The following is a 248,855-nucleotide window of genomic DNA, read 5'->3' as shown; positions in this document are numbered from 1 at the left end:
AAGTTATGCTAACAGGCTCTATGGAGAAAGCTGATAGTGGCGAAAAAATATAAATATAGCGGCGAGACAGCTGCTGCCGACAGGCTGGTCTTGTGTTTGGCTGCTGCGGCTGCTGGCCGCCGGGGCCATCACAAAACAAGACCGGCCTGTCGGCAGCAACCATCTCGCGGCTATATTGCTATATTGCTGGCCGCTGCCAGCTCAGCAGCCGAGACATAAGGCCTGCCTGTCGGCGGCGGTAAGGACGAGGAGCTGGGGCGGACTGGTAGTGTCGGTGCTCTCACTGTTTGCCTATGGACACAGACAGAGTCTGTTTTCTGCCAGGAATTTCCAAGATCAATTCTGGAAGAAATCTCTGAATCAGTTGAGGAAATGGCCTTATGTGTTGAAGTAAATATGTCTGTAAATGTTTTTATTACTATATTTCTACTGCTATTGTATATTTTGGAGAAACTGTAACGATCGAATTTCCCATGGGATTAATAAAGTATTTCTGATTCTGATTCTGATTCTGAAATAGAGGACCTTTGTGGGAGTGGGAGTAGGAAAATAATTAACGGGATACAAACGTATGACTTCTATGGCCACGGCTTCAGCTTTAGTACACACGGGGCCAGATTTCAGCAAAAACAACTGTTTTACGGCAGCTACAGCAACTCTCTAGGAACATATTATTATTACACCGAAAGCAAAAGCACAACAAAAACAGAACCGTCTGCTACACCTGCTACATGTCAATCAAGAAAAGTGAGGTCTGGAAGTACTTGTGCATGAAGTTAATGTGCAGTGCAAGATATGTGGCGTTAAACTTGCATACCATAGGAATACTAGTTTGATGCTTAACCACATGCGCTTAAAGCATAAGGAGAAAACAGCGGAGACAGAAAACAGGCAGTCTCACATCACGTAATTTGCTAGCCCTGTTAGCACACGTCGTTGTTAGCGACGTCATTGAAATTAAAATCGAAATCGCTTTCTGTTGTTGGTTATTTATTTATATTTATGTTTAAATATTGGATGTTTATGTCATTTTACAGGCATAACGTCTACAATTCCGGTCCGGGAGGTCCGTGTCCGACAGACCCTTTTTTTGTTTACGGTTAAAAAAAAATAATAATATTCTGCGGATACTTGAGTACTCGTTCATTAGGTAATTCGAGTAATCGAGTACAGGGATTACTGTAAATTCCCATCCCTATATAGTGCATAAAAGCAATACATATCTGAACTACATCCCCTGGAGACTGTGTCTATCCTTCTAATAAATTAAAGTGTGCAGACTGGCAACCATACGATCTAAAAGACAGCCAAGGTCTGGCCTGTATTGTAAAGCATGTTTTGAGTCCATTAATCCACCTCATTCCCTTTTCACAACTGTCTTTTCTTCTATGAATACACAAGATTCAAATGTGCGACAGTGTGTCCTTCATGACACTCAAAGCCAGGTGCATCCCCATCAATATCAGCAAAAAGAGGAAAAGAATTAAACCTTCTCAAACATACACTGTGTTGTGCATTGATTTAATATACTGCCATAAGCCTTGCTCCTGCACTCGACATGCAATTTGGAAATAAATTGACTGATTTAGATAGAGGCACGAGGAGGAGTGGGGAAAAAAACCCTGATGTAAACTGGCCCGCTACTATTGAGTAAGGTGACATTGCGCAACAAATCACTTGCATGAATAGAGAAAGAAAACGATTTCTATTTCTAAAAAGTAATTTTGTTTGGGAAAGGTGCGTTGATTGCCATGTATGTGAATCTATTCCTCACTCGACTCGAGGAGCATGAACATTTTATAAAAGTCAATGTTATATTTTGCTGTTAGCATAATAATCAGAGAGGCCAGACTTTCATCCAAAGAATAACAGAATCTCATTTATTCCAAGTACATAATAGAAGGCCAACTGCAACAGCCTAACTCTCCTGTGCTTTGTGTAATTCTGTTCAGGAGCAGAAATAGTTGACTTTCGCAGCAGCAGAGTCCATTGTGTTTTAATTGAGCCCAATGAAGAATAATTAAGTAATTAAAGGCTTGATAAGAGAGGCACAGTAAATAGATAAAAGACAAGCGCTGGCATTAACAATATGAGACAATGTGAAGTGAATAAGACATACCTCCAGTAAGGCATCAATAAGAGAGAGACAAAGCATCAAAGGCAACTCCCCAAATGGGCTAACAGCCTCTGTGCCATTTCTTAAAAGAGCTTTTGCCTGAATATACATGTGGTCAGATTCAAAATGTAATACTTCCCAGCTGGATTTTAGGAATGGGAGTGCACTGTGATATTTTCACCACTCTGACATTAGCAGGTTTTATTTTATTTTTTTGGAGTAATTGCACAGCTTGATGTGTACTCAGGGGTTTCCATGAGAACGATGAAAGTCTTATTTCAACAATGCTGCAATTATGGGGAAATATGGGAATACATTTTGAGCCAGTTCACAGCTGAGTTGTCTGGAATAATAGGAATAGAAAACAGAAACAGAGAGCAAGGATGGAAATGGCAATTCAACAAAGTCAACTGTCTTTAAAATACTAGCCTGTAATGAAAATGATCCATACAAGTAAATTCTCTAACTCCTTCTTTGTGCCAAATGCTGCAGAACTACCACATTACTTTAAAGTATAGTTCATGGTGCCAAAATGTTAACAACAGTGGTATCTGCTTCATTCAACATACAGCAGCCATAATCTCTTTTGGCATCATATGCTGGTTGGCAGTGATAATCTATAATCCATTCATCCAGAGAGGGTACACAAATGCATATTTGTTTCCTAGGATTAAAAGCTTATAGATTGTGTATGGCATGGCCAATATTGTTCACCCATGCCAGCTATGGCAGAATTTACAGCTATATAGTGGATACAAGGTTTGTTTTTAAGTCACAAGGCAGAATATTTTAACACAAAGTACAAACACACATGTTTAGAGGAGTGTTAAAAGGATGGGGAAATCAAAAGTACGAGTTTTCTGCCATGACTTTATCTATTTTAATGATACCTCAATTACTCAGCAGGATTACAGAAGTGTGAAGAGTTTAAAGAGTGTGTTCCAGATTGTCTTTAGGTCAGCGAATGAAGCGGCTTTGTGAAGCTACATCTTTTGTAGCAGAAGACAGAAAAGGTCCAAAACTATTGTTTGACTGGAAAGAAACCATAAGAGTCAGAAAACTGAGAAAAAAAACTTCTTAATACAAAACATCAAACATATTGTAAGAAAAGAAGAATGCTTCACTGCCCTACAATACAGCAATTGTACTTGTTGTTTTAACTTTTATCTAAGACATCATTGACACCTCACAGTTGTGTATCTTCACAAACCAGTCAAGTTTGTGATAACCACTGCCGCTCTTCCTCTATCTCTCTCTTTCTGGGGGAAGAGAAGTCCTGATGAAAATTTCTGATTACAGGGGATATACACACACATAAAACAATGTATTCAACATGACTTTGTTAAACTTTTGGTCTTATTCTCCAGTATGCCTTCAGTATGTCTATTAGTATATGAGTTAATTGAGAGAAACAAAAACAGAGGCACATTCCTTATCTATGTTCACATTGTTGACCAAAAAGCTGATTTGGATTTAACACAAAGCTATAGTCATGAAAGCAGTAATGCTTCAAATGTGGATGTTGCTTCAAAGAAGCTTAAAATGAAAAAAAAAAAACGTGTGCAATTACCACAATCACCAGTTATCAAGGTGGGCACCAAAGATTAGTATCCAACCAAATTAGAAATATACCGGTACTTACAATCCATCCTTCTTAGTTGACCTTCGACATGTAAAAATAGAAAAAAAGATGGAACTTCATAATTTTATCCTAATAGGATTTTTTTGTCTTACTGTACTTAGGATATGAAATCTTGAGTTATGGCCAAATGTTTTTTTAGTAAAATAGAAGAAACCTCTGCCCTTTCACCACCAAATTGGAGTGAGTTCATCATTTTGAGTCCAATGAAAAATTTAAACTCTCTTTTAGCAAGTTGTAAAATGTCCTTTACACTGCTCAGTGAGCAAAAGTATCAGACTAGTTTAGTAGTAAACACACCTGAGTCTTTGAGTTCTATTTAATTTAAGTTTCATTAGGTTGTGTTTTGTGCCTCACATTACTAGCCAGGTCTGACCATGGCTGATATATGTTGATTCATGTTGATTAAAGAAAACCTACAAGTAGTCACCCTTCACATCACGTTGAAAAATAAAAGGTTGTCCATTCTGGGGATCTGGGTTTATAACATCCCTAAATGTGCATATTGGATTTCTTTCTTTCAGGGCCTTGGAGTTGATTAACTTTCAGACATTATTAGAATCAAAGCGGAGCAGATACAGTTGAAGAACAGTTGGCTAGGACAGGCATTCCTGTGAAGGGCTGACAAGAATACATGTGAATTGTGTTGCCTGTTTTAATAATCAAGTTTGACTCTTGACCCACTCTGTACAAAAAAGTCGGTTTGTAATAGTTTAATAACACTTGAAGGCTCCATTTCAGGAAATAAAATGGTATGTTGCACCCATCACCCAATCAAATGGTAACTTGTCCTATAAAAAAAGCTTTACTGAACATGTGAACATGAAGAGTAGGAGGCCAGTTGTATGCCACCAGAGGGCTAAATCTTTACTCACAGTTACAGCACAGCTACAAGTATTTTATATGGGGAAAGACCTCCTTCCTTATTTTCCATTGGGGTTAAACAATGGCCAAAGGCTGTTTGTAAAGTATACTCAAAACAGAGCCAGAAAATGCAACCATTATTCTAGCCTCACTTTTATTAAGCCAATTAGCCAATTATTTGTGTAGCACTAACGAACAGGGCCTATAACAACAAACAACGGACAGTATTTAAGATGAATTAGACACAAGTAACCGTCCTTCCTTCCTTCCTAACCTTCTCTTTTCATGTCATAAATTGTCATCATTGCGACCTCGCAACTCTCTACCGTATATCTAGTAAAAAAACATACCTGGAGGTCATAATTGTTAGTGATGATTGCACAAAAAGGGAGGGATATTCAAACAGGTTATCCAAAGGTGCAAATTCCGCAGAGGTACCAAGTAATAGCCAGTAGGCCTAAAGTACCACTTGATAACCATTTAATTAGCAGATGGGTCTTGAATGTGAAGCATTTCTAGCCTTTGTGGCCAGCTGCATTTTGCTGCCAAAAACAAATCTAACATGTGGAAACCAAATCTTTCTAAAGCACTTTCTCAGGAGGTGTGCTTTTCATGTGGACTCTATAGCGCACTAAGAGCTTAAAATCAATTTGGCTAATGAAGGGATGCATCTTAGTGTTCATTTTTTACCACATAATTCCAAGCTGACACATCAAAAGAAGAATCAAGCAATGATTTGTTTTGCAAATGTCAGAATATTTAGCTAAGAAGAATGTAAATACATAGTTAGATAGTTAGCAAAGCTCTTTGAGTTCAAATCAAACTGCATCTCTTCTTTAACATGCTTTTCTATAACTTCTAACATTAAGCCAGACATGAACTCTATGGAGTACATAGAAATGTAAGGTGTGAGTGTTCTTCCATTTTCACTATAAATAACAATTATTTTGGTTTTATTTGAGTCTCTCTAAAATATTGAGCCATGAACTATGAATGTCTCAGAGATAATGATATGATGACTCTATTATGATCACACTGAATTCCCTGTGGGTTTTGATGCATGTTATCTGCATTATAGAGAATACTGATTGTGTGTCATTGTTTGCCTAAAGACATATGCATACAGCTTAGTAATGGGCCTAGATATGACCCCTGAGGAACTCCAAAAATTATCCTACAGAATAATATCTGTAAATGTTTCTATTTTCAACATTAAATTAGACATGGAAATTAAAAAACTATAATGCATAAGGGAAGCTGCATGGGTGATCTCACAATTGAATTAAATTTATGAAGCACATTGCAACAGAATTTCTGCACACATGACAAGAAAACGTAGATTGGTCTATGGGCACTTCAAGAGGCTTTTTCAAGTGATATTTATTATTGGCATGTTATCTTCCTTCTCCATTTTGTATGCAATACTTATCTTTACAATGCACCTTCATCTTTGTACAAGTAAGTGGAACAGTAGAAACTATTTTAAATAAGCCTGCTGACATTAATCAGCCATACAATAAATACTAATGGTCAGAGTAGTAAAGTAGTAAGTCTGACTGAACAACAAATACACACACAAATTTAAATTTCACTATATTATGACTCAGTCATTACAGAGGAGGACCCAGACTATGGTTGCCATTGGAGGTGAGAAAAACACTACAAAGAAAACAAGTATTCAAACATCCAAAGCAAAGAATTGTTCATCATTGACAACAATTCAAACTGAGAAAGTCAGCAATTTGTTAATGTTAAAGTTGACGTGACACACCCAAAGGAGGTATCAACAAAGCATTTAAATATGTCAAGATTTTTTCATTTTAAACAGGATCTATCAGCCTTATCTAATTACTCGGACACCAAAGGATATTCTGACAGGACAGTGAAAATATTCTGGCAGATTGTAGGTGATTGGTTAACTGCACGGCTCTAAGAATCCATTTACTGTAAGTTGCTCCACTTCTCTTCAGCCTTCAACACTCTCTAAAATGTCCGATGTACAACAGCACTTTAACATTTTTTGGGCATCTGACTGCACCATAGCGCCCCTTGACTTTATGCTTATTTCTGAAGGTTTCACACGTTGTTAAAAAATTCAAAGAACCAATAGACACTTGAAAGATACAGAAGGTAATTATCATCTCTGCCATGGTATGTCCCTCTGGTCTCACCTACTTGAACACTGAATGTTGGTTTGAGCTTAGTGCTAAAACTTTGTTCTAAAAAGGTCATAGAATAACAGAGAAGAAAAGATAAGAAAACAGATTAAATGTAGTATTAAAAAGGTGATATAAGAATTTCATTGAAATAGAAAAATAATCATTACTATGCTCCTTATATTGAGGCCGAGTGTATTCAGCAAGTGATTCCTCATCATGAAAGCTTTCATTCAAGAGCATATTGTATTGGAGAAACACATGAGCTGTGCCTACTCCTTACCCATCTGCCTATCTTGAGAAGAAGAAAATCAAAGATCGTGCTTAAACTCTTGACAATAAAACTGTAAGAAAAATGTATAAAACACCACACTTCACACAATAATTGATTTACTTCTGGAGTAGCTAATCTTTGTCTTTCATATGTCATAACTCTGTATCTGAGCCTGCACTGCCATCTGCTGCTGTTTAATATGAAACACACATCAGAAAGTCTACAGAGTGGGTGGGTTGATAGGTCATGTGTTGCATTCAAGTGCACACTGTAAATACCTAGATTGTGAATGAAAATTTATTTGAGTCCTTTACTTGTGAATATTTGAGGAATTTAGTTAAATAACTTGTTTTAGGAATCAAATAGCACAGTCACGGTTAAAGAAAGACACAGAAGGGTTGTAGTGTCTTATTATCTTTTTGTTTCACTAAAACTAGATTTTTTAAAAGATGATTTCCCTCAAAATGTTTGAAGGGGCTGCTACAGTAGAAAACATTAGATTGTCATAGCCATGGGAAAAGAAACACATTGAGTCAATACAGTGTACGATGGCTCATATTTGGTATTCTCAACAATCTTGTTTTCTTTCCTTTAGAAAAACAAGGAGATTTCTCATCACTTTTACACAACTCCTTTATAGCAGAGCACAACATGACAACAAAGCAATCCCCTCAGTAGCAAGGAATATTAATTCACACCCAGAGAATTTACCAGTTTCAAATTAGACCGACACACCTGTGAATCACTTCCAACCTCCCGTCTGCTTGTTATTTCTTCTTTGACAAATCAACCATCCAAAGCCATCAGTCTGCCCCTTTCATCAAACCAGAATTACAACTACGGCTGGCCAGGAGATGCCATGAAGTCTCACAGTGGAATCAAACACTGAATCACATGTCAGTCAGCAAAGCATTGACCTGCCTGACAAACAGGTCTCATTAAACCATCCATAACACACAGTAACAATGAGCAGCCTTACCTTAGACCCAGGTATTTCCTCCTCAACAGTATCTCATTATTCAGCGTAGTCTTGTTGCTGCAGTTTCCCTAGAAAAATGGCAAACATATTTTAAAAAATGCAGTAAATGTACATAAAACCTTAAGGTTCTTCAGGGCAAGGTTGTACATTGGTAAACTGCTGGTTTCTCCAGCTCTGTATAATTAAACATGTACACCAAAATTGACAACAATAACGTTGTTGTTGTTTTTTTTTGTTTTTCACTTGGAATCCAGGGAAAATATGTTTTGATTTTAAAGTGTTTGGTTCCTTAGTATTTAACCAAAAAGGAAAAGATAGTGAGTTCATGCTGATTGTTGTTGTAAAGCCAACCGTATCTATCTTCTAGCTACTATGTCCAAAGTTGTTTTACTTTCAGGAATCCAGATAATTCACGGGCATATTTAGAACAATGCCTGCACTACATTGATTCACTCTTTTGCTCTCTGGGGATTTGTAGTCATAATTTCCAACAGCCCTTGAAGGCAGCTGGTATAATCTGGTATAATCTGTGCAGCAACGTCACCAGATGAGAGATGACATCTGTCGATACTAGCTTTGCCTTTTCAAGTATAATAAACAAACGGCTCTCACTTTCTGAGACAAAATGTCTATAACAACTTGCCAGAAGGTGACTCTGATATCATGCTCTGTTCTCTGTATTTCTCTCTTCCTGCCCAGAATGCTTTTACCCAGAGGGAGAAAGGAGACGGGGCAGCCTGAGGGTAAGACGGCTTATCAGATCATCATCCATCCATCCATCTCCATCCTGCAATGATGTCTTTTTTGTTGCTGCTGGTGTTGTTGTTGTTGCTGCCAGCTGTTACACTGAGTATCTAGAGTATGTGAGGCCTAGGCCCCATTGTGGCGACCACATGTTCGTCATAATGTTACAGATACGAATAATACGAATAATATACAATTCAGGTATACTAGAAGTTTTTTGTATGGTATATTTTATTAAATTTAAATATCTATTGTATACAAAATTGTGTATACAAAAATGTTGAAATATTTTTAACCCAAATATGTATTAAAATACTTCAATATATTTCTACATTTAATTCAAGTAGCCACTATACAAAACGGAAATGTAAAACAACTTTTTATTATTCATTTGTATTTTACGCCTCAGGTAAAACAAAGCTGCATTTGTTGATAGGTGAATTCTAAAGATTAAGATGGACAATTTGTTATACAGAATTTACAGGGCTTTGACTGGGGTTTAAAAAATATAGTTTTTAGTTCAACATGTTTCTCACATGGTGAGGGTTCATTAAGAACTAATTTGGAAATGAATAACCATAATCCTTGTCCAATAGGCCAACCAACAAAAAAAGTAGATTATCAACACTAAACAACCAAAACAGACCAAGAATTACTGAACATGAGAAATAATCAGCAACCACACATTGTATTTTGATAAATAGCCTTAATAATAAAGCCAAACAAAATGTCAATGCCAAACACTGACATAAATAACAGGCTTGGTGATCGATGTTCTCTGACTGTGTTGTATTCTGTGCTTTGTCTCTGTTTAGCCTCTGTTGTTTGTTTTTATTAATAACAAAACAGATAAGCCAGAGGGGAAAACAATAACAATGTATTCGTGGACTTGTGTTACCTTGTACCTTTCCTCTTTAGTCCACATCTTGCTGGTCCAAAGAAGATCATCCAACCCTACAGGGGTTAACTTTCATCCACTATTGTTGTTATGGGCAACATGCCAACATCCTCAACATGTTATGGCAGCCGACAGACGGCGCGCTTAGACCTTCTCATTTGAATTGAAGTTGTAATTCTTTGGGTTATAACTATTTTTACTCTTTGTTAATGGACAATGTTAAACTTTAAACGACCATGTTTAACTTTTTATACGGCGGGAAACTAGCCAAACAAACAACTAAACGGGACAGGAAATGCTTGGTCGTCAGCTTACTTCATTTGTCTGCTCGTTTAGAGGCTCGCGGTTAATGAGAGCTTGATTGTAATTGGTGGAACAGACTGTCTATCAAATACAACAGAAACTGACCAATGACAAAGAGGTAGAAAAGGGATAATATGGGCGGGGGAAAGGCACTCAGATGACCTATAATTACACCTGATCCAACCTACTTTAATACTCTCAAGATAGTTGTCGTGTTTGTTCTCACAGAGTTGTTTTTCAAAGCGAAAAAATTAAAAATAATAATTAATTGTAATTACTTTTACAAATGACATCCCAACAAGTTATCGAACATTGCAGGTATCTGTTAGAACTTTTAGGAAAAGGTGTTTAATGGCTGTTTCAAAAACACTATTCCCTAGTATCATGATTTCCCTCACTCACTTTATTGGAGCATGTTGGAAAGAAATAATTTCATGGAACTAGCAGTGCTGGCAACAGTGATTATTTTATGTCTAATCAATTTAGGATCTAAATGATAGCCTACTTCTGCTATCTGTATAATACATTACTGAAAGTTGTAATAATTATTTAATTATTTTTACTGACTTATTCTTTGACTGATTTTGTCTCCTCCAGTTGGACCAGGGTTCTACCCCCCTGTGATGCGTCAGCTTTCAGTGCCAGAGGACCCAGAACAGTGGGATGTGGACCCTTTACTCTCCATGGCACACAATGCTGAAGCTATGGGCAAAGTGAAATTCATCGGACGAGGCAAAAGATACGACATGATGTCTCAAGTCATACCCATATATGGCTTTGGGATCCTTCTTTACATCTTATATATAATATACAAGGTAATTACTTTGACTGCCTTCTATACGGGCAGATTGAATAAATTGTATTCATCTAAATATATGCTTTGTTATCATCTTTGCCATGCACCATAACATTCTGCACTACACCATATGTCTTGTACATACAGCATATCATGAGAAAAGCCATGTTTATTTCTGCTGACAGGTCATTTAATGTATTTGCAACTTTTTTTAAGTATCCTGATCATGGCTATAATCTGTTTCTCTAATTGTAATCTTTGCAGCTGACATGTAAGGGTAAGACTTCTAAATCAGGGACCTACACCACAGTAACCAAGGCGAACCAGACCAAGGCGAGTGTGGAGAACAAGATTAGTAAGTACCTTTAGCAACTGAAAGTATAAAGAAGTGTAATTGTTAGAACTATTAGTTTTCTGCAGACAGATAAAGGCCTTTCTACAGCTATAAATTTACTTGTCCAGGGATAATAGTTTTTGAACATTTGACGAGTAATCATGAACTATTTGTGTGTACTTTACTGTACATTCTTCAAATAAATAATAGTCAAAAATACAAAGTTTCTGGTTGTTGTGTTGAATTTGGTGAGTAAGTAGCCCTTTTTTAAAAGTAAATAGAAGTATAAATTAACCCTCTCCTAACATATGCCTGTGTGTCAGTGTACATACAAATGCTTCCTTGTGTTATTCTTAAAGGTGATTATGAACTTGCCAAGCTTCAAAGGAGACTACTGCAAACAGAAAGGATGATGGAGAAGATTGTCTCTGAAAAGGGTCAACGCTCTTCATGGTAAGACTTATTTTTCTTGAATCATCCATAGCACAGAAGAACCAACAGAAAAAAGGAAGAATGAATCATTATTGATCTGGCATGGAAATGAAAGGGCCTAAAATTAAAAGGTACATTATTTAAATGGAGAATTAGCAAACATACTTTCAGTGAATAGCAGCCTTTTATTACTTTTTTCCATAGTACATATTTGTATAAAATGTTTTGGAAGCGAAAGGATAAATCTGAAAAGAATAGAAAATGCTGTTTTATTTTCTGCATTCAGTTGACCAGGGAAAAAAATGTGACTTTTGGATATATACATATGTTGATGTCATCTATTTAACTAACAAAAAAAAACCTCACAAAGATATTAAGGTTTTTTTTGTCACAATTCAGCAGATAACATGTTTGAGGGGTTTGAGGGCTGTAGTTGCTCAGTGTAGTCTTTGAGAAATAATTCAAATAAAGACTGAAGTATGCATTGTTGTTTTATATGACAGGTAAATGTAATGGAAAAGTGATGTACACTCTTGTCATATTGCCTGACTGTTCCTCCATATCTGTGTTGCCTTCTAGTGGCAGAAGGAGGAAGAGTAAAACTACGACCTCAAAGAAGGAGGAGAAATTACTAAAGCAGCTCAGAGAGATCACACAGCTGATGCAGGAGGGTCGCTTTGAGGGAGCCTCCCCAGAGATGGAGGCTGAGGAGGTGCCCTACTGTGCAGACTGGGAAGGTACATGCCTAAATCTGTTTCTCTTCTGAGGATATGTGGCAGTGTTGTGCAACTGAAGTAAAATTAATTCCACTGTTTATTTGCGGGAGAGTTTCGTAAAAAATAAATGCAAAAGCATCAATATGATAATGCTGTAATGTTTCTATTTTTGTATACTTATTCAGGTTACCCAGAGGAGACTTACCCAGAGTTTGATGAAACCTATAAAAGATGTGTATTTGAAGGTTTTATGCTGGAAGAACCCTCCTTCCAACCTACAGCTGAAGCCCTGGCAGAGAGGATGGAACAAGAGGAGGAGGAGGTTATGGCAAGGAAGCTATCTATAGTAAAAGAGGAGGATGAAGAGGAGGGTGGAGAGGAACAGGGAAAGGAGGAGGAGGAAGAAAAAGAAGAAGATGTGGAGGAATTAGAGGAAGACATTGAGAAGGAAGAGGAAGTGGGGGAAGAGGAAGCAGAAAAAAGGCAGCTTCTTTGTTTTCCTTCACCTCAGCGTAATGTGAAGACAAAGCAGCAGAGAATTGGTTTGGAGGTGAGCAAAGAGTTACAGTGTCACAACGGAGGTAAAAAACAAATAAGCTTTAGTGACCACAGAGATGTGTTCCACTACCCTAAAGAGGATGCCTTTGATGGGGAGGAAGAGGAGGTGGAGGAAGAGGAAGAGGAGGTGGAGGAAGAAGATGATGAGGGCCCCGAAGTGGAGGAAGAGGACGAGGGCCCAGAGGTGGAAGAGGAGGAGGAAGCTGATGAAGATGATCCAGTGATGGAGGCAGAGAGCCTGCTGTTCAGTTGTGAGGGATGTCCCAACCCTGAGGAAGAGGCAGAGGAGGATGAAGAAGTGTATTCGTTAACATCAGGGTCTGTGGAGGGAGAGAGCAGTATCCATGCAAACATGCCTACAGAAGTCAGCGGGCTGAGAATGCGGAACAGGAGAGAGACATGAAAGACTTCAACCAAGACCAAAAATAAGTTTTTACATAGAGAGGGCTCCTCGAGGTGTACTTTTTTTTTAACATCCTTTATATGTTAAGAAATAGTGAAATAGGGACATGCAATGTTGTACTGAAGTTATATGTTACATAAACCAGCAAATAGTCAAAGTTGTTTAGTAGTTAAAGTTGTATTTTTGTGTTCTTTCAAAGGCATTTATTTTTCTAATAGACCTGATTTAGAAGATCATTTCTTATTCTACATCTTGCATCAGGACATGCTCGGTGGTGATTCTAGAGTCTGGGGCCCTGGGCATAAATCCATTGGAGGCCTTCCAACCAGCGTTCATCACCATCATGTCTGCCAGTGTCCCGACGATTTCTTCTCTTCCTCTTTTTTCCTGTCTCTTTTTTCTCCCCTTTTGACGGATAATTCCTCCTCTGTTTTATTTGTTGACTTTCATTTAAAAACGTTGGTTTTCACAGCAATAATGCATGCAACACTTTGCAGGGCAACACGAGTGAGTGCTGTCAGATGGGGGCCCCTTAGGGAGGTTTCCTACTGTCGTTGCAAAATTAGCACATTTTGGGTCACTGCTTTGGTTTAAGTTTGTGAGCCCTCAGGGGCCCCCTACTGGTCTGGGGCCCCAAGCAGCTGCCTGCCCTGCCTGTTGACAAGCAGCACCTCTGGACATGGAGCCCTTTGAAGGCCATTGTCCAACCACACAGATATTTTTATCATTCTTTTTATATATTCTTATTTTTTCTATTAGACCTACTTTTTAGGCCTTTCAAAGAATCTGCATAGACATAGACTCACATCTCACCCTCTTCTTTTACCACAGTAGGTGCACAAGGTAATGCAGGATAACTCACATTCTGTTTCTAATTGGTTTAAAGATTTTTTGTCATTCCTGTCATAGCACTGCCAAGGTTAAACCTGAGCAGCAGCTCAGCCAGACTAGTTATTGAAAAACATCTGTGTGGGTTTATTGGAGTCCTTTAAACAATTATTTTAAAAAAATGTAGATGATTAAGTTCTAGTGATGGACTGATATTCTTTCCTACTCATTACTGTCTAAAGAATTGATTTTATCGACCTAGAAATGTTTGCAGTCTTCCCAGTTGACTTACATATGATTGTATTGTAATTACTTTTTCATTAAAATGTGCAACGTGGTTAACGGAGGTCAAATAAGTGGTCACAGCAGGGAGAGAGAATTGATTGTGCAGAGCTTGACACAGTCACTGTTACACAATGTTTGGCACCACCTAATGGTTAAATATGGATCTACTTCAGTTTTTCTTTCCTGTTTGGTAATAAACTGTTCAGAAAATACAGCAACATGATAAATGACAACCTGGAAGCTTTTGTGATTTGTTGTTTAGTCTTTTTGCTGTGGTTAATAGCAGCAGAGCATACATTAATACTCTTGTTTAATGTGAACATATAAATGTTAGTAATGCAGATCAGTGCAAGAAGATAAGAAGGATGTAGATATCTGCTGCAACATCAGGGAAAGTTTCACGTCAGGTGTCCTGCAGCTGCTTATTGCATCACTGTATCATGGGGGCTGCTACTTTACGCTTAAGTGATATTTTATTTAACGCTGTAGGGAAATCAGTCTTCTTTCAGTTGGCTTACAAGCAAGGCAAAGGTCAGATCTCAAAATCCAGTTGTCAGGCAATTGGGTGCAAAGGTCAAATCAATGGTGTCTCAATGTTACTGGAAAGAAAATATCATAATTAGGTGAGACAAAAATTGTAACTTTATAGAAAGAACATAGTCCTAATCTTCCAATAGAATATGAAGGTGTGACAAACAATTGCTACAATAAAGGTTGAGCAACTGCATTTCAGTTTAATATAACTCTTTAGAAGACAGTTTATGGGAAAGGGTTGAATATGTGTGTCTCAGTTCACTAAGACAGCTAATCATTTGATTTAACTGTAAGCCTTTCTTGCAAGTTTGATCCTGTATACACAGGTTGAACTAATTACAGTAATGAAGGCTGCAATCAATCAAGCTATTCCAGTACCAGAGCCCTGTTATTGTTCTATTTTACTTACTGCTTTAATAATCAAACAGGCTTCGTTTAATATTTGCTTTACCTGAGCTTGTTCTGGTGTGACAAGCTAAAAGAGAAGCAGTGTCAAAGAATACCTCCTTTACACAAGTCACAGCATGATCTGTCTGCATCCAATGTCCTGTTTGAAACCTCTCTAAAAGTTTGACCTGTTAACTGGTGAGAATGCCAATATTGCATACAGCAGCCCTGAAGGATCTAATGTAGCAGTATTCAAGTTTCTCAAAAGCATATTATTTGATCATCAACTATTTTGCTGAAAATTGTTGTAAATACATTACCCAAAAAGTTGGAATTGTTCACAAATCAACTTGTTATGAGTTGATGCTATACAAATAAAATTGATTGACAAAATGATCTCAGGTGCACAGATCCATGAAATTTGACAAAACTAGGCAATACTATACTACATTTCAGCATTACTATAAATGATACATGTAAAAATCCATTAATCCGATAATTGATGTTGGTATATTGATGATGTTGTAATTGACTTTGCAATCATTTTGAAAGAGAGAAAAGAGCTAATAGTTTGACTTTCTTAAGATTTATTGAATTTTTCATGATCAAAGGACTGTGTCCATACCACCACAGTAAACTGTACACCATTTACTGTACATAACAATGAGAGCACTAAAACAGAAAGTGAAAGAACCTTTGGTTCCTGGACACTTGTATGAAAAGCAGACTTTACAGCAAGAGTATCAACAGTTTTAAAATAGAAATTCAGAATAGTTAGAACATAAGTGAGTACAAGAATAGCACATTTCATAAAGATTTCCTCATAGCCCACAGTAACAGTAGCAGTATCAGAGATTGTTCTTTGCCTTCAGTCAGCTTTTTTCAAGGTCATTAAATACAAAATACTATATTATATTTGAGAAAGGATTCTGCCCCATTAGGAGCACGTGGAATAATACTTTCAGTAAAAATTTGAACAGCAATAAACCCTGTGATATAGAAACAGCCGGTCAGATGAGGAATTTACCAAACTCCATCTGAGTAGAGCAGAAAATTAATCAAAGATGTGAAGAGAGTTGAAATATGCAGTTGTTGAAGCTGTGGCAGATTCACACTGTTCATGTGTGCTGGTTGGCAGTTAGTCAATTTGCGATTTTAATTTATTTTCCTGGTATGATAGTCTTTGATATGAGGACGAGCTTACGCCTCAGTGCCATGGATATTGCAGCTGCAGTACTGATTTACATTACAGTGCTAATGATTATTCCCCTCTTTAATGTGATCTCTTAGAGGCCTGTTGAGCAATCGTTGTGGAAATGTTATCCAATGATCTGAAATTGTATTTTATCTTTTGGAGGTTCTGCAATTCAGACTATTAGAATTTTGTATTAGAAGTAGCTACAGAGAAATATATCCGATGCATATGAGGACAGCATAAAAAACTAAGACCAATTCAAGCTCAGGTCTTTTTATGCAAAACACTGGAATTAGTCTTCAAAGGCACAATTAAGTATGTACAGCTATATCTGATCCACATCAGGCTTCAAAGTAAAGTGCACCATCATCCTTTACATTCACATACATGACATTGTGACACTAAATTGTATATGGTACACGGCACGGTGCAGCATGCCATTACCCTCCTCACGTCCGAATGGCCAGTCGATTTGGTGTGGATACGAGAGATATTCTTGCAATGTTTGTTGATGTGCTTGCAGCTGCGTGGAGCCGTTACAGCAGACGTAACAGAAAACAAAATGAACATGTAATAAATACATAAATAAGAAAATAAATATATACTGTGACATGCATGTTATTTTTAATTCGGTGAGTATATAACCAGTAGTCATGCTGGATGAAGAGTGTGACCTGTTTGTTGTTGTTGTTTTTATGTGTGTTGCAGACGCATGAAATCCAGTCTGCTTTTAGAAAATTACAGATGTGTATTTGTTAGTTATAATTTACAGATTAAGAAACGTTACATTTCTCTAACTACTACGTAAAGGAACAGTGTTGTTTGTATCATTTCATTACAGTACAAAATGACTATAGTTATCAAAACAAATGAGTTTGATTTTGAAAGTGGATTACTCTTTGTGCTTGTTTTCTTCCACTCACCAAGCCCCTCCTTTCGCCGCCCACACCCTCCCCCACTACACACGCACACATACACACAAAAGTTCAGGCCCATAAAGCATTTTGGGATATGAAGTACTTCCAAGGTACTGGGTGATTTTGGAGACTTCAAACCGGCCGCAGTGAAATGTTAACAGCCCTTAATGAGACGACAGAAGGACCTATTTCTCCACTGAACGTCAGGCTGGGATCTATTCACAGGCTAACTTGCTGTCAAAGCTGGAAAGGGCGATGGCAAAGGCCTGCAGGGCACACATCGGGTAGTTATAGTCCATGGTGAAGACATCTTCTGCCACACGGCCAAACTGCATCACAATGTAGTCAGCTGCAGCGAAATAGAGAAACCGGCAAATATGTTTAAACAAGAATATTAGACTACATTTCTAAATGTGCACAAAACAAACACTTTAATGGTTTACAACCCTTCATTCTCTTTCCCTAAAGTAGTAAAATAGTTATGACATTGGGTTACAGCAACTTTGCGTAGGTTCTCCCCTAAGTAAGAGTATAAAGTCAACGCTTGAGGCTGAATAACAACAAGATAGTCACACCACAACATCAGTCAACAGAATATGCACCAAAATTACTTGGAGCATATTCAGACTAGTTTCAGTTGTAAATAAAATTAAGGCAAAAGGTCAAACCATATGTCAAGATAGAGATATGTTGTAAAAGTGTTCATTAGCTCTCTGGCAGCCTTGAGCAGCAGATGTTAAGAAAAGTATCATATTAATAGATAAGGTCTCTACAGGATTTCTGTGTTCCAAATTGGCATGAAAGTTGTTTGATTATACAACATATTAACATGATACCATTCTGTGATATTTTATGATTTAAACCTTCCCTTAGGGCAAATGGTACTTTTTAGTCGTGATGTATTAGAAATCTTTGTAATACAACCGCTTTTATTTGAGTTGGAAATAATAATAAGCTTACTCTAAATTAGCACACAGCTGAAGCACCATCTTTTTGCGTCCACCTTTCTGTCGTTTTTGTATTAGGGCACAGTGTCATTTATTAGCAAAATATGTATTTATTTATATTTATTCATGCTTTCGTCAATATTTAGACTTTTGCATTTCGATTCCACCTGATCATGTGGATAGGAAAGGTGAAAAAGAGAAAAACTTTCCGGGGCTGTTGCTATCACAGACTTCTCTTCCTGTCCCTCCTTTCCATCCACTTGATGAATTTTCAGTCTCCTTGCTATTCTTCCCCAGTCCACCGGATGCCCTCAGACTTCACTCCCAACTCAGATCCGTCCACTCCACTCTATACTTCATCTATGAATTCACCTCGTACCTTTCACTTGAGCTTTTCAACCCTATCGCCACCTGCAACTTACTACCTTAAAAGACACTTCACATACACGATGGGGCTGCAGTAGCTCAGTCTGTAGGGACTTGGGTTGGGAATTTGAAGGTCCCCGGTTCAAGTCCGGAAATTGGCCTGGTAGCTGGAGAGGTGCCAGTCCACTTCCTGAGCACTGCCGAGGTGCCCTTGAGCACGGCACCAAACCCCAAAACTGCTCTGGAGCGCCCGCTGTGGGCAGCCCCCTCACTTTGAGACCTCTCCATTAATGCATGTCCATAGGATCATGTTTGGCCTATGTTTGTGTAGCATGTTAATGCAACAGAGTTTACAACTGAATTTTAGGATAGATAATGCATAAATTATTAATTATTATTATGAATATCCATCCAGGTCCTTTGTTCATCTGTAGAGTTTTCAATGTTGCTAAGCTTTAGTCTAATTTACTGTGGCTTCCTGCCTATTGCCTTTTTATGGACCTTTATCCTCCATGTCTACCTACATGCATGACTCAGCCTGTGAGAATTTACACAATCTCTGTTGAATAAAGGATCTGCATTTGGGTACTGTTCATGCTATCCCTTCCCTGGGATTTAACAGATGATTTACTAAAACAAACCTCTAGTTGGGTGGGTTATGCATAACATATTACAATCACATGGCAAATGTGCAAAAGCCATATTGTTCATTGATTTGGTTGATGTTAATCTCAAACAGTTAGGAGCCAAACTCACGGTCATTGTCATGGATGATTTGGAAATTCTTGACGGAGGCCTGAGTGACTCTGCCGTGGAAGTTGAGCACGTAGGATTGTGTATCGTCGTTCCACACGGGCGTCTTGTTGTGAAGTTCAATCACACTTTCTGTGTTTTTGTTCTGCCACCTGGCCAGCAGTGACTCATGGTCCTGTAATGAAGAGCAACAGAGACGCTTCAGTCGTGGTCATCGTCCGAAGAGCATGAGAAGATGCCAAGCTGCTCAAGACCGCCACAGAGCTGAATTGGTCAGCCAGACGCTGCTACAAAGAAATCGATCAAACTTACGTTTCGTGGGCGAATAGAGACTCTCTCGTGGTCCATGTTCATTCCGGGAATGATGACACTCATCTTTCGTGGTCCTTTGAATCCTAAGACATTGGTTTCCTAGAATGACACATTTTTACTATGAACACGTTCACCTAGCAAACTTTAACAGCACATGGCAGATTTTATATAATGACTATTAATTGCCATGTTTATTATCGTTTATTATTTTTTAAAGAACATGTTCTGTATTGTGCTAATGAAGCAGATGTTACCTTATTTTGGGCTTCATGAATATTCAAATGGTCATATACATGCATAAATGATTTCAACCTGATATTGGCTTTTTCCTGACTCCTCAATGTGTAGCAGAGACAAATCAAGTCTCTCAAGGAAAGTATTCATTTCAAACATCTTTGGATCCATTAACCGGCATAATTTATTTTCAAATTAAATTACATAAACTGTCGATTTACTGTTGGTTCCACAACGACAAATATTTGATAATTTCATACCAATTGGGTTAGGTTTGTCACAGGTGTGGGAAAACAAGGAGGTGGACCCAAGTGGAGAATAAACTAATAAAACTATTTATTTAAACAAAAAGGCAAAAACTAAAACTGTCTATCAAAATGTCCAAACAGAAAATCCAAAAACTGATAAGCACTGACAAACTCTAGGAAACACTGACACTCCAACATACGCCAAACAACACTGGCAACTTACAACAATGACCTGACAACACAAGGGAAGGAACACAGAGACTAAATAGACACAGGGGTAATCAAACACAGGTGGGACTAATAACACAGGTGAAGACAATGAGGGCAATCAACACGGAGGGAAACACACAGAGGAAGGAAATACAATACAAGAAACACTGAGGACAGCTACAAACTAAATCATGAAACACTAAACACACACAGAACTCAAGAATGTAACAAAGAAACACAAGGATAAGAAACTACAAAATAAAACAGGAAACACTAAAGACTAAACTATGAAACATTAAGACAAAAACACACAAGGGAAACAAGCAACACTAGGATGGACAGGAGAAATTAAAACATGGAAACCTGAATGCTGAAATGCAAAACTAAATGAGACCAAATCATGACAAGGTTAAAGAATACATAACCTTAACCTAGGCTTATTCAATTAGCTTGAGATGTAATATATCTTAATGTAAGAAATACTTTTTTATTTCTTAACATCTTTTTTAATTATATTTATTTTTTCTTTAATAATGAAATGGCTGGATTGAGGTCAGCAAAAGGCTAAAACATTGTCCGACGGGCCTCCAATGAAGTGTTCTTTATGTCACCTCTGTGAGTCTGTACGCATCATCTCAATGACTTATCAGACATTTTTGCCAATGCATGGTTCAATATTTGTCTTTTGACTGATAAAAAAGTACAGTTTAAGGAGCAGTTCGACCAACTCACATAGCAAATGGCTGCTAGCTCTTGACGCAAGTTGCTAGCTTCGAGACTTGTGGTGCTCTTCATCGGGTTCAGACCGCTGTCATATACGGTGAACTTTGTACCCATGAGGTTAGACCTGAAAAGGAAATACAGCACATTGAAACCTTCTGTAGGTTGATGTGTGTGGGTGTGTTCTTATGCCACTGCATGGTCAAGAGAAACATCATGTCATCACCAATACGTATCCAGATTTGACTAAATAAAGTAATGGATGGTACAACATAATGATGTAAGTATAATTGTGAACTTTCACATTGTAAAAAAGTCAAATTAAAATATGAAAACCTTGTTGTAGGATCCTGCAGTGTACTACTTCAAAATGGCAGTCTTTCATCAGAGCTTTAAATCAATCAAGTATTACAACTCAGGAAACTGACAAATCTTGCAATTTCACCTTGATAACCTTTTTTAAGTGCAGCATTTTGCATTGTCTTGTAAAAACTTTTAAATCTGTGTCTAATTTATAAAAGGGAACAAAAGCCATTTTGACCTCAGTTCAGGCCACCATGATTGATTCATGTAGTTGTTATCCGCTCCTGTTGCTCAGCAGGGGTTAATGGCGTGACCTCCCAGCAGGAGTTTTTGCAGATTCAGACTCCAACTGTGAGTCATATCGTCACAGGGGGAGGCAAGTTGCCAGTGACTAGTCTCTGCATCTGATTGACTTCTTGTCTGGATGAAACTGGAAATCGTTTGTTGCTGACCATTTACTGTTTTAACATAAATCATATCAGGTTTTTTTTAAAATAGAAAATGTGTTTTTACTACAAATAAAAGTGTTCTTCTGATCCTGTAAATTATTATCCTGTGTAAAGATTACCAATATCACCTGTGTTAGGGAAAAGCAGTGAAGCTCCACTCTTCCTTCAACAGGTTCCTGTATGCATAGATATGTATCACTGTTCTTTTTTCCCCTGTTTCAATAATGATAGAATATGCTTATGTAAAGAAGTAGTATCTGAGTTATATGCTCCCATGCAGTGAAGAGGGGTTTCTTATACACTTTACGCTTCCCAATGGCTTCTCTCAGTGCCATGTACTCTTCATGTATTTACTGCTCATTTACAAAATGCACAGCATTTAATTTATATTAAGTATAAGTCTTAACACAAATGTGTTGTTCTCACATTATGACCTTTTGATCACACCATTTCCATATTGCTTAGTATGTTTGTAGACAAGATGGTTTGCAGGAATATGCAGGAGATTTGACAAAGAAAGGCAGAGCTCTAGAAATTAGAATTAAATCTTTCGTGTTGCACAAGATACATATAATATTATCAAACCAACTATATTTGAAAATATTTTTTTCACTGTGTTTTGTTCATTTTGGCATTGAGACCTCCACCGCTGTCACATCCGTCCTCGGATATCTTAAGACACAGTAATGAAAATTGACAACAGTGCATCCAGTGAGCTAGATATGTATGTATGCTTTGTGGTTTATTACTGTAGTCCGCACAAATCTTTAAACATTGGACTGTAAACTTTTGATAAACCATACCCCATCGAGGCCAGCCCCCTCAAGGACCCATAAGAAGCACTAGATGAAAGGTCACTGTTCATTTAAATGCAGATCTCCATCAATCAGGTGGGATTGTGATTGCAAAGGTTCAAGCATTGTATCGACCAATGGCCGGGCCAGCTCTGAAGATTAAAGGCTGCACAGAGCTATATTTGATTAAACTCGCCAGGAGTTTCCATGGAGCCACTAACGTAGCCTTGAAGCTGTCACTGAAGATTACGTCGCTCCTCACTTCCTACCAATCTAACTACAGCCTGGTTGGAATTAAATGGCTTTGGGGTTATTTATAGAGTAGGTATCAAAGGAAAAAAACATGTTTTAAAATGAGTGGTGAACAGTATATGGTTCATATGATGTTTTTCCCCCCCAATCATACAGGATCATTAGTAAAGATGAACAAATAAGCGTACAGGGCATGACTTTTTTTACAAAATAGCTCCATATATGTGAAGATATTTAAATAAAGATTCTGTTTAAGTAACACTTGTTAACAGATTTGTTTGTGATTATTTGCTCAACTACAGCGTGCACAGTTGTGTGAACAAAACTATTAAATGTTCTCTTGATACAGAGTTTTTTACAAGGCTTAAATGATTGTATAAAAACAACAAACAAGGAGCACACTCGACAGTAAACACAGGTGCAGGACCGCTACAAGACTAGAAAGAGACACAAATGTCCTTTAGGTTTCCTTTAATCCGGGTAAAACAGCAAAACAACAGCAACGGATGGTTTCGGCACTAGGCCTTCATCAGCGTTCAACGCCCGGATAAAAGGTAACCTAAAGGACATTTGTGTGCTGACTTTTTTGTCTCTTAAATAAATGTATAAACAAAGAAATGAGGATGAGCTCTTTTATGTATGGAAACAGATTTTAATCTATTACATATTTATAGAAAATGTATTAGCACTAAATTCAGCGGCTTGAACAAAGTTTCTATGTTTGTGTCTATGTTTGAGTGTTTGCAGTACTCACACTGAGTGATCTCTGAGTAAATATAAATCCTTGTGTAGGCCGCAGAGCTATTTTTGTAGAAAAGCCACTGAGGACTCACCTCAGTTTACCGATGAAGCTCTCTCCACCTCGAGACAGATCAGTGGGATCGATGGAGATGAGGTAATTTGATGTCTTACTCTTTTTCCTCTTCCTGCCAGCTAACAGGAATACCTGTGACCAGCCAAACCAGAAACTAAATTAACTATAGAAGAGATTCAGAAGAACACTCAAAAGCAATCATAATTTGGGAAACACAATTCTCTTTTTGAATTTTATGTTTCAATCACAGTATGAAGCAGACACAAAAGTATTACTAGTACCAGTATTCAGCCATTTCAAAATGAATGATCCTTGATGTGTGTTTGGATGAGACAAAACGTGTTGTGTTGTTTGTAATGACAATAGCACAGCTCTAACCTTCTTGCCGTCTTCTCTCTCCAGGTGTAAGTAGTAGGTGGGATACATGCCTCTGTCCATGCCCTTCTTGTCTCTGGTGATTCTGCACTTCACTCTGACACCCTGGGGTGCAGGTCGCAGAGAAAACTCTTCAAGGTCATCCACATCAATGGCAGGATCGTTCACTGGTGGAGTGGGCGCTGACGCTACCTCCTGTGGGTGAAATAAAGCGTGAGACCACTGGTGAGGCGGAGGACTGGGGGAAGTGATGTATTCAAGACGACTTTCATTAGAACAGAGTAATGAGACTGAAGATCAAATGTTCCACTGGGACTGAGAATGAGCACGCCGTGTCTAAAATAAGGATGGAAACAGAAGATTGGGTTGACAAAAGGGAGAGATCATGGAATGACGAGCTAGAAGAAAGCATGGTTATCATACGAACAATGCAGGACTGACTCAAGATATTCAAGCTCAAACAAGCCTAAAAATGTATGCGGCTTACTGCAGTGAGCTCTTGTTTTGTGTATGCTTATAATGCAGCTTGCTTCCTGCAGTGAGCATGCAAGAGCAGCTCGTCTGGATGAATAACACTTTCATCTATTTCCTGTTTGAAGGTTGCAACCAATTTTTTTATCTGTCACAATAAGGTGGAATATTTGTCATGAGCAATGGAAACTGAGCGTAAAAGCACTTAAATGATTGCTCCAAAATAACCACCAACACAGTTAAACACAGCCCTTTAACTGTATGGCTGTTAGCGTTGGTGTTTTTGAATTTTTGCAATGAGACTAATTTGCAAAGAAAAGGGATGGGGCAACTTTTGCCCAGCGTAGGAATAATAGCTTGTTTAAATAAATGCAAACTGCACTACAGCACCAAGACAAGTTTAGCTTTGCAGCTCAGTTTTGGGTGCATTTAACCAATAGATTGTATGAAACATGGACTTAGTCCCCATGACATAACCCATTGGTTACTGAAGGGGAGTTTGAAGCTCATATGGCAGTCGCTATTTTTAGAATGCTGTCTCAACCCTACTTTTAATCATCCTAATAACAGGCAAAGGGGTGGAGCTGATGAGAGCCTTAAGCGTCCGGGCTACAAGCCCCTAACAATGCATAACACTTATCCTTCAGAAATGAAGACATGACTTCTCAGACCAAAAGGTTTTTTTTTTAACCAGTTTGTCAACATGTTTATTTCTGCTATCAAAATGGATGTGTATGCGACTTTTGGGGCTTATACAGCCAGCGTCATGTGGACTCTCAAGGAACTGCTTCTTCTTTTTTTTTTGCACTTCCACATTGGCTTCGTTTTTCAACAACAGAGAACGCTGCTTGATTTATCCCTTTGCATGTACTCTGAGAATAAACTGGTTAACTTTTTGTCCTTTGTACAGGATCATCAGTTGTACAGGCATGCAATCGCTTGGTGAATTTGCCCCTTTTATTTTATTCCATATGTCCTAAAAACAAACAACAACATAAAAATATGCTTTACTATTTGAGTTTTATATTACCTAAGTCACATGGCATTAACAAAACCTAAGCCTTAAGATTAAGATTAAGATTAAGATTAAGAATAAGATTAATGCCATGCTCTTCACCTCTGATGTGTTTCTTTTAAATAAATAACTTTTTTTTTCAGCCCCTAGAGGCAAAATAAAGTGTCTGCATGACATTTATAAAGGACCACCTACAAACAATGTCATGTCCACAATTACATAGAGAGCACAATTACCTTGAGTTGACATCTGTGTTCCCAGAAATAGCCCAGCCCCAAAATGACTCCAATATTGTTTGTAGAAAAAGAAAATTGTCAAAAGGACAACATCACATTCATCACATTAGGCCAGTTTGGTATTTTACTGTACTTTCAGCCCTGAGAGATAAATAGAGTTTTAAATAGAAGGCCACCTGAGCTACAAAACTGGATCTACATCTTTTTTTGTATAATGAAATGCAGAGTGCTGCACAGAAAAGAAAACACATCATGCAGGGGGTATAAAGGTTGACTGTGAACTTCATTTTCACCTTGCCTGACTTCTTGCTTGTAGCAGAGCCTGGCCTCGTGTTGCTGTTGAGCTGTGAGGAACTGGAGCTGATTTCATCTTCATCATCTTCCTCTTCATCAAAATTCATACTGCTGGATATACCTGCACAGACGAGAAATGGGAAAGAAAAAGGGTGAACTGACTTTATCTCTGCTTAATTGGTGTGAACTGCTGCAATAAATAGCCTCGAACAGGAATGCATCCCTACCTCATCTCAGTAACATATTATTATTGCTAGAGGTTACTTGAATCTTCTATTAAGAAAACAGTCGTCAGAGATTGAGGTTTGAATAAAGTAACTAGGCCACATGTTTCCCAGAGCTGTTTTAGACTATTTTCAGCTGCCATTTATTCGATGCTTTATAGCAGGATTGTCAATCATTGTTTTTAATGTTCTACAGAAATGCATTGAACAGCAGTATTTTACTGCATAAAGTCTATAGTCATTTAGTATAGTAATGCATTTTTTCATGTATGCCGATGTAATGGCAAAAGGGTGAGGAAATGTAAAACGTGTGTTAGTATTGAAAGTAGCAGGTAGTCCAGTCATCCATCTGAAGGAGGTATAATAATAGTTATTTGCAGCCCAACAACACTGTGACTGAGAGCCAAAACGTTCCTCTTGAGCCAATGTGTTTTAACTCTTTGGAAATGTGGAAAAGAAAAAGTGATGATTATTTGAATTTGCTTATTATAGCTCCTTATTTAAAAAAACAAATATTGTTGCAAGGAGTTAATTTATTAAAGACAGCAACGTTGAGACACACACAATTGACAGTTCAGTCATAGAAAGAAAATACATGTTTCTTTCATTCTCCAGGTTCAAGACCAACAACTCAAAACACATTTCTTCACAAGATAAACTAAAACTGAAGCAGATTTTGAAATCACTCTGTATTTGCTTCCCACTCTAACGCACTATATTTACCCACAGCTGTTTTATAAGTCTCCACATTGAAGTGTGCGTACAGTATTTGCTCTTTAAGATGTCTTAAAAGTAGTGTCCATAGCATGTTAGTTTTTTTTAACTAGTGTGAGTACAACATCTCACTAAACTGCTCACAAGAGTGTAGATGTTTGTGTTATGTAAAGAATGTTGGATGAGTACATATTTCATGTTCAGTTACCCATAATTTGAGAAACAAAAGTTTGAGTGCCAGAAAAATATGTCAGCGTTGTTCATTAAAGCCTCAATTATGTAATTCACACGCTGAGTCTTAATATGGATCTTCTATTTGAAGTCCTAACATGACTCAGTGTGTTTCAGCACTGGACCAAAATGTTGTGGGTGTAAAAACAGGCTTGTGCCTGTGCTCTTGCAAAGAGAAAATAATCCTTCCTGATCGTTATCAATACCTTTCTTAAGCATGGTGACACGCAGATCCTGTTTACTCTGTGACTGAGTGCAGCACATAACAGGCTCTGCCTCGCCCTCCTCTGTGGTGCTGTGACCCACTGTCAGGATCTGGATCTGACCGTCATCCTGCAAGGACGCCAGGCCATCGATTGCTGCAGAGTCAGAACACAACGATTAGAAACTCCATCAGAAAAGAAAGCTGCACTCTTGTTTAGCAGTGTCATGTGAACATACGTTAAATGACCAACAAATTGAGTAAGTAGAAAACATTCACCCTGACAATATGTGAAAGCATTTCCCCTTCTCTTCTATAATGTTTGTGTGGGTGTTTTCTGCTTTGTTCTCATGTCTTGCTCTAAATAATTATGTCTATACCATTCAATTTGCTGAGGGATGAACAGTATGTCCATACTGTTCAAGACATTCAAGCCCAGTTCTCTACTAAAAGCAAATCAACAGACAGGCGGTTTTTTTCTCCACGCAAAAACATGTTTTATAGAATCATTGTAAATGCAATGCCTTCAAATCATTAGATTCAATAATTATGCCTTTCATTTGGGGTTTTAAAGCTCACAGAATATCAAAAATACATCTACACAAGTCAAGAGAGAGAGAGGTGGGTTAGGATTGCCGTGCAGTCTGCATTATTACTGGGTGGCAAATCTGAGAGCCCTTGTTTACTGACAGGAAGGTTATGGGGGAGAAGTTTCAACAAACACCCCGGCTTGGGTTGCCATCGAAAAGAACGATGTTGAAAATAGCTCGCTTCCAGCTCTTCTTTTCTCTTCTTTTGAATAACCGAATAATCCTGAACTGCCTGAAAATATGGCAGCAAATTAGGAGGAGCTGCAAACTGCCGGACACCTCTATTCATACGCCAGTTTATCGTAACCATGCATTCCTTCCATCCATTTCAGATTCTACTTTTGACATTTGGAGACTAAAAGGTATAGTCACTTTAAAAGATCTGTATATTGATAAACAATTTGCCTCATTTCTCTCTTCCTTCTACACATTTTTTCTGTTATTTACAAATAAGGAACTATGCATGTCAGTGTGTGCCTGACTTTGAGTCTCTCCCTGAAGAAAAAAGGATTTACAAGCTATTGCTGATCCCACCCAACTCAAGACATTTAGTTTCAGACTTTGTGAAGGTATTTTCTGAACAAGTAAATTCTGCCACTCTCCACCTGAAAAGTGCCTGGGAGGAGGGTCTGGGGATACAGATTGATGATGACGTGTGGGAGGAAAGCCTTATCAGAATCCGATCATGCTCCATTAATGCTCGGCACCAGTTAATTCAATTTAAAGTAATACACCGGCTCCATTATTCTAAATCTAAACTGCATAGGATTTTTACCACAACCTCTTCGTTGTGTGACCGCTGTAAATCTGCTGAGGGCTCCCTGTCCCACCTTTTTTGGACATGTCCAAGGCTGTATACCTGTGAGATATTCAACTGGTTTTCTGGAATGTATGGCTGTGTGTTCAACCCGGACCCTGAGATAGCATTATTTGGGTATTCTCCATCTTTAAATAATCAAAGTCTCTCTGTGCAGAGCACTATCATGTACGGTACGGTAATTGCTAAGAGGGTGATATTAAATCTCTGGAAGTCTGACACTGTGCCCCAGTTCAAGACCTGGCTAACTGACCTCACCTGTGTACTGCACATGGAGAAAATCCGGTATGGCATGATGGGCAATCTTACCAAATTTTTCAGCATCTGGCAGCATTTTTTTTTTGATTATCTTGCCCGACTGGACAGAGTTCCCGGACAGTAACTGATTTTACTGCTCACCGCTTACCTCTTTTTAAATGTTTGTCTTAAGAAATATTGTGCTAGTGATGCAATGTAGCATAATGTCCAGCATTATGTTTTTTTTTTGTTTGTTTTTCTGTCTGACTTTTTATTCTTTATATTCTGTAAAAAATTCTGAAAATCTGAAAAATATGGTTTAAAAAAAGAAAGAAAAAAAAAGAGATTAACCAGACATAATTTTTTTATGAAGCAGTTTGAATGATTCCTGGGTAAATTCAACAACCAACACTCGTCTGTTGACCCAACTGATGCTCTTAGTGAATGCATGGTGCCTGAGTGTAACAGGTCTCCTGAACGTGTGTGCTGGTACTTGAGTGACAGAGAGCGAGGGAGAAAGGTCGATCATTATCATCATCAGCAGCGGTAAGCTACTGACCTGATTTATTTCTACCCAAGTGGAATCCTGTTACCTTTTTTATTTGTGGTTTGTTTTTCTGGGACAAAGTCAATCCAAAGACGGACATGTGCTGTATCGTTCTAGATCAGATGGCATTTGTAATGTTTGAGGAAACAATGTGCTCAACAGGCTATGTTTCCTTTTCTATCAGTTCCTTATTGTCCTTTAAATATTATTCTGAGGTCAAATTTCTTTCAAGTATGTTATTAAATCTTGTTTTGCATTATGTTTCGTCTGCCATCACACACTGTGTATGTTTAAAGGGAAAACAAGGGGAACAATCAAAGCACTGAAGATGGAACACACCACTTCAAGAGTCAGCTTTCGTCCTCCAGCTAATGAGGAATTTGTGTCTCCGCTTGTCGTGTGTCTGCAGCCTGACAGCACTCAAGCTGTCATATATCAATACAGACAGCCGAGCTCTGGCAAGTGTGGCACCACAGCGGTGGCTAAGAGGGCAGCTTCACTGGCTGTGTGTGTTGCCAGATGTGGCTTAAAGAATCAGCAGGGAAACCATTATCTGAGGTTTGCAGAGAGGGCTTGAAGAGACTCTGCCTCTTCTCTTTTCATACACACTGTGTAGTGCTTCAGTGTTTAAACATGAACAAGGAAAAACCTCAAAATAAGAAAGTCAAATATTAAAACCGAAACTTGCAGCCTGACCTTTGTGCTTCCCCTTCCTCTCCTTTTTGTCGCTGCCCGTCTGTGGAGTAGAGCTGGCTGACGCTCTGCCCTTCTTGGCTGAACGAGGCGGCTGTGTATCCGCTATGACCTTCACCTCCTCCTGTTCAGCTTCTTGCACTAAACACAGGGATGGAGAGGAACAGCATGCAGGATTACGGACAATAAAAAAGAAAACACCCTGATACATAGGTTAAATAGTTATAAATCCCCTTCTTTCAATCAGAATATGAGCCTAGTGAAGAGAAACATTTTGTCAATCTATTTTCTCTTCTCTCTGCAGTAAATGGCGACAGTTCATGGCTTTGAGCCCAGAAACTGGCCCTCAGAACTGCGGATTAGATTGCTGCTCTGGTCTCTGTGTAGATAAAGAGACATCATCAATTCCGTCACCAATCCTGCTCTCAAGTGTGCAGATTTACAGCACAGTGTAAGCTCCTGCAATAGATCCTCCAGTATGTTGTATTGGTTCTACAAGGGTGCTTATTTAAAGCAATAGTTCTGGAGTTAGTTTTTTTTTTATCATTCAGATATTTAATCTTTGTATGTTTTAGATTTGTGGTACTTCGCAGTGCATTGGGAAAAAAAATGCATGAGGAGGAAATCTCTTACAGCCTCAGAACATATACGGCAGTTCTCAGAACAGATTGCTGTCCTGACCTGTCGTAATATCTATAGCTTTTCTTAAATCTTTGTTTTGAGCTCTATGGATCAACATGGACCCGAGAAGTGGCAGCCAGACTCACCATGGTAGATGGTGCTGCTGTTGCTGCTGAGGTAGGACTCCACCAGTGGCGCCTGTTCCTCGCTCTGTTTGGTGCGGCGTGTGCGAGATCTCCCGTCAACATTGGACTGCACCATCAGGGGCTCCTGCCTCTTCTTCTTCTGCTTCTGTTCAAGGAGCGCTCGCTGTTGTGGAGGTTTTGTGTACGTGTGTGGGTGCACAAAAAACATGCCCAGGTAGAGAGAGGCAGTTAATGAAGTGACAACCTCCCACTGTAAATCATTAGAAGCAGAGACAAAGGAACAACAATAGTACTGCCACTGAAGCTGTTAATTGTTTAATGTCGCCTTTATGTAAAAAAAAAGATAACTCCTCCAGAAACTAGCTCTCTTATAAGGCACCAAGGACTTTCTTGTAAGCAGTCTTTCCACTGTATAGTCTCAGGCAAATCTGTTCAGCCAGGAGAAGAATCCGGAGATGTTTAAGGAAGTGCTGCTCATACCACTTTGACCTAAGGCTGGATATAGATATTCATCTGGACTAACCGCTATAGGCCCGTCTTCAAACTAGAGCTCATCAAATATTGAGGAGTTTCTATTAATGGAGGACTCAGGCTTCAGAGCAGTAGAGCTCTACAGTTTCACTCGTAAAGCTCAAATCTTTGTCAGGGCAGTGATGTCAGATCTAGGATGGTGGATGTGTGCAGTGCATGTATTTGTAGGTTACAGTGTGGAAGATGCACTTTGCATGAACTTTGGTGCACAAGGTCTCAAATGCGCAGCAATGAGGAAGCTCGTCAATCTTATACTAATATGTTACTTAAAACCATTTCGAAACATCATGCGTGAGAATTCAAGAATATTTGCAACCAGCTGAGTTAGAAGCACAAGCGTTCAAAGCTATTAGTTAATGATGGCTAACTTGTGATGTTAAAAGCAGATTAAAAGCAGTACACTTGAATATGGAACTAACTTTACTATACTAGTGACAGACTGCAGCAGTGTTTGATGCAAATCTGACAGAACACAAACATGTTTTGTAACATTTAACATTTTCCGTGTAGTACTGTTGCTTACAATATTCAGGGCAGCTTTATAAAAAAAACTCAACATCAGAAACAAAGTTTTCATTCTACTTAGAAAAATGAAAAGGGTTGAATTTCAACATGGAGCTGTTTGTTTTGTCTGGCTACAGTTCTGCTGACAACAAACAACAACAAACAACAACAGCAGCAGTATCAATTTGCAGCACACAAAGCTGCCAACTTCAGCTGGATTAAAGGATCCTGTACTCTCTCACTCTTAATATTACATTCATTAAAAATGTGTTATCTAGGCACCGGTAGTGGTTAGTGTGTACGCCCCATGTACAGAGGCTGTAGTTCTCCAAGCAGTCGACCCGGGTTTCCAATCAGACCTGTGGATCCTTTTCTGCATGTCATTCCCCTCTCTATCTCTCTGATTTCGGACTCTGTCCTATCTCTACAATAAAGGAATGAAAAAGACCCAAAATGTTCTTTTCACACTGTCTAAAAAATGTTGAATGCAGATTGTTTTTTAAAGTGCTGATTAAGCAATCTTATCTGTTCATTATCAAACACTCATCTGGCTTAAAGACCACATAACACGTACTGAAAAAGTAAAAAACTATTAAGATCCATCATAATATTTGTTCACAAAATAATGACCTCCTTGCTCTTTGCTATTAATGTCATGGTAAAATGTCCTGTTTTAATTGATGTGTTTTTGTGTGTTATTTTAATAACAGAAGTGCAGAAAGAAAAGACTTGCCTGTCTGTCCAGTTTCTGCTGTCGCAGGTTGGTGCCCTCATCGTCTAAAGTGCTGTAAAGAGAAGAGCAAAGGCAGACGGGATATTTTAAAACATGAGCTGTTAAACATAATTAAATCTCACTTGTTATTCTGAAATTGCAACAATGGGTTGAATGCTATCATCACTTTGTTTTACCGTTACGGTCTACATTATACAGAGACGAAGGAAGATTATTGTGGACATGAGAAAACAATTGAACTGTGTCAGCTGCAGAAAAGTTGTTTTCTCATTGATACTTAAATTGTCCTTTACACATTCAAAATGCCTCGAGTGATTAATCCCTCCATTGGTCATGGAAAACAAAGAACACATTAGTAGATATCTGGCAAATTACTTGTTGAAACTGTGTTCAAGTAGCTTTATGCTTTTAAACACAATTCAGGAATGTAAAATAAACTTTTTTTTAATTAATGAAAAACATGACAGACAAACTTACAACGTATATATAGTGTTCCATACATTACACCAGAGCTTTAGATAGACAAAATGACAACACGAGAGGCAATTGTGGAATCAGTTCATATTTACACAACTTAATAAAACACTTTGCAGGGTGGTTAGGAAGTGTTCACAGTGCAGTGTCTGGGGCTCGTAACACTATGTAGTCTGTTTGTGATCAGGTTGAGGCAACAATGGCGTTTTGGTTAAGGATGTCTTACTGCTGAATTTATCTGTATTAAAGAAACCCTTAAAGGGATACTTCATCCATTTACATTTAGCTTTGTATCATTAGAAACCTGGTAGTATTTTTGAATGGTCGTGCATCCCGCCCTCATTTTTCCCTGAGATGGGAAATCTTTGTGCCTGAAAAGTCTGAAAAGGAGCTTCCAGTTACGCAAAATGACGATTTTTGCGTCACTGGAAGCTGTTGCGGTTAGCGGGGTGAAACTACAACGCTAGTTCATCATATTTTGGACCACTGAAGCTACAGACCAATCACAGATCAGTGGGTGGGAACTCACTCCCAGAATCAAAACTTAACATCCACCATATTGCTTGGAAGCTATGCTAACAGGCTCTATGGAGAAAGCTGATAATGGCGAAAAAATATAAATATAGCGGCGAGATGGTTGCTGCCGACAGGCTGGTCTTGTGTTTTGGCTGCTGCAGCCGCCGGAGCCGCCGCAACACAAGAGCGGCCTGTCGGCAGCAACCGTCTCGTGGCTATATTGCTCAGCAGCCGAGACATAAGGCCTGCCTGTCGGCGGCGGTGAGGACGAGGAGCTCGAGCCGGCTCGAGCTGGGGCGGACTGGTAGTGTCGGTGCTCTCACTGTTTGCCTATGGACACAGACATAGAGTCTGTTTTCTGCCAGGAATTTCCAAGATCAATTCTGGAAGAAATCTCTGAATCTGTTGAGGAAATGGTCTTATGTGTTGAAGTAAATATGTCTGTAAATGTTTTTATTACTATATTTCTACTGCTATATTGTATATTTTGGAGAAACTGTAACGATCGAATTTCCCTCTGGGATTAATAAAGTGTTTCTGATTCTGAAATCGAGGACCTTAGTGGGAGTGGCCTGCAGTGCTGTGCATTCTGGGATTTGGTGTCTTTCATCCACATGAGCCAAAAAGACACTTTCTGCCTTTTCTCGGCCAAGAAGGCACCAACTTCAAAATGTATTTCACATTTCTACTACATATATATGACCCAATGTCAATACAGATTCATGTTTCAACGGGTGAAGTATCCCTTTAAACATGTTGACATCACTGCGGTCATCACTGAAGTGCATTTAAGGATGCCTTTTTGTAGACTTACAAATCTACACTGAACATGAAAGCTCCTTCACTGTTAGTGAACATTATTTGGAATATTCAGCATCAACAGTTTTATTATGATATGCCATGTAGTTTAAGAAATACTTTTAATATTTTTTTTGCATTAGTGCAAAGCCTGATTAGCAGGCTCTTTGTATACCTAAAAGGTTGCTTTTGTAAATGAGTTATATAGAAACTTAATTTCCATGATACAGGACTGATCACAACTGTAGTCCATTAAAAAACTATTCTAAACTAATATGGGCAAGGAGGGTTCCTGCTTCACTGCCATTAGCTTCTTTTCCATTAAGAAAACAGAAATATAAAGAAAAACAACAAAATAATTGTGTTGGTGATGTCGTGATGTTTAGGAGGATGCTATACAGCTGATCTGGATCATTGAAATGAAGAGGAACAGTTTGAGGAAATCTTACTTTCATTGCTGAGGTAATGCTAGCTGAGACGTGCTAGGTTTTGAGATCATGTTGGACTGTCTCTTGCACTCTCAAACACTGTGTCAACTCAGCCAACAGAGACGTAGTTGCTGTGAAACAAATCTTCATTGCTTTTCTTTGTATTCAATTTTAGGAAACTGTATCAGTGAACATATGGAGAGCAGCGTCAGACAGAAGGTAGGCAGAGACTGAGACAGTCTGAGGCTCATCCATGATTTTGTAGCACATAAACAAAACTGATCTCACTTGAACTTTGTTTATCCACTGATGCTGGAAATATGTTACTCAATAGATAAGCAGTGATCACAGGTATTTTATTATATATATCTTTTTTTAATCCAAAGACACTTCTGTTTCTGCTGAACAAATCCACTTCTCTGTCATCCACATGCTGATTGTTTACAACTAATATAAATCTTTCCATTTTCAAACTTCATTATAATCTTTACCACTGTTAGTGATTTCAATATAACATTCATATCCTGAAGTTACTCACTCAAAGTGTTTTTCTCCAGTTTAACCTGTTGAGAAGGACGGACATGGAGAATGTGACACGTTCCGCATGTGCACTGATTATTTTTTCTTTGGGAAGCTTTTCTGTGTTCTCTGCAGAATGTCTCATTGTTCCCTCAGCTCGTGTATCGGGGCCTTTCAGAGACCCCCAGAGAAACCTCAATCGTTTCTAATTAGAGAGCAGTGGATGTTTTCTGCAGCAAGCTGCAGAGAATGAGCACCAGCAGAGGAGAAAAAGATGGAAAGGGGAGAGGGGTATGCTGATTTGTGATAAGTGAGAATATAATGTGTTTTTTCCAGCACTCTTAACAATAACAGAAACTGTTTCATAATCATTATGTTTCTACATGCAGATTAGCAAATAGAGTGTATTCTGTTACTCTCATTCTGCCTTATTTTACTAATTAAAAAAAGACCGCCCAAATGATTTCTCTGTATATTCCTAAAAAAAAGGCACAAGTTTGTTACTTTATAAAAATCCACCTGAGTATCATGTGTGAGTTTCAAAGCAACATTTTACTCTCAACTTTCTGCCTTAACATGTGAGTCTTAAATGACACATACATATTTATGTGTAACTGCATGATGAATCTTGTTGATCATTTACTGGTGACTTATTGCAGGGCTTTCGGATACAACTAAAAGTCACTAAAAGTTGAATGCATTTTAAATATTGCATTTCAGTTATAATGATCCATTTTTTTACTGTGTAATTTGTAAACTCGCAACTTGACAAATGACAACTGCAGCTAATCTGTTTTCATTCACCATTAAGTCTCATTGACACATAAAGCTAACAGATGGTGAGTTACCATGGCTAGAGAGCCTTTTATTCTGTTAAATAGAAAAGATAGGCCAATAAATATCCAATCTACTTGTATCCATGCACTAAGCTGAATGTATTCTGATGACAAAGGCCGACACCAATACATTAAAAATGTCTTTAACTCCCACTCTGTGTCAGGCATACAGACAAACAAAACACTCCATGTCTGCAATCAGAGAAATGAAGTGTATGAATAGGTTTCAGACTGGATGATAATCACACAAACAGAGCTGTTCCAGTGGAGGTCAAACAGCTCACTATATTGGAGAGAGTCTCTGGTCACTCCTGGTCCTGCAACAAACCGTTTCTAAGGTGAACAGGAAGACTTATGGAATCTGTTTTTTTACTGTACAGCAGAGGCAATTGTTCCAAATAATGGTCACTGTCAGGTTGACTACTATTGCTTACAAGTTTTAAAACTTCTGAATTAAAACCTGCTTTAGAAAAAGAAGTGAAAGTGAATGTTGAAATTTGGATATTTCAAAATGTATTCATAGACTGCTATTTTCAACACTATGAAAGTCGACAATGTATGTAGCTCGAATTTCAACCGAGCAGTCATATCTGGACTATATCAACTTTAATGTATACATCAAGGTGTTGACAGCCTGTTTATAAACAGATGCTATTAAATTCAGACTTGAGATAAATATTGAAATAATTCTGACTGAAGCTTTTCAAATTAGTCAAACTAGTAATACAAGTGGATAATCAAGACTACTTAAAAGCATGTTTAATTTTCATTGGCGTACTGCAATGCATGATATTTAAATATCTGATGAGTTCTGAACATACCCGCTCTGAGCCTGTAGATAAATATAACAGCCAATAATGACACAATATCACATGATGGGACAACCTTTAAGAATTAAGTACCTTTCAGAAGTTTTCAGTGAAAGTATTTTAGATAAGATTATCTTAAAATGCAACGTAAAAATGTTGGTGAACTTCAAACCTTTTTTTTACAATATCTTGAAAAACAACATTGATGTGTATCTCTGTAGGGTTTTCTTGACATATAAAAAGAGCAGGAAGAGATCAACATTATTCCTCCACTGCTGAGATGCTAATCGGATGAATCTGCTCCCCACAGAGAAAACTGCACAATTGCTGTTTCTTTGAGGTTTTGTGTGTATGCTAGATGAGAAGCCTTCATTTTGTCAAACTTCTCTAAATGCATGCTCAGTGTATCTAACGATATGAGTGAGCCTCACAGTGCAGCTGTCTCCTTCAGCTCTGCACAGAGGCCCATGCATTTTTCATGGCGGTTCCACTGGATGAGAAAAACTGCTCATTGAGAAACCACCAATCTTCCCGACTGCCCCCCCCCCCCCCCCATGCCTCTCTGATACTCACATGGCATACCTAAAGAGATACATTTGGATGCCTGGAGTAAATTCAATTTGTCCACCCTACCTCTGAAAAATTTAGTTTGTTTCAGGCGCAATCTTAAGATATCCTGAAATGTTTTCATACATCTTCACCTGCAGATCAGTACAGCCTTTTCCATGTGTTTGATACAAATTCCACATTGATGACTTTCTGCTGTTGTCCTGTTGCAGTCTCATTCTGAAATTCATAGATTGCCTCAGTAACTTATAGCAACCGTGAGCCAATGGCATCAAAGTAAGCAGGGAACCATGGCAATGGGTATTCAATCAGCAGAGCAAGCCAGCAGCATTTGTACTGCACTTGATATGATGAGAGCAGAGATGGGTTTTACAGCGAGAGACTCCAAGCTCAAACATGCTCAGGTCTCTATCATTTACTAAAACATACTTTGCATGAAATGATGTATGCCCAGTATCATGCAACAGTTATTTTCAGAGACATGCAGACATGAACATAAAACACACACAGTCACATGCAAACTTACTACTACTAACCTACTTGTTTTTAAAGTGAAAATATGAAATCTAGATCCACATTCTACATTCATAGTGACATTACAATAAAACAATTACTTTTGATCCAATAAAATCTAACTGAAACTGGATTCAATAAAGTTGTTTGAACACACTTACAATATAATATAGTGTAAGACAACGTAATATTTATCTAGGTCAAACTGAGACCTCAGTAGTTGAATCTGGGATTCACTTTTTTCATTATTTGTGTTATACTCCTTTAAAAAGAGCCTTAGTCTAATTAATAATTACATGTATGTGAAACATGCTATTATCTGCACAAGCTACAATATTAAGCATATATCAAATATCAGTAAATATCACATATAAGTAAATATTAATATTTTATCAGTTCAGTCTGCTTTTATTGTGTCAATTCAATGTACCCGTTATCCATTTGATCTCTTTGTCGGACACATGGCTGAACACCCTGCTTAGATGCTAAAACATGTACACACTGCTGGAAAAGATGAACACTGTGATCTTTCCTGCGTTCTCAGGAATGTGCTACAGTACCTGTAGGGAATCCAGTCGGAGGAGTGCTTGGAGCTCATTCTGTATCAATCAACCTGACTGCTGCTGCTGCTGCTGCTGCCTGACTGCAAGGCTAACGGCCTATGACAGCACCAGTGCACAAGTGGCTATGGGGTCTGAGAAGGACAGCGATCACAGCCAGAGAGCCCACATCGCATGTTCATCCTCTGCACACAGCTCTATATATCCCCAGCCTGTCTGTTTTCCCTTCTTGGTATGTCCTTCAGCAAATGACTAAGAATCCAGACGGACAGCAACGCTCTTCAGTCATGCATGCTGAGCGCATGAAATAGCCGTTTTCTTTTCTCCCATGTGTATGCATCAAGTCAGTGCCTCTCCTCTTCTCTTCCCTCATCCGCCGCCTCTGCTCCTGCTTCTCTCGCTCTCACTCTGTATCTAAATCTCCCTCCGTTTCTTGCCCTTTAAATCCCCCCTCCCCCTTCCTTCCTCTCTGACCAAATCTCGCCCTGTGCCTCTCTGCCCAATCTTTCCCTCGTTATCTCCCGTGCAGCATCACCTACAACGGCATCAAGTATGAATCTTTTAGCAAAAAAAGGTGATGGAGAATCCCCTTTGTCTTGCCTCTTTGATGTTCGTTGTTTGTTATTTCTCTACCATACTACCCACTTCTTCATTCACACACACACACACACACCTTTATCTCTGTGTGTTGCATGAAGCATATAAAGCAGGGACTAAGATGTGTTTTCTACCATCATTTATTTATTCATTCTCTCGGAGTAAGAGGCATTAGCATACGACTGTGCAGACTAGTGTTAACAGCCTTTAATTCAACGCTCTCCGCAGGCAGACAAAGGCTCCCTGTGATAGTGCCACAGCTCTGAACCGCTCTCACACACACATCTGCTTCCGCCCTCCTTCTGCAGCCCCTCACTGTCACCACACAAACACACACATCACTCACTGTGTTCCCAGGGTTATTCAGGAGTCCATCTATAGACAGTTAAAGCAAGCAGATTCCATGTGACAAAAGTGCTTCACAAGGAGTCAATTCATATCAACTCCAACATCAGCAAATATTTGTTATAGTGTTAAGTGTGTGTTTCATATTTGTGACATGTATTTGGGGGAAGAAAAACCAACTGCTTCTGGGTACAGAAGAATCTACTGACTCCCTAAAAAGGAGCCTCAGGCAAAACTGAATTCAGTGTATTTCATCATTTGTGTGTTGCACCAACTCCTACGGATTTTGGACATATAATGCACCAAACCAGACTGAAATACGCAAATGCATTCAAGTGCACGAATACAGACATTTGAAAACACATATATAGAGTATATATTATTTGAATGGGTTGCAGTTCAGCACTTACGTATTATGTGCTGATCAGATCACACACAATGCAGTTCATGCTAAGGCTGACAGATTGCATTCAGAAGTGTACAAAATGGGGCGCTGGTGGCGCAGTGGTTAGTGCGCGCGCCGCATGTATGGAGGCCTTGCTCCTCCAAGCGGGCGGCCCAGGTTCAAATGCCGCCTGTGGCTCCTTGCCCGCATGTCATTCCCTACTCTCGCTCTCTCGCTCTCTCCCTGATTTCCGACTCTATCCACTGTCCTATCTCTACATTAAAGGCACAAAAAGCCCCAAAAAATAAATCTGTCACAAAAAAAAAGAAGTGTACAAAATGTTATTTAAGTGAGAAAAGTCACACAGTAGAGTCCATTCATATTCTTTAAAGCCTCTTTCCTAAATGATTAATTACATACCAACAAATAAAGCATCACTGATAGACTTCAGTGGTAGACTATAACCACTATCACCAAGTGATCTGATTGGACAAGAGGCAATTCATGAGTGCTGATATAGAATACAAAATCACCCAGGCTTCATAACTGTATCCCTCTGCTTTAGGTGATCTGGATTCTGTACACACAAAATGACAGCAAAGAGCTTTTGTCTTGATTGATCAGCCTATCTCTGAATAACACAAGACACCAGGGCAACTGTCACAAGTCTCTTATTCTACAAGTGCATCATGAACGGAAGGTTCAAAATAAATGTACACAGTACAAGCTAGCTGATATGCTGAAATCTGTAGACACACTCAATGAAACACGAGTGCATGAAAATGTCTGGCCACAGTCCAGTTCCAGTCAAGTGTCGGATCTAGTTGTGATGTTGGCTTGAATGATAAAATAAACAAAAGACTGTTCTATAGTTGTTTATTACTTTAAATGACTCACTGCTGCTTGTAGACTTGTTGTATTAAAGCAATGTCACACTTGAGGTCAAAGTGTTGTACTGAATGTTTGTTAAGTATTACATTTCAGCACAGGTCATGTGACTGCTGAAGATAATCCCAGTTTTACAATAGCATAACCCTAAGTGTTACATTGCTTGATTCTAAATTGAAAAAATGAATTAGAATGACCATTACCAACTTTAGATGTGTTCTGTGGTATTGCATCCTACAAGGCCATATGTTCGTCGGTATTGAAATAAATCTAGCATCAGAGATTTGTTAAATTTTTCAATATTTCATATTCCGTCAACTAACAGAAACAATATGCCTTCATGTACACTGGTCAATGAACTTAATAGCCAAGCCATTTTCTCTTTTATTTATGCACATGTATAAACTTAGAAGTGTATCAAATGTGACCAGAACTGCCTCTTATTCTCCCAAGTATTCAATCCTGTTGCAGCCGCTTGACTGAAAACACAATGAACCATTGATTGTATTCTCCTATGGTATGGCCTTTCAGAAATGTCAAGTCACAAAGGTGTTTCACTTTGACTCACAGAAAGAAAGCATTGACAGAGCGGACAACAGCTAAATAAATCAGCTTTCATAAAATTCCAAACAGATCAATCCCTCACACAGTATGTCTCCCACCTGGGCACAGACCACTAGTGATGTTTAAATAAACTGAAGGACCTAGAGGGGTCGGCTGAATCACATCTTTGAAGATAGTTGACTATATAGCACGCATGTCTTTGTTAAGGATGTAGCCTATTTAGAAATGAAGAAAAGTGTTGTTCCTGTGTAAAAATATGAGTCAAGTAGAACTGAACAGCAGTTTGTATTAGACTGAAGTAGGCGGTAAAGGCAGATGTCCTTCCTACAAACCTCTACTGTCGTTTCTTCTGTGATTAAGGGAACCGTTACTTCACTACGCAAGAGAAAAATCCTCATCTGCTCCCATCAAGCTCATGTAAGAGAAATAGTTAAGTTTCTGTGTCGCAACCCGGGAGACCCATGTTCTTCTTGGGTTTGTTTGTAATTTCATCCCATAATGCAGTTATTACACGAGTAACCAAAGCATGAAAATCTGCAGAAGAAAAACAACCTGTATAATCAATCCTCCCCGGTGCAATTATCACTGTTTTTGAGAGGCAGGATGGCTCAGTAATTAGGGAGAGATCTTGTGTAACTGTGAATGGGGAAAGGTCCCATGTCAACAAAGCACCAGCTCTGCCCCTGCACTTGAGCAAAGCACTGATTCCTATCACCATCTGACTGCAATATAGTTACATCGTACAACATAAGAATCCTATTCAAAAAATCTTTATGTTTGGCTTTTGTGGAATAAAACTTCCTAAGAATATGTAGAGAGATGGATGTAGTTTCTACCCATGAATGTAAATGACTGGCAGAGAACCTCTGTATTTTATGGTGTGTATCCTTGCATATCAGCTGCTGGGATGAAAGTGAAGGTAAATGGAGAAAGTCACTCCACAGAGGAACAGGTGTAAGCGCAGCACCCTGCTTAATATTTGATGCTGACGGCAGGACTTTGAAGTTGGGCTTTGGTCATGAGAGAGTTAGAAGTATGGAGGCTGACTTTCATATAATTGAATGAAGACACAAGTACAGTAAATTCTCCTGAGACAACAGAGTGCTTTCTTCCTCCTTTTAGCCCTCTGGTCTGATAGCCATTACAGCATGGAAGGGCGACTGATAACATCCCTTTATCAAATTTGATTTTTCAATTCCAAAATACCATTCAGTGTTTTCCCAGAGGCATTTTATTGTTGGTAACAGTAGGCCAGCAGTATCAGTAATTAGAAATATGGCCGTGGCACAGAAGGCACACAGTGACATGAAAGTGGATCTCTGGTTTGTGTCTGCCCTTCATAGACAGAGTGAAGCACAGCTGCAGAGCACACAGCCTTAATAATACATACAGAGCATGTGCCAAATGACGAGCAACGATTATGTCCGTATGAGTGTGTGTGTTTAATATGTCTACACTTTCATCATCAACTAAAACCCCTGTAGCTGCAAAGCAATGGTTCCAAAAGCTTTTCTTACAAATGTTCTCTGTAGTAGGCACTTCATCCTTTTTATTACTTTTTTTCAGTTTCCTTGCTTTTGTGGTTCCTCTACCTCTTATTAACAGGATTCACAGCATGTACTGTATGCGCTGCTTTTTTCACACCTTTTTTAGTAGTCTTACACTGATGCACAGTGTCTATTTTGAGACATATTAGACTTGCGCCCCACAATGGTCAGAGGACGCCATTACTCACCTCCAGGGCTCCCTGGCATGCACTGACTGGGACATTTTCGATGGGAACTTGAATGACAGGGTCTCTGTCATCACGGACTACATACATTTCTGCATTCACAGCAGCATTCCTGTAAAAACAATAAAAAAGTATCCCAACTCCAAACCATGGATAACTCCCCAGCTAAGACAGAGCCTAAAGGAAAAGAGCAAGGCCTTTAAGCTCAAGGACTGGGAACGCCTAAAACTGGCAAACAGAACAATAAAAAATGAGGTTTTCAAGGCAAAATTCAAATTCAAAGACAAACTGGAGTCCGAATTTGCCAACATGAACACCAAGCAGGCATTTCAAAAAGTCAAAACTCTCACCGGGTGTGAATCCAGAACCAAAGTAGGTACAATAACTGACCCAGCCTCCTTTGCAAAACAGCTCAACACTTTTTCTGCCCGTTTTGACACCCTGGACTGTACAGCTGACTGTGAAGCATGGTTAAGAGCCCTCCCTCTATCAGAACCCGCTGAGCCAGCCCCCTTCACGGTAGAGGATGTACAGCGCCAGCTCAGCCGATGCAAGGTGGGCAAGGCTCCGGGGCCTGACGGCATCCCAGCAAGGGTGCGGAAGGTCTGTGCCCACGAACTCTCACCAGTACTCTTCTCACTCTTTTGTGAATCCTACCGGACTGCCACCGTACCCACCCTCTGGAAAACTGCAACAATAATTCCGGTGCCTAAAAAACCCCGGCCCACTGAACTCAACCACTATCGTCCTGTTGCTCTCACCTCCATTATCATGAAGTGCCTGGAGAAACTATTACTGAACACCATTCTGCTAGTTGTTGCCCCACAGCTGGACCCCCTCCAGTTTGCATACAAGGCAAAGAGGAGCACAAAAGACGCTGTGGCCTGCCTGCTGCACCTCCTCCTTCAGCACCTAGACTCCCCAGGTCACTTCATCAGAGTCCTCTTCGTGGACTTCAGCAGTGCTTTTAACACCATTCAAAGGCATCTGATGATCCAGAAACTGCACCAGCTCAACACCCCCTCCCGCCTGATCCACCTCATTCACAACTTCCTCAGTGACAGGCTGCAAGCTGTGCAAGTGGGCACAACCTCATCACCTGCACTAACCACCAACACCGGAGCACCACAAGGATGTGTACTAAGCCCATTCCTGTACACACTCTACACCAACAACTGCACCAGCCCGTCACCCACCACCACATACCTCAAATACTCAGACGACACAGCCATCGTTGCCATGCTCACCGACAACAAATCTGTCCAGGACTACCACAACACTATCACAAACTTCACTCAGTGGTGTGACAATAACCATCTCCATCTCAATGTCCCTAAGACAAAAGAATTAATAATCAGTCACCTCAGCACCCACTTCTCATCAACACTCAAGCAGTGGAAATAGTTAACAGTTTTAAATATCTCGGAGTAACATTAGACAACCAACTCAGTTTTGAACAGCACACCAGTGACATCCAGAAAAAGAGCCATCAAAGACTGTCAGCCATGAAACTGAAAGGACTCTATGTTGCCCCCCATCTCCTCATGCTGCTCTATCAGAGCATGATCCAGCCCATCTTATTGTACTGTTCCACTTGCTTCTTCAACATGTTATCTGTAAAATACAAGGCCAAACTCACACGCATCACAACCACAGCTGCCAGACTAATCGGTCTCCCCACACCCAACCTAACAGAACTCAATAACAGGGCCATCATACGCATTGCAACCTCAATAGAACAGGACATGACACACCCACTGAACACTCACCTCGCCCCACTTCCCCTCAGGACAGAGGTACAGAGCACTAAGGTGCAGAAAGGCTCGCCTCGGGAGGAGCCTGATCCCTGCTGTAATAACGGTCCTGAACAAAAGGCCTCGCTGAACAGGCCAGAAATGGGAACTCTTGACTGTTGTCTAACTCTGTTGTTTGTGTTATTCTCTGTTTTTTTTGTGTATGAATGTTCTTTGGTGGGACCTGTCTGTTGGACAGTAACAGTGCTGTGAAAAAGAATTTCCCCTCAGGGACAATAAAGTCTAAAGTCTTGGCACTGTGATGTTAAACCATCAACAGCATTATTAGATGCTCAGAGTGTTGGATATCAGGTGACAATATTGATAATGCAAGAAAGTTAGTTAGTGGGTGCAGCACTTCTCGCCCAGGATACAGGGTTCTAGTCCTGTTAAAACCAAAAGTTAGTATTGAGTTTTTATTTTTGACCTACATCATGATGTTTCCGAAATCAAGCCAATAGGTGGTTGTGCCTTAGAACTCTAACTAGTTTACACCATTGACAACATCTAACACAGGCTTTCAGGCAGAACAGGGCAAAGGTGTCTGAATAATGACACAAAGCATATCTCCATATCAGAACACACTCCCACCCGCACTCTCAGGTCTGCAGATGCAAGCCTCCTGTCCCCCCCCCCCTCAAAGCGTCTTTGAGTTCTCAGAAAAGCGCTATAAAAAAACAATGTATCATTATTATTATTATTATTATAAGATAGAGGACTCAGATCAGGACATATTTATTGTAACATAAGGAAAGAAAACACAGGCTTACTTATATAGAGTCAGAGAGCGTCATTATTCAAAGGAAACCAAAAGACCCAACTAAAAGTCCATCAAATCAGGGGAAGAACACAGGAAGGGCCAGGAGTAAAATCCACACAGGTTTGCACAGAAGGGTCGAAACACAGAGACCTATACATTTGCAGTAATCAGACGCAGGTGTGGAGACACAGGTGACAACAATATCTGAGTCCCAATTTAAAGGCTGCATCCTTTGGAGTGAACATTTGAAAGCCAATTGTGTATCACAGTGGTGTGTTGAAGGCTGTCCTATTTCAAAGGCTCTTCAGGTGCGGCCACCAAATGCGTCCTTCTTTCCCTTGCACATTAAAGGATCCATCCATTACATCCTTCGTGGCCAAACATAAACTAAGATTCTTTGCGCGCCGTTCATTAAAAAAGTTTTGGAAAACTTTGATTTATAATCAAAGTCTGATGATAAAATCATTCATTGGCAGACAGCATAACGTTTGCAGACTAAGCATGAGTTGTTAAAAGAAACATAACACAGCAAAATGAAAGCACAAGAGTCAGATGTTTCATCAAGAATCAAGATATGTAGCTTTATAAATCACCATGTTTAGTTTGGACAAATTCCAATGTTTTCAAGCTCACTCTTGATAGATTAAGAACAGGGGTCTGGTCTTCATTAACCTACATTTGTGGATGAATTGTTGGGGATAATAGTAAGCAGGGTATTTTACTTCAACTAGTTCCCGGGCAGCTGTCAAGGTTGCTAGGCAACCAGGGCGGCGCTCAGAAATGACAGGGTAAGGGCGGTGACAGCTAGTACGCAGACCAGATGGTCTCAATTCATTTTCGGCCAGAGCGGTCGACTAGGCTACGAAAGCTGGGTCCTTGACAAAAATTTGAAGTAAATCCCTTCAAAGAGAGGGAGAGATTGTTACACCCTGACCAGGGACCAATCATGCAGTGGATTTGTGATGTTAAGTTGTATCACATAAATCGGTTGTTTTCTCAACAGCCAAACAAGCTGTATTTATCTGCTGCATTCAGAGGAGCCTTCGTATTGGACTGCCATGACCAACACTAATAACGTATTTCAGCCTTCAAATACAAAACTCAAGGAGGCAATTGGGACAAAACTGGGGAGTGAGTCACTTACTGGATCCACATTACGCCACATTACACATGGGAGCATGATGAACTTCAGAGGGATCGGAAGCAAGCCAAGGGATCCTTTCAGCAATAAGTTGGTGGGCATGCTCTAACTATTAATATCGGGTAAAAGAGTATCACAGGGTGGGCGCTGGTGGTGCAGTAGTTAGTGGGCACGTCCCATGAGTGGAGGCTTTAGTCCTCCAAGAGGGTGGCCCAGGTTTTAATCCCACCTGTGGCTCCTTTCCCGCATGTCAGACCCTACTCTCTCTCCCTGATTTCCATCTCTATCCACTGTCCTATCTCTCCAATAAAGGCACAAAAAGCCCCCAAAAATACATCTTTAAAAGAGTATCATAGGGATTAATTGGTGATATTAGACACATGATGTTGGATAGATATTAAGGGTTTATGAAACCCAACTGGTGCTTAAATATCTAACCTCTTTGCACAAGCTTTGAGAGCAGGGAAATGCATGATAAATACAAGATAAACTGCACTAAGAAATATGTACATACTTTTTTGTTATGCATATTTAAGAAAACCTGTCTAACTGCAAGTGAGCGATTTATTGTTCTCTCTTCTCCGTCAGGAAAGTGGCCAGAAGTATAATTGTCTGTTAATGCTTTCAAGACTTTTCGAAACTTTGATTACTTTGCATTTTTAAACTACCTCTGTCAGTCTAGTTGAGAAACTATCAATGTTATCAGATTATGTTGTCATAATCAGATAACATTGGATTTTACAATTCATTCTGATGTGCCAAGCAGCAGCACTGCTTTATAATTTCACAATGAAACCATCCTGATGTAACCTCTGCTAAACAGAACAGGAAAATCTAATTATGCATTTGGACTGACTGATTAGGAAATCTAAAAAACTTTCAGCTAGAAGCAGCACACAGAGGATTTCCATGAATCAGCAGCAGTCTCGGTGTTCCGTTCACTATTTGGAGAATGATCTCATCTATAGATGACCTTAAAAAAATTGTCATCTCACATACAATCCAACAAATCTATTTGAGAGGGATGATAAGTTGTTATAATCATGAGAAAGATTCTTCAAGGCATCAACACTTTCATTAGTATTTTAAGATAGAGTGACTCATAAGCCATTTTCACTTATGCACTCCTGAAAACTTCCCCTGAAGTCTTTCTGAGTTTGTTGTTCACACATTCACTTCACAGCTGGAGATAATCCCTGTTGGGTGGGTGGGGTGTCTCGGAAGGCAATACATGACGCAAAAAGCAAAATGCAGAGGAAGCAACAGAGAGTGATGTTATTGTTAGTGATTCAATTTTTGCCTTTATTTGAATGCTATGTGTAGTTAGACACATTCACAATATCAGCAAAAGAGCAAAGAAGAACATACTGATGAACAGAGTGCATAAGGAAGCAGTTTCATTACAACACAGAGATCACACCGGTCACATGCATACAGTCTATGGCTGTGCACTTGTCACAGGATACAACATAAACATTACCACCCACTCCCACTCTCTCAAAGTGAATTTTCCTCAATAGTCACACATGTCGCTCACCCCAAAAATTACAGAAAGATTTTCAGAAGTTTTGGGCAAGTGTGAAAACCCCAAAAAGAGACTTAGACAGAAATGTTCACTTCTCAAGTAGTCTATTTGCTGGAAATGATGACTAAAAATGTATTAGTTGTGTGTATATGTTTGTTCTGTATTCCAGATTATAGCACTGTGTGAAGCGATGCCAAAGTATCAGCTAGTAGTTGACTCACCAACACACACACAGAGTCCTTGTATCAACAGAAATCCCTGTATGTCATCTCTCAGCGGCCCAGCAGAGGCCATGCATAAAACATGATTTGGATTAGAAAATGTCACGCTGGATGAAACATTGTCCCAGAGTCCCAGTGAGGCAACCAGATGGACTGCTTCAACACACACTTTTGCTCCCTGCTTCATATAACACTTCTATTCTTGTGTGTTTGCTTTTATCACCTGTAAACACAACATTTCATTAATTCAGCCTTCGATAGATAGATAGATAGATAGATACTTCACCAAATTACATGACAATAAATCTAGTAGTTTGTCTACAAAAAAAACATCAGCAACATATTTTGCTTGATAGATAAAATAAGATTACATATTACATAAACACTGCTTTTGTAACACCTACAGATCTGAATCCACCACCCATCATGAACAAAGGCCAAATGTCTTGAGCTAGATTTGTGTTTATGGCTGTTTTGAAATCACTTGTATCCACGGGCAACATACAATAAGAGGTACTTCTATAAAGAGGCACAAGACCCAGAATGGACAGATGAGTCATCTCTCCCTATTTCTCTTTTTATACAAATGTGTTAACATTTCCAAAGGGCCAAATTACGCCTTACATTCAAAATGTGATTTTCCATTCCGTTTAAGATGTAGTCCATCATTTGGTCTTGTGATGCAATAGTAGTGTAGAAGTTACATGAGATGTATTTATTCTAAGATATCAATATTATGGTGTTGATTTTTGTAATCATATTTTCAGTATTTTCAGTGTTAGATATTCAAATGTGCATTATACAAGGATAAGTACAAAGAACAACACAATAATAAACTGCAACAATAATATCACAAATCAAGTAAGACAAAGGTTTTTCTGTAGCCAGTGGATATTTCATATTTACTCTTCTATAATTGTATAAACCTCCTGGCAGCTGTCATTTTCGGTCTTTAATTACAGTATTTGCCCAGGATATATACATGTACACGTATATTATTGATACTAAGCTAAGCTGCTTGACTGTTTGTTTTTTCTTTTCTTTCTGCAATGAATTTCCATAACGTTAAGTGACCAACAACAGACCATGAAAATAAAACAATCAAAAACATAATTTGTCCTTTCAGAGGTCGATGACCTGTGTGTTTTGTTCAAACGGGGGACAAGAAGTCCATCCACACTGTATGATACACACACATTTATATCTCACACCCTGCTGACAGAATGACAGCAGAGAGGCAGAAATGTTCAAAGGGAGAGCCATCTTGTCAGGTACTGTACAGTGTCCTGTTTCTATGTTTGGAGGATGCACGTATATGACTCACTATTTTTGAGCGGCTTTTACTCATATGACCTTCTTTATTTTTTATCTGAAGCTCTTAAATAAGTTTGTGCAGAGCCACACACGCACAGCCATCCTCTATAGTCCAGTAAATCCCCAGTGATCACAGAGAATGACTCAGATGAAAAAATAACTGGGGCTAAATGCAGGAAAATGTGAACCATAGTAGTCCATCTAGTCAGCTTTTTTCTTGAAATCATGTTCAAGTAAATAGTTTAAAAATTAAGCTGACTCTGTCATTCTGACTTTGTCATCATTTCATGGATGAGAGCACAGTGCTAATGACAGATTTTAATTCATTGGACATAAGCTGAGAGACTGAGGCAGTGTGGTTGTGTGTGGTGTGTGCGATACTTGCATCCTAACTCAGCATCTTTGCGAGGAGGCGGCGATCACGCGGCTTCCTCTGACACACGCTCTTCTGCCGGTTCGCTCCCGTGACCATGGCAACAGGGGGAGTCTAATTATCATTTAAAAGCTCACTGGAAGGCTATTTAAACAAAAAAAATCTGCTTTAACAAAAAAAAAAAAAACATGCACAAACACAACCACATTAGCATCTTCCCTGTTGCCATAGCTATGTTTGACTAACATTTGACTGTGTCTGCAGCATACAGGAAGAACACTGTGATGCTGCAGTGAGTAACAGGGCTTTATTTTTACACCAACAGGGGGACTCACTGAACAGTGACACAAATGTGTAGTGATCACTCATGGACACATGGAGGTGCTGTTCAATAGCTGAAGGTTTGCATTTCTGGCTTCAAAAATCCAACCAAAGATTTTTTTTTTTTTAATTCTCACTGTTAAGAGGGGGAATTCACAATTACTGCACATCTTCTACAAGATCCAATGTATTCTACATGACCACCAATGGATCAAAGGCTATAACTTTCACACATGTATATGTATGTATTTCAAAATATTTACATTAAAAGAGCTGTACCAGTGTCTAATGATAACATAATCTGGTGCTTTAGAAAATGAAAGTCAGTCAATTTCAATCACAAATACAGACATGTGTTCAGGTAGAAACCAAACACTCCTGCTTAAGGAAACATTAATTGGGGTTTTTGGCCGTGTAAAAATACAGATTTGATGGACTGTAGGTCAGTCAATGAAGGCTGTTTTATACCCTATTCCTGCCTGTGACGAAATCCACTATTCACTAAATCGTTACAGAACAGTGTGTTCCTATTTCCAAGTTATCATTTAGCACGGGGAAAAACTCATTAAAACGTTGAGGAATAAGAGTCCAAGAGGACAGACTGCTTATAGGAAAATAAAAGAGAGACGGCAAATTCAGAGTAGGAGCTGTCTCTTTGAAGCAACACAATGTTCTGCTTTTCATTTACACCTTGCCGCCTCTTTAATTATTACAGTTTTTCTCAGTCGCTTTGGTACATTTCTCAGATCAGAATTGAAATTCTCAAAACTGCTTGTTCAATCTTCACATCATTGTGTCACTTGCGCACATCAAAAAAGCAGTTTCTGATTTCTTTGAACAAGTTGCAAATGCTTTGGTACATCCATGCAAATGATTATGTACAATTCTCTGCTGTTTCCTACATTATCAATCGCTTATGTCATGTTGATCAAAATGTATTATAATGGGTCTCTGTTGAATAGTCTCACCCCCCACAACATTTAGGCATTAGTTCATCGCATAAGTCTATACATTTCCATTAGACTTTTTTTCTAAATCTGTCCTGAATTGGTAAATTGCTCCCAGGTGAATCTCCATCGCTCCAACATTATCAGGCAATGGTTTGCGACCCACAACAGGATGCTGATGGAGTTCCTCTCCCCCTACTCTCCATTCCTTAACCCCATTGAGGAATATTTCTCAGCATGGAGATGGACAGTATATGATCGCCAGCCACATACAGAGATGACCCTTCTGGCTGCCTTGGATGCAGCGTGTGATGACATCACAGCAGATGCCCGCAGAGGCTGGATAAGACACTCTAAAAGATTCTTTCCACGCTGCATCGCAAGAGAAGATATTCGCTGTGATGTGGATGAGAATTTGTGGCCCAACAGACAGGAACGTCAGGAGGTGTAGGAAGACTGCACTGTAATTCATACAGCACTGCATGTACAGTTTTCCCTAAGGAGATTGTCCTATGTTCACATTTCTACTTTTGTTTTTTTCTTTGGGCTATGCAGTGCTGTCTTTTCCTTTCTGTATCTCAATGACATGGTCTGTCAACAAATTACAGTACAAACAGTAAAAGCGTAAATGTGAATCTTGTCCAGTCTCTTGCAATCAATCTCCCACATACACTAAGGTGCATCTTACAATTTACAATAATTGTCATCAGACCTTTAGCCGTAGTTTATATCAGAACAACCCTCCAGAGTACACTGTTATATTGACAACATGACTAAGCAATTTGACTGTCTTATCCGTACACAATGACACAAGGACTTGTCATTCTGATGGCACTGACATGTTCATTGACACAGATATTTACTTTTGAGAGATGAACTAAGGATTTTGAGAAAGAGACTGGCTTTTGCAGGTAATCCATGGTGTTTTGCTATTTGTACAAATTGTTTTGAGAAATGCACTTACAGTTTTGCAAATGTCGAGGATGATTCGAGAAATGTACCAAAGCGACTGAGAAAAACTGTAAAAGTATTTTGCTTTAAGGCTGAATGAAAGCAGCACAAGGGATGTGCACGTTGCATCTGTGTCACCAGAGAGGGAGGCCATGTTTCAACCTCATATTGATTCTCTTTGGCAGGACAAACAAAAGAAGACATCTTGTTAACTAAAATGGACACAGTAGGAAGCGCTGAGGGATTTGACCTAGCTTGGTCCTTTTTCCAGTGTTTCAATAAGAGTCTGGAAAATTGTTTAAAAGTGAGGATCTCATCGCAAAGGGAGACTAAACAATAAAATATCAATCCATATTTAATTTCAGTAATAAACAGGCAAAAGTAAAATCAAATTTAAAAGAATTCATAGGTCGATTGCATCGTTTTGGAAACATATCCATGGCGGTTGCCATATAAATACTGACTATCAAACTTCTGGTCAACCTAACAACCGGCAAAGAGGCGGAGCTGAGGCGGGCCTTAAATCTCCTGACAAACCGCAACAACATGTCCGCTTGCAGTCAGATCTGTCATGCCCCTAATTATGCATAACTAGAATCCCTCATTAAATTAAAACGGGAGAGTTATAAAACAATTCAGCCCCTGTACAGTGTGTGCCAATGAAGACATTAACTAATAAGATCATCAAAATCGTTTTAGTACCAGGCTGTAAACATGTTAGTTTCTGCTTTCAAATCCAAAATTTTAATATGGGGTGTGTGTATGTGACTTCCGAGTCTTTTGGAGCCAGCCTCAAGTGAACACTTAAGGAATGGCAGTTTTTTTGCACGGTGTTGGCAAAAATTTTTAACAACAGAGGTTTCCGCTTGACCTGGATCACCAAAAAAGACGAACACGGCATCAGAAGAGAAGCAAACTGCACCTGCAAAAAGCAGAGATCAAAGAAAGTCGATCTGCTCAACTGAAGAGGCAGCCAGTAAGAAGATGAACTTTTTATACTTTATAGGAGCAATATGTAACCCTGACACCTAGCGTTTAAAATTTGTACTGCAATGCAAATTCAAAACACTGGAGACAGCTGACTCCCCCTGCCCCCGCCTCCCTAGAGACAATGGGCACACACGTTGCCATGTCACGGACATTGGAAGCTTCTCTTTTTAGCCAGCTCTGCACCGGTCTTGAAACCTTTCTCACTTCTCTCCAAATTTTTTAAAAAGCATCTCCAATAGTTTTTCTAGTTTTACCACGTTTCTCGCCCTGGACGCTTATTAGAAAACTGCTGAGGCTTCTCAGGTCATTTTAATAATTATCTGAACCAGTTCGCTTGCCCGCTTCCATCGCTGCAACACCTGTTGATTTGCTGAGATACCTGGTCTCATATCTGTCAAACCAAGTGGCGTCCAAAACGGCCATGTGGAGGTTGCCTTAAGACTGTCTACCTTCTCTTGTCAAAACAAATACAGACAATTCTGTACTGGAGCGGAAACTCAGGAGGAGGACATACTGGCTGCTGCACTGTTGTCAGAGAAGCCAGCACTTCAACAGCATGTTTCCTTAATGTCTGATGATGTAGTGAGGTCATTTTATTATTTAATTCAGTAGATATCTTACACTGGTCTTTTAAAAGACTGTTTGCTTTGTGTTCTGTTTGGACTTTGATAGCGTGTTTCTTTATTTTTTATAAACTGCTGTCTAACATTAGTCCAAAATGCTGCTGCTCGTCTTTTAACAGCTACTCATAAGCCTGGCCCTGAACACATTACCCCGACCCTGGCCTCCCTCCACTGGCTCCCTGTTCGTTTGAGAATTGATTTTAAGATTCAATTGTTTATCTTTAAATGGCTTAGCACCCCTGTACATCTCTGACCTCTATTAATTGAGGTCTAGTATGAGCCTTGCTGATCAACTTTTCTTGTTGTCCCTAAAACCAGCTTGAAAACCAAGGGGGACTGTGCTTATTCAGCAGTGGCCTTTAAAGTAACAAAATATAGGAATTTTGGTTTGGTGCGCTTTGGCCATTGACGGTCTCTGAGTGAAGCTGCAATGTCCTAAAACACACACAACGCCTCCCACTCAGAAGATGCAAAGCTGGCAAAGATGTGTGAGAAGCCAAAGAATCAAGGAACTGTAATATTAGATTTAGAGCAAATATATTTGCAAGACGAGAATGTTTGTGTGTGTATTCAACTGTCTCTATCCACTGTCCTGTCTCTACAATAAAGGCGCAAAAGCCCAAAATTGAATCTTTGAAAAAACCCTTAATAAACAAATAAGATTCCTTAACATCTAGTTTTAAGCAGCTGAACAAAACACCAACTTAATAATATAGTACATTTTTAAAGTTTGAGTTGATCAGAAAATTGTGAACGGGATCAGGGATGATGAGAGAGAGTGAGTCAAGAAAATGGAGAAGTGGCCTGTAAACCCAAAATAATGAACTCACAAACACTCAAAAGCAAGAGCCTAGTAAAACTACAAAGCTCTCGTCAGTCCTATTCTTGATAACAAGCAAGCCCTTTTACTCTACACTGTAATTGGACTCACTGGAAACAAACAACCAATGGCATTGCCTTTCATTTGTGTTTTCAAATGCAATTGTTTATGTGTATTCGCATATTTCCAAGGACAGGTCTATGAGTATATGTTTGTATCAGGCATTAAAATGACTCTGTCTACATGTGTACGTCACTCATACGTAAATGTATAGCTTTCTCTTACAGGTTTGCATTTGACACTGATCTTATAAATTGTAACACACACACAGATAAACAGATCTGATATATATGTATCAAGGTGAATCTACTGCAGAAAATTACACAAGCCCACAGCACAGGCTGCAGGATGCTGCTGTGAATACTGTTTCAAATACAGTTTTTTTTTTAAGTAGGACCGGTGATGTCTATATGTCCGGGAAGTAAAATATAGAGGATACACTTTTCTTATAAACTAAGTAACACAATAACAGCATTGACAAGCTAAAAGAGCACCACACAAAAAAAAAACAACAACAACTATACTATAGAGGTACCATCCTGCAAAATGTATCATAACTCCTCCATTTTTTTATTTACTTGGCCAAGCTATCTATATGAACCAAGGGCGGAGCTGGGTTGTCATGTTGCTGCAGACTTTTTGATCCTAATGCACACCTGCTGCTGAAAGGGTAATTCAACATAAATCCACTTTGATGTGAAGGAGAACCAACAACCTCTCCTGTTTGTAGAAGTCAGCAAAGGCATCGGAGTGGGGAAGCCACAATGTCTGTCATCATTCCAGTCTTATGATTCCCTTCATAGAACTGCCTTCACAAGTCTCAAAACACAGGATTTGCTTTGGTGGGAAATGCTATGTTGACAAAAAGATAACCTTTGATGGTGGCATTTGGTTATGATGCATAAAGAAAAACCTTTTATCATAAGACAGTGCAGATCTGAAAATAAAGAAAACACATTTTTTACACGGACACAATTTAACGTATGATTTTTACAAAAAATATATCTCTTTATAAATACAAATTAATACATATTTTAATCAAGTACGAGTATGGGGGCGTGTTTATACAAATAAAGCACTATCATCCATATTTTTCACTAGTAGATATGCATCACTGAGACACTCATAAAGCTTTAGAAAGTTGTCCCACACGAACACCTCCACATCTTAACACTGCCTTTGCAGCAATTCTCTGACTTGAAAGCTCATCTTCTCTCTCTCTCTCTCTCTCTCTCTCTCTCTCTCTCTCTCTCATTGAACATAAATAATCAGGGTGCCTCTGGAGAACATTTAAGAGCCTCTACAGGGACTGTGTTGCTGATTGTCCTTTCTCATTTGCATCTTAAACGTAGTGCATTCATACACTGAAGCAAGATGGAGAATAAGAAACTATCTATTCAAACTCTGCCAAGGCCAACAGCACTGAAAACGTCTCTGTCTTAGACAGTATCTGGAGGTTGATATGATTCATTGAATGAAACTAATATGATGGACAAATGAATGTAGGGAGTGTAATGACAATACTATGCAAGTGCTTATAAAATGTTTTTTTAATTCATAGTGAAGAAGTATGAGTGTGAATCTTGAATTTTGAGCACACACATACACTATCAGCCATTCAATAATATCAAGCTCCAGACCCTCAATTATTGCCATTACACCACAAAAGTAAACATAATTAGTCATTTTATTTATATAAACTAAAGTATACATTATTTGTATTTTTTTATAGTAGTACTATAGTTAAGATTGTTCATGTCTGCCATGATTTCCCTGAGCTCGAGGAGGAGCAACGTGCACACCTGTGCCAGCTACATCAATCAGCCACAGGTGAAGACCTGAGTCCACCTTTCTTTGTTGAGTGCATCAAAAGAGAGTCATTGTTTTCAGTTAATTAGTTTGGTGATGCAGTTTGTTGAGTTTCTGCTGATTGGATTTATTGTGTAATTCAGGATTTATCCTTTGTTCTAAGATTAATTTTGATCATTTAGCTTCTTTAATATTAATTGAGCATAGTTAGCCTGATTTTGTTATTAAGGCAAGCAATCATGTCATTAACCTTCTTTCACTTGTACAGAAACACTACTTGACAAAGTTAAAGGTACCATTGTCAGAATAATATATCCTTTAAGTGGAATCGTTGTCTCACTGCCTTTGAAGGACAATGTTTACATTCAAATATCTACATTTTTTAAAAATTGACTAAGCCTATGTTTTTTTTTTTTGCAGTACTTACATTACCTCAAATATTTCCAACAGTTATAAAACCAGAGAAATCTGTAATTTTATAGTTGTAACGGGACTGTTCTTGTGGCGGCAGCCGCCATGACAGACACAAAATGTTAGTCGTTGTCAAGGAAACACCGGATGTTACGTCAAAGATCGCTGTATAAGGAAGTGGGAGCTGCTGCTGAAAGCTGCTGTACTGTTGCTGTATGTGCTGCTGTGATAAAAATGTCATGTAAATGATACTTGGATACATCGTCAGTAAACATATTCTCTTTCTCAGGTCGGTTTCGGCCATTCGTATTGACTCCCGTGATTCCCCGTGAGCCTCCTTTTACATACTGTGCCTTTACATGCCTCATGTCAACTATTGATGTCAATGAGCTCTGGCCCTTATCACTAAGGTTACACCTTTAACACTATTGTGGAGCAACATTGAGTCTAAGACAAATTTGGACATTAAGTTAATCACATCGCATCACAGGGAGCTGGAAAATCTCCAGCCCATCTTTATTGTTTATTTGTGTGTTATAACAGTAAAATCCATCTTAATCAAATTTAAATTTGAGCGTTAAAAAAAAAAAAGATTATAGTGTAGATAGCTCCATCATGCCAATGTTTACCGTTTTCAAATCTGCTATTAATTTCTGCAGGAGGGAGAGATTCCTTCTAAAGCATTAAAGCTTTTGGGCCTGGTCTCTGGTCAGAAGGGACTGCTGCTTTACCAACGAGACTATTAAAAAAAAAAACAATACACAGATTTTTTAAGCTAAATAGCCTTGAAATCATCGCACATTACACTTATTAAGTATTTTAAAGGTTCTATATGTAACTTTTTACATGTATAAATAGTTTTTTATCACCCATTAATAAGCGAACGGCTAACTGATGTGAAAAATGTAGATGTTCACTGTCTATCTGTGTTGCCTGTATAAAGTTTTTCCCCGGGTCGTATTTTCCCGCGAAAGCTCCAGGAAGTGACATTTTATGCACGTTCTCAACATCCTCCTCACTCCGCTCCGCTTACAGAGATCAACAGAACAAACTCATCACACACTCCCGGTCTTCACCTCCACAGCCAGAGGCCGCCTTCCACACACTTCTATCCGCTCTAGGAGCTCTCAAAGGCGGACAAACTCATCAAACACTCCTGCTCTCAGCCAGTGCCTGCAGAGACTGTCGTTTGTAGGATGGAGAATGAATACAGACACACAGACTCCTTCACAGACTTTCACATGTGTATGACCACTAACCTCCTCTGTAAACATTATGTCGGTCCAGTGTTTCGCTACAAACGCAGTATTTTCTAAAGTTACATATAGCCCCTTTAAGGAAAAGAAATGGGTATGTGGGGATTTATCGACTGTTTTTATCTGTTTTTAATTCACTGTTTGTGGTGTTCTCACATTAAAATGGTAGCACTGCCTTTGCCATCAATGATCAGCACAGATCTTGCAAACTGAAACTGATAAAAATGTGTGTGTGTGTGTGTGTGTGTGTGTGTGTGTGTGTGTGGCTCCTCTCTCTCATCAGGCACCTCTGATTCACAGCTCACAGTCCACGAGCATCACTACAGCAACAGACAGCGAGTGTTTTCCTCTTTACCTGAAGAGGATGGATTGGACTGATAGGCTTTCTTCTATCCTGCTATGCCACCCACAAAATCTCCCTCTTCACCTGAAAAATCTTTGCGATAACCTCAGTGGATCCTGAGGGACTCATGCTTTATTATCTGTTCACTAATTCCCCTCTATCTGTTGTCTTGCTTTGTTGTTTCAAACTGATGTTCTCAGAAAAACATAATCTCATAAACAACTAATATGCAGGGATGTACATAAGTGGCTAAGACTTGTTATATTGAGTAAGTCTTCGGGCCTATCTTCTTCTTCAGTTGATGATGTGTGTATAACCCTTTTCTAAGCCATGTTATTGTAACATATATTACCAAGCCACTACTGTACATGCTCGTAAATTATTATTCTCATCATGTATTCTGTTCACTCAGCCTGTGTGTCTTTGCTTACCTTGAATTACTTTAGTTTGGTTGATGTAAAACTACAAAATCTGCATTGAGCTGCAGTACATTACAGTAATTGTTAATATTTGAGAACAGAAAGCTGCACCGACACTTACCATCAACAGGCAGTATTCTAGTAAAATATATGTATTTGTTACATTAAATACATTTTTATCACTGTCTGATGGTACATCACAGATTAAAATAAGTGGACAGTCCAAGCGTATAGCATTCACAATGACCAAAAAACATTTCTCAACACAAAATCTGACATTTAGTTGTCAATCAATCAGCGTATCCTAATGGAAGACACAGAGAGGCAAAAAGGTGTCAAACTAGTTTGCTTGTTAGAGATCTTTAAATGCTCATTGTAAAAGCCTCTGAAAACCCAAAACCCCAGCAACAGTCTCACTATGTTATTTAGAATTTATGAAAACAAAAATAAGCATCCTAAAAATGTAAGCAATAAATTTCAATCCAAAACCAAAATATTGTTGTTTTAAGATTATTTCAACTTTACACATTAAGAGTCGTGCACGGTAATCCTTGGGTATAAAAATGCAAAGTACACAATTCAGCGAATCAATCACAGGAAAAGGTATAAGGGATCCCGAACAGTTTGTTTCACCCACATGTACGAAATCTGGCAGGCATGTGTATCATGTCAAAATCTACAAAAAAAGTTCCACATGCCAAAACTCTGAACTCAACAGAAAGTCCTCTGTTTTGAAATGCCTGCGTTTCTTTGCCAATTTTCGAGGGTTCAGACTTGGATGAACTTCTCCCGGGGCATAAATCTGATCATGTTCTTATTTGGCGTACAGCTTGGTGACAAGGAGACCTTGATGATGAAAAGGGTATCAAACTCATTTACAAGCACAAACAGCGTGGCTGTGACAAAGTGTCATTTCGGGCACTTTGTTCCTGCTCCATGTAAAATCAGAGTGGACGAAACTTTAATGGCTCTGTTTGCAACTCCTCCTTTTTCTATCTGTGGTTTCTACAGAAACAGATGGACAGTGACTAAGCTATGAGCTGCATAGTAACAGCAGTGCAGCAGGATGGTTGTGAGATGGAGAGTAAGGAGCTCTGATGAATAAGACATGACAGTCTTGGTGAAATACATTGTTGTTGTTAGAGTTCACTTTGAGATAGTACACTGAGTCAGAATAACTGACCATGTTTTAAAAAAAGTGTCAAACAGTAAAAGATTCTGCCTCCAGTAGCAATCGTAGTCCTCATCAGTTCTTGCGGATTTTGAATTTAAGAGTACTTCCTCTCTATCATGTGACAGTGTAGGTCGACTCTCAGTGGCTCCTAAAAAGACATTTAAAAAAATGTATGAAATTTCCTAAAACTACATGGCAGTTATAAGTGCTAGTGACTTTAAACATGCAGTCCAGATCTGAGTTGAAGTTTGGTTAAGTTAAGGAAAGAAAATGTTTTGGGTTGAAATAAGTCCATTAGATACACACAGACATATGTGACCTCACATAAATATGACATATGTGACCTAACTAAAGAACATCACGATATGACCTTTGGGTAAGCTTTGCACAAAACTCAATCAAGATTCTCCTGGATGACAATTTTGTGTTGGTTTCAACATTTCATCCATTTTGCAGCTATGGTCGGTAACGTGAGCATGATGGAGCATTTGTTACCCCCATCGAACCCCCAGTTTTTCGATGTAATACTTTAGGACCGAGCAAAACATCCCTTTAAACTCTAACCGAACTGTGATGATTAACCATTTCCTGTCCACTCTCATCTATGTTTAATTTTTTTGACCAGTAGAATTGTGTTTCATTTTTAAAGGACAGAACTTCAGTCATTTAAGAGGAATGATTAATTAATCTCCACTCTTGTGTTTGGTTGTCTACGGTCTCAAACTAATGTGCATGGCTCTGACTCATTTTCAAAGCCACCCACATTGGCCACTGATTCAATGGATTCCCACTTGAGGAGCTCACAGCACTAAGTGTGTGTGACTTGTGGACAACAAACAGTGTTATATACGCACTCATGGGGAAGGATCTCTCGCTTTTCTCTTTGTCTGCGAGTGTAGAGATTGTATACACATCAACACACTGAAGGTCAACAGTTCCTGTGGTGGGCAGCTCACACCTGTATCACAAGCTGAACAGACATGAGCCCACCTCAGATCAACCCAGTCTGAACAGATCTGAAACCAAAGTCACAGATGGCAGCATAAAATAAAAAGCAACTACAAACATAACTGAGACTTTGTGCTTCATTAGGAAATCAATACATAGAAGTATTTTTGTCAGGATATAACTCCAGTCTTGGACTCAGTCAGCTGCATCGTCTCCAAACCAACAGAGCCAACATTCAAAGACAATAATAAAGACCTGACAATATGGACACCGAGCAAACAAGGAAAAGCATCCCCACAAATAGGGCCTAGAACTACTTCCACATCAAGTAGAAATAAATCAAGAAACACTGTAATCACATATATGCACGACCACAATCTTTATAACTAAACAGGTCTAATTATTTTAAAAGATCTATTTTGACACTAAAACACTGCAACAGTAGCAAACTTGTAACCTCCCAGCTGTCTTCTTGCAAAAACCTGGTAAGTAGAGGGTCTGTCACAGTCTTGTCCATTTGAGTCTCAGAAGCTTAAAATAGTTGAAAATCAGAGTTTAGCCAATCTAATATTCATGTATTTCTTCTTGTGTTGTGAAGCACTAAACAGCGGTCCCATTTTTGCCATTAAAGTAAAAATGTTATCTAGTCTTTGTTGTGCTGCAGAAACCAAATCAATGATGAAATCAATGTTTAATGACTGTTCCATGTTTTAAGTTAAACAAACAGATAGACATACATGTTAATAACATGTGCTGGTGGTGTTCTTGTTCTCTTCTTTCTTTTATGTGGATACAATTAGATGTTAGATTCTCTGCCGGGCCGGGCTCAGAGGGAATATGCATAAGGGTCGGGCTAGATTTTTTTTGACCTGATCTAAACTCTTGATAAAATAGGCCACTGTGTCTGCTCTTCGCTGCCTATCAGACAGTGAATTGTGAGTGTTAATTAACTGAACCTAAGGGTGTTTTCACACCTATAGTGTTAGAATGATACTTTGTTGCATGGTCATTTTGTGTTCACTGCAATATTGTAAAGCTGGCCTAATTACAAAACAAGGGCTATGAACACCATTGCATCACAGCATCCTTTCCCCACAGTGTAGGTAACCAAATGACATGTGTACTAGTCACACTTTGCATTGTAAAATAACTTTCTTTTATTCGTTTGACATTTTGCAATGAAATCTAATATGAAAAGATATTTGCTAAGTAAAAGAAAAAACACTCAGTGGAGAAATTAAAAGTGTACACCTTTTTTTTCTTCGTTTATCCCAGGTTCGGCATGGCCTTCATGAAAGAACACAAAACTCTTGACCATTTTCTGTCTGACTTCATTTTAGTTCCATCTCTTATATCATATCATCATCAGGACCAATAATGTACGATGAGAAATTAGGATTAGTTTAATTTAGCTGCCTTTATTTCTATACCTATCATGTGCAGTTGGACTGAGGGAACACAATGTACACAAGGAAATTCAATCGATCCTTTGTCTTTGATTAAAGCAGGGAGTCTGTACTGAGCTCTGTAGGCTCTGAATTGTATCTCGTCTGCCCACCTTGGGCTTCCATCTCTAGGATACAGTGTTTACTTAGAGGGTGCCACAACATTGTGATTGCACATGCTATAGGTCCAAGTACAGAAATAATCCAGCATGATTTTTCTTATCTTTAAGATATGACTGTAGGACAGCAGACCTAGTCAAATAACATATTGAAAAATATTTTTTTTTTCAATTCTGCACTACAGTCTATAGAAAGTAGACACCTCAGACACCTACAGAAAGTAGTCTGTAGAAAATATTTTCATTGAAAGTCACAGTTGAACCCAAAAACAACTTCCATCATGGAAAACAGCTTTATTTTTTTATATTACATTTTTTTTGGGGTCAAAGTTTGAGTTTGTTTTCTGTATTAAATGCAACCAAAGAGGGTAACTCTTCTGTAATACAAGAAGAGTAATTGATAGGGACCTGCTGCTGAAAAAAACACATTATTATTGTAGACTATTTAGCTGTTATCTCTTACATCTCTTACACTTGGCCCGATTACTAAAGAAACTTAAATAAAATAACTCTGCTAGTAGGCGATCATAACGTTATGCTCAGTTAGCAGGTAAGAGCTTTGTGCTGACTTTCTAGGTAGAACATGTTGAACTGTACTAATGCTGCCTATATAAACATCTTTCAGCACCACAACAGTTCACAGAGACCTCAAGATTGATAAAAGCCTCCCATACGTTTACTCCAGAATCTTGGTTGTTGTATATGTTTTGAAAAAAAAAAGAAAATAGTCTTTGGCAGCCCTAAGGCAAGTGTAAGCCAAGGTTCCGTTTTTGGATACTGAGCACAGATATGAATAAAGTATGAACTTCAATCAAACCTCTATACTGCCAATGAGAGGAATTTCAGCTTGGACCAGCGCATCAGAAGTTAGGTTCGCTCAGGAGAAAATGGATACCGACCAGACACAGGTGAAACAAGACACAGACGCGGGATCATTTGAAAGGTAAGTACAATTTAGAACATTAATTCTCTTTTTTCCACTTTAGTTGGTTTACCAGTTAGAATATTCCTTTTTTTTCCTTTCACAACACAGACAAATATTCAACAATATTATCACAATAAAACCTTTGTTTTGATGGTTTTTAGGGGTCCTGGTCCTATTACTTAGTTTATGCAACTTAAGCTATATCTATTTGGCAGTTTTAGGCTCCTTTTTAGTTTAAAGCTGTTTACTTTATGGTACTTTTGGTTTCATTATTATATTTAGACCTTCTTAATACTAGTTTGTTTTGATTAATGTTTTAAATATTATGGGGGTTAGTTGATTTACTATTTTAGATCTTTTATTTTGAAACCAGGACTTTTATTTTGAAACCTAAATTCGTTCTACAATGGCATAAAGGAAACTTATCACTGTAACCCCAAGTATTTCTAGATCCCCAAATCACAAGATGGACAACAATAATTCAAAAAACAAACAACAAAGATGTACTCGGGTCCTTCTGGTTGTTTAAACCACTTTTTTTGTTTTTCCAATGGGAAAAAAGAAAAGAAATGCACTATTAAAGTCTATAGTCCTACCACCAACGTAGATGGGAAAATAAACTGTTCCTTCCTTTCAGGATTCGAAAACGGATGGATGGCTCGCCAGACTGCAAACGACCACAGCACTCCAGGGAGGATGAGCAGGTTGCAGACAAACAGGGATCGTGGAATCTTTCTTCTCCAACTCACAAAAAAAAACCCAGCCTTGACAAAAACAGTTAAAAGCCTTATTAATGCTTGAACTTTAAATTACACATTAAATATCCACAGCGTTTGTCATCTATGACAAAGAACTCAAATGAAATACAATGTAAAACACACTGTATGCCACATTCTTCTCAATAAACAAATTAAAAACCAAATCATTTGTAATCGTATTTAGATTAACCTATATTTAATACAGTTAGCTTGATCATTAGATTACAGCGTTTGTACTCATTCATAACCATATGTAAACAATTCATTTTTCCTGTGATCAGCGCCACGTCAACATACTACAACAACAGGCTACAAACAATAGACCACCGACAAAACCACAGCCCGCACGCAGACTGCAGCTCCAACAATGAGCCTCTCACTGCCTGCCACCTTCGGTCACAACACATCAAAACCGCTTTGACAAACATTCAGACAAACTAACAAGCTAACTAGCAGTAGCTAACGTTAGCATTTATTTCATTCACACACATTACTATCAAGTCTTCAATTTAATTTGACTTACCAAGGGTTTAGTTAAACGAACTGCTCTTAGCATTTAATACACAAAAACAGTATTTATCAAAGCACTTTTCTTATATTAAAGCTGTCGTTTTACAGATAATTGTAGTTTAATTGTCTTATTAATAATAACCGTTTTGTTACAAATTACATCAATTTATTACACTATTTTCAATATTTCAATAATAAAAGTGAGAAGATAACAGCACTAGTAACCCTGGGTTACACACGTCCGCATCAATGTGGCCTTGAAGACAGTTTAGGAGGTATTTAGCTTGAACAGAAAATGTACTAAAAGTGAGTTAATCCCTGCAAATGAAAACACTGCATTAAGTAAGGGTTCAAAAACACAAGAATGTCTTTTTGTGAATTTTAAATACGTTTCATTCTCAGCATTAATTGCAAGGCCTGAGATGTTTTAGTTTCATTTAGCGACTGAGATTTTGAAAACAGATATAAGAAGGGGAGAAGAATTCTGTCTGAGACGAGTGGCCAATGTCAGATCACTACTGCTCAAAAAGGTGCTACAAACTAATGGAAGGTGTGACAGGCATTGTCAACCCACACAGTCCTTAGGCAAGGTTCAATCAGGCAGAATAAGTGAAACATGAGTGATGGACCACATCACTCGTGTAATAGTCATGGATATTGCTTAGGGGCTCAGTAGGTGACATGTACATCATGTCTATATTTCAGGAAGTGTATACTCATACCCAACTCCAGTGGGATCTGTGCCAGCTCATGTTGTAGGGATGCATTTTCCATTTTCATATATTTTACAGTTAGCGACAACAGAGAAAAACAACCAGCAAAGCCTGCACAGATCTCACAGAGATGGCCCTCAGGTTAATTCAGACCTTAGTATGACTGAAAATTGCCTTTTTCTTATTTCACAACTGCTCTATACTAAGCAATGGCTTTAGTAACATAGCATGGCAAGACATCTGATAAAACTATGTACAGTAATCGTTACCTATATTTAACCGCTAATGGGAATGTGTTTTGCCTGAAAGGAAGTGTAACATGCACATCTAATCATGCACATCCAATCCATAGTGTTGGTTGAATTGAGTTTGTCCACACAAAAGAGAAATCGAATTAGGTTGATTTGATTAAAAAAAAAAAGTTTTCTGGTGGAAATGTTTAATTTGCCATTAGAGTAAAAGCAAACAACAGGCAACCCTTCTTTAAAGAGCAGACCCTGGTGCATCTTACTGTGTTATACTGTTTAGTGGTTACACATTATTTCATACTACTGTGAGAAATCTTAGGCGGCTAAGAGACCACTGGCTCTGGCTGTAATCTCTTGGGATGTCCAAGCACAGATTCAGAATACCAATTATAATGCCTCGGCCAGCATGTACAGTGTTGTCAAGGTAAAACCTCCTCCACTGTGTCTCTGGTGATCCCTAATACAACAACAGTGTACCTCCAACTATCAACTGTATTTCTAGTTCTTGTCTTATATTGACTTGGGAGGAATTGTTTGGCTAATAGTGTTTATTTTATTTTTTTGTTGTTGCTAGTTTTCCTCCAGATATTTTTAAACAGTGCTGTTAACTGGTGAACACAATCATTTAGTTATGTGTGTTAAATTAACTACCTACATATTTTGACAATATTTCTGACAATATGAGGTTTTGTATTTCAACAGGGGCGCTTCTTCTTTGACCCGGGTGGCCAAACTTTGTCACTGACTTTTTCAGAGGTGTTATTAAGTATATGTTAACACACATCTGTACAAAAGTATTTAATATTTTTGTTTCAGTTAACCATATCTACTTCAACATATAACATTAATGCAACAATATATGTAACTTTTCCACCTTGAAATAGTCCTTTCAATTTCAATTTGATCGCAAAATAACTTTCAACAGAGAGAATGGCATACTGTATATCCCATGTCCAAAACACAACCCGATCTCGTGTTAACTGCAGTATGTAACTTTGGCAGCGGGGCCGAGGTTATCTCTAAGAAGTGTGTGCGGCTTTACAGCACTAGTTCACACAGAAGCCTTCAGTTATAAAGCAGCCAGTTAACCCGTCTCTGTATGCTTTGATACAGGCTAAGAGGAAGAGGACGGTGACAGATGAAGCAGAGAAGACAATAGAGAGAGTGACCAAGCAAGAAACAGATCGTACATCCCTGCAGATATTATTTATAACATATTTAAGTAACAGTCATCTGTATTTTTATTGGTGTCATTGTTGTCTCATGTTTAGCAGCGTACAGGGTGCAGAAAGTCTTCTAACCCAAGTTATGGGTCAGGTTTTCATACAAATAAATAAATAATCTCAACTAGTATAATAAACCCTCAACAATGCCACAGCACTAGACACTACACATACTCAACATGCAAAGAGTTTAAAAACAACGGGCTATAGGCTTGCAGAGTCAATCGACCATTATGTTTAGCGTCTCTCAAAGTCTTTCCGGCTTCACAGCCTCTGTCTAAACGCTGTCTAAGAGGCATAGGCGTAATAGCACTATGTCTTACAACACGGCAGTTGCACTATGAGACCTTTGATGGGCGCCAAAGCGCATTAAACCAAATGTTTTCTTATTGTTGCTATGAGGTCTCATACAGTTTTTACATTTCTGTGGGTTCAGTTAGAGTATTAAAGTTAGTAGTTTCAGATTATGGGGCAGCACTTTGGGTAGATTTCAGGCAGTCATACCATTCATTCCAGCCCCTGGAACAAATCAGACCTCTGAAAAACAGTAGTCAACCATGACCAATCCTGTCATTCTGAGGCTGGTGTTGTCACCTGGGCTCTCTTAGTTACTCTACCAAAATGTGAGGTCTTGATCACACTGTCACGACAATTGGGAGTTAACACCAATTCTCTGGCTAATGACTTCAGCTTTGTTTGAGTCACTTTCACCAGCAATTAGATATTCTTAGAACTGAGCTAATAATGAGGATTTATACAACTCACTTTTTAATTCTTTTTTTTTTTTAAGTGTTAAATCATAGATAGATAGATAGATAGAAAGATAGATAGATAGATAGATAGACAGACAGACAGATAGATAGATAGACAGATAGATAGATAGATAGATAGAACGATAGATAGACAGATAGACAGATAGATAGATAGAACGATAGATAGATAGATAGATAGATAGATAGATAGACAGATAGACAGATAGATAGATAGAACGATAGATAGATAGATAGATAGATAGATAGATAGATAGATAGATAGATCAAATTAGAAAAGAGTAAGTATTAACAAAGTATTTTGCAATAAAGTGGTATATAGTGGTAGACTACCATAACTAACATCATTACTTAAGTCGTTCTTATGGGGAATGTTTTGGAGACAGCTGGCCTATGTTGAAGGGGGGGGGGGTTGGGGGGTGAGTGAATACACCATGGGCATACAGACACAGAGTGAAGTGAACATCCTGTCTGCCAGCAAACCCAGTATGATGCTTAAACTACTTAATACACTCACATCGCATCCCTCGATTTCCAATCCGCTGCACCTGTCAACTAATTGCGCAGGTTTCCTTCACTACAAGCTTCAGCCTCAACATTTTAGCTACAATTTGGCAACGTGGCATTAAAACACAACAGACTACTCACGTTTTAAACGTCCAATTACCATGACGACAAAGCTCGCTTACCTGTCATAACTCCATCTACTGTAAGACATGCTCCTGTTGCTGCTGACTCCCTCCATGTCTCCTCCGGTGAACTTGACGGACTGGACTAGAGGGCGAGACGACACAAAAACCAAACAGGAACCGCTCCTTTTCGTCTCCTCAAAATGATACACGTACTAAAAGAATCGTCGTTATCGCTGAATGAGGCTGTGCAGAGCCAGACGCTCTCTCCAATGGGCTATACCACCGCTACCGAGAGGGGAGGGCACGCGACCAGTCAGTGCACTGTGCACGCGCGGATGCTGATATAGCTCGTTTCTTTCACGCGGACCCTAAATGCTGATTAATTTGACAGTCTATGTCCTCTCGATCAATAGACTTTATCCTGATTAAATAGGCTGTATCAATGCATGAAACTGTCATGTAGCCTATTGGTGGTAACCTATATCATGCTTAATATCAAAAAGCGAACACTGAACCTCTTTAATCAGTAACTAACAAATCAATGTTGCAGAAAGCCCCCCAGAAAAACAAACAAACGAAAAACTGAAAAAACACATAGATAGACTGCAGCCTGACATGTATTGTGCACTATCGATAGTAAATTACCATATCTTACTTCATGCATATTTAAACAAATCAAGTTTATCGTTTTTACTTGAGGCTCACAAACTGCTAATTGCTGTTTGCTTTTTGCATGAAGGTTAAGAATGCTTCTTCTCTTCACAACCTAGGGTTGGGGTTAGGGCTCAGTGGCTGTGATTCTCTACAAACATTGGAGATTACCCATCATTAGGTGAACCAATCCAGAAAGAGAAGGTATGGATGAGGGGAGAGGTCACGCAGACAGTCCTCTATTCATGACTATTTATGTCAATAAATTAAAATGAAAGCCTCTGAAGGATGGATTTCTGACTTCTGCTAGTCTTTATTATATGGTATATAACAGTACCAGTTGGTTTACAAATACTGTTTATGCAGGATGTTACTTTGGGTGAGGAGGCCCTTAGTTATGTTTTTATTTAATGATCAGTCTCAACATCATAGAGATTCAACTGCTATGAAAATGAATAACTCAGGGTCTACTTTAAACAGTTTAATGATAATGAAGTGCACAAATGTGAAAATCTTAGTCATCACATCTCAACCTAACTTGACCCTGGACAATCTATCATTAAAACTCAAAATAAGGGAATATTTTGGAAGAACCGTCTTTATCCCCTTAGACCTGTAGAAAATATGACAAGGGGTATTAAAACTAGTTTTTTGTTTTAATTCAAAATAAATATCTTTATAAATTGAACTTTCTTTCTCCATTATATGTGCAGCATTTTTAACGCACAATGGTTTGTGTTTATCACATTTTCTTGGACAAAATAACACTTATTGATTGATTGTGTGGATGCATGTTTTTGGATAGCTTTTACACAGGTTTGTGAATCAGACTTTTTAGATTGTGTGTATTATGTTGTGAAATATATACTTTAGCGAATGTTCTGTGCATTCCAATATCATCTTACCCGGTATCCTGTAGCTCCTTGGGGACCAGAGATGTCTAGTTAGTCAGTGCCTACCAGTTACGTTGTTGGAATGCAACATATTTGTATTATTTGGTATCTTTGTTCCCAATGGCTATAATTTGATAGAAATAGTAAAAAAAAAATAAAAAAACAACTATAGGCACTTTCGAGGTCTGACTAAGATGCAAGAAGAGGAAATGCAGACACAATGAATTCGAGTTCCCCCTTCAAATCACAAATCCTTGCATAAGGCTAACGGTCTCTGTGGGAAGTAAAGAAATCCAATAAATTCTTCCAACCATCCATCTATTTGCTGTCCCAATTAATCAACTAGAAGGTCGCAGAGGGCCAAAGGCCGCTGCTGCTGCTCACCAGCATCTTAAACAAAACTAAGTAGAAAACACAGGCATGTAAAGAGATGGTACACAAATCAAATAAAAACACTCAGGTATTTGAAAGTCAGTTTTTGTTCATACATTTTTTTTGGTTTCTAACACTGGTGTTAACATAAAAAGAATAGCTAGAGCCATACTGTGAACAAATCCTATTTTGACTGTAGTTTTAATTCCCCCAATTTGAGGCTCAGTAAGTTAGGTTCATGTCTGTGCTGTTGATTGAGCATCTAAAAGAAAGATTCTCTACCCCATCTGGCTCAATGACAGATTTTATTTTAGCACCAAAAGCTACACACAGGGCAAAAGACACTGATATGGAAGAAAAAGAAGAAAAAAGACGCATGATTTTGATGTACACTTGGATTTCCAATAAGTTGGGAAATTGGTATATCAAACCTTAGTGATTATGATAGTTCATTTCCAGGTTTTGAAGCTCTATGTCAAGGCAAGAATCCTTTCTTAAACACTAACACCTGACCTAGATATTTTACATTTTGAGCAGGTGATTAACACCTGAAGATACATTTTTCGATGATTAAGCCACAGCAGGGGGGAAAAACATTCTCTGTCACATCTGGGGTTAAAATCCAATTTTGCTAATTTGGGCCAGCGGTCACCTTCAGTGAAACACAATGAAGAGAATTCAGTATTCCTCTTGACATATATACACAGCTGTGCTGTGAAGATGTTTTCACTTATACACATAGAAAAATACTTGTAAACTAGTTTGATAAGAAAATAATGTATAAAAGTAGAGTAGAAACATTAATCAAGTCCATCATTTGATTTTCTTGTTGTTTATATTACAAGATGAAGATATGAAAAACAAACTGCAGTACTTCATTAGTACGCCTGAACAGAAGTACAGAGGTGGAAAAAGAAGGCAGTACAGTGTTTTTTGTCTGTGGGGATGAATCTCCACAGGTGGCAGGTCCAGTCAGTTCATGTCCTAAAGGAGAGCAACTGTATCACCATGTGCACCTCAATGCTTTCACTCGTCCTGGTTTCCACCTCACTGGGGGTCAAATTATGAAAATTTAGTATTTGAAGATAAAAAGAAAAACATTGCCACTGTGTTATTGGAATGATATAACAGTTATTTGATCTATTTTGTAGTCTAAATGTTTGACAGAAAAGATGTACGACACTGGAATGATCCTTGATTGCTGCAAATGGATTTCTTTACATCACAAAGTTGAATATAGAGCATAAAGTGTTCAGTGTTTTGATCTTAAATCTTGTTATTTTTCAAAGATACACAGTTTGTTACCAATACATTGATCTACTGCTTCTAAGAGATCTGAAAGAATGAACGATGGCAAATTTAGGTGGAAGCGCCAGCCTTGAGGAAAGAATTTCAGACAAATGCACTACTTTCGGTACATTGACGAGTTGGTATTGGATTGGAATCAGTCAATCCATAAAACTTAAAAAAAAATCTAATACAGTAGACAATCCATATTTGGCAATTGAGATGAAAAGCAGAAACCACAGACGAAGTAAAGATTTCAATGCAGAATGCCAAAAAGTTCTATCATTGTAGCTTTAAGGTCTGTCTAGGCTTTATATTTATATACATACTTATATATTCACTTTCATATATGCAAAACCAAAGTCAACCTCACACACTGTACTGTGGTGATTTAATAGTTCATTAGAAATACACTTTGAAAATCACAACAAATGTCACATATGTACAGTAGCAGATTAGCACATGGGGGGTAAAGGTGGATATGGCACAACATACACAAAGCTTCATTAGATAATCTCTCTGCTCTGCTCAGACACTGGAAAACTAAAGAAACGTATTAACATTCTGGATATATAGTTTTCATTCAATCTCGGTAGCAAGTACAAATGTCACTACAAGGCAAGAGAAGTCCTTCAGAGTACAAAACATTAATCGGTCAGGCTGATTTAGAAGGCAATGTTTAGTGTTGGGACTCTCTCATGTGGATTAAATTACTTCTGAAGGTAGAGTGGTGTTAAAATTTGGCATTGTCAGTTGTCCTTAGTGATGTCCTGGGGACAGCACTTCCTGGTCAGAGTATCTCCGAAAAGGCCGTCTGAAGTCATGCACGTGGAGAAAGGCAGCGGTCAGTCATCCTCTGAGGATGTGATGTCAGGCAGAGTGGGCAGCGCGGTACAGAGTAGCTGCATGAGTTACAGTGATAAGGCCGACTCAGACGATCACACAATGGCAGCCGCTCTTGTCTTTCTCTTTTCTCGTAGGCTCTGGCGAGGGTGGACATTCCTGTTCTTGGAATTTCCTGGGGAGTGGGAGAAAGGAAAGTATCATGACACACTTTGCTGTGAACATGTGCAATATGTGCTTTTTCTTTAAAAACACTAGTAATAAATGCACAACTCTGTTTCTTCAAAATTGTTTGAAAGGTTTTGGTTTAATTTACTGAGATTTCTTTCTGTGCATTTTCAAACATCTCATTTGTTTGAAATTAGCAGGTTGCATGAAAAAATGACTTTACTTTTATGTACTGATCACTATTTTTGAAATATTCTATTGAAAGTATAATTTTTAAACTGTAATCAATAAAAACTTTTCTGCAAATTGCCATGGACAACATATACAAAACCTTCATACTCCTGCAATAGTTTTCATAGCAATCCCTGAACGCAGAGCTTTTTAGCCACTGACGCAGATTTGATTCACTGAAATATCCATACATGTAAAAGATGCATTCAAAAAAACACCTACCTGATTACTCTAACCAGCTCATGGAAAGCCTGGTCTACGTTCATACGGATTTTGGCTGAAGCCTCCATATATGTGACCTTCAGTTGTCTGGCCAGCTGCTGGCCCTCTTCCTGGGTTACCTAAAGAATAATGATGAATCATGTCAATTATCATGTCAATTATTTTCAACCACACATAAAAAAAAAGTACTAGTTGGCATGTATGAAAGTTAGAGATGATTAAGTAGAGTAAATATTGTTCTATATGACCATGAAATCATGAATAATATTTATATCAAGCTGGAGTTCGTCAGATAGCGTATACTGTTTGTGTTCATACTCCTCTTCAATGTAACACTTACATACAAACTGTGGCTTTACTGGATTCAGAATAATATGGTACAGAGCCAGACTGCTAATAGAGAACAGCCCATATGTTAAGTCTTCTCATTTAAGGGTCCATGTTGGAAAATATAAAGAAAGACGGTGTACTCATAGAAGGCACTGGCTGCTCACACTATGGCTCCTATTTGATATTGATTTCAGCTCATATATCAATGGTGTTTTTAAGGTTAATATTAATAACTCTTATTTAAATAGTAATAATAATAATAATAATACATTGGTTTTATATAGCGCTTTTCTAGATACTCAAAAAACGGTTTGACAAGGAAAAAATTACCAAAAAAACCCATTTTTTTTAGATTATCAACTAACAACTATCTAATGTTTACTGTGTTCCCTGCAATAATAAAGACTAACCAGGTTTTCCCCTGAGCGAATTTGTCATCACTCTGGAACTCTATTCTTTCGTCCCACACAGTATTGTTTAATCAAACAAACAATGAAGAAGTTTTCTACGCAAACTCATTTTCAATTGTATTGTATTGAATCATTTCTTAAGTGTTAACTTTCTACATAGTCAAATTCGATTGTATGCATCTGGGACGCAGCTGGAGTCTCTCCCTCCACCCTCTCTTTATTTAACAGCTGTGCACATAATTTGGATCTGAATAATGCAAAAAGCAATTAAGTCCGAAGCGTTGCTATATTCTTAATGAAAAGCACAATTAGCATAAATTAAGAAAATGTGAAGCAAACATTTGAAAAAGGTTGGTCAACAGATAATTCCACTATGTTCTGCAGGCATTGTTACAGGGGGAGATGTACAGTTAAAAAAATCTAAACAATGGGCGTCATCATTAACTACATTAACTAACTGTTAGAATATTTTTATGTTTAGGTTTTTATAACACAGATCCACTCAGGCTTGTTTGGTCATTTGTACTACATAATAAAAAATTGTATAATGTCTCCATCATCCACATGACTCATATCAACAGAATACATAGTCAACCAACACTCGTGAAATTTGTGCTGGTACTTCTCCTGCTAACCACAAGGGGGCAGTATGGGTTCAATCAAGGAGGCAATGCGCCTCTGCATACAAACAACCAAGAGTCATCATTTCATCACACTCCCTCCTCTCTCCATCCATCCTCCCTTTCTCTTTTATTCTTTCACTAACATCCTCTTGTATCTTAGCAGCTAGCTGCAGCTGCACATGCTCGCTTCCATTTTTTAAATATGCAAATGTGACTCCTCCAGACTGACATATTACTGTAGCTCGTAAGATGATCAAACAAGGGGCCTGTTTTGTCGGTCAGTGCGTTCAGATATGTGCAATCTGTTGGACTTACTTGTCTCTGTAGTTCCAGATCTGCTTTGTTTCCTACGAGGATCATCGGGAATTCATCTCTGTCCTTCACCCGAAGGATTTGTCTTTGGAATTTGTAGATTTCCTCAAAACTGTAAAACAATATCAGGTGGTGTTTAGATTGTGTCAGCACTAACAGGTTACATAATGATTCAATACAGATGCAAACATTTAAAGCAAAACGTAGCCAGTCAAACACATCCATGACAATACGGTTAGAGTCCCTACCACTGTGTACAAGAGTTAAGAGTTTAACATGTCAGAAAGGCAAAAGGGTAGAAGTCAGCCACACTATCACAAAAAAACAAAAAATGTGTTTGTCTGAGGGTCTGTTCCGTGCACTGACCTGACCGTTTGCCCGCCATAATATAAATGCCAAGTGCACTTTTCAACCCAAGAGCAAATAAAAATGTCAATCTGAGGGGGAAAAAAAAGAGACAGAATGCAACCACAACCCAGGACGGCATTCCAGCTACGGGCCCACAGACGGCGGGGTGCGCACATAGTGAATCTGGAACAACTTGACTAATATAAATGGAGGAAGGAAAGACTGTTTACAACGTAAACATTGGGAGGGGGCAGCAGTGGGTGGGGGCAGGGAAAGGCAGCTAGCTGACTTGTTGGGCAGGGACACAAAGAGGACGGGGTGTGACAGACTCAAAAGGTGACTTAAGCCCCAAAACATTGTAGCTCAAACATTTTCAAATCCTTAACATTTCATGAAATCAAAGACACTTCTTGATATTGTGTATACCCTGCATATTTGGAATTGTAGAAAAATCATCTTTTTTTCCACTAGGTTTGTTTGTAAAACATGCTGTTTATAGTTTCTTAAAAAGCCAACTCGTTCAATTTATGATTCTTAAAATGTAAATTCTGCTGAGGAAAAATCATCTTATTCTGCCGCATTAAGAAGCATCACATACTGTATATTCTATATTCATCTGTTCCAACTCCTAATGGAAGCTGTTTGATGTTAGCACTGAATGAGATACTCAAACCTACTTGGATCTCTATATCTAGCGGAAAATTTTCGATATCACTTTAAATATAAGCTAAGGTGCACAGATGAGTGGATTCAATAGAACCGGATGCGGTTTAAGTGATGAGAACAGAAGAAAAATGACATCAAGAACAACAGCAACGGGGTCCGGAAATAAAGGCGTCAACAAGTGAGAGTATGGGTGCAAGATTTATTGTTTGAGTAGAGTGAGAGGTGGGGGTGGAGCCAAAGAGTGTGAGTAATTGTGAACAGTAAACAGAGATGTGCAAACAGAAAGAGAGAGAGAGAGAGAGAGAAGGATGTGAAGGGAAGAAAAGTGAGTGAGTAGAGAACACAAAACTGTCACTCACCTTCCTCTGTCAGTGACTGAGAAGACGAGCAGGAAGCCCTCCCCTGTCCTCATGTATTGTTCTCTCATGGCTCCAAACTCTTCCTGTCCAGCCGTGTCGAGGACTAGAGCGCGTGGACACACACAGTGACACAATCACACATAGACAAAATAACTTGCAGCAAATTTGGGATCAATTCCATGAGTGCGTTAGAACATACTGATAGGGTACATGTGTGTATTTGTCTGAGCGTGTGTGTATTTGCTTTGGTAGTGTTTGTTCAGACAACTTACTGTCGAGCCGAGCCGCCCTTTCATCAATCACACACTGCTTGGTATAGGAGTCCTCAATCGTGGGGTCATAGTCAGTGACAAAGTATGACTGCAGGAGAGAAAGAAGAAGAGAAAAAACGTAAATACTTCTGGGAAAGATACATTATGTCGACATGTCCCAGGCTTGTGAAGTTCTTCTTTATAAAAAAGGGACAAATCATGAACAAGTGACGTGCCAAAGAGCCAAACATTTGGAATTCTTATGTCTGACCTGAAATGCAAAGGAATTGAAATGTGTAAACAATGCACTTTTTTTTTAGTCTTGTTGGGTTTTGTTAAAATTAGCACAGTACTGCATTTAATTTTGTTTTTGTTTTAACTCAACACTAGCTTATTCATTTAGCAACCTTTGTTACCAACATGCAGCCCAAAGTGCTCTTTACAGGAACAGACAAACAAAAAATAAGAACTAATTAGACATTTTTCAGGAAATTAAAAATGTTTAACAGCAAAACCAAGTATTAGAAATCAATAAATGAAATATTGTAAAAAGTGAAATGGACAAAATAAAAAAGCAGGGACAAAGCCATTGTTAATAATATAAACCCATGCTGAAGTCAAACCTTTACTTAAGAGGTACATCTCCATTTTAAAAAATATACCAAAAATGCTCGTCAGTTTGATAACTAGAGGGCATTGAGTTCAACAGTTTAGGGAAATAAAAAGAGAGGGCTGTCTAACTGGTTGTGTATCAGTTTATTTAAAAGGAAAGTTAAAGAGTACCGTAAGGTGATAAGGCTGGGACATAAAATGAAGTGAGTTCAGTAAAGTATGTAAGAGCAAGGTCATTTGAAGCTCTAAAAAGAAGAAACATAAACATCTTGACTGTCCAAGATTCCATCTTCTTAAGCTACAGCAGAATCAGAATGGAGCTTTTAAATAAAACCGGCATGGTCTGGTTTAAAGGTTCACAACATAGTAAGATTTGCAGTGAGTATAAAAGGAAGCAACATGGTCTACAGACAGTATAGTTTCCTGCATGTTCCTTGCACTGTTTCACCTACATCCATAATTCATTTTTCAAAGCTGTAACATTTCCTTTGTGCAATGCATGCTGGGAGATAAGTGTCCACCCACTACACACTTAAATAACATTTTTATTCTGCTGACAGACTGCTCTGCTTATACTACATTAAATTATACATAAATATATGCCTGGAATAAGTATGAATTTGGGTCAAAGTAACAAAACCGTAAACTCTCTGGCTTCAATGCTTCAATGAGACCAAACAGCCACTCTGTCCCTGTGTTTTTGGTAAAAACACAGACATTCTCACTGACCTCTACCTTTACTGCCCTTCTGCAGACAGAAGGTAAACACGCTGTCGACAGACACTTGCACAAAAAGTGTGAAGTAAATATTCCCTCACACTAACAACTACTGCTTACGTTTAGACAGCAGGCTGGTTTTCATGCTAATAACACATTTACATTTTGGGGACAATTTCTGGTCTCCTAGTAACTCAAAACTGGATGGGTGGGGCCGGGAAGGGGGGGATCAGGGAACTAGGGAGGAGGAGAAGGAGGTGGAGTAGGAGTCATGCATTTTTTACATTTTTCCCATGTTTTGTAGTTCTGGCTCTCTTCAGGGACTAGTTAAGTGGTGACAGCTGAGGGGAGTGCTCGGGGGCTGTCAAACCAGCACCCTAAAACACGATGCGACCACTAGAACACAAAATCCGGACAAGGTTTCCTGTTGTTCTAACAACCCAATTTAAACTTTTACTTTTACAGACATGATGTGTGTGTGTGTGTGTGTGTGTGTGTGTGTGTGTGTGTGTGTGTGTGTGTGTGTGTGTGTGTTGTTTTGCACAAGGACACTGGCTGCTTATTTGCTTGTGAGGGTAAAGAAAGAGCTTGCAAAATGTGTACAGTTTTTAACTGTAACTAACTTGATGAAGCATTTATTGCAATATACAGAATTTAGTAATAAAGAGAAACCTGACGCAGGTCAGAAAAAAGAAGCAGTCACAACACTTTGCTGATTGGATTAAGTAGCATAATTCAACAGATATATCAGTGTAGTCTTGCATTGTTGCCTAATGGGTGTATTTTTTTTAAACCATATTTTCTTTTCTCTTCTTCAGTGTTTTCTCCTTTTTTACAATTGTTTATTTTCTTTGTTTAACTTTTTATTAATGTTACATTGTTATTGTCTTGCCTTGTGTGGCCTTTGTTTGTCTTGTTTTCTATTGTTGAGTTTCTCAAAGCACATTTTACACTCTTGTTTTTTGAGCTTCTATATAAATGAATGTATTGCTTTTGTCACAGGTAGCTGTAGTACAGTTACGTCTTAGATATGTTTGATTTGTGACTTTTACAGCTGTAAGTATGTTATTTATATTTTCAGTATAATTATGGTATGCCTATAATTTAAAAATAGGGAATAAGGAAAGAGCGCAAAATACTTGTTACTACTTTACAACAACTCAAGTTTATTGATTTCAAATTATTTAGTGCCAAATATAGTAAAGGAGATCATCAAATATTTATGTTTGACTATGTTTAACCTGCTAAAGTAAAAAAAAAACAAGTGCTGTCAAAAACAAACTGTTGTGGAATAACCAAATAAATGACTTCCAACAGCATGCTGTAAGCGTTTAAGTGTTACATATGTTATCAGCTTACATATTGTCCTATGATGGTTTTAACTCTCAAATATTGGTTTTAATCATGTCTTAAAAAATGCATGTGAATGTTCATCAGTGACTCTTGTACCTTCTGCATACAAATGGCTTCATCTCACTCGAAGCTCTCTTTGGCTGCAGGTAATCTCTCCCTTCCACTCCTCCTGTCGCTATGCAGCATGCAAGCTCGCCGGCCTGTGTCACATTCACTCACCATTGCTCAATAATTCAGCAGTATCACTGTGTATTCTTGAACGTGCTTCACTGCTCTGCCAGTGTGCCTCCAGACGCCCAGACGGAGACAGAAGAGGGGGGGAAAAAAAGCTTCTTGTGTTACTGGTCCCACCCTCCACCACCTCTCTCTCTCTCTCTCTCTCTCTCTAACAGCACGTGACCTCTGCTTCCCGTCAACCTCTTATTCCTATTCTGTAAACCTCGGGCAGCCGCATTGAGCACGGTGCTCCTCTGGCTACTCCTCCTCTCCCTGCACACATGCATGGGTGGTGTGTGGCTAGCTGCTGAGCTGTGTTCTGGCTGAGCTGATTCTCTCAGAGCCGTTTCCCGTGATAGATGAGGCTGTTCTGCAGTGCCAGCAGTGCCAGAGCTAACAGGGCCTGCAGCTAGAGCGGTGGGAAAGTAGAGAGGGCAGCATGAAAAGGAGGACTACCAATAACTGTGTGACATAAGGCAGCCTGAGTCATGTCCAGTAATATGACCCATAATTCCTTACATCTATGACTTCATCACATATAACAGGCCGCTAAAACACAATGACTCAGGCTGTTTGAGAAGGATAGAGCTGCCACAGGGTTCTCAGGAGCGACACCCACACGATTGTAATCAACCATCTATAGCTAGAGCTCTATATTAAATCTTAGTACCTTCTCATCTTTACTTTTACCACTGCCTCAATTTCTTTCAAGTATGAAAAACGGAAAGTAATAATTGGGTGCTTTATATGATTTTTGTTTATGATTTTTTTCTTTCAGAAAGAATTTTTCAATGCTTTCATAAGACTGAATTCTTGTTTAGTTGCTCTTGTTAAGACAACATGAGGCACTGCTCTCCATAAATAAAACTGACTAGACTTGCCTTGACATGATATCCAAAAATATTTACCTGACAAGCTTTGACTTCAGTGTTCTCACTGTTATATGCCAGACAACACCACAGGTACACACTGATGGGACAGACAGACTGATATGAAAACATTGGACAGCTGTCATGAGCAGACAGCTGACACACTCACAGAAGGGTCAACAGTGGGGCTCAATTCTTCAAGAGTTAGTGTAGTTTGGACTGTGACACAAACGCACAGACATTAACCCACACAGATGGTCCACAGTAGCTCTGCTTCTAAATGGTCTAACCACATCTAAAAGCCACAGAGGTAATTAGCAGAAGTGCTCTGCAACATTTTTGCAAGGCTGAAATGACTATTAAAACAGAACAAACTTGCTGTAACAACTCATACTTTAAATGGAGCATGGATTGATGTAAAAAAAAAAAAAAAAAAAAAAAACATAGTCAAGCTCCACTTAGGAAATTATTAGGCCAGTGCTGACATGACCAACTATGTAGGCATGTATTAACTTCCTTCATTGTAAGCCTCAGGTGGTGCATAATCAAACTGCACGAAGAAGCAAAATTACTGGAATTTTTCCAAAAACTAGAATGCGATAAAAGAGAGAAACACAAATCCCAGAACCCGGCTGAACCGAGCTGCAGTACACTTTAGATTTCAGTGGCAAGGTGGGTCAGGCCACACTCAGCCCCGGTCAGCTTAGCAGGAAGGAAACTCCACCTCTGCAGCAGGCAACTGGCCCGGCCTTTTGGGTGGTGGTGGTGATGTCACAGAAGGCATGTTCCCCCGTCCCGCCTACCTTCCAAGTCCAAACCTGTCACTCAGTTCCCGTCCAGCATTCCAACCATACATCCCAGCCCTCCACCCACCCAGCCCTCCACCCACCCACACACACACACACACCCACACCCACACACACACACACACACACACACACACACACACACACACACACACACACACACACACACACACACACACACACACACACACACACACACACACACACACACACACACACACACACACACACACACACACGGAATACATTAGAGGCCTGTTTTCAACGTGAATACAGAGCCAGTGGAGAAAATCTCAGCTGCAGCACAGCTCTTTGTGCCGAGCTGTTTTGTGAAACACAAACTGCTTCATTCCAGACGTAACCCAGCGAATCCTGTCTCTCACAGCTGCTGGTTTCCCGCCTCAAGAAAAGCAAGAATGGGTGAAATGTGTAGGCGTGTAATCAACATCGTGTTTGCACTATACACCCACTTCCTCTTCACACGAACAGCTTCACAAACACCAAATTTAGATCCTTTTCCACCTGTGTCAGTTTAACGGGGTTGTTTGGTTAAAGTTGTTCATAGATAACGCATCATTAACCACACACAGAGCACAAAACCACTGACTCAGCACCAGGACAGAAAAGAAACAAGATTTTCACTGCAAAACATGAATAAATAGGAAACCTCCGGTGATTAATTAAGACAAACACACTGCACCTACACAGATGAGGCGAAATCATGTCTCTGCCTACTAGATTGTCATAAAAAGAGAGATGGTGAGCTATTACAAAGAGTCATCAACACTGTGAGGAGTTAATTACCTTCAGTATGGCCCAATGCCAAATAAGGATTCACAGACTGATTTAAGAAACATCAGCTGCAGATATTCCCTAATGAAAGAAAGATGTAGGATGAACACCATCAAATGTTTAATCTTGAAAAAATTATGTCAGCATCTGCAGACTAGTAATATTACCCAACTTCCTCATTTCCAAAACAACACAGCCCACAACCCCTTTTTTTCATTATGCTAATACACTGGAAAATATGCTGGAAGAGCAGTGATCTTATGATCACTACAAGCATCAATTATTACTAAACTTGTGTTCCTGAAAACCACAGGGTTTTTTTTTTGCCTATTGTGGACAAAAAGTCAAAAAGATGTACGTGTATAACAAGTTCTGGATGGTGGGTGGGGGAAAAAGGTAGCTTGGTGTGGTTTCATGCATTTTGCAAAACAGACTGAAGGTGAGGAATTATGTTCTTGGGATTTGAGTTTTTGTTTTCACAACTTTAAGTAGGCTTGGTTCATGAAAAATTGAAGAAAGATCATATGGGTGATTGCTGCAAACAACCAAAAACAAGTTTTTGAATCTGAGAAATGTCATGGCAGTGGAGTAGTAATAAGCGACTCTCTTTACTTATTTATGTTGTTTTTCTACGATTGAACTCTCTTACATCGTAGGAAAGTTGTCATGTGTAGCTCACGTTTGATTCAAATGGACATCTGAGAAGCACATATTTCAATTTCGGAGCAGTTTTCCCTCACTCTTGATCACTCCTCAGTTCCTCCCTCTCCTCAGGTTAAGAATCTAGGTGTCATTCTTGACAGCACACTATCATTCCAAGCTCACATCAATAATCACTCTGCCCGCTTATTTCCATCTACGTAACAGCAATTGCCTCCAGCAGTCCCCACACCCAACAGTACTGCCATTCTCGTTCACTCACACACCCTGGTAACATCTCGCACTGATTACTGCAACTACCTACTCTTTGGCCTCCCTCTCAAGTCCTTCCACAAACTTCAACTGCTCCAGAACCCTGCTGCTCACATCATCTCCAGAACGCCCTCCGTTAATCACATCACTCCTCCTGTCCTTCAGCAGCTTTATTGGCTCCCAGTTAAATATCGCATTGACTTCAAGATTCTGCTCCTCACCTTTAAGGCCATCCATAACCTCGCTCCTCTGTACCTCTCTGAACTCCTGCACATCAACACACCCGTCCGCACTCTCAGGTCTTCTTCCACTCACTGGACCACCCGTCCACCCGTCCACCACGGGGTCCAGAGCCTTCAGCACCGCTCTGCCCCATTGCCTCTGGAACTCCCTCCCACCAGACATCCATAATCATTTTTTTAATCTAATCTCAAAACACATCTTTTTAAACTGGCATATTCAGTCTGACCATTATCCACCTCTCTTGAATCCTCTTCACTGTAAATTTGTCTTTTTGATATTAATGTTATCAATTAATTGTTACTTTGTCGTTCATTTTTATCTCTGTTTTGTAAGGTGACCTTGAGTCTAAATAAAATGTATTTATTATTAAACAAAATATTAAAACAGAGATAATTACATATCAAGAAATACCTTGAAAAGCATGAGAAGAAGCTCTAGTTCGCTCACAGTAAGTGTTCAGCTAAAGCTTAACTAAGCTGCAAACAGAGCAATATAACCTGCAACACCAAATGTGACATCAGCTTCAATAACCTGGATGACAGTGACTTTTAACAGGAAACAGGGTTGAAGGAGGTTGTTGGTTGGATCTCCCTCAGCTGACAGGTGAGACATGTTGTAAAGATTTGTTCAGTGGGCCAGAGCCAAGTGCAGCGGTGTCAATTAAGGACAGACTTCATGCCAGACAGAATGGAGCCTGCCAGGTCACAGGCACAGCCACAGCTATGGAAACAGCAGAATGTGACTGGGTTGATACATTTCTGATAACACATGACGACACCAACTCAAATGTTCTTTTACAGTATTTCTTCTGAAGGTAACCTGATAAAATATCACCTTAGTCTCTCCAAAGAATATTCTGCTTTATGTCATCTATTTTTCAAAAGGAGGGTTCTAATTTGAGAGTAAAGTTTAACCTTTAGACACATTGTGCTCCTACAACAGTGTAAGTGCATCCTTCATCCTCCTTTTTAACATGTACTCACTGTGTCGGATTTTGTGGATTAAATTGTTGTATAGATTTACGGCCCATGCTTTTCATTGGCTTTTATTTTGTGTTAAAAGTGTTTGAGATAAAAAATGGATCAATCAAAACACACTGAGACACACACATATATAATATATATACCTGCTGAAATGTTATTCTTTGTTGTACCTTAGATAAATCTCGGGGCCTCTGATTTCTAACACCATCTCTCTCTGGGTCAGACTAAGCCTTACATATCCTAAAGAAGTTCAGCATGGAGTATTGATCTAATCAAGGAGGAATTTGATTGGGAGGATTAGTGCATCACTTCCTGTCCCCAAACACACACAGCTTTAACCTCTGCAGAACCTCTGGGGCTGGACTCTGAGCAGCTGTCTGTAATCACACCACCACCATAATGATTTAATTTTAAACAGATGGAAGAGAGGACCAGTTCCTTTGCATTTCTACATCGTCTGAGCTCCACCATCATCACCGTTCTTCCCCATGCTTCACAGCATTCACACAGGAATCTGTGTGAGAAGAACTGTTTGGTTGAGTACTTAAGAGTGCTTGAAGTGAGAAAAAGTGGAAAAAAATAAGACCGAATGAAAGGTTTAAGGGGGAGGGAGAGCGTGGGCTACATGGAGAGGGAAAGCGACAGAAACGGAGGGGGAGGGAGAGGCTTTGACTTCCTGTGGAAACACCCACTTTTCCCATGAGCTCATACGAACTAGAAAGGTCACTTATTCAATACCTAATACACAAAGGGAGAAAGAGAGCACACAATGTGTCCGACGCCTTAAAGGGCCACCAGGGAGCTTTCTGTGAAAGCTGGGAAAACTTGAAGACTTTACTCATGGCTGAAGAGAATGACCTGAAATTAACTCAGAGTTTTGATTGACACTTGCCATCTTCAAAACTGTAGACCAGCTAAAAGCCAAACGATCATACTGCATGGTCATCATCCGCAGTTGTAGCACTTTCATTCAATGTTTAGAGTCAGAGAATACAGCATGGGTGCAGCACTAAACCTTGGCTTTGTGCCGAATTAAATGAAGCCATGCACATCACTCCTACAAGCTCATTTCATCCTAATGCGAAACAGATCAATAGCCTGTCCCTTTAATCATTGCCTTGTCCTCAAATGCCGGCAGAGCAGTGAAACCCTGCCCCAGCAGATAAACCATTGGCGTACAGTCACATCCATCCAGCATCGTGAATTTACTGAAAATGCACATCCTGCCACTCTAAAGTTAAAGGGTAATTCCATTTTTATTGGAAGCAGCAGAAATGTTGGCCAAACTTCAAACACAAGGTCTGAGTTGGTAAAATGATGGAAAAAGGATTTCAATCAGTTTCATATCAAGTCTTTCTAATCATTGAAGGACAATTCTGTTAACTTTGGACTTATGTACATCATTTGATGGTTTTTTTTTTAACAACAGAAGTCGCTGAGGGAGTGCAGTCACATCCGGTAAACAAGTCAGACAAATGACTCAAGTCACAGACAACCAAATTAGCTGTGGAAATTCCACTTATTTGACAATTCTGAAAAAAAAACATCTACCTCATGTAACTTAACCCATCTGTTACATAATAATGTAATTTCTTGTCATGTGCATTTCAGCATTTTAACTACTGCTTCTCTTATTTTGTCTAGTACAAACGTATTAGGGCTGGATATTTCATACAACCCCACGATAAGATGTGTATCACGATACAGAGGCTCGATGCGATACAAATCCTGATTGATTTTGGGTAATGACCATGTCTTACACTGAATTCACTACAACAGTTCTTGATTGTTGAGAATCACAGCAGAGGCATATTAAGGATCCTACAACATAAAACACATAATTTCAGGTCCTAAGAGATCCTAGAAACACATTTAAATATTTATATTCCAGAGCGATTGCTATGCCGTTATTGTGAACTGCACGATAGGTCAATTGTCTTTCAAAACTGTCATCACAGCTTTGCAGCCATGTCGATTCTGTAACATCTGCATCGATACAGATTTTTGGAGCACAGCCCTAATTTCAGAAAGGGAGGAGTTCTCCTTTGTAGTCCGACCTGTATTGACCAATCACGTATCAGCAGGCTTTGGTGTTTACAGTATAATACAGTCAGTATGGAAACTAAAAACAGGTGGAATGCAATCCGTGCTGATACGGATAACGTACCAGCTCCCATCAGGGGATTCTGACAATTCTTACTAATCTCAGTGCTCAGGAAGAAAGGTTTGGGAAAGGCATGACTTTTCACCAATGAGCATGGCTAGAGGCCGCGCCGACTCAGATGGCGATACTGCAGTGGGTTGGACCCGACTGCAGCCTCTTACGAGGATCTTCAGCCAGTTGAACTGGGGGTTGGCCCTCCCCTTGCTTGCCATCTGCGGGTGCCCCCACTGAAGCTGCAAATGCTTCTCTCCTCATCTCTAAAAAGGAACTATACCTCAGCAGTTTTCAAAGATTTGGATTTTTCCTAAACAACAATTATTAGCAGAGTTTGCGTAGATAGGTTTGCAGGTCAGATGGCAACACAGCAAACCTTTTTATACCACCTCGAGAGACAGAATGAAGGCTATTTTAATGCTTGTTGTTCAAAGTTATCAGTTAACAACTCCCTCCCTCCTCTCGTGCAGTGCGAGCGCACGAACATGCGAGGGAGTTCAAAGGATAAAAATCAGGATTCCAGTAAAACTAAAATAAGGGCACTCATTCCTGTTTTAATGCCGATCACACTCCTGCTAACATTTCTTAAAAAAAACAATAGTTCAATTAAAATGTTGGAATTTGTGAATAAAAAAGCAGTACAGGTATTGCCTGTTCCTTTTCCTTTGGGGTTTTATTGTTTAAATGGGGTCATTAGTTTGGTTGTACCGGTCTGTAACTTGCAATATAGTCTTAAATTGTGATTTAATATGTGTTACCTGCTGCCCACTCCAACTGCAAATGATGCTTTTCTGTACAGGTAGTGTAACATACAGTTCAGTACGTCTGTAATGCCTCAGTTAGCACTCAAGGCTGTGGAGTAGGAGCTAGCACTCATGCAGAGAATAAAGCAGAGGTTAAATGTCTCACAAAGTAGGCCCACTCCTGACACAGTCCACCCCCTGCTCTCCTCTATCCTCTGTGGCATTAAAACTTCAATCGGCCGGTTAAATATCAATGTGTGCTGGACTCTGAGCGGCTTCAAAAGTGTTCAAAGACGCAGAATCAAAGAGGTGCCATTTAAAAGTCCTTCCCCCCCCCCCTCCCCCAGCAGATCACTGGGCTCAAAGCTGCCCGTGTGCTCTATAGTGGACACACTTCTGACTATTCTCCATTTCATAAGTACATTATGTTGAAATATAAGTGGAGACCTTTGTGAATGCTTTAGAAGCTGTCAAACTGATTAACCAGAACAACACAAAGAGCAGAACTGTGTGAACCGCCTGTATTGTTTCTGCTGATCATGTGACATCACTAATGTTCCCCTTCACTACATTAAGCCTTGCCATAAACCCAGCCATTGACCGGTAATCAATGCACTTTTCTATACCGTCCTTCCTTGTTTTGCTGGAAGGGACAGAAAATAAAGACTTATTTCTAAAAGTGTTACACTCAAACGATTTATAGTGAGCAACCCTGACTGCTGTCTGCTTTGGGGAATCTTCATCAATGCCTGCCTTTGTAAAAATGTGAAACCTTGGCCCATGTGATTCTATATTAAAATTGACACAATTTGAACTAGATATTGAGGAAAATGAAGCAAGGCATTGATGGAACAGTGAGTACTGTACCAGCACTTAAGGATGGAGGACGCCTAATTGCATCACGCTGACTATTACAAAACAAAAAGTATAACGTGACATACTCAGACGCTTCTTTGTATTTGATCGTTGTAGTGTTTGCCTGTTTTTCTTCCTCTGCTGGTCTTGGAGCAGAAGTAGCTTCTGCACATGCTCACATTCACAAAGCTTTACTATGACAAAGAACACCAGCCACTGCAGTGTCGGTACGGACAGAGAAACTACTGTGTTACTTTGAAAAACCCATACAAAGTCAATTAACGAGTGTGGCCTACAGTCAGTCCTCCACACTTTTGAGGGAAAACATATGACTGACCACATAACGAGATGCTGATCAGTGCTGAAGACAAAGAACTTTCAGAGGATCAGAAAAGTTGTAATCCAAACTAAATTTAGAGAAGATGTATTATGACAGTCAAGCCAATATCTCTATAAATGCCAATGACTGGCATGTGATGCATTTTTTTTATACAAATACTTTAGTAAAAATGATGCTTTTTGTTGCATCTTAAAGATCTAAGAGTAGAGAACCCACCGTGCTGAATTCATACCCTTTACCGTCTCCGCTCTCTCCTCTGCTACAAATGCTGAGTGTGTGTTTCTGCTCCAGTGTGCTCTGCTGCAGACTATAACTCTTAGCATGGGGTGATATGTCAAAGGAAATGAGGCCACTCACTGGCATCATGTCAGATACACAGCATCATTACTGTTGTGTGCTTTTAGGCCTGCAGTCTTACAATACAAACAGCAGAAATGCTATTACTTTAGCAGGCAGCTCCTCATAAATGAGATCTAATGGACACATCTTCTCCTCTCTGGCTCCTCTCTGCCTGCCAATCCAACGTCAATGAAAGTCATTTTACATGGATACAGAAGCATAAACGATCATTATTAACAATTACGTAGGCTGCATACTACAGATGGGTGAAAATATGGAAAAAGAAAACCTTGAATACATTATTGTCGAAAACTTATTAATGCGGGTTCAGGGTATGAGAACCAAACAGTTTAAAGTATAAATATGAGGCATAGCTGTAAAAGTAAACAGAGCTCAACCCAGTAGACTGTCATATTCAGGCCTTATTAGACCAGCATTTAAACAGCAGATGTTACTCTTTGACCCCATAAAAACACTTGGTAAAAGGTGACCTGCCTTTTTTGCGCTGTTGACCAGCAGTTAGCTGTTAACTGGCCGTTAGCACGCTGGTGAACTTGGAGTACAGTTAACTCTTTATACAGGGGAACAAAAAAGCACAGTACAGGAAAAGTAAGTCAATTTAGTTAGTATAGCTAAGATTTTCTTACATGGCCATCTTAAAAGATCACCTTCAAAGGGTTGTATATTCTCAGCAATGCTTTTCCATTAGATATGAAATGTTTGTTTTCCTCTACTATATCTATATGCAACTATATCTTAAATCTGGCTGATATCAATCTAACCATTTAAACTGCATGTAAAAGATTGATCTACTTTTCTTTTTTTTCCCTCAGTCCAACTTTGAAGATGGCCTTTACCAATCTATGACTGTACAAAAGCCTTGTAGTTACTATGTCGCCAAGTTACCAGGAACAAATATATCTGCCAATTGAATTTGGCATGGCTTGTACGATTTTTGTAAGATTTACATCAAGTTGCAATCAGGCTGTTTTTGGAGGCTTCGGGTGAGAATACAGATCTGGACATACGGTAATTTAGAGACAACTGCTGAAATATGTCTTTATCTGTTTGTGTTTGATTAAAATGAACTGTTTGTGTGTTTTGTTGTATGCAACATTTCTCCCAACTTTCCAACTTCCAAATCAAATATTCTCATTTCAGTCTTTATTTGCAGAAAATAACAACTGTTTAAGATAACATAAAGATGCAGTATTTTTCAGACTGTAAATAATACAGCGATAACAAGTTCACATTTGGGGCGCTGGTGGATGAGTGGCTAGTTTAGACGCCCCATGTACAGAGGCTGTAGTCCTCGAAGCAGACGGCCTGACCTGTTACTCTTTTCCTGTATGTCATTCCCCACTCTCCCTCCCCGATTTCTGACTCTGCACTGTCCTGTCTCTCCAATAAAGGCACAAAACTCCAAAAAATAAGTCTAAAACAAGGTCACATTCATTTAGCTTGAGTTCAGAAATCAACCAGAGAACAACATTTTTTTTGCAGTGGTTTCTTATTGTTTCCAGCAGCTGTATAGTCTAACTAAGCTTGTCAATAAGTTGAGTATCTTTTGTGTGTAAGGGGTCGGAGTTTCATGCTGCAAGTTCTCCAAGCTGCTTGGCTATAAGAGGTCACTGTTTTGGTAAGACATACCAAACACACTTTCTTAGGCAGCTGTTGACTTGGTTGTGTGCTGGCTTGTGCCAATTTATTATTCCGAAAAGCAACTGCTGCTGGAGACACAGTCCCATTTGCTGTGTGTGTTAGATCAGCATTACAGTCAGACAGCAGCTGTGTGACAGATATCTCATAATGGATCTACACATGTAGTACCTGATGCTGACAGAACAGCCTCTCTGATTATCATCTGCTATCTGATCAGCAGGAGACACACTCAGGAGCAAGAGTCACACTCAGCCATTGTCGTCAGCGCATTTGGACAGCGAGTCGTGCTGGAGGCTATACTGTCACCTGTTGAGGGGTTTGTCTCATTCCAAGCCTCACCTCCCCCTGATGGACAGCAGGTGCCCCGCAGGCCTCTGGACAGTGTCTGCATGAGACGTGCCAAATGTCCAGCAGCTGCCTGGCAGACAGCTCAGGCCTCGGCATCAGGGACAAGCCCAGGCCTCTAACAAACAACCGTTCATTATGGTTTTTTCATCGAAAGAGTCTGCAGAACAGCGGTGACAACGCTCAAAAGGTGACACACATGAAAAACTACATCGTCACTTTAAATAATAAGCAGACTAATCAGTAGTGTGTTGATTAAATAGAATCTTGTCAGATTAAGAGGCAAGCATACAACATTTATTTAGAATGCTTTTCAGTGGTGGGTGTGGGTAGCTAAAATGAGCGGTTTCTCATAGCCAGAGTTGTTGTTATATGAATGTGAGATGCGAGACCTGATACTGTGGCCAGTTATTCTGAAACAGACACATGTGTGAATACAGAACAAAAGCCAAAAAACAACAGAGAGGAACCCGCTGCCCTTGCTGTCTGTCTGACTATCTGATAGGCAGTGACCGGAAAACAAGGAGGAGGAGGGGGGGGGGGGGGGGGGGCGGGGGGAGTATAGCAGGTGAAAATGTGATTCTCTTTTTTCTTACCATAAGGCAATGCTAAAAGTTAAAGTACATACAAACGTTTTAAATTATGTAGTGTTAAGCCTAAAATCAAGTTGTATTAGGTAGGATGCATTTAATTACCCATTTAAAAAAATCAGTAATGATTAGCGTACACTGGCTTCACATAGTTACGTAACATTGAATAAAAAAATGGACAGCAGAAAATGTGACTTTGCTGAGATCAGGTTCTGAAAGAGTTGTATGCATTGATTCTACAAAACAACACAAGCACATGGTATTCTATATGGTCTTGTTTTAGATTTAAAAATGATGTTTAATGGCTTGAATGTGATCAAAAAGTACTTTATAATTACGTACTTTCTGCACTGCTTGAGTAGTAATGAGAAACTTCACCCCCATCAACCTAGTGCACTAAAGTATGACATAATTATGATTTTTTTTTAAGACTTAAAATCTCCAATAAACACGATCTGAAAATGCATTAGAAAGTAAATGAAAGAGAAAGAAAAAGGTAGGAATGCAATCACACAGGAAAACAGCCTTACATGCTTTTTGTCATCAGTGAATCCCTCGTTATATTTCTCTTTATTAATACATCTCTGTACAATGGACTGAGAGTAATACAAAGTGATAAAATGGTGATTGAATACCTTGCTCATGGAAACATTAGCAACACTAAGGGTAAATGTGCATGCACACACACACACACACACACACACAAACACACACACACGCATGCACACACACACTTCTTGCCCGCTGTCCCTGCTTGAGTGGCTTCAAGTGAGCATCCACACTCCACCACCATCTTCCTCCAGTGTTTTCCATGTAAACAACACCCATATTTACAAAGGTAAACGTAACTAAAAGGTGACATTTCATACAGACGTTTCACAAAGCTTCATCCGAGGAGTCCAACAATAAACAAGTTCCACTCTTACTCCTCCTAGTGTGTTTAATCACAACCCAAATTCATGAAGAGTTGGTCATGGCTGCATCAGCTTTGATGTAGATTGCTGTGACTACTCTGGGTATAAATAAATGTATTTGAGATTTACATCCTAATAATGCATATTTATCACCATCATATTTATGTTTGAGGACCTGGTTCAAACGAGGCTCTTCTCTCACGGTTAATTTGCGTGACCCATAGGTCATGAAAGCACAATATGAGAACACCTATGCAGAACACACGTGAAATCCTGTTAACACTACCAGTCCAAAAACTTTTCTTCTTGATTAAAATAATTCTCAAATGTATAACAAAGTTATGGATTAACAATCTAAAAGAATGTGTCTTTCTATATGAGCAGACATTCTCACTTCTTACTTTCAGTTCTATGATACTCTCCGTTTCTGCAAAGCCACATACTGCAAATTATTTCTCTAATCTGCAATTAGTATGCCGCATTAAGTAAAGCTAATCGATGAATGGATCAGTTTTGCAAACTGGTAGTACTCAGATCAATCAACCTATGAGTAATAATCTATCAGTTGTTGTGATTTTGCACCTTTGACCTCCACTGCAGATGTTCAGTCAGACTAAAGACTTCTTCAGAATCTGCATCTGACTGTAATGTGTCATTCTACGAAATGCCTAAAGTTGCTTTTTTTAGTCATTCTGAAATAATCACCTTCTTCTTCCTGTTATGATCTATCAGAAAAGATAAGTGATTTAAGTCCTACCTATTTTTCACAATGATGATGATTACGATGTATTCACTCTCATGTTCAAACAGTAAAAGTGTCCTGATAAATGTTTCACTCTATTTAATATGCTGTGAAAAGCACTACATAGACATGTAGACAAACAATCACTGGAGTTTCTCTTGTCTTCAGAGCAGTGTCAGATAATCACACCTGCAAAAGGTATGATGGTAGAGTAGCAAGACAGTTATAAAGTCTTTTTTTTTGTTGAACAAGGAAATTATTTTAAAATCTAAAAAAAAGGCGTTGACCTGCTCTTCTCTTGAGCTTTCCCAGTTGGGTGGGAGTGTCTTCACAGATCCTTGACTCCCCTCAGCATGAACATTCCTATGGTGTCCTGCGAGGCATCCCGCCAGACTTATCAATACATTTAAGAAAACACGGAGCATGAGGGATGGCCCTAGGTGCTGCAAATGGTTATCACATCCCACAGTAAAAGTGATGGACGGCACGAAGAACGTTCTGATGGGGCTTCTTCTAACTGTATCTAATTAGCATTAAACTGTTCTCAGATGCTTGACATTTGTGCATGAGAAATTGTTAAGGTTTGCCTTGTGGATGGTACTCTAGGAAAGACCTGTATCATTATAGGAGGTTTATCTCCTTAGAAGCATGAAAATAATCAGCAAATTTCACACAAGGCTTCTCATGACATTACTAGATATCTTGTGATAACTTGTTGGGATTTTTTTTTGCGCCTTAGTTGAGTTTAACAAGATAAAAATACAATATTGACATGGCTGATCCTCTGTCTGGATGGCAAAAACTTGATCGACACTTGATGATGATGATGGTGGTGGTGCTAAAGTAAAGGTTTTGTTGTTAACAGAAACATAAGGTATCTACTATGGGCTGCACAATTATTCATCATTGTCGCGACATGAGCATTAGCAATAAATACACTTCAAAAGTGGGAATTCTTTGCAATATATAAGAAAAGTATTTTTATGTAAACAAGCAATGCTTTCTCACACAGCGTGCATACTTTTTACCGATTGGACGGAGGCCCCGGGTATAATGGGCACACAATTATGATGCTGTCCAATGAAGCTCAAGTTAGCTATCTCTTAGCATCAGATTGGTTGGTGATCATTTTGTGGTGGAAAAAGAAAAGGTTTGGTTTTCAAACACAGGTATTGTGTAAAACATGAAGAATGGCAAAATAAGGCCAGCTAGTGGGTGGTTTTCCTAAGCATTGTATTTAATCATAAGAGTTAAAGCCCTCTTTAAACAACACAGGGGTCACAGGATTAACTTGTATTTGGAGATCGTTTGTGATTGGTCAATCAACATATTTCCATCATGCTCATGATTCAGGCACATTGAATTGTGTTTTGGTATAAGAGGGGGGAACAGATGATGAGATGAGATAAACCTTTCTTAATCCCCAGAAGGGAAGTTCTATTGTTGTAGCAGCTCAATGACAGACATCAGTACAGCTATGTAGAAGGGAAAAGAGATTAATGGAGGTTCAGTACATTGTACTGGTCAATGTTTCTAGTTTCATTAAACAATTTCTTTACGTCGCCTGAACAAGTTGTTAATGAGTTTGAGCCCTCTAAAACACCAGTTCTTCAACTCTAAAGCTAAACAAACTGCATTGTTACATAAACCTCTAATAAGAAGACCAAAGAAAGAAATCCTATAACATAACAGAACCATGCAAGGTGGAACTTGATTTCTGTATTTCACAAAGGTTTTGTGCAAGAAGGTGATATATGTGTGAAAGGTCTGTGACCAGCGTAGCGGCACAAGAGTCAAATGAGGTTAAAGGTTGGTGGTGGGAAAGGGAAAGCCAGGACACGTCTAAATAAGACACTTTGACATACTGAAGTAATACATGAGAGCTGGCTATTGTTTAAATGTCACTGTTAAGTTATTACCAGGGCATGAAACAGCAAATATTTGTGTGAGAGCGACCACGGCAACTTACAACTAAATCAATCTTGGATGTAGCGCTTACCAACCTGTATGCTGTAATAGCAAACAGAGCACACGCCGTTTTCTTTCATTTTTGAGAACCGGATGGATTATTCACAAGCAGAGTGCCTGTGAAACCATTCACAAAAACAGCATGTCTATGGAAGCCGCTTGTTATTTGATTGATATTTGATGGTAATTTCACAAAAGAAGAGTCACACTCTTCTCTCTGTGTTGTGCAACAAATAGTTCTTCTTCAGCTTTAAATACAAGAATTGTTGTTTATATGCTTGCCTGCATACTTGTTTTTGACTCCATCTGGCTTATTTTGCTCTAATTGTGGCTTTGCTCCGTGAGAAAACAACAGGTGAGCCTCCTGCAAACCTAAACAAACAATGCACTCTCATCACCTGCCACACACGTACTCGCACGCACCTGCCAGCTGCAAAGCAGGAGCGTAATATGGTTCATTCTTCAAAAACAAAAAGACAGATATCAACTTTTTAAAGATGCACAGTGACAATATAAATGGAATTGTTTGCACACAGCGGTATGACTTACAAAACAGCCTGAATACACAAAAGGGCTATAAGTGTGTGTGAGAAGTGTAACATACAAGAAAACTTCTAAACTTTATCCTAAGCACAAATGCACAAACGTGTGGCTGCAAATACTTTGTCTAACCACCTGTGGCTGTTTCTGAGAAATGCTCAAGAAATGGCACCCACATCACGTTCGACTTCGTCTCTACTATCATTACCGCACCTTGTCTCCACATGCCCGAGGAAGGCTGCCCTTATAATCCATGTTTATTCTGCTAAATTGCTACGTATGACTACATTCCTCCAAAATGACCTCACATATACATGGTATCAACGCCATGCTAGAAAAATGTCAGATATGTGCAAACAGAGGAGAGTAAAAAAAAAAAAAAAAAAAAAAGGAAGGGTCCTGTATGTGCTTTATCTGAGAATCAAGCAGAGGTCTACAAATATCCAAAAAATAATCTGTCTGTATCTGTCGTAAAGTTTTGATCTCTTGCACTACAATTCCACAAAATCACACATTATCTCATTCCATCCAATTCCAGTAGCTTCTCTGGGTTACTCTGCGCAAATAAAGTCTGTATTTGATGTCATTACTTGTGGATTTAAAAACAAACCTACAAACACACATCACCCCACATGCAGTCTTCACATGGCCAGTGTGAGTCATGTTTTCCCTTACTTGGGATGCTTCCTCCCTCACGGACGTCACATTAAACGACACACTGTGTTCCACAACTTTTAGTCAGATGACTCAATGTTATGTCATCCCAGTGCTATTTCAGCCTGAGTCAACTGCTTGGCATCAGGGTGGTCAGCAGCCCCAAGGGACCTGCCACTCAGTTACTGTAGGCGACATCATCTTTCATCCTTTGAACCACACAAAATCCCTGCTTCAGTTGAGTGCTCTATTATGTCCCAGACTTTGTTCAGCCACCTGAAGATTAGCAGTGGGAGTTGAACCTCGCTACTTTCAAGAAGTGTGGGAAGTATGCCCATTAAATCCTGCTTAGAAAAACTATGAAATATTGATTATTGGCATGAAATGGCCACATAGAATAGAATTACTTTATAGATCCCAAACTGGGAAATTGTGGAGAAAATACTTCCAGATCTAAATCATAACTGGTATTAGTTATCTGCTTCTTTCAATGGTATACATTAATCACAGTTGCTTGCAATACGACATATACAATAATACACCACAAAGTAGGGCATATAACATAAATAAAATAAACGTGTATATTTCATATTTTCTACTTAAGGCTTTCTTAAAATTGTTTGGTCTACTATCAGCCCAAAAACTCAGTTGCTGGCTCCATTGAGTAACTGTTTTTTTGTTATGAAACAAGGCAGTGACTGACTTTTTATGTCATATTTTTGCTATATGGTGTGTTGCAACCTATGCAAGAGTTTGAGAGAAACTATTTAAGGGTAGAGACGTTGGACATGTGCAGGGGCAATTACTAGTCTAGATGATTACTTGTTGGGAGCCTGGTCTAAGTATGAAAATGTGCCACAAATTAAAGCACCTATATTAAAAGTAATAATTCAGTAATAAATAAATTAAAAAAACATACATTGAGTGCCTAATATTTTTGGCAAAAACACAACACTACATCTGACCCTCTGCCAAGCTTTCCACTGACACATTCACACACACGTTGCTCCAGTGAATCAGGAAGCAGGTCACATCTTTCCATACGAAACTGGAAGGCCCTCAGAGCAGCAGCGGAGGGGACTTCCTCTGCTTAAGGGGCCAAATTCCACATGGTCCGTGACCATTAACCCACCCAGGATGACTCAGACACCCCCCCACCCCTTCAGCCTCACTACCTCCCACAACTCTTAACATATAGTTCTGGGGTAAGCCTCCACTTCACAACCAACTGTTGAGGTCTTTCCCCCTTGGCAGGCATCTTCTAGAAACGTCTCCTCAGGAGGAGGATATGGGTCCTCCTCCTGCTGTCAACATCTTCATCTACTTTCACTTTCAGGACACCAGATATGTATGCAAGCAGGCAGTGGGGGAAAAGAAGACAGAGATTACCTGTAGGTCAAAGATAGATTAAAAAAGTGGATTTTTCAGGCTCCGTCCCAAATGAATTCTGTAAGAAAATGATGGTATACACTGATGCTCTCTACTGTTTGCATCCCATATTAAATTTGCAGCGAGACGCAGACATCTTCTAATATCTTTCAAGAAACTGTCAAGGTAGAGTTGAACTCACTTGAATTTAACTATACATGGACATGTCTTATTTTAGGATGCAGCTATATCTCTGTTAGCATCTTAATAAACCTTAGTGCTGAAAAAGAGCTTATGCAAGATACTGCAAAGTGCTACTTTAATGAGCAGATGTCAAGAAAGATTTTCAACACAAACACGGATGTTTTAGACCTAACTCTGTTATAATCAGCCCAAAATGTTACAAATGTTACGATTACAAAAATGTGCTGATTTTATACTAGATATAAGAAAGTTCAGTTATATTATCGGATTGTTACAATCAGGATATTGAATTAAGTGAAATTCAGAAATTCTGAGTGTTTTGGACCCAGCTTTAAATGCTTCTCTGCTTTAGGTCAGTGGGGTCAGTAGGCTATGTCACACTTGGTATGCAGTTAATAAGCTTTTTGAACCCTCATTAGACACAACTCCCCTCCCCTCCCAACACACACACACACACACACACACACACACACACACACACACACACACACACACACACACACACACACACACACACACACACACACACACACACACACACACACACACACACACACACACACACACACACACACACACACACACACACACACACACACACACACACACACACACACACACACACACACACACACACACACACACACACACACACACACACACACACACACACACACACACACACACACACACACACACACACACACACACACACACACACACACACACACACACACACTTCTTAAACCCCCCACTCTGAAACGTGTGCCAGCCCACTGTTGTCTGAGAGTGTAGAGACATGCAGCTGCCTGCAGTCTGGTCAGTAACACACTGACACAAGGGGGAAACACAGAAGGCAAAGGGCAAAGTTTGTCATCTTTGTCATACACTGAGGTCGTGTGTACATGTTTGTGTGTGGGCTTTCCGGTAAGGAGCCCTCGCCTAAATGATCATTATGAAAGCCTGGAAGGTCAACGCTATAGGCAGAATATGTCTGCGGTGTGCTGGAATGCAACCAGGGGAGGTCAACTCTTCATGCCTTTTATATGACAGTTTTCAAGTGGGCTGCTTTAAAACTTTAAAACACATTGTCTGCCATGTGAGTTCGACTAAAGTTTATTTCGTATGAACATTTACACGAGTTAAGTCGCTTGCCGTGGTTGGACTTTCCATTTGAAAACACAATTTAATCATCTTTCAATGGACTTCTTCTGTTCTACTTATCTGTACAGTAGGCCTACCTTTAGCTTTACCTTTAAAAAAGTCAGCATTTTGATGAGATTGTGATAGTTTGGCGACTCTATAAAAAGGTAGGCTACGACTTTCTCTTTGAGGGCTTCATTGAGCTAAGTGGCCTACTGTGTTACCTCTTAAGGGATTGTCTTTAGCTTTTCTCTCATTTCCTCAGAAACATTCTACTACTGGCTTGGTAGGCCTTTACAGACATTGTCCTTCAGTGGTAACAACTCCGCATACACCCAAGCTACTTTCCTTTTCAGCAAACTTCATAAAATAGGACAACTCGGGGAGCACCACAGACCCACTTTCATTTCTCTTCTGACTAGCGGCTACAAAGTGCAAAGTGGAAGTGGATCTCTCGAAAAATCTGCACGTTAAAGTGACAGCCATCCCTTCCTCGTTTGATTCACAAAAACACGTCTCCCCTCGGTAAATAGTTGCAGGCCTGGGCAAAGTAGCGAAGAGGAAGATAGACTCTGGGGTTCCCGTAAACCGGCCTCCCCCTCAAAGAAAACATCTTTCGCTGTTTTTTTTTCCTCCGATAAGCTTGAAAATCAAAGCAACGGGCTACAGAGGCAGGGCGCTGCTACTGACCTGGATGAACTGGATAGTCAGGGCTGATTTCCCAACACCGCCGCCTCCGACCACAACCAGCCGATACTTCTCCTGCACCGAGCCGTCCTTCCAGCCTGCCATCGAGGACACTTCGCCGCCGCACGCCGCTGCCGCTGCCGCTGCCGGAACACCAGTGAGCAGCAAACACCCACTTTTTTCCTGTAAACTGAAGAGGCCCTGCAGCGGAGAGACCGAGGAGCAGAAAACAAGATAGATATTTAGCCGAAATGACTCTTCGGTCGGCGTAGTCCGCTAAGTGCACGGATAATTGCTAAAGGAGAGAAAGAGAGGGTCCCGGAGCTACGGGCGCCTGTCCATACGCCTGACCGTGTTTAAGCCTCGACAGCACTGCGATGCTGTGGTTCCGATAGTAGGCTAGAAGTGAGCAGCCAGGCCAGTACTAATGTCTGGCGCTAGGGGCCCTTCTACAGGCTGCGTGTGACTGCCTCCACACACACCCCTCCAAAAATTACACAAACACACACACACACACACACACACACACACACACACACACACACACACACACACACACACACACACACACACACACACACACACACACACACACACACACACACACAACCACAGAGCCTTAACTCTGCAGTTCTGTCCTCAGACTAAGATCATTCACCCCCTGTAGGCACATTCCTGTCCCCAAACACCACAGCAATGTCTGCTGACTGTATTAACAAAGCAATTATCCAGTAGTAGAAAAATGACCTGTAGGCCTCTGTAGGCTACATAATGCAAATCCTCTAGCAATATTTGAAGTAGGGCAATCACACTTTCTTCTTAGTACAGGGAAAGTATTCACAGTGGGTCAGAAAAAATAATTTAGAAAATACTTTGAAAGATGACCAATGAAAGATGCTGACTTAGGACCCTCTGTTTTTTTTTTCTTCTTCAAAAATCATTACAGACAGCAAAACTTCATAGAAAAAACAGCCCATCTCAAAAGCTTAAATTGGCATTTCTTTCTTACATCAGTAATTCCATGATCATTTGTTCCATACATATTGTTGGATATTTTTCTTTTTCTAGCAGGATGTATCCCCTTTTCCTTTACTGAGACTTATTTTGAGAATGCAGAAACCTAAAAAACCCCACAAAAAAACTCTGTTTCATTGTTGCCATGATACATTACGTCTCTGCATTTCTCAGAGGGAAGGGCACAAGTTGGTTACCAAATGCTAAACTCACCTTTGTCCTCCTTTCAAAGTCATTAGTTCTTGATATACTGATATTTCAATGACTTTTTATGACACGTAGAATCGGAAATGTTGAAGTTTATTTTGTATCTTGAAGTGTCATCATAATTCATCACAGAGGTGGATGATACTGAACAGAATTCCACCACACCGGCTGCTTTGACACCTGTGGCGCCACCTGGTGTTAAAAGAAGGAGGCTGGAATTAAAACTGAGTACTTGAGTGTTTGGAAATCTTATTCATGAGTATTAAATTAATTAATTAAACATATTTCTGAAATCCATATTAAATGCATAATCCGTAGTAGCCTATTTTGTGATTATGTTTGAGGATTGAAAGTAGATGTTACCATGACACCGGCCTCCATTCAACATAAAACGATGCCACCATTATTTCACTTTTTTTTTTTTTTTTACTGAGACACTGCTTATTTGACAAAAAAACAGGGTTAAAGAAAATAAGTCATGATATCTTGAGGTTGACTTTCTACCCACATGACGGCCTTTCCAAATGGAATCTATGCAAAAACTCAGATTGTTAAAGCTCATACCTTAGATTTTGTAGTTCATCTGTGATTGTAATAATTATGAGTGTCTACCCTGAATCCAAAGCACCTGAACAATATACACAGTGGCTTAGCTGTGACAGTGCTTCGAGTCAGCCAACTGTTTATTTTCCCAGCTGAGGCTCTGACCTCAAAGCCACCTTCCAGCCTTTATCTAACCCCCTGGAGAGACGGATTTCACAGGTATTGTAAATGAATGACAGGGGTTGAGACCTTTTAATCTGGAAATATATCAGAAATGTCCCTCTCCTTATAAATTATAAACAGGAGGGTCAGTGGAATGAGTATAGGTTTGTGCCAGCACTTATCCAACTCCATCTCATTACAACAGTAACAATAAAACTTTGAGAGTACCTCTGAAATCACTACAATATATCATACCGTACGTTCAAACAAATCATGAAGCTTGCCTACAATTTGTACATTATTAGGAGGTGTCATAATGTCACTGTCAATTTGGTGGTTGTGACAAAACAAATTCCAGTCAGTTTCACACTGTGCAACATATCACACAAGGCATCTGAGGAATTCTAATTAAAGCCTGGAGCAATGAAGCTGCACCCAGCAGGAGCTCCAGACAGCAGTTGCCTCACTTTGGGACACAAACACCTTTGGGTAACAGTGGCAATTCTCTCTGAAATGTCTTGCTGAAACATCTGCTTAAACTTCTAATGTGAAACAATCACACAGTGCTGAAGTTTCTATCCCAACTTTTGCCATTCAGATATTGAACTTTAAATAAATGACTAGTTCTATATAAATATAAACCATTAAACTCATGAAGTAAAATCATTAACTTCATCTCCCTCTTTCTTAAACTGCAAAATTGGCGTTTTCTTACACCTGTGCTACCAATTGACAGTTTAACATTCAAGCCAAAGTCTTTTGTTTCAGCTACATTCTATCCCACGCTTTACATTTATCAAACATTTTAAAGGAACTTGGGAGTTTTCAAAATATATCAAATACCGTATAACCAAGGCTCTTTGCATTTAAAATTTATAAACTTAAATAAAAAAATCAGTAAATCTGACAAAATGACAAGTCTACAACATTTTTATTTCATTATCAAATACTGATGTATAATGAATATAATATAATAATTATACAGAGGAATGTTCAAAATGAAATCAAAAGATTTGAATGATTCAAAGAATAAAGCATGTAGCAAAGTTTTTCTTATTCTTTTAATACATGTCTATTGAAAATTAAACGGGACAGGGAAAAACATTACTGAGATGTCGTTTTTTACACAGATGTGATGTAAAAAAATAAAATAAAAGAGCACAGAAGCAACAGACCCTACAGAGTTCTTAATTATTGGTGATGAAGAGGCTGTAAGATGATGAGCGGTAGAGGAGAAACAGCAGGCGACTTCACAAAGTCGGAGGGATCAGCTGGATCAGATATTTGTCTTCTTTTGCGACAGGTTGATCTTGTCACCGAGGCTCAGGGCCATCCCCTGTGAAATAAAAGAGAGAGGATTTATCACAACAGACTTTTAACATTTACTCATAAGAGCATTAACATTTGATGTAATGAGTTCTTCCATATATTCACGTGTTGCCAATTCAGTCCGATTCTTTCAACAAGCTATTTCATTAAGTATTATCTGTGCAAAACTTGACTGTGTGGCTTCAGAAAATAAATTCCACCAAGCTTTTACTCCTCAGATGCTTTAGGCTTCATTAGGCAGCAGCTGTGACCCACCTGACTTTTGGCTCTGATGCGTATGTGTCCGTTGACAGGTGCATCCGGCCCCAGGTGGATGGGCTTCTCGATACTGACATTAGCCAGAGCGTCTTCTCCAAAGATAGAACGAGCATAAAGGTTGGCAGCCATGAAGCCGCAGAAGCCAGACAGTGCCTGGTTTGAGACACAAAAAGAAACAAGTTGAGATTATTCCATAAAACAAAGTATTGTGCAGGTGAAGACTAAATACTTGAGTTTATTTCATGTGTTAAAACCTCTAACTTTTTGTGATTAAGCTGCATGAAATGTAAAAAAAACACCAACCTTCTCAGGAGTCAGACACTTCATGTTGGTGGACCTGAGGATATGCTGCAGGTAATCGTTCAGATCAGTGATGTTGGTGTTCACTGTCACCTAAAAGAAAGATTGATCGCACATGTCAAACCCAAGGAAGTTGAGAAAACTAGAAAATAAAAAAACCTTACAATTGTCAGACTCATCATGCCAACCACAATGATTTTGGGAAAGCCAGTCAGTGTCCAAGTAGACATGTAAAGCTTACCTTGTTTTCCCACTCAAACTCTGCCCACATCTGCCTGAATTCTGCATCTGTGCAGGATGCTGGCTGGATGTAGTCCATAATGTCGATGTGGATGTCACTTAGGACAACGCAGTTTCTGTCACTAGCAGCCCCCGACACATCGTAGACTGGAAGTAAGAATCAGATATCCAAACAAATGAAAAACATTGCCTTTTTACAGATAGTAAAACAAACGTATTTAATTATTGTGTTTAACTGTCACAAAATGATTCTCTTACCAATATTGCCAAATATAATGCCATTCTCAGTTGACGCCACCTTTACATTGGCTTTAATGTTTGCAAAATCATGAGGAGCCAGAGTGAGAGGCGAAGGCTTCTCAACCAATTTCAGATCACCTGTAGGAGGGATACATTCAGGGAATTTGACAGTTCAATGTTAAAACAAAATGTGACTGGCTTGATGCAGCTATACAAAACAAATTCAGTAGGTGTTAAATCAACGAGACTCACCTAAAGTAGCCAGCTCAAGGGTGCAGTTCTGGAGAGTGTCATTTGTTTGGTTGACCACCAGAACGTCCAGTACAATGTCATACTGGTTGACATGAACATAGGCTTCAGCGTACACTGGGTCTGAGAAACCTGTCAGCTGGGTCACCTAGAATGGAACAACGTTTCAATTATTTTACTGTTATAAAAGGATTTCAAGTTCTTTATGCCAGTCACTTTCAAACAACCCTGGCTTTCACATCAGTTCATGTGCATGACAGTGACAGTTCATTATAACAATAATCAAGGAATAAAGGACTCTATGTACCCTAACTTAGGTATATACTACTCTAATGCCTCCAATTAATACAATCTAAAATAATAATAAAAAAGAATGGGCAGGTTTTAAAATAAATGACAATATAATCTCCAAGCACAGGCATTACTTGCAGCCCCAATTAGCCCCTCCCACATATGTGCTTTTCTCTCTCTCTTTTTTTTTTATTTCCATGTCTCCTGTCTGGTAAGATCTCTGCAGGGCTTGTTGTGTACCTTGTTGAGTTTTGAAGCCAGGGGATCAGCAGCCTCCTTCCTCTGAGTGTTGCCCATGGCAGCCAGCAGACTGAGCTGGAACTGGTCCTCCTTAGAAGACGTTTCATTTTTGGCTGTGAGCTGCATGAAGGAGATGGGGTCGTCTGCCTGCACTGTGACATTACGTTTCTCAGACTCTTTCTGTGGTCAAGAATGAGAAACAGAGATTATTGTTGGAGGGAAAATGCAGCCTTGATGTTTTAAGTTTTACAGACATGACTTGGGACTTACACTATTAACAAATGAGAGCTGGGTAGAAAAATATGCAATCAACACTACTTATTCGTGTACTGTGCTGACGTCTCAGCTGTGCCTGACTGTCAGCAGGTTAAATATTGAGTTTGTCCCTCTGGGTCATCAGTCATTACCTTCTGTGACAGCTTCTCCTCCTCCAGTCTGACTGTCAGCATATGTGACAGTGATTTGCGGCACTCCTTGTTGAAAATGTCATTCATAAGTGGTGAGCACTCTGACAGCACCTTCAGGCACAGTGAGATGCGGTCCACATCATCGTCTGTAATTGGCTTCTTGGGCAGAGAGGACTTGCCCAGGTGCAGCACAGTGACCATGATCAGCATGGACTCTGCAACAAAAGACTGGGAGGGGGAACAGGACAGCAGGAATTAGAATTATTGATTTTCACAAAACTTTTCTCTTCCGGTGAAGTAAAGGAGGAAAAACTTACATTTTGTTTCTTTTTGTCTTGAACAATTGCGACATAGCGCAAAGCTACTTTGGTGAGTGTGGTGGCCAGGGAAGCTGCCACATAGAAGTCTCCATCCATCAGGAAGCCTCTGAGTGGAGGTCTGGAACAACAAAATCAGAGTTGGTGTTAAGAAGAAAACATTTCCTGCAATCACCACAATGTTTCAGTCAGATAACCAGAGTCCAACAATGTGTCTACCTGTCCTCTTCTTTCTTGGAAGGCCTGGAGGAGCTGAGGGCACTCTGTGTCACATATGTGCCCATCTCTGTCACCAGCTTCTGGGCTGGAGCTGCACTCACTTCGTCGTCTTGTTTCACCTCGCCTGTCTCCTTCTTAATCTCGTTTTCTACAATCGGGATCTGTCCAGGCAAGAGGCATGTGTCAGATGTTTGTGAACATTTTAATGTGTAAGTTTGCATTACACAATACTCAATGGGGGAAACATACCTCTCCCAAGGACCTGCGTATTTCTGTCATCACACTTTGAATGTCGTCCTTGGTGCTGCAGTATTCTCCCAAGATCCACAACGCTCCCCTGTAGATCCTGAAAAAGGACAATGGAGACAGAGGTGATGAGCATTCACAGTGCAACACACTCCTTCATTGATATGACTACAAATCTCAGCCATGTCAGTGAAACTAATGATGTTGACAATTATTTCTTAAATAAAGATACTTGACATGACTCTCAGAAAAGATGAGTTGTATAAAGCTGAGCATTTAACCAAAACCAGACCATCTCTAAGTGAACATGCTGCTAAATTGTATTTAACTGGATTTTTATATTTTCTATGTTCTATCATCTTGTCTCCTCATTTTTCAAATCAGTGAAGAAAGATGAAACAGTTTGTAAAATTTGAACCACTGATATGTCCCTCACTGCCTCGATGTCCTCGGAACAGTCTGCAAAGACAATGTGTCACTCAATGTGCTTTGAAAGACTTACTTGACAGTTTTGATGGCGTGAAAAACTTCCAGCATCTTCTCAATGACAAGGGGTCTCAAACTGTCAAATCTCTGAATTGCCTCTCGTACAAACTCCAGCACATCAGCAGCAGCTGCCTCGTTAGTGTCACTTAGGAATTCCATCAGCTGTAAATCATATCCACACATAGAAAATTAATTAATATCATTCTTCTAATTTTAAGAGTGTATTCTTTGGAAAAAAGAAGATGGAAAAAACACCCGGCTAAAAAAAAACAGGAAACTCACCACAGGTATGACATTGGCCGCCATGTCGGGGAAGCGCACACTGCAAGAGTGGAGAGTGCGAACCAACAGCTGCCTGTACTTATCGGTGTCTTCATGTTCTGTTACGTTGTTTGTTTTGATCACTTCTTTCTTTAAAACAATCACCAACTGGAAGACAGAGGGGAAATAAAATGCTAATTTGTGATATCTCTTTTTTTTCCTTCTGTGTCCATGCTCGTACATGAAAACAGCAACAATAACACAGATCAACTGTATGTGCCACTGACCTCTTCTACGTTGCGAGATGAAACAAGGTCCAGTGCCAGCTGTAAGGTCTTCTTCCTGACTTCTAGGTCCGGAGTGCTGAGAACACGCAGGATGTCCATCACAAGGTCCTGGATAAACAACATTCGGTGACAAACAACTCAAGTCTTAAGACAGATAATACACTGTAGGTGCAGAGTACCTGTACTGTCTCATAATACTACATGAATTGGATTGTAATATACATATTTCTGACTTTTTATGCATTTTACCTTTCAGTAAAAAAAATTATAGAGGGAAATTATCTTCACAGTTTTAAGACAGTAAGTATTATTTTTCTAATTGTATTAGAAATGAACCCCAGCCTTAACACTATGTACCTGGAGCACACGCTCATGAGTGGGGTGCTCCTTCAGTTCAATGAGACGGTCCAGAACAATCAGCTTCACGTTGTTGTCACTCTCCTTGATAATCAAGTCGATGTAGCACTGGGCTGCAGCCTGGAGCGAGAAAAAAGCACAGATTTGGTAAGAGACTGTAGTGGACTGAATACATCACTACAGGCACAATACAGACACAGTGTAACATATTTCATACAAAAGAACACTAACTAAACCTTGGTGATGTACCTTAATGGCGGTTGGAGCACTGGAGAGGGTTACAAGAGTACCAGCAGCCTCGTACTTAACGGCTGGACTGGAGGACTGCAGCAGGTTATAGATGCATCGGATAAAACGGGCACGCTCAGACGGGTTAGCATGACAGACCTAACAGACAAAGGAAAAAAAAAAAAACAGCAACAGCGGAGTCATTTCAGGTGCTCTTCTTTAAGTTTGATGCTATACTACAAAGCCCAAATAAGACTGACAGGCCTTAACTCACCTTGTAAATCAGTTCCACAATGACAAGCTGGAGAATGTCGCCAAAAGTGTGAACTTGGTCAATACAGGTGCTGAGGTAATCCAGAGCTCGGTCCTGCAAAGAGATGAATGAGATTATATAAATAAGGGCATTTGAGATTTATAACTATCAGTCTAAGTGGAAAACAACAGTAGCAACAATAATAAAAATGTCAATATTCTACATACCTGATCTGCATGAATCAGCATCATGAAGGCATTTCTCTTACAGCTGGCATCTTTTTCATTGACCAGAAAGTCATGGATCAATTCAGGGGCATCTGGGATGAGATGCTCAAAGTTCCTAAAACAGATGAATATCATGAGTTGCTTGTTGTTCACTTGTGAATGGAAAACATGTGTGTTGGTTTTCAGGTAAATGAACATAAAGTATTTAACAGTTTGTACCTGTAGATGGTGTAAATAGCCAGGACAGCATTGCGGCGAACATAACTGTGACGATGCTCCAGGCACGCTCGGATTGCCGGCATGAGAGGCTCGAGCAACTCAGACTCCTTCAGCTTGCACAGGAAACGAAGAGTGGAGCCACGGATGAACTCATTTGGATGCTGCAGGTCCTGAAATTCAAAGAAAGAAATAATTCAACGATTACATTTTTAGATGAATAGGTGGTATGTGCAAAAATTCAGCTAATGAACCATTGATCAGATGTCTTAAGATGTGAGAATGGCTGCTTTTATACTGCAACTGTTATTAACAAGCTTTTACCTATTGTTACACATAATTAATTACAACAAAGACAACACTCTTGTCTACAAATATACAGACAGTTAATGTACCTTCCTGTAGGCGTCACAGACCAGGATCATCTCCTGAAGCAGCTTGCCATCTGGGGTTGTTTTGGGAACAATTTCCCAGAACACCAGCAGCAGCTTTTTGATGGTGTGGTCTTGAAGTGGCAGCACAAAGCGGATAATGGTCATCAGAAGTCCCGGCAACTTCTCCCCGTTCAGAATCATGATGATGACCTTCTTTAAGGCTTCAGTCTTTGCCTTGATCTCTCCCTTTTCTGTAGAACAATGATAAGTATCTTCATTGTAATTTATATGAATATATTCAGCTTGGGCTTATAGCTAACAGATAACCCACAGACATCACTGTTAACAGTTTTATCTTGAACTACTTTCTCTGGAAGAAAAAAAACCGATGTATGTTTCTGACAGTAATAATACAACACTGTTTGGGAACCAAAGATGTTTTGCTTTTGATTGTGTGAGTACCACAAATCAAATCACCTTCTTTTATAGTTAGTTGGAGAGACAGGCTTTAGAAATGGACACCTCCCCTTTAGTTTGAAACAGTGAGTCAGTTTGGTAGTTTGTTTGCATAGCTTTTCAGATGAACATTAGGATTACTTACCTAGATCAGTTTTCAGGCTGACTTCTGAAGGGGGTTCTGAATCAGATGTAACATTGATCAGGGTGTAACAAACGTTCTCTGCAGCTGTCATTTTTGCTGCTGTGCTTGTTCCCGCTAAGAAGAAATTCTATGGATGTTGCTCACTGGATAATAACTGTGGTGGGACACAGAAGAACAATAGAATTAGAGAACTATATTGGTTTTTTTCACACATGAGTAACTGTAGGAAGCAACAGGTGAGATAAACTGCAAAGCAACATGTCATGGTGCATAAAAAGAGAATACAGAAGAATTAGAAAAAGTTGTATCATTATAAACACACTGTGTACATGTTGTTATCTACAGTGATGACAAAGAGCTAAGTGTATAATTCATGAAATTGTTATGGAGAAAAACACAAGTAACAGGTGCTCCCACTATAACACAGAGAACAACATAGGATATCTCACGTCTTATAATAATTATACGATTTAAGTCAAGAAGAAATCATAGTCCCAGGAATCCACATCCCCATACACTTGAAAGAAATTGTCTTCTTGTAATGCAGATTAACTCGTTCTTCAAGCAAAAGTTAGAATAAATACTGGTGACTTGAACTCATAAGTGTTGTTTGTGACTCTTATTACATTAAACAGCAGCAACTAAAAATTCTGCATAATAAAAAAATAACATTTTGATAGTAACCAACTCATAAAATAGATTCACAGTTTTTCTTAGAACAGTAGTGAGTTGGCCATGTGTACATTTCAACTGGTTGTCATTAATAATTCTTCCAGTTCATATTTGGGCTTTTGAACACCTTCTCCTTCTAAACAGGTGGAAACCTGTTTGTAAGGTATTTAAAATCAACAGTATATATATCTATCTATCTATCTGTTCAAAAATATATCTCTAAGAGTTTAAACTTCAGTAAATATTAGGTGTCTGAATAATTGGCTATCTTTAGATAAGTCTCTGAAGTACAGAATATTTCCCATGTAGAGACGACCTGGCGTAAAAAAATGAAGAAAAAAATAATAATTATAATATAAATGTGTAATTTAAAGGGGGATTGTGTACCATAAAGCCTGTAAGATTCACACTTTTTTACACATCACTCAGACTGCTGCATTTTTGCAGTAAACATAACAGGGTTTAATACATAACCTGAAGGCTCATGAACTCATCAAAGTTAGTAACAACAAGGAGAATCTAAACACTGCTGAGCTTTTTGAAGAGAAATAATAAAGTATAAAGATGTCTTCAGTCTATCTGACACTGACTCCCAATGGTGCTTAACACAGCAAAAAACTAGTCATCGAGCAATACAACAGCACATTAAACAGCTCTCATTGTGCCAGCAACAGACACATAAGTTACTATTTCATGTTTATTTAAGTAAAGTAAGTAAAGTGAGACACGCAGCCTCCTATGTCACTGCGGTTAGCTCGCTGATGTAGCCTCAATGTAGTTTACTGCGATAGCACGAACAGCTGTGCAAAAACAACCTGAACAAACGCAACTATCAATTAGCTAATACACTATTCAAGTTGTTAATGAGAAAATAAAATACACTTAAATGTGCTAATCAGTGACTGTTAGCTGACGTCAAGGTAGCTTCTGCTCAGGCTAGCACTGAAATGGAGGACAGTAACGTAAGCTAGTTAGCTGTGACCACGGGTAAGGACAGACAACACAGCTCATATTGCTTTAAATGTATTAAGATAACATACCTAACTGCACGACTTGTATCCTCCGAAGTGGCCTTCGATATCCAATGTTGGATATTTACATCTGTAAATAGTCGCTGGAGCTCCGTCTGGTGAGCTGTCCCTGTGATTCTCCACCACTTCCTAATGACGTGGAAGATCACTTTCTGAGCCACATCACTGCTACCGTGCGCCGGAAGGTCCAAACGCGAGAGCAATATCCCAGAACAAGGAACGAAACAAGCTCCTAAACAAGCCTCCCCCCCCACCCCCCCCCAAAAAAAGACAGATATCAGAGTTTCTATCGTTTATTGGTAATATCTTTATTATCAGCATTGTTTATATATTTGGTACAAATCTAATGTCGCTGCAAGGACCTCGTATGAGGCAACCTGTTTTAAAATTGTTCCTTGTTCTGTTTTTGGATTTGATTTGGACCTTGAGTCCTAATTATTAAAGATTGAATTGTGCACATTCCCCGGTGGGGTTGATTCCCGTTACAATCCCGGCAGGTTTGTATCGTCTCAAGATAAAGTGAAGATACAACTTTTTTACAGCCGTGGTTCACCCTGCTGAATAACTTGGAAAAATGGATGGTTTGGTAAACTTTTCCTAAAATAGCTAATACATGTGTAGTGACTGCATTAAGCGTTTTATACGCTGTTGTGAATTCACTGGCTCTGCAAAGTAAAATAATAGATTGTCATCATATATAGGCTACATACCATGGTATGTACTATGGTACCATTTACTATGGTACTATTGTATACCATGGTATGTCCTATAGTATACCATGGTATGTACTATGGTATGTACTATAGTATACCATGGTATGTACTATGGTATACCATGGTATGTACTATGGTATGTACTATAGTATACCATGGTATGTACTATGGTATACCATGGTATGTACTATGGTATGTACTATAGTATACCATGGTATGTACTATGGTATGTACTATAGTATACCATGGTATGTTCTATGGTATACCATGGTATGTACTATGGTATGTACTATAGTATACCATAGTATGTACTATGGTATACTATGGTATATCATAGTATGTACTATGGTACTATGGTATACCATGGTATGTACTATGGTACCATGTACTATGGTATACCATGGTATGTACTATGGTACTATGTACTATGGTATACCATGGTATGTACTATGGTACTATGGGATACCATGGTAAACTTTCTGATGGGAACTATTATTTTTTTGCAGTTTAAGGGTTTGATGGTTCAAAATTGTTTACTGTAACTAACAATTCAAAATGTATTTGGCTTGCCTTTGAAGTTTTCAGCAGACTTGGCTCCTGTGTCATAAAATCAAATCAAAATGTGTAGCCTACAATGAAAAACATGGCTGGACAAAAATGTAGTTCAAGGGATTTGAATGGTATGCAGCACCGTCTAGTGGAAACTTTGCTTCATTGACACAGTGGCTGCAAAGGCATCTGAATGAGCTATCATGTGAATGATTTAGAGTTTCATTCAGTTCCCATTTTCCACTTTTAACCTCACAATAAATACCATTGCAACAACTCACACCTTAAGGCCAAAAGCAACAGCATACATATCAGTATTTATTAAAACAGTGGTCAACATAATGAAATATGTCAATCTGTTTATTTATTATTTTTATTATTATTATTATTTAATTCGCAAGGGCTGTTAATACACAAAAACACTAATTCAAAATTTTTGGTTTTGGAGTCATCAGGAACATTTAGTTATCATAATTTTCTGTCTGTACTTTCAATCAATTTGTATTATTAAATTGATTTCACTTACACAACCAGTGCCATGCATCTTTAATGGGCATTTAAATTCACTTAAATAAAGATTATTAATGGATATTCTATGTATACATTAAGTGTGAGTTTAAACTTTTCTATAAATTATGTCACTTTGCTTTTTTTTTAAACATCACACATCAGGGTCACCTCATTATACACAATTGACAAGGATTTATTGAAAGGGGCTCATACAGTTTTTACTTTTGAAAAACAGATACAAGCAAGCTTTTCATGAATGCAAGCAGTCCCATTCTAAATCCATAGTGTAAAGTCAGAAAATGTGCAAAAATGAAAGTCATTGTGTCTTTTATGAACTGTTCAGTTCTGCAAAGTAAGGCAAACTGAAAATCCCCTCTGTGTCTTGGGTTTGGCAGGCCATCGTTTAATATAGCTCATTAGTTTTCCAATCCCAGTAAGCCAGAATTTGCAATGTTAGGGCTGTAAATGAAATGCAACCATTGACATAATACCTAAATACACTTGTACTTTACCTCAAACATTATGTTGTGAAAATGTCTGTTGCAATAGCTGTTAGTAGCCTGGCTCAAAAACTGTTTAAATACTTTGACATTTTGGACTACATAATGGGTTTTTATTCTAGGGTAAGATCTTGTTTTGAAGCTGGAAGTTGTCATACATTCATCTTAATTTCAAGGAGTTTGGCGTCTTATTCAGCAAACATGCTCATGTGTTTATGTTTGTTAGGATGTCAAAAAGCAGCTTACTAATGGAGCCAGCTAAAGTATTCAGTAAGTTTTTTTTTTTTTTGCCAGTAATGAACAACAACCACTTGGCAGCCACTAGCAGGTACAGAGTCGTTGTGATCACTTTAATCGGCAATCGTTTGTTTTACCATATCAGGGCAGGTAAACCAAAGGAGCCCAGAGAAAAAGATGCAGTACTTCCACTTCGCACCTTCGCACCCAGGGTAGACTAAAGATAGGGAACTCTTTGACCGAAGGACCATATCATTAGACCATAGGATAGTACAAGATCATTTTAGCTATATTGGTATTTGCGAAGGTAAGACATTGAGTCATTAGCATTCAAATAGTGACAAACTGTGCAAGAGTTGAGTTACCTCGAAACGTAAGATATTTATTCCTCATAAGAACAACATTTTCATTTTCAAACGCTACAAGTTTTAAGTTTTATGTTTAAGACTTTACTTTAAGTTTAGACTTATGACTATCGGTAGTTATCGATTGAGTAGGCCTACATATAACCTACTATAAGGTAAAACTAGGTTATATGAAGTTAACCTGAAATTGTGTGAAAATTACACTTAGGCCTATCATAAAGTTTATTTTTTATTTTTTTAAGTTTCTGCATTGACTGTAAACTCAGTATATTGATTTGGTTTGTATTTCAGATGCAGCTCAGGATTGGTTCAGCGCTCCACATTAAGAAGCCCTGCGTTCTGAGTTGTGGCCTCTGGGGGGCGACGGAGAGCCCCCAATTTCTGTAAAAACAACATCTCACCTTCTTTCTTTAGTCCAAGTGCTGCTGGAGCACGTTTGAGTGACCATGGAGTGCGTTTGCTGTCATGTTGTTGAGCGTTTAACACGGCGTGAATATTAGAAGAGGGTGGACTTTTTGGTTGTGGATACGAGGAGCCACAGTCGAGCCATGGCTGCACGGGAGGAAGGAGAGGTTTTGCACAGTAAAATAAGGCACCACGACGGAGCTGGAAGTGTAAACAGCACAGAGGGCTTCAGGAACGGCTATGTGAAGAGCTGCGTCACCCCTCTTAAACAGGACCATCAGAGGGGTTTTTTGTTAAACGTGTGCAGGTTTTGCAACGAAGATATACTAAACTCAAAAGTGTTGAAGGTCTCTGCCCTGTACGTCGGCGCGTTTGTAATCTTCGCGGTTTCTTTTCTAATATCTAGGAGCTTGCAAAGTGACTCGCAGTGGGATTTGCGGACTTTTTTGTCAGGCTTCTCCCAGTCCATCAGTCCTTTATTCAGCATAGGATGTGCTTTCTTCTTTCTGACGTTTTACCTGAGGAGAAAAAAGAAGGAGAGCAGCAAATGTTGGCTCCTGTCACTGCCAGCATCGTGTTACCTCGGGGATTTTTTGGTTTTGCGCTTTTTGCAATGGGGAGAGGACCAACACCAGATGCAAATGGTGGGCAGGTTGTTATTCGTGTTGGGATGTGTGGGTTTGCTCACACTCATCCCCACTCTGAAACTCAAACACAGTGTTCTTATACTGGTGTTCGCCAGCATTGTGTGGCTTGTTTCTTTCACAAGTTTGAGCGGTCTGCCTGCTCTCCTCAGACCTCTCTTCGCCTGCTTTGCGGGGGTTTGTGGCTCCCTGTTGGGGCTCTGTTTTGATCGTTACTACCCGACGAGGGAAGCACCGAGTGGGATTTCCACTACGGAGGAAAAGGTCCCAGTGATCAGACCTCGGAGAAGGTCCAGCTGTGTTTCACTTGGGGAAACGTCGACCAGCTATTATGGCAGTTGTAAAATGCCTCGCAGACCTTCGTTGCCCTGTATATCCAGAGAACAGGTAGGTCTTTTTTTTTTTTTTACCCCCTGCAGGACCACGGCTGTTTTTATTGTTCAAAAAGTATCTAGGCCCGATGATCATCAACAGCTACCCCGATTGCACATGTGCATCAGAGGAGGAAAACACCCAGGCTTATGTCACGAACAAGCCCACACAAAGCAAATCATACGAATGACCTACAGAAAAAAAAAACAACACATCAAAACAAAACATCTTAGCCATTTCTCCAAATGATCAGTCTAAAATTAATATTTAATTAAGTAAATGGCCTCTTATCGATACAAGCATTAGAAAGAAAGTGCAGTGTATTAAGAATTACCTTAGCAGGCGACCATTATACCATTATTTATTTCAGTGTTATTGTAGGCTACTTATACAGTCCCATATGTGTTAATATCAAACGAATGGCTTTGTCAAATTTTAATTTAACAAATACAATTTCAACATTGACTTAATAATGCAAACTGTGTTTTATATCCTCTAATAACTTAAAGATAAAATATCACCATGCAATTGTGGGAAGCTCTTTTGCTGACAGCTCTTCTTGCTGTCATTTCATAATGTTTACAAGGACTGCAACATTTCAACGATACGTTTTTCACTATACAACTACAGGTAATTTCACTGTTTTTTTAATGGTTAATCAGTTTTATTAATGTTTTTAAAAAAAAGAAAACAGGTACATTTCTTACTTAAATATGCAAACTTTATGGTGTCTTTTCAGCCACGCTCAAATGAAAACCTTTGTGCAGTGGAGAAACTAGCACATTTAAAGGCATAGGTTTTTTTTGGCTCTGGGAAATGTAGACATTTTTCAACATTTCATGAAATGTTTAAAGCAAACAAACCAATCAATTAAATCTTGAATATAACTGACAGTAAATACCTTAGTGAGTTGCAGCTTTAATGTTCTTTTCCCCCTACGTTTTGCTGGTAAATGATCACTTATAAGATTATAGACCAGGTAATCGATGAATTGTGAGTGCCTGTCTACATTATCCTGCAAGAGTAACAACACAGCCAGCAGCAGCAGCACAGCCATTGATGTGGCCTATGCTCCCCTCTGACTGTAGCAGTCAACAAAACAAAAAGATGGTGAGCACACGCAGGGATTAGTCAGTGTCCACAGACTATGTGTTTCCATTTCTTTTAGTAAGGTTGTACACACAGGCTGCATAAAACAAGTGTGTTTACACACAGCAGCCAGCAGATCCAATCCAAAGCCAGGCTTTTTTACTTTGCATTAGCTCTGTAAACCAGTACACCTTTATCAGGTTATATCAAAACAAAATGAAGACTTATCATGCAGCATACTATAAGTAAAAAAAAGAAATAAAATACATTTGTTTCAAGCTGTTGGCTTAGATTGTATGTAGACAACGTAGAAAAATGCAGACACATTGTGCCTATTATTTTGAACAGTGTAGTAAAAAACAAATGTGCAGTTTTAAGTTGAAGCCATCAGCTCACACGTATTGTGTTTATGTCCTTGGAGCTTTGTTAGTAATGATAAGACAACTAAAAATATATAAGTCCACTTTGTCTCAGTTGTGCAATTTCCAGCAGTTGTTTCTCCACTTCATTGTGTTTAAGGCTTTAAGCAGAATGGCCCACATTTAAACTAGGCCTTAAACATGGCACGCACACTCAAACTGAACAAACTCGAGTAGAAAAAACCAGGTTGAATCAATCAAACAATTATGTATGGTGACTGTAATATATTTTAAAGTTTTGTGGCCTTAGCTCTAACATTTGTTAACCTTTTTATGTGGAAGAGAAAAATATCTACTTGATCCTTGAATGAGGTGTTTATTAAATCAAAGTTTAAACTTTGGTGTGTAGATGTTGCTCTAATAGTATTTTCTGAATAATTGTGATTTATGAAATAACTAAATAAGACCACATTGTTCATTTGGACAATTCTTTATCAAAGTATTTCCATTTAATATTTTCAATAGATAAAGCTTGAATCTATTTCAGGTAGTTACTTATCTTTTAGTCTAAAAAACGACTTCAGTGTTGACATATTCAGGGACTGGTACTTATAACTTATAACTGATATGTGTCGTGGTTTAGGTTGAGTCTCTGACAGCTACTCTGTATATTATGTAAATAGAGACAAAAAATTATAGGGATTGTCATCCCACTGTTAAAAAAAATGTTTTTCAACTTGTTGGCCAGTAATATTTGTGTGAAAGCAAAGTTTGAGGACACAAAGATATGGCACAAACATGTGGGACATACCAGTCAGGTGGATTCAAGTCTGGATTGACTGTTAGTTGTGAGTGTGTCTGTTTGTAGGTGTCAGTCCTGTGATTCAGTTTACTGGCAACCTTTCTGGGGTGTTGTGGCCCATACAAGCTGGGAAAGATGTTATTTACATATTTGAGACAGCATCATTGCCGTGTAGTTAATATGAAAGTATGTTCTCTTTAAAAAAAAAAAAAAAAAAGAGTGTCTAGCGTTTCCCTTCCTGAATCTGAGAATCAGAACATATAGTCATCTATCTAAGAGAAAACAATTTACTCTATGTATTAATGAGCGATTTTTATATTGAAAATACCCCGACAGTTTCAGCGTCACAGGCAGGCAAAAAGCGGCACAAAGGAAATCTCGACAGGGAGTTACTCAGGGTTCACTGCTGATGTCACACATGTTCTTCGTCTTCACACCTTTTAACACACACAAACCCATCAGCTCCGCTCTGTGCTGTCTGAGAGGGTCATTGTTTTATTGACTCTCAGGTGCAAAGAGGAGAGCGTTTTTTTTTTTCTAAGCAGCAATGCATGGTTTCTTATTACAGCAAGTTCATCATCAACAGGGAAAAATAGTTGTTTATAGAGATCTTGGAATTGAAAGTTTTGGTCAGGGATAACACACACTAATGTTGTAAAAAGAGAGGAATCAAGTGAAGAGCTTGTCAACAGTTAAACTGATAACTTAAGTTAGTGTTAATTATTTATTACACTGCTGATTACTACAGTTACAGTACCTTTGCTTGAAGCTTTACATCTACCAGAAAGTGCAAACACCTGGAGTTAAACCAGCCAATACGCTTTAGAAAGTCATGATAGTGGAAACCAAACTTGTGGAATATGACCATGCTGTCAAAGTTTCAATGCTTGAGACTCCATGGGGTCTTGGAGCTTGCAGACACGATTCCAATTTACATGGAATTACATCTTTTCTTTGTAATTTTTCTAAAGGTCTTGCACATATGCATTCAAAGGCATACATGCTTTTGAGTTTGTGGGTGTCTATCCACCTGATGTGTTCCTCTAAGCCGCTCTTGTACTGTGGGTGGCCTGAGAGAAACCAGGACCACAGTTGTATACTGCATGTGTCCAGAGTTTGTAGGATCAGGGTGGTGGCATTTAGAATATTAGGCATGTTTTTGGTTGTGAGGCTTTTCATTTGTAATGCACATTAAGTTATTATGGAGCTGCAGCTGTAATACCAAATGAATACTTCATCAAAGCCAGAAATAAAGTGTTCAAACTTGTGAATCCACACAGAGAGTTCAACCTAAGGACAGGCGTGTATTTCTCTTAATGTTAGTCACATCTTTTTCTTCATCCACTGGAAGTGAAGGAAGATGTAACCTTCAGCCTGCTAAAAAAAAGAATATGTCATGTTGCAAAAGGAGTACTTTTTATAATCAGGTGTCGACTGTGGATTTGAACTTCACTGTGTAGAAAAGACATCATCATTTCATTGTTATGGTGATATAAGCATTACCAATAAACACATTACAAAAGTCTTAATTTATCACAATGCAAATTAAATACATTTTATTTATGTAAACATGCAATGCTTTCTTACTAAACTACATTTACCCTCTGGGAATATGCCTATGTTCAGTGGTCATGCTTTCACACAATGTTGATGCAGTCTAATAAGTTAAAGCTAAAAACTGTGAGTTATATCGAATATGTACCTTTTTATTTATTTATAGCACGCCATATTATTATTGCAAACTGAACAATGTTATCTCACATGGCATATTTATCTCATGCCCTGCAGGCCTAGTGTAACCTATGAATCAACATCACTCTTTGGGTTTGACAGAGCTTACTGCTGTTATTTGTGTTAAAGGTAAACTGGGGAGTTGTTGGCCACCGGTGGTGCTGTAGAGCATCAGTTTGATCTGCTGGTCTTTGTGAAGTTTGTTTTTGAGTTTGAAATGCTTGCAGGAGGCGGCACACAAATATTTCCTAGCACGGCGTGCCATTTAAAAAAAAAAAGCAATATTGACTGTAAAACTTCACTGGTCACATTTTTAAAATAGAAGTTTTACGGAAAAATCCTCAAATATATTGTAGATAATTCATGTGGATCACAGTTCCACCTGTTAACAAATGAATAATTAGCAATGGTAGTGTGCTCTAAAAGGCAGTTATGAGCCAATAAAAGTAGAAGAATGAGAATGCAAGCAAAAAGTGTGAAGAAAAAACATTCAAGGAATCAACTTGACAGATATTTTATAAGATACAAAAAAAGCTGAACATAACCACAGCCACGTTTGTTGAGAAGAGAACAAGTTTAATGTAACAAGAATGCCAAGCACAAGAGGTCGAGACAAATGAGCGACTGTGATGGCTCTTTAGAAAACTTAATGTCGTAATAAAACTTGCTGACAGAAGAACAGGCTGAGATTCAGAGGACACAAGTTACCAAATGAGATTAACTTATTACAGCAATTACAAAGATACTGCAAAGCCTTATACAGTACATCCCATGCAGATTCACCACCATTCAATCCAATTCAGCGATCTGATGATGTCACACATTTTGTCTGAATAGTTTCGACACGTCAGCGCCAGTCTGTTTATTCATTTTCATCACATTATTTAACCAAGGTTGTAAGATATCCACGTAAGAATCAGGCTCATTTAATTTGCTGCTCCCAATTTTATTTATTTTGTTTTATAGATACTATTTTTTTTAAATAGTTGAATAAACTTGCAGTTATTTGAAACGGTGTAACAGAGGCTCATATGTAATATTATCTTTGACCGCCTGTAACTGCGGCTTTAAAGGATCTATTTTGTCAACATAAGTTTTGATGAAAACGTTTTTGTCTGTGATTTCTGAATAGTAGGCTTCAAAAATCACATGCACAACCTGTATACATTTGATCTTTTTAATGTCATATTGTGGTCACGTTAGGATTCAAAAGTTTGCTGTTTTTGTTTTTTGAAAGGTCATTTTTTCTCGTGCTCCTCAACTCGTGTTCAATGTTGTGTTACTGTCACTGTAGCTGAGCATCTTTTCTATGGTAGGTGTGACTCTTAATTGTGCCAGACTGACTAGGAAGGAAAGCCTGTCATGGTGGCTGTTGGCATATTCCCATATTATACACAGTCTATTTAAACAGCAAAAAGACTGCTTATTTAGAAATCATGAATCATTGGGCAAAGTCTCTGTAGAGGTGTAAGTATCGTCACATTTACACATGGAGAAGAAAAGAAAAAACCCAGCACTGCCCATAAACACATCCTTTTATGCAGTGTTGGAGAGAAGATTGCATCATTTCCCTCATTAGAGATTTATTAATTGTTCATTTTCTGCTGAGAAATTTCAGTATCTCCAGTCTGAAAACCTCTTGTTAACCAAAGTTTTCTGAATTGATTCAAGAGCCAGAGGACAGCTCACCAAATCCCAAATGTACTGCATAAACTTTGCTGTTTTGTTGTGATAGATTTGCATCAAAAGGATCTAAAAAGTTCAGAGGATTGTTTAATTGTGACATGGTGACAAAGGCCTGTAACATTTTGTATTTGCTGATTTCAGTGCAATTTTCTAGTGCATTTTCTTTGTCCATAAGTCACGTATGTCTCAATTTGAGACCTAGTATTTAGTCAATACAATTTGCAGATGAAAAATATATGCGCCAAGTCCCTGCTTGATGTCTTTTATTCCAAATATCTGTTTTCCATAACAATGATTTTATTGTCCAGCCTGAATGACAACCTGCGCCCTCCCAGAACTACTGTACGTCAGCATGCGACTCTAAGCCCCATTTTTTAAAATAGATGAAGAGAATTAAGTGGAGATGATCATTTCCAAGCAGGATTATTGTATTTTTTTTTTTTTCATGGCAAGAATCTGAGAGCTCACTACTGCATGACTAAGACCTTAGGGGCAGAGCTGGCAGTGCGATGTTGCATTCAGGAGGCGAAGGCCCTCTTTTTGTGTGGTTACCACTCAGCGGGGGCAGGCAGGGGTAAATAACACACTTAACTAACCCCCCATTCAGACGCGAACAGAGAAGCAGGCTGCAGAGAGAAAAGGTTGGAAGGGAGAGCAGTGAAAACGCAGAGCAGCTCTCAGCTGTCACGTTCGCTTGCTGTAAAGCCATGTGGAATGATATAACATTGACGTCACAACCCAGTGACGTACCACAGGGTGATTGCAATGAAGAAAAAAAAAATGCCAAGTCTTATTAATCGCCCTGTAGAATATAGTGTCTGCCTCCAGCAGTGATGAGAATGGGAGAAATTCTTTGTTTGCAGACGCCTTGCAATAGAAAGAGGCTTTCGATAGGAAAAGTTACCACGGAGGATTACACTTCAGACCACTTAGCTTCTTTAGCTGCAGAAATTCAGACAAAGAAATTGGCTTTTCTCCAGTTATGTCTTTAGGTTATTCAAAAGAAGAAGAAAAAAGTCCTAATTTAGAATTTCAATTTTTTTGGCAAATGCATACAGCATTGAATCAGCGAAAGGTTGTAAGTGCATTGACAAAGTTATGTAAGCTTTACTTTGAAATAACACTCATAAGGTAGGGCAGAGAACGAGTCATTAATATAAAATCAATTTTTACACCTTTGTTTTCTCTGTTTGAAAATCCAGTTGTTCATCTGTGTTTTAGAGCATCATGTGTTACACGATGAGTGTACATAATTAGACTTGATCTAAGAGTATATTTTATAATAATGGAATGAAATTGTGTCAGAGGTCTAGAGAGTTAAAATCAGGGCCAAATGAATTTGCTCTTCACACACAATTTACACTCAATCTTCAGCCTCTTTATCTGTATGCCCACGGAGATGTAAGGCTCATTGCATTTTTTTGTTGCTGTCTGATCACCTTTTTTTTTGTTTTACCTTTAAGTCACCATAGTCTGAACTACACCACTGCCTAAACACGTGTTAGATACAAGACGAGTAATGTGCGTCTGCAGTGTGTGCTGAAACAAGAATCCAGTTTACTGAGAACATGGTTAATCCTCTACTGCTTACAACATTGTTTTCAGTCTCCTATAAAGACTTGAAATAAAGTTGGATATAAACCCTGTTTTAAGCAATAAAAAGTAGAGGAACATTTTTGGCCATTTGTGACCTCTTGGACGTTCAGGATGCATCGAGAAAACCCAAGAGAACAACACAATCAAATTCTGTTTTGTTGCTCATATTCTTATTCTTATTTTATTCATACATGTGCCTTGCTTGAAAATAATGTCAGCATGATTAAGTAACCTTTTATTTTAACTTTGAATTTAGTACATTTTCACATTTATATAGTGACACAAATTAAGACAATAAAATAAGAAGACCTAACCTCCCAGTTTTTACTTTTTTTTTAACACATTGAATAGAACTTTAGTTGATATTAATGTAGCTGGATGGACTTTGCGGATGGAGAAAAAGGGCACTGTCTTAAAATAAAAGCCATTAAATGACTAATGTGCAGTTAAAGGTTACATGTGTCTGTGTCTCATCTTGATATATTTATTATTGTGAACAGTTACTTTCAGTCTTCTGCAGTTTTATTTGCAGTATGTTGGACTTGAACAATTGTTGGATTCCAATTGAAATGATAAATATGGTCATATTAGTTAAAAGTATTGTAAATGATACATTGCTGAGCTGGTTATTATGAAGTAGTTCTGTAAGATGAAATATGGGCTGAACTGTGCTGATGTTTAACTACAGCAGAGTGACATGTGACATTAAACTCTGTGTTTAGCAGCTTGTGTAATAGTTGCGATATCAAGACCAAGATGTCCTAATTCATCGCTTAGCAACTCCTCATTGGTGCCACAGGCAGTTTTCATAGTAGGGAGATAAAGATTTTATGAACGCATAATCAGGAGCTGAATCAGCATTTAGGATAAAATATTGTGAGCTTTTTTTTTAGAGGATTTCAGTTAATATTCAATATATACTTAATATTTAGGAAATGTACTCTTTAAAGAATTGTCTTGTCACTTTATCCAGACATGCTGCACATGACAGATAGTCTCATCTCACTTTCTAAAATCTCAGAACTAATTTGCAGATTGGCCTGCCATTCTTCACAGGCAGCAGCTGCAGGAGTAAAGGTAGAAAGGGTTAAGTGGATCGAGGTGCCGTGTGTGTGTTTGGCTGACTGCAGAGTGAAACAGGATGCAGCGACTGCATTGTCAGCCTGCTGGTGTGAGTGCAAACAGATGAGGAAATGCTGGAGCGGGTACTCCAAAACTCGGGTTACCCTGGAAACGGTTTGCGTCATGATCACCAGCAATTAGCTTGCAGCTCTTTAGTTTTCATGATAGGTCTACCAGAGCTTAGCCTAATGACTCTGGTGTCTGCAGACACCATGAAAAGAGGGCTCACAATACACTCAAACAAAGTGTTTTTTTGCTTAATCCTTAAGAAGGTTGTTGATAAAATACTCCATAAAAAAAATCATCTTTTCTGTACAAACTCGGGGTCATGCCTTTTGTATTCTGTGCTGTGAGTTGCCTGCAATGAGCTGTGAAGCATGTCCCCTCTTTCTGTGTTTGCCCTAATGAGCTGTGATGTCCTGACCTCATCGATCTGCTTATATTATTATACATACAAAGCTTATTTGTTGCTTGTTTTGTGTGTTGTTAAGTTTGGGCTAATTAGACCTTTATTCCCCTCAAATGTCCTCCTATACTTTTTTCCAGATTCAGCAATGTGTAAAACCGGCATGTGAAAGGACTACATAGATCAGTAATGACAAAATGAAGTTTTTTTTTAAGTTTGAATACCAATTTCTGTTCTCATCAAAGGATTCTGATGACACCACGTGTTTGCCAACAATGCAAACATTTCAGGTGGCTGAGCTTCTCGGTTCAGGATGAGGTTGTTGAACCTTGCATGTGTTGACTGTTCAGTCCAGTGACAGGCTGAGAGAATACGTATTTAGAAAAAGAGCCAGCATGGCGGTGTAGTTAGATTCAGGTGCTTTGACATACATGGTGTGAGCTCAGCTTTAAATAGTTGCTGTGAGAATTAAAGCATGGAGGAAAAGAGGTGGGGGTGTTTAGTAAGTTTGATTTAAATGAGTACCTACTTAAGGTTTTTACTGACTGTTCATAGTCTCCAGAGGACTTTAGTAATGTAACATCATCTTTTCCTTCATTATTGTCACCTGAAAATTGAAAGGAGAATTCACACAGGAAGGATTTAAGCTTTTTATTTGGATTAAATTCTTTTAACTTTTTTTTTTATCAAAGTTTTTTTCATCAAAACCTTCACAGCAAACTCACCAAAAATGCACTCACTTGATTGACTTTCTCCGTTTTTTTTTATTCTCTCTATCTCTGTTTCTCATTCACTCTGAATTTCTTTCTGTCTTTCTCTGTGCGCCTCTTTTGAAAACGGTGTCAGCACTGCTGCTTTTACACCAAAAGGCTGTTGCTAAGTGACGGTTGACGTCAGCCGCAGCTACAGAGGAGGGCTTGTGTGTGTTTAGCAGCTGAGGGCAGATCCCACTGAAAAGGGCAAAACTGAGAAGCACTATTAGTCACTGCTATGAAAACCTGAACTTCAACCAACGGGATTGACCATTTCCAATTACTGTGCACGAATAATTTGGAGTGACTTATTGTTTAAAAAAAAAAAAGTTAATCTTTGATGAGGTTAAGATTTGAAAAAAAAAAAAAAAAATGGAGAAACTTCTCCCAGCCAATCCCCACCCCCTTTTCTTCACTTTTTCTTTGGTTGTCGCTGTCTCCTTTTCTTTCTCACTTTAACCCCATCTGCCCCTCCCCCAACACACACAACACACACAGAGACACATGCACACATTCTCAAATACCAGCCCCCCCCTACCCCCTTTCCCCTCAAATAACGCAAGTGAGATTTTGTAGATAGACTTTGTATCTGACCAGTGTGATATCTCCCCCGTATGGCCAAGGCTGTTGTTGATCTGCTCCCCATTGTTCAGTGTAATCAATTCCCCGGGGACATGAATCCCCCCCTCAACCCCTCCTTCCTCTGTCCTGTAACAGCACATGAAATTTGACCTGTAAGAGTGGACCGAGCATATTGCTTATCTACATTTCTTGTGAAGAAAAATAGTGCGTCCCCTCTTTTCACAATGATTCGGTAGTTTCTTTATTTGTAGTTACCACTTGAAAAGGAGTTGTAGTTTTCTGACAGAACAATCCATGACAGTGTCGTTGTGTTTTATGTGAGAAAAAGAAATGACAGTCATTTAGCAGCCTTCATACAGTTGAAGACATTCATGTAAGCTGCCTCTGTGCTCTGAGGACTGTGTGATACATATGTTTTTTTACTTTTGATGCAAGCTGCTGCAGGAGATAAAGCTGCATCAGCCCAGACTGCCAGTCTATGGGCAAAGATAGGTGTTAGTATAAGTCATATGGAGCACGCTGATGGCAGAGCGAGCGAGCACAGGGCTGTTTTAATCGCACACCCTCTCTGCAGCTGACGCACACTATGCTGTTCAGATACAGTCAGGACTGCGGCCCAGCCCAAGCTGCTGCTGCTGCTGCTTCAAGTGAAGGCCTCGACTTGATGTGATTGTAAGGATTATTGATTGATTGAGGTTGGATCGACAGAAGTTTAGTGGCCAAAGAGACTTTCTTTCAAGCAGATTAACTATTGGCAATTTTGTTTAGCAAGAATCTACCTCCCCCCCCCCCTCCCCGGCTTCATGATGCTGATCTTAAACTGTGGAGGGAAAAAGTAAGTACACAGCATGAATATATTCCTCCTTACTGTATACCCATACATTGTGTTATTTAAAGGCTTTCCAGCTCTAGTGTGACCCTCCTTTGTCCTCATCTGTCCCTGTATCTACGGATCAACTGGATCAACAGTGGACTTGATGCCACATATCAACAGTAGGCACCCTGGCAATGCACCAGACACCACCAGTCATGATCAGGCAGTGAGAGCTGGGAGCTAGTTAACTGTTTGAACTAGCTTCAACAATATAGGCTAAAAGATAAATTAAGAATTTTACAAGATTTAAAATACAGTAAAGATCTTTAGCTGGCAGAACGATTTGTTTTTGAAAATGTGTTTTGTCCTTAAATCAAGTACAAATCAGTAATTAATATAGGAGTAAGTCCATCATTATTGACAAAACATAGCATGCAACACACACAAAAATACTAAATGCTTACATCAAACTGCTGTAATTTTAAAGATCCCATCTTTAATGTGAAAACTCAGAAATTCTAACCATGTCATCGATTAATAGGAAGCAATCAATCTGCTGCACCAGGTTTGACATGGGGCAAATCATCAATATTGTAACTAATCACCGTAATTGCTTGTTAAAGCAAAGATTGCTTTAACCCTGCATCCCTAAACCAAAAGCTAAAAGATACTGCAGAGGTACTCTGCACACTGTGTATACAGTAAAGATCATTCATCGTGTTTCTGACATATTTATAGGCTGTTTGTGCAGCAACAGTTAAGTTTTCCAGTGAAGTTAACTGTTAGCATGTCAGAGCAGTGACAGACAGACACAAGGTAAAGGTCACATTCAGGAAGACAGTCAGGCGACACTGCACTCCAAACAAATGTCACACAAAAAGAACTGCAATTAAAGTGTTTTAAGCACATATTATGTGTAATGCTATTGACAGTAATTTATTTTCCCATATGTTATTGAAATACAAATATTCTGACAAATGTAATATAAAAAGAAACATAAAAATGCAATTTAAAGGGCCAATGTAAATTGTTATGTAATAAAGTCTGTCTTTAGGATTTCTGTGCTTGATTTAAACAAATCTACACATTTTAGCTCTCACTCAACTTTAGTCTTTGCAAATATTAGTTGTTTTTTTTTTAAACGGTAAATGGGATTTATGGACAGTAGTGCTTCTTTCAGCAGTGCCACACCATCCAAATTGCAAAGTTGGGCCAAAACATTGCTGGTACACTGCATAAATCTTGGTACACGTTGAGCTTTACCTTTGCTCTCCTTAACTGTGTTTAGTAAACCTAGCTCAGGTTTGTTTGTGTGCCTCTGACTCATCTGACTGTCAGCCAGTATTCCAGTATTTATGCCATATGGCATCTGTCTCAGGTGATGCAGGCAGAGCGTGCAGAACTCTACGTTTATACTTCCAGATGTAAAATGCTGATCTCTGGCTGTTCCAGCCTTGTGTCCTGACCTGTCCGTGCAGCCTGCTGAGCTGGGATATTGTGTGAACTGAAGACCTCAGTCACTCTGAAATCCACCTTTCCGCCTTCCTGACGACACTGTGTTTAAACCGGAAACTTCATTTTGTAAGGAAGTGTACATTAGTCACTTAAAAAGAGCAGCGATTACATTTAAGTCAACTATGTTGTAACCCGTGTTGTACTTTGTAAGACAAGTCTTTGATAGTCATTTGGGATTTATTTTTTCACTTAGTTTAATGGGCAGTGCTTGCTCAGATTTATATTGGTTGAATGCATCAATAGCAGCAGATAACATCTACAAATAAATTGGATATCCTGTGCTTACTTGTTGAAATAGGAGTCATGTGGTTGTTGCATCCTTTGATGAAGGTCACCCACAAATAGTCTCCGTGAAATGCTTTGTGCTTATTAGAAATATCTATTCAATTAAAATTGTTGCATTGTTAATGCAATCATACTTTAAGCAAGGAAAGAAGAATGTTTCTTCGGGGTTGGAGCGGGAGTAAACTTGCTGCTGCTGGATGTTGATGTCAAATACAATACAATACATTATATTGTGGTACTCATCATTTCATAAAACTCAATCTTTTCCTTATCCTAGTCACATTTTTTTATTTTAACATTTTAATCTTTCTTGAGTCATCAAACTTGTGACCTCAGTCTCTTAATCTCTCTCATCCTCCCTTTTTCTTCTCTAACAGCTGGTTCCCCATGTTCCTTTCCGAGAGCGTACAGGCTTATGGCAGGATGACAGTCTCACTTCATTGTGTGTGCTACACAACAGGGAAAACACCCCACCCCTGTGCAAACTAAAGGCCAATAATACCCCTAAAACACCATCTTATTCTCTCAGGTGCTGCAACAAAGTCTTTTTTGGTCTGCACTCACTGCTGTAGAATGTATGTTCACTTTAGCAAGTCCACATAATGAATTAGAAAGTGTCTGGTTAACCATTGTCTGGCCGTACCAAAGAAAGTGGATCGTGTCATTCTTGTGGGTTATTGCCTTGCATCGGATGAGAGTTTTTTTTCCTTTAACATCGAGGAAAAATAGAAAAAAAAAACAGGACTGGTGTACAGTCTTTGACCTATAGTCTCCTTAAATGTTTGAAATGTTGGAAGAAGAGAAGAGAAGAAAAACAAAGCATTAAAAGTCAGATCACGTTTTTCTTTGTAAATCTTAACTGAAAGCTGCATTCTTAAACTTCAGGCAGAGTCATTCTCAACACTTGCTCATAGACAAACAGCTAAACACCCTAATAATGTTTTTACTGTCAGAATGTTTGGAAACTTTTTTTCTTCTTAATATTCAGCAAAATTTGAAAAACATAGTTTTTTTTAAAGTCATGTTTATGTGCATCACATTAATGCTAATCCAATATTTACTCGGCTTTTATCTCCATTTTGGTCTCCACCAACTCCTGAGAAGTATGTCTGACTTGTGGAGTTTGGTGCCTGCTCTTCACCGTCTATTGAGTGGGTTAATCTAAGCCTTTTAGGAATTGCTGGTTACTATTACTTGCTATATGTTGCAAAGGGCTTTGCTCAGGGTGGATTCATGTTGAGTCTCTGTTAATAATAACAAAGAGTACGCTCTAGTCCTATACTTATATGATGTGGTCAAATATAAATAATAGTTGATTGATTTAAATTGATTAATAAAGCTAAGGAGTCGAGTAATACTTCTAGACATGTTTGTGACTGAAGCTTTAGTTTTACAGAAACTTGTGATCTTTTATTGCATTGCCAAGTTTCTGTTGATTATCACAACTTGTAAATATAAGAAACCATCCAGATAGAATCAGCAAAAAAGAAATTAAATAAAGATAGGATAAATATATATAATAATATATAATCAGCTTACACTAAATGTTCGAGCTCCATATGATGCTGACCTTTACCTCTCTGATCTAACCAAGGCCTTCACACTGCGATCAGGAGAGTAGTAATGGACAAGCTGCCACATGCCCTCTGTTGCTATAGAGCACACTAAACAGACTCTCACTATGAATTTACTTAGAAGAGTGTTTCAGATTTGGTTAAATGACTCTCATGCTGTATAATGATTTCAATGTGTTCTCATTTAACTTGAGTAACAACTAGTTTGACAGATGTTGAGCGTCTCAGTGTGGTTAAGTCCGTATCGATTTTGACCTTTAACCTGACAAGTGTACAACTGTAAGCTTCTTCAGCTCTTTTTTTTTTTTTAATTCCACCCTCTGTCCCTTTAATTGAAATGGCAGCTTTGTGAATGTGATACGTGACGTAGAAACAAGAAGCTCCATACGGCCAGCGTTGATCACTTGCTTGTAAATGATTTACTCGACACATTATTTCTGTTGTGGTGTTTTTCTCAGTGTTCTTTGTGTCCCTACTTCCCTGTTAACTCCTCCTCCCACTGCTGGGCTCTGATGGATGGCGTTTGTGTTCACATGCTTGTTATTGGCCAGAGCTCCAGGGCTCAGGCGTTAGGTTGTGTTTATGAGAGGAGCCTGCACTGATTCCATGATAAAACCAGATGTTCCCTTACAAGGCTTCGAGCCTCCCTCATCTAGCTCTCATGTCCATATCAGGTATAACCTTCCTGTTGTACTCGGGCCTTGCAGCCTCCAAACTATAGCTCAGTGTCTGGGGTTTCACGTTGGTCAAAAAAGGTTGTGTGTGTGTGAAGTACGTGCATCACAGATTTACACTTCAAAAGAGAGAAAGGGTCTGAGAGTGTATGGTGAATGCAGACTGAACTTTTTTCAGAATGTCATGTTAACAGTCAGAAAAGAAAGAAACAAAAAAGTTACTAAACCTGAGCTTCTGAAGATCACATTTACATGCTGTGTTGTGACGCAACTTGAAGAACTTGAAGGCTTTTACCATCGTCTTCTTGTAACAACATGCCTCTTACGAGAGTTCAGATCCAGACTTCTGGAGTGAGTCTTCTCTTTGTGGCTAAACCGAAATATCTTGATTTTCTTTAAATCTAATTATTGACCAAAAAGGTCTACGTTTTAGAGACACTCTCCATAATGTCGTCTTACATTTGGAGAAACATTCTGATCCTTCCAGTGGCAAAACAATCTCTTAAAGTGGCAGGTTGGGCATAGTCACCCCAAAGGACTACACGGCAGCCATTGGAGCCTGCCCCTTACCTCTGATTTAGTTGATCTACTGCACAGAATGTAAATAAATCCTGTGCCTATAAGTCATTTAGAGCCAAAATGATTTAAGTTTCTGTTTAAGTCTACTAGAATGCTAGCATTATCCTCTTAATATCCACACTTGGGATAGGAACAGAAGTGAAAAGTTGCACAGATTCATCCTAAAGTCATCTAAAAGATCAAGGTCTCACTGCTATCAGATCTGCTCAATAATAACATACTGAAGGCTTATCAGACGCTTCTGACACTTATGACGTACACACTAGAAATTAGAGGTGGGGAAAAATTTAGATTCTTATCTTCTGAGATTTTAAATAGATTCTCTCTCTTTAACTCAGTGGAATGCCAACTGGAGCAGCAAAAAATTCAGCCAGTCTGGCAGTATGACTGGAGTAGATCCTGAAGTATGTACTAATTCAAAAATAGACTTTGAATCATGAATCCAGAATCATTTTGAAAAAATAGAAAAAAGATTCTGAATCGAATCGTTAGACAGTAAAAGACTCCCAGCCCTACTAGAAATATGCCGTTCACTTTAAAGGGTAAGCTACCTGGAGCGTGAAGTTGCACATATTTGTCTGCTCTCTTTTTTGTGGTTTCTTAAAATAAATGAAAAGGCTCTAATTTTAGATGATTAAGCGCTAATGTCGTTTGAAGAGTTTGGGGATTGAACAAACTGTCAGATCCCATGTGACTGCCTGTTCTTAAACCCGACTCCTTCATTTCTTTTCCCTTCCAGCCTGAGTGGTTATCATGTTTCATACCTTCATGTCGCAAGACAGATTGGAAACAAGTATATTGATTGAATATGGATACACAAAAATCAACAAAACCTACAGTAGGCCTTATACATCACATCTAAAAGTTTTCTCGGTCTAACATTGTTACGCTGGTTAAAAAACAACTTTTCCAGAGCTGTCTGGGAACAGCTTCCACAGGAAACACTGGCATTGAGATCACCTTTGTCCCCTGGTATATATTGAGCTGTTGAAAATACTAACTTTGAATCTCTGGGGTCAAAAACTCTGTCAGGGAAGTAAACACAGAGACCAGTCAGAGTCACATGTGGCCACTTGCTGTACTTTTAATTAACAGTTGGTCTTATTCTGTTGTTGTCATAAGAAGCTCTTGTCAGGTTGTGATTGTACATTCTGTGCGTCACAAGGTCAACAGTCCTTTTAATAATTACTTGTGTTAACAATGGGTGAACCTGGGATATTTATACGAACCTGCAGATCAGCAGATCAATGTCAGCAGAGAGGACTTTGAGAAGTACTATTCAGACTATTTACACTTGGGCTCTCTGCCACCACTCTCCAAAGGTCAGACATGCCTATTTCCATGCCAATCTCTTCTGATAGCGATGAATTGCTGCGTTCCAGGTCAAGAGAAAAACTAAGCTCAGATAAAATGTAACCTGCATACACAGCCTGCACTGCAACTATTTATAGGGGCATGATTTACTAAAGGGTTTACAGTCAATGTGGGGACACAGTGAATTGTGGATTCAATCCTTTTGCAATTTGTTTTTTTTAATGCCAATGGTTTTGTTTTAATTTGGTAAATGTATTCTCATTTGATAGTTGTCACACAGTGGAATAGGAACACAAGAGAAAACCAGAGGTGCATGTTTGCAGTCACATTTGGATGCAGCTTCATCTGTTTTTCTAGTTACGGTTTGCAGATCTTAAAAACACTGCAAGTGTTGTGCAGGCTTTATTTTGCCAGCATTGGTAGCTGCCTCCTGAGTTTTGGTGTCGAGTACAATCAAAAGTTACGGGCCGCTTGAGCATGAAACATACCATTGTGGGAAAAAGTTCATCATTGACGTATGAGGGTTGACCTTACTTAGATTGTGGCTTTGGCACGGACTCAAAAGTCATCTGTGTGAGTCAAAGCTTACAGCTAAACTGAGATTTTTCTCTTTTGTTAAGCTGCAGAGTCTTTGTCGACATGTTCGCCTCGTCAGTCACCTCTTCTACTTTATTTACTGTATCTTCAATCACAAGGCCTAATAGCAGACCTGGCACATTTTTGGTCTTTAATTCCTTGTTATAAATGTGTATGTTGGGGTTTTTTATGGCTTTATTTTAGGGCTATGATAGTGGATTATGGATAGAGTCAGAAACAGGGAAGGGAGAGAGTGGGGAACGACATGCGGGAAAGGAGCCACAGGTCGGACCTTAACATGGGCCGTCCCCCCTCTAGGACTTAAGCCTCTGTACATGGGGCATGCGCCTTAACCACTAGTCTACCAGTGCCCCTAATTCTTATAGTCTAATAACAAAAAGTCTTAGTAGAGCTACCTGTCTGGCAAGTATACGGGTGTACTCACACCAGGAAAGCCCTTTAGTTCGCTTTCTTTGGTCCGGACCAAATAAAATGTTTATTTTTTGGTTTGGTGCGGTTCGTTTTCACATTGCACTTTTCGCAAGAGGACCAGAATTTGTAAACAAAACCACATGAGTGAAATGATCGTTCAATCATTGGACAAAAAGGTCTGGGGCGGGGTAAAGCGGTATTCGCAAAATGAAAGTAAACGATCATGGAGATCTTGCGTGCTGCACTCGTTGTCCTGGTGTTGAACATTTTGAGCAGCAAGAGCGTTTTATAGGCTACTGTGACAGTGCCACATAATAATTGAGTGACCATAAAAATGATTAGGCTAATTATCAACCAATGATGAATATGACCAAGGTTATAAAGGCAGGATGTGGCGCAGGGGAAAGTGAGGAGAATCAGAGTGCTGCGGGGGAAAATAACGAAAAGTGAAGCGCCAGGAAAACATTTCTGCAGCTGCTGTTATTTCATAGTCTTTGTGGTTTAAAAGTGTTGGATAATGAAAGAAAGGAGCGCTGAAACGCGCTGAAAAGTGTCTGAAAGATAAAGCGACGATTCCCTCCGCGTCTCCTCACCAGCGACTTACCTTATTCTGGTATACCAGTGATCGACCGACTACCTTTGTTGGATTACTTTTGTTACTTGTTTGGATGGACTGAGTTTGTTTTGGATGAGCGAACGGCCGTGTCAGCAGATGGCTTCCTTCTTTTTCTTTGATTGAACTGATTGCTCAAATTAATTTTTAGATTTTTTAGATTAATTTTCTGAACATTGAACTTTAAAAAAAAGATTTGGATCTTTGGATTAATCACATTCTGTAAAATAACCTGTAATAGTGAAGGAATTAAAAAAAAAACAATGACGTGTTAAATTCATTCATGTTAAAAAAATAGCAAAAAAGTAACACGTTTTTAAATATGATCATGTTGAAATGAAAAGTCCTTGTGTCTGTATGTGAAGTATGTTCTAGTATTTAAAGTGCTTCACCCATTTGCATTAAGCTTTGTATCATTAGAAACCTGGTAGTATTTTTGAATGGTCATTAATCCCCCATTTTCCCCCGAGATGGGAAATCTTTGTATTTCTGAGTCTGAAAAGGAGCTTTCAGTTACGCAAAATGACGATTTTTGCGTCACTGGAAGCTGTTACGGTTAGCGGGGTGAAACTACAACGCTAGTTCATCATATTTTCGACCACTGAAGCTACAGACCAATCACAGATCAGTGGGTGGGAACTCACTCCCAGAATCCAAACTTAACGTCCACCATATTGCTTGGAAGCTATGCTAACAGGCTCTATGGAGAAAGCTGATAATGGCGAAATGACTTATGAAATGTCGCCGCTATATTGCTATATTGCCGGCCGCTGAAGCCTCGTGTGTTGAAGTTACTATGTCTGTAAATGTTTTTATTACTATATTTCTACTGCTATATTGTATATTTTGGAGAAACTGTAACGATCAAATTTCCCTTTGTGGGATTAATAAAGTATTTCTGATTCTGAACTAGAGGACTTTAGTGGGAGTGGCCTGGGGTGCTGTGCATTATGGGATTTGGTGTCTTTCATCCACATGAGCCAAAAAGACACTTTCTGCCTTTTCTCAGTCAAGAAGGCACCAACTTCAAAATGTATTTCACATTTCTACTACATATATGACCCAATGTCAATACAGATTCATGTTTCAACGGGTGAAGTATCCCTTTAAAGTAGCATCAACACATTCTCCTCAACGTTTAGCGTGACACACACCAAGTCGCTGCTGTTCCACTTCTTTAGAAAATACGTCACCATGACCTCTTTTGCTTTCCTCCCACTGGTGTACAGTACATCTTTTTTTTTTTTTTGGCTTGGTCTATTTCTGTTTTCATGTTTGACATTATTCTGTGATGTAATGCAAAATCTTAAATCTGGGATTTTCAGAAGTCTCTCTGTCCCTCCGCAGTGATGGAGTCTAAGCACTCCTAAAATGTTATTTTATTTTCTTATTATTTTTATTTAAGTTCATGGGGTTTCATCTCGTATGTATACTAATAGAGCACAGAACTACAAAAATAATGAGTGTAACTACTACAATAAAAGAGCCAGCTGACGCAGTAATAGGCGACACTATAATATCACTGTAAACTTTTAAACATAAGTCACTTAAACTGCTGGTCAAAGCAGAACATATAAGCCTGTAGCAGAAAGATTATTGGGTGTATTTCCTGAAGAAATTATTTTTTGTCGTTTCAAATTAAACTTTCACTTGTACGGGACGGTTTCTTCTTCTTAAACTAACTCAGTCTTGCATGATAATTCACGGGTGTGTTGTGGTAGCCTTGTGTCACTCTCTTCCACAACCAGCACGCCTGGATTGATTCACATAGAAACAATGTTTTAAAATGCTATGGTGACACATTCTTCTCCTGTACGTGCATCTCTGTAAACTCACTGGTAATGAGAAAGCTGCATGTCCTGATTTCCCAGGGATTAGCATAAGAATCTTTTTAGGTTGTCCTCTACATTGATAACCATCTCTCAGAACAAGTCATCTCATACTATTTTTCTATCAGGTTAAGTTCCTTCTTTCCTCCAACAATGCTTTAATTTTTCAAAGCTATGACTTAAGGTGATGACAATCTTATTGCTCAATCTTGTAGCTTCTTTGAGCTTACGTACGTGTTGTTCTGCAAGACAATGAAACAAAACGAAGATAAAACACTGTATAAAGTAGCTGCCTATTAATACTCACAACAGCAACTGACCATAATAGATTTTGAAAGATTGATGGATGAGTGCGTCACACAGACTGTTTATAATGAGAACATTTAGATATTCACAACATTTAGTGATACACAAGGCGATACTAACATGTGGCCTCTGTGGACATGTAGTATCCTGGATTGAAATTCAACATACATCTTTACTTGGTGATGGCAGGCTATAACTACACAGAAGGTCACAGCGTGACTTGGCATAGGAGACCACGTTTATATGTTGGCCAACCATAAAGTAACCCCACAACTGCGTCTGCAAATGATACCACCTTCTGGCAAAACTAGCACTCGACTACAGTGTGTACAACACTTAAGTCTTTTATTTTGCATCTCCTTCTGGAGGATTTTAAAATATAACCTAGGTCACCTGAAAGAGATCTTTCAAGAGATCTTCTCTTGAAACCCGGGCACACCTGCAGCCTCAGAGCAGCCTGACAGATCACCTGGTGTTCCTTTTCTTCTGGAGCCTCCGTTTCTTATGACATCTCAAAACACGCACACTCAAATTTATAAAATATTTCTGATTCTGGCAGAGGCAGAGTTTTAGGCATATGCATCCTTTTCCTTAAACCTGTTTCTTTGGTCTTTACCATTATCAACACAAACTGACTTTTGGTCGTAAAACCAAAGTGGTTCCTTTCACCAAAAAAGCACAAATTCCCACTCATAATACCAAACCTCCTTTAGAAGAAGGTAACGTGTTACGAACTGAAATCAGAGCTACATATTGGACCATGTCTTTACCCAGGTCTATTGAACTTTAGGCCATATATTTTGTCTAATCAAATCATATTAGTTTAATGAACCATCCGTTATAGTTTATCGTCATGGTCTTCATACAACATCCAAACTGATGTTTCATGTGGCAGTATTGTAACCCTTCCATTCAGTTTTTTTTCTTTGGGATTCAGTTGGCTGACAAACTCAAAACAGCCAGGAAGTAGACGTCAACCGCTATCTTCCCTGCTTCAAAGGAATAAGTGGGTGTGAGTGTATAGGCAGTGTGCTGTGCGTCTCCTGACTCATGTAAACAAAACGCCATAGTTAAACCACATGTGATGATACCCCTGAGATAGGAGATGAGAGAGATGAGTTTAGTGAAGTTAAACAAGACAACCTAAGAATTCATTTTTCAGCTGATTAGTTGTTTGTTGTTGTCCAACATCTTTTTGGCCTTCATTTTGTTATTTTTGCTGCTCTTTGTTTTTGAGTTCTAAAATCTAATGTTTTTGCTAGTTTAAGTCATTTTAAGTCCTTTTTTATTAATATAAGCTGGTTGGTGGATTAGATACTAATAAAGGCAGGCTAATGAGCTGCTGTTGGGTGTGTCTACTCTTTGGATCAATGCATACAGGTGTGCCGTTTACCATATAATATGCAGAATCATTTGTTACATTTGACAATGGTCTTGGTGGTGATGGCCATTTCTTCAGTGTTGATACTTTGATAGGCTCCTGTAGTACATGGGAACATTGTGTCATGTAACCTAATGCCATACTGATACTGCACACTTGTTCAATTGTATTTGTCTGTCTTGTACCCTGTGCTACATTGTGCTTATATCCACTTATCTTGTAGTATCACATGACACTGGATACTTGTAGCAGGTGATACTACCACCATGTAGCAGACTGGCTAATCATCAGTATTATGGGCTTGTATGGGTCTTTAAAGCCTACGACAGTGGTAACCTACACTTGACACAGTTTACCAGTAGATTTCTACTTAATCCAAAATACTCAGAAGGTAATAAAAGACATACCCTTATATCATCGTTAACAGTGAACACACCTGGACCTGTTTTTCACTATTCAGGAAAAATAACAAACTTTCTGTTTACTTTATAGTTGTGCACTCCAGAACAGAAGCAGATAAGGATGTAAAAAATGATACATAATTTGAGACGGCAAGAAAAATAGACGATTGAGTGTTTGAATTAAGATACCTGCATTTTGATCTCGGGAAATGTATAGCTCAAAAAATCTAGAGGAGAAGGTACAAATTTGGCTCCGGGTTCTACCCATATGCACAGCAGGTGTCCAAGGTAAACGGCCTCTGCCGTTTGATTAAGAAAAACTTGAAGATAAGTACATTAGTCAGGTTTTTAAAAGCGGTCTTGTCCAGTGGTAGACAGCTTTCATTTCCAACTGTGTTAAATTAAGCTTTAGAAGAATTCATGACCGAATCACTGTTTATGATAAGAAGAAGGTTACAGTTTTAACTCACTTCGACATTTTTTTGAAAAGGTACCCTGTTATAGCACATCAGTTGGCATTTAAAACCCCTTTGACTCTTTTCTTAAAGGTTATTGTATTCTGATGAATTAGTTTTAGTTAAAGAACACTGATTCACTGCCTGTATCTTCCTGCCATTCTCCACTTTCCTGTGCATTGCTACATTATCCTTTTAACTCTTATTTTCTTTACCCCAGCATCCTATTGCCCCCTCGTACATGTTAAAGTGAAAAATCCGTGGAGATATATGCCAATAAGGAAGCGCAAAATCCTTCCTCTTCATGTGTAAACAAACACTGGAGGCCAACAAGTATGGAAGACCAGCCTCTAAATGCAGAAAGTGGTGACTCTGATTCTAAGGCCTGTTTTTTTTTTTTTGCTCTTTATAAGCACGCTGTGGCTTTTTAAAAAAAATGTCCCTGTCTTCCTGCTAACTTTGCAGACCTGTTTTATATGTGTGCTACAAAGACATGAGACTTGTAACTGTTAAATTGCTCATTCCTGGGATGATCGGATGTTTTGAAAAATGAAGTAGTGAGTAATTTAATTCACTAGTTTGGTTTCAGAGAACGAACACCAGTCACTGTCTAAAGAAAGTTATGTTGTTATAGAAGTACTTTGAAATACTTCTAATGACACCAATAAAAGGGACCTTTTGCAGAGCAGACAGTGAACAACACCAGTCGAGTGAAGTGGTACATGAGTGTGAAAGCGAGGGATGACATTTTGCATGAGCTCCTTTCCCTAGTCAAAGAATTTTCCATGGTCTTGCCAGGTTGCCCTGACAACACAGGTGACAGCCATTGGCGGACCAACCATCTGGAGTAGCATGAGTTATCCTGTTGGGTCTAATGACCTGTGGGCTGCTGGTGAGCCAAGCGACGCAGATTCAAAAAGATTTTTACACGTCTTTTGTAGATCGTCTGGCTTGTCACTGGGAGGAAATACTTTCTCTCCGCTCCAACAGCCCCATCACTCCATACTTCTGTCGTCAACAGAGATGCTTTTGAACCAGATTCCTTGACAGATCGCTTGTACTTTGGAAAGCTACTGAATTAAAAAACAGTACATTATTGACAAAGATTTAGTTTTTGGCACAATGGCACGCTTGAAGCAACACTGCTTTCATGTTGGCTTGCTCTGTTTGAATAGTTGTTCAGATATATGTCAGTGAAACAAAAGTTCCCCAAATTATGTTTATAGGGCAGCCAGATATGGATACAATAATTAGTTATAAAAACCAACAGATAAATACAGATTTATCAGTTTTTGCTTGTATTCATATTATAATGTGGTTTTCTCAAATATGAGCAGAACAGTTTGGGTAAAATCCTCGTCTTTGAAATGTTTTCTTTGATTACTATTCTGTCTGTTAATCTCAGTTGCATCATCTACCATAACCTTGGCACACATGAATTATTGTTTAATATGGCTATAAAACCAGGACACAATTGCATGTTGTTAAGGTTTAAATTGAGTGAATACGCATGTTGATCCCTGCTTCCACGTGTTTGGAAAAAAAAAAAAAACCTTCTTGTTTTCTTAACTCATTTCAAATAATTGTTGTTTGACTTTTATAACCTGCTCATGTTTGATATGGGTTTAATGATAGTTCAAGGACAGCCTTATTAAGACTCTGAATTATGTACACCACATATTCAGATCCAGAAGAAAAACCTGTCTTTAAGACAATGCCTTGTTATGTGTTTTTTTTAATCTTTTAATCGACACTAATCATTTCTGAAATATCCATTCTTCAAAAATGTTTATCAGGATAAGTCTATGTGCACATATTTTGCAAGCTTATGTGTTTGTTTTAAATGGTAAAAATGCTTTACTTCTATAGTAAACACGTTTTTAACACAAAATAGATTAAGCACATTAAAGAGCACTGCATTGTAAAGTTTAGTTTTGATATTTTCTTATATATGGTTCAAATCTGTTTAAATTCTTCTGTTTTTGCAGATACGTCTTTGCTGTGAATAAGTCTGGGTCAAAAGTTCAGAGACAGTTTTTTAATCCCTGTCTGCTCCGTCATGCAGCATTAGTCGCTGGCCTACTCTCAGCTAACCTGCCTGAGCTTTGGCATGCACTGTGCTACAAGCCCAGCTATCGCCTGGCACTTTAAGTTTTATCTTTTGGGCGGCTGTGGATCAGTGGTAGAATCATCGTCAAACGCAGTGTGAATGTGAAATGCGGTGTAAAGAGCACTTTGAATAGTCAGAAGAATAGAGAAGTGCTATACAAGCTCAAGTCCATCTACCATTTCTCTGACCAACAGAACTCACAAACTGCAGACCTCTCATTCTCTTAGCTCTCAATTCTGAATGGACTGAAAAGAAACAAGCCAGCCTGTGCTTCCATTTCCTCTCTCCATATCATCTCTTCTTTGTGCGTGCGTGTCTTGACAGTCAGAGCCCAGCCCTCATTATCAGCGTGTGCATGTGCATCGAGCTGCTGACGCGGTGTGTGTCGCTGCACACTGACGTCAGCACTGCACTGCTTCTCTGCCTGCAAATGCCCCCCTCTGCCTGCCATTGATACCTTTTCCTCTGTCCCCCGCTTTCTTATTAGCGTGTTTTTATCAATTTTAGCACCTCTCACACCACAGACCCCAGCTAATATGACACACAGGTGTAACAAACCGGCCGTCTAATAGCTCTCACAGGTTCATCGGCTTCTGTAAGGGAATATTTACAACTTGTCTCATGTTGAATAACAAGGGGTAGAAAGTAAGAAATTACATTTACTTTACGTTACTGTAACTGAGCAGCTTTTTGGTGAACCTGCACTTTTATTAGTTGTTTTTAAAATGAGTCACTTTACTTTAACTTAAGTATATTTTGGGAGAAGTACTGTACTTTGCTACATTTTAAGCATTATAACTGAGTTAAAAAAAAAACAACATAAAAAAAATAAAATCCAAGCTTTCCTTCAGCTTTATGAAGCTGGCCAGCTGATTGGCTCACGCTTAGTTACCACATAAAGGTCAGGTGCACAAAGCGAGGGTAATGATTCAACATAACAGCCAAAGTTTTCTGTTGCATTGCACCTTATTAAAGTATGAAGGTATTCCTTTAACTGAACAACCTGGATGGAGATTCATGTTCTCTTGTCATTTTTACGCTGCACATGAAGGAAAGATCATATTTTACTTTTCGACCCCCCGTGTAAATAACTGTATGTATGTGAAGTTTTATTTGAAAGGCTGCTCTATTCCTGTCTCTTATTGTTTATCCATTGGCTAAATAAATGGGTTTACTTTGTATTCTTACATGCAACAGGTAAATACTGCAGAAAATTCCTTTGAGACAAACATAAATAATAGTTATACACTCGCACATGTTGGTATGCACACAGTTTTCTGCGGGTTTGAAAATCGCCCCTGAAAAAGAAACGTAGACATTTTGAGAACTAGCAGGATTACCTAACAGGCAGACAGTGTGACCTTGTTGCAGGTATGTCCCATTATTCTGTGTAAATAGTTGTGGTAATGAATGAGTAATTAAGAGCAGCAAATATGTCCATACCAAATTAAACTGTGAACGTTCCACTTTTTAATAAGTAGTGTGGGTTCGTAGCATATGAAACGCACATTAATATTGCAGTTTCCCTTACGTGAAGATAATTTAGTGAAAAGTAGTTCTGTGTGAGCAGAAATTGTATGATTTTAAATATACGCTACTACAATTAAAATCCATGAATTGATCATGTCCCTTATTTAAAAGTATGAAGAATGAATATTTGGACTGTCTGCAGCATTTTAATGATACTTTAAACTTCTTAAAATACTCTGTCCTTAATTGTATAACATTGCATCAAATTTCCCTTCAAATTCTCATGCTGTATGTATAATCTGAATCTGCACAGTGTAGTGTTTAATTTGAGGTAATGAGCACAGGCAGTAGAGTGAATTACGACACATCCCAATTTAATGTAGTTGAGTTCAAGTTTTCTAAAAGATTATAGTACGTACTGACTATACTTCAACGTGCTAGCCAGTCTGTTTTATTATTGCACCGCGGTGAGAACAGTGTGACTGTGCTTTGAATGTGTGCATGTGTGTTTATGTGTCTGCGTGTGTGCAGGTGTCTGAAGTGTCAGCAGCTGTGTCGAGTGTGTCTCTGTCTGTGTGTCTGCCCTCGTCTTGTATTTTCATAACATCACCACAGAACATATCTCCTGTCCATAGAAAGATTTAAATCTCTTCCCTTGCACATGGCCCTCCCCGTAAATAAGTTGCTGCGTGGTGCACATGTTATTGCTGCTGGTGGGAGGGCCCATATAGCTCGCTTTTCCTGTTTCTGTGCGTGTGTGAAAGACAGAGAAGACATCCATGCTCTGTGCATAGATTAAAGAGAAATGTGGTCTGTAATTGTATGACGTAGGTAGGGTGACACACTTCACTTAAGACTTTTCAATGTCACCAGATGTGTCGGGTCAGCAGAAAAATGTAACTTCAATCAAAGAAATGATTATCTTAGTGAAATTAAACAAATACCAGGCTCACATCATATGTTGTGTCTCCTTCTTTCTTTTTTCTTTTTCATCGTCCTTTCATCTCCCCCTCCTTCATAGCATCCACTGCTTCAGCTTTTCCCTGTCCATCTCTCTGTTTTAGCTTTGTGTGTGTGTGTGTGTGTGTGTGTGTGTGTGTGCGCGTGCGTCCGTGCGTGCCTGCTTTGGCGTGCATCCATGCTTGCGTGCGTGCCTGCGTGTGTGTGTCGTAAACAAGCAGAAGGCCAACAACTCTGTCCTCCGGCCGTCCTCCTCCTCCCGCCATCCTGTTGCCATGGTGTGTTGAGCATTGTTTGCTGGCCTCTATGTCGGGTTGCCATGGCAGGGCTTATTTGCCATATTAAATGTTTGGCAGCATTGTACAGATGCTGATGACAAACACCCAACATCCCACTTTGATCAATGAATCAGTTACTGATTAGAGAAGATAGGATGGAGTCACTGATCTCGTTAACAAAGTCAATTAGAGCGTTCATGTACTGTACATATCACATGCTTAAAAGTAAGACATCTATGTAACAATATAAACAAACAAGATTTATTTTGTTATTAAAAGGTGGGACTGTTGTTACCCTATTGAAATTATTTTTGCCTTGCAGCTTTTTACAAATGTTTAATTTTGTATAAAAACAATCCAGACTAGAAGAAAAAGAGGCATTTAAAGTTTAAACATCTCCACAATGTGTAACTGTTTCAATAGATCAATTACATGGTAGTGTCTTATAGCTTTATAGACTTTATATTGCTGAATGTGTTCACATTTTTTATGTAGTTCAACATCTTTTCACATCACAAGCAATTTTTTTTTTTTGCAATATTTAGACCGGATAAGAAGTAAAAAAATTAAAAAATTCTATCATCCAGGGTGTTTGTTTACGTTTATGTTGAGTCTGATAATGTTTGTGGAGCTGCTTCTCACATTGAGGTTCAATCCTGTGTCTCTCCCCCTTGTGGTCTAAGGAAGTAATGCGTTGTGGCTTATGAAAATACATTACCAACCAAGATTTAACATGACCAGCAGCTGCATTTCTCCACATGAAAAAAGCTAAAATAGACCGAAAAACAATTTCCCTTCTGGCTGCTTATGTTATCAAAAATATGTTTCAAGTGTTAAGCTGTAAAAAGAAGTTAAATGTGAATGTCTCAAGAAGATACATGTCATAAAGAGTCACTAAATGAGTATAATAAGACTGTCCCATAAACCTCGTTGATTGTTAGCTTAATCAATTAATTTCTATTTGTTTGAACCAGAGGATTAGGTCATTTCAGGTTCAGCCAGTTAGTGTTACACAACACCCCACAACTTTGACTGTGCACTGCTGTAACGTGTGACAGCTCCTGTTTGGTTACCAACAGATAGCGTGGAAATGCTGTCGATTGACGTAGTTGAGGCCTGATAAGATCTCATACCTCCATTGTAGACGCAGCGCGGTGGTTTTAGTGGTTTGCTTTTCTTCATGTGCTCTCAGTGAAAGGCCTCTATCTGCCGTCTCTCTGGCTGTGTGCGTTTGCATACCTGTAGTAGACATCATGTGGTTCAGGAAAGACTACATTACATTACTACACTGTGTGTGTTTTGATAACAAGCAGAATAGACTTGCAGTGGCTCTGTCCCCTTGTTGCTGACCTGCCTGTGCCCTGCTGAAAAGTCATTAGGCAGTGTGCTGAAAGTGGAGCATAGGTCAAAGAGTGCCCCCTCCTGTGTAAATACATTAAATATTCACTGTTTTGCACAATGACATACACAGTGTTGATGTTGCTCTGACAGTTTGTGTGTCTCTCTTGTGTTTTTTTCAGATGATCCTGTGGGACTGGGATCTGAAACACTGGTACAAACCCCAGTATCAGGTCAGTACTGTGTTTGTTTCTGCTCATATATTTAAAGGTACACATTCAGGTAACACACAGACAATAGATAGTGGTCTCTATTGTCTACCCCAAGAGGCTGAGTATAAGCCTCTTGGGGTACATTCAGTTCTTTCCCTTGGTATTTTTTGTTAGGCAAAATACACATTGTGTAAAACCTGGCATACCATGACCTTGGCATTGTCGTCATGCCACATTTTATCTCAGTCAGACATTCTTTGTCTTGTTTGAACTATTTCTGTAATCTGTCAAAGAATTTAGCTCCCACACACCAAAAATCAGTATTTGTGCCCGTCAAGCACAGGCAGCCGAAACGTCTTTCTTCATGATTCTTGCCCTTAAATAATAATGATGTTCAGAAGTAATATTAACAACCCTTATTTATAGACCACACAAACAGCTGTATGAGTTTTTAAAGTCGTAGAATCAAGACATTATCTGAAATTAAAAACATAGACTTAACAAAGCTTTAAAAAGCATTCAAATGTAAGGGCATCCCAAAAAAAAAGCCTTACAAAGAAGCCAACAGACGCATGGGAAAGAAATATAGAAAATTGAAAACAGTAGTTAAAATGAAACAAGCTCATTCAAATCTGAGATTATAAATAACGTGGCTCAAAATCGTATTCAATTTCACTTTGTTAAAATAATCATTAATAAAAGATTTCACTTTGTTCGTTACCATGTGCTTGTTGTTTCTGTTTCTGTTTCTGTTGTGTAAGCAGGGGTGTCTTATGGGGGAGAAAAGTTAGGAGGACTCTAAGACCCATGAATGTGGTCACTGAAAAAATATAGGCGTTTTATTAAACACGAGTTCATTCTTTTCATTATTTGATTTTATTTTCATGGGGCCCAGCTCCCCTGTGTGAAAGACTCCAGAGGAAGAGAAGGGGGTTTAGGAGACGACAGGAGAGGAGAGAGTTTGGACAGGATTCAGTTTTTTTCAATTGACCTGGTTAATTAAGAGACATCCTGGTTTGCAAAAGAGATTTAGAAAAAGAAGCAAAAACTCAAGCATAGAAGGAATGTTTAGTGATAGCACTATGTAGTTTATTCTGATGTTCATACCACAACACCTCGGCTTCAAACTGCCTTTTGAATTCAGTTTGAGTTTGAATCACACTGTCTCTTGTTTAAACTGCACTCACAGTCACATTTGTATTCATCAGGGTGCTGTGACGGGCAACGGTGTAGATCTTTCAGTCATCAACGAGGCCAGAAACCTGGTGTCAGACCTGCTGATGGACTCGTCTCTGTCGCCACACACCATCTCCTCTCTGCGCAGCGTCTCCAGCCTCATGGGCACGTTTTCAGGCTCCTGCCGCCCCAGGGTCAACCCCTTCACCCCCTTCCCAGGTTTCTACCCCTGTGATGAGGTGGAGGACTCTCTAGAGCGGGGAGAGAGGAAAACCATTAAGGTTAGTGTAAACACTATTCCAGCATCCGTTTTGTAATGAAACATGAAGAGGTGCATGATAGGCCAGTTTAGCTAAAAAGATCCAGTACCGAAAAAGGACCAGAGTAAGAACAACTCAGACTCTTCAAGTGACCTCAGCAGACTCTGGCTTACATTTCCTTCTCAGTAACGATACTAAACTTTTCTGTCCTCCCACAATGTAAGGCGTCATGCAATAATTAGTAAATCAACCAAAAAAAATGTCCCCTGTCTATCAGAGTTCCCAGCATTGAGAACCCCAGCTGGTTTGTTCAGGGATGGGTAATGCTTGAGAAATGTCCAGTGGCATATGACTGATTTGGGCTAATCAGACACTAAGCAAGTAAAGCCGCAGAAATCTGCAGAAAGTTATCACAGCGACAATCATTTTATCTGTCACGATAATCAGAGTGTAATAAACAGAACTCAACATTTCAAATATTTCATTGGCCAGAAGTCGTGCTGCCAGGTGACGTGGCATTGTGCTGTGGTTAAAATTTGAGCCCGGTAAAACACTTTGACCACAAAACACTGTTTCCTTTTGCATCATTTGAATGTACGTAGGCTGTGCATTTTTGATGCTCTACTATTTTAATTTTAGACATGGAAGTAGATAACGAAGCTTGTAACTTCTAGAAGTGATGAATTGTTGGGGAACAGGACCTTCAGTTTTTTGGGGGAGGGGGGTAAAACAAGGATATTGAATGAATGGATATTTCAGATTTTCTTTCCCATCAGGGTTTGAGCAGCAGAAACAGCCTCCCCACCCCTCAACCCCGACGGAGTTCCACCTCCTCCTCCTCCTGCTCTGGACTCCCTCCTCTGGACTCTGCCTCTTCACGATGGGAACGCAACAACAGCAAGAGACCCCACCCTGACCTCAACTTATCCAGGTACCAACACAAGCACCACTGGACACCAAGAAATATTTCAGATACAATCACAGACTTTTCTGGCTGACACCTTCTTTTCAACATTTTTGAGTCATCTAGCCTGGCAATTCTATTAAGATCTAAATAATGTGACATAGCACGGTGCACAGTGACATAAAGGCAATTCTAATTTAGTCAGCCTTGGTGAGTTCTACATAAGCAATGAGTCACCTTCCTTATAAAAATTGTTTAATAAATAGTACCATCGCAGGAGTAACTGGAACAGCTGTATACTTTAGGTCTACAGGTTTATTCAGAGAATCAGGTAAGAAAGGCTGCCTCTGTTTTTCCCTCCTTTTCTAACTAAACATCCATATCAGGATTTAATCTAAAGATAAACTTCCTTCTCATTATTTAGCCTCATGTTTCCTATGCTTTTTTCACAGGCACATTTTTTATAAAAAAAAATCAAAACAATTAAATGAATGAAAAGCAGTGTTTTCTGGCAAATTTGTAAACATATCACAATTGATCAGTAAGTATTCATATTTTTAATTATGAACAACATTTCCTTTCAGCTTGTTATTTAGCTACATATATATTTATTCTACATATATATTTATTCTTTCTCTTTGTTACATTTGTTTTCTGCTAACATCAAAATGAGCTGTAAGCCTGTGTTAGCATTGAGAAAGTGGAAGTAGGATTTGTGGTCAAAGTGTTGTTTCTTTTCACAGTAAAAACAAAATATCTGCATATTATATTGTCAAACAAGGACTTCAAAGCAAAAAGTTGCTTTGGAAATGGGTTGTAGTACCTATATGTTTCCACAGGATGGCAGTAGAAGATTAGTTAATAACATTTTTCAGTCAACCAACATCATGTCCTTTTTGTTAAAGAGGTGTTGGAAGACCAACTTCACAGAGGATAAAGTTACTACTCTTTTTTTTCCACAAGATGAAGCTTAATTTATAACATTGAGAAAGCTTTAATTAAATGATTATTCTTTGTATCTGAGTTATATTTGTGTGTCTGTTTTGTACTTCAGCCAAGGTCTGTCTAATGGGCCAAATGCAAACCTGCTCACCATTCCCAAGCAGAGGTCTTCCTCTGTCACCCTCACCTACCATGCAGGTCCCAGGAGAGCCGGTGAGCATAACCACAACATTCAACTGAAGAAATGCTGGTTTATTTATCATCTTGTTTCAGACTCTCATATTGTTTTGTCCTGTACTCCCTGCCTCCCCTTCAGGTACGTCTCCAAGCCTGAGCCCTGTCACCTCACCAATGCACGGTCCTCTCGCAGTGGGCGCAGGTTCTTCATCGTCCCTTGTCATGCGACCACCTGTAGAGTTTCCAGACACGGCTGACTTCCTGACAAAACCTAGTGTCAACCTGAACCTGCACAAGCCTCTGGGCTACACCCTCAGCTCACCTGATTTCCAACAGTCCTTCCGTAGCTCGGCCTTCCCTCTCTGCACCAGGTGAGACCTCTTTTTGTGCTAGCAGTCATAATAATTGAACCATGCACTGCTTTTGGAGCTTAAGTGCGATTGGCATGTCTATCTATTCTAGCTGTGGCCGTCAGATGCTAAAGGGGGTTTCCAGTGGTGATACAGGGGACACTTATCAACCTTTCTCCAGTGAGGCTCAACGCAGACGCTCAGGTACAGAATCATTACATTTAGTGAACATTATAAAGACTGATGATGAAAATTCTTCAAATGTGCTATAATGTTGGAGTTTGAGGGAGAATCAATTATATTAGCAGTTTTAGGGAGTTAAGGCTGCCCTCTGCTGGACTCAAACGATAATACAAGTTGAAGCAAAACAACGTAGACAGTGCTGGACTGAGAATTACACATCTTTTCTCTCGATCCTATTATATTCTTATTATCAACTTGAAATGTCTAAACTTAAATGTGTTAAAAAAAAAGTAACCTTTTACATTGAAAGAAAACAAGTTTTTCTTAGTTAGCATCAATTGTGACCATGGTAACTGCATTAGTCACTGGGAAGTGGTAATTCTAGTAATTAGAAAAAAATATATTTTTTTAAAACTTGACTCTTTTTCTGATGAATTTACTTCAAAAGCAGGTAATACAGTTGAAGGACAATGCACTGCCAATCAAGAAATACACTATTTTTATTTCTTCTTTACTTTTTACGTTAGCTGGCGTCCCGTTTGCAAATAAAAAAAGGTGTGTGTTTGTATCTGTGTGTGTGTGTGTCAATATGCTCATTGACATATATTCACTTTTGTCTGAATATTTAGCAGGTGAAGGGCTGGAATTCACAGGAGAGCCTCTGATCAGGGAGGAGAGCGTGGAGGCTGACATGTCTGTGGATGGGACACCAGATGCCGCAGGGAACCAGGGTCAGGCAAAAGAGGAGCAGGGGAAGAGCCCCAGCAAAGAGCAGCAGACTCAGGAATCAGAGGTCTGCTTCAAATTACAATATGAAAATCTGCTCCCTTCGTTATGCTGGATAGTCTTTGATTTTCATTTTCAGAGCATTCTTTTTCCATGGAAACATGATCGGTGCTGCTAATCAACTACTTTTGCATTTCTGATTGTGTCCAGGGTGAGCAGGAGTTCAGACTAGATCCGATGCTGGAGGACCACAAGGCTGTCATGGAGAGGATGAACACGTGGAACTTCCAGATCTTTGACCTGGTGGACAGAACAGGAGGGAAGACAGGAAGGATACTCAGCTATGTAAGAACAACCTCCAACCGACCATCTCCTTTAACTCTGCTAATATGTGTTTTAATCAGCCAGTCTGTAAGCTCCTGATAATAAGAACAAACTTAAACAAGTCGGATATAATGATCATTCCAGGCTTGGGGCCTATAAATCAAAATATAATATGCTATATAAGTGCTCCTTAGTTTAAAAAAAAAGATTGATGAAGATTGATATGAACAGAAAAATATCCCTGTTGTTAGAATGCAAACAGAAAACAGGTTGAAGTCGTGGACTTGCATTAAAAAACATCAGCGGTCACATTCATGAACGTTGCGTATGCACAAAACGGGGCCTTTTTACTGACAGATCCACATCATCATAATCATTCAAACCTGCAGCTTCAATGAATACGTGTGCATGAAGTAAGCCGTTTTCCATAAGTAACTTTCAATATGAAAAGTTGTCAGAGTAAAAACCAAATATAAAGTCTGCTATACAGTACTTCATCAGCACTGTCTCACTTACATTCCCCCGGAGCGCAGAGGACTGTCGACTAACATGATCACTGATGTAGAGATCCAAAGTAGACTAACACTAAACAATAGCTCCATCAGAGCAAGTAATACATTCCAATAGCGTGCATTGATCAATTGATTTTTAGTTTTAATAAATGTTACTGAGCTGTCAGATTCACAGAGCGCACAGAGAAAAGGCGTTTTTACCCTCTCGTTACTCAGCACATCTTCATTACGTTCACGTATTAATTGTGTAAATGAATAAAGTGTGGAAACTAAGTTGGGGCATCTCTCTTCTGATCACTAGGACTGTATGTGCTCATAATTAGTCACAGTGCAGACAGAGTTTGCCACAATCGAATGTGCCAACAACTAAAAGTTGTTCGTTGATCAAACTTCGGATTAGTAAAATGGTAAAGTGAGGGAGACTGCTGACTGACGTGAGTACTCGCACAAGGTTTATTTTCTTCGTCTTGCTTCCAGTTGTCGTCGTGATCCAGCGCTGGAAACCTTTGAAGGCGCGTTTGTATGCATTTTCATTCATGAGGTGCTTTGCGTTGACCATTTAAGGTTGAATGTGGGTGTGTAGAAGGCAGAATATGGAGGCTAATCCACGTGCGCACATTTCCAGGAGGGTCGTGATTTACGAAGGGAAAGTTGCGTGCAAGCACTGTTTTATGAATCTGAAATATTGTTGGGCGCACGCCATTTCCTGATTTTGGGCCCACTGGATTCTACGCACTGTTTTATAAACGAGACCCCAGACGTGTTCATGAAAAGTGTCGCGCAACAGATTTACAGGATTGGATAAAACAGATCGGGTTCATTAAAAAACAACTTTAACTTTAAATTCAGTTGAGTTTATGTTTTTGACTATATTCAGGAGAATCTGTCCTTTTTACATAAATCTTTTTTTAAATCACATCTCAGTATTTTAACACAAAGGGACTTCCTTGTTGCAAAATGATGCTCAAAGTCTTTTTGATGTCTGTCTTAATGATCTATTTAGTGTTCATGTTCCATCATGTGAGTGACGACGCCGGTTGCTGTTCTGATTTGTGCTTCATTAAAAGCTGGCTGGTGTTTCCTCAGGTGACATACACGCTTTTCCAGGACACGTGTCTGTTTGAGATTTTCAAGATCCCAGTGAGGGAGTTCATGACATACTTCTGTGCTCTGGAAAATGGCTACAGGGACATTCCCTGTGAGTGTTTTTTTTGTCTCATATTATATCATATTATGTATGTGATGTATTTTTTTTTTTTTTTTTTAAATGTATGGATGAGTTATCGTGTGACTAAGGATAGATGTATCTCATCTCACAAATGATTGTTGGTGTACACAGCAAAATAGACTAATTAAACCTATTGTTGATTTTATACACAGATCATAATCGAGTCCATGCTACTGATGTGCTCCATGCTGTCTGGTACCTGACCACTCGACCAATCCCTGGGTTCCAGCAGATTCATAGTGAGCATGTGACTGGTAGTGATACAGGTGGGATGCTATTCACAAAATATATTCCTGATTTAGATGACTTCATGTTTGCCTCCTGAGAATCAAATTCTGCATTACTAGAATATCTGAAAGAAAAAAATCTCCCTTCTTACTTGGTAAAAGTGGGTTAAATAATGTTTTAGGCCTGTAAGAACATAATCATTTGAATTGAGGTATACATATTTAATGAGTGTTGGACCAATCATTCTATAAGCATCCGTCATGGTGCAGACATGATTTTTTTTTATCATTGTGATCCTTATTGAAATCCATCGTGTCTTTCTTTTAGACTCGGACAGCGGGATTTCTCCAGGCAGGATATCCTACGCATCCTCCAAAAGCTCATCCATTTCTGATGACAGCTACGGCTGCCTGGCCTGGAACATACCCGCCCTCGAGTTGATGGCCCTTTATGTAGCAGCTGCAATGCACGACTATGACCATCCCGGTCGCACCAATGCCTTTCTAGTAGCCACTAATGCACCTCAGGTAACATGCAGTGTCTAATGCTTTTGACAACTTGTTTAAACTCATAAACACACTCATTTTAGATATTTGATGTTCACTGTTTAGGTTTACAACTGTCAGTGTGAAGAGATAGTTTAAGTAAAAGAAGAGTTAGCCTCACCATGCGTGAGATTATTTTGCACTGTTTCTGACCCTCCCAGTCAGGATACATATGCAGTAAGTTGATAACATCGTGAACATGTGTCCCAGGGTTTAGCGTACACATGGCCACTGGCCAATGGCATGATGTCGCTCACCTGTGTCAACTTTGCTTTCAACCTTTTCAAAGTTCTCTTTTTTTTCATGGTTCAGGTAATTGTTTATACGTGGTTTGTAACCTTGCTCTTTCCAGACCAACAGGGAAAGGACAAATATATCATCAGTGTTGTTGTTTTTTGCCCCAGAGACAATTATTTTATACAAACACAACATCACACATGTACCGTCTTTCTGAACCTGGAGACACGCTGCACACTTAAACAGTGTGTGATGACTGCCTAGCTAAACTGCCGGGGCCCACGCTGTAACTGTGTCCACACAGAACGGGTGTCAGCTTTGATCATGGCAATATAATCGATTGTTTCACATTCTTTCTTTGTACTTTATACTTTTGTGTTTAGCTAAGATACAATTCTGGATATGAAAGGATGTGATCAAATATTCCGACAAAGAAGTTGAAACTTAAGTGAAAGGTGTAATATACTGGTATCAGATCATTTTCTCACTCTATTTTTTTTTTTACCAAGAACTGCAGGCAGCTAGCTAGAACAATAGTTGTGCTTTCTATTCTCTAGATGTGTAGATAACTGCAGCCCTGCTCATGGTGACTGTGGGTCTGCTCTAGCCTTTTAACATATTCACGAAGATGACAAGCAAGACGCTCCCTGAGTGACATGTGCTACTCAGGCTTTCAGTGTGGATCTGGTGTTAGTGGTCCCAGGTGGGTGCTGCATATGTGGCCACAAGGACAGAGACACCAGGACCTTTCACCCCTTATAGTTATCAGAGTGTAACCCACACATACACCCACATAACAAATAGCTTCATGTGCTGTTTTTTCATTGAGTCTTTTTTTATTCACTCATTTTATTTAGTTTGTTTTGACAGACCTCTGAATGACTCTCCCCCTTCACATTTTATTTGTCCATCTAAAAACAGTTTTCTGTCCTCCTGTATTAACACTGTCTCACAGAAACTCTTGATCTGAAGTTTTACTGTTAATCTTTATCTGTCGAGTCAACATTTCCCTTGCATTACTTTTTATTGCATCCCTCAAGCAAAGATATGCTATACATATCTCTTTTCAGAATCATCATCATGAGTCATTTCACTAAAGATTATATTTTATATGACAGCTGAGGATAGGCAGAAAATGTGAGGAGAGAGAGTGGACGATGAAAAGCTCTAAATGGTGTCAGGACGGGGAGTCGAAGCTGCGACCAGAGCAACGAGGACTATACAGATGTATAAGGGGCGCCTGCGCTACCAACTGAGCTAAACTAGCGACACATAATATGTTATTTCTACCAACTGTCACCTGGCCAGTTTACCCCATGGTCAGTCCCAGAGAGGTGGTGAAAAGGTAAACTACATGCCCCAGTTTAAATATTGTATTTTCACAACATGACCAGCGATAGCACTCACGCTGTCTGGGTTTTGTCCCGTTCCCAGGAAAGTGGTTAAAAGAAAGGAGAGGGAACCCTGAACCTATTGATTTCTCATGATGTTGACAACCACCATGTCTGTAAAGTGGATCCTTTAAGCCTTTCTTGGTATCTAATGTGTCCCTGTAACTGCTTTTAACCCTGCTCTCCTTCAGCTATACTAGGTTATGAAAGAAGGGTAACAGGCTCAGCAAATTCCCTCAAGTCGTTTTCATTTATTCAGAGAGCTTTGTTGCTCCATTCAAATTTGTATTATGTAAGAAAATGTGATGTTGACATTTAAAGGGAAATTTCAAAATATACTCTTGATTTTTTTTCTGCACTATAGGCAGTACTGTACAACGACAGGTCGGTGCTAGAGAACCACCACGCTGCGTCCGCCTGGAGCCTCTACCTGTCCCGGCCGGAGTTTAACTTCCTGGTCAACCTGGACCACGTGGAGTTCAAGCGTTTCCGCTTCCTTGTCATCGAGGCCATACTGGCCACAGACCTCAAGAAGCACTTTGACTTCCTGGCTGAGTTCAATGCTAAGGTCTGAAATGGTGAAATCTTAACAGTTTGCTGAGTTATATCAGAAAAGACCCCAATCTATTTATTGATCTAAAAAAAAATGTACGAAGCATAAAGGATGCAGGACAAATCAGTTGACCAGTTGTGTAAAGCATTGAGCTTTGTTTGTTAACAGGTGAATGATGTGAACAGTCCAGGAATTGATTGGACCAATGAGAATGACCGACTGCTGGTGTGCCAAGTCTGTATCAAGCTGGCAGACATCAATGGACCGGCCAAAGTTCGCGACCTGCACCTCAAGTGGACAGAAGGCATCGTCAATGAGTTTTATGAGCAGGTACAGACCGATGCTGCAGAGTGAATTCAATTAACACAAGCCATTTAGATATATCTCTATACTCCGTTTAACTTATGTAAGACTTAAGCAAATACAATACCTTATATAAGAGTGTTTACCCTTTTTTGTACCCGAAAGAACTCCTTTTTACAAGACAGACAGTCACATAACTGACACGTTTAAATCCTATCCATCCTTCTGACAACCCCTTCTTATCTAAACGTCAAGGTTCACATAAAACAAACAAAGAAATATACAAAAAGAAAAAACAGGAAAGAACACAAAGACTACTGCTGTGTTCATGTAGTTCGAGTCACAGCTCCTTACTAAATATCTGCGTCTGTTTTAAACTATAATCTTGTTTCTATTTTTTAGGGAGATGAGGAAGCTCAGTTGGGATTACCCATCAGCCCCTTCATGGACCGCTCATCCCCACAGCTGGCAAAGCTACAGGAATCCTTCATCACTCATATCGTCGGACCACTTTGTAACTCATACGATGCTGCTGGACTTCTTCCTGGCCACTGGATTAAGGAAGAAGGATCAGATGACGATGACGAGGAGGGACAGGTGGACTCAGACGACACAGAGGAAGATGAAGAGGAGGATGATGAAATGGAAGACGAGCTGGCACCAAGTAAGATTTTAACAGCTCGTCCCTGTAAAGTGTACCATCCAAGTCAACCATTGACTTGATTCCTCTTTTCCAAAATTTTAGTTTATACAAAAATAATGTAGATTATAGCTACTACTAGTCACTGCTGTTTCAGAGCAGCAAAAGAGATCAGTGCACTGCTAGCAGAGAGTGTAAGGTCAGTCAAAGTTAAATTATATAATATAAACTGGAAGGAACACAAAATGTCACGTTTAAAAAAAGAAAACAGGGTTTCCTTGATTATTATTGGCTAATGTTCGCTTAGCTTGTCTCTGGATACTCATCTTATGTTTTAAGATTTAGATTAGTTCTTTGTATTGAATCATCCCATACTAAAAACATTGTAATTATGTCACTACCATACAGGACTTCTTGTTATAACTCACAGCTGTTAGATTATGCTCTACTTTTTATTGAAAACAAACGTTTATTGTCCTATAATATTAAGGACTGCTTGGTTTAAGCCAATCCACAAGTCTAGCTATTAGAATCTGTATTTGGAAGGAATAAACAGTAACATCTCTTGATCACACTTCACATATTATATCTAGACTTTCTGAAACATGCCTTTGTGTTTAATCTATTACAGAAAGGAGGAAGAAGCGCCGCAGGTTGTTCTGCAGCATCATGCAGCACCTGACAGAGAACCACAAGGTGTGGAAGAAGACTATCGAGGAGGAGGAGAAGAGCAGCAAAGAGCTTGGCAAACAGCAGCAGTCGGACAGCCTGCCGGCCAGCCTGCCCACCTCCCCGTCAGACGACATCCAGGTGATCCAGGAGGAGGAGGAGGGAGAGGAGCGGCAGTAGCATATGGACGAAGGAAAGAGCAGAGATGAGTGAAAAAGAAGAGGAGAGGCAGTATAAAGACACATGTCCCTCAACCACCTGCCTTTTGACAACACAGACATTGCATACAGTTGACAAATGCACATAAAATACAGTTTGGTCCCTCTGTCTATCTCTTTCAAAGACACACACACACATATATACACATGAACATTGAAAGATTCACTGTGCAGACACTCAGATGCTTTCGCAGTCACATTGTTTTTTTGGAGAAACAAAAAGGCCTTACTACTGTGAGCGGATCCTTGCTGCATCAGTGGGAGCCCAACTCCTATGCACTTTTACCCCGTGGAGAATCGAGTGCACGCAGTCAAAAAAAAAAAAAAACGGGAGGAAAAAAGCACCAGAACTGAGAAGATAAGGTGCAGAAGTAGAGTTTGGATGGGGTCCGACAAAATGCCCTCCACGGTGACCTGGCTGTGATGCTGCCTTGAATGCAAAGCGCTTACACCTCCCTTAGGTACAGAAACGATTCTATTTTTAAAAAAAACGAGAGGTAGAGGAAAATGAATGAAGCAAGCAACATGAAGTGATTGATACCCTTTACCAAAGTGAACAGTTCAAACATGGGAAGACAAGAGACTGAGATTGTTTCAGCCTCAATGTCAGGTATATTTTTGGATTATATATACACATATATATATAGATATATATATCTATATATATATCTCAAATGTGCCTGTCTGAACCTTAACTGAGTCTATATAGGCCCAGAGCCTAGGCTTGTGTAGTTCTCTCTCCTTGCTGGTGACACAAAACACTGTATAAGACTCAGTCACAGAGACATTATTGAAATGTTGACTGATAAATAGCATTATATTTGCATCATTTTTGATGCTTTTACTCATGTGTACCACCCATTTTCCTTTCCTTTAACTGCCCTCGCTTCATTTTTATTGAGTGTGTGAATAATTTTGGGGCAGAAATGTGATAGAGAAAATGAGTAGGGAGAAAGAGAGCACATTTTTTTTTAATTATTTCCGTGTGTAATTTGTGTGTATGTCTTATGTGTCCTTTCAGTAATGGTTGGCTTCTAATAAGCAAAATTGTCCTCTGGTGTTTAACATGTTTCATTCAGATCAGGAGTGCTGTTCCATTGAATGGAATCTTCATTTTCCTTTTTCTTTTTCTAAGTATTTTTTTAAAGGTTACTCAGGATATCACACAGAGTTGAATAATTAATTTTTGCAAGATTTTGTGTCAATATGAAATACACATAAAAAGAAAATTAAAATCTGAGTGACTGAAGCAGTTTGTAATCTCTTGATGACCAACGTGACTACAAACAAAAATTCAAACAACTGAAATCCTTTGTGACGGAGGATCTTACAGTATGTGTCGTCTCGTGGCCCTTCAGACACTTGTTTGCATAACCTTTTTACAACCTCACTGGAGAAAAGCTTCTATTGATTGTCAGCAGACTGCAAACGTTGCTCCTGCAGCAACTCATTGTACACGTTTGCAGTTCTTTAACAGTATATTAAGTAACTTTTTAACAAACAGTACTTTGGCTACTCTTCTGTGTTTCAGACAGCAGACAAACATGGATTTTTAGACACATTTAAAGCTCACCCGACTTTCTTTTTCCTCTTCTTTTTTTTTTTGAATGCCAAACCCATACCTCGGCCAGTTTGTAAAGAAGGGATCCAGGGTTTCATTTCACTTTGGTTTTTGTTTGTATATTATGATGTGCCACAAGGCAGATTCAAAAACTACTACTTCTATTTTTGTCTCCAAAAACTCTTGGCATTCCACTAGAATAAGATGTTTTTTTAAAGGGAAGCAGAGTTGTTGCCTAGCTCCTTAATCACCTTATCAAAAAAATAAAAATCTGGAGTTATATTTAAAAAAAAAAAAATAGATACAGGTGTGCACATTTTAATACCAAACAAGTGTTTAGCCGCTGTACAAAAGAGTATGTGCATATAAATATATATTTTTTAAATAATCAAATGAATGCATCTTTTTTCTACACGCAGCTGACATATTGTACATTGAGATCCTGTAATAACTGTTGTGTTTGCAGAGTTTTTATCTACTTCTATTTACAGGTGTAGAAATGTGGGGTTTGGTGTTTTCGATTTAAGTTTTCCACTTGGTTTCAGCGTCTCCTTGTTCTGTATCATAACCACTCTTGTATTCTTCATCCTCTATCTCTTTATCACTGTTGTCTCATTCGAACCCAACTAGTGCCAAACTTTACCTACATACAGTGATCTCTGGGCTATGATATGCTGATAGGCTAACTTTTCTCTGGGCTCCAGTACTGTTCATGCAAAGAGAAACACTTTGGGTCAAATACTCCACCAGGCTCAAAGTGGCAGCGACAGTGGAGAGAGTCAGAGCCATGTACATTCTGACAGCTCCATCGTTAGTTTCTCCACGTGGACCCATGCTGGATCATAAAGTCTTGGTAGCTCCCCACCCGACATATTCTGGCTCATTAAGTTGTAAAAGTCTGTTGGCTTGTCACTGTGCTGTCTTTCAAACCACAGTGTTCTCTGATGATTGTGCCATAAATAAATCTATGAATGGTTGTTACCCATATGTAGCATCAATATACGTACATTTGTCTAATGTAACCATTCACCCTTATCTACGTTGTGGGGAATCAGATTTTTTTTTGTGTTTATTTATAGCTGTCATAAAACACCATTCCTAAAGTATGACAACTTCTCATTGATTTTTATTGGTGTGTCTGTCGTTGAAAAATCGCAATATGGTTATATAACACTGCCTTCTTTTTTTTTTTTTATCCATGCCAGCCCAAATAAACAGAGGGTAACATTTTAACTACAAACACAGCTATTGCAAACCTTTAGACGTGTTTTCACTTACAAGCCTGATTAGACCTCCTCTGTGTTAAACTATGGACGATTGATACCTCCTTCACTCTGTATGTTGTTGGACTTTTTAGGGGTTGAAATCTTACTCTGATCATTTATATAAGGCATGTGCGTATGTCCACCTAACCTAACCTCTAAATCATTTTAATGAACAATCATGCTATCTGTTATGTGCCTCTAAACTGAATGTGCCCCCCCATACACACAACACCTTACAGCTTATTGTTTTGGGTTTAAGGCCCTCAACTTCCTTTCTGTTCCATGTCTAGCACCTAACAGCTGATACACAAAGTTAGCAACTTGCATGCTGCAATAGTGGAGCATACAGTGAGTACAGAGCCATATATTTCCCTCAGGAGTTGGAGGAGAGGAAAACAGAGCCAAAAAGAAAAGAGAGTTAGTTTGCCTAAAACCCAATTAAATAATCTCAAATGAACAAAATAAAACCCAAACATCGAGATCAATCAGAGTGTAATCTTTGCCAGGAAAGCTGAACATTCAGCCTGTGCGTCATTATATTAATCTGTGTATAAGGTAGCTGCTAATGTATTGAACCGTCAATTGTATTTCTCTGCTGAGTGGAGACATAAAGGGGGAGAGTAAACTTAGAACTTGGATGAGAAATGGCTTCTTTCCAGCTTCATAACCTGTTCAAAGGTTTATAAAGTTTTAGTGCACCAGTACAGTGACATAATCTGGGATGGTGGTAAATGTAAGATTTCTGTACAATTCATAGTCTGCTTTAATCTGTTAGTAGATACAAAAGACAAGGTGTGTTTATAATATCTTAAGAAATACTTTATGAATACACAAAAAAATCATTACAGTACATTATTTTTTCTTTTCTTTAAAAAAAAGGACAAACAAACATTAACATCAAACACAAATGTCGTACTTTGTTAGTACTGATAAGCACCATTTAGCAGAAACCAGTTGCAAAGTCAGTTTCTAGAAATCCAGGATGGGGTGCATTTGCTTTCCAAGAGATAGAGTTTCCATCAAGTGCGATCCCTGGAGAAGGGGTCAGAGTCAGTCCAGGTGACGTAAATCTTGGCCCGTGTCCAACTCCAACACAGAGTGTTCAGAACTTTCTTGGAAAGTCTGTTAGTCCCGTTTCGACCCACACGTACAAGCCCGTGGTGTCATCTGTCTGACCTGAAGCTGTCCTGAGAAGGCAGAGCTATGAACCATCATGGATGTACTTACTATCAATCATTGACATACCTAACCCGTGGCTACCGCACCAAGGTTCATAGACATTTCATTTTCTGGGCTCAGAGCAACTCTGAGAACTAAATCAATAGCTTACTCGTGTTCCCAGGGTGCACTTGCAACACAGTCTTATCACATCTCCTGATGCTTAAAAGTATTGTGCAAAAATGCATATTGCTCAGTAAAGGGATTTGATACCTATTGAATAACAATGTAAAGAGCTACTTTTTTCACTGGAAGTCCTTTGGAGAAACTGTAGCGCACAAGAACTGGACGCTGCAGTCAAGAGTGATACAGTTTCATGCACATGTATCATGTGGTTGCATTTCTGTGCAAAATGTTATAATTCTGGCTTGAACAGCTGAACATGCTGAAATAAATTCCTGTTTGCTACTTAGAATAAGGAGTGTATCCTGAACAGGGACTTTTCTGCTGCCTGCGGATGGCACAGACGGAGTACGGTTTAGGCTGCAGCGTCATGCCAAGTTTGGGAGTGACAGTAGGAACGGTTCCTGGAGGAAACTGGAGATGAAACCTCTGCAACAAAGTGGTGAAAAAGAGGAACATCTCCATCCTGGCAAGCTGTTCACCCAAGCACTGACGCCGCCCTGAAAAAAAAGACAGTTCTTTGAATTAGACTCTTACACGCACACACACACACACACAGCCACAACATCTGGCTACTGTGTTCAAGTCTGAGGATTGTGGGTTCTTAAGATATATATATATATATAAAAGAACAAGAACTTCTTATAACATAACCCTTAAGGGAACTTGACCAAAATTACATGTAGGAGAGGCAAAGTCATTTATCATATCTATGAAAGTTTTTATTTTAAGCTTAGTTATTTTTTTTACACTGTTACTCCTATGAAAAATCAACAGTGTTAAATGCCGTAAAGCAAACGTTGGCCTTAAATATTTTTACATCTTAATCTTCAAAATGTTGGTTAGGAACTTATGCAAGTTTTACATTTTAGTATTTTAACTGAGGGGTTAGCACCGACAAAAATAAACCAAAACGACTGAATTCAGTTTCTATATTTGAAATTACATTTGTGGGAAAATTGAACGTCACTCGGCGGCACAATAGTTGAAACTGTGATTGCTTTAGAGAATTTGAGAGAAAGACAAAGAGACTAACCTATGGAGAATGGTAAGAAGGCCTCACGCCTCACAAAGTGGCCATTGCTATCCAGGAACCTCTGTGGCAAGAAGACACCTGGATCTGTCCAGTACTTCTCATCAAAGTGCACAGAGTAGAGGTTTGTAATCACCATGGTGCCTTTGGGTATTGTGTATCCATTGACTTTTGCATCCTGAGAGGTTGCACGGAAAATACCCAGCGGTACAATGTTGCAGAAGCGAAGGACCTCATGCAGAACTGCTTCCACGTACGGCATCTTCTGTTTGTCCTCTAAGGTGGGTGCCCTCCCATTGGCCAGCACGCTGTCAATCTCCATATGCACCCTCTCTTTTGAGGAGAAAACAGACACTATCAGAAACGTATTCATGTGTAGGATTACAACATCTTTGCATTTATATAGCAAACTGATGTATATCAACTTTTGTCATGGTCGCATTAGAGGTAAAATGTTCACATTGCAGGAAAATGTTCCCACTTAAACTGACCTTGTATGTTGGGGTAAAGGGCCATATAGAGCATGGCCCAGCGCAGAGTGTTAGTCGTGGTCTCCGTGCCAGCTATAATGAGCTCCCCCACTGAATAGATGAGGTTCTCATAGGAGAAAGAGCAACTGGGGTCACCTACATTCTGCTCCAACTCATCCAAATAGGCATCGACGTAGTGGCGAGGCGCATGCGGCACCCTGCCCTGAGAAAAACCCTTGATGACCTCGAGTAAGAAGTCATACACCTCAGCAGCATTGCGGAACAGCTTCTGGTGCTTCCCAAACGGCAAATACTCAATCCAAGGGAATGCATTGTAAAGAAGGGCCCAGCCACTAACAGCTAGCTCCACGTTCTCACTGAATATCTCAATCATGTGCTGGAAGTTGCGGTCGTCATAAGTGAAACGCTGTCCAAAAATGATCAGGTTGGTGACGTTCGACACAGCATTGGTCACCAGGTGCTTAGGATTGAAGGGCTTTCCCTTGTGTTCGTCAATGGCATCGACAAAGAACATGCTCTCCTCTGAGATCTTCCTCTCAAACTGTCTCTGGCCACTGCCAAAGTATCGGAAAGAGTTGCAAGCCAGTTTACGGTGTTCTATCCAGCCTTTGCCATATTTACAATTGAGAAGTCCTTTGAGGAGAAAGTGAAAAAGGAGTAAAAATTAATTTTTATTTCAACTGTAACTCCATTTAAGACAGTGGTTTTCAAAAAAAAAGTGTGAATAGTAATCTTATTACATCATCTTACCGCCCATTTTTGTCATTTTCTTGAACAAAGGCAGAGATGGGCGATCAGCAAACACGTCACTCTGATGGTAAAGGCATTCCCTCACACAGTCATATCCATTTAATACCACAGTCAAGATGCCTCCAAGGTCTATACTGAAAATCTGAAAGATACAGAACACAACATGAGCCCTGTTCTGCTTCTGAACATTTTCTTTGCAATTTAAAACCTGTCAAAGAATATGTAGATCTGCAACCAAATGGCAACATTTTTCTTGTGATGCCTTTTTTTAGGCAGAAAACTAAAGATGAGGTCAACTTCCCTGATATTTCACAGTACACTGAGAGGATGAACCCACACACTGGCCCTTTGTAAGATGAACTTTCCATCTAAAGAGATATCTAGCTCTGCTCCTAAATTGGGTTAAACTTTTTTTTTTTTTAATGACTTAAATGCTTTGCCACACAAAAAATGTGTTTTTAACACACTTGCATTTTGTTAAGCCACACAATTGTCCAAGTTTTCTACTCCAAGCGAATCCTTCACACCGCCAAATGCTAGGGCGAGTCTCTTTTGTTCGTTTCATAACTTTTTCCCAGTGTGTGTGTGTGTGTGTGTGTGTGTGTGTGTGTGTGTGTGTGTGTGTGTGTGTGTGTGTGTGTGTGTGTGCGCGCGCGTGTGCGTGTGCGTGCATGTGTGTGTAGTGAGAGTCTAACATTTTTGCGCACGGTGATGCCCGACATCACAGTCTGCGGAGCACTCGCTGAGAAAAAGAATTGCAGTCATAAAGAGTCTAACGCTTTATAGGCTGCGTGTGAGTTACTGTACCTGTCCATGAACTTCACTCTGCTTCTTGAGGAAGACGTGCGGCTCGGTGGCTAGAGACATAATGTTTCCTATCACAGGGATGGGTGATGGACCAGGAGGAAAGCCCGGGGGTCTTCTTTGCTTGACGAGTTGGCGAACCAGCAGGAAGGCGAGGAGGGCGACAGTCAAGCAGACCACACCGAGCAGAGCCTGCACGCATGACACCGGCATTAGAGACGGAGCTTTAATAGAAACCATCTTTTCAAACCCCGGTTCTTCGCTGCTGGACTAGCCCTGCTGACTTCGGCTTCTCCTCAGAGTAACTGAAGCACATATGTATCATCTTGCACATTTCTATCCCCCGCCTCTAAGGCGAAGATTGGCCAGAAAGTCAGAGTCAGCTGTTGGTGAACTTTGTTCTGCTCTTGATCAATAATCCGGATCATTTAGTAAAATATTGGATTAGGATTTTCGCTGCTTTTGTTCCACATAGGGTGCAATAAAGCATTTAAAAGTCTTTAGTTAATCAAAAGTTGTAAAATGCTGTCTAGTTTAAGTTGTAAAGATTACTTTAAAATATCGATTTGCTCTAACAAACCATCAGACATGCACTTTTATGCATGAATAACACTTGCACAGAAAGTGTTTAACATCAATCATTCAATTATGTAATTATAAATAAGCAAATTAGAGTATGGGAGACTGGGGTCAACAGAACCAATAGCCCCCTGAACAATTAATTGTTTTGAGACTTTTTGAAACTTTTCAGTCAGAATAACTACCAGATTGGAGGGTTATTTCCTAATAAGAAGGAAGCCATTGCAGGAAATATAAAAAGTGGTAGAAATAAATATATTTAAGCAGAAGTGTTAATCAAGCCAACTCTTTCACTCAAGTTGCACATATTACTTATGAAGCTGGCTTTAGTGCAAATGGATGGACTCTCAACAACGTTTCTGGATAAAGCTGCTTAAACACTGTTCATATAGGCAACTCAGATTCATGGCTGCATGCCATTTAATCTAATGTTTAATGTATTGCATAAGCCTTTACGTTGGAGCTCAACAAGTATTTCTAGGAAGCAGATCAAGGCTAAATTAAATTTAAGTTGACGTGCACAATGCATATATCAGAACCGTATTAGTTTAGAATTCAGGGAATGGAGGACAGATTGAAATATATAGGATAAGGAGGAATAACACAACGGCAACGACTTCTGAGAAGGTCAGCAAAGTCATGAAGTTACAGACGTTCAGTAGCCTTAGAGCCAGACACATCTGGGAGCAAAGGTTGTATTCGATCTGGATTCCTTCTGGTACAAACAGATTTTAATTCCACCCAATTTTCTTCAGGCTAATCACAATAGTGAAATCATACGGAGCAGAATTCATGGAGTGATGAACAGTTAAAGGGGTACAACACAATGCAGACATTTTGTAAACAATCAAGATAGCTGACAATGGTCTGAATATGCTTGCATAATAGTATTTAATTAACTGGGTGGTAGTTCACCAGTTTGAGTAAAACTGTTTAGTGGTTGCCCCTATATCAAGTGCACCCTCTTCCGTCAACACCCACAGGCAGCATTTGCTCGGAGAGCACAGCCAGACAGCTGGAGTGCAGAGACAAAGGAATTCCCGCGTTAATTTTACAGATTCACTCGCGACAGCGTGAGATAACACGATGTATGTGATTTGTGTCATTGTTTTGAACAGTCAAAACGGAGTGTTATATTCTGACAATAAACTGGATGATTTAATGACGTTTCGGTGTCTGACTTCTTGCCCTCTCGGTCGTTGCTGTTGTAAATTGATGCTCCATGCATCAAAAAGAGAAGCCCTGCATATCTGCTATGGAGCTGAGACGCAGCACAGCGGAGCTAGTGGAAGCACGCACATTGAATAAAGTAAAAACCTATCAATTCTGCTGCTGTTACTGAGCGGAGACAGAGCAAACATGCATCTGGTGGAATTTAGACTTAACTTGGAGCTAATCCAAGGCAAGCCTTAGTCGGTCCTAACTACAAGCTTTGTCAAAAAGGAAAGTTTTAAGCCTACTCTTAAAGCTCCAGTGGCATGCTGTTGATCACTTCTTCTGACACCTACCCTACAGCTGCAGTTTCAGGCATTTATAATCACAATAAAAAAGAAATCTGTGTTCCCTCTGATGGTCTTGTTTTGCTTTGCAGACCTTTAAGGAGGAGCTATAAATCCTCACAGCAGCTTTAAAATATGAGAGGGAGGGTGCCTGCCTCCCTGATCCTTACTGCTTACGGCTTGAAAAAGACAGTGAACTGGTGTGGATGTTAGACAGCATGTGATCCCAGTATCATGTAATGACTCCACCCACAATACTACTGCAGGAAAGGACTGTCAGCATACTGCACAGGAAGTGTTTAAGGAGCTACTCATCATGTTGCCGCTTGCTGTGAAGGTAGATATACAACAAGCCATCACTGGGATCCCAAAGGTTCCAAAAATGTGATTTTACTGAAAGAAACTTATCAGAAAAATTATGCTTTCAGATAATTTAATTCTATTGCTTTGACAATTTCAAATTAATGTACTAACTGGCATCTGACTACACTGGAAAACAAACTGAACATGCACATTGCAGTTATGTTCGGTGAGTAAAAAAGTCTAAAATCTGTGATGGATCATTGACAAAAACATTTTGAAATGTACTTTTTGTATAGTTCTTACTTCTACTATTAAACAATGTAGTTGTTTTCTCATGCCTACTTTTTTCTTACTTTTACATTATTAACATCATGTTTCATTAAATGTCTAATTTATACACACTGGAGAAGAAAGGGAAGGTCTGCACACTGTTCAGCTCTCAATCAGCAACTTTATTAAGGGCAACTTTTTGATCCAAAGGATCTTCTTGAAGAATCTTCTGGAGTTTATACTTTTTGTTTGTCCTGCACCTGTATGCAAGTTGATTGGATGTGCTCACACAAGTCTTTTTTCTAAAACACATAACTACCGTTAGAAAATGTATTAATGGCCATTTTGTATAATAGATCAGAGGTCATTACTGCATTTTATGGACAGAAATCTTTAAAAAGTATGCATCAATCCCCAAATAAATCCTGAAAATAGTTACCTAGTTAAAAAGCCCTGGTAAAGACTATTTGTGTGTTACTCCTGCAAATAAACTTTGCCCTAGTAAGTTGGTGCAGGTTCCTTCACCTCAACATGTTAAAGGTTAGGTCATGCACGACAGTCAGAGGTTAAAGGTTGCGGTGCGCACCACATTCCAGACCTGCAAAGTTGGGTGATATTTTTCAAGCTTGTAACCAAAAAACCTGAACTGGTCCACACAGTGCAAGATTGTGGATATTTAATCAACACATAAGACCTTGGACTGGGAAATGGTGGAAATCCAAAAACACACTTAAGAAGACCATTTTATTTATAGACTATTTGCACGTTAGTCATATTTATTTCCTGATTAATTTATTTCCTACATTTTTTTCTGCATGGTAGACAGAACTGGAGAAAAGAAATGCTTGCAGAAAGTAATCAAGGTTATTAATATGATCTCATCAAAGGGATTTTAAATAAACAATTAGCACTTTTGTAAAGCATTGCTCTCCACTCTGCTGTGTGATCAGTTCATCATGACTCACTCCTCATTAGACATAACGTTGTTTAGTCAGCCGGTCCTTCCTGCTGAGGCAGCTGGTAAGCATTCTTTTCTCAGATGCCTTGAATGGCCTTTACAGACCTCTCCCAATAGTTCAGATTTGTCAGGACTACCTCATGAGGACGTTCTTGCAAATTACTTATTTGCTTCCAGCCAGATCCCCAGACTCAAAAAGTTTTCTGGAATCACTTAACACATCAGTCAGCTGGAATCAAACAAACATGTTCTCACTGCTGTATCATCTGGTTGGGTTCATCAAAATACCAGCAACACCAGTGTCCAGGTGCTTATTGGGGACCATATTTTGTAATTGCATAGACTCAGGAAAACTTACCCAGAGTGATTTAAAGTGTTTTAAATGTGCTATATCAATACAGTTGTTATCATTTTTATTTGTTAAAATATTTGATACCATCATAATTAAAATTACTGGGAAATTTAAAGGAAGAGTGAAACTTTTTTTAATTCTACAACTGAGGATGCTGTGCAATGCTACAGGATGTACAGTTGTTAAATGAGAGTGAGTAGCAAATGTTAAAATATAAAAACTAACCACAAAAGGGATATCATTTGGAAATTGTACGTGTTAAAACAGCATTGTGATGGAATTAGCTGTTTGTTGAGGGTATAATTATTCTGAGATTTGGTCTGGTGTGCAAAGTAATTAATCTTATCTGGAAATATTTAAATTGTCATGTGAATGACATCTTTGAATTGGGTTCATATGCCCTGGGGTAGGACACTGTAATATGGTTTTACATCTTTTTTTAAATGTCACAAAGTTTATAAATCAAGTTACGGTTAAAAGTCAAACTGAACAGTTTTATTTCCATTTAGTTCTGAAAAGAGCTTTCCATAGATAAAAATGAAACCCTTACAATGGGACCGTAAAGAGGGGCAGCTGATTCACAGCATCAAAAAGGAACCAGGTGAATTGCTTTGGAGTTTTTTTTTCATGTCCAGCTGGTGTTCGGAACTAGGATAGACTCGAAACATGTGTAACAGATTCATCTGGGTTGGGAACGCTTAAGGATACCAGAGGAACAGCTGGAAAGAATAAAGCTGGGTAAAGAGAAGTCTTCTCCTTATGTTCGACTCCTTTGCTTCTTTGTAAAGGTGTATAGGGTATATACAGATACAGAGTATCTTTGCTTAGCCCTGCTGCCACTGCTTTTGCTCAAGATAAGCTAAAGAAAATGGGTGAAAAAAACCAATGTTGACTTTTGGAGCTCAACTTATACTTGGGCATGAAAAAAGGCTTTAAAGGCCTCTGCTTCCCATCTATCATTAAAGGACATCTCTTCTTTTGGATTTTTCTTGCAAATCCCTTTAATTGTCAACAGATGAATCACCAGGGTAAAATTAACTTATTCAGCAAAGGATGGGTTGGTAGAAGGAAGATGTTTAATAATCATTAATTTGTATTTACTTTTTTGCAACATTGTCCAGAAAGGCCTCATACCACCAAAATACTATACCTGTAACACTAAAATTATAGAAACAATAGATATAAACCTATAAATGGCATAGTGCTTTATACATTCTTTTGCATGATTGGCCAACACTATCCTAGGTGATCAATGTAAATGCTTTCATGCAGCTATGGTATACATGGTAGATCAGCATCAGTCTTAACATTAAGAGCTCATTTGAAGAGTGTTCTTCCTGTTGTGCTATAATGTGGACTATGTGCATGTTTGATTGGGTGGGTCCCTTGACTACTGTCGTTCTACAGTAAATTATTTACCATCCGGATGACTGGAATTATAATGTGTACGGGGAAATGTAATTATCGACCTTCCCTGGAAATACTAATGCTGTCCAGAACTTTTTTTTTGCAAACAACATAATGGCTTTTGCAGGAAGATCAAGAGGTCTTGTAATCCTTCTGCATCCATTGGCCAGGTGTTTAAATGTTAGCTTAGGATGGTCACCTTTCTAATGGAGAGCAGCAAGTGTAAGTCCTTTTGCTAATGGATACTTGACCTCATGCTGATAACTCCAGGAGCCTCATTTGTTAAATGGTGTTCTTTTTGAGTCGTAAGACACATTTGTTTTAGTTACTTCATGTTCATACAGTAGGTTAACTACACAGTACAGCATTTCTGTTTGTATTCTCCACTACCCATGGCTGCCAGCTGTATTTTATTGTGTTGGTGAAGTTGAAGATAATTTCCCACTTTCCAAGTTTACTTAGATAGAAATAAATGTTGCCTCTTGTTTATTTCCACATTGTACAGAGGCTATATTCCTCTTTGCAGCTCTGTGCGCTACAATCCGACCTTAGCCTTTGGCTGCATGTCGTCCCCCACTCTCTCCTCCCAGCACTTGTGCACTACATTTTAAACCTTCAAAATATTTTTATGGGTGGGGGATCTTTAACTGTAAGAATGGAAATTTCTAGATGATCTGTGACCGAAAGACAATGATTTCAAACTCGTAGTTTGTGGGTACACTGTATCTTTGTAACACGATTGGACGATTGTAAAATCTGTGTTTCTCACTGTCATGCTCGCAAGTGAATTCCTGTGGAATTGTGTCAAATCTGTTTCATGGCTCTAAATGAATCTGCTTTTGTTGAGGTGAGTTGAGTGGCCATGCTAAAGTGTTCATGCAGAACAGGTAGCACAACCCTAATTTTGTACTTTTTTTGCTTGAAACTCCAAGTATCGTTCTGCTTCTTTCCCCATGCTCTCACACCAAATTTCACACAAAAAGGAGGCCTTTATTCTGAAAAGTAAAATTCTCTAGGTTCCTCTCTTTATATAAGTCCTGCTCACCTTATAATTTTGTATAATGTCAAAAACATATTTAAGGTTCCCCTCTGAAAGTGCTAATGGCCTCAAACACAACCCTGGAGAATTAAAATCATACAAAGGACTGATGTACACTAATGTTGCTTTGCTCTTAAACACCAAATGCTTTTGTGTTATAACTTTAAAACAACCCCACTGTGAGATCATTCCAGCTGATGTTCAATTCATGCTGCTAAATTAAATAAAGTAAGGTGGCGATATGGGACAGCTTTGAAGGAAATACTCTTTGGGGGTTTTTGAGTTTCTGCCAAGAACGGCCCTGCTTCTGTTTGGGTGAAGAAACATTCACACTGACTCAGCTGAGGCTGTCATTGATGAGCAATGCAGTGAGCATAACGTTGCCCTCTCCGTCATGAATGCTCTCCTGTGTTGTAATTAATTTTCCAGGCCAATTCACGCCTAACATTAGGGAATGTGAACAGTGTGAGTTAATTGCAATCTTGACAATAAACTTTTCCCCCTTGGAATGCAATGTCTCTGCATCAACTGATGTCCCTGCTCAGAGCATGCAGGGGTGAATTGGGGCTTGGGAGCAACTTGGGTCCAAAAGTGTGGAAGGACCTACTTCTATGCAGACTAGTATGAGATGGATCTTTAATTGCCTATATGGTTCTTGTAATTGAAGGAGAGACATCCTTCATATCAGAGTAAGAAAGATTGTTTACATGAGCTATAGTTTAAATATTGAGAAAATAACTTAATTTGTTCAATTGTAAGCACTTTAATCTCTTCTGATATGTAATATATAGTTTTCTTTCTCTTGACATACAGTATGAGCTCTCCATGGTTGATGTCAAATGAGAAGCTGTTACCTCAAAAGTCAAACATACAAACTACATGTTTCTTAGCAAAGTACCCAAGCACCCTCTAAAGTCTTTAGTTCATCAAACTGAGATTTTGTTCAACTAATTCAGTTACTGAAGATCTGCTCAACAGCTCTAAAAAGGCTCATCCACACTAACGAGTTTACTTCTTACGCACAAACTAACTGGGAGGCTGGATGCTTTATAATACATCATCCAATATTGTTACATAAGGGGTAATTAGAAGATGGCCAGAGACCAACAGCCCAGTAATTAGCTCAGAGCGACCGGATGGACACTACAGAAATCGGAGGTAAGGTTTAGATTATCCATGGAAAGGATTCGATCTGAAGCTCTTCCTTCAGAGCAAAGGCATTATTTTATCCAGACAAATAGGAACTTCATCTTTTTTTTTGGCACTTAATAAAACAGTCCAAAGATGTCCAGCCCTAATGACAAGTTAGAGACTAAAACTGCAATGACACACTTTTAAAGAGCACATTGGATTGGTGCAATGTTACATTGAAACATAAGCAGGTACAGCAGCAGAATACAACTAGAACCATACAATCTCTGCGCACGATGCTAAATAGATTTACATGTTCTGTTTTTGGTGGCTTTAGATTTTGTTCAGGGTATTTCAAACAAAAGCCTGTTCGTGAATGCTGTTGATTTGAGTTATTTTGCACATTTTTTTTGAAGTCTCTCTTTGTGGAACAGCTGTTTCCTTTTTAAAGAGAACTTTGCTGTCACTACACATTTGACCCTGTAAACCTTTGCTAGCCGATAATACATCTTGACTGAATAGTTTCAACAAGGGCCTAAATAACCATTTGAGTTCAGTTGCAGCTTCAAGCTCACCTCACTGTCGTGATTGCTAAATGGTAATATATTTTTTCAGTCAATTCGATTAATAGAAGTATACTGCAGAAGTATCAGGCCCCCTGTCTCTCATTTGCTCTGTGGGTCTGATGAATCTTTACTGTTTATTTTAAAGTCCCACAAAAGCTTGTTGAAGGATGGCAGTACTGTAAATTTAGCTTGGAACGGATTCAGTACATTGATGTCATTTGTGTACCGCTTCTTTTATTGGCTTGCTGTTAGTGACGTGGGACTTCTGATTGGCTAACAACTGGATGTAAAATGCTTGACTGGCCAATAGAGGATGATTAAGTTCTCGCACAGACACCCATGGGGAACATATATAAAACCCTGCACTGTGGGGAGTGTTCAGCAGATTCACAAGTGAGTCTTACACTAAATTCTTCCTTACCAGAGGATCTGAAATCTTGAGGTGAGTTTGGCTAAACATTTTAATTTTTTGCTAAGAGTATGTGGTCGCAGTCAAATACAAGATATAAACAATTGTGCATTTATTTTTAGGAGGTGAGGACTGAGTGAACTTGAAACCTCACTGTACTAATAGAAAGTTGTTTCTAACAAGTGGCATTATGGCATTGCACGCACAGGCTGCTCCTGATTCTGCTAATGGACAGAGCTGCTGTTATATTTGCAGGCAATGCTTTAAGTATCCCTATAAGTCTTTGATCAGCCTCTGCAAGTTCAGCAGCACTAACAGAGAGGCAGCAGGGAAGAGAGGGTCAGATAGAAGGAGGATTTATATAGCTGTGAATGCATGCAGTGGAAAAAATAACATGCTTAATTGAGAAATGTTTCTTCCTTGTATCAGATTTTTTCCCCCTTGTTTTCCACAGGAGAGCAGGAAAATGCTAAAACTCTGGACTCTCCTTCTCGCCTATGCACTGATGGTTTGTCAGATGTATGTCTCACAGGCAGCTCCCTCCAGGTAAATGTTGTTGAGGCATTATTTTGAAAAAGAAGGAAACACAAATGCTTCAAAACTATGCCTTGAAACCCTATCCCTGTTAATATTTTGAACTAGTAAGGAGTTGGTATCAGATGGAGTCACACTATCCGACGATGATGCACAAAAGCTACTCAGAGCTATGAAGGAGTTCATGCAGATTACCTCAGATGAGCAAGACCAGCAAGCAGCTGATGGAAACAGGTATGGCTTAAGACATTCATTCTAGTATATTTAACCTGAAAATAATAATGTTGAAGTTATTGTACTGTAAAGGGTTGTGCTATCTATCTATCTATCTATCTATCTATCTATCTATCTACCGCATCAACACTTAGACACAATATAACCACGTGTTTTTATAAGCCCAAACAGCTCCATCTTTGCTGTTTTGCTAAATAATTAAGGTATATATAATGAAGTTAGTTTACTCTCCGTCATAATCTCCATATGCATGGATCAGCAGTTATCCATTCATTCATTCATTCATTTTTTATTTTCATGTTAAAACTGAAGAGAGCATGATATTATAAACACGAAGAACAAGCATGATACATTTTGATAGAAAATTTGGCAGAATATAATAGCACGATAACTCAAGAACACGTTTTTGGTGAATGAGATGTCTTCATATGCCTGTTTGGTCTGTTAGCATGCATTTGAATTGGATTCTTATCACAGCTTTTCTGTAGACACGTGACAATTCAGAGAAACAACATGCACGTCATTTATAATATTCATCTGCATGCCACAGTTACTGTAAGCCTGTTTCTGCATGTTTGTCTCTGTCTCTAACAGCCTGGATAGACCCGTGTCTAAGCGCTGCACTGGCTTAAGCACATGTGTGCTGGGCAAACTCTCCCAGGATATTCACAAACTACAAACCTATCCCCGCACAGATGTGGGAGCAGGGACGCCTGGCAAGAAGCGAAGTTTATCCGAGCTATATGAGCAACTCAAACAACTGAATCCCTGAGTTTTCAGCCCATCTATTCTTCTTTCTGTCTGTGTGAACTTTTGCTTGTTCATCCAGCTCTATTCATTCACAAGAATGCTGATGCATTAGGATCCTGCATTATTTTCCTCTGGCAGGCAGTAGATTTATGACAAACTTAAAAAACTTTGGATCAACCACAAAAGCTGCGTTTCTCTGGCAACTTTCTTAATTATAATAAAACATAGGAACAGCTAAAAACCTTTCTGATATTGACTTGTCTCATCAATGTAATAATGTGCCTCTTATAATAAATGAATATTTTACAATTGAGCTGTAATTAATCCTTTCAAGATTGACAACAGATAAAAATCACTGACTATGCAAATGAAAGGAGAAAGGGGTAAGCATGGCCGTAAATGTCTATACACATACAATGAATGGAATTTTACCCTCCACATATCTCCATTATGTTCCATATGTTGTTTAAATTCTAATGTCTGATCTGATCTTTAGTATCATATAAAAATGTGTTCATTATCTTTCTTACAAGTAATGCAACAGTGCAGAAGCGGGCATGCAACACAGCCACCTGTGTAACCCACCGATTGGCTGACTTCCTTAGTCGGTCAGGAGGGCTTGGACACGCCAACTTCGTTCCCACCAACGTAGGAGCTCAGGCGTTTGGCAGAAGAAAGCGGCGTGGCCCTGTGTGAGAACAAGAAGAGATCAAATGTATGTTATTACTGGAAACATATGCATCACAACATCATCATTATTATTATTTTTTTAACCAATGTGAGATTTACAGTTAGCAGACAGGCTTCTTGAATGAATTTAAACTTTAACAGTTTCAGCATGAAAAAACACAAAATGATGTGACGTTTTGTTCATTTGATACATAATTAATGGTATGGAAAGGTATGAACCACATTCTGATAAAACTTGATTTGCCTACAGGCACAAATAGGAAGCTTTACTGACTGCATCAACTGTCGTCTCTTTGGCTCTCCAGGTCAAGTGCCTCATTCCCGTGAGAAACTGCATCATCATCAGTCACTTGGAAACAGAGCATTCATTCTTCAGAAACATGGACTGATCTCTCGCTTTCAGATGACCACAAGAATATTGTCTGTATTCAAATGTTAGTCTGTGCTTTGATATAGAGAAATAGCTCTTATTGGTGTTATTGTCACCCTGGAAAAGTATTTGAGACGAGAATTTCCTTTACTAAGAGGGATAGATAGCTTTCTCTGTGTTGGCCTGATCCTAAACTGTACTTCTGACCTGTATCTGCAGTGCAGTGTGTAGAACTGGAAGCCATACTGTACATCTGCACTGACAACAAACCCTTCAACAACTATGGCTGTCTTGTTTCTTGCTGTTAAGCACATCATTACATTTCACTCCAGTGCAAAATGCAAGTGTGAAAATGTACTAATGATTCTTCATATTGTAAAAATTGTGAACTGTTAGAGGAATAAATTGTATTTTAGCTACAAGAAGTGTTTCTGCCTCACTGTATTTTTGTTCGATTGGATGATATAAGCTATAAGCCATAGTGAGCACTCAAATGCATTCTTCCTCTATTCACATAATGGTGAGTGACACACAAAGTATTGGGTTGGAAAATCAAACCATGTTCACATTATCGTTTTCATGGGAAAGTAAAGGACACAATACATTTGCCTTTCATACTTAATTGGACCTCCTCCAAACTTGATGAAATATTTCTTAGTAATACACTAATAAACTGGTAATTTATGACTTTTGGGAAACAATAGACATTTTATACTATCAAATGTATGTTTGAATGAGGGGCTGTATAGTTTTGGAATGCTAATTAAACAATTAACAAAGGGGTGAACTAACCAAGTAGATACCTATTTAGCTTGGAATATGGACAGCCAATTCTAGACGGACAATAAAGCTGATGATAATAATAATAGAAGTGGAAAAAATTAATAATTTCATGTAAAAATTGTTATTCTTATCTTATGAGATTTTAAATACAATTATAACTTCAAAAATCTTTTTATTTTTGGCAAATCAGTCACTCCCTGCTAAGTGCTAAGGCTAGCTCTTTAACTCAGTAGAATGCCAAATGGGGCAGCAAATAGATTTAACTGACTAGAGTAGATCCTATAGTATGTAGCCTACTAATTCAAAAATAGATTTAGAGTCCATGGATCCATGAATCCCGAATTTTGTTTTGAATCGAAAATAGATTCTGAATCGAATCGTGACTCCAAGAAACAAAATCGAATGGAATGCTGAGACACACAAAGATTCCCAGCCCTCAACAATACCTATGAAAAGATTTTGGGATGATGTTGTCAGATTAACAATGAACAGAAAATATGCTTTCTTCTTCCTTGTTAAAACATAGGTCTTTTATTTCAGATAATTCAATCCAATAAAAATCCTTAAATAGTACAGAGTTTAGATTTTTATTGCAATAGCAGCTAATGTAATCTCATAATGCAGCTCGAGATAATATATAAACCTCTCCCAATCTCAATTTTAAGAGGGCTACAGAAGTCTGGAAAACTCTGAAAAAACACACATAGGGTGAATTAGCCAAATGTGGGACACCTAAGCTCAAGTGGGTGTAGGTCTTCCTACAACAAATGAAAGTCAATAAAACTAAGGGTTAACACAAGTTGTGATGTCATGTGATCAAAATAACAGGACTTCTCAAATGTCCAACCATAGATTAGAATGATACAAGCTTCAAAAAGGAAGTCTACAACATGAAGACCACCCAAAGGTCAGGGACATACTGTTTAGACAAACTTAATGTTAAAGATATACATAAAACAATCCTATTTTTTTTTTTTATCTGGATGTTTTTATGATATGCTTGTTCATCAAACAATACTATGTTGTAAATAAACTCTATATTTGTTATTTTTAATTAAAATTTCCTTTGTGACTTGCCTAACGTGGGACAGTTTTGTTACGGACGGTTGGAAAACAAGGGAGGTGGACCCAAGTGCAGAAACCAAAAATATTTAATCAAACAAAAAAGCCAAAGGCAACAAAAAACACTGGGATCAAAAACAAGGAGCCACAGAGGAGCACGAGCAAAACTGACATTCCAAAAACATACAACGAACTGACACAGAAGGGAAGAAACACAGAGACTAAATAGACACAGGGGTAATCAAACACAGGTGAGACTAATGACACAGGTGAAGACAATGAGGGCAATCACACTGGAGGGAAACACACAGAGGAAGGAATGGACACAACACTGAGGACAACTACAAAATAAAATACATGAAACACTGAAGACACACAGAACTCAAGAATGAAACAAAACACACTAGAACATAAAGAAACACTAGGATATGAAGTTACAAAAATAACACATGAAACACTAACCTAGAAAACACACAAGGGAAACAACACCATCAGACAAGAATGAAAACTAAAAACAACAAGAAAACCTAAACTCTGAAAATAAGAAATCAAATCATGACATGTTTTTTGCATTCAAATATGCCTGTTATGATTGTATGCATTTCCTGTTTAGTGGAGCTACTCCCCATTTGTTGACTTATTGGTCGTTTTTTCCATGGTGAATGATATTTTTTTAAGAAACCTTAGTACATCTCTGGTAAAGATATGATTAAATAAGTTATGTTGCATATTTCTCTGTGGAAAAACACAGTTTTAAAGATTTGTCGATCAATTAATCAATTAGTCAACAAAATAGTATTGGTGTTAGTTGGCTAAGAATTTCTTTTGTTCAGGACAGACGTATGAAATAGAAAACATTTTAACATTTTAACATTGTAACATTGCATTTCTTTAAATAAATTAATTCATAACATGTTCATTACATTCTGCTTTCTCTGCATGTCAGATATGGTGATATAATAGCCTATTGTCTTTCTACAAAATGCATCAAAACTATTATTGTCATTTTCTAGTGTTTGTAACACCATTAACATTGTGATTGGTTAAATTACAGAATATGGTATTGCACATTTTAGACTTGAGTGTGACAGGTTTTTATACCTGAATTAATGTGATTCAGGCCTTTTAACATAGACTTTTCAGTGTCTCACATTTAGAACAGCACTGTCCCACATTAGGAAATGCAGATTGTGCGAAACAATTTGGCACTAAGACTACTGATATGTCTACTATTTCTTTAATGAGTATGATAACTGGATTCTTTTTTTTTGGTTTGATTAGGGGACATCCTGGGGATTTCAGAGTGGTACTGGGTGTGGATTTAATGTATAGCTTCATGTTGCAATACATCCCAGAAGTCTAAAATGCAAAAATTGTCCCACATTAGGCTAATTTGTCAGTCCTCACCATCACCTGGCTGCCCTCACACAGCTCTCTCTGGTGTAGTTTTAATTATTCAACATTTGTTTAATCTAAAGAAGTCACTCACTTTTCGATAACGAAGTAAAAGTAGGCTCCTGACAAGAGGAAACAAAAACACTGGTAGAGAACAGAAATTGTTGAAATTTCCCTTTAACCCTTTTGGAGGCTGGGTAAGAGAGGGGGCGGGACTACATCTCATCTTCCGCGCGAATTTACAAAGGTAATTGACGTGACTGTAGCTGTAAAGCTTCTGAACGTAGAGGATACAAGAAGAACATGTTTTTAAACATTTTAGAAAAAAATGCCAAGAGTGTCGTGGAAAGCAATGAATTATCAACATGACCAACTCAACCAACACCTAAGCACCTTAAGTCCGAAGAGCGTTAGCATTACGCCAAGTTTGGACAGCTAAAGGGTTGGATATATATACAAAATAAACTTGCTGTGTTTTCCAAAGGCGGAACCTATTCATGGATATGAGATTTGCTTGTTCTATTAAAACTATGGCGCACTTTGCGGTCATGTCGACGTCTATAAAGGATACTGCTGAGGAGACAACAAGGTGCTCATTTGAACAGACTTCATCCGACCCAAGGAAGTTACTTTACCTGTAAGTAAGTGGACCTGTCTTTTTGTATCTTTGTGTAGCCTATGATTAGTCTGACCTTTTTCTGATAAACAAGGAGTATTCATTGGAACCAATTGTTATAGGCACATAACAGCCCTCTTGAGTATCATCACTTTCCTCTTTCCTCTGGAGTTCTTGTGTAACAGACCCTAAACTTCATGGCTGCTTGTCTTCTTTAATTGACTTTCTTTTTCTACCAGCTGTTTGAATTCTCCACTCTCTTGTGTCTACAGGGAGAATATGTTCGGAACTTGGCATATTAGTGGCAAGGAGTTATTATTACACTCAAAAACACAGTGCTGTATTTATTGTCACTATGTACAAAGTTGGTCTCTTGTTTGTTTTTTAACTACAGATGCTGTAATCAGATGGTGATCAAAACACAGAGAAATTGTAAGAATGGTTGAAGAAGTACAAATAGTTGGTATAAACCGGGTAGGTCTATTGTATTCATTGTCTGTTTAAAGCGGGCAGTCATCAAACATGTCTTAGACTACTAACTTTGGCTATAAGTCACATTTGGACAGTATGTTTACTGACAACTTCTTATTTGCCATTGCACAAAAGTCTTGTATGATAAAATGACATGGTACAGATAAGTGCTTTCACTGGCTGAAGTTGTTCCTATGTATCAAAATAATCTTTAACTTGCTCAGTAACACAGTTCACAATACTCTTAGCATTGCTTTATAGCCGAGCAATTCCCTGCTTTAGTTTACTTCAGCAGTAAAATAAAGCTCTGAGGCTGATAGTTGGATTAAAGGATTTAAAAAGAAATCTGATTAATTAAATGATTCAGCTGTAGTAAAAGGCCCTGTCCCTTATTTTTGCTTAATTCAATTTTAGATGTCAGACACTAGTCATGTATCTCTTAAGGAAACTAATCATATTACTTTTTAAAGCTTAAAATGAATAAAAATGACTTCTCCCCATCTTACGATTTACCTATAAAGTTAAATATTTAGCTGAAAGCAATCCTCTTGGTCAGTGCACTACACACAACTTGGTAAACATGAGCAAACAGGAATTTGTTCTCAAATATATCTTGAAGGCTTAACAAATATACTGACTTTTGACTACAGTAGATGAAACAACTAATTACAATTTCTACTGATCCCTCTGCTTGGCAGAAAGTAAATAGCAAAACTAAATAAATAAAATAAATCAAAAACTATTCACTAGACCGACAAAATGCTCTAAACTTACCGTACTCCACACTTTATGTAGTCTTACATAGGTTATACATACTGGAAAAGCAATCTTGATAGTGGCTGTGGTGGTTGAAACATGCTCAGGAGAAGGGTATGTTTAAAATTTGCTACTCTCTCCCCTGAGTGTTGCTCGACAATACATATCTTTGTTGATTAGACAAAGGAGAATGGGTTTTTTTCCTGGATGTGAGCAGCCATGTGCAAACACCAAAACAGAACTAATGACGGAGATGAGGGTTGGAGTTAGAGTGAGTTCAGAGTCTCAGAGGAGCTGTTCAAGATGCCAGAACGTCTGGGTGTCTGGGGAATAGCAGCTGTCATTTTCACGTTATAACCATCGGGATGAAAAACTGTGAGTCTGTTGTAGTTGTAATATCTTACTTTTCTTGTTCAGCAATGATCACAGACTTTTCAATACATAAGAGTTCTTACAACTAACCAATGCAACACCAGAGTAGGGCATGCATTTTGTGGACTGCAGTGAGCTAAATTATCATTCCTTTGTATTAGATTAAACATCATCTCCCCAAAAAAGTTTCAAAACTACAGAAGCACAGGTTTATAGGTTGTAACTGCATCAAAGCTGTTTTTCACATTGAGCCAGCCAATTTAATCATTAAATCAGCATTAATGTGGATACGTTTATTTAGTCTCTATTCTATTTTTTGCTTTCTTAAATATGTGTTTCAAGTATCGATTACAAAGTTAAGATTTTAATTGTTTGATATTTATCTCTCTCTGCCACATTGCTTTATGTTTATTTTTGTAAAGTGGCTGCTGCAATTCCCTAGATTTCCCCCGTGGGATATTATTACAAAACTAATTCATAGTCATTAAGTTCTTTCAGTGTATCTTTTGCTCCCTTATTTCCCCACCTCTTCCTTACTACATGTAAGCTTTTTTATTTGGGTTGGTCTTTTGGGTACCCCCAAAAGTTTGAAAGGTACAGTAATGAAACTAGTCATAACACTGTTACTTTTAAGGCACATTAGATTGTTTGGCATGGATAACACCTTGCCTGAACATTAATAGCCAGTGTCAGAGAACAGCTTCCTAGAAGAGTTTAGGGCCTTGCTAAATGGTACCTCAATGGTGTTAATGAGAATGTTACAGACTCCTACTTTCATTTTGTCCATCCAGATATAGTCCAGAACTTTACGGAACAAACAGATACCTTCTCTTTTCTTAATTTTAGCCACCAACATGCAGCAACATTTTTCTATCACCATTGCTCATAATAAAAGGCTCAATTTAGCCATTCATATATTTCCATGTTATTTCTTCTTTGCTGTACAGTTTGTATTTCTTAATTTGTGCATTTACACATTAAACGTTAAACTATCATGTTTCAACCCAGGGGAAATGGCTGAAAGCATTATACAGTAGTTCAACCATGGTCTGCTTCTCTTTGTGCTGCAATGCCACCTTGTGGCTTAATGTCAGCGTTGACTGCATGCAAAAACGCTTTTTGTACTGTACATTAGGAATTATTAATGGTCATGAAATTGAATTAGTGGGTAGTGCAAAAAAGATTGTTGACATAGAACAACATTTAAGGGAAGTGGATAAAATGCAAATTGGATTGTAACTTTGCTCTTTATTTTCTTTTTTCAAGTAATAGTGTTTTTTTTTTTTAAATTTCTAGTTAATTTTTCCATGCAGCTCTTCACTGACATGGGTTGTCTATTTTAGATTTGACGTTTGTAATACACTCACTAATAAGTGTTCCCAGTTTCAAAAATGCATTCTGCCAGCTTGAAGAACCTTTTCAATAATGAAAGCTTTCATATTATATTCATAATGCTCTCCGGTGAACACTGCAGCCAAGTCTGCTGGGTTTAATTTAATGCAATTTCAATGCCTAAATTGGCTTCCTACATGCCAGTGTTAATGAAACTTTTGTATTTGATCTGGATAGCTTCAAGTTGGCTTCTCCAAAACACTTTCAAGATTTCTAGAAGAACTTTGTGCATACCATTACATTAAAAAAAAGAAACATATCCCCATCTGGGCTCCACAATCAAAACGCAGTTTTTCTTCTTCTAAAAAAAGAGTTGATTCAAAAACATTGTGTTCATCATACAGCATGCAAATGAAGAGTCAAATGGACTAGGATATGATTAAAGAATTCTGTTAAGAAAAAAGATGTACTGGCCACCAAACAAAGACAGGGATGTATTGTATGTTGAATGCAACTAGGGATGTAAAGGATACAAAATCTCATGGTTCGGATCAGGTCCCAGATGTTGGTTGGTTCGGATTGCTTTTCAGATTGGCAAATGAAAAAAAAGAGAAGATAACAACTTTTCTTTTTCTCATTTAACCATGACTGAGACTGTGCATGTTAACAGAACAACCAATAACAATGCATCTCCATGCCTGTAATTTATTTAATGCATCCTTTATTTTCTTCATTATGTACAAATTGCTACAATCATATTAAAACTACCAGCCAAAAAAACCTGACCCCCCTTTTTAGTGCTTTTTAGTGATTACAACAGAATGTAATAAGGAGGCTTAGACCTACCAGTAGTTGTAACCTTGCTCTCAGTCACACAGCAGTTCAGAGACCAGAGGCAGCCAATAACTAAACCATAAAATACATTTATGCACTTCTCTTCTTGTGCAGCCCAGTCTGTGGCTATTAATTGTGTAAATTGCTTTTATTTGTGCATGGAATTAAGATTTTCATGATTTTTTAGAATAGCAAAACTTCTGCTTCTCTTCTAATTTTAATGTACCAAAATAAGAAGAACATTTTACATATCTAGTTTAACAACAATTTTATTAAAATGTTTGAATCTAAAATGTGTAATGCCTTTTCATAAACTCAAGATGGCAGCAAAGAGCCATGCAACTCTGGCACCCAATTCATTAACTTTATCTATTTGTGAAGCATATTTACTTTTTTTCTGTTCAAGATTTATACACTCCATAATTAATGCCTAACCAGTGGTAAAACCATCTAATCAAACAAATTATTACACTATGAGAAAATTAACAGAATGGCTTCAACTGTAGAGGCATCTAAATTGACCTGTGTATGAGATTATGATATCTCGTGATATCTCATGATGAAGACTTAATGGCAGTATGCAGTTTCATCCACAATTATTATTTTTTTATATAGAGCTGATCTTTTCTGTGAATATGCCAATATGTAAAAATGCTATTCAGGAAAAACCACCAATGTGTATTTGCAGTCTGTTTGTCAATATTGTTAGCCACTATACCTTGGTTTGAATTAGTTTAGCCATATTGCATTTAAATAATGTCATGGAGTTAATTTGCTGTCTTTTAAGCAATGAAGCAACACATGCAGTACTGTTGATTTAAAAGAAAAAAGTTTAAAACAATAATTTTATCTATGAATGCTGACTTACTAATTTTTTTTTTTTTAGAGTTACAAGCTTTTCCTATATAGCTTACTACTGTATAAACCTCTTGACACCCTTGTCACTGAACATTTTTTCAACCTGAGTCTTCACTATTTACCATGTGGAGAAAGATATTTCTAAAAACAACATTAAACAGAAAGCAAGGCCTATGTTGTGCTCTGTCAACGATTAAGCCCCATACTCTCTCTCTCTCTCTCTCTCTCTCTATCATTCTCTCTGAAGGCCCTCTTTGTAGGCACAGGAATGCCCTGTGTGTACTCTGAAATGTAAAGCAGGCCCTCTGTTCAGATATGCACGCTGCTGCTGCTGCTGCTGCTGGTCTGTTTAATTGTAAATGACAGAGGGATTTATGAAATGCGATGTTTGATAAAGATGCCTATCTGATGTTCTCTTAAAGGAGACACACACAACATGCAGTCCTAATTGTCAGACTTCTCATTAGGGCAGCATCATGGGACCCTGCTGGATTATGAAATGGCTGTAATGCTATGACAGTCATCTCATCTTTATTTCTTCTGATCTTACATCAATATAGAGGTTGCAGCTCTAATCCTCGGTACAACTGGCTATATTGCTCAACATTGGTTTTAACGGATTGACCACTTTTGTGCACCAAATTCCTTGAACAGTGTCAGCGGCTGTCGAGCATTTTGGAAATTGAAATTGAGATTAAGAAGAAACTGATTAAAATGTGTCATTGCAAATCTGTAAATATTTGTATGCATTATTATTCTCCTGAAAGTGTGATAACTGAAGTTTGATACTTGGTCTTTATCTCATTCTTTTTTTAATGCAACTTATAACCAACAAACTTTGACATGAATTCAAGAAACAAAACATGGACTCTTGTGTAGAACACAGACACAGACTGTGCAGTTGTCCCTCTTTCTTAGTTCTTCTTGTCTAATGCCTATAATCAAAGGTAGTACGTTTTAAATGAAAATGACAGATCATTCATTTACCTCTTGATAGGTTTAGTTAAATTAACACTATCATTCCTATGATACCTTACCAGTCAAGCCCTTTAATGTTAGAAATATATTAAAGGGATCATTTTTGAAGGGGTGGCGTATTAGTTGTCATTATGAAGTGTATTGGCCACAGGAGATGTCGGTTAAACAAAAAGGCCGTTAAACAGGAAATACAATAACTGGTATATCAATTTGCAGTGCTGCTGTATACATGATCCAACAGTTAAATAACAGGATAGCAAGGGTTCTTCTGAGTCTTCATTTTGTTTGTTTTTTAAAGCCTGGATAGTTTAACACAAACAAACATAAAGTAGACTTTACAGGGTAGTTGATGTGGCTGTAAAGTTTAACCTGATGGTCACCCTACAGTACAGAATTCTTTCTATCACAACTATTGTAGAAGGACACCATCACACATCCCACCTTTGCCCTGCTATCACACAGAACACGCCACCGAGAGATGCTCACATGCTGCTCATATTGTCTCCCAGCCACACTTTTAACTTCAAAGCCCTGTTCACCCTTGTGTCTCAGGAGGAATGGAGGCACCGTAGCAGCCAGTCTTCACTGCTTTGCCATGGTTAACTATGACCGCAGGCTGGAGCACCTCCCCACGTCTCCTGATTCCACAGCTGAGGTGGTGGTGGTGGTGGTGGTGGTGGAGGGGTTAGAATCCTGTACCTCCACAGAACACTGCGTTGTGCCTTGCCACCAAGTGACCTGTCCCTGTGAAACAGAGGTTCATTATGCACTCTGTTACAAGGCTACACTTGTTGGGAACATTGCATTTATAATGTAATGCAAAGGTAGCCCTTGTGCAAAGCTGGGCTTGACCAAGATGAATGTCTTCGTCTAAATCTTGTAATTTTATATATATTAAAAGATACATTTAATTAATAATGGGATGAATTAAATACATTTAGTATTAAACAAATACACAGTGCGAAATCAATACAACTTGATTTATTCAAGATTTTATTGATATGTCTGTATGTGTGATGTGTTTGTATGCACGTTCATGCTTTGTTCAGGTCTGGAAAGTGTCCTCCCTGTTTGCTGAAACAGTGTTCAGCTCAAAGGAACAATATGCTGGATTTACTTTATTATGAACAAAGCCTTTGTCTGAGGTGCTCACACACTGAACGGGGTCCAGAGTCCAGGAGCAGCTTTGAACTATCAGGTCAAAGACATCACAGAACTGCGCGCTGTTTCGCATTCATCTTGTACCTCACACAGGAGGCCCCGTCACATTTGTCCTTTTGATTGTCCTCCATTTCTTTAAAGGTCTGGCTGGAACCATAGGTCATCTGAAGGCTTTTATGTGCAGAAAAACAAACCTTGTGTTCTTATTCTTACTCTTCACTTCAGGCAAACAACTGCACAGGAGGGATGGCTACCACTTGTGTGCATGGCTCCCTGCCTCAGTAACGAATAACAATTGTGTCTTTCTTCAACTCAAAATGTCCAATTCCATCACGAAAAAAACATTTTTAACTGACATAGAGAAAAGACTTTGCACATATCAATAGAAAGGTGGGCAAAGATATGAACTCCACCGCCATGAAATATGCAAAGCAAGCCCACCACAGAGAATAGCTGAAAACACAGGCTCTTTTGATGTTAAGTCCTTTGGTTGTGCATGTCTTCATTCAACTTGCCTGTGGATGTTTTAACCTTCTGTAAAACTTGCTCCTGCACGGTGCTCTCCCTCTCTACATCAGAGTAATGTGGATCTGCAGTTCTGCCCATAATTTTTATTTCATGAATGTTGTGTTTTCTCTTTGCCAAGGATTATGAGTGCCCACCATGGCATTTCCCTCCCTTATTTTGACTTTGGACATCCAGCTTTTGTATAGGATGTATTTCAGCCTTAAATCTGTACGATGCTGTTTAGCTGGGCCTTTTTTCCCCCCAAGATGCATGTTGTGATGGTCTCAGTTGTGTTATTGTAATTATTGTATGCTTTGATCTTCAACAAATCAAGTAAAAGTAGATGTATGAAAGTTGAATAGAAATAAATGTATCTCTATTAGGTAATATTTCTCTTTGGATCAGACACAGGCAAAGCCACGCACGCACACTCTCTCTCTCTCTCTTTCAAACAAACAAAATGATACAAATGGGACTAATGATCAATCAACCGTGGAACATGTATCCTTTGACTCCAGGCTGTTATTGCTTGGGTGAGCCTGTGTGTGTTGTGAGGTATTGACTGTTTCAGTTTTGATTATCCATTTTCAGGTGAGAGGAAGGATCTCATTGCAGTGGGTATCACAAGGGGCAATGAAACACAATGCTGTACTTACTGGAGCAGAACATTTACAGTAAAGTATCACCTAGCTTTATTGGATCTACATTTTCTCCTCCATGTTCCTTGTGACATGAAGGAGTCTCCTGTTGGTGCTGTAAGGACTGGGCAGAGTCCCAATAGCGAACGAGACTCTGCTGGTTTTACACACTTTAGATACTCCTGGTGAGAAGCTTGGGATTTTTAGTATTCACTGGACATAACAAGGCCTTTGATGTAGCCAGTATTCTCTTTACTCACTCGGAGCATCAACATTTAATGAGACCTGATATCAGCCTTTTAAAGAGCTGTGAATATTTCAGATAAAAGCAAATTGTATTCACCAGTACCAACAGACCACAAGGTGGTCAGACGTGCATTGTCACCTGTGTTTTCGATGTGATCTATTGGAGCTATGCCTTTGTGTAATTGGATATGTTCATTAAAACAGGCCCATTTCACTCTCTCTTAATCAGCACCACATATGTCAAGGGAGGATACTGCCTGGAGCTAAAAACTGGTGCATAATTTATAACTCCAGGTCAGGCTGTGCAATGAGTGCGTATTATCTCAACAAAGATGCATTACTCTCCCATCATTCCATATTTACAATCATGTCTTGATGTGCAGCTTATTTAGCACACAGTAGTGTAATTATCAAATTCAAGAAAATATAAAATTGGTTATTAATCTAATAGCACACGTTTAAAAGAGGCTTAATATAAGCACCTTTTCAAAGACTTCAACACTTGCCTATCATAGTTTGTGTGTGTGTCCGTGAGAAACAGAGAGTGTGATGGTGTGCAAGAAAGTGTCACAGTGAGCTGTGACACTGCAGGTGTTTAAACTGTGGTGATGTAATTGGTCACAAGGGGAATAGAAACAAGAGCTTCACAGTCCTTGATTTGATCCCTTGGTTATTGATTTCTCAGTCTGCTTCTAACAGAAATAATTGCCACATGTAATGTATTATTCAATTACAAGACACTGCTCTCAAGTTTTGGTTTGATGGTCCTTTTTGAATAACTGAGACCTATAGATAATTCAACACTGTCAGCCCATTAAGCAGCGCGAATATTAAAAGATATGCGTTAATCCTGCCCATTTATTAGCAACTGTGACATTCACCCGTATTCAAAGTTTCCCATTTTCATCCTTTGTATAGTTGAAGGAAGTGGGCTGAACTTTAGATGAGATTCATACATAGTTTTGTTATTTTGACTCTAAAATCTGGTATATAAAGTGAATTTGCCTTTTGCTTGAAGTTGTTTGAGAATAATGAAAACTGCTCTATTGTACATGTGAGGAGTTGACACAAGTATGACAGCCTTTGCTGTTTCATGTTATGATTTTTCTATACAGCTTGTCAGTGAAACCTCATGGCCATTCAACAGTGATTAATACTTTTGATTGCCAATTTATTGACAGCTAAGTGAATTGTGAAATGTTTTTAAATTTATGATGGATATTTTCTTGATGTCAGCACATGTTCAATTTTGCAAACGGGTCTGTAACTGTTTCACCATGATCACCAGAGACAAAAGTTAAAAGCTGGCACAGTGCTCATCAATTTAATGTCATTTTAGTTTCTGTTGATTATAATAGAAGCTGATAAGTAATCGACCAATTACAAATATCCAAGCTGGTTTAATGATTTTTGGAGTTCTACAGAAATCATTCTTTAATGGATTGACTACTGATTTGCATCTACCTTAGCATGAAAAGGTCCCCCAGTTTTCTTTCATAAACAAATACATTTATCAAAAAACTTCTAATATGATATATAAATATATAAACTAAAGATCTACCGATCTGACTCGCATAGCTAAATCAGGTATCAGTGACAATGGGCTCGTCAACACAATTTAAAACCTAAAAAGCTATTCTGTGTCTACAGCAAGCATGTACACTTACTGCGACATAGCATGGTGGGTGCTAACAGCAACAGGCTAAGTGTTTTGTATCTATGCCAACAACTGCAATGGCTACTTGCATTATCTGCAAAGCTAAGAATTTGGGGTGTGGTGGTAGAACGACGAGTCCAACCGAACAAAGAAGGCATACTAAACGAAACAGTTAACCCTGTCAGCTGCGTTACGAAGACGCAACAAACTTCCAGTGATGGTTTGAATCACTTTGAAGTCATAGAACAGTTTGCCAATATTTAATTTTCTCAGAGCGCTCAACGTAACCTCCTACAGAAACACAAGAGAAGACTTATAAGTAGAGTTAATTGATGTTAAAGGTATGAGCTTCACTGCAGTTACCTGGAGCTCTGACGTTGACCCATTTTCATTTGTCAGATTGTGATAACAATTTAGTCAGTTTATGTATTAATTTATTTTATTTTGTTTTTAAAAGTTGGGTAAACCTGATGATTGCTTACACATTAATGATGTCTCTTTTCATCCTTACAGTTAGGAATAAATTATTTTTAATTTTTACTGCTACCGGATTGGTACTCGTATCTGAAGATACCCAACGTTCATGTCTTGGATCATTATCAGAATTTAAAAAGTTGGATCAATGCTTCACTGATATTCACTAATTCTGTTGCAGACCACTGTCGGCTCAGCTGTGTACTCTGCTACATGTGCTGCAGACAGCGCTGAGAGTATTCTAAACTGTGTTTAATTGCACTTTTCTACTTCCATACGTACTGAGGAGTTAATGTGATATTGTTAAAATCCTCATTCGTTTTGTTTTATCAAAACTACTGAATGATTACCTGGGATTATTAATTGTGTCATGACTTCATAGGTGTATTCACAGTTTCTATGCTGTCTGTAAGATTATTGCTTCATTCAGCTCTGAAGAAAGATCAATTCTAGTGCTCAAATCTCTATCTCCCATTGCTGTGCAGCACTGTGTGACACAGTTTTAATGATCAACCATCCGGCACTTGTTTACAGCTTGGGTTCCCAGTCATGTTCTGTTAATACCCACTCCTGTTAATATTTATCGTCAGTCTTAATTGGTTTTGATGTCACTACACTGGTGCTGCTGTCGGCTTGCTTGTTGAACTGGCCTCGGTGTTGTTTCAAAGTCTTTATTATTGTGACAGTCAAGTCTTGTTCATTAAAGTTTCTCTTTCCATTTTCATCAGAATGAAACTGATTCTGCAAATGCATGGGAGTTAGGGAAGAGTCAGGCCCTGCGAGCAATCACAGGGGAGGTGCATAGTCTGTATAAATTATCAGGAATATGAACTCGATCGAAGATGTTAATTGCACCAATGGTTAGTTATGTGGGGAATTGCCATGCATTTCATGCAGCGATAATAAAAATGAATTTTTGAACAAAGGGATCTTAAAATAATATCTAATCTACAGAGAATAACCCACATCAAAAGAATAATTAAAAGCTTTGAAATGTATCTTTGTGGTCAGAAACGAGAAGCACTAGCCCTGCAAATATTATACTCAATTCAAGTTTGTGAAAGGAAAAAACAAAACCAGAGATAATTAACCGTTATTACGGGCCTTTTCAACGTTAATTTGACTTTCAAATATTAGCTCTCACATATAAACTATGCTTCTGGCGTCTGCAAATTAGCTTTACTATGTCTCCTCTAATTAGGCCTCATTGAACCCATGGTAACCCACACACAATAATATTAATAATTTAACTGCATTATATGTATTTAAGAGTAGTCATTAGAGTGCATTTTGGCGTTTTAATATTTTTTATAAACCTTGCCTTTTTACTGATAAGAAACTTTAGTCTCAGGTCAGAGCAAAATTAGGTAATGAGGTGAAAATGAAAAAAATCGATGGGTTATTTTTAGTAAATTTTACATAGGCTTCACAGCTCTTTTTCTCTTTTGTATGTTTAAATTAAGTGGGGCCTCTTCAGTCAATCTCAACAAACTCATCAGTTGATCATTACTGTATTTCATGTTTAATTTGCTGTATTTTTTTTAATCAAAAATTGAGCTCAAACTTCTAAGTTCAAAAATGTTATTGACAGAACTAAATCCCTGTCTCTTTTTCATAAAATACTCTGTTTAAAAATCTATGGCATGCCACTGTAAAGTATGCCTTTGGTGGAATTGACAAAAAAATGGGGTTTAGTAAAACCTGCCCCTCAGACCTCACTTGTCTTTCCCCCACCCACTTGCCCTCCTATCTCCATCCCCCTGCCATCTCTCTCTGTCAACAGGGATTTTGCCTCTTCCCACTGATCAAACGCACCTGCCAAGCCCTGCTAACATTCCCGAGCATGTTCGCTAATTACCCACAAAGCCTTGCCGATTTATACTCCTAATAAGGGATTTGACTCAAATCAGGGGAAGGGTTGCACCTCATTACAATGGTATTTATTTACTAGTTTGGGGGAAATCCCCTTGGGATGATGGGTATTTAAAATGTTTTTTTTAATTGTAGCCTTGTCAAGATTGGCTCCCTATTGTATTCTTTATTTTTCAAATGTTAAATAAGAGTGTTTAAAAAGCGTAATAGTCATCTCTCCATTAACAAGTTGAAGTACTTGTGCAAAAGGCGTGGCTTTACCATCATTGAGATAAAAAAAACAAAGCTAAGCACTCATTATAATTCTCCTGTTTCAGTGTAATTAGACAAAAGAACCTAACTATTACTACGAATAACATTGAAGACAAATTCTTAAAATGACATACACTGCTTTATGAAGTACATCCCTAGTGATTTAAAAGGAAAACATGAATCAAATTTTCTTTGCTTCATTAATGCCTAACATTTCTCTGAATAGATAAGAAGATGACAGACTGTATTGTCTGTTTTTTTAAACATCTTCAAATCAAACAGCGTTTACTGTTTTTGCATGGCCTCTCAAATGGATTTAATGTTTAGTTTGAACACACCATTACAAGGGCTTGGCTCTAAGGCTGATCAATCACTGTTGTCTAATAGAGAAAGCCTTGTGCATTTGTTATTATGTTGCTGCTAGTAAAGCTACCTTCTAAAATTAACATGTTTTCAAAGGAAAGACTCTGACAATGTAGCATCCATATTTGTAATGAGAAAGTCAAACTACGTTTGGAAATTGGAATAATTGATTAATATGGTAAAACTAAAATAGTTAGATACTTTATAGTCATTGCATGTCAAATACAATGAACTATATGCCTTTATTAAATGTACATCAGAAATGTTTCTCTCTTTTAGTTTTGACGGCGTCGAGGTCAGTTGAACTCATAAATACATTTTTTTTAAAATAACTACACCAAAAGAACGGTCTCAACACAAAATGAGGTAGAAACCCAGCTATTGAGAGCTTCATCTGGGTCTAGTCACTTGGTATAAGCATCAAATATCATTTTTTTGCCAGAAGAAAGCAGTCACTAGGGAGAGTGTTTACTGCCTATCCATGTAAAAGAGAAACAAGTTTTCTTAAGCCTGCTGCTTTCTGCATGGTTAGTTCCCCAATGCTGCTCTAATGGAAGGAAGCCCACTCTTCCAGTTCTCAGCAGCACTAACTGCAGCATGGTGAGGGGAGAGGAAGAAAATGTTGAGCAAGAAGTGCTTGAATGCTCCTCAAAAACAAACAAGCTGGACTTTCAGCTCTGCAAATACTTGGTCGACATATAATCATTAGTGGAAGGATTGAGAGATAAACCTAGTTTTAAGTCAATGTCCATCTTTGTACTTTGTCAGACATGTCTTGTGCACCAAGTTGCATATAAATAACATGCCTGTTAAAGGGATACTTCACCCATTTGCATTAAGCTTTGTATCATTAGAAACCTGGTAGTATTTTTGAATGGTCGTGCATCCTGCCCTCATTTTCCCCTGAGATGGGAAATCTTTCTATTTCTGAGTCTGAAAAGGAGCTTCCAGTGATGCAAAATGACGATTTTTGCGTCACTGGAAGCTGTTGAGGTTAGCAGGGCGAAACTACAATGCTAGTTCCCCTCCCCTGTTTCACTGTTGCAATAAAAAAAATTCTTTACCAGATTTAATTTTAACTTAAGCATAATGATAATATTCTTTATAAAATGGTCAGAAATAACAGGAAATGCACAGATTTCTGTCAAATAAGGTAATACAGACTCACAGACTATAATACGCGGGTCGAACGTTTACTACATCGCGTATAGTCACCCCCCCAAAGGCCCATTCTGAGCCAGGAAAACCAGAAACTTAACGTCCACCATATTGCTTGGAAGCTATGCTAACAGGCTCTATGGAGAAAGCTGATAATGGCGAAAAAATTTAAATATAGCGACGAGACAGCTGCTGCCGACAGGCCGGTCTTGTGTTTCAGCTGCTGTGGCCGGCGCTAGCTGCTGGGGCTACTGCCAGCCGCCAGGGCCGCCGCGACACCAGACCGGCCTGTGGGCAGCAACCGTCTCGCGGCTATATTGCTATATTGCTGGCCGCCGCCGAGGAGCCCGGTCCGGCTCGAGCTTGGGCGGACTAATAGTGTCGGTGCTCTCACTTTTTGCCTGTGGACACAGACATAGACATTGAGGAAATGGCCTTATTTGTTGAAGTAAATATGTCTGTAAATCTGACCTTAGTGGGAGTGACCTGTGGTACGGTGCATTCTGGGATTTGGTGTCTTTCATCCACATGAGCCAAAAAGACACTTTTTGCCTTTTCTCAGTCAAGAAGGCACCAACTTCAAAAAGTATTTCACATTTCTACTACATATATGACCCAATGTCAATACAGATTCATGTTTCAATGGGTGAAGTATCCCTTTAAGTAATTACGCTGTTCCGTCAAAACACTTCTTTTGCCTTTTGCATGTTGTTTTATGACATAAACTTAGTACTGATAAAGTTCAGAGATTGTAACATTTTATAGAAGAACGTCACAGAGAAAAATATGGAGTGAGATTACATGGATAGTGTCAAACTCAACAAAGTTATGAAGCCAGGGTGGATAGAAGGGTCAAACAAACACTCCACTTTCACCCATCAGACTGTTGTGTGCTGTATGAAACCACAAATTGAGAGCCAAAAGTCAAATTAGCCTTATTTTTATATTCCGTTTTCTTAACTATGTTCATACCGTTATGTTATTTAACTTGATGTTTTTACTGTAACTGACTTAAGTAACAGACTAAATGTAACCCCATCCCAGATCTTTTCTTAATTGAACAAAACGTTATCATGCATAAAACTAACCTCACTTGTACACATAATGTTGTATGTGCTAAATATTGTAACCACAACAATAGAGCTCTCCGGACTTTCAAATATAAAAATAAAAGCTATTTTGATGTATTGCCAATAATACTTGTGTTATTTCCTATGATTGTATTGATTTCTGCATACAACGCGTTGGCCAACAACTGAGAAAATGTTTGGTGGTTAATTGCTTAAATTGACTGTGTCTCTTACAAAGACACACACACACACACACACACACACACACACACACACACACACACACACACACACACACACACACACTCACGCACGCACACACGCAAGCAGAACAGCTTTTTTTTCAAAGGATGTTGTCAGTAGGAGAATAAGCTATGGAGACACCATACGTTTGTAACCTGCCAGGACCGATCCCCCCAGCCTGTCTTCAAAAGCAAATGAAGAGTCTTAATAAAGGCTGCCATAACATGAGATCTTTTTAAGTGAGACACCCTCCTTCCTTTACCAGTCTACCCCCTGTGGAGCAGAAAACCTTTCTTCACCAATCTCATTTCCACCGATCAATAAACATAGTCTTCTGAAGACAACCATGCAAAGCCCAAGCTCTGCTCCTTTTCTCTCTCCTCATTGCAAATTAGAAACCAACGGAAAAAACTCTTATTTATGCTAGACTCATTAGATGCTTCACCAAAAAATATTTTTTAATTTGGCTCTAAATTCCAAACATTTTTGGGTCATTCTTTTCCTGGTGTGACTAATAGTCTTGGCTAATTACATCTTGTGTCCCAAAAGTAGGATCTTGTTTTGCAACAAGGCCAGATTTGACGTTAAACAGTTTTTTGAGTCATTGGAATGAAAGCCCAATCAGGTACTAATTTAGTTTCTGTGTGCAGACAAAAGTCTGATATGGTGTAAGATGCAGAATATGTTTTTTGCTTGAATTTCTATTAATTGAATACCCTGTAATGTTTTATCATGAGGAGTTAAGTGTTGAGTTGAGATTGTTTCAATGAAGACCAGATGGTGGAGCCAAAAACTCATAGGAGAACAGATATGACGTGTAATTTGTTCCTCAGAAGGCTCTGTGGTGTGAACTGTATCTCTGTTTGTGTGTGTGAGTGTGTGTAGGTATGTGTGAGTGCATGTGTGTGTGTAAAAATCATGTGTGTTTACCCCAGACTAAAAACACTCACTTGAGAAACAGAGAACAGGGCTCATTTTCCAACCAACCCCACCGGCTGGTTCTGGGCTATGGATGAATAATGGTTGAATTGAACTGTGCTGAAACAGAAACACATTCCACAGACTCTGCAAAGCTAATAGCCAGAGCAAAACAACCACATTTGAACATTTACAATTAAGAAAGCTCAGTGATTGAATATCCGGGTGACTGGTTAGTCACGCCTTGGAGTGAGATAAAATGCTGCTCCTGGATATTGCTGAATGCTTCACAAAACCCTAACTATGTTTTAGATGTGCCTCAACAACACAGGGAAATGAGTCAATTTGACAGAGAAGCCACATTTTGTTTACGATGAGAGAGCATAGGAAATACAGGCATTGGGATATCTAGGAAAAACATTTCTATGATTGCATTACATGGTTTAAAAATGTACATATGAGGCCTACTTCAATTTTGAATTTTTGCCCTGTCTTAAGGTAATGGTATTTAACTTCATGTTTGTATACTAACCTGCTTTTTATTTCAAATGAAATAAGGAACTCTCGGTAGATCGAAGGTTATAACATTAAACTTAAAAATGGATAATGAAACTTGTTACACATCAAAAAGTAAATGAACACAGCTAAAGGTTACGGTAAAAAGTGAAATGTTTAATGTCATGAGGTGGATATTACTTTTGACTCGTCAACCGAGGTGTCTGGGATTTTTTTAAGTGAAGTGAACCATTCAAGGTGCAGCGAGGTCACACTTTTTCATTACTGTGACTTCACAGTCACTATACGGTGGCTTACCTACATTTTGTAAAGGGACAAAATATTACGCGGTTTAAAAAAATAAAATAAAATGTGAATTTCAACCTAATTGCGATTAAAGCGTTTATGCTGACAACTCTAATATGTGTACATATCGGTATTCGAAATAATAAATCCTAATACGATGAGGAAAGCATGGTATGTATCATACTTTTTCATAATTTGGTAACGTTCTGGTATTCATAGTGAAATAGAGAGGTGATGACTTAGCAAAACATCACAAACTTGCTCTGCTTTCAGTGGGCTCCAAATAGACACATACTGTATTTCACAGTAAGAATCCCACCTTAACTTTTCATTTAGGTCAAGAGCAGTAAAAATCCCTGAATAAATCATACATTTGAGTAAGATTCCGCTATCTTATAATAGAATGATAGTACATCACTGTGTGATTTTTTTATATTGCTATATCCCAAGTTATCTATGTTGAAAATACATTGAATGTGTACACCTATACAGTTAAATAAAACATCAGGGATCATATGTGCAGTGTCAACACTGTTACCTGTGAAATTACAGTTGAATTATGATTGAATTGGAAATCAAACCAATAATGTTGAAATGAAGACACTCACATATTAGATTGGTAATTGTTTCAATCAAGAAGCTATACAATACATAACAAAATATAATAATTAAAATGATTTGCTTTAACAGATGTCATTACATCACATACCTCCTGTTCCTCCCTCTTATTGACGTGTAAAATATAACCTTTGGTCTATAACTTGAGTCACAGTGTTAATGGAAAACTGCTTTAAAACACTAAGTTTAATTGTTTTTGATGAAGTTACCCCACCTAAGAGGTTCATTTGTTATCTTGCCTATTACTATATTTAAAATTCCCAACATGCTCAGGGGATATCCAGGTCAAGCACAAGACAAACAATCAACCTTGTGAAGAATTTAAAAAGAAACATCTGCAGATTCATTCACCCATGGCCTCTCAGATTAATGTGGCCATCACAAACCCTAATGGCTTTACCTGGTGGCCCTTCATTCACTGGACTGACAACTTGTGTAGTTACATTTGGCAGGTGTTCATTCCACGGAGCATCGGTAGCTGACTTCTTCGTTTTATCAGCCCCTGGTTAGAGAGCTGGCCAGGAAATAATTCTGCAGCAATTACCATATGTTGTGATTGTGGTTTTGGAGCAACACTACAACATCTGTGTTATACTGGCATCTGGGGCACCCTGAAAGAAACTTCCCTAGTCTACATTCCTTCCGTGCATCTACTGAGCAGGTGCTCCCTGCAGCACCGCTTCCCAAGGAGGGGCTGTGGTCCAAGCACATGGCTCCTCTCTGTTAAGGCTTTAATATACACACACACAGCGTGATTGTAAAAAGATAATAACTGACTTCCAGAATTTAAAGTATTTAAAAAAACAGTCATCTCCTTGTTCTCTTCTCTTGTCTGGTTTCAAACAGTCACGGCTAACACTTTCACTTTTGATGAAAAAAATAGTATTTTCTCATTTTTTCTATATACTAAATACACATTTCTTTGTGTATAATGTTTTGTGTGTGTATATCCTGACAGGAAGTAAGGTAACCCTAGCCTAGGACAGTAAAATAAATACAAAATAAAAGCATAATAAGACTGTTTTCAAATGCAAATTGATGGAATTTCAAAGAAAAGATTAAAAATGCAATTAATCGCCATTACATATCGGAATTTCGTGTCTAATGGTTATTAAAAATTAAACAAAATAATTTCTTGAGGGTTTAAGACACAATCTTTGCACACATTTTTCAGTCGGTTTGGCATACATTCACATACAATAACACATGTTAAGGACACAGTCAATGATAGCAAATGAAAAACAGGCTGTTGGTAAATAAAGCTGACATTTGGGGATTCCCTTGCCTAAACAATCAATTATCTCTTTATACTTGTAACATCCATCAACATTTGTCACAAACCATACAGCCGAGCAGGTGGTGAGTTAACACATGGTCCACCAGGGACCAGGAAGAGCAGCCAGCGGGCCCCCAGTCAGGGTGGTGTGTGCTCCTGTGTTAAGTCTTGTCACCCACTGCAGGGCTGTGCTGCTCTGTCATACAACCCTCAATGTACATGTCATTATACTGCTATACAAGACTTGATTTACCTTCCATATGAAAGTATATGCCAATAACAGTAATGGAGAAAACTAGATACAATCACACTTTGCATATTTTGCAGTATTGTAATATCTAAATAAGAAAATCTAATATGGACAGAACTGTAGTTTATTTTAATGTTGAAGTTAAAGTCTCTCGCAAAGGCTGTGTATGTAGACTATATGACTGCGTCTCAATTTAAAAATGTTCTTGAACATTTCCCTTTCTATTCCTAACAATGCAAATGGATCATCTGCTGTAGATTCGGAGAAACACAAGATAATAGATGTGCACAAAGCAGAGACAAAAAATGAAATAAGCCAGAAAATATGAAGTGAAACGCTGCCAAGATGACGATCTGTTTTCAAGAAGTGTATAATTAGGAGACCAACACATTTTAACATCAATAGAGCACCACTTGGCTCTTTAGCGGAAGGAAACGGAAAGAATTAAACACTTAGAGCATGACCACAGCATCGTGTTTGAATAAATGGGGAGAATAAGTCAATTAAAAAGCAGCTATTTCAGTTCATAAAAGATGAGGAAAACACTGGGTTAGCTGCAGAAGAATAATCAGACGCACATTTTGTACAGCTATAAATTTGTCAAAGGACTGCAAAGACAAAGACCCAGAAATTATCTTTCTGACTAGTTCAAGAATAATTAAACTTTCATGGTTTGCGAAATAAGTGGATTATCTATTGAATGCAGTCTTCGTAGCAGTTTTTCTTACCACACAACATTTATTTTAAACATATGGAGTCACGCTCAGACTCTCTTTGCTAAATGTATTCATATCTGTGCTCAGTTCATCTTCCAAGATAAGATAAGTACCAATGCATATTTTATCTTCTTTAACACAAATATATTAAGAATCTCTGAATCTGAAGTAGTGTCCTTCAAATGCACAGTATCTTATTGGCTCAGTATAGAAAACTATATTCCTGTTGCTTTTTGATATGAATGCTTGTTAAAATAAAATCCCACAACAGACGAATATCAAGTGAAAAATGCCATACTTATGTCAATAAAAAAGTGGCTTCGCTTTATATCATGATTATCTTCTTTAACGGTTTATATAAGATGTGATGTTTTGTTTTTTTGTTGTTTCATATTGTAAGCAAACATTAGCTTTAAGCTGTAGCTTCTGGAAACCAATACGGTCGTATGCCAAATTCCCTTTACAGTTACAAAGAGAAGTATAAAAGTCAACTGAGCATAGACAAGCTGGAAAATGTCCCTATTCATATTCAATATTCAAATTCTTATTCGTGTGTCTGTGTATATGCATGAGTGCTCGGTGATCGTGGCTTACCGATTAATGCTTGAAGTACTTTAGATTGCTGGCTTTGACATTTTCCCATTGTGCATGGTGGTGCAGCAGGCAATAATTGAATATCAGGTGCATAAGCTGCTCTTTAATTTGACATGTGTGCTTGAGGCAATAAACACATGTGGTGCAGTGGGGGCTGCATAATTGCAGGGGAATAAAATATCATATCAAGAGTGAGAGGATCATTGTATCAGGTACCCGATGACAGCTCGTTTGATCATTACGCCAAGGCTAAAGAGGTTGGCTAATTAGTTGTCATTAAAAGTCACCCTCTAATCAGGGCTCGCTCTTGCATAAAAAATGTCCCTATCTCATGATAAGTGAACAATGCCCTTAAACCTTTCAGCCCAATCCCAGGGTTTGCAGCTATTGGCAGTGGATACATGTTGGTGCAAAGTTAAGACTTTGTTCTTGTATATTTTTGCGATGTTAGGATAGGACAAGCTAGTGTTTTTTCTTTAAATATATAATGCAGTATAGAGCTGCCTCCCAGCTCTTGGAGAGTGCTTGGTTAAAAACCATGACACTTATGTTCTTTTGAACTCAAGTGAGCTATGAGAAAAAAGGGTTTACTCACATCATTTCACAGATCCTAAAATCATCAGGTGACCAGTAGTATATTATAGGCTGATGCATGAAGCAGAGAACAGAAGACAGAGAAGAAGTAAATCAGTGAACAGACTTAAAGAAGACTGCACAGGGCAGCTCAGATGCATTATATCAGAGTAAGTGGGAATGACTTCTTCAGACAACACCCTGGTGAGAGGCACCCTGATGTCTCCAAAACCAAGGCTTCCTCTTGCCATGACTTTCAAAGATGGCAGAAAGTGCTCCAGTGAGAGACCCATGCATTATTAGCTGACAGCCCCATATAAATAATAAGGCACATAATGCCAAGTGTGAGTGCTTGTGTCTCCACAAGGACGCTCAACAGGTGCGCCTCTTGTCGCCACATTTCCATTTTGTTCAACAAAGAGCCTGCCTGTGCGAATGACTTCTGTCTGAAAGCCTCGCCTGATCATTCTTTTATGTGCCACTTCCCAGAATGCACAACATTCACAGGACCTCATGATAATAGGCTCGTCGGGACATAGAGAAAGGAGCGAGACGCTTGTCAGAGTGGATACATCCACAGCTGACCCGAGGGAGAAGGCCCAGTGCACGGCACATCAGTAGCAGGACACCAAAAGACCCTCTTTCCCCCTCCTCCGTAGTTGCAAGCTAATGGTTGTCAAGTTAGAGAAGGGCCTGTGCTCTTGTCTGGTCCAGGCCTGTTGTCATGTGAAATCCATTAGAGGTCGCAAGCACACAGGATGGGCTTTCGATTGATAAGGCATGAGAAGTGAGGCAGACGCTGGGGAAGAAAAGACGTGTTTTTAACTCTGGCTGCACTGTACTCTCCATGAGGATTTGTTAAAGCAAACTGAAATAGAGTGGAAAATTGATGGAGATGTCTTACAATATTGTTGTACTTCTGAGCCATGGGTTTGGAGTCTTTACCCTGAAATGGCAAGTTTCATTAAAAATAACCTCTTGTGTAATACCAACATGTCAAATGGAAGCTCTCTCCATGTCTGTTAATACACAAGAAATACGTTTGTTTTTCAGATTTCAAAAAATCCTCTCAAATTCATGTTGATAGATATTGCTTCCAAAACGTAACCATATATTTGGAAGGGAATCTAATGTGGTCAGTTTTAGCAAAATAAAGCTTATTTCAAATGCATTTTCTCTCCATTTTACTGATAATCTGTTCATAATTCAACGTGTCTAATTCCTTTTTATATTATTAAATGAGTTGCCTGTGTCTTCCGAAATTCCAGAACTTCTTACTCATCTTATTTCTCAAGAGTTGACCCTCCTACAACTGCTTCTTCTTAATAAGAAGCACTTTGGGCGTTCACAGAGGTAAGATGATGAATGTTGGAGATAATGTGGTAAATCAACGGCAGATCATTTTCATATTTTCCGTAAAAAAAGAAGAAGTCATATTTATTGAATAGAAATATGTTGCATTTGAGTGTGCAGCAGATTTTATATATTTTTTCAAGTTCAAGCTCAATACACAATAGTTGTTGCTTTTTAAAATTGTCACTGAAGTTAATGCTTAATATCATATCAGCTGGTGGCTGCTTTCAAATCCCCAGGATTATGGCACATGTTTTTTATATTACACTAATTTGTTGCCACATTGTAATAGTTACTTAACTGCAAAATCAGCATTTTGGAAACAATGCACTCCAGCTGATTTTGTTGCTGACGCTCACTCGTGTGGCATGCCGTTAGGACACGCTATAACACATAGCTGGTTATTTTTTGTAATGATTTCTTCTCGATTGTTGTACAGTGACTCTTTCATTTACATTGTAGTGAATCGCTGGGTGGTGAGAATTATTTGATCTTTGTGAGAGAGCTTGAACATTAAAGTACATTTTTAGATAATAGTTCATACATTCTGTGATGGGTTATTTTGATTGTCTTGACAGAGGATAGTTGTTGCAGACCTTTGTCCTAAACTGGTGCTTTCCTGGGGTCTTTTGAAATCTGCCACTAAGATAATTAGAGAGCTCTGACCTTCTCATTAGAGCAAGCAGGCTGCTTTTCTCTCCGGCTTACCCTTCTACTGTTGTGAAGCCCTGCCACAGGACAATCAGTATATCAAAGCAAATATATTTAATAAAGCCAAAATAACTAAAATACACAGCTCAACCTTTGAATTAGAGATCCTAATTTATGCAGAGTCAATTGAATAGTTGTGCTTAACCCCCCTCAGACCCTCCCTATCCTGCTCGCTTGTAGCTTAAATTTTTCATCACCAAATTTCCAGGACTTCAAAGTAGCACCTCAATGTTAATCCGTTCTTTTTCCTGTGACAAAGGAAAGACAGTTTGAAATGGTTCCTTTGTTTGAATGTCAAAAATTCAGGATTTAATACAGTGAAACTCATCTGGCAATGGCTAGAAAATCGAATAAGTGGGGGGCAGTATGGCAGAGGGTGTTTAAAAGCCCTTTAATTAATCTGCACATTGATTTTGCTTTATGGCATATGAGTCATTAGCATCTTGTTGTTCTCCCAAAAACATTTTTTTCCCTTGTTATTTCAAACAGATAGACACAGAACAGATTGTTTGGATAAATGATGTGGTTAACAATGTGGAATTTTTTAACATGTGTTGTCTGCTCTATGTGAGGTCCCAGTAGGTAGAGAAGGGCTCTCTTGAGTAGAGTAGTGTGAGCAGACTTGAAAGGGGTGTCCTCATTCCACACAGGAAATTTGGCAGTTAAAGTGGTAGCTAGCTTGTAAGTGGGTAAATTAAGCAGGAAAAAAATTCAATAAAACAACTAAGCATGTGTATTTACACAAATAACTTACACAAAATACGAACACTTAATAATATATAGGCTAATTAAAGCACCTTTTTATTTAGAATGTGCTTTTGAAAATCTGGGTATGACTGACTATAATATGAAAAGCTGCATTATTTCATTATTTGTATTTGTTACCAATCCAATAGCGAAGCCCATTAGAGGGCTACACATGTACTCATATAACTGGAGTTACATCCAGTGACCAAACACAGCGTTCTGTGAAGGAGTGTAAGCTTGCAGCAACAGACTTCAGCTGGCTGTCACGTTACTGAAGATACATTTCTGATTGTTGTCATCAGTAACCACCGGCATGCCTGTATGACAGACACAATGAGATGAAACAGAGAAAAGTTGCGTTTCCCTGGATCATGTATGACCCATACCGTGGGGGTCCGATCTGAACGACATCCGGAGCTGTTGTTGGGTCTCAGAGACACAGGAGGATTTGAACCCGAGCCTGCTGCTTCGTGGACCACAGCCTCTGTACATGAGGCGCATGAACTTATCGCTAGGCTACTTGCGCCCCATAATTGTGATATTTAATTTCATACAGGAAAGCTGTGTAAAAGTGCCAATGCAAATTTGAATTTAAGACATGATAAATGACCATTTTCAACTTAATTGATCATCCTTATTGTGGATACATATGTTAATTGGAAATGACATGAGGTCAGAATCAATTATTGAATTTAATCATAGCATAACTGATTACCTTTACGGAAAAGAGATAATTTTGTGAATTGTTTTGGACACTTTGTTAGTTGGTGGATTTGAGCGTGTAATCATCATCCTTAGGTCCTGCACTGTGAGTGTGACAGACACATGCCAGAGCAGGCACACAACACACAGAATTGAGTGTGAGGACTCAGAGTAGCAGTGCCACCCAAATCCAGTCATTCGGCTCCTCAGCACCTGCACAGTTGCCTCCTACATAAAGAGCTGTATAAATTAATCACACACAGCCTTATGCACGTTGATGCAATTTATAATGCACATTAATGAGGGCTGACAGCTGTAACTAAAAGGCAGAATGATCACTTACAATTCAAATAAAAATCACACCGTCATAACAAAAGTCATTTGCATGACTTTTTTCTCTGTCATGCCCTATTTTCATCTTTATCCTGCTTTGATTCCTGCTGTTTTATCAGAGGCCCAATGCACGTGAAAAGATGAAAATGATCTGCAAATTGATGCAACACTTAGGCTGTCTCATTTCAGAATATGAGCTCTAATTGTACATTGTGTAAAGGTATGGCTTTATTGGCTTATTTTCCACACCACATTTCAATTTCAATGTCTTATCAGTCCCCTTTGTTTAGTCACTGCTTGTTGATGGGCATTCTAAGGTTTTAGTTCACACTTACAACTAATTATGCATGCTATTCAGTAGGTGACTTTATTGGGACAAGTGTTCTTTTTTTGCTATATATTTCTATGAGAAATCAAAGTGTACAACTAAACATTGTGATCCCATGAAAACATCATGAGAAAACCGTTTGAGTTGACCTTCAGAGGTGCTAATTAAATTTTGGCCGTGGGCGATGGTATAACTGATTTCATTCTTCATTATGGCCTGTAATGACATTTCTCAGCTGTCAGAAGCACTGCAGGGGGCTTGTCTGTGAGGTTTGGGATGAATTAGCCATTATACTGTTAAAGAGAGGCGCTGAGAGAAGTTGGGAGTTCATCAAATGAAGCATAAAGTTTAGGTCATATAGCACAGTTTGACCCCCCCCCCCCCTAATTCAGCTGCTTACAAAAACAACAACAACACATAAATGACCTTCCTAAATGCACAGCAAACCATTAAGTCTCTGCCCCAATAAAAGGCTTAAACAGGATCCTAAAGATTTAATTAAGATGCCATTATGCATGGGTCAGCTGCAGTGCAGAATCTGGAGTGGAAGATCTACAGTAACACTACAAAGAGCCCAGCTGGATCTGTGAGGACAGGCACAGAGACGAGATGTTCTCGCTGCTGATTTACACACATAGCTTTGTCGTAAAAGCAATGGCATTTTAAATAGCGATCACTTGTACACATAAGCAAAGCTTGCATTAGTGTTGGACTGGAGGAACAGAGAAGACCCCAGTCACCACCACTCATCCCCCGGTCATTAGAGGCTCAACCGCCTAACTGTGTGTTGGTTAAGGTGTTTCGATAATTGAAGTGTTACCAGAACACTTGATGTGTGCGGTATGTGTCAAACAAAAAGATGTCTTGTCATTTAGGATGAGATACAGTAAAACTTAAGTTGGCAAAGAAAATTCATAATTTTGTTTCCATTGATCGAAAAAAATCCAAGTGCACCAGAGTTCAGTTCGCCGTAGGTGAGAATGCATCCCGGACCAAACAAGGGAAGGGAGCCGAAATACAGTGCAGCGGGTTTGAATTTGGCCATCTGTAAACAATGACAATTAGGTTTTGCCGAGCATGGCAAACGTTAGCATTGCTGACAACACCATCCTTCAGTCCACGGTACACACAATTTGACATGCTTTGGTGTGCTTGACAGAGAGCAGTCTGAACGCAAACCAAACTAAATGAAAGCTGCAACAATATTGCAACTTTACCCCTGAATCCACCAAACTTTATATGTGGAAGCGACGTAAGTCAGTGGCAAAGCCTTCAATCAGCCTTCAATAACAGAAGGTCCTTACTTCATTTCAAAATAAAAGCAGGGTAAACAGCAAAGAAAGTACAAGCTTAAGCAGAACAAAAATAAAAAATAAAACCCTCACAGATTTTATTTTTACATTGTAAATAATGGAATCTGAAACATGCAATTAAAAATGGGATTAATCGTGATTTAACTATTGAAATGTAGCAATTACACTCTAAAAACGTAGATGTTTCGACAGCCTTAATAAAAATATAAAATAAGACACAGAATAAAACAATGATATAAGAATAGAAACTATTCTGGCTTTTCTCATGTCATCATGTTTTTGGGGGAGACTTTGCGTATATCACAACAGATAAGATCTGAAGGGCCACTCATCTGCAGAGAGAAGGGAGGATAAGTCGATGGGATGTGGGCTGAGAAAAGGAAAAGGGTGACTGACACAGTTAAATGGTTCATTCCCTGGAGGCTGGATGTAAATCTTGTTTTTTCTATTTCCTGCCACTCCTCTCTATCTGTATGTCTGTTGGTCTATCTTCAGTTTGATTGTACAGAAGATCTGATACTAGTAAAAAAAAAAAAAACGCTCTGCCACAGTTTTCTCTGACAGACTGGATTCAGTTAAAAGGCTGGGTTCACAAGATTCATCCATGGCAGCCAGGAAAACAACACGTTCACTTCAAACTTCAAAACACATTGATTTAGACGGAAGTGGTACATGTAGGAAGGGACATTTTTGTACAACAACATAATTTTACCCTCAAGATTTAAAGAAAGTAACATCCTCTGATACTGTCAATTGTATAAGACAAAGTTTAACAAAAACTCAAATATCCCAATGAGCTCCTCAATATATTCTTGTAGTAAATTATTAGTTTTGTGTTTTTGTTTTTAACTTCTACACAAGTTTGGCTACTTTAAACTGCAAGAGTTGACTGCACTGGTGAATACTGTGCTAAGACAGCAGAAGAACAGTTTTATGGTACAGCAGGATGGGAAATTGGAATATAAATGTGCCCTAATGTATGCATTAATTCATCTGATTTCTTTAAGGATGAGTACAATAATTGATATGCAAGGCAATCCGTAGGTATTCTTTGCTTAGTTTCAGTGAAAGGCCTACATCAGGTTAGTGGTGTGTGATATAACGATCTTAGATCGGGAAGGATTAGAATGTGATGACGATCTGTCCAAAGCAGAGAGATCGTATAACCGGGCCACAGTTTTCATTCAAACATGCTGCAGTTTATGCTCCCACACAGACATGTCTCCCCCTTCCCGATTCACCGCTGAAAATGAAAACGAAGAGTTAGTCCGTAAAAAGAACTCCATCCAGTTTGAGTTTTTTCCAAACCGACAGGGCTCGAGAATGCCAGCCACACTCTGACCTTTTGATTGACACTTCATGTGGCCAATTACGACCTTCCATTCACTGTTCTGAAAGGAGGTGTCTGACCCAAGTTCTACCCGACCAATTGCATGCGACTTTGTTGATGACTGATATTTCTTGTAGCCAATTAAATTCTGAACACATGGATATGCCGCTTCCACTCAAGGTGATTTCTTCATGCACACACTAAGGAGACTGATTAAAATGACACGAGTGACTCTTAGAATTGCATTACAAGTAAGTAGGCTATTGATAAGTTGATATGTATACCAAGATAGGCTATGAGTTATGACTTATTTGGAGAAAAAAGGCAAATCTATGTTAAATTAGAGATGGAGCTCCTCCATATAGCTGGAATGGGAAGATCCTTGTTTCGTTAGTCGCGTTTGACTGTGCGATTGGAAGACGAATGAGGCTCTTTTAAACTACTTGGGGTCACCCCTATAAGTAATTTGACATCAGGTTAGTGTTGACAACGTGTTGTACACTGCAGCTGGAAAACAAAATCCTTTACAGAGTCTTGTCTTGGCTCTAAAAATGGAAGATAAAGTTTGTAACAAACGATTCCTGTTTGTTTTGTCTGACTCTTGCGCTGCATGAACAGCCATGAAGACCAGGGGCATCGTAGTGGGGGTAAAAGTAGGACTGACTACCCAGGGTCCCAGTGGGTAGGGGGGGCCCGTAATGAGCTTTTAGACAGTAAAAGCCTTTTGAACATTAATGTTGCAAATATTGTTGCAAGTGAAAAAACAATGCTGCTGGAAGTGGTTCAAATGCCTGAAAGATGCTTTACAAAATTTAAATTATTTTAAAAATATGAGGTAATATTACAGTGATTACTTATCCCCATGTTCGGGGTGTAAAACAAATCGTAGTTGTTTGAATGGGTCATTTGTGTGATGGAGGTGTGGTTACAGAAATTCTCCGGGGTTAGTTTGGGCCCAGTGTGATATCTTTTCATTGGGCCCGGAGATCCTGGCGGCGCCCCTGGTGATGACACACACACACATCCACTAAATGAACGGAGTGTGTGTGTAACGAGTTTAAAACTGTCAAATCTTTTTTTTTTTTGCCGATCTAAAGAGATCAGTCAAATCAGTGGCAAATATCCGTGATCCGTTGCACCACTAGCTAGTATTGACCTGCACTTGTACCCTGCCTGGCAAGGCACTCGGATAGCAGTGGTGGAAATTCATCTAGAGTGGGGGTGGGTTTCTGGGTCATGAGGACCTCATGTCCTCCTTAATACTACTCCATATGAGGCCAACCCAGTGAACCACCAGTGTCTTTGTTAAATATTCATCCCCTGTCAATAATTAAATGCTCATTATTTGAACCTGAAGAGTGCTGTGATTCCAAATTTAATGTGCTTCTAATGCATGGGGCGATAAGGCACGCCTAATAGCTCGACTGCATGATGAAAGGTGAATGCGTACAGTCATACCCATTCTTTCTCAGTTGAACAGGTAAAAAGAATCCATGTCTCAAATGAAAAATTTACAACAGTTGTCCAGACTTTTTTGAAGAACATCTGAGGTTTTGTATTCAACGACGGTACATGGTTTCGAACAAATGTCAGAGAAAGGAAGCTTGTTATCGCAAGCCTCTTTAAAAAGAATCCTCTGTGAAAGCAAGAGACTTTTCTGGAGCTCTGTTACTGGAACTGCCACTGCACAATCAACCACCCACACAGGAAATAATGACACATGAGCCAATTTAGGTGATAAGATACAGGCAGGGCCCGAATACACAAATGCACAATAATATTATGCAAACAACAAGAGCTGTTACCCAAGGGCCAGGGGCTCACATGATAATGCAAGCATTGTCCTGCAGCTATGTAGCACACCCAACAAGAACTGCTATCAATTAACTCTGGGAGGAAGTCAGTGCATCAACAATCTATTGCCTCTTTCTTAAAACTTTAAAGGATTTTTAAATACATAATCATATCCTTCTTTGATCTCAGGCATTTTTCATTGTTTGTTGTTATTATGATCTGCACCAAGAACAACTGAGAATTACCCAAGCTGTTTTAACAAATGACTGTGTGAGTTTGTGTGTGTGTGTGTGTGTGTGTGTGTGTGCGTGCGTGCATGTGTGTGTGTCTTTGTGCGTGTGCATGTTTTCTTATGGCTCAAGGACCTGACTATGATGTAAACACAGGGAGGGTAAACACACAGGCAGCTTGTAGTCTCCATTGTTATTATCCTGTTTGTATAATTAGCATTATAAAATGCTCACATCAAAGACCCTGTCCCTTGAAATACTTCCATGCCTCTTTTTTCGAGAAGAGGCGAAAGGAGTGGGGAGGGGGCAGCTGTGGCCCCCCCCTCCCATTGAGACATGTTGAGCTTCTACAGGGCATCAGAGGATTTTGAGGAGCCACACTTGACTGTTTGGTGAAAAGCCTGCTGGCAAAACATAAGAATTGTTTAAAAAGTGTACGACAATGTGATTGCACGTTTCTCCTCAAGGACTGAGGAGGATTGCTCTGTCAAGTACATCTACTGTGATGCCTTTGATTGCACAATCCATATCAATTTTATTGTTATCGCAATATGAGCATTCACCATAAATACATCACAAAAGTCTGAATGTAAACAAGCAGCGCTTTCCCACTCAGCATGTGGAGATTTTACCTATTGGATGCGACATGTGTATAATGGCCATGCTTTCATGCCATTTTGTCGCATATGAATCTCAAGATATAGCTATCAGATACCTTCAATTTAACTTGTTCAAATTTAGTAGTGAAAAGAAAAAAATATTTCTGGATTTATTTTTAATTCAGGAGGGACATGTTTCAGCATGTGTTGCGTTAAATATGGAGAACAGCTGATAGACATACAAGCCATGAGTTATAGATAATATGCACTCTTTAATTTTGTTTATTTTTCACACTTTTTATCCTGTCCCCAATATTGAACGATGTTATCACACATTGCCAATCATTTCTCTCACATTATGCAGGGCTAGTGCATACAGATAGGTTAGTCAAAGCGGACAAAATGCCAGCTGTCGGTATTCATTTCTAGCAGTATTACCAATTTTATGCATATTAACAATCATTAACAATCACATTCAATGCAAACTGTCTGTTTGTGTTAGATAGACAGACACAGCCTAAAGTGGTGATTTGAACCTTGTCATGTTTAAAGTGAATGATTCTTTGGATATTTTTTTCACCCCTAACATCCGTGTATGAACTAACTCTGAAGTCACCACAAATCACAGAAAAAACATCTTGCGGTTCTCCTTTTACCCCTTTCCTCACAGTGACAACATAGTGAATATTGCAGTGGCTTAATATTAATTCCTTCTCTCTTGGTTAAAATATATCTACCCTACATTAAATGACCTTTATGACCTTTATTAAGTGTAGGGATGGGAAAGTGCTGGAGAGTACAGTATGTGCTGATTCTGCTGCACTCTGAGACGCTGGCGTGAACAATAATGGCCCGGCAGCTGGAAGTGATGAGAGACAGAAAGTGTCAGAGGGGGTTTGCACAAATTTGATTGACAGTACCAAAGCTGCTTCTGCCATCAATTTAATGGTAATTATTATTTAATGCATACTACTTAAAAGCATATGCAAAATTAAGATTTAGTCACAAAAAAACACATTTTATATGGTATTTAAAGAATAATATGCATAATATATTGCTTGTTAATATTTATGGCACAGAAGTTCAAGCATTTCTTGTCTTGAGCTAGTCCTCTGCTGAAAGCACTGACTCTCATGATCTCAATTAATAACTAAGAAAGTAAGAAAAGGGAGAAGCAGCACAAAACTGGAAGCTTTTTACACAGAGGAGAAAAACCTGCCAAGGGGAATTTATCTCAGATTCAGATTCACTTACGTGTAAGAACAAGAGGCCGGCCTTCTTCGGGGTAAAATTCAAGAAAAGCACAGCAGAAAAAAACTTTTTTTTTAATGGCAGCTTTCAAAAGAGATACATATCAGTGTTCAATGTAATGAAGTAGAACTGTGTGCTCTGGATTAAATTAGTTTAATGTTACAGCTCATATATCTTTAAATGGAAACAGAACATTGTAATAGTACAAAGCTAATTCAATTACCCTGTCATTACCACCCAGTTTCTAGTACAGCATTCATGGATTCAGAATAAAATCTCTTAATTATCGGTTTCCTAAAAAGAGTAGGATAAAGACATGTTGTGTTTGAGATGACAGTAGTGAACACACTTTAATTAAAAAAAGTCAAGGTTAGGGTACAACCTAGCAGTCAGCAGCTTGATGTATGAAACAGATCAGAGTTTCACAAAACTATGCAAAAAAAAACAAAGAGTTCCCTCAAAGAGCTTAAAACTGTGTGAAGTTAGATACTAATTCCTTAGCCAAGAGGAAGCCCTTATTCTAATACAGCTGTCTTTTATGCTTGTTCCAATAAGTCACCATTTTTATATTTGTAGAGAATTAGAATGTAGAAGTAGAAGTACTAGAATTAAGATAGTTAATAACCCCAACACTCCTCTATTAAGCATATAGCTACTTTATGTAAAAGGTACGGAGGCAGACAGTGGCGGCGGGAGTGAAGTCCCCCGAGTCAGCATTGGAGGTAGGAACAGACGCTTGATAGAGGCAAAAACAGTGTCAATGTCGAAGTATGTCCCATTTGGTTCTGTGTAAATGTAATTGTTGACATAAAGTCAGAGCTTAATTACGGAGCTGTAGCAGAATCTCTTTGTAAAAAGGGCTAAACACTGTAAAGCCCCTTCGTTTAGAATTGAAAATTGTCTGAATTTGGGGGCCCCTAGTGGCAAAAGTGAGCACTGACAGACAGAAATGCTGTCCCTCCAACCCCCACAAACACCGATCTGACAGGTTGACAACGAGAATAAATTCAAAACACAATTCTCATTGCTTCTAACATCAATATTTTTCTACAATGACAAAAGGAAAAAACAACACAATATCACTTTAAGTTAAAGCAATATAAAAAGCGTCCAATTTAAACAAACCTCCAAATTTAAAATATAATTGAGTCAAAGTGTGTCACTCTCATCTCCATTAGTTTTTCTGCAAAAATGGTCCCAACAGGAGTAGCAAGTTCAGGACAGTGTACATTACAAATCCCGCAGGAGTCTAGCGACTAGCTTGTAAATATTTTTCTGCTCTTTGTCTATTATCCCTGTGTTCTGTTACTGCCAAGATCGGGCTTCTGGAGAGCTTGATTGACACTTAGATGACAGCCTGGCACTCTGTCATCACTCACACCGAAACCCTGTGTTAATCTAATTAAATTATAAATGAGTGCATGAATATTATATCAGCTTGGGTGAGCTATCAGGGAATTCAGTGTTGCTTTCCGACATCAACAATTCCACCATTTTAGTCATTTTCATCTTCATCCATTGCTAAAGACAATTCAGGCATCCGGTGTATCTGAGAAATGAGAATGTGAGTCGTTCTCTATGTCCTCACTTAGCCCCATCGAGATTGGAGGTCACTGGAAGAGCCTTAAAGAAAAGAGAAATCCAGTTTGGAAAACGACAAGGACTAAGGTTAGAAGATAAAATAAAATCTGCTTAGTTTATTTTCTGGCAACCCCCTGAGGGAGAGAGACCATGAACTGACAGGCCCTATGTAATTCTTGACAGAGGAAAACTTTGTATACAGACACTCTCAGCAACATGTTATTAAAAAGATGAGCATGGCCGTGGAAAATAAATAAATAAAGAAAAATACTGATTAAATTTTAAGCAGCTGGCGGGCCGATAGTTTGCCTGAGGCATATTTGTCAGTTTCAAAGGGTGTTTTTATTAATTTTGTATTTTGCATTTTGTTAGTGGAAAGAACTTACTCCACCGGGAGCGCCACAAGCTATAGCCAACAGAGCCTATAGCAGCGAGAGAGGAGACGCAGAGCATGCCAAGCAGATCCAGCACACTTAGAGCAAGAAATCAGCTCGAGATCACCAGCGTAACCCACAGACCCCCCACCCTCTACCCAAAACACACACAAAACTCACAGACATGTTCACATAGGAGTAATGTATGCACTGTTTACACAAACAAATCTTTATGTGAAATACACTGCCTCTGTTATACATAACACTTTATTTACGAGTTAGATAATACTATTACATTTGAATGTTTCAGTCTAATTCACCTACTTTAAAGCTGCACACTTCAAAAGCAATGCTCCTGCTAAAATGACTCTCCTGCTTAGTCTTGTGTATATTAATCAACCACTGTTGATGCTGACTTTTTGCTTGGGACCTGTAGGCCTTTTTGCATCTTTGCATTGCTGAGTTAGCATAATGTGTTTATTTATAGCTCAGGGTCAACACTAAACTTTTAGGGACCCTGGGTAGAATTTAATATGTGCAATTTTATTAGCAACTTCAATTCATTTACTTTATTTTCACCAGCAGCTTCTGTCTCTCATACTTAAACAGGGTACATAAGTAAACATGTGTTGCTCTGCCTTATTGAATGCTCTGTTCATCTCACTATAGAAAATATGTGTGGCTTTAAAAACATGCAAGACTTGACTTGAAACAACTAGCTGTAGTGCTTTGAATTCTTACATTAAACATAGTAAGCTGAAAATAAATTGTATGATTTGGTAAAGTTCAACATATCCACAGCGCTGTCGTGTACTCTGCTCTGTAGTTGCTGATGTTGTCTGAATGCAATACTACTTTTGACTTTGCTGGACAATGACCGCTAACGATCATTGCAGCTTCGGTCAAAAAATGAATCTGTAAACTATTTATTTTGCTGCATCATATGCAAGCCATCAATCATGCAGCAAAGATGACCAGACAAACATCTGGGCAATTTAAAGTGGTTCAGGTGGGATATTTAATCCTACTATAGTGTGTTTCAAGCCTACCCTGAAGTCTCCTCATGTTGGATGTGTCAACCACAAGGAGGCCAGATAAACCTCTTTCTTTAATTTTGACTGCTTGACATAAGAAACAATGTTTTATTGCTTAATTTTCTCAGAAAATATGTTGAAGGCCTGCACCTTGATTTAAGATTTTGCATTAAATTGAGTCAATGTATAAAGGCAGATCAAGCCATAATAAATCTTACAGTTTTAATGGTACAATTTATTCTGGGATGACAATAAGAAGGTGTATTATATCAATAGAAATATAAAACACAGGACTGGATTACAACGCAAATAAATAAAATGAGAAAATATCTGATAATATATTTAATACAAACCTTTTTATAAGCGGTAGTACTACTATGTTGATTAAAAGACTACGGTCATGATATTTTAAAGCATAAAATAAATTATGTGCCAATGAAAACACAATTTTTTGCAAATATACATTTCTACCACATGTAAATTGTCTGTAAGAATCATTGTTTTATGTAAATGCTGGTGGAGAGCAGGAAGTGGGAATGGAATAATGACACAAAATCTCAATAAGAGAAACTTGGGATTTCACAAACTCCAGGCAGACAGTATCAAACAGCATCGAACACTGAGCAGAAAAGGCTGCCCTAAGGCTATAATTTGCAGAAGTTTTACCTGCTGCTGGCTTAGACTGAACACAAGTGTGAAGACAAAGCTTAGCAAGAGTGTGCTACGCTGTGTGTTATGTTATTGAAGAAAGAAAAAAAAAAAAAAGCGAGCATTTGGGTCAGGTAAGCCTCCTGAACCCACCAACAGCTTTAATCACCTGAAAAAAGAAGTAGCCGTTGAGGCATTTGATGGCTATTAGCAATGCGTGTTGCATCTTCAAAATCATCTTTCATTTTAAAATACTCATAAAGCATTTGTGTCAAATCAGTCAAACAGAGCAGTTTGAAGTCGATGCAACTTTGTTGTGTAAAGGTGAAGGAATTAATTAGGTGATGGGAAGGTGACTGATGCTATGTATATATAGCACATACGACCGGGAGAGAAGCCAAGTGGGCTGCTAATCATGCTCTCCACCCCCTTACTCCAGCATTCATCTCCAACCATGTGCTTTTGAAGTCAAGGCTGTCGGAGCTCCGTGACATGCACTCCCTTTTATTAGATTTCATAGAGAAAGTATGCTTTGTTTATCTTGGCTTATTTTGAATACATCTAAAATGCAACATAAATTACATTTAAGTGATGTGTTCAAAGACACTCATTTGAAATAGGATGGAGATGGAGGCTTCATTTAGCATTTTAGCTTTTTTTTTGCTTTCTGATAAATTAATGCATGTCATATATATATATAGTAATGGAGCCCGTATGACTGTGCGTGTTAATTTGATCACATAAGAATGAAAACCAGTGGCACTTGTAAAATACAAATTTACAAATAGAATAGAATATAAATATAATTATTACCAGAAATGACGGGATGACATGGAGTTCCATACTGAAAGAGAAATCAGTTATTAAAAGTTTTTAACATAATACAGATGTATTGTTTCTCAAAAGGTCTGATGGTTGAGAAACCTCCCACAACAAAAATCCTGACATTTTGTACCAGTGTTTGTTTCTCACCAGACTATAATACAGCTCCAGTCACAGATCACACACACACACACACACACAAAAACACAGCTGTGATGACAAAATACAATAAGATGACGATCAAGTACGTGAACAATAAGACGTGTGTAACATTCAGAAAATAACATTACACTTACTTGACTTTTTGCTTTCTTATTGTTTCCCACTGTCTGTGTTGCTCAACCAAGACTCCTCTCTCTGCAGCTGCTCTCTCCACATGCTCTGATTCTGCTGATGATGTCTCTGATACAGGAAAAGAAGGGGCTTTAGCTACAATATTTGTGTTTGAAATGAGATGATTTTCTTTTTGTTAATAGTTTAATGATTTGGATAATGACACCCAGGAAGGTTAGATAGATTTTTTTTCTTCTAATTTCTCTGATTTTATTCAGTTGTTTTTCATCTTACTGCTGATGCATCAATTCATCACCTTTCTACTGCATTCCCATGAAAACTGTGTTTTGTTCTTATTTTCTCTTTTTACAGGTGATCAAAAGAGATGAAGATATAGATTAGTGTTTCAGAGTGAGTCTCCTGCTAAATGCACATTTTATTTTTCTGTCCTTGAAAATAAGCACAACCAGGATTCACTTCTCATTAAGTAAACTGGTCACTTACATTATGACTTAAGTGATCACAGGCTGTGATCCAAATCAAATTATAGCAAGCAATTAGGATCAAACCTCAAAAACTCAAATGCTTCAGTGAATAAGACTTTAATTTATTGACAAAGGAATCACACGCCTGACACATTGTTGATGGACGCATGTGCAGGAAAATGAAGCATGAGTGATAATTCCCTTTTCATAATCTTCAATAACAACTGGCTCAGGAACAGTATTTAAACTAGTACATTGACAATAAACTGAAGAAAAAACTTAAAATGAGTAAATGCTTCTCACAGTCATTTGCTCTTTTAGAAACAACCTTTAAAATAATTTTTACGTGCACGCCAATTAAAGAACCTTAAAACACATCATTAAGTAGGCGGTTTTTTTCTTCAACTAAATTGAGTATATTTTATTGTTAGCTTTATTTAATTGTAATTATTTATCTAAATGACACCAATTTAGGATTACGGCTGCGTAACCTCCTGCAATTAGTTACTGTTATGTTTCCCCCGTCTCCTTTAAATTCAACCCTAACTGCCCACACTCGCTCTTTGGTTGTAGTCTGGTTGAATCTAGAGGTAAAGCGTTGTAAAAGAATCCACACAGGCCTCCTATTTAGTGTTGGCTTGAGCTGGCAGGATCCCTGGTGAAAATAAGACAGATATTGAACATGTAGTGTCTCTACTGAGTCTGGTAAAGCCTTTTCTCGGTTTGTCCAGCTCCCCTGCCACCTCTCATTTTCAGAAATATAATGATCTAGAGAAGTGTGGGATTCAGCAGGAAAAACAGCATATCAGCGTTACGGGAAGCCTTATTGTAACAATGTTATTGCAGTTTCCATGATATAATATTTGCCTGTTCTCTAAAGACAACAATAAGCCAAGGTGAGAAATAATGAAAAGGCTGATGCTGCAGCAGCACTATCAGAGTAAATATGATACTCTACATTTTTTCACTTTCACTTTCTAGCCCTCCACTACCTCAAACACATTAAGTTCACAAATGCTTTTGAGTCCCTTATTTTTATCATTTATTTCCGGGCAGAGGCTTATTTAAATGTATTTTTTTTCTTCTCTTCTCTCTGAATTCTTTCCTTAATTCCATTAACTTTGTATTGCTGCTCAATCTTTGGTGCCCTGAGCATCAGTGCTGTGGCTTGGCTGTCTTTTAGCAGTTCTGCTTCAGCGCGCTTGGATAGAACATGACAGTTACATTAATGTCTCCATGTAAATTGCTGTCTACATGTAGGAAACAAGCAAAAGAAAAAAAAAGAGAAAACATGGAACATTCATTGCCCCATGACAGGAGGAATTACAACAACATTCATTGTGCGGAGCCCCAAATGGCCGAGTCTATTAGTGTACAGCAATTTCCGTTAGAATCCAACCAGGAAGATGGACAGCAAGAAAAAGCAATGACAGAAAACACTCACACAGTGCTTTTTAACCAAGCAGCATAAAAATAAAGAGAAATAGGGGTCAGGCCTCCTGTTACATTTGTTTTTTTGTGGAGAAGTTCTGCTCATTTTTGAAGCATTGCGTTCAACATTAAAGATACGGCAGGGATTTTTTTTTACCACCAGATGTGTTGTTGAAAAAGCGTTTTGATTAGATGGTTCCTAAATTGTTTTCATGCTCTATGTTGCATCAGCATAGCAACAATGACCAACAAAAGCTCACATGCATGGGACTGTTATAGTAATATGCTCTAATAGAGAAATAGTCATAAACACAGATGTCTCAAGTGAAACGTGAGACTTGTATTGACTTCTGTTATATTATGTTCTGGATTGAAATGGAAAAATTGTGAAAGTTAAACAAATGAATTATATTAATTACTGTAATTATCAGGCTCATCCTCATCGGACCAAAATAACAATCAAATCATATGATGACAACTTTTTTTTTTTTTTAATTAGTACTTTTTTTTTTTTTTTACTGTTTCGTGACGGGCATTGTCGATAAAATATAAAGATAATCATAATATAGTATATTCACTTAAAAAAATAAGGACAGCAGATACATTTTTGTTCAGCTTTAAAAGGAACAATTAATAAAAGATAGACACAGATAGATAGTTGGCTAAGATGACTCAAGACTTTGGACAGACAAACCTAAAACATCATCCTGGCTCTCTGATTTGTTGTAATGTGGATGACCTGTCCCTTTAAGGACCAATATGGCATGCTGTAGTTGGACTTAAACTTCATAGTTTACTTTAAAGCAGTTAACCCGTTATTACAGCACTTTAGTGACGGTGCCCTCAGTGCTACAGAAAAATTCACCAGAGGATTTAGGTATTACTAAACCAATGTCTGATGTTTATGTTATGATATAAATTTCCTCTGACCTACTTAAGAGAAGCAGAGAATAAGTTAGTTTACACTACATCATACTGGGGGCTTTTCTGATTGCTCTTAGGATTTTGCTTTTGCTTAACACCATCAGCCAAATCCAAATCACTGACACACTTAAAAGAGCCATTATAGAATAAACAATCACTGTCCTGGTTCACTTAAACAGCATAAGAATAATAATAATAAAAAAAACAAAACAAGGATAGCAGTTTGTTATATTTGAAGCACTACTCAAAGGAATGGGCAAAACAGTAACAAGTTTCAGCATATATGTTTATTTAATTTAATATCTTATTTTTAAGCCCTAAATTCACTTAATTGTGACACTAAAAGAAAATGCACTTTAAGGATAAACATCTGTGATGAAGCAACATGTATACACAGTCATACAGTGTTGTCTGTGATCTCAAAGATCAAGAAAAGTAAAACAACACGGCGTGTGTGATCTGAGACTAAAGGGAGAGACACTGATGGTGACCAGCGGCTTTTCTGAAGTGAGGTGGGCATTCTGGACTTGACAGCCCAACTTTTGTGTTAGATGTACTTTCAAGATGACAACACCATGTCCTCAAGACAAGTCCAAAGATGAGTGTCTCTGCCTTGCCTCTGTTGTCCTGGCACATTTTCAGGCCTCTGTGACTTCACAGTAAGCTGGAGTACCTAGAAGCCGCTCTAGGCCTGTGTTTCTCACTCACTTTTTTTTACTCTGAGAAAAAAAAATGTGCTGTGTGTTACGCAGTGTTACATCTCAGAGGCAACCATTGTGAATTTTTTATTTTTATTTCATGCACAACCATTTGATGAACTACCAACTCCTGTTATTTATACCCATTTTAAAAAGTAAACACGTGCATCACACAATTTTTTTCAAAGTATTCACTTTGATGTCATAAATATATATATTTGTGTCACTATTCAGGACTAAGGTTACTGATCTTTAGACGTTGCCATCCTTCGTATTTGAAATAAAACATTGTGGGGAATGTAGGGGTGAAAGGAGTAAGAGATATTTCTATTATTATGCAATTGCTACAGCTTTCCTAAAGGGACCCTAACAATATTCCTATAACGCAGTGCTATCCATCATGATAATGAATGGCAGTAACTCATCCCAGGACATAAATCTGGCAAGCCCCAATAGCACTGTGACACAGCATTTAATTACAACGCATGTCTAATTGAAAGACCCCCGGAAAATAGTGGGATGTCTCTGTAGCTAGAGCAGTGTTAAAAAAAAACTTAATTAATTATGAGGCACCTCCCTCCCTCTTTATTCTGAGTCGGTGGCGTCCCTGCCTCAGTGAGCTGATGACATTTTCAGCCTCCCTTTCATCCTTCAGAGAAATGAATGACGTGGCAAGAGCGTTATCAAATGAGCTGTAGAGCCAGCCAGTGAATATGTCATTGAGTGTGACTGCTCCCTGAGTGAATTGTGATTTATCTGTATGGCTCCCTCGTCATGTTAACTGACTTGCTACCCGTGCCCCCTCTCAGCCCCCCCCCCCCCCCCCCCCCCCCCCCCCCTGCAGTTGACAGGCTCAGTAGATCATTTGGGGGATCTGTAGGTGAGCTGCCGGCTAATGTAGTCTGAGACCCTCCTGAATAACAGTACCTCTGTGTTTGACCCCAGATGCCCCCCCCCCCCCCTACATGAAATTGTTTCTGTTCATTGCTTCACATCTCTTATCAATACTTTATGGCGCCCCTGCTATTATATGCAGGGGTAATGTTATAGTTGTTATAGTCAGTATGCTTTTGTGAGAGTGGTTTCAAGCAGTGTGAGCTTTCAAACAGTACAAAATGTTTGCATGGGAGTCTCTAATTAAATTGTCACATGTAAAGTTATCACATCTCTAGGAATGAGGACTAATTAAGGTTAAGTTCTGTGCTCCTTCTGCCCTTTAAATTCTGATTCATCCATTAAAGGATTGCAGAAAAGAATACTCTGACTCAAGAGCTGACGGTTATTATTGGCTGTAGAAGTTAAAATTGGATAAAAGATATAAAGAGAAATTGCAAAAAAAGAAGTTTCTCAAACTCATGGGGGTGTGAGAGAAACTTGCTTTAAGGACAGTATTTGGTTTTTGAATAGGTACTTCCTGATCACGTGTACGAAAAGATAATTTAAACAATTTTAAACTTTAAAGTTTTAAATGTATGAATCAAGCCTGTGTGAAAAAAGAAGCATAGTCATCGGCTTTTCCAAAAGCTCCCTGTGCATCTGTTTATCAGAGGCTGCACTAACATACAAGCTAAGCAGGGGTAACACAGGGACAAACAAAGGGACCGTGAAAACCTGGACCATGGAAACCTGTCTTAACTGAAAAATGTTATTTAGCTTCCCAAACCTGATCCATACTTTTGTCATCCACACTCACACCCATGCCCCACCTGAACTTGATTAGTGAAATCCTGAACCTGAAGTGCAGTGTTGAAAGGCTGCCAGCAGACACTCAGCACCAAATCAAAAGCTCCTCTGTAGAATCAAAAGATTTCAGTCTTTCTCTGCATAAACATGAGAGCTATGGAGGTGGTAGGCTACGCTGAATGTGAGCCAATTTTGACATCCTGCAGTGGTTCCTGCTCACTTACTGTGTATATCCTTCTGCCTTTGCTGTCAAACACAAATGTCATTTTAAACCAAGTAAAATTTCTGTTATGTCCTATATCCTTTACACAAATCATTGTACGACATACTTCTACCATATTATTTTCTCAAACTTCAGTTTTCACTTCAGGATATGACATTTGCTTTCTGAACTGACTGACCTGGAGTATATTTTTCAGAATGGTCTCATAAAATATACTGTACAAAAGAGCAGGGTGTTAAATAAAAATAGACTGTGCAAAGAAAAGGTTATCAATAGTTTTAGAATTTGACTAAAGATTTGTTTGTGAAATCATGAATACATTTAGGAAAATTGAATTGAACTCATTAAAAACAGTCAATAATTACAATCCATGAAGGGAAATGAAAGGTCAAATTTGAACCTATTTCAAATTATTGAGGCTAATTAGAAAAGAACCCTAAACACTGTTTCTCTGATTGTAAATAGAACATATTCTCTGTATTCTCAGTTCTTCAGTGCAAAGCAAGCCAATGCATAATTAGAATCTTTATTTCACACACTGGACCTTCACCTTGGTCAGGAACAAATTAATCAGTATTTTTCCCCACTTAATTTTATTGAGGAAAAAAAACAAGTTCTATAAACACTTCTGCGATCCAATTTGTCATTGAAATCATTCAGTCCTGTTAAACAGAGTTCATATCATCCTGTTTTTTTGCTTCACTTCTTTTCTTCAGTATCAAACTGTCAGTCTTTGTTCTCTGCTGTCCTGTTGTGCCCTCGGTGGGTACTCAGACCTTTATCTTTTAAACATATTGGATGACAAAAAAAGACTTACATCTTACTAGAATAATGGCCATCGAGAGAACAGCGTGCCTGTGTTGCTTGTCACAGTCGTATACACACTTTCGTATTAGCCCAAGCTCCGTCGGCGGTAAGTGTCATGCAAAGAGACAGGTCATTTACATTTTTGATAAAATGATCCTGCATTTTTTATTTGTCTTTGAAATTAAAGACTTCTTTAATCATTGTGGATGGAAGGGGACTTAGCCGACGTACTCATGTGTTTCTGATTGCATTAGAACTGATGTGGCGTGGCATGATGGATATTTAATAGTTGTGCTGTCCCTCTGTATCATGTCAGAAGTCTGACACACACAGATGCTCTGGAGCTCTCCACCCCATACAGAATTGCTTTAATTATTAGGCCTATCATCTTGGCTTTGAGATGAGAGGAGGGGTGAGGAGAAGAGAGCAGAGATGGTAGACGTATAGACAAGAGAAAAAAGGCCATGCAAGACCAGTCAAAGGTTGTTGTCAATGGTTCTAAATGAGTGTATCTGATATTTGGTTGCATGGTGATGTGGTATCAAACTGATATGCCATATCCTGTTTGTCTGCAGTACTTTCTTCTGCACGCGCCTCGTAGTGGGGTCTAATTGCCGTGTATATCTACAGAGGCTGCAAAGAGCCCACGGCAGCCCTGTAGTGCCCCAGGCAGCGTGCAGATCAGACCTCTCCCTCTGCTCTGCTAAACTGTCATCTTCTACAGCTATGTGTTTTATATTGCAGCATAAAACTGACTTTACTTGATTAAAAAGATCAAATATTAGCCATGTCAGTATAAGTAACTCAACAAAAATGCCACAATTGTGTCACTGGTTCCACAGAAATATCCATCGATGCACAGGCGCTGGCAAGTCTGTTCCTGATAATGAAGGAACATAAAAGCGGCATAGAAATTCTCCTAGAATCCTTTTTTTTTTTTTTTTGTAGAAATAAGAGGGCCGATGAGAGCAGAGGCCAGAGTGATTATGTGAGAGAGAACAGCCACTTTTGTGCTGGCTCCTCCAGCATGTGGGCCATCTGCAAAGAGGGCCTGGAAATGAGGATGACAATGCTAATCACTGCCATGGAGGCCTAACTGGTGTGGATGAATGGCCATCGCAGGCTCTGAACACACTGAGTAGCGCTCATCACACAATGTTTTTGTCTGGGTATGCCAGGTCCGCAAGCCTTCACCGGCCCCGCCCCTTTCCTGTACACACTCCATCCCTCAGTGGCAACATGTGTATGGCTTCCTGTCAATTGAGGAAGTCTTGGTTCATGTCCCAGCCACATTAATGGACTAGGCAGAGGATACTTAGTAATTTCCTATTTCCCTATTGAAGCAATTGTTGTTGGCTATTCTCATTCATCATTGCCCCCCAGAAATTGGATCATTATCTGTTTCTTGTTTATGTAGTGGTTGTTTCCTTCTTTCTCATGCTTCGCTCTATAAATCTAGCATTTGTATCTTTTACAGGTGTTTTCTTTTGGTCAGTCAGGTAAGAAAAAGAGCTCTATGAGATTTAAGGCATGTGCATATTGCATATTTTATAATGGAGCCCTATCATATGTCACAGAGCGGGGCTGTGATGCACTGTAGCCTCAAGCAAAATCAAATAATCAAAGGAAGTGAAATTGTCTAGAGGAAAAGATCAATGGAGTGACACATGTATTTTCATGACTGATCAATGAAACAACTGAATCAAATAAACAGGGTTTTCATTAAGAGAACAGCTTTGTGTATTCCTTTATCCTCAAGAAATTGGAATAAATAGAGAATGGCATTTAATGGAGCAAATAACAAACCGTGCCAAAAGTGTTTGGGCACAGGGAGGGTGTAGCTGAGGAGGGAAGGCCCATAGTCTCAACTTTTCATCCTGATGGTTTACAGCTGGAGTATCAGCTTGCTTTTGCGGGTGTCCCCATGAGTGAATGTGAAAAGGACCAGCTGCCTGGCAGCCGGCTTCTCTATGCCCCCAGCTTTGGGTAACCAGTAAACCCTCTGTGTTTTTATTACACTAGAAGGTCACCTCACAGCCCCCTGTTTGGTTCCATGAGCTCAAATATAGCAATATGCAAAGCTTACCAGAAATTACAGGAGAGGTAACAAAGAGAATTTCAGAATTCAATTTACAACATTTGAAATAAAAAAAACTGTAACAGATGTGATTTCTGAAACAATAATATATAGACCTAGATGGGTACTTTGTATTTGAATCTGTTGTTGAAAATGAAAATTGCACACAGGTTAAGTGTTCCTTAGTTTAGTTGCTCACATGGGGAATAGTGATGTACTTTCCTTATGAGGGCAAGATGATTTTATATGCCTATACTCTCTTACTCCGTACACAGTGAAAACATTTGGCCCGCTGGCTCAGGCCTACTTGATGTCGGAACACCACAACTAGACTGCCCCTGAATTGTCAATATTTGACCTTTACAGTGAGGCAGGGATCAGGGGTATACACTGTTGTGAAAATACACCTGAAATATGAAGTAAAGGATTGAAGAAGGGGCCAGAGTTTTGTTCCTCATTCTGGCCCTGGGGTCACTCCCTCTTTTAAGCCCTCTTCAGATCTTCAAAGCATCACTCTTTTGCTTCTTCTGTATTTTATGACTTTTAATCATGCTGTCTAATATGAAATATGCTTTTGAAATAATGCACAATATACATAGAATATAAAGGTTACGTTTAAAAATTAACACATGCATTAATGCATATCATTATTATTATTATTATTAAGGTATTTTGTGTGCCTTTTTGCCTTTATAAGATAGGACAGCTGAAGAGAGACAGGAAATGTTTGGAGTGGGGGAGGACATGCAGCAAAGGGCCGAGGTCAGATTTGAACCCACGCTGAGGATAAATGCCTCTGCACATGGTGTATGCATCATAACCGCTTGGCTATCAGCGGTTACAATTAAAACCCTTAAAAAGTGTTTCTGCATAATAATAAAATGGAGACCTCTTTCAGACTTCAGAAGACAGGTTATTCATAGCAAGTCTTCTTACAGCAGGTTGGCACTGCTGCAGTTCAACTTTACATGTGGGGCATGTCTGAAAGCACTTCATTTTAATGTGCTGTGGTTTTCAAAATCCAATCCCTAGTAAGAAATAAAAGCCTAGACAACTGCATTACTGTCCAACCTGTCAGCTTTGTTGAATATAAGCTCCATCCAGCCTGCCAGAGCCTTAAAAGCTGAGCTGGCAGAGCGCAGGACTGGAAGTGACAAAAGCAGATAGCTGCAGCTGCGATTTTGGGAGAGGAGAATGGACACTTGAATGCATTTTTACACGTTTACAAGGAGTTCATACTGTTCCCTATGAATGAGTAATAAGCAGCATGCAGGAGAGACCTGAGATACAATTATCCACTCTGAAGTACCTCTCTGTCACTACAATGAGAATTAAAGTTAACATGCTGTCAGGTGCAATCGCTTCCATATTTCCCCATCACTGCAGTGAGCCAGTCTCATGGGGAAATAGTAGCCTGGAAATAACACTGTTGCTATTGCAAAAAAACTTAACCAGTCTTTTGGAAACGTAATAAGTGTCCTGAGTGTGTTAAAAGGATCCTTTTTTCTTTTTACAAAAATCTAAACATATGTCGGCATAAAGTCAACATACTAAAAGGTAGAACATTACACTGCATTTCTTAATGCAGTGTTAAGGTTTCAATGTCATTACAGCAACACTTAACTCGATTATACAATAACTTTAAACACTAGGTTGGATGAAGGTTTAATATTTCCCACTATTACACTCATAATTCATTACTATCCGCTTTGTCTTTCACAAAGGATAAAGTCTCTTTTAAGTACATCTAACAAGTGCAGCTGTTTCTCAGATTGGCTCTCAGTAGATCGTGGTTCCATGCTTCACTTGGAAGACTCAAGTCCCAAAGCATTGCGTTTGGATACTGAGATGTTTCATGCAATTATGAAAACCTCATTGCTCCCATAAAACATCCCTAAATTCAATCACACCCTGTCTTTAGGTTTTTGTTGCACTACATCAATGCATTGGGGCATGCAATGCATGAGTTGTTTGAAAAAGAATAGTCAGGAATAATATCTAAGCAAAGACATCCACGGAGGATGAAGGAGACTTCGTGTCTGGGCCACACTGGGACGCATAAATAAATGAGTAAATCGGCTTCAACGGCATAATTGGGATACAATGATATTCCCTTATCAAAACAGGTCTCTGTAGAATTCATAGAATCCATACTCATGGATATTGACTTGTTTTGAGCAATGGAATAAATAGCCGTATTGTATAATTATGCCAATCTAAACAAAAAATATGAGGATGGAAAAAACAAAATCAATAGATGTGAGTGCACATTTTAAAATCTTAGTTTTTAAATCTGCTACTGTTACTCTACCTTGAGATGGGGTCAGTTGACAAAGGTTAACAGCTGCTCCAGGCTAATGCATCCAGACACTAAACAATGAATATATGTGGAAGAAATGATTCGTATATTAACTCCATGCAAACACATTAGATCATCAGAAGATCTCCTGACTACAGGGACTCAACTTGAGAAGTAATGAGAAGGCAATGTTCACATTCCCACACACACACACATCTACAGTGTATCTTTTGATACTTAGTGAAACAAGCTGTGTCAGAAAAATAAATTGCACCTTATACTTCTTTGAAGCCATGATTGGCATTTTGACATGATTGTCCCGGACACACGATGCCCAGAACTACACCCCAAGTAGTTGCATACCTTTTTGTACTATTTAATCTGTAGTCCATTAGATCATTTCTCTCTTAATTCTCGCTAATGATTTGACTGTCCAGGTTGTATAAATCATTTTATATAATTTTATATAACTTAATTGAGACCTATGGAGGTGATCACAGGTCTGTTTGACATGCTCAAGAGTTTTTTTTTCTCCCACCCCAATTGGGTTCAAATCAACAAAACAACAAAAACATAAAAGGCAATCTTTACAGGTATTATACTGTATATGACTCTGACTCTTTGGTCACATAAAGCAACAGTCAAGAACACAATGCATTTGAAGAAATTAATTTAATGAGATTAATTGATAATTGGCTAGCATGAATCATGTATTACCGTTAATAGAAAGCAATCTTTTATTTTTTTCAGACTTAATTTTTTTTCTGTGTGTATTTTTGTTAACATTAAAAGGAGTTGTAATTTAAAATCCATCTTTGAATTCATAACAGTTGACACAACAGAAAAGTTAAAGGCATGACATATAAATGTAAAGGGCTGCGATTTGTATTTATTCATTAGACAAACCGTTCCAGACTGAGTTCATCGTAGAAAAGTTGATTCCACAGTTCATATTTCTTCCTATCTTTTCTCTTTCACAGGTTGATCGAGCACTTACATTGCTTCGTGTGAATTGATTCCAGTGCCGCAGCACAAAAAGCCTGAGCGGAACCGTCCAGCTACAATATGCCTGAAAGATGAGGAAGTCACCCTTTTCCAGCCATTTACTGCAAACCTTTTCTACAAAGTGCTCCAAACGGAGCCATTACGCGACTGAGGTGAAAATATTTGCTTTATCACTCATCTATCTGAACACTGGCCACATCAGCAGCCAGAAAAATACTCAGTGTGTACTGTAGCAATCACAAGCTCGCTTTGCATTTCATCATTTCCAAATAATTTACCAGCCGCAATTAGCCGACTCTAGTTGTCATCACAGTGCTTTGTGAACTCTTTAGGAGGGGAGTTAATGTCTTAAAGAGGCTAAAATACAAGTCTTCATTAGGGAGCCTATAGCTATGTACATATAGTCTGTAGGCATATATACATCGCCGATGATTGCACACACCAATTGAAGATAAAAATGACCTCCTGCCTGACATATTAGAAATAAAGCTGTTTGACAGGCCCCCTTTTGCTTAGAACAAGTGTGAGACATGAAAAATTGTTTGACACACTTTCATAAAAAGCAAGTGGCGGCAGCCCATCCTTTAGCATGTGGTAATGGCCTCTCGTTGTTAGATTCAATGGAAAAAGCTATTCATACTGTTATGTGATTGAAAAGAAAATTGAATCCTTTTGATGTTACAAATGTGTCTATTACAGCATTTGCACACAAAATTTCTATGGAAATTACAGAGAAAGGAGTGATTCTCTGGAGGAAATGTTTGGGAATGACATATTGAATTCTATTCCTGCCTGAATATCAATATAGTGCATGCGTTGTAGAACAACTTCTAAACTATATGATCTTTCACTGCTGAAAGGCTCAAATTACTGCAGTATATACATGAAAAAGGGTTAATGGTTAGATATTTCTTATGTTCTAATGAACAGTCTCTTCATTTTACTGCTGAAGTTATGAGAAACTTTCTCTCTCTTGCACCCAGTGTCGGAGCTCAATAAAGGTTCATGTGAGGGATGGGTCATCTCGACATTTGCTACCTGAAAAATGAAGTCTAATGCAAATAATGGTAAGAGGATGTTAGGACATTATTTCTTTTTTTCCAAAATATATGGTGAATTTGAAGCTTGTGTAAAGGGTAAAAAAACAGTCAGTTGGATAGAGCTTTGTGCAGATGCACCGGGCATCAAGATGTAAACAGGATATATTTTCATTAGCCTTCTGATCAATTTATTTTCCAAGGCTTTCAGAAGAGGGGTTCATGGGCAGTAGAGTATTGCACACAGGAAGGTGTCCTTTGCAAATACTCTCTGATACTGTTCCTCTCTGGAACCACTGGGGTTAAGTTCCTTGATCTAAAGTGTCCCGATGAAGAGCACTGAGTGTAACACACCAACTATTCTACACAGGAGAATGAGGTTAGCTTTCATTTACAAGACAACGGACCTTTCTTTTGTAACAGAAAAAATGATAGAGGCTTTACATATAGTCTACAGAACTGTTTCCTTAAAAGGAAAGAAAATGCAGTCTCATGCAAAAAAAAAAAAAAAAAAGCTTAGGAAAATACATTTATTTTTTCAATCAAAACTTTTTCAAAAATTATGTTTGTTACGGCCTGTATATAATTTGTAGGCTTTAATTGTGAGCAAGCTTATAAGAGGCATATTTGCACTTAGATGATCACAAAGACCATTAATATTTCTCCACTCTATTTTCTTTTTTTTTCGTTCATGGGTAACTTCAGTTGTGGCCTACTGTTTTTATAGTTAATGTCTCATGTATAAGTTTACAAGTTTCTCTTGTATTGTTTGGACTTAAACCACTAATTTGACAATCTTTTACACAATTTCCAAAATAATAAGTAATTGAGAAGAGAGCAGTAAATATTTTGACTCATAAATTTCAACTTGAACCATTACAGTTAGAAACGCTTTTTGATAGAAACATGAGATGAGTGGGCTTTTCTTCAGAGAAATTGAGGAAATGCCTTTTTTAACTGCAACACACAATATGTCAAACTTATTCCAATGTGCAGTTTTTTTTCTCCTTCCTGACTAGCTGAAGAATTTACTCCTGAAGTCTTTTCATTCAGGGTGTTGCAGCACTTTCCATAAAGTGGTCCTTTGATTAACTGAGTCCTTTAGCTTTTGGACTCTAAAGAAAGAGGAAAGAGGTTACAGGACTTTGTGATCTACAACTGAATGTGTAGTTATCCTAACATCTGACAAGAGGTTAAAACTATTAAGGCCTGTATATTTGGATCGTAGTCCCTCATGATGAAGAACACAGTGCTTTTAATTTTTCTCCTTTTACTGTCAACACATCTCAGAAATCTTTCTTTGTTAAATTCCTGGATGAACTTTTTTAAAAGAGATTTTTTTTGAAATAGTATGTGCAATGCAATATGTGTGACACACTGAAAAACTATTACGAAAACATCCGATAACCTAAAAAAGCAATCTGTATTCAAGGTGGTAGAGCTCATAATTTAACCAGTCGTTGAACACAAGCTGCTTTCTGATCACTACACCACAACATCATTCAATTGCCTTAATGAGTGCATTTAAAGACTTTTCAGATATGCTCATATTTGATGTTTCGGGCCTGTTGTAAAACATTTTGAAGTCTCAGCAAATGGTTGTAATAGCTTCCTTTCAAAATGGTGATAATGATTATGGATGTATTCAAATTAAATTAAATCTCAAACACTGTGATGCAAGTCACTGTGACTAACTCAAGCGAGTCAATCACTTTCCAGAAGCTTCCAGGAACACTGTCGACTCAGTCTGAGCTACTTTTGATGTCACACACAAAGGAATAATAATTTCTTTTAATTCAAAGGTACACTTTACGCTTACAATATCAATCACATTTCAATCTAGGATCAAAAGGGTATGTTTGCATTATGCTGTGAAGCAATCCAATCTCTGAGTTTGAGGAAAGATTTTCTCAGAACGTGTGCTAAAAGGAAAAGCAGATGGCAGTTTGTTTTTTTTGCAGTCATTACATTAAAATGATGCACAAAGTTTCCGCCCCAAAGGACATAAAACCAAGACATCATAATTAAAAATGAGTATGTAATAAGAGAGGTAGGGACTTTTATTTTTATTATTTAATTAAAAGCATGCAACATTCTAGCAATTTGCTTTAGCGTGAGATCAAAAGTGATACAGTCAATATAGAAACCTGACAATGCTGGACGCAAGTAGGCAACGCTATCCATGCACGGCAAAAAAATCAATGTTATACTTTCTCCAGTTTCAGGAATGGTGAGGAAGTTGAGCAAAGTGGTGGATTTTGTTAACGTGATGGATGTTCACCGAAGACAACAGGATATTAATTTGCATGTGATTAGTGAGACTGTGATTGAGTGGATACAGAAGTGGCATGCTGTGGTGTGTTGTTGCAGTGTCGTGAGGTTGTCATCCGGTGCGTGTGTGTGCGTGTGTGAGAGAGAGAGAAGAATGTAAACTGTGTGTGTGTGTGTGTGTGTTTGAGTGTAAAACAAGCTCAGTGGCTGCAGGTGTGAAAGTAGCCCAGGCTGTGAACTCCACACACTCCCTCATCCTCTCTCACTTCCTTTCCCACTCATTTATTTTCCTTTTTCTCTGATTTGGTTTTACACGGCTGCACTCGACTCATTTGCATCTGCTCCTGACACCCTTGTACCAGTCACAAGCCCCTCCAAGACACACACACACTCTTTCTCTCTCTAACAGACACACACACACACACACACACACACACACACACACACACACACACACACACACACACACACACACACACGAACGCACACCTTAAAACTACTTTCATCATTCACAACTTGCCCCATCCTCGTAGTGTGATGAGGAAGAAACTCATAGTACAACATGTAAAAACTGAATAGATTTTGAATAGACTCTGTGGTTTGTGGTTTAGATGCCATGAGAACGCATGTCTTCAATTTAGTCCGCTGTGTGTGAGTGTGTGTGTGTGTGTGTTTGTTTGTGGGAGTTGGAGACTTGGAAACATATGTTTGTATTTATACCAATGTTTTTACGTCAAAGATTCAAGCATGGATGCACAAAGGAACTGATAATCAAATCTTTAATCCAATTACTCTAGCCGAGCAGCAGAATGAGCTGAATACATCAGGCGGCTGTGGTCGTGGGGCTGTGCTGCTGAGAGCACTGTGATGCAGTTCAATTAAGACACAATATAATAATTATAAACTGACTCAAGAGACAAGGCAGGGTTCATTTCTCCAAGCACCATTCTTCTGAGAAACAGCCTGTTTTCTTAATCACGACTTATTGGATAAGTAGGCACGCAGATTTGCCTCCAGCTTTGCCCACTGGCTTTTTGAAGGTAAATCCATCAGGTCCTGTTAAAATAGTCTTTCAACATCACAAAAACTCAGTTCTGATTTAGGGTTTCAACAGTATGAGATTTTCATGTTAAGATAGCAGTCTCAGAAAGTAAGTTTACCGCACTGTATATTTTTACAACTATCAGAGCATCAAAAAACAGCCTCTAATATTACCATGATATTTGGACCTGACATTTTGGTTTCTCTACACCTTTAATTCTGTGTAATTGAAGCACGTCCTTATTTGTCCATTTTTGTATTACTATTGGTAATTAACTATTGGTAGCAAAAGCACCATACACTAATCAATGAAAAATCAAGATGACAGGAAAGACAAAAATGGACATTGTACAAAACTTAATCAAAAGTTGTAGTTGTTAACTAATGTTAAATAATGCATGCTGTTTGATTTGGCATACAACATTTGGAAGAATTCTTGCAAATACAAACACAACTTAGTAGAGGATACTTGCTTGAGGACATTGGTACTTTATTATTGTTCATGCTATATGAAAGTAAGTGAACCTAGTTTAAGAATGTCTTGGTGAGAAACTCACAATTTATAATTGATACTAGAATAAATACTTGTAAACACTGGAATATATGTAGTAGTAGTGTAGTGTATTAGTCTAGAATGATTTTTATATTGTATGTGAAACATTTCTACTTGTGTTTCTCTCTCAAGAGCAGGAAAGTTAAATCTGAATGCAATAGTAGGAGACGAACTGAAATGATCAAATCAGAAGATTTTCAGATTTTGTTTTCCACAGCAATGATCAGGCACAATAATGCTTTAAAATAAATACATACTACAGATATTCAGAGAGAATGCTTTTTTTTAAAATTCTGTAATGATCCTTACGATCTCTACAGGAGGACAGATCAGAAAAATAAAGCTGAGGTGTTGGTATGGTAAAGGAGTAAACCTACATACTACAATCACCCTCATTTTTTAAAATACTTTTTATACTGTATACAGCTACATTTTTATTCTGTAAACTGAGAGATAAATATATTATAATGCAAGTTCTATTTGTGTTATGTAAACCTCAAAAGCCTTGTACACTTACTCTTTATTCACACAGAATACAGTTTTTATGTTTGTAATCTTACTTTATCAAACGAGAATCTTGCATGATGTTTTTCTCGATATGTAGTGGAATATTCACACTAAGAAAGCGTAGGCTGTCTTCACATCTTCTCAGATATTTCATACAGTTTAAACGTATGTTTAAAGGAGATGAGCAGAACAATCCTTAGCACTTGCAAGTCACAGGTCAGGCTAATTATGTCTTCTTATGAAGGATAAGCCTGACCCTGTTCAGCTCATACAATCATGCATTGATTTTCTAAAGCGAGCGCGTTTAATAAATTTAGCTACAGTAGCAGGACCAGGTGGTCAATCATTGTCCCATTCTCAAAGGCCTTGATGAGCACTGGGAAAGATGGCAGAAATAATACATCATTGTTGTGTCTAATTACAGCATGTCACAGACAAGAGCGTATTTGCATTTTAAACAAGCACTTGTTCTGATTGAGGAACAATTGTTATATTGGATCAAATGCGAGCCTTGCAGAGGACAGCACCCTCTGAAATGCATTACAGCGAGGAAAGATGTAACTCCCAAAGCAGCATCCCGTTTTATTCAAAGACTTCTATCAGCAGCTCACCATATTCTTTAATATATGTTTGTTTGTTTTCATTTCTATTACACTTATGCATACTTTAGTGATATTTTTTCCTCCCACCAACGATTAATTTAATCCCAGAGCCTTCTCGAACGTCTTTTTTTTATTTTTTTTATCCCCCCTCTCCTAGTTCTAGCAGAAATGAGCATGGGTCTGAGGAGAAAGGGAGAGGAAGAAGAACTAAAACAAGACGCTAGAATCAAATACGCTTTAACAGTTTTTGACTGCTTTTGCACTATTTTCTTAGAGAGGATTTGAAGTGGGGCTGGGCTGCTTCCTGAATATCTTACAGCCTCCTCAGTGTCTTTATCTACAATTCCACTTATTTACAGATCACTGGAGGAACATCTGCTCCAACACTTGCCCCAAATCTAAGAAGTGATGTTTTGCAATATACCATTAAATTTTTAATGCCCAAATTCAGTTCTCCTTCAAAACAGAAGAACTTTCATATATAAGCTCCTTTTGATGACAACTAAACAACATCCAATAGCCTGGAAATATTCTGGAATTCAAGGGATAAACAAAACTGTGGCAAACAAACAACCGCAGTAATGGTAAACACAGCAAAAGTTGACAATATCAAGGCAACATAAAAGTAGCAGCACTATTTTATCTCATTTATAAACAAGTCTGAGTGCTGATCAAATGAGATGAGTCCCAATATGTCAGAATGCTCAACAAATAACTTTAAGAGAAGTGTGAAAATGTTCTATTTTAGTTTCAAGAGAAAAAAAAGGGTCACGAGCGCTCTAATATTATCAGGCAAACCTAAAGGACCAAAACTTAATGTTTATCAACTTTAACACAAACAAGTGTAGAATCAAATCAACTGCTGTACATGGAGGTTAAGAGCAGCGATCTCGTACAATTACTCTGAAGTAGATTCTCTCTGTTGTTCCGGGTCCATGTTGTTGATGCACCTGCATCTGTTCATCTGTGCAGTGGTACACACTGGCCTCATGCCAACACTCTCCACTTCAGCCACCACCAAATACTACACGTATTTGATTTGCAATGCCATATAATAGGCCATCAGCCTCATTATTACTGAGGACTTATCATCCTGAACCTTTCTGTGCAGAATCGCAGGAATGAGAAAGAATGGCTCACAATGACGAAATTTACTTTCAATTTTGTATAATTAGTCCCATTTAATTTGTGAATGAGGAAAGAGTGGAAGGAGAAAAACAGTTAATGGATTATGATACTGCATTGATTATTGCCACCATGTATAATACTATTTTTAATGCAGTGTAGAAATATTTATTATGAAAACTAAGCTACAGTTCTAATTTATCATTTAAATAGATGTACATGTTTTTGTAAGCACTAAAAGAGAATTATACTCAGTCAGGTAAAACTTGAATGGTCATGCTTTCCTTGAAAATAATCCCATGCATAGATGACAGGGAAAGAAAAACAAAGTGAGATAGTGTATCAAAAGAAAAGCTCTTGACCAGACAGAAGAAGACGTTAATATCCTACCACATTAAATATATGGTAGTCAAAAAACTGATTCTGTAAAAAGTGGGCCTGTTTGGCTCAGCTTCTCTGACGTTGTGGATGAAAGACTGGACAATAATTCTGTAGTATGTATGTATAGTTAATTAATAATGATCACTGTCAAATGTATATAATCAAAGACAAAAGACAGAAAGTAATTAACTGATGTTTTGCTATATGAGTGGAGAGATCAAAAGATTAATATAATGCAATAATAATTTAATTTCATTCATATGCTTACATATGTTTGTATCATTAAATAGAAATGAAATATTTCTAATACTATGATGTCACACACAAAGAAAGAAAAAAAGACTCTTGTGTGATGTCATTGAGAAACATTCTAGTTAGTGATTAAGATTACTAATAATGATCGCAGCCTGTCTGTTAACTTCCCTGTATCAATGTGGTCTTTTATTACACACCTCTGCAGGACATTCAGTTTCAAACTGTGTCTGGTATAGTAACCTACTTTTCCTACAGCTAAGCAGTCAGATCTAATGTTATTGTATGGTGTGAGTCAGGAGTTACACCCTGACCAAACTGAAACAGTGAATAACGTCCATAGACAGAAGCCTGCCAGGTATGTACGGGACTGTTTGTGTTGGATGCTGGGCCAGATTTCATAACAACACACAGTCTGTGTGCTGCACAGTGCTGTAGTTCTTTTGCTAAAACGCTTAAGTCTGATTACAATATGAAAACGTTTCTTTCTCCCTTATTCTGAAACAGTTAGAATCACAGTAAACATTTTCTAGTGTGTCAGATATGTTTTATTGGTAAAGCACCATATACTTAATCCAAGTTGTTGTGCGGTGTTTTTTCTGTTCTGACTAATCTGCATCGCCTTCTTAAGAAAAATATTTTGGCCTTCACTTTACTTCTGTTGTCACATGCATTTGTAGGTTAGAATCGGTGGCAGTTTTGTTCATGCCAACCAACAGTGCACTCGTTTTAAAAGAAATTTAGTTTTGCATTTGTACATGTTCCTGTACAAATGAGCATTTCAGAAACCTTGGAACTCTTCCATCTGTGTCTGCCTCATGAGATCTAAGCACAGAGAACAAGTCAGCCCCTTCCCACTGTACCTGCCCCTGCCTGGCCTTCTCAAATGTTTTAGTTGGCACAACTCATGCAGTATATCCATCATAGTAATGTTGCTCTCTCTAACTGTAGCTATGTAGAGGAAAAGTAGTCAAAATAAATTGGAAAGCATACATGAAAATTTGATCTGATTGACAGTTACATAGGCAAATATAATAAGCACATACAGTTTGGGGACTTATGGCTGTTTGTGGTTGCAACTGGACTTACACATTTTTCACATTAGTAGCTAAATTCAGTAAATTTAAGCTTTTAATTGAACACACATACACGAAAAATACTCTTTTAATGGCATTTACATCACATCTGCTGGTATTGGTTGGGAATTTCTTATACCTGATCACAGGTGGGAGACTTGTAATAATTTGTGTGGAGCGAATCTCTTAAAATGTCAAATGTCAAGTTTTTACAGAAAATATAAAGAAAGCTGTTTTGTACTTTTACCTTACACTACTGACTCTTATAAAGTGATTTGTTCACATATGTTAGTGCGTATTTTCATGAATTCATTCATCTTGATAATTTTGTGGATATATCTTTAAATTGTGTCAACTCTAAGAGAAATTCTTCTTTGAGGTTTGTGAAGCTGTAATACATATGTGTAAGAGACCTCATAGCAGCAGAGTTATATTTGGAGTGGAGCCAAGTGTCTGTTGTGAGCAGAAAAGGAAATGTGACTCTGAGACTGAAGAAATGTATACGTCTGATATTTACGAGTCAAGGTGATGTCTTCTTTCTAGCCTTTTAGAGATGTAACGAAGCAGCCAGGAATTTGTAGGATGTACCTTCTAGCAGAATATAAGCAACACTGAAGATGAAGACTTTGCCACTTTGCAAGCGATTGTGAGATCTTGGTCAGCATGGGTCAGCGATGGTCTGCACTTTGTCAGCCATATGTGTTGTGTTTTCTATGTTGTCTGACCATGGCTGAATAAATCTAAGATGATCCACAGTCTGTTTCACGATTACATCATTGTCCATCTACTATAGAAACAACCCCCACCTAACAACATACCATATGTTTTTTTCATATTTCAGACATGAAGCACTGGTGATATACATATATATATATATATATATATATATATATATATATTCACATATTTGAAGTAAAACGATAGTATTACCTTAACAGGTATAAAAATAGTGGTAAATCAATGACTGGACACAGCGCTGCAACACAACGTCAGCCACAGTGTTAAACTGTAACAAACTACTTTCTTGCTTGTTACAGAGAGAGCCTGGGTTTAAAACAGCCAATCTCCGCAGTTTACATTGTAATAATAGAGCACACGTTTGAGGCATTACTGTAGACAAAGGCAACGTTTCCCTTTTAACAAAATGAAACATTGATTCATTCACTTCGACAATCAGAGTAAACTCAGCATCTTTACACATACTTGAATATAAAGATACGTTGCTCTCGAAAGGCTGCCACTCTGCAGTTTCAGGTTCAAATGAAAACACATCAGCAGTGTCGCCCACTCTGGCTGTGAGTGATGTCATTGTCAGCTACCTTGTGTTGCTTTGACAGCTCCTAATCACACCTCTTGTGTTGTGGGCACTAGCCATTCAACATTGTAACAACACTGCTTCTCCTCTCTGTCACTCACTGTCAGTGGGTGATACTTTCCCTGGGGTGTGGCTGTCCATCAGGCAACGTCTGGTCACCATGTTCACATGCAACCCATCAACCTCTTTCAGATTGATACCACACAAACCTGGCTGGCCTTTCAGATTCTTTTCCCCCCCTCACTGCAGCTCAGCGCCGACTGGTCAGGAATAGGCTACTGGCCTGTATTGACAATGATTTGACAACATGATTCAAACAAAAACCCCAAGACTCTTTCTGCTTTTCTCTTATTTTTTTTTTTAGAAAGTAGGATCAATATATTGTGCAGAAGTTGCTCCCACAAAGGCAAGAATATGTAAACTTTTGTTTTACACTCTCTGTCTTTGGGAAAACTTCAAATAGAGGATACATCAAACAGAGAACCAGAAGTCTTTGATCTCACTTTGAATGCAATGAACTTACGTCGCATTAAAATTTAAGAACTGGACTTGAAAATAGAATACTGTAGAGAAACCTGTGTATTGAAAAGAATATTGTAGAGTTACGCTGGAGAAGGCAAACTTCAATAAAACCAGGTAGATAAAAAACTGAAGACAGATTTGCCTCGGGGTGCTGAGAAGTGAGTCTAAATGTTGATACAGGTCAAACTTTTATAATGTTGTATTGCAGTGAGGTTTAATGGTCTTCGTGGTATATACACTACAAAAGAGTATGGGTTTAACCTTTAATTTATACTTTCCACAGAAGCTATACAAGCAACAATGTTCTTACCTATGCGGTTTTCAACAGGCATCAATATGTGCTGATAAATGACCATGGCAGGCAAGACAGTATTATTTACCACTGATTAAACAGCAGGGCTCTTAACAGAGAGCCAAGGTTCAAACAGTCAACACAACTCATCTTTATGCAAGCATATTTTATTACCTTACAAGGGTGGCATGCCCCAGCTGCAAACACAAGTAAATACGGCTCCTTGTTCTGTCAAAGTGATATAGTATATATTGCAATGATCATAACAAAAACAATTAGGAAATCTGCAAAGATGTGCCAATGCTCTCGAAGGTAATATAAGACTAGAGAGCGTCTTTATTCATCCTGGAATGTAAATCAGTCCAAACATATCAAACAGCTGGTACGCAGTAAACAACATTTAAAAAAAATAGATATCTTTTAAATAACAGCACAAACATTTTAAACATTTTGTAAAACAAACATTTTATTCAGTTAGAGTGCTCTTCAGTGCTTTTTTTTTTTTACCTTGAAACAACATTATTTGATAGTACACATTTTTAGGAAACAGTTTTGTCTTATTTTTACACGGGCTTTGGTAGCATTTTTCCATGTATGTAAATCCATAGCACTGAAACAGTAACGTGTGATTTCAAAAAGCACTAGTCTCTGCCCTGAGTACATTTGCTAAGTTAAAAGGCAGAAGAGGCAGACTGAGTGTATGAAGTTTACAGTTACAGCTGTTAACATATCTGAAAATGATTAAGTTTGGAGGTGGGTCTATATTTGGGGTGGGGATCTTTTCCATTAGGGGATGATTAAATAATGATAAGCTTGTGAATATTTACTGTTATATTACAGTGAATGTAGCGTGTGACCCACTTTAGACTTTTACATCTGAGAAGCATAAACCCTTTGATAATTCTTTGACTGCAGACACTATTGCATTAAATATGCTTCTCCCCTGTTTTTGCCCCCTCCTGTCTTAGTTCTGTTGGGGATGCTCTTCTGTTAGGGCCAAGAGATGTGCATGAAAATGTGCAGTCTGAGGTAGATGTGACTGAGTGATGTGTCATATAATCTCTTGGACATATCTAGAAGACGTTATTCCAGGAGAGGATATGGGGGCTGTCTCATGAAACATTTATCTGGGAAGAGTAGCACAGCGATGGCAGGGAGATGGAGTGACAGAATGGAATGAGGTAGAGAGGAGAGAATAACAAGGAAAGTGTTTGTATGTGTGTCCGTCAGTTTGTCTGACTCTCCATCATTCCCTTCGCCTGGTAAAGGAAGAGAAACTGCTGAAACATCTAGATTTCTGCTAATTTTAACATCATTTACATAGAAAAAATAAACACCCATACAACCAGTGGACACTCTGTATATACTGTATATATATATATATACATCAACAGATGATGCAAAAATGTACACATTAGACACAGAGACAGTTTGAAACATGCTCTGAGAGCTTAGAGAGGCTTTGAGCGTGATAACTCCTAACAAAAACCCTGAGGCTGAGCTCTGACACAAAGCCCATAATCTGGCCCAGTGTTCCCCTGGTCCAACGTAGCTACATCACTGAGCAGCAAATGAAGCTCTCGACATATTCTGTCCTTAAGTCACTGTTAGGTGGGGGTTGTTTCTGCTGTATAAATCCAATGAAGAAATCATGAAACAGACTGTAGATTATAACGCCATTTAATCGGCCCAGGTCAGACAACCTGACCAAACACGCATGCTTACAAATCGCTGACAAAGTAACAGTGTTCACAGTGCTGCTTATATTCTGTTAAAAGGTGCAGCCCACAAATTCCTTTCTATTTGGGTACATCACTATAAAACAATAAAGATGACATGACACTGATTTGTATACATAACAAATGCAGACTCTTTGTTGTTGACAACATATGGTTGGCTCCTACACAAATAAAGATCTGCTACAATTTAGGTGTTTCACCCATGTAAGGTTACAGCTTCAGAGATCCAAAGTAGGAGTGCTAACAGGTGGTAGACAGACCTAAAAAGTACATTAAACAAAGTTACCAAGATGAATGAATTTCATCAAAATGTGTACTAACAGTCACTTCTCTAACTCTTGGTCTGTGAGGGGAGATCTTAAGATGTGTAGTAATTTAAGAATGTGAATGAAATTGTCTCACTGACTTTAGGCCTATTGTAAAAACATATATAAGTAGAATCCTGTTATTTTACACTCTATTGTGACATGCATATGGATGATAAATGGACATGTATGACTCCTGCTGAACTTAGGCTTTGTAGTATGAAAAGGTGAGTTATACATCTTTCAGTGCAAACTTTCAAGCAGAGTAAGGTACAGGTAAACAGGCAATACTGGCAATGATTAATGAACTGCTGGAATCATTTAATTACATAAAAATATAAAATAATATCTTAAAAATTATTATAGCTTGTCTCTGAATTATAATGGTTTACAATACTATTGTTAAACGTATAGTTTAAAAAAAAAAAAAACTCATCATAAGGTATTGTAAACTTAAGATGTGAATTTTGCCCCTCAAAACCTTCAATTCAGTATTTTCAGTATTTTTTTTTACTTTATCAATAATGAGGGAGGATTTGATAAGGACATTTTTTTTTGTATCAAATGTACTTTCTTATAATCTTAGTGTTGCAAGTCTTCATTTTAGCCTGATTATTGTTAGTACTAGTCCAGAGAAAACAAGTACATTATCATAAACGACTGTGGGCAAAGGACCATGGGAAAGATTGTTCATCATACTCTTTCTCCCAGCAACATTTGGTTGTGCTTGGCTGGCCTGCTGTGGTGCTTCAGCACTGGATCTTCAGATGCTGACAGACACCAGAGCCTAGTGGGAGCCTGCTGGAGTGGCCTCTCTCAGAAGGAGGAGAGCTGCTCCCACCCAGACAAGGTCACGCTGGCCTCTTGTCATTATCCTCCGAACAGACCAGGGAAAAGCATTCCTTTCCAACAACCATTAGTGCCAGGCAGAGACCAATTACTAACAGGCAAAGGGCAAACAGTAAGCGAACATGAATGAAGCCAGAAGGGTCAGAGTGGTCATACAAAGCAAAGGTCAGTGTTGTCATAATTTCAGACAAGTTAAAGTTGTAAGTAGATCCCAAGATAAACACATCAACAATATTGGTAAGATCAAGTCCACATTCCCTGAGTGCTATAAATGTTGTCCATTAGGAATCTTGACCTCTGTAGAAAAGCAATAACGTCATTATCTGAATCGTCTTACTCTTAACGTCTTTACAAAAATCGTTTACATCAGTCATTTATCATACGCTAAGCAGATGTGAATCAATAGAGGCCTTTCTTATGAAGACAAGGTCGAAATCCTCCCCGAATTCTCAACAGTCATAAGTAAGTAATAAGTGAAATAAATACACTGAATTACTCAAAAATATCCTTTTACTGGCACAAGTGATTCGACAAGCCAACACGTTTACATCATGTGGCAACCTCCACATAAGAAATGAAGCCAACGCCGAAGTACAAAAAACTGCAGTTCCACAAGTGCTCACTTAAGGCTGGCTCCAAAAGACCTGGAAGTCACATACAGTACACATCCCATATTAAAATGTAAATTTTTGCAGCAAAAATAAACATGTATACAGCCTGGTACAAAAAACAAATGTGTCTGTTTAGTTAATGTCTGTTTTGCCACACTGTACTGGGATGCATTTCATTATAACTCACCCCTTTTGATTTTATGAAGAATGCAAGTTATGCATTCTTAGGGGTGTGACAGATCTGACTGGAAGCGACCGTGTTATAGCTGTTTGTCAGGAGGCTTAAGGCCTACAGTGTACATCAGCTACACCTCTTTGCCTGTCATTAGGTTGACAGGAAGTTTGATAGAGTCAGCATTTCCAATATGGCAACCAACATGGATGGGCTTCCAAACAGTCCTTCAGAAACCAACGGGTGAAGTCACTCAGGCTTGTCCGTGTTTATGTACAGTCTATGGTTTACATTAAGCCTTCTCAATGATGTGCTGAGATACAGGAAGTTGTGAAGAGCCTTTGTATAGCCATGTGTATGGAACAGTCATAGCCCCTAAACTGTTTCCTATGTCTTGAATACAGTAGGAGATGACATGCAGCATGTGGGGATACTGAAGGAACAAATTTAAGTGTTTCTTAATTTTCTTATTTATCCCAATAGCCTTTGCTGTAGGAAGCTGCAGAAAAGTTGTATTTTTAATACCTACTCCTGATTTTCTTAACCATTCAGAAGTGTGAAGTGTTTTTTTTCCACAATTTCCCATCTCAAAAGAACCCCCCCCCCATACACCTCCTGGTGTTTCACGACTTAGATACTGTGGATAGTGACATGTTGTCAACAGGGTGGTTGGTTTCAGGATATTTCCCAGGTGTTTCTTACTGTTGAGACACAAAAAATTGTGCCATAATGATCACTAATTTGACTTTTATAGTTTAAAGACATCTTGTACCCCTGCTTCTAAGTACATTGAACATGTTGAATATGCCTACATGTCAGCACACTGTATTGGACCTTGATTTTTTATTCTTAGCAAATCTAAATTCCTGATAAGATTGCCATATTGCTACAGATATCAATAACAGACAGGTACACGCTTTATCAACTGTTTGCGTACAGTAGCAGTCCCATGTAGACCATCAGTAGAAAGAATGATTAGAAGGAAGCACAATTAGTTGAATGTTAAGATTTACAACAACAGCTGTCCGTTCACAAAAAAACATTACACGTGTTCGGATATTTTTAGCTCTCTAACAGTGTGATTTTGCACTTGTCATAAGAAAATAACTTCAGCGATAATTATCTCATCACACTCATCAAACAGCAGAAAGGTCATCAGTACTGTTTGAATTTATTGTAACCTTACAAATTTGTTGACAAAGTGCTTCATAAAAGGCATTAAAGAGAGAGACTTTTGAGACTTCTTGGCCTTCATTTTAAATTTCCTGAAGCCATTTGGGTGCTGACAGCCAGGAGCAAAATTCAACTGAATTCCCACAAATAGAACAGCACTCACACGTCTTCTTTTTAAGTCTTTAGTTTTTTCTTTTTCGGAATAAAAAAAGTGTTATGAAAGAGTTCAATTGGAAATGTTCCAATTGGACTTTTATTATGCTAATTAAAGATACATGTAAATAAAAAAATATGTGTTTTGCTTGCACCATTAGTCTGTAAAATAAAATGTTAAATATATATATTTTAACTGCAAAGCATAAAAAATATACAAGAATTCCAAGGTGGCGCTGGTGTCCTAGTGGTTAGTTCTCCCTCATGTACAGAGGCTGTTGTCCTCGAAGCAGATGGTTGGGGTTCAAATCGACCTGCAGCTCCTTTCCAGCATTTCATTCCCTACTCTCTCTTCCCTATATCTGTTTGTATCCACTGTTTGTTTATTTAATTTTTCATATGGCGCATGCAGTATTTCTGTGACACACATAAATATTATAGCTGACCTACCTGACTTAGGATTAAGCACAAACAAATAAATGTCTGCCCCTGTCTCTCCTAAAGTAAGAAGAAATGTTAAGAAAGTGCAGGAGATCATCGTCATTATTACTGAAGAGAAGGATGAAATTCCACAAATTTCACATCTGTCTAAATTTGGTAAATTTCCATCCCCCCGGCCTAGTGTTAGATGTGTAACTATAAATTTTCACACACCTCCTCCAGCTCTGCACTTTCATGCCACACAGGGGTGATCAGCTGGAGGAAATCAAGCCCCTCTCTAAATTTCCTCTCAGCTGATTAAGATAAACTGCTTTTCAGCCATGGTTACCCCCCCAACCAATCAATTAAAGTAATCAATTAAAGGCCTGCCGGCTGAGCCTTTGGTAATTGAGGGTTGAATAAACACAGGCTGCTGATACTGATGATAAAGCAGTAACAAAACCATGGGCATGAAAAGGGCTTGAAAAATGTAATTTCTGGGATTTTAGTGGCTCTCAATTGTAAGGTAACTAAGAAATGACGCTTTAGATATGTATTTAATTTCAGCGCAGTCCTGGCTGTTTATCCCATGCTGCCAGTGATTCTACACTAGGATGTTAAATATTGAATAAAATCATCGGCCAGGCCTTTCCAATTGGCTGTGGCTACTATTTGAAAATAGGGCCAGTAGAATTCAAACATGGCACAGTGCTCCAGCGTGTCCTCCAGTGAAAACAAACCCTCAGAGGAGGGTGAAAGAGACTCTTTGGGCAGGCTTGGCCTCTCCACTGCTGGCTTCAGGTCCAAGAGGTGAGGAGGCTGTCTGTACTTCAGGGATTCTCAAATATAGTCACAAAAAGCTTTCTGACTGAATCTCATTACTATGATATGCATGTTCATTCGTCTTATAATTAAAATTACATTAAAACTTTGATTCAACGACAAAAAAACTTGGCACAACAAGATAAAGGAATATTTTCGTAAAAAAAAAACCCGACAGATATAAAGAGCTGAAGATTTATTTTATTTTATTTTTTTTTTTACAAATAACATTCGTCTCGCAGGAGGGTTTCTTACTAGTAGGCTGTCCATTTGGCTTGAATTATTCTGCTCTTGCCCTGGGGTTAGACGACTGCAAGTCTAAAACTTGTGAGCTCCTCTTTCCGTGTCGTGTGGCTTTGTGAGCTGGACTTTTACAAGAGAGTAGAGAGAGCAGAGTCTGCCTGATAGGTCCTTGTTTAAGATTTGTGTGACCCTGCTCCTTTACGAGGTCACCTTTTACATGTTTTCACCATCGGAGCGCGGATCTAATAACTGTCTGTATGTGAAGCCGTCTTCCTTGTTTTGATCTCTCACAGCGTGACGTGGCCTCGATGCTTCTTGCAGGAGGAAAAGTAAAGTACAGGGATCATTTCAGTTTGCGTATTTCTAAGACAACTTGGAACTTTTTTTCTGTTTAAGTGCTACAATGGTCCTAAATAACTTCTTATTCATCAATGGAGATCCACAACTGGCTGTAGAAATAGGTCCACAAACAAAAGATGATATACAACTAGCAGGGCAATCTTAGATTATGCTACTGTGTAAAAAGGTGTGAAAAAGTAATACTGTATGTATGGACTGTGTACAGCATGCAGGAGTGCTGTGTCTGCTCCAGTTCATTATTTATCAGCCACATAACATAATTTAACGTTTCCTTTGTGTTCAGGGACGCCACGGCAATTAGCTAACAAGTGGGTCATCCATTAACCAGGCCCAGAGCCCTGGGAGAGATATAAGCCTCCAGGGCAACACTCAACAATTCTCTGTAATAGAATGGCTAACAGAGGGAGTCCATTAGTAAACATTTAGGAAATCAGTGAGCAGGCAGGTCTCCGTGGGTAATTATATTACTGATTATTTATAACAAATACACACTGCACTTGATTGTATTGTCCTCCTTTATCTTTTTCATGATCTTGTTTAAATACTTTGTTCTCGTACCATTTTCAGGTTCACATTAATGAACCAGGAGGTCATAAATAAAAGTTCAGACTGAGCCTTCACAATTCTAACTGAAACAGAGACTCTTGTGTCTTCTTTTTGAAAGACATTAATAATAAAATGCTGTTGATCTTCCAGAGATTGAAGCAGTGTGATCATGCAGTCAGGGGGATTGACACTGTCTCTACCGAGGAGTCGACCTCAGGGCCGCAAAGTCCTGGCGGACGCTTCATTCTATTGACATCCTCCTTCACGGTCTCAGACACAAATACAAACACACATACCTAAGATATACACAAAGAATAGGCTGCACGGTCGGACCTTGATCTCAACAGGGATGCGTTGGTATGGACACCCCTTTGAAATAGTTTAATTCAAAATAAATACTTCATGCAGTGTGCTTTTTCTGATGAAATAATTCATTGAACACACTAACATTTGTAATAGCTAACCAGCCCCTCACAACGGTGTTAGAGTAAGACTCAAGGTTGATCAATAGAGGCCTTAGGGGTTTTATTTTCTGTTCCTTGATCAAGGCTGTCAGATTAGTATAGGTACAGTGTAAATAGGACTGCTCCTTGAGCATAGGCGGCGGCTCCGTAGCACAGGTTGGAGCATTGCTGCCTCATTAATATGATTAGGAAAACAGCCTTCGGGCAGTGAGGATGCAGAGCAGCCCACACCGAGGCTCAGTGGATACCAACAACAGTACAGCGGCACAATGGCACTGTCGGTGTGTTTTTCTTGAACCTTCTTTTTCAAATGAACTCAAATGAACAGAATGTATAAACAACCAAAAACAAAAGACATATCTGCTACTGTGGCTCAAAGTCAGATTTGATTCCTTTAAAGGCATAATTGGTTGATGGTTTCTTGCCCGTGGTAGAATTTAATAACCACAAGAAGGAAATATTTTGACATTCTGAAATGTAGCAAATTCAAATTTTGGAGAGGTTATTGATCGTGTGTATCGTTTTAATAAGTAAGATTTGTTTTGTTTCTTTGTCTTGGAAGAAATTCTTCCTCCCTTCTCCCTTTCTCTCTCTGTGTATCGTCAGCTCGCTTACAGTACCATATCAGTCTCTTTCACAGGATTCACTAAAACCTTACATGTTGTGAAGAGTGTGTCAATATCAGTTTCAGAGTGTGAGATGTAGAAATTAACGACGCTTCTTCCAGTTTTTTGAGCACAATAATTTATTTTTTCTTTGCTTCATTAACTCTTAAGTATTAGCAAACATGTGCAGCATGTTTTTTTTATGTGAGATGGCGAAACAAAGTGAAATATGAGTGATAGCGTAATTGATTAGTGGTAGTAATGCTTCATTTCTCAACTGATTGCAATCCATTTAGTTTCTGAAATTCTGTAGACAAGGTTTCTGCTTTTCTCTTTTTTTTCACAGTGGCTGTCATCTAGTGAGTAATTATCATTGGACTGTGTGTCATAAGGCAGGAAGGATAGTGACACTTCTACTGATCTATTCATCTCTTAGTGTCGATGACATCTCCCTCCTGGCTTTGGAAACAAGTTTTCACCTCCTCAATCCAACAGACAGACAACACAAGTGTTATTAGTATGTGTTTCATATTCAGCAAAATAGGTGAAAGTGAAAACAGGCTTTACTGCTTTCCACGGCAAAGTCACCTCTTGATGGCAATTACTATGGAACGGACAATGTTGTTAATACAAGCAAAGTTAACAGTGATAGTAACTGAACTACTGATTTAAGATTGCATAAAATAATGTTTAAGGGGCACCAGATAGCCTAATGATTGTCGAGCGCCTCATGTGCAGAGGCTGTAGTCCTCATCACAGGGACCGTGTGTTCGAATCCAGCCTCGGCCCTTTGCTGCATGTAATCCCCCACTTTCTCCTTCCAACATTTCCTGTCAATCTTCAGCTGTCCTTTCCTTTTTTTTGTGATCAATTTTTTATTTAGAAATGTACAAAGAAATGACATCATATATTACAACTGTTTTCCCCTTTTCCTCCCCCCCTAGAGCACATACATGTATAAAAGTGCATATGTGCAAACATTAGGATCAATCAAACTTCCAAACCTTCCCCCCACCCCCATCCACCCCATGGCGACCCCACATCCATCCCCACCCTGGATCTCTCAAAGAAAGCATAGAAAATAAAAACATATTTCAGCTAGATGTCCTTTCTAATAAAGGCAAAAATAGCCCCCCCAAAATAATTCAAACGGTAGTGAACTGGACTTTCTTTAAATCCATTTTTTTATCTAAAGAACTGCAACATTTTTGGCTTCTTTAATATCACATCCTTTAATGAACATTTCTGAAAATTTGAAAAGTATTTGAATGATTTCCATTATCTTTGGGTGCTAATAACACCTCAACCAGCAAGTTAAAACTTTTTTGTTGTTTTACCTTATTGCAGTGTACTTATAACACATCTAACATTCATTACATCATGTATTGTATCCCTCATAACAGCACATATTTTGTTATTTTTTTACATTTTCATTTCAATGAAGATGGTTAATGAATTCAGCTTTGATCTGAGTACAAAAATAGTAGCAAAATATCTTTGTTGAAAGTTAAAGTTCAGCTCCCCTTTGATTTACAAAGAAACACATTTTATTATACTCTTTATAAGTCACATTTTCAGATTAATTGGAAAGACCTTTCTTAAAAGGATGAAGTTAAAAGATCACAAATGCTATGTTTTGTTTCCCCATGCTCACCGTAAGAGGCTGCTATCTTAAGACCTTGAGGAGTAGATGAGATCTGATTGTGCGCAGGTGACTGAGATGTGGCTGTCTGCTGTGTGACAGTACCACAGACTGCCAGTAGATGGTACTCTACTGTGGGGCCAAGCAGGAAGATGGAAGTGTACTCTGTGGGTGTGAATAAAGAAAGATAGGAGATTCTTAGTTGTATTAACTACCGCAAGGTCATTAGAGAACGCATGTTTAAGAAGAAACCAGTGCTCTGGCCCACATCACATAGTTTTGATTGCTATAGATATCATGGTCAAGGAAAATGTATGAATAAAAGTGATAACACAGCAACAGCAGCAGCAACAGCAGATGGCTCGTGGCTGGCTCCCCGCATGGCCCCGTCAGCGAGACTGTTAGGTGGAGGTCACTTCGGCAGGGTGATGGAAAAGCCAGATAATTCCTGTCATAAAGCAGTCAACAATACAGCCCGGTGCTTTGTTTCTCCAATTTTCAAAGGCATTTGTTCTTTGATAAGGTAGCGGAAACAGTTAGCGACATGCTGGTGGGAACCTATGGAAAAGAATACACTTTCTATCAATTGTGTTTTCCTTATCCCCCGGTGGCATTTGCAGGGTGTGGGAATAGGCAGCATTCTGGGCACTGCTGCTCTGAGATAGCATTCACAGACCAGAGCACGAGAGCGGGCTGCATTCAGACGGAGGAACCAGGGGCCCTACGCTGCAGAATTGTACACAGGGATGGACAATGTACACTATCTTTGGTTCGGACACAAAGAACCAAGGAAAGATTTTATTGTAAGGTTTGGCAGGTCTTCTTTGCAGACTGTCTTTCTTTCTTGCTTGGTCTTCTTTTTATGTGTTGCCTTCTTCTTGCAGAAATTTCATTACGTATGAATAATTATTTTACACTACTAGTTTGCTATGAGACTGGTAGTTACTGCACTCTCTCTCTCTCTCTCTCTCTCTCTCGTTCTCTTTCTCACACACACTCCCCATTTTCCTTGATATTCATGACTTTAAACTCACACTTTCCCAACCATTCACTTTCTGTGCATGTTTTCAGTCACTGCCAAATCTCTTATCATTGAATTTTTAAAAAAATCTGGCTCAAAGTAAATGATTCTTTATGTTTTTGTTAAAAGAATGAAAGACAGATTTATAATAGGCATTTTCGCTGCAGTATTCTGCCTTTTTTATTCCCTATGAAATCATGTGGATAAAAGTTTGTGCCGCACATCTTCTGAAACAAGCAGCAAAACAATGTTGTTGAAATGGATATAATTGTTTCTCGTTAATAATTGGCATTTCTGCATGCTGAACGTCTCCACTCATTTGTGATCCATTCAGTGCTGGAGCTCATCAGATGATGTGAAGGCTAAGCGTTTTAATAGAAGTTGGACCCATTGCTGCACTCCCACAGAGCCACCCCATTGCATTGGGTA

General features: G+C 38.7%; 7 protein-coding genes across 11 annotated transcripts; 3 read left to right on the top strand and 4 right to left on the bottom strand.

Annotated features, from left to right (window-relative positions):
* The first annotated feature begins 8,578 nt into the window (after positions 1-8,578).
* On the top strand, positions 8,579-14,558 carry ric3a (RIC3 acetylcholine receptor chaperone a). The gene is made up of 6 exons (XM_061037490.1): positions 8,579-8,771; positions 10,571-10,788; positions 11,034-11,124; positions 11,463-11,556; positions 12,115-12,272; positions 12,437-14,558. Exons 1-6 carry the CDS (start codon positions 8,654-8,656, stop codon positions 13,210-13,212), a joined length of 1,455 nt encoding a protein of 484 aa, XP_060893473.1. The 5' UTR covers positions 8,579-8,653; the 3' UTR covers positions 13,213-14,558.
* Positions 14,559-15,816: 1,258 nt separating this feature from the next.
* Positions 15,817-69,274, bottom strand: tub (TUB bipartite transcription factor). 2 transcript variants are annotated; one of them, XM_061037514.1, is made up of 12 exons: positions 69,072-69,274; positions 32,938-32,993; positions 31,174-31,332; positions 30,410-30,547; positions 27,527-27,679; positions 26,151-26,272; positions 24,139-24,330; positions 23,780-23,892; positions 21,161-21,275; positions 19,737-19,835; positions 19,428-19,599; positions 15,817-17,707 (listed from the first exon to the last, which is right to left on the bottom strand). In XM_061037514.1, exons 1-12 carry the CDS (start codon positions 69,125-69,127, stop codon positions 17,574-17,576), a joined length of 1,509 nt encoding a protein of 502 aa, XP_060893497.1. In that variant the 5' UTR covers positions 69,128-69,274; the 3' UTR covers positions 15,817-17,573. The 2 variants fall into 2 exon arrangements, with proteins under 2 accessions (XP_060893497.1, XP_060893505.1); XM_061037522.1 differs by lacking the exon at positions 69,072-69,274 and adding an exon at positions 38,962-39,375.
* Positions 69,275-71,218: 1,944 nt separating this feature from the next.
* Positions 71,219-100,169, bottom strand: rras2 (RAS related 2). The gene is made up of 6 exons (XM_061037535.1): positions 99,739-100,169; positions 77,002-77,089; positions 76,730-76,832; positions 75,360-75,468; positions 73,682-73,800; positions 71,219-73,235 (listed from the first exon to the last, which is right to left on the bottom strand). The coding sequence occupies exons 1-6, from the start codon at positions 99,838-99,840 to the stop codon at positions 73,148-73,150; spliced, it is 609 nt and encodes a 202-aa protein (XP_060893518.1). The 5' UTR covers positions 99,841-100,169; the 3' UTR covers positions 71,219-73,147.
* Positions 100,170-102,575: 2,406 nt separating this feature from the next.
* On the bottom strand, positions 102,576-111,155 carry copb1 (COPI coat complex subunit beta 1). Its single transcript, XM_061037478.1, has 22 exons — positions 111,000-111,155; positions 109,288-109,441; positions 108,708-108,937; positions 108,316-108,485; positions 108,097-108,211; positions 107,891-107,983; positions 107,638-107,775; positions 107,389-107,508; positions 107,032-107,139; positions 106,766-106,912; positions 106,500-106,645; positions 106,001-106,097; positions 105,752-105,912; positions 105,533-105,653; positions 105,216-105,443; positions 104,809-104,988; positions 104,281-104,425; positions 104,047-104,166; positions 103,790-103,935; positions 103,552-103,641; positions 103,246-103,401; positions 102,576-102,997 (listed from the first exon to the last, which is right to left on the bottom strand). The coding sequence occupies exons 2-22, from the start codon at positions 109,376-109,378 to the stop codon at positions 102,938-102,940; spliced, it is 2,862 nt and encodes a 953-aa protein (XP_060893461.1). The 5' UTR covers positions 109,379-109,441; positions 111,000-111,155; the 3' UTR covers positions 102,576-102,937.
* Positions 111,156-114,253: 3,098 nt separating this feature from the next.
* On the top strand, positions 114,254-158,759 carry pde3b (phosphodiesterase 3B). The gene is made up of 16 exons (XM_061037468.1): positions 114,254-115,300; positions 144,497-144,547; positions 145,735-145,983; positions 146,739-146,893; positions 147,921-148,021; positions 148,125-148,356; positions 148,448-148,539; positions 149,148-149,311; positions 149,455-149,589; positions 151,167-151,278; positions 151,461-151,574; positions 151,864-152,063; positions 154,074-154,277; positions 154,431-154,592; positions 154,968-155,229; positions 155,837-158,759. The coding sequence occupies exons 1-16, from the start codon at positions 114,413-114,415 to the stop codon at positions 156,052-156,054; spliced, it is 3,339 nt and encodes a 1,112-aa protein (XP_060893451.1). The 5' UTR covers positions 114,254-114,412; the 3' UTR covers positions 156,055-158,759.
* A 1,782-nt stretch (positions 158,760-160,541) lies between these two features.
* LOC132973806 (vitamin D 25-hydroxylase) lies at positions 160,542-163,691 on the bottom strand. Its single transcript, XM_061037421.1, has 5 exons — positions 163,341-163,691; positions 162,534-162,675; positions 161,784-162,416; positions 161,296-161,625; positions 160,542-160,759 (listed from the first exon to the last, which is right to left on the bottom strand). The coding sequence occupies exons 1-5, from the start codon at positions 163,575-163,577 to the stop codon at positions 160,542-160,544; spliced, it is 1,560 nt and encodes a 519-aa protein (XP_060893404.1). The 5' UTR covers positions 163,578-163,691.
* A 1,690-nt stretch (positions 163,692-165,381) lies between these two features.
* Positions 165,382-174,067, top strand: calca (calcitonin/calcitonin-related polypeptide, alpha). 4 transcript variants are annotated; one of them, XM_061037440.1, is made up of 4 exons: positions 165,382-165,752; positions 172,305-172,396; positions 172,493-172,618; positions 173,902-174,067. In XM_061037440.1, exons 1-4 carry the CDS (start codon positions 165,732-165,734, stop codon positions 174,062-174,064), a joined length of 402 nt encoding a protein of 133 aa, XP_060893423.1. In that variant the 5' UTR covers positions 165,382-165,731; the 3' UTR covers positions 174,065-174,067. The 4 variants fall into 4 exon arrangements, with proteins under 4 accessions (XP_060893423.1, XP_060893415.1, XP_060893432.1 ...); XM_061037432.1 differs by lacking the exon at positions 173,902-174,067 and adding an exon at positions 173,213-173,799 and having other exon boundaries at positions 165,603-165,752; XM_061037449.1 differs by lacking the exons at positions 165,382-165,752; positions 173,902-174,067 and adding exons at positions 171,753-171,883; positions 173,213-173,799.
* The last annotated feature ends 74,788 nt before the right edge of the window (positions 174,068-248,855 follow it).

The sequence above is a fragment of the Labrus mixtus genome, chromosome 1 (assembly GCF_963584025.1).
Source record: "Labrus mixtus chromosome 1, fLabMix1.1, whole genome shotgun sequence".
In the NCBI taxonomy this organism is placed as follows: Eukaryota; Metazoa; Chordata; class Actinopteri; order Labriformes; family Labridae; genus Labrus; species Labrus mixtus.
This window is presented reverse-complemented; position numbering and strand designations above follow the sequence as displayed.

Excerpts from the sequence above, each read along its gene's own strand:
- tub (XM_061037514.1), bottom strand. The coding sequence starts at position 69,127 with ATGGAGGGAGTCAGCAGCAACAGGAGCATGTCTTACAGTAGATGGAGT. Across the intron at positions 31,333-32,937 it reads GAAACTGGACAGACAGGCAA|CGCTCCTTGAACAGAAGCAG; the intron begins GTCTTTTCTTTC and ends CACAACAGCGAG. Across the intron at positions 19,836-21,160 it reads AGCTAGCAGCCATTTGCTAT|GAAACCAATGTCTTAGGATT; the intron begins GTGAGTTGGTCG and ends GTGTCATTCTAG.
- pde3b (XM_061037468.1), top strand. The coding sequence starts at position 114,413 with ATGGCTGCACGGGAGGAAGGAGAGGTTTTGCACAGTAAAATAAGGCAC. Across the intron at positions 148,357-148,447 it reads GCCTTCCCTCTCTGCACCAG|CTGTGGCCGTCAGATGCTAA; the intron begins GTGAGACCTCTT and ends TATCTATTCTAG. Across the intron at positions 148,540-149,147 it reads GGCTCAACGCAGACGCTCAG|CAGGTGAAGGGCTGGAATTC; the intron begins GTACAGAATCAT and ends CTGAATATTTAG.
- rras2 (XM_061037535.1), bottom strand. The coding sequence starts at position 99,840 with ATGGCAGGCTGGAAGGACGGCTCGGTGCAGGAGAAGTATCGGCTGGTT. Across the intron at positions 77,090-99,738 it reads TGACTATCCAGTTCATCCAG|TCATACTTTGTCACTGACTA; the intron begins GTCAGTAGCAGC and ends TCTCTCCTGCAG. Across the intron at positions 73,236-73,681 it reads GAGCTGGTTAGAGTAATCAG|GAAATTCCAAGAACAGGAAT; the intron begins GTAGGTGTTTTT and ends CCCACTCCCCAG.
- copb1 (XM_061037478.1), bottom strand. The coding sequence starts at position 109,378 with ATGACAGCTGCAGAGAACGTTTGTTACACCCTGATCAATGTTACATCT. Across the intron at positions 107,509-107,637 it reads GTGCTCCAACCGCCATTAAG|GCTGCAGCCCAGTGCTACAT; the intron begins GTACATCACCAA and ends TTCTCGCTCCAG. Across the intron at positions 104,426-104,808 it reads TGGCTTCAAAACTCAACAAG|GTGACCCAGCTGACAGGTTT; the intron begins GTACACAACAAG and ends GTTCCATTCTAG.
- ric3a (XM_061037490.1), top strand. The coding sequence starts at position 8,654 with ATGTCTATAACAACTTGCCAGAAGGTGACTCTGATATCATGCTCTGTT. Across the intron at positions 10,789-11,033 it reads TCTTATATATAATATACAAG|CTGACATGTAAGGGTAAGAC; the intron begins GTAATTACTTTG and ends TAATCTTTGCAG. Across the intron at positions 12,273-12,436 it reads CTACTGTGCAGACTGGGAAG|GTTACCCAGAGGAGACTTAC; the intron begins GTACATGCCTAA and ends ATACTTATTCAG.
- calca (XM_061037432.1), top strand. The coding sequence starts at position 165,732 with ATGTTGCCGCTTGCTGTGAAG. Across the intron at positions 172,397-172,492 it reads TCACAGGCAGCTCCCTCCAG|TAAGGAGTTGGTATCAGATG; the intron begins GTAAATGTTGTT and ends ATTTTGAACTAG. Across the intron at positions 172,619-173,212 it reads CAAGCAGCTGATGGAAACAG|CCTGGATAGACCCGTGTCTA; the intron begins GTATGGCTTAAG and ends TGTCTCTAACAG.
- LOC132973806 (XM_061037421.1), bottom strand. The coding sequence starts at position 163,577 with ATGGTTTCTATTAAAGCTCCGTCTCTAATGCCGGTGTCATGCGTGCAG. Across the intron at positions 162,676-163,340 it reads AGAGTGAAGTTCATGGACAG|ATTTTCAGTATAGACCTTGG; the intron begins GTACAGTAACTC and ends TGTATCTTTCAG. Across the intron at positions 161,626-161,783 it reads CCTTTACCCCAACATACAAG|AGAGGGTGCATATGGAGATT; the intron begins GTCAGTTTAAGT and ends TCTCCTCAAAAG.